General features: G+C 60.1%; 16 protein-coding genes across 38 annotated transcripts; 9 read left to right on the top strand and 7 right to left on the bottom strand.

The window, feature by feature from the left end:
• Positions 1 to 253: 253 nt before the first annotated feature.
• Positions 254 to 8,407, top strand: LOC128329061 (serine protease 55-like). Its single transcript, XM_053259523.1, has 5 exons — positions 254 to 369; positions 739 to 937; positions 2,462 to 2,718; positions 4,005 to 4,144; positions 7,901 to 8,407. Exons 1-5 carry the CDS (start codon positions 303 to 305, stop codon positions 8,261 to 8,263), a joined length of 1,026 nt encoding a protein of 341 aa, XP_053115498.1. The 5' UTR covers positions 254 to 302; the 3' UTR covers positions 8,264 to 8,407.
• A 2,681-nt stretch (positions 8,408 to 11,088) lies between these two features.
• ZMYND15 (zinc finger MYND-type containing 15) lies at positions 11,089 to 21,853 on the top strand. The gene is made up of 14 exons (XM_053259485.1): positions 11,089 to 11,135; positions 11,743 to 12,105; positions 12,352 to 12,574; positions 12,672 to 12,827; positions 13,880 to 14,040; positions 14,133 to 14,288; positions 16,022 to 16,108; positions 16,203 to 16,319; positions 18,295 to 18,383; positions 19,236 to 19,337; positions 19,678 to 19,807; positions 19,935 to 19,993; positions 21,031 to 21,191; positions 21,627 to 21,853. The coding sequence occupies exons 2-14, from the start codon at positions 11,745 to 11,747 to the stop codon at positions 21,808 to 21,810; spliced, it is 1,986 nt and encodes a 661-aa protein (XP_053115460.1). The 5' UTR covers positions 11,089 to 11,135; positions 11,743 to 11,744; the 3' UTR covers positions 21,811 to 21,853.
• Positions 21,854 to 28,350: 6,497 nt separating this feature from the next.
• Positions 28,351 to 38,409, top strand: TM4SF5 (transmembrane 4 L six family member 5). The gene is made up of 5 exons (XM_053259546.1): positions 28,351 to 28,618; positions 36,249 to 36,329; positions 37,083 to 37,222; positions 37,563 to 37,755; positions 38,227 to 38,409. Exons 1-5 carry the CDS (start codon positions 28,445 to 28,447, stop codon positions 38,239 to 38,241), a joined length of 603 nt encoding a protein of 200 aa, XP_053115521.1. The 5' UTR covers positions 28,351 to 28,444; the 3' UTR covers positions 38,242 to 38,409.
• Positions 38,410 to 39,101: 692 nt separating this feature from the next.
• On the bottom strand, positions 39,102 to 42,459 carry LOC128329069 (vitelline membrane outer layer protein 1 homolog). 2 transcript variants are annotated; one of them, XM_053259545.1, is made up of 3 exons: positions 40,627 to 41,899; positions 40,009 to 40,127; positions 39,102 to 39,749 (listed from the first exon to the last, which is right to left on the bottom strand). In XM_053259545.1, the coding sequence occupies exons 1-3, from the start codon at positions 40,819 to 40,821 to the stop codon at positions 39,446 to 39,448; spliced, it is 618 nt and encodes a 205-aa protein (XP_053115520.1). In that variant the 5' UTR covers positions 40,822 to 41,899; the 3' UTR covers positions 39,102 to 39,445. The 2 variants fall into 2 exon arrangements, 1 of the variants encoding a protein (XP_053115520.1); XR_008309508.1 differs by lacking the exon at positions 40,627 to 41,899 and adding an exon at positions 41,953 to 42,459 and having other exon boundaries at positions 39,734 to 39,749.
• Positions 42,460 to 46,205: 3,746 nt separating this feature from the next.
• On the bottom strand, positions 46,206 to 50,542 carry LOC128329072 (vitelline membrane outer layer protein 1 homolog). The gene is made up of 3 exons (XM_053259549.1): positions 50,325 to 50,542; positions 49,795 to 49,889; positions 46,206 to 46,692 (listed from the first exon to the last, which is right to left on the bottom strand). The coding sequence occupies exons 1-3, from the start codon at positions 50,508 to 50,510 to the stop codon at positions 46,398 to 46,400; spliced, it is 576 nt and encodes a 191-aa protein (XP_053115524.1). The 5' UTR covers positions 50,511 to 50,542; the 3' UTR covers positions 46,206 to 46,397.
• A 9,185-nt stretch (positions 50,543 to 59,727) lies between these two features.
• On the top strand, positions 59,728 to 67,433 carry GLTPD2 (glycolipid transfer protein domain containing 2). 3 transcript variants are annotated; one of them, XM_053259536.1, is made up of 4 exons: positions 59,728 to 59,867; positions 60,531 to 60,619; positions 64,545 to 64,732; positions 66,617 to 67,433. In XM_053259536.1, the coding sequence occupies exons 1-4, from the start codon at positions 59,765 to 59,767 to the stop codon at positions 67,140 to 67,142; spliced, it is 906 nt and encodes a 301-aa protein (XP_053115511.1). In that variant the 5' UTR covers positions 59,728 to 59,764; the 3' UTR covers positions 67,143 to 67,433. The 3 variants fall into 3 exon arrangements, with proteins under 3 accessions (XP_053115511.1, XP_053115512.1, XP_053115513.1); XM_053259537.1 differs by having other exon boundaries at positions 60,534 to 60,619; XM_053259538.1 differs by lacking the exon at positions 59,728 to 59,867 and adding an exon at positions 59,949 to 60,039.
• Positions 67,434 to 68,455: 1,022 nt separating this feature from the next.
• On the top strand, positions 68,456 to 75,383 carry PSMB6 (proteasome 20S subunit beta 6). Its single transcript, XM_053259542.1, has 6 exons — positions 68,456 to 68,645; positions 69,565 to 69,632; positions 72,243 to 72,374; positions 74,639 to 74,768; positions 74,932 to 75,076; positions 75,178 to 75,383. Exons 1-6 carry the CDS (start codon positions 68,562 to 68,564, stop codon positions 75,303 to 75,305), a joined length of 687 nt encoding a protein of 228 aa, XP_053115517.1. The 5' UTR covers positions 68,456 to 68,561; the 3' UTR covers positions 75,306 to 75,383.
• Positions 75,384 to 76,298: 915 nt separating this feature from the next.
• On the bottom strand, positions 76,299 to 78,830 carry LOC128329060 (translation initiation factor IF-2-like). Of its 4 annotated transcripts, none has more exons than XM_053259522.1 (3): positions 77,716 to 78,556; positions 77,219 to 77,314; positions 76,299 to 76,795 (listed from the first exon to the last, which is right to left on the bottom strand). In XM_053259522.1, exons 1-3 carry the CDS (start codon positions 78,056 to 78,058, stop codon positions 76,638 to 76,640), a joined length of 597 nt encoding a protein of 198 aa, XP_053115497.1. In that variant the 5' UTR covers positions 78,059 to 78,556; the 3' UTR covers positions 76,299 to 76,637. The 4 variants fall into 4 exon arrangements, with proteins under 4 accessions (XP_053115497.1, XP_053115496.1, XP_053115494.1 ...); XM_053259521.1 differs by having other exon boundaries at positions 76,299 to 76,798; positions 77,716 to 78,552; XM_053259519.1 differs by lacking the exon at positions 77,219 to 77,314 and having other exon boundaries at positions 77,716 to 78,830.
• Positions 78,831 to 78,879: 49 nt separating this feature from the next.
• Positions 78,880 to 101,538, top strand: PLD2 (phospholipase D2). 3 transcript variants are annotated; one of them, XM_053259474.1, is made up of 25 exons: positions 78,880 to 79,022; positions 80,189 to 80,313; positions 80,397 to 80,527; positions 84,788 to 84,930; positions 85,260 to 85,359; positions 85,741 to 85,806; positions 85,983 to 86,041; positions 87,349 to 87,441; positions 87,541 to 87,693; positions 88,947 to 89,096; positions 89,182 to 89,265; positions 90,553 to 90,631; positions 90,765 to 90,875; positions 91,302 to 91,481; positions 91,948 to 92,077; positions 92,863 to 92,981; positions 94,047 to 94,163; positions 94,510 to 94,614; positions 95,277 to 95,371; positions 96,171 to 96,284; positions 97,354 to 97,403; positions 97,716 to 97,850; positions 97,941 to 98,094; positions 99,342 to 99,459; positions 100,015 to 101,538. In XM_053259474.1, the coding sequence occupies exons 2-25, from the start codon at positions 80,199 to 80,201 to the stop codon at positions 100,237 to 100,239; spliced, it is 2,826 nt and encodes a 941-aa protein (XP_053115449.1). In that variant the 5' UTR covers positions 78,880 to 79,022; positions 80,189 to 80,198; the 3' UTR covers positions 100,240 to 101,538. The 3 variants fall into 3 exon arrangements, with proteins under 3 accessions (XP_053115449.1, XP_053115450.1, XP_053115451.1); XM_053259475.1 differs by lacking the exon at positions 78,880 to 79,022 and adding an exon at positions 79,295 to 79,417; XM_053259476.1 differs by lacking the exons at positions 78,880 to 79,022; positions 80,189 to 80,313; positions 80,397 to 80,527; positions 85,983 to 86,041 and having other exon boundaries at positions 84,795 to 84,930.
• A 2,634-nt stretch (positions 101,539 to 104,172) lies between these two features.
• Positions 104,173 to 139,676, top strand: MINK1 (misshapen like kinase 1). Of its 12 annotated transcripts, none has more exons than XM_053259441.1 (34): positions 104,174 to 104,455; positions 118,864 to 118,929; positions 122,303 to 122,359; positions 122,581 to 122,706; positions 123,296 to 123,406; positions 123,513 to 123,603; positions 123,885 to 124,015; positions 124,417 to 124,471; positions 124,735 to 124,813; positions 125,213 to 125,388; positions 125,476 to 125,545; positions 125,907 to 126,120; positions 126,375 to 126,491; positions 126,809 to 126,895; positions 127,064 to 127,276; positions 127,394 to 127,582; positions 128,097 to 128,384; positions 129,490 to 129,590; positions 129,876 to 130,028; positions 130,234 to 130,346; positions 130,845 to 130,933; positions 131,340 to 131,363; positions 131,897 to 132,078; positions 132,171 to 132,288; positions 132,759 to 132,902; positions 133,355 to 133,466; positions 134,036 to 134,194; positions 134,663 to 134,806; positions 134,925 to 135,059; positions 137,280 to 137,380; positions 137,738 to 137,887; positions 138,019 to 138,178; positions 138,266 to 138,405; positions 139,108 to 139,674. In XM_053259441.1, the coding sequence occupies exons 1-34, from the start codon at positions 104,399 to 104,401 to the stop codon at positions 139,189 to 139,191; spliced, it is 4,236 nt and encodes a 1,411-aa protein (XP_053115416.1). In that variant the 5' UTR covers positions 104,174 to 104,398; the 3' UTR covers positions 139,192 to 139,674. The 12 variants fall into 12 exon arrangements, with proteins under 12 accessions (XP_053115419.1, XP_053115420.1, XP_053115428.1 ...); XM_053259443.1 differs by having other exon boundaries at positions 128,157 to 128,384; XM_053259444.1 differs by lacking the exon at positions 126,809 to 126,895 and having other exon boundaries at positions 104,173 to 104,455; positions 139,108 to 139,675.
• An 8,725-nt stretch (positions 139,677 to 148,401) lies between these two features.
• On the bottom strand, positions 148,402 to 149,468 carry LOC128329063 (translation initiation factor IF-2-like). The gene has a single exon (XM_053259535.1). The coding sequence runs from the start codon at positions 149,330 to 149,332 to the stop codon at positions 148,403 to 148,405; it is 930 nt and encodes a 309-aa protein (XP_053115510.1). The 5' UTR covers positions 149,333 to 149,468; the 3' UTR covers position 148,402.
• Positions 149,469 to 149,599: 131 nt separating this feature from the next.
• Positions 149,600 to 159,283, bottom strand: GP1BA (glycoprotein Ib platelet subunit alpha; the record flags this gene model as incomplete). The annotated part of the gene is made up of 2 exons (XM_053260849.1): positions 159,201 to 159,283; positions 149,600 to 150,469 (listed from the first exon to the last, which is right to left on the bottom strand). A coding segment is annotated over exon 2 (870 nt), but the record flags the coding sequence as incomplete, so codon positions are not given.
• A 2,706-nt stretch (positions 159,284 to 161,989) lies between these two features.
• CHRNE (cholinergic receptor nicotinic epsilon subunit) lies at positions 161,990 to 171,144 on the top strand. Of its 3 annotated transcripts, none has more exons than XM_053259496.1 (12): positions 161,990 to 162,105; positions 162,303 to 162,442; positions 162,774 to 162,818; positions 163,288 to 163,397; positions 163,504 to 163,659; positions 166,592 to 166,692; positions 167,450 to 167,650; positions 167,993 to 168,107; positions 168,396 to 168,510; positions 168,981 to 169,194; positions 170,555 to 170,685; positions 170,783 to 171,144. In XM_053259496.1, exons 1-12 carry the CDS (start codon positions 162,057 to 162,059, stop codon positions 170,936 to 170,938), a joined length of 1,533 nt encoding a protein of 510 aa, XP_053115471.1. In that variant the 5' UTR covers positions 161,990 to 162,056; the 3' UTR covers positions 170,939 to 171,144. The 3 variants fall into 3 exon arrangements, with proteins under 3 accessions (XP_053115471.1, XP_053115473.1, XP_053115474.1); XM_053259498.1 differs by having other exon boundaries at positions 162,303 to 162,376; XM_053259499.1 differs by lacking the exon at positions 163,504 to 163,659.
• A 991-nt stretch (positions 171,145 to 172,135) lies between these two features.
• On the bottom strand, positions 172,136 to 179,645 carry SLC25A11 (solute carrier family 25 member 11). Its single transcript, XM_053259561.1, has 8 exons — positions 179,412 to 179,645; positions 175,448 to 175,600; positions 174,923 to 175,129; positions 174,630 to 174,720; positions 173,933 to 174,023; positions 173,712 to 173,811; positions 173,468 to 173,519; positions 172,136 to 172,510 (listed from the first exon to the last, which is right to left on the bottom strand). Exons 1-8 carry the CDS (start codon positions 179,495 to 179,497, stop codon positions 172,355 to 172,357), a joined length of 936 nt encoding a protein of 311 aa, XP_053115536.1. The 5' UTR covers positions 179,498 to 179,645; the 3' UTR covers positions 172,136 to 172,354.
• A 5,422-nt stretch (positions 179,646 to 185,067) lies between these two features.
• On the top strand, positions 185,068 to 205,710 carry RNF167 (ring finger protein 167). The gene is made up of 10 exons (XM_053259517.1): positions 185,068 to 185,244; positions 195,083 to 195,231; positions 195,819 to 195,899; positions 196,007 to 196,129; positions 196,494 to 196,581; positions 196,735 to 196,825; positions 197,451 to 197,556; positions 198,862 to 198,955; positions 203,154 to 203,234; positions 203,930 to 205,710. The coding sequence occupies exons 2-10, from the start codon at positions 195,133 to 195,135 to the stop codon at positions 204,307 to 204,309; spliced, it is 1,143 nt and encodes a 380-aa protein (XP_053115492.1). The 5' UTR covers positions 185,068 to 185,244; positions 195,083 to 195,132; the 3' UTR covers positions 204,310 to 205,710.
• A 2,303-nt stretch (positions 205,711 to 208,013) lies between these two features.
• On the bottom strand, positions 208,014 to 218,361 carry PFN1 (profilin 1). Of its 2 annotated transcripts, none has more exons than XM_053259566.1 (3): positions 218,293 to 218,361; positions 209,279 to 209,471; positions 208,014 to 208,482 (listed from the first exon to the last, which is right to left on the bottom strand). In XM_053259566.1, the coding sequence occupies exons 1-3, from the start codon at positions 218,344 to 218,346 to the stop codon at positions 208,385 to 208,387; spliced, it is 345 nt and encodes a 114-aa protein (XP_053115541.1). In that variant the 5' UTR covers positions 218,347 to 218,361; the 3' UTR covers positions 208,014 to 208,384. The 2 variants fall into 2 exon arrangements, with proteins under 2 accessions (XP_053115541.1, XP_053115543.1); XM_053259568.1 differs by lacking the exon at positions 218,293 to 218,361 and adding an exon at positions 212,904 to 213,268.
• Between the last annotated feature and the right edge of the window lie 3,613 nt (positions 218,362 to 221,974).

The following is a 221,974-nucleotide window of genomic DNA, read 5'->3' on the forward strand; positions in this document are numbered from 1 at the left end:
GCAGAAACCTTGGAAGGCCAGGCCAAGCCAGTAGGTTTTTAGGGCTCTCTTAAAGGCCAGCAGTGTCCTTCCAAGGTTCTTGGGGAGGGGGGGTTGCCTGGCCCAGGACATGCTGGAGCCCCAAGGAAGCTGCATTCTGGCATGGAAAAGGAGGGGGGGAGGGCGGGGCTTGGAGGAGGCGGAGCTCAGAGCAGGGGGCATCTGTGAGGTCACCACCTGGAGCTCTGTGACCTCAGAAGGTGCAGCCCAAGACTCCTCCCACTCGAGGCTGGCTGCTCTGTGGGGGCTTCTGGGAGCAACTCATGGTTCCCCTGCTGCTGCTTCTGGGACTGCTCCTCCCTCTGCAGGGGATGGGCGCTTGGGCACAAGGTCTTGCAAGGAGGGGGGTGCACAGCAAGCAGACTGGGGTGGGTGGGAAATGCCCTTTCCCCTGGCCTGGGACTGGCTTCAGCACCTCAGCCACCCCCTGGCAATCCTCAAGGGCCCCTTCCCCACCTATCTGGCAGTTCCATTTCCTGTGACATCACAGGGGAGCTGTGACCTCATCCTTCATGCAATGTGACATCATCAGCAGGAGTGGGGTGGAGACAAGAGAGACTGCTGGGTGCTCTGTGGAGGGGGGATAAGGCGGGGGGGCAAGGGTGTGGCGGGGGGATCTTGGCAGGAAGGCGGACCCACCTGGGCTGCTTCCTGGGAGAGAGGGTGTGACTTCCTTCTCCTCCTCCCCCTCCTGTGCAGCCTGCGGCTATCGCCCAGAGTTTGATGGGCCCCACACCTCCCCTGGGGCTGGCGCCCGCATCGTGGGGGGCGCAGCAGCGCAGCCTGGAAAGTGGCCATGGGTGGTCAGTGTCCAGACCAGCACCTACCACTTCTGTGGGGGGTCCATTGTGCATCCTTGGTGGGTGCTCTCTGCTGCCCACTGCTTCACAGACAAGAGGTAATCCCCAGCCCACTGGGCCTCATTGGCCAGCTCTCTCCCCCCCCCCCCCGGTCTTCCCAGAGCTCCGGCCCTTCCTTCTCCCCCATGACTAGCAGGGGCAACTTCGTCTGCCCCTTTTCTGGGGGCAGAATTGGGCGGCTTCTGCTGGGCAGAGTCGCTGGAGGGAGGGGGGAGCCAAGGTGGCACACCCTGGAAAGGGGTCATGGCGGGTCATGGACTTTGCTCAGCCCCAGTGTGGACAGCCCGCCCCCCCGTTGTGTGTCCCCAGAGCTGCTCCTCAGAAGGGATTGTTCTGATGAGGACTCCTCCCTGCCCCTGGAGATGGGGGCACTGCTCTCAACTGTGACTAACCCGCCTGAAGACCCTCAGAAGAGCTGTCCTCCGGGCGGGGTCAAGGGGGGTGTCCCCGTCTGGCCTGCCCTCCTGCTTCTTCCCCCAGTGACCAGCCAGACAGCCCAGCAGGGAGCCCACCAGCAGCAGGGCGGGAAGCAGCCCCCCCCCCATCTGAGCACCTGCCCTGCAGCTGATACTCCCAGCTGGACTGTGCCTACCCCTGGAAGTTCCATAGAGCCCTCCTGGATCCGAGCCACGGGTAGTCCGACAGGTGTGGCCGCATATTTCTGTTCTGTGTTTTGTATTCTGCTTTTCACGTTGAACCGACAAAGCAGCTTGCGATGAAAAAGCAGATCATGCAGCAAGGAGGATGAGCAGAGGCTGCCCATTTCCCAAAGGTCCAGAAGGAACCGGCCAGCCACAGAGGACCCAGGGAGGCAGAGGCAGCCCGAGGCCGTCTCTGGAAAGCAGCAGCCAGCAGCGGGGCAGAGTCCACATCCTGGGAGAGGGCATTCCACACGGCTGGGGGGGGTGGCCAAGAAGCCCCCCCCTGCCCCCCGTGTGGCACTCATCAGAACACCAGATCCAGCCCTGCTGGGCCAGGCCCAAGGAAGCCCATCTAGTCCAGCCTCCTGTTTCGCACAGTGGCCCCCACCAGAGGCCTCCGGGAAGCAGCCCACAGGCAAGCGGCTTCCTTGGGCCTGCTGTGGCTCCCCTGTGCGAAGAGGGGCAGGCTTCGGCGCAGGGCTCTCAGGCAGCTCCTGGAGCATGGGCCCGGGCTGTGGCCGGCCATAACGAACCTTCTGCAGCCAAGTTCTGTGACGACGGAGAACGGAGGACTCCTTGCTCACACAACACCGAATTGGCCAGTGGGATGCCTGGCCACAAGGGCCATGCTGAGGGCCACTGGCATAGGCAGCTTGAGAAGAAGAATAGTAGACTGGCCCATGGAGAGAGAGGGCTAGGGACAGCTGCTGGGCCCCCACGAAGGCTCTTTGGAACCTCCATGTCCACAGGCAGTCTACCTGTGAATAGCAGCTTCTGGCTGGCCGCCACTCTGGGAAGCAGGAGGATGCGGGACTGGAGGGCCCCTCTTGGATCGGACCCCATGCAGGGCGGGGCCCCCTTCTCTCCTGGGCCTGGTGGCCTCTTTGCCCCCCTGACTCTCTTGGCCTCCCCCTTCTTCAGGGGCCCCAGCATCAAGGTGGCAGCCGGGAGCAACTTCCTGGGCAGGAACAACGTGACCCGCTGGGTGCAGAGGGTCCTGATGCACCCCCAGTACAGCCCCAAGACCTACGACAACGACCTGGCCCTGCTGCTCCTGCAAGAGCCCATCCCCTACAGCTGGTACCACAGCCCGCTCTGCCTGCCGGACAACAGCCTCGTCCCCGATGACGTCATGTGGCAGGACTGCTTTGTGGCCGGCTGGGGCATCATGAAGGCCGGTGAGGCCACCCCCAGTGCCTCCTCCCTCCCCCACCCGCAGCAGGGTTTCCGGAAGGTCAAAAGAGTGGGCCCGGGGGGGGGGCACAGAAGCACAAGACCCTCCGAAGAGCCGGCTGCTGCGGGATCAGACCAGGGAGGCCCGTCTGGCCCAGGGTCCGGCTGCGGCTGCCCACGGGAGCCAGCCAGGAGCCTGGCGGGAGGGTCCCGATCCTCTGGCAGGAGCCCCCTCTCTACTGGGTGGGGCAGACTGCTGCTGGGGGGGGGAGGTCCAGCTGCTGAGAGACCCCTCCTCCTCCTCCTCCTCCTCCTCCTCCAGTACCAGTGAGTCCTGCGACTAGACGGAGCAGCTCATCCTCAGAATGAGCAGGGGGTGGGCACCCAAAGTGGCCTCTCTCCCACCCCACTGCCTGCAGGCTGCTCACTAAGCAGGCAGCTCTACCTGACAAATGCCCAGCCTGCAGGCAGCAAGGCGGCTCTTGGGCGGGGCAGGAGAGGAGGGAGCCACCGGAGCCGCCTCCTTTGCCCCCTCCCACCGTTCCTTAGGACCAGCCTCTGCTGAGCTGGCATTAGGGCCAGTGTGGTCCACCAGCAAGCAGACCCGGACGGGGAGGAGATGGAGGTGTGAGTCCCAGCAAAGTCCTCTCCTGTGATCTCTGGAACAGCTCCCTCCCTCCCTCCTTCCCTGCCCCTCGATTCCTCCTCTTGAAGTGCAGCATTATGAGGGGGTTGCCACCAGGGCGAGACTTGGAAGTGCACTTCACACCATGCAAAGTCAATGTATGGAACTCACTGCCACAAGGCGTGGTGATGGCCACAAAAGGGAATTGGCGGAGGAGGAGGAGGAGAGAGGCCAGGGACATGATGGCATCCCGGCCGCTGGGAGTCCAGCCGCCGCCGCCGCCTTCTGGAAGTGGGAAACCAGGAGCCTGGCTGGAGAGTCAGAGGCACCCCGCCGCCAGCTCAGGCCCTGGCTTCGGCTCGTCCCCACCACCGGTCCCGGGCTGACCCCAGAGGCGCGGCGCGCGGCCAGGAGGGCCCTGCAGTGGCCCCCGCCCATTCTTTGGGCAGCCGGGCTGGCGCCTGCCCTGCCCAGTCAGAGTCCGACCAGAGGAAGGGGGCAGCCGCCAGCAGCTCGGGGGCCCACGCAGGCCTGACCCGGCCGGGCTCCTGCTGGTCCCCGAGGGGGAGGCGGGGCGGGGCGGGGCGGGGGGCAGCAGCAGCGGGACCTCCGTCCGGGCATCAGCCAGGCGGGCCCTGCCTCGCTCTCTCGCTCTCTCTCGGCCAGGCACCAACCGGGGCTCCTTCGCCTTGCTGGAGGTGCAGGTGGGCATCGTGGAGTGGATGCTGTGCTGGAAGTGGCTGCGCGCCGTGACCAGGAACATGGTCTGCGCCGGCTACGAGGAGGGCGGCCGCGACGCCTGCCAGGTAGGAGGAGCCCCCCCCCCGCCGCCGCCGCCCCACTCCTGAGGACCTGGGCTGGGCGAGGGGCGCGGCGCGGGGGCCCTTTGCGCGCTGGAGGAGACGGAGGAGGAGGAGGAGGAGGAGCGGGAGGAGGCAGCAGCTCGGGGCAGGCCGGCCGGGAAGAGGCGGGGCAGGGCGGGGAGGGCCCGAGCAGGGGCGCGGGGCGGGGCAACGCTTCCTGGGGGTCTCGACTCTCGTCTCGAGCGCCAGCCGGACTCAGCCCTTCACTCTAGGCGGCGCCGGGGAGGAAGCTCACGTGTAGGGCGGGGCGGGGGGCTGGTGGTGGCCACGGGAAGGCATTTGCGGGCGGGGGGCGCCGGCCTTTGCCTTGCGGACCCCTTGGGCTTTCGCAAAGGCACCGGCGGCGGCGGCGGCTGGTCCTAGTGCTGCTGCCGGGGCCGTCACCTGACTCCCAGGGGACCCCCATCCCACCGCAGGATCCCCCTCCTCCTCCTACCCCCCCCCAGTCCCAAGCCAGGCTGCTGCTGCTGCTGCTCCTCCTCCCCCCCCCGGGATTGCCCCGGCGCCAGCTACGTTCTTCTTCCGCGCTTGCCTTCTTTCGCCGCTGCCAGCAACTCCCCTCCCTCCCGCCTCCCCGCCCCGCGCATTTAACCCCAGCTGCCTGGTTGCCAAGAAACCTCCTGCCGCCGCCGCCCGGACAGCCCCCAGGGCCTTTTGCCCGCCCCGTAGAGCCTTTTCCCCAGAGGGCTTCTCAGACGGGGGTCCCAGATGCTGCTGCTGGACTAGACTGCCACTGCCCGCATCCCCACTGATTGATTGATGGATTGCATTTCCAGACACCCCCCCCCCCCGCCATCCAAAGGCTCGGGGTGATGCACAAGTTTAAAAAACATAAAAAACAAACACCATTTAAAAAAAACCTTTTTAAAGAATAATAGAAAAACAATCTTAAAACAATTCAGAGCCATTTAAAGTCAATTAAAATACTTTAAAAAGAGTTTGCAAACCTTGGAAGGCCAGGCCAAACAAGTAAGTTTTTAGGGCTCGCTTAAAGGCCAACAATGAGCTTAAACTGCAGGTATCTGCCAGGAGTGCATTCTAGAGACCAGGAGCAGCGACAGAGAAGGCCCAGCTCCGAGTTGCCACCAGACGGACCAGTGGTAACTGGAGACAGACCTCCTCAGATGACCTTAACGTGTGATGGGGATCATGCAGAAGAAGGCACTTGGGATGATGGGAGTTGTAGTCAGCACCATCTGGGGACCACCCCATTTTGAGAACCCCGCTGCTTTCTCCATTGGGGCGCGTCCTGATGTTTCCCTCCTGGTGTCTCTCCATGATCAGCTGATACAGGTTAGAGAGCAGGCTCTTCCAGGCTGCATTTCTCAATAATGTTTCAAACTTTGTCTAAGAAGTTTGGAATTTTTCATGGGAAATTCCGAGATTGGCTGTAAGGTGGTTCCTTGTCCCGTCATAGCAGAAAACCCCTCAAAGGGGATTTCTCAAGGGTAGAAAAGACCTTGCAGTAGCAGCGCCAGAAAAAACAACAGAGTGGGGCACAGTAGGGTCAAAGTGCATTTTTGGGGGGGTGGGGGGAGCTGCTGGGTCCCAGAAAAGCATTTCTAGCAATGGGAGGGGATGCTGCAGTCAGAAGTGGCCGTGTCGAAGGAGGATGGTTTGTCCTTTCTTATTTGGTTGAGGTGCCCAAGTTCAGGTGATTTTGGCAAGAGATCCCCAGCTCTTGCTCCTCAGCCACAGGTTTTGTGTGATACCTGTAAAGGTAAAATGTGCCATAAAGTCAATTTTGACTCCTGGCGCCCACAGAGCCCTGGGGTTGTCTTTGGTAGAATACAGGAGGGGTTGACCATGGCCTCTCCCAGCGCAGTCTGAGATGATGCCTTTCAGCACCTTCCTATTTCGCTGCTGCCTGATAGAGGTGTTTCCCATTCAGCGGGGATTTGAACCGGCAGCCTTCTGCTTGTTAGTCAAGCATTTCCCCGCTGCGCCACTTAAGGTGACATGGTTCCTATAGACCCAGTTATGTTAACTGCCGTTCAAAGGGGTTGGAAATCCGTGGCAGACAAGATGCTATGGAGGGCCCTCTGCCACACTGTTATCAGCAAAGCACGGGCTACACAAGGATGTGCCGGCTCATGAAGTTTGGCCCATGTGCTCAGCATATCCCTGGCAGGCACCATCTCCAGGCAGGGCTGAGGAAGAGCCCTGGTGAGCCACTGCCCTCCGGCCAGGCGTCCCCACGCTTGGGTCCCCAGATGATGCTGGACCACAACTCCCAGTGACCTCAGGCACAATGGCCTTGTGGCAGGGGATTATGGGAGCTGCAGTCCAACAGCACCTGGGGTGGAACCCAGTGTTCCTAACCCCAGTGTTGCGAGAGAGGGTGGAAAATTTCCCCTCTTTCCACACACTCTCTACTCCATGCATAATATTACACACCTCTATCATGTCTCCCCTCAGTCACCTCTTTTCCAAGCTAAAAAGCCCCAGATGCTGCAGCCTCATCTCTTAAGGAAGGTGCTCCAGGCCGCTGATCATCTTGGTGGCCCTCTTCTGCACCTTTCCCAGTTCTACAGTGTCCTTCTTAAGATATAGTGACCAGAACTGGACACAGTACTCCAAATGTGGCTGCACCATAATTTATATCAGGGCATTATAATATTAGCATTTTTATTTTCAGTCCTCTTCCTAATTCTCCCTAGCATGGAATTTGCCTTTTTTACAGCTGCCATGCACTCAGTCAACGCTTTCAATGAGCTGTCCACCACGACCCCAAGAGCCCCCTCCTGGTCAATTACTGACAGTAATTGACAGCTCCTGGTCAATTACTGACAAAAGTGTATAAGTTAAGTTGGGGGAGGGGTCCCCAAAATGCATCACTTTACACTTGCTTACATTGAACTGCATTTGCCATTTTGTCGCCCACTCCCCCAGTTTGGAGAGATCCTTTTGGAGCTTCTCACAATCTCTTTTGGATTTCACTGCCATAAATAGTTTGGTGTCATCTGCAAATTTGGCCACTTTGCTGCTCACCCCAACTTCTAGATCATTTATGAACAAGTGAAAGAGCACTGGTCCCAGTACCGATCCCTGGGGGACCCCACTTCCTACTTCCCTGCATTGGAAAAACTGTCCGTTTATTCCCACCCTCTGTTTCTATTCCTTCAACCAGTTCCCAATCCACACATGAACCTCTCCCCTTATTTTGTGAAATGTTCACTACAGTGTTGGGAAAACAGATTGGATGCCTGAATATACTGTAATTTACCCGAATCTTAGATGAGGTGTGTCCCCACCCTTGCCAGTTATTTCCTATTAAATATGGGGGAGTTTTCTTCTTCATCATCATCACCATCATTATTATTAATTCGATTTCTATACCGCCCTTCCAAAAATGGCTCAGGGCGGTTCAGATTCCTCTTTCTTTGGGGTAAATACAGGTGATGAGCCTCTGTCCTTAAGGCATCCTCTTACACTCAGAGCCGCCTTCGCTTTGGGTAAATACAGTAAGGTTCCCTTGCTTATGGAGGAGACATCTTCTTGGAGCCAACCCTCTGTCTGCTGTATTTTTGTGATGTGATGTGGAATCCAGGCCTGCTGAATGGGGATGCTTCCGTTCCGGGGAAAGAGCCCTGGATGCCAGAGTGGAGGCTGAGGGATCCTTCCCCTCCAGGTCCCCTTGGGAGGGGTGGCCTCTCCATCCTCCTCCTCCTCTTCTTCTTCTTTCTCTCCTGGGCACAGGGAGACAGCGGGGGACCCCTCATGTGCCGCCCGCCCGGCAGTGGCAGCCACCTCCGCTGGTTCCAGGTGGGGGTGGTGAGTTGGGGGCGTGGCTGCGCAGCCCCCCGGAGCCCCGGCATCTACACGCGGGTTGCCAACTACCACTCCTGGCTGGAGGCGACCTCGGCCCAAGCCGGCCAGCCCTTCCGGGTGCCCCAGATCCCGGCCAAACACTCCTCCCTGCACGGGGGCCACCAGCTGCTGGACTTGGACACGTGGATGGAGAGCAGTGGCGAGAGCAGCCGGCCAGGCCCTGGCGGGGCCCCCATCCTGTCCTGGGCGCTGGGCAGCATCAGTCTGGGGCTGGGCCGGCTCCTGCGCTGATGGAGAGGAGGCCACCTGTGATTCTGCAAGGCCAGCGTGATGGCCAGGAGCTGCTCAAAAGACTCTGGAGGGGGAAGCGTGCGGGCCTGGCTGGCCTTGGCGGGGTTCCGCGCCGAGCAACGAATAATAAATATTCTTGGCTAAGCACGGCTCTCTGGGTGGTGGGCTCCTTCCGCTACGCGGCATCTGCCCTGCTTTGCATTGGCATGGGCGACTCCATGTGAGTACAGCCGGTGCTGCTGTGAGCTCTTCCCCCTTCGGAGATGGGGCCACAGCTCAGTGGAAGAACATCTGGTCCCAGGGTCCCTCCCGGGCAGCATCTCCAGTTAGCGCTGGGAGAGCCGCTGCCAGTCTGTGCAGGCAATCCTGAGCTAGAGGAATCGAGGGTCTGACTCAGTACAAGGCAGCTTCCTATGTCTCCACGGGGCTCACAGTCTAACTACAACTACTATGTGGGGGGCGGGGGGGGTGTCACTGAAGAGATCCAGTTGCTGTCCTTCCCCCGTCCCACCACTTGGGCCAGGTCAGGGCGTGGCTTCCCCATGGAAGCGCTCCAGAGCTCTTTCCTCCCATCATGGAGACCAGCTCCCCCCCCCCCGACACTGCAAATTCCATTGTGATCATCTCTTGGATCTCCGTTTGCCAAGGCTGGGGAGGAGCCCAGGTTGGGGGCAGAAGCAGCACATCCACACTTGCTCCTGCCCCACAGCCTCTCTCCCCACAAAAAGCTTGCCCAAGGATGTCACAGCCTCTCCCAGAGGCCTCGGAGGCCTTTTGCTGGGCTTCACTAGTAGCTTCTAGCCCTAAGGTTTCAGCTGGGCCTTGACGGGGTGGGGGTGGGGGCTTCCTGGCATGCAGAGTGCCGGGAGGGGGGGGGAGATGTCCATTTCATTCCACTTGACCCTGAGCAGCCTCCTTTCCTACTGGATATTCCCCTCCCCTCCCATGCGCCCCCCCCCACAAGGCATAAAAGGTAAAGTCTGCTGTCAAGTCGATTTCGACTCCTGGCGCCCCCAGAGCCCTGTGGTTGTCTTTGGTAGAATACAGGAGGGGTTGACCATGGCCTCCTCCCACACAGGATGAGATGATGATGCCTTTCATCACCTTCCTCTATCGCTGCTGCCTGATGTAGTACCAGCGGGGATTCGAACTGGCAACCTTCTGCTTGTTACTCAAGCATTTCCCCGCTGCGCCACTGAAGATGACCCCACAAGGCACAGGGGTCCCTCAAGTCCAAGGAGTCACTCAGCGGCACTGGCCTCAGATTCACAGGCCTTCCTGTTCACGGAACTGCTGCGGGGTGACTGGTGAGAACACCCCTAAACGTGTTTGGGCTTGTGGCAGGCGGGGGGGGCGGTTAGCGAGCTGGAGTGGAGCAGCCCCACCTCAGAATAAATGGGTCCAAAGTTCTGGTCCCAGGGAAGTGAGTCCCAGGACAGAGAGCAAGTTGAGGTTCACAAACACAATCGGTTTATTGAAGGGTTAGGGGTACAGGAATAAAAGAAGATTTGATTAAGGCAATATTCTTACTACAATACGTCACAGAGATTAACCAGGTAACTTTCAAAGAGGCCATTTAGCTTGCGGTTCGGGTTAGATTAACTCCAGACTGGCTAGAGAAAGGCGGTTGTAGAGAAACAGGTTTCTGGATTTAAGGAAAAACAAGGCCAGGGAGAGGCCCAGGGGAGGGGTGCAGGGATCCTTAGCACACCCCATTCCTTATGGCTCAGGTGCAACTGAAGGAGCTCTTTCCTCTGGGAGTCGGGAGGCAGCAGCAGAGAACGGAACGCCATGTGGGTGTTCGGCAGCAGGGTGAATCCCAAAGCGGTCTGGTCTCCTGTGGCCAGCTTCTTCGTGCTGGGCAGATCAGGCCAGCGAAGAAAGCCGATCTGGAGGCTGAGAGCAGGAATGGCGCAAAAAAGCAAGACACGGCCAGATGTTATGGAGGGCGTCAGCTCAAATGCCCAGACAGCAGCGGGTGGCTCCAAGGTGCAGAGACCCAAGGACCAAAGCACACTGGTTCAGGGCCAGTTATAGCCCAAAACGTGCCCGGGGCGGGATGCTGATTCCTCCTCCTTCCTGAGGCTCTCCAGAAAACCCATGGTCTCGGTTGGTTGTGCTGGAGTCAGCACAATGGCGTGAAAAGGTTGAGAACAACCTGTATGCAAATGGACTGCCTGGACCTGCAAGGGCTCGTCTGTCAGGTAACCCAGTATGTTTCATGAGCACACCTCCTGAGTTCCTGTGGCCCATCAACCTCTTTTGTTGGGGAGGGGAGTTGCATCCACAGGGCCAGATCTGCTTTCCTGCTGAAATGAGGAGTTTAGCTTGTGGGAGGGAAGGGAAAGGGGTCAGTCTCTGGGCAGAGAGACCTTGATGTTAACCCAGGTCTGCTTAGACATTCCCAGCAGAGGAAAAGGCAGGAGGCGAATCCTCTTTCCATTCCCCTGCTAGCTGCTGAACCTGGGGGCGACTGTCCCGCTGCCTGCTGAGTGACCGGTTCCCACGGACCGACAAAAGGGGTGCCCACGATCCCACGAGGCTCTGAGCATGTTAAGAGTGGGAACTACAAGCCTGTAGCCCCAGACATAAGCAGAGAGGCTGCTGGGAGTCTGCAGAACGGCAATGCTGGCAACATCCCAGAGGATGGAATGGCCCGTGGGGAGATTTCCGAGGGGAAATAAAAGCACCTTTCCATTTATTCTAGAAAGCCATCTCCCCAGGCGGTCCAGATGGTGAGAAGGGGATCCAAGCAGGGGAGGGAGGGAGGGGGGAGGCCGCTGCTGCCTGCTCGGGTTCCGGAACCCCCTGATGTCACAGCGGAACCAGGGAAACCCCCAGCTATTTCCCTTCAAAACGGTGGTTGATGGAGGTACTTGGGGAGGCTGGGCTGGGCTGGGCTGGGGGCAGCGGGGATCGGGGCGGGGAGGCCTTGGCCCCGCTCCAGGGGGCAGGAGGGGGGTGCTGTCCCCACTGGAGCCCTTTCCGCAGGCCCCCCGGCCATCTGGGGAAGTGGGCTGTTAGCCTGGCCTGGGTTGCCATGGTGCCGGTCTCCAGGAAGTGGCTGGAGGACATTTTCCCACCTTTTCCGTGGTGGTGCTGGGGGGGGGGGAGTCCAGCGCGAGGCCAGGAAAGGCCCTCCGCCAGGCTCCCTTCTGCTTTCTGTGTAATCCTGGCAACCTTTGGGAGCCCCAGCCTGGCTGGGCTCTGACTCCGGGTGCCCATGCCGGAGGCCGCCAGCCCTGCCCGCCAGCCTGTCTCCGACCGGCCGATTCTGACCAGGCGGTTGTGCTGCAGGAGGCCTGCAGGGGCGGGGGGGGGCATGTCTCCTCTGCACATGCTCAGAGGGCCTCTTGTCTTCTTGCTCCCTGGCACGGAAGCCTGGTCCTGGGGCTCAGGCCCCCTGGCGCGGGAGTCCACGGGTGGGGAGGGGGGTGCCTTTCCCGGCTCCTCAAGGCCCGGCCCGGATTCCTCCTCAGACATGGAGTTCGTCACCGGCTACCGTGCGGAGATCCTGGACTTTGCCGAACTCCTCTTTGGCTGGTATCAGCGCTTCCTGCTGGACTCGGCCTGCCGGCCCGGCCACGAGCATCGCAAGCGGCAGGAGGGCTCGATCCGCCGCCTGCCTCCGGACCCGGCCCTCTGGGTCCTGCACGTGCTGCCCAACCGGGCCCTGGCCTTCACCATCACTGACCCCGGGCAGCAGGGGGCCAGCCGCTTCTACAGCGAGGAGGCCCTGGCGCTGCGGGACCTGGACCGCTTCATCACCTTCGTGGGCACTGGGGAGGGGGAGGGGGAGGAGGAGGAGGAGCGGCAGCAGCAGGAGGACCCCCCCGAGACAGGTGAGCCGCCCAGGGAGGGAGTTCAGCCGGGGGGGGGCTTGGTCTCCTGCTGCCGCAGGGCTTGGAGCTGCTCCTCTTCTCGAGGGCGGAGCGGAGAGACCTCAGCCGGGCCCCCTCGCGGCCCAGAGGGGCGGCTTCACTGAATGCTGCCATCAGGCAAGGTGCTGAGGACTAGCGGCTTGAGCCTGGCACGCCCCGTTGTCCCTGACGCAGGCCCGCCACACTCCTGTGCTTCCGCCTCTGCAGGGCAGCCGCTGTGGCGCGTGGACCACCTTCTGCTGGTGACAGACAAGCACGGCACCATCCTGGGCTTTGACTTCTTGCTGGGCGGGGCCTCGGGGCCCCCCGGGCAGGCGCCCCTGGAGCCCCGTGCCATCGCCCTCCTCTGCCACAGCATGCTCTGCCCTCTGGGGGCCGGGGAGCCCCGCAGGCCCAAGCTGCTCACGGTCGGAGACCCTGCCTTGCACAAGTGAGGGGCCGGGGGCTCGCGGGGGGAGGGGGACCCCACCCCATCCCCCCGCGGGCCCCCCCCTGACTCCCCTCCTCTGCCACACCTTCCCTTGCAGGTCCCTGGAGCCGCTGCTCTCGCGGCTGGGCGTGAAAATGAGCAGGGGCCCGATGCGGGGCTGGGGGCCGAAGCCGGCGTTCACCTTCCCGACCACGCGGGTGCGAGCCTGCCACGTGTGCAAGAGGCACAGCTTCGAGGGCCAAGTCACCGCCTGGTGAGCAGAGCCCCGCCCGGACCGCCCAGGCAAAGGGCCCTCCCCCTCCCCCCTCAGGGCTGGGCACAGCCCTGTGTCTGCACTGCCAGCCCACGAGGGTGAGGTCTGGAGGGAATCCCCAGATGTTGAGGACTGCAACGCCCAGAGTCCCCAGGCAGAAGCCATTATAGCGGAGGATTCTGGGAGTTGTAGTCCACAACATCTGGGGGTCCCCGTCAGAGCGGATGCTGGTCTGGAGGGTGTTGGGGATTTTCTCTGGTAGGAGAATCCCTTTTTCATTATAGCAGAGTGCACAGAGGGACAACACAGCGGACATTTAGTTAAGCATGCGTGTGTGCTGAGAGTAAAGTAACTTGGAGCCAGTTCATCGTTTCAGATCAATATAAATGGTATTTATTAGATAACTCCGTTCTAGATAGGAAAGTGAAGAGATGGGATCTCTAATCTATCTATCTAGCTGGATGCAGAAGGATTCTGCATCTCTGCACACATGGTGGAGGGGAGAGGAACTTGCATGTTGCAAGGTAGAAGGAACAGGAGGAGAAGGGAGAGAGGAAGGAAGTGTCCCTGAGAGTATCAATCTACATATCAAAGGGATAGTGTCAGAGCAGTAGAGAAGGGATGACCAGTGTCTTGACCCTCTGGCCCTCTGACTCACTAGTCTGTCCTCCACTGTCTTTGAGACAAGAGACAGCACAAAGCCCTTCACTTCCAACAGAGGGCTCCCTCTGGCACTGCTCCCCCCTGGCTGGAGAGAGGAGGAGCTCCAGAGGGGCGGTCCTTGAGAGCGCTCTTGGCCAGTCGTTCCCGGGCTCCCTCGAGGGCCCCGCCCACGGAGGCCCCCGGCCAGCTGTGCTTGCTATCTGGCTCTGGGCCTCTCCGAGCAGTGGGGCACCCCCCCAGGCTCCGCCATGCGCTCAGGAGGGAGGGGGCCGGGGGGGCCTGCATAGCTGGCTCTGGCAGCCTCTGCCCCCCTTGCCTTGGCAAGAAGGGGCCCCTCGGCCCATCCACCCACTGGCCCCTGTGACCGTGCTCTCTCTCTGCCCCCACAGCCAGCACTGCCGGGCGGTCCTCTATTGCTCCGAGCGCTGCCGCAAGCTGGACTGGGACCGCCGCCCCGAGGACATTGGGCACCAGTTCTGGTGCCAGCGCATGGCAGGCTACATGAGCCACACACGGGAGCTGGCCACCCTGCCCTTCACCTTTGCAGCAGGTGGGCACAGGCCGGGGGGGCAGGTGGGGGGGGGGCTGGGAAGCAGGGCATGCTGGGAGACTCGGGGCCTCTCTCTCCCACTCCCTTTGCAGAGGTGACCAGTGAGAACTTCAACAAAGAGGGCTTCCTCTCGGCCCGGGGCCTGACCCGCGGCTACTGGGCTGCCGAGAGCATGCTGGTGAGGGCACCCGGCTACGGCGTGGGGCTGCAGGGGACCTCCGAGAAGCCGCTGGCCTTCCTGCGGAGTGGTGAGCGAGGCTGGGGCGGGGGAGGCGGGCCGGCTGCTCTGTGGCCTGCCTTGTGCTGCGCCTCCATTCCTTCCCCCAGCGGGCAGGACCACCTCCCAAGTGTGCCGGTCCGGCAGGGAGAAACGGGGACCCGGCAGTGCCAGTCCCAAGGGGGAACCGAGGCAAGCCCCGCAGTCTGGCCTGCTCCAAGCACTCCCGGCTGCTTCTCCTCTCAGGACTCTCCCTTCAGCAACCGGCACAAGCACAGGGGTGTTGCTACAATGGAGCGCAAGGGGTTCAATGAACCCTCCAGGGCCCCCAGCTCCTGCGGGGCCCCCAGGGCCACCCCTCCCTATTCCCTCCATTATCTCCTTCACTCCGAGGGGCCGCTGGGCAGAGGGGCAAACACGGGCCCCCTCTTCCCTGCGACACTCCTGGCAGGCAGGGCAGAGCCCCAGGCCCCACTTCTCCCTGTCCACCCCCCATCCCACCTTCAGGGCCTCTGACTCTCCATCAGGCTGATGAGATGCCAAGAAGCAGGTGGAAAACATCAGCTCAGCGAGGGGGGTGCTCCTCCCCACCCCACAGAGCTCAGCACCGCATTTAGGAACAGAGGAAGCTGCCATATACTGAGTCAGACCCTTGGTCCGTCTCGCTCAGTATTGTCTGCACAGACTGGCAGCGGCTTCTCCCAGGTTGCAGGCAGGAGTCTCTCTCTCAGCCCTATCTTGGGAGATGCTGCTGCCAGGGAGGGGACTTGGAACCTTCTGCTCTTCCCAGAGCGGCTCCTTTATCCCCTGCTGAGGGGAATCTCTTCCAGTGCTGCTCACACTCCTAGTCTCCCATTCAAATGCAAACCAGGGCAGACCCTGCTTAGCCAAGGGGGCAATTCATGCTTGCTACCCCAAGACCGGCCCTCCTCCCATTTTCCCAGTGTGGGCAGCCAGCTGCCCCAATGGGGAGCTCGGAAGGGGGGCAGGAAGGCAGCCCCCCACCCCACCCCGCTCCGGCTCTGGCCCAGCTGTGACTGTCATGCCAATGGCCAAGAGCAGCGTGGCTGGCTCCCAGTCTGGTTGTCGGCTGGCCAAAGGCGACCCTGGTGGCCAGGAGAGGTGGGAGGAGATGCAGCCCTGAGAGGAAGGAGTGGGGGGGCACACCCAGGCAGGCTTCCCCCTGGCAGAGCCAGCACTTTGGCCTCCTCTCTCTCCCTTGTGGGGAGCAGAATGAGACTGACCTCCTGCTGCTGCCCTCCCTGCGCCAGCCAGAGGGAGGAGGGGGCAACACTCACCCCCCGCCCCTTCGCCACATCAGCCGGCCTCACTGGACAGGCCTCCGCCATGCCCGCCCCCACCTGCTTGCTAAACGGAGAAGCCCGCCTGCCTGCCTGCCTCGGTGGCTTGTCCTTCTTGGGAGGGGGCTGCAGGCCCCGATCCTCCTGGCTGCCTCTTTAGACCCTTCCCGGGCAGGTGCCTTGGAAAGGGGGGGGGAGTATCTATGCAGACAGCAGCTCCAGCAGATTGAGTGGCGCTCTCTCTGCCCCCAGTTTCCTCCCCCTCCCCACTTTTATAATCTATCCCCGGCCTCCCACTTTGCAGTTTCAAGGCAGCATACGAAGCTCTCCGTCTCTGGGTCATTGCTGGGGAGACCTGCCTGGATAGTTACAAGGAGGGGCAGGTGACCGGCGGGGGGGGCAGTGAAGCACTCCACTCCTGGCCATGACGCCCCCCCCCACTCCCCTTTGTATCCTCTTGCAGGTAACCCCTTTGAGGCGCTGCGGCCAGAAGGAGGGACGGCTCTCCCCCCGGCCCCCCCCAAGCCCCCCGCCCCCCGGACGTTCTTTGGTGAGAGCCAGGCTTGTGGGCGACTGGAGACCGCGGGAGATCCTGGGAAGGGGGGGCACCTCTGACCCCTGCTGAGCTTCTCTTCCCCCTGTAGGCTCCTGGAAAGAATACTACCAGTGGCGGGGGCTGCCCCTCGGAGCCCCCCTGGCTGTCATCCTGAGCTACCCCCTCACGGCCTACTACATCATCACCCAGCTGGCCCCTCAGCACTGTGAGTATGAGCCACCCCCCACCCCCGGCTGGCGGTCTGCAGATGCCACTTGGGGGTCGGGAATCAGGGTTGCTTCTGCCCCGTCTGACCCATGCAAAAGCAGCAACCCCGTTCCCCCCCCCCTTTGCTGAGGCCCAGGAGACATGGAGGCAGCCTCTGGTGTGCGAGGGCCCCCCTGCTGCCATCTCCTGCTCTGTGGGGAGGAGCCAGCCAGGTGCTGGAAGGGGCAGACCCACCAGCCTTGGCTCTCCGGATGCCCCTTGTTGGCGCTTCCCCGGCAGGCACAGCCCTGGTTGGATGCTGCGGCCCCGCCCCGCCCCCCTGCTCGCAGCATTGGAGGCGTTGTGAGTGGCAGGGGGGACCCTGGGCAGGTGTGGGGCAACCAGTGGGGGCGCTGGGGTGCCCTTCTCCAAGGCAACGCGGGGGGGGTGGAGGGCCGTGGGCCCCTTGGAGAGACCACCAGACACCATATTATGAATACATTTATGAAAACCAGCATTTAAAAAAAGACAGAAAAGAAAGAAGAGGCCCAAGCCTAGGACCACAAAACATTAGACACAGAACGCTCTGCAGCATCACTCTTGGCCATTCTCGGAGAAATACATCTTAACGAATACATTGGGTTGTCCCCTCCGCACCATAATTTGTATAGTTCAGAAATAATAATAATAGATCCTGCCAAATCATAATCAAAGATTGGGATGGAATCACACCTTTTCAAAACTTTCCAGAATAAGTCAGGTTTTTAGCTGTAGCAATAGAGTTTGCTATACAAATCCTCAAGGGATCCAATACTGGGGCATGATCAGGGAGGCCTAGAGCTCCTTCCTTTAGGAAGCAAGGCTACAACCCCTGGGGCTCTTTGGTTTAGAAAAAAGACGGCTGTGGGGAGACATGATCGAGGTCTATAAAACCAGGCATGGGGTGGAGAAAGTGGAGAGAGAGAGATTCTTCTCCCTCTCCCATCACACTAGAACCAGGGGCCATCCCATGAAACTGAAGTCCAGGATATTTAGGATTGACAAAAGGAAGTACTTTTTCACACAACACATTATCAACTTCATTCATTCATTCAATTTTGATTTCATTCATTCAATTTCTATACCGCCCTTCCAAAAATGGCTCAGGGCGGTTTATACAGAGAAATAATAAATAAATAAGAGGGCTCCCTGTCCCCAAAGGGCTCACAATCTAAAAAGAAACATAAGACAGTCACCAGCAACAGTCACTGGAGGTACTGTGCTGGGGGTGGACAGGGCCAGTTGCTCTCCCTCTGCTCAATAAAGAGAATCACCACCTTAAAAGGTGCCTCTTTGCCAAGTTATGGAATTCTCTGCCACAAGATGTGGTGACAGCCAACCACCAGGATGGCTTGAAGAAAGGTTTGGATCACTTCATGGAGGAGAGAGAGGTCTATCCACGGCTACTAGTCGGAGGGCTACAGGCCACCTCCAGCCTCCAAGGCAGGATGCCTCTGAGTCCCCGTTGCAGGGGAGTCCCAGCAGCAGAAGGGAGGGCCTGCCCCTTCCAGCTCCTGCCTGTGGCTCCCAGAGGTGGCATCTGGTGGGCCCCTGTGTGTGAAACAGGAGGCTGGACGAGATGGGCCTCTTTGGCGGGGCCTGATCCAGCAGGGCTGTGCTGCTGTCCTCCTGATTCTCTGCCACGGGATGTGGGGGTGGCTGCCAGCTTGGGGAGCTTCCAAAGGGCCTTGGGCACACTGGTGGAGGGCAGGGCTACCCGCGGCGACTCCTCTGGAGGGCTCTAGGCTGCTTCCAGGCTCAGAGGCAGGGGAGCAGCCGCCGCCGCCCCAGGAGAGGGGGTGCATGCCTTCGTCCGGCTCCGCAGGGGCGGCCTCTGGTGGGCCACTGTGGGCAACAGGGTGGCTACTGTCAGTGCTGCTGCCTCAGCCTACAAGCTGGCCGTTTCCCGTGCCTCCCACGCCGCACACATCCAGGCTGCCTCTCTCCCTTTCCAGTTCCGGAGCTGAACATCCTGAACAAGCAGTCCCTCAAGATCCACGTGGTGGAGGCTGGCAAAGAATTTGGAGTCCTGATGGTCTTCTGGGTAGGTGGAGGAGGGGCTGGGAGAGAGCTGGGCAAGGGCCCCCCTCTGGGCTCCAGTCACCGCAGGCCCCTTCTCCGGGGGGGGACACGGGGGTGTCTGGCCCTCCCCACCCCCAGCACAGCTTCCCTCCAGTGGCTCTTGCTGGGGTCTCCTTTTCCTTTTTCGACGGTGAGCCCTTTGGAGACAGGGAGCCTTACTGAGTGTGAGCATGTGTTGGTGCCAACCCCTTTGGGAACTTTTGTTGAGAAGTGATGTATAAATATCCATCATATTTGTACTCGTCTGCATCGGTCACTGGGCCCAGCTTCAAACCTGCTTGAACTTTTCTAACCCCCCAAATGGGGAAGTGTGAAAGGACCTCCCAACGGGCACCTGCCCTTTCTCAGATGATTATTAGGGTGCCCCCCCGGGTGTGGGAGGCAGCCGCCTCACCCCCACCGCCGGGGTCCCAGGCCTGGGTCTTTCCACTCCTCTTCCTGACCAGCTCCTGAAGGAGGAGGCGGCTGACCCAGCTGGGCTTGTGTGACTGTGTGGACACACCAGGATCAGGGCTCTGAAGGGTGTGTGGAAGGCAGAGGGGCCCCCCTCGGAAGGGAAGCGGGGGGGGGACAGGACACAGGTCATGGTCCTGTCTGAACTGGGAGGGGAGAGGCGGCATCCTGACAGGCTGTTGACAGGGAGGGCTGCGGGCAGGATTCGGACCTTGCTCTGCTGGGAGGCGACCTGGAAGGAGCTCCTCTGAGGGGATCCAATGATGCCCTCGTTGTGGGGCTGCAGAGCAGGGGGTGACATGTGGACAGAAGGAGGTCTAGGGCTGAGCATTTCCAGATGCATTCTCCTCCCTCCCTCCAGGAGCTCTCGGTGCTGCTCCCCCACGTCTCCCTGGAGCTGCTCTTTGTGGGGGACACGCTGCCCCCTGAACTGGACGGCCAGCAGTTTCTCTTGCAGAGAGATGTGAGTCCTGCCTGCTTGGGGAGGGGTGTGTCCCACCCCATTTCTCCTGGAAGCGGAAGGCTGGCCCCTTGTCTGCAGCCAGGGACCTGCTCTCTCTCCTGACCCTGATCCCAGGCTCTCGATTGGCTGAAGAGCTGCACTTGACCTCTTGGCCCCCACCCTCCACACCGGGGATGCAGCCCCCCCGCCCCAGCTCCCCTTTCCCCCTTGAGCTTTTCTCCCCAGGCCTTGGGGAGGGGGGGGCTGGATTCCCACCCCACTGCTGCATTGGGGCTCCTTGGTGTAGGTGGGTAGCTCCCCCCAGCTCCTCTTTTACTTCCCTCCCCCCAACACCCAACAGGAGGAGCAAGGCGTTTCCGTCCGGCCTGGATTAGCCCCCCGCTCCAAAGGGGGCCGCCGTGAGCTGCAGCTGGGGTTCAGTGCCCGGCCCTACCACCTGCTGCAAGCACCCAAGCCAGACCTGGTCATTGGTGAGAGGGGAGGAAAGCGGGGAGTGAGGTGGGGGGGGCCTGGTGAGGCTGGGGCAAGCGACGGGGGTGGGGTCTGAATCCGTTGCACCCACCCACTCACCCGCTCGCTGCCTCTCCTCCCTTCCAGGGTTCAACTCTGGCTTTGCCCTCAAGGAAACCTGGCTGAGTTCCCTGCCGCGTCTCCAGGTGGGTGTCCCCCCCACTGACACACCCATTCCTTCCCAAGAAGCCCCCCCCCCCCGGAACCTTGGGAGGAGGCAGGCGGCCACAGGCTCAAAGCAGTGACATCGCGGTGAGGTCATCTCACACAGCGCCGGCTTCCCCCAGGGGGTGATGTGATGATGCCCCCAGTGGCCCTCGCTCCAGCCCCAGAGCCAGGACATCCCCTTAGCCCACCCCAGCCTGAATGCCTGGGTTGTGATGTCCGGAAACTTTTGCTGGTGCTGACAGTGTGATGTCGCAGCTGCTCAGTCGCAGGCCAGCCTGGACTCCACCGGGGACCGTTGCAGCAAAGCTTGCCCAGTTCAACCCCTTATATAGACTCTTCCAGATCAACATTTCTAGAACTGTCTCAGTGATGAAAGTTTTTGAATCCGATTTAGAAAAGAGTGTAATACATTTGGTTGGGGCCCCTCGGGTTCCGGCAACATCAGCCGGAGATATTTCTGTCAGCGAGGCCGAGGCAGGCCAAGATGTCAAAGACGCCTCTGTCATAGGAACAGAGGAAACTGCCCTATACCAAGTCAGACCCTTGCTCCATCGAGCTCAGTGTCGTCTACACAGACTGGCAGTGGCTTCTCCAAGGTTGCAAGCAGGAGTCTCTCTCCCAGACCCATCTCGTTGGAGATGCCGCCAGGGAGGGAACTGGGACCCTCCTGCTCTTCCCAGAGCGGCCCCATCATCCCCTGAGGGGGGGAATCTCTTCCAGTGCTGACACATCAAGTCTCCCATCCAGAGGCAACCGGGGCGGACCCCGCTTAGCTAGGGGGACCAGTCACGCTTGACCAGCTCTCCTCGCTCCAAACAGAATCGCGCAGGAGGAGGCCATTCCCTGGGGGGTTGGGCGTGGGTGGCATTTTGGTGCTGAGCCTAACTGTGATGAGAGGCCTGCCCCCAGTACTGCCTGGGGCTGGCATTGGGGGGTGGGGGTGGTGGGAGACGCATTCGGCCAGTGACCTTTCTCTGCCTGCTCTCCTCTCGGCCTCCGGGGGCCCTCCTCGCAGTCCCTCCGGGTCCCGGCCTACTTCACCGAATGCAGCGAGTACAGCTGTGCCGTGGACGAGGCGGCCGTCTCCATGGCGACAGGGGGCAGCACCAGCCCGGCCCAGATCAACCCCTTCCGCTCGCCTTTCCGGCAAGCGGGCATCGACAACGCCATGCCTTGGTGGGTACTGCCGCCAGGGCTGACCTGGTGACCGCTGACCCTTCCCCTGCCTCAGGCAGGTACTCCTGAACCCCACCCCCTGCCAGCCCCACATGCACACCTCCCACCTGGGGGGGCGGGGGCGGCATGGTTGACCCCCCCCCTCCCCCAGTTCAGTGTCCCCATCAAGGACCCTGGTTTCTTGGCCTGTGTGCACAGGGCATTCGGGACGGGTACATCACTGTTTGCAAAGAACGTAAGGCCAGGTCCCTGCCCCAAGGAGCCCACAGTCTAAGATGGGCCCCCTGAGGTGCAACTGCGGGAGGTAACGGAGGAAGGGGAGGGAGACGGAGACCAGGGGAGATGGGCCGGCCTGGGCTGCGGGGGGCGGGGGGGTGTCCTGCCGTGCAGGAGGGCTGGGTCATGCGGGTCCCTCCGGCCTCTCCCCCCCCCCAGGTATTCCAACGCATTCATCTTCCATCTGATCTACAAGGCGTCAGCCAACAGCCACCGGCAGACCCCCGCCCCTCCCCTGCAGCACCTCCCGGCCAACAGGACCGCCCTGGATTCGGCCGAGTCAGGGCACAGCCGGCGCAGGGAGAAGAGGCAGGCCCGTGGCGGAGGACGTCGGCGCAAGTGATGGAGCCGGGGGGGGGGGCGGGCAGGGAGAGGGGCAGAGCAAATAAAAGGTCATCTTGGAGCCGGGTCTCTCTCAGCGCTCTTTTACACCGGGCGGGGGGGGCGCTGAGAGTCCCCCATAGGTTGGGGCCTTTTGCCCCAGAGAAGCTGAGACACCCGCCCAGCAACCACCCACAGTGGGCAGGGTGGGAACCTGCTTTGGCGTGTAAATGCAGCCATTGATTGGGGGAGGGGGAGGGGTCCGATGCCCAGCCATTTGCAGCTTCTGCCTTTCATGCTGGGCTTCAGTCAGGCAGAGTCCACAAGCTGATTTTGATGCAGGAATGTGAAGTTGTAAAGAAACAAAGAACCCCTCTGAACATGTGCAGAGGGCCCCCTTTCCCCTGATCAACGGTAGCCATAGCTAGCCCCTGCACATCTGAGTGCTTCCAAGTCAGAGGGGCAGGCTGCAGCCGCCATACCTTTCACTTTGGATAAAAGGAATTCTGCACATGCTCAGAGTGTCAGAGGCACACAACCTGGACAGAGTCCTGCTTAGGCAGTAGTGAAGTGTACTGCTTCACAAGGGACTCTGTCCCCAGGCATGTGAACGTGTGGCAAGTACCTTTCTGTTGCCACTGCGACCACAGAAATCCAGATCCAAATGCCCGAGCTCCCAAGTCCCCTCGACTGCCTTGGCTAACAGGCGCTCTGCAAAACACTCCCACTTTCTACTACTACTACTACTACTACTACAAGTATCTATATACCACTCCTCAACCAAAGTTCACAAAGCGGTTTACATAGAAAAATACATAAATAAGAGGGTCACATAATAAGTAACACTTTCTGGCTACATCAGCATCGTCAAGTGTCTCTGTGCACATTCCCCACCAATGCTAAAACGCCACGGGCAAGAACGGGGGAGGAAATGCCTCAGGAGGAGGAGGATGGGGCGTATCTGAGGAGTCCTCAGCTTGGTGGCAGCGGGGTGGACGAGGGGCCGGCTGCTTAATCAGATTACATTTCAGCAGGGCGCTTGCCAGACTAAACCCTGCAATGGGGTCAGGACGTATCTCGGAAGTGTCCTTCCACACTTCCTGCATCGTGACACTGTGCTCCCTATGGGGACAGCAGGGTGCCCTTCACATTTCCAATGCCTTGTTGCAAATTTAATCGCTGTGAGGACGTCGTACATCCGGCGTGAAAAAGTGGCTGTTTTTCCGGGTTGTTAGTTGCTGCGGGACTGCTGCCCCAGCTGTTTACGTCCCGAATGGGACTTGCCTGAATGGAGGCATTTTGCTGCTGTTCCAGCAGTTAGTCTGGAAAGTGCCCAGGTTTGTCTGCAAACAAGCACAGTCGTCCTTTTGTGAGGAACCAATCAGTATCTATCTATCTATCTATTTATCTTAAGGGTACCTGTCGCTAATCCCATGTGTGGCAGCTCTCGTGAGAGTTTGCAAACAAGCTGCCAGCAGGGGGAGGGGAAAACAGCAGCGCTGGACAGGCTTGTGGGTGGGCAGGCAGGGAAGGGAGAAAACAGTGGCAGGCAGGCAAAGAAAGTGACGGCCGCAGTGGCAGGCGGAGGAGAAAACAGCGGCGGCGGCGGCGGGAGGAGAACTAGAGGCACAGATGCTCTGAGCCCGGCCCAGCTAGTCAAGACTAAAGCAGGGAGCTGAATAAGTGCTTTGCATCGGTCTTCGGAGAATTCTGACCACACACTCTCTCCGGAATTGAGCTTCCCAGGTTGAGAGGCTGAAGAAGTGGACCCATTTGAGGTGAGAGAGGATGTTCTAAACTGTCTTGGAAAATGCACAAATCGCCAAGGCCAAATGGCATCCACCCAAGAGTTCTGAAGGAACTCAAAGGTGAAATTGCTGATCTCCTAGCAAAAATATGTAACTTGTCCCTACAATCAGGCTCCGTACCGGAGGACTGGAAAGCAGCTAACGTAACCCCAATTTTCAGAAAGGGATTCCGGGAGGTCCAGGAAAGTATAAGCTGGTTAGCTTAACTTCTGTGCCAGGGAAATTGATGGAAAGCATACTTAAGGACAAAATGGTTGAAACATATAGAAGAACTGTTGGTGGGTGAGGGTTGTACTTTTATTCCCCGGTTAATTAGCAGAGCACTCAAGAAGCTGCCCACTCCAGTTACAGAGTAGTAGCAGAGTTTAGTTGTTGCAGCTATTTAGAGAAGACACATGGAGATTCTTGTAGAATAAAATGCTGCATAGATTTATTGGTGAAGTACACTCTGGATAGGAAAGACTTGATCCTGATCTATAGAACTACATAATGAATAGGCAGGGAGAGAGAGATGTTTCCTAAGAGGAAAAGGAAGGGATTCAGCACAAGGAAATACCTGGAGGATAAGGTCAGGGGTCATAGAGTAGAGACAGGTAGAACAGTTAGGGAGACCCTTGCTCACTATCTCTACTCCCAGTGCCTCTAGTGGTCATTAGGATAGTTGGTACAAAAGGTCGATGCACTGGAAGTCCACCTCCAACAAGAACAGGCCCTGCAGAAGGAGAACCAGCCTGGCTCCTGCAAGGGCCAGTCTTGCCTCACTAACCTTGTGGAGTTCTCTGAGAGTGTCAACAGGCATGTGGATAAAGGTGATCTGGTTGACATAGTATACTTGGGCTTCCAAAAAGCTTTTGACCAAGTTCCCCACCAAAGGCTCTTGAGTAAACTTAGCAGTCATGGGATAAGTGGACAGGTTCATGTGTGGATTGGCAACTGGTTGAAGGACAGGAAACAAGAGGGTGGGAATAAATGGACAGTTTTCCCAATGGAGGGAAGAAGTGAGGTCCCCCAGGGATCGGTACTGGGACCAGTGCTCTTTAGCTTGTTCATAAATGATCTAGAAGTTGAGGTGAGCAGCGAAGTGGTCAAATTTGCAGATGACACCAAACTCTTTCGGGTAGTGAAATGCACAACAGATTGTGAGGAGCTCCAAAAGGATCTCTCCAAACTGGGTGAGTGGGCAACAAAATGGCAAATGTAGTTCAATGCAAGCAAGTGTAAAGCAATGCATATCGGGGCAAAAAAGCCCAACTTAACATAGACACTGATGGGATCCGAGCTGCCAGTGACTGACCAGGAGAGGGATCTTGGGGTCGTGGTGGACTGGACAGTTTGTTGAAAGTGTTGACTCAATGTGCAGCACCTGTGGAAAAGGCAAATTCAATGCTAGGGATCATTAGAAAGGGGACTGAAAATAAAGCGGCTCATATTATAATGCCCTTATACAAAACTATGGTGCGACCACACTTGGAGTACTGCATACAATTCTGGTCACCACATCTAAAAAAGGACATTGTAGAACTGGAAAAGGCGCAGAAGAGGGCAACCAAGATGATCAGGGCCCCGCCTGGAGCACCTTCCTTACGAGGCAAGGCTACAGCATCTGGGGCTTTTTAGTTTGAAAAGAGGTGACTACTGGGGGACATGATAGAGTTGCATAAAATTATGCATGGAGTAGAATGGACGGAGAAATGTTTCTCCCTCTCTCACAACACTAGGCCAATTAATGTAGTAGCAAATGTAGCATTTGCTACGGGCCCCTCATTTTTGAGGGCCTCAGGGCTGATACAACGTGGTTTTGTTTGTTTTGTTTGCTTGCAATGTCAAGGCATAAATAATGCTAACAATTGTATTCAATGGTGGGGAAGTGTCTAAAAATGATATACTTTCAACCATACACCATACAACCTCTCTATCAGTCTGTGCGTGAACAGGGCATGTTTAAATTGTATTTTTCTTACTTTTGACATTTGAAATTGATACCTACATTCATTCATTCATTCATTCAATTTCTATACCGCTCTTCCAAAAAATGGCTCAGGGCAGTTTACATAGAGAAATAACAAACAAATAAGTGGGCTCCCTGTCCCCAAAGGGCTCACAATCTAAAAAGAAGCATAAGAGAGACACCAGCACCAGTCACTGGGGGGATGCTGTGCTGGGGACGGAGAGGGCCAGTTCCTCTCCCCCTGCTCAATCAAGAGACTCGCCACCTTAAAAGGTGCCTCTTTGCTCAGTGAGTAGGGGTACATGTATATTACTGAAGTGTCAGACATTTGTCAGATTATTTGGCTGTATAGCAAATGAAAAAATTGAATTACTTTACTATGCAAGTGAATAATTTATGTTTCAATATTTATGTGCATTGTTTAAAATTTGAAGCCCCTTCATAGCATATGCTACAGGCCCCGCACTAGCTTAATCCGGCCCTGACTAGAACCAGGGGTCACCCCATTAAACTGAAGGCCGAGAAATTTATGACCCACAAGAAGAAGTACTTTTTCATACAGCGCATAATTAATCTATGTAATTCTTTGCCATGGGATGTGGTGATGGCCACCAGCTTGATTGATTAAGTGCCGTCAAGTCGGTGTTGACTCCTAGCGACCCCATAGAGAGATTATCTCCAGGATGAGCTGTCTTCCACTTGGCCTTGAAGGTCTCTCAAAAGTGCATTCATTGCTGTCATAATTGAGTCCATCCACCTTGCTGCTGGTCGTTCTCTTCTTCTCTTTCCTCCAACTTTTCCCAGCGTTATGGACTTCTCAAGGGAGCTGGGTCTTCTTCGCATAATGTGTCCAGTGTGTGATAGTTTGAGCCTGGTCATTTGTGCCTCGAATGAAAATTCTGGATGGATTTGTTCTAGGATCCATTTGTTTGTTTTCCTGGCTGTCCATGGTATCCGCAAAACTCTTCTCCAGCACCAAAGTTGGATGTCTTTAAAAGGGGCTTAGACAAATCCACGGAGGTCTATCAATGACTACTTGTCTGATGGCTGTGGGCCACCTCCAGCCTCAGAGGCACAATGCCTCTCAATGCCAGTTGCAGGGGAGCAACAGCAGGAGGCAGGGCAGGCACATACCTCTTGTCGGTGGGCTTCTCGGAGGCATCTGGTGAGCCACTGTGTGAAACAGGATGCTGGACTGGATGGGCTTCCTTGGGCCTGATCCAGCAAGGCTGTTCTTATGTACTTAATGTTGAGGACTAGCTCCATAAGCAGAGCACGCACGCAGAGAGTTCTGTATATCTGTGCTTGCAAACCTGGAAGAGGTGGTAGCTCCTTAGCCCAGCCTCCCACATTGGCTGAAGACAAAAGGACATCTCCTCTGGTGCTCCCCTCTTTCTACAGCCTGCGCAGGGGGCAGCCCTCTCTGACAGCCCCAAGGCAGCTCAGCAGCCAAGGAAGTGAGCCAGCCAGTCCCAAGGCCAGGTGTGCTCCTCGCTGGCCCCCAGCCACCTTGCGTGGCTTGCCAGCCGTCACCCACCACCTCTGTCTGGCCAGAACCAAGTGGGTGCAGTTTAGTCAGTGAGAAGAGGGATTTTTCTGAGCTCTGCACATGTTCAGAGCTTCTCACATTGGTTAAGAGGCGGGGGAGGGATGATCTTAGTGAGATGGTTCAACCAGAGTCTGTTGTGATGTCTGAACTGACCTCATCTGGCAAGCCACGGCTTGTGAGCAGCCAGCAAAACAGGGCGCTTTCCAGATTAGACCCTGCAACGGGGCCGCGGTGTAGCTCAGAAATGTGCTTCCCCACTTCCTGCGTTGTGACACCGCACTCCCTACGCAGACAGCCGGGTGCCGTCCAGATTGCCAGTGCCTTGCCTCGAATTTCATCACTGCAATATAGAGCAAGGGCATCAGGTATCCGGCGGCTTTAAGAAGTTGCTGTTGCTCCGGGTTGTTCGTTTCCACGAGACTGCTGCTCCCCCTGCTGACTACGTTTCGAATGCAACTTGCCGGAACGGAAGCATTTTGAGCAGCTAGCCTGGAAAGTGCCCAGGAGCTGAAGCTACCGTCTGAAGCCAGTTTGTAAGCCAGTTTGAGCAAACCGGTTTGGCACTGTGTCTGAACTGACCAGCTGCAGTTTGGGACGCTGCTCTGCCTCCAGAGGCCCCTGTTTGAGGTCTAGGCTGTGGCTTTTCTGGAAGGCCGAGGGAAAGAGTCCCTGCCGCGGTTCGTGTGTCTGGAACCCCAACCCGGGTTTGGAATCAAAACGAGGGCCGGTATGATGAGCCCCACTTTGAGATTGCGTCTGAAGCACCCTGGGGACCTCTTGCCCTTTGGGGGCCGTCATCAGAACTGCTCTGCAGAGGCGATGACGGCAGGGCCGGACTGGGGGCACCGAGAGGGCACCGGAATGTGTGTGGGGAGGGCGCCAGGTTTTGAGCAGAAGAGGTCATTAAGGGTGGGAGTTGGGGCGCAGGGGCACCGTGTGGGTAGGGCGCACCGGGAATATGCCCTCTTGACCTATGGGCCAGTCCGAGCCTGGATGACGGCAGAGTCAGGCAGTCTGGTCCAGAGAGGGGATTTGGGCAGATGGGCAGGCAAGGAACTGGCAGGATGGCTGGCTGGCTGGCGACCCCCGGGCCCCACCCCCGGAGCAGCCTGAGCAGCCCCCGCCTGAGAAGGGCCCCGGGGATCCCGAGGGCTTCCCTCCCGGCCTCCTCCTGCCTGGAAGAGGGAGGCCCCGGGAAGCGAGGGGCGTGCCCCCTCTCTGCTAGCCCTTTGCCCAGCTTATCTGCGCGCAAACAGCCAGCCGCGGAGGCCTCTTCCTGTCCCCGTCTCTGTGCCGCCCGGCCACTGCCAGACTCGCTCTCGGGCTCCCACTGCTGCCTCCTCGCCCAGCCATGTGCACAGGGAAGTGTGCCCGGCTGGTGGGCCTCTCCCTAGTGCCCATGGGCCTGGCCTGCATCCTGGCCAACATCCTCCTGATGTTCCCCAATGCTGAGCGGCGCTGGACGCCCGACAACCTCACACTGCAGGTGTGGCTGATGGGGGGCCTCCTTGGTGGGGGGCTGATGGTGAGTACCAGCCACAACGCCATGGCACCAGGAGGGGGTCCCCCCGCCCCAGGCAGCTCTGGGAGTCGCTGGAAGGATGCTAGAAGGGGGCCGGGGGTGGCAGGCGGAGCCGGGAAGGGGCTTCTCTCCCGGGGGGGTCCTCTCCGGGAGGAGGGGCCGGGTAGGAGCCAGGCAGCGCCCCTTCAGCAGGAGGAGGCCTCTGAGCCCAGCACAGCTGCTGCCCTCCTGCATGGCTGGCGCCTGCCGAGGGCTGCCTTCTTCATCAGCACCCATTTGGCTAGCCAGCCTGGGAGGAAGAGGCTCCCCCGTCCCCTGGAGCCGGTGGCCGGCTCACCCGTGTGCTCTGCAGGCGGCCCTCCTTGCTGGAGGAGAGGGCAGCTGATGGAGGGGGCCAAGGGGGAGGGGTGGACGGAACCACACACCCCCACCCCGTGATGCTGCACTAGCTGCTGCAGCCCCTCTCCAGGCCCAAGCAGTGGCCCCCTTTGGAGGCAGCTGCAGAGAGCCTGCCAGGAGTCCAGCCTCCCTCCCCGTCTCCTGGCACCTCTTCCTCCCAGGGCCCCCCCCCACCATTTCCCACCCCTCAGGCTCCTGGCCTGGCGCCCCCAGCGCCCCTCCTCTTTCCCAGGCAAACGCCCTCAGTTTCCCTTCCTCTTGAACTTTGAGCACACTTTGCTTGCTCCCCACCTGTGGGAGATAAGGGAGGTTTTATCTGGCACAGGTGACAGGTGGCTGGTCGCCTATCCGGGTGGGGGAGGAGATGACATTCTGCCTCCCTGGAATCATCAAGGGGGGGAGGGGGGAGGGAAGTGCATCATGGGAGGGGGGAACAAAGGCTCGGGAACTGACTTCAGAGGTGTCCCTCGGTCCTTAAAGGATCTGGGCCCCAGACCCACACCCCACTGTTGATAATCAAACTCAATCATGCCCCCCAAGAATAATTGTGTGTGTGTGTTTTGAAGTCTCCAGTGTTGTACTGCAGCATCTGAGAGCCAGGGAGGCCAGGAGCTCCTCCCCCCCCCCCGCACCCCCACCCCGGGTGCTCTGTGCAGGTGCCGAGGTGTCCAAAAAGAATCCAGATATGGACATATGTTTTAATATAATTATAATCAAACTACACTCTTTGAGAACACCGTCCAGTTACATAGGAGTTATAAAACTATATCTCTATACACATAGTCATTAAGATGGTCTCTATGTCTAATTAAAAAGTCCAATAGTCCAAAAGTTCATCCACAAGATGGGAGAAGTCCAAGTCAATCTTCCCAATGTCTTGTTTTAGCCGAGGGGTAACATATAGATTTGCCAGCATCTATTCACAGATATACTGTTGCCAGGCACGTTTCAACTCTAATGGAGTCTTCTTCAGTGGCGAATGTAGTATATTTAACAAAATATCACTATAAGACAAAACATGCAGGTTAGGCTATCTCAACGGAGGCTGGTAACCAATATAGTGAAATACAAATTGCCACATGAAAATCCAGAGTGGACTAAATTACAGTAACTCAATAGACCATATAATCAAAACAATCAAGCAAAATCACAAACCTTAATAAAGAGTGGTATCCATCATAGTGTCAAAATAATAATCTGTTACTTTCCCAAAATATAAGTTTCCAAAATGTTATATGGAGTACTTACTCTGTACTGTTTACTTCTACCCAATCTAAGGATAGGGCTGTTCACTGCTTTCTTTGCTAATTCTAGCTAAATGGCTAAAATAGAGTCTGACTTTTCTCACAATAAAATTGGAGACACCTGATAATACCACGGAATTAAGTGTCCTGCCTCTTGATCTTGCTACCACTTGCTCCCATGACAAAAAATGTACAACACATATTTAGAACATACATTACACTGCATAAATCCAATCATGTAAAATAGTGACACAGCAACCACAGAGTATACAAATATAAATTCTATAAAATGTGGGTAAAATCAATATATCGAGATATTACATATATATAACAAGTGTTCATTTGTAAAATTTAAAACAATGGCCAGCCATGCACTGTATTTAACCTACAAGCCAATTAACTTCTTCATTCAAGCCCAAAGGGGGACCATGTTTTCAGTGTATGGATCCACTACAGCTCTCTTCGTGTCAGCCAAGTGGGCCTGTTCTGTACACCAAAACTTTGAACCAGGTGTTCAGATTCTAGAAGGTGTTTGACCAGGAGGCTTTACAGACAGGGCTGTTACCCCGAATCTCTTCCGGAAGTGTGTGCATTCACACACCAGCCAAACTTACCCCAAAGTCCCTTCGAGATCCTTGCAAGCACTCCACACACAAATAGGGCTTTGTCTTTCAAATTCTAGCTTATCTCGATGTATTTCCAGGTTTTTAAATGCTGATTTTAAGCGAATGCCAGAGAAAATAGGGAGAGGCAATGATGTAGAATGATTAACATGATAAGAGAGACACACCCTTTTAGGAATGCAGATATAGGCTTTAGAAATCTCTCCCCACCACCACCATTGGCTAGAAGGAAAACACAGACGCCTGCCATGTGAACTTCTTCTTCTTATTTTTGCATTTCTATCCCACTCCTCCTCCAAGGAGCCCAGAGTGGTGTACTGCATACTTGAGTTTCTCTTTCACAACAGCCCTGTGAAGTAGGTTAGGCTGAGAGAGAAGTGACTGGCTCAGAGTCACCCAGCTAGTTTCATGGCTGAAGGGGGATTTGAACTCGGGTCTCCCCGGTCCTAGTCCAGCACTCTAACCACTACACCATGCTGGCTCCAAAAGGAAACCCGAGAGCAGAGGGGAGGGGCTGCTTCCCTCAATGCCATGAGTGTCATTCGAAGTGGCTTCCCTCAACATTTAGCCCGCAGCATGAAGCCCTGTGCAAATAACTCCCTGGGAAACGAGCATTTTATTGTTTCTAATACAGCTCTTATGTCCCACTATGCTCATTCTTATCTGTCTTGTAGTCATACCCAATCCACAAGGACCCTGTATACCATAGATAACTCCCTTGCTGCTGCAATTTAAAATATCTCTGATGTAATATATACTCTGACGCTGGGGTTTTTGAATTGTTGCTGTCTTTTCACAATTGTTACAAACTGAACAATGTCCACATCTGAATTGTCCCTTAGGTACATTTCCATTTATCGATGTGTGTGGCATCTTTAGTAGATCTGTTTAATGAGTCACGATGTACCAGGCTATCTTTCAAGTTCGTACATCTTTTGTGAGCAAATATAGGTTGTTATTCACGTCCCGGAACATCTTGTAATAGATGCCAATGTCTTCTGATTATCCACTGATTATCATACCCGAGAGTGCGTATCATAGGTGATTGGCATAATCATCCTGTTGCACATCTCCTTCTTTTTTTGAGAAGTGAGTAATCCTCCCCGATCCAAAGCTTTAGCCCTGTACAAGACTTTCTTGATAATTTGTATAGGGTAACTTTCCAATAGTTGTGCTTTCAAGTTGTCAGCTTGTCTGTAGAAGGTATCCAGATCACTACAATTCCTACGTAATCTCAACATGAGGGAGTATGGGAGATTTCTTTTAAGGCCAGGTGGGTGATAACCGTCAAATTTCAGCAGAGAATTCAAATGTATAGGTTTTTTTATACAAGTCCCTAGTAAGCTTGTTTCCTTTCCTGGTGACTTCAACATTAAAAAAATTCATTTTATCAGTATCATCAGAAACTTGAAACTTAATAGTAGGATGGATAGTATCCACAGAGTTCTGGAAATTAATTAACTCATCCTCTGATCCTGTCTATATGACAAAAATTTTATCCAAAAATCTTTTGTATGCCCCTATGTGTGACACAAACCCATTTATTCAAGATAAATTGTTGCTCTAAATCATCCATGAAGAGGTTGGCCAGTTCAGGGGCAAACCTGCATCTCATGGCTAACCCTGGAATTTGCCAGTAAAACTCCGGCATGAATGACAAATATTCTTAGTCAAGATAATATTTGCTAGGTCACATAAAAATATCGTAGGAGGATCTAGAAGTGCTTCTTATCCAATTCTTATGGATTGAATAATTTGTAATGCCTCCTGTTGAGGAATGTTGGTATAGAGGGCAACAACATCTCTAGCAGGCCTGCTCAACTTCGGCCCTCCTGAAGATGTTGGCCTACAACTCCCATCATCCCTGGCTATTGGCCACTGTGGCTGGGGATTATGGGAGCTGTAGTCCAAAAACAGCTGGGGGGGCCTAAATTGAGTAGGCCTGATCTATAGTTACCAAAAATATTGAGGTGGAGGGCAGTGATAGCTTGTCAATATAATTTTTAAAAAGCCTGTTGTCTTTTAGGTATGTAGGAATGTGACAAACGTTGTTTTTTAAAGACTCCAAAGAAGCAGCAATAGGTTCTAAAACAGAGCCACATCCTGAAACAATGGGCCTACCAGGGAGTTATCCACACATGGCTTCATGCCGCGGGGTATCTGAAGAGCACATCTGCTTCACAGCACATTCGCAGATGTATAATTCGGGGGATTCAATGGACCATTCACATCAGGTCAGCTCCTCTCTGCAATCCCTGCAGATCTTTTTCCTGTGTGCATTCCCACCGCTTGCTCCGGGGTTTTTCTCCAACCAATCACATCCCAGAGGAGGAGGCGAGGGACCTTTTTGTTGTTGTTGTTAGTTTGACAGCTGGTTATGGAAGACCAGAAGGACAAATTATTATTATTATTATTGATTGATTGATTTGATTTGATTTGATTTGTATACCGCCCTTCCAAAATGGCTCAAAATTGCCAAGCAGGCGGATCAAACAGCAGAACGCTTAACCCGAACCTGCTGAATCTGACGCAGATCTTTGCTGGTTTTTATAATGAACTTGCCTTTGTGAGTGACCGCCTTCATGACCTCATGTCCCCCCCCCCCACATACACACACACATACACCCCAGACCCTTTAAGAGGCAGGGAAGTTCAAAGTAGAAATCCTTGCTTTCTCTCTTTCATGAAGAAAAATGCAGCCTCATGGAATCAGCTCAGACAAAAAGGGCTCCACTTACATCAAAGCTGTAGTCTCCATTCTGCGTACTCAAAGCCCATGTTCCTATGGTGACCAGGCTTCAACAGCAGCAGCAGCAGCAGCAACAACAACAAATATTTATATATTGCTTTTCAACAAAAGTTTCCAAAATGGTTTACACAGAGAAATAATACATAAATAAATAAGATGCCTGCCTGTCCCCGAAGGGCTCACAATCTAAAAAGAAACATAAGACAGGCACCAGCAACAGTCACTGGAGGGGTCCTGTGCTGGGGGTGAATAGGGCCAGTCACTCTCCCCCTGCTAAATAAAGAGAATCGCCATGTTAAAAGGTGCCTCTTTGCCCAGGTAGCAGGGGTAACTGGGCTTCAATAAGGCAAAGCATAGGAAGACACACATTTTGCAGTTTATTATTATTATTATTATTATTATTATTAATAATAATAATAATAATAAATACTAATAAGCCATTTGTGCTTGTGTTTAACTCAGGAATTTCTCCCTCCCCTTCTGGACTCCCTCCACAGAATTTCACCCATTTGTCATAACCCCTCCCCAACCCCAGCGCTTGCCATTGCAAATCACTCTGAACAGACCCTTCCCAACACTGCTGTCAAACTCCCCTTCATTGAGTTTCGAAAAACAGCGAATTACAGGCAATGGCCACTCCACACATCTCGGGACTCGGGAGAAGCCCCGCAGCATACCAGAAAGCTCGTTTTTTTTAAAAAAAGCTGCCACAAATAGATTTTTTTTTAACCCTGAACCTAATTCAAGCCAAGTTATAATGTGCAGCAGTAATTAGGGGGAAAGCTGGATCAGTTGTGAACTGGTCCCTGAGAGCTCGCAGGGACTTCAGGGTAAATCCAGCTGATATGTGGACTCGCACCCTCCATCCCGGAGGGGAGGCAAGCTAAAAGTCAGGTGTGTAAAGCTCCCTGGGACCGGAATCATCCCCTTATTTATTCTGGGTAAAACATAAAATACAGGTTCTCTTGGTTCTCATTCTAGGAAAAAATCATAAGTGGATTTGGATTTATATCCCATATACAGGCCTTCAAAAATCAAGTCTGTAATTAAATTTTGTACCTGGCCCGGAGGATCTTGTGGAGTCTTACAATAATGTGATGAGTTAAGCCATTGTCACCGTATTCCCTCTACATAATCTTTTTTATCCCAAATCACCAATGCACCTGCCTTATCTGCTGGCTTTATCTGCTCCCTTATCACCTCACAACACCGGAAGATTATTCTCTTCAATATCTTCCTGTGTTTTGAGGTGATTTAACACTCCCCTTTCCTCCCTGGTATGATTATGCCAAACTCTGCAATTGTGATCCTCAAATTGTGAAACCTCCCTGGTGACCACTTCCTGAAAGATCTTAATATACGCATTATTTGTTGAAGGATTAAAGGTGGATTTAGGTTTAATGCCAACCTTTCTGAAGGGTGATAATGAGGCTGTTTCTTGGGGGGGGGGACCCTTAATCGGATTTTCTGAAATAATTGTTGAAGTTCTAAATGTCATATTGTTGTGCCTAGGCATAGGAATAAATGTCAGGCCTTTATTCAATACTCCAATTTCCACATCCACGTTAGCTGATACTTTGGTGGAGTTCTCTGTTTGTGGGGTGCTCTGTACTCTTTCGCTCTGTGTCCTTTGTCCTGCTTTGGGGCTGGCCTAAAAGGGGTCTGGATGATCTGATATCCTGATTACGTTGCCTGCCACTGAGGACCATAGGTGGGCATGTGGAAGCGTGTGCATCATGATCACCCACTGAGTCTTCCAGATCTGCACTAACATCAGAAGTAAGAGCAAATGATACAGATTTCCTTCCAGTAGTCCAACTACTTTTCTTTTCCTTCTGCCAGGAATAAGCTGTTATTTTCATAATCTCTTAAATCCCTGATTAATTTGCGGTATTTGACATCCTTAAGTTCCTTATATTGAACTCTAAATCTTTGTCTAATGTTCCTGGTGTCTCCTGAAATTCCCTCTCCAGTAGTTTTTGTTTCAGTTCCTCAGTATGGGAAGTAGTATCCTTTTTAATATGTTTGGTCTCTAATTGCGCTGTTTCTATTATTAATAATACCATAAGACCTCGGGAACATTTATTCAAGATAGCAAACCATTTTCCCACCAACTCCTTATTTGAAGGAAACATGCCTGGATCTTTGTGAATCCTCTCTAATCCCCCGAATTAAACTGCCTTGGATCTGCTGCGAAGTCAGTTGCCTCCTGGGCTGCCCCACGCCTGGATAACTCCCAGGGGATTCTCGGTCCTCTGCACGGTTCCCTCCGGGCTCCTGGGTGTGTTTCCAATTCCATGGCTTGAATGCAGGAGTTTCCCAAGTGGCGGCAGAGCCCCCCCCCCTCCCTCCCTCCCTCCCCAGCGGGGTCCAATACTGGCTTTTGTTTCTGTGTGGCTCTGAGCAGGTGCCCCATGGCGGCATCTCCTTCCTGGAAGAGGCCAGGGAGGGGGCTGGTGAGATTCAGGGCTCTGAGCCCTTCCCTGGGGACCCGTGCCCCAAGGTGCTGCCCTGCTGCTGGCCACACCCCCACACCCCCGGCCCTCCCTGGCTCTCCTCGGGGCGGCCATTCCAGGGACCATCTTGTCCGGCTTCTTTCTCCCCTCTCTGCCCCCCAGGTCCTCTGCACCGGCTGCTCAGCTGTGCGGGCCGGCGGGAAAGGCTGCTGCGGATACGGCTGCTGCGGAAACCGGTGTCGGGTACGGATGCCGTAAGGCCCCCACTGGATGGCTGGAGGGCGGGGGCAGCCCTTGTGGGGTCTGTTGCCAGGGTGGGGGGTGCATCTCCCGGCCCTTCCTCCCTGCCGGGATTCAGATCATTCGCTGGGGCTGCCGGTGGCTGGGGCAGGTCCAGGCTTGGCCACCAAAGTAGCCCCCCCCGCCGGCTTTAAAAGCTCCACATTCTGGTTTTGGGAGAAATGCTGCCTGTTACTGACTAGCGCCGTTCGGCCTGGTTTGTTCTGCTTCGGTGGTTTGTATTTTCAGAACAGTGTGGGGTGTGCAAGAGGTCTGCCCAGTCTTCCCTCTGAGATGGGTTGATTCCCCCTTCTTCTGCCAAGAGAGGGCTGCTGCTGCTGCTGCTGGGGCCCAGTCCTGCCTGGAAGTCACCCGGGAAGAAGCCCATCTCCCTCCCAGACGCAGCGGGGGGGGGGGAGTCTCTGTCCCAGGAGCTGCCTTCTGCTGAGTCAAGACCCCTCTGGGCACACCCAGCTCAGGAGTGTCTCTGCACTGACTGGCAGCAGCTCCAGCCTCTGCAGGGATGCAGACAGAGGAGGGTCTCAAGCTGGGCCCCTCCTCCCGCCTGCCCCCTCTCAGCTGGGACCCCCCCTAGTGTGAGGGGGAGGGGCCCTCTGTGCAAGAGGGGCATCGGGACAAGCCACTGCTGTGCTGGGGGGCGGCTCGGCCCCTCCTCCCTCCAACCTGCCCCCCTTCTTCTATGCCTCCTCCTCACAGATGCTGCGCTCCGTCTTCTGCTCCGTCTGGGGGGGCCTGGGGGGCTTCTACTGCCTCGTGGTGTCCGCCACAGGCCTGGCCAACGGGCCCTGGTGTGAGACGCAAAGTGGGAAATGGGAGACTCCCTTCAAAAATCTCAAGTGAGCAAGGGACCCATCTGCCGGCGGGGGGGGGGCACAGGGAGGGGTCTTCCCACCAACTCCCCCATCACCCCTCGAGGGCTCAGGGCTCTCTCTCTCTCACACACACACCCCTTATCTCCCCAGTTCCTCTCCCCCGAGCCTCCCTCCTCCCCATATCAGATTCAACACCCCCCCCACTCAGGTTGCTGTGGCTCCGCCCAGCCTGGAGAGGCCCTCCCCGCCGCCCCCCACGCCCAGCTGTGTGCCGGCCCTCTCAGTCCTGGTGGGTTTGGTGGAGGGGAGCTGCCCTGGCTGGGCCCCACGGACGGACGGACTTCTCTCTCCTCCCCCCACGCAGCCAGAGCTACCTGCACGACCAGACTCTGTGGAGCCAGTGTGTGAACCCTCCCCAAGTGGTGCTCTGGAACATCGTCCTCTTCTCCATCCTGCTGGCGCTGGGCGCCCTGGAGGTGGTGCTGTGTGGGGTGCAGGTGGTGAATGGCCTCCTGGGGACGATGTGTGGGGACTGTCGCAAGGCAGCTGACCGTGAGGTGAGGGTGGCGGTGGAAAGGGGCATGAGGCGGGGGGGGGGAATTGGCTGGGGAAGTGGGGAAGGCAGCAGCGCTGGGGGTGGATGGTGCGGGGAACTGGATAAACAGGGGCCCCCCACCAACGAAAACAACAACCGAGCCGGGGGTGGGTGGGCATATATCTTGCAAGGGAAAGCAGCGGCAGGCAAATGTCCCAGAAAACAGCCTGTCCTGTGTGGACAATTCCCAACTCCTCACCTGGCCTTTCACTTCCCCTCACAACACTGCCAGGTTCGCCAACATTCTGTTTCTGACAGTTTCCCCCTGAGAAGTTTGGGTGCTTATGAACAGTCCGTGGCACCACAGCTGCTGGGCTGACTGCTGCGTAAGGCCTGCAGGCAAGCAGGGAGAGACGCTGTCTGTCTACCCTCTTGCTCAGATGATACGTGCCAGGCGGGTCAGGGTCATGACATGCTCCCTTTTTCTGTGCAGGGCGATGGCCTGTGAGGCTGGCTGCGTCCTGGGATCCGGCTGGGCGGCCGCCCGTGAGACTGTCCCCTTTCCAGGCTCCTCCCACCCCCCAAAACATTCTGCCATCCCTTTACCCCTCCTGGTTCCAAAGGTGCTGAGAAACCAAACCCCCCCCCGGTGAAAAATAAACACTCTTGTTGTGAAGTCCAGCCCCTGCAGACAGGTGGGCGGAGGTGGGGGGGGCATTGTGGGGGAAGCGGTGCGACATGGTGGAAACAGGGGATTGGAATCTGCTCACAGGTAGGCTGCCTCTGAACCTGGAGGCTCCATTTATAGGAACATAGGAAGCTGCCATATACTGAGTCAGGCCCTTGATCCGTCTAGCTCACTGGCTGCGGCTTCTCCCAGGTTGCAGGCAGGAGTCTCTCTCAGCCCGATCTTGGAGATGCTGCTGCCAGGAGGGAACTTGGAGCCTGGATGCTCTTCCCAGAGCAGCTCCATCCCCTAAGGGTGTGAGCATCTTCCAGTGCTGCTCACACATCAAGTCTCCCTTCCATATGCAGCCAGGGCAGACCCTGCTTAGCTCGGGGGACCAAGAGCGGCTCTCTTCTCCCCTCCTGGCTGATCTCCTTTGGTGGGCCTCACCGGAAAGAGAGGAGATGATGGGCAGATTGCAGCGGGGGGGGGGGGGGAGAGGGGCAGACTTGGCCCTCAGGGTTAGCCGGCAACAGCAGGAGCATCCTAGAAGTGACACAGGTTGCTCAGGGAGGGGAAGGGGGAGCATACAAAGGCGGCCTGCATGTGCTCAGAGGTGCTTTGTTCTGTTCTGTTACAATTCAGTTCTAAGCTGCACCCTGATTCGCTGTACTGGTGAGAGAAAAGCACTCTGCATGTGCTCAGCGGCACTCTGGCCTTTATTTCTAATGTATTCAGCCCAGGCCTTTACATCAGCCCAGGCCCAGATACAGCAGGATTGTGATTGGAGACAGATGGGGGCTCATTGGGAGACCTGGGGGAGCAGCAGAAGGGGGATTGGGGAAGCACTTGGGAGGGGGCTCCCTGGGGTCGCTCCGTGGTTGCCCTTAGCCAAACAGGCTGCTTCGGGGGTCCTGCCCAGAGCGGTGCTGTGGCTATGATGGGGCAGGGGACGACGACGACGACAGGGCTCCGGTGCTGAATATCCAAGCGGTTGGGGGGCTGGGCTGGGCTGGGCTGGGGGGCTTCGTCCCTCCAGGGGGCCTCAGTGGGTGCAGCAGAAGAAGCGGACGTCGTTGAGGGCGGTGTCATCGCTCAGGGGCCCCAGCGCCATCTCTTGCTTGGTCTGGATCCCGCACAGCCCCTTGGTGCAGGGGGGGCTCCACGCCCCATACTCCCCCCAGGCCAAGCCGCGGCCCTCCAGGTTCTGCCCGCCCGAGCACGCAAAGCGGACGTTGGTGGCCCCCATGGCATCTTGCAGGCCGGGACGGGGCTCCTCCACCCGCAGGGAGAACCTCTGCAGGTAAGTGCCTTCAGGGCACCAGGCGGGCTCCAACCAGCGGCCCCACCTGCAGCCGGAGAGAGGGAGAGAGAGATGGGGGGGCCATGGGGCTGGGGAAGGGAAGAGAGGCTGCTCTGTGTCCCACCCCCCACCCCCGTGTCCCCTTCCTCTGGCCAGCAGCGGCTCTCTCGGCTTGCTGGAAGCCTCTCTTTCGGGGGACTGAATGACAAGCCTCCTGCTCAGACCGGGGCCTGGCGGGGGGGGCCAAGGGGGCTGGCCAGGGGCAGCTGCTGCCCCCGAGGGAGGGGCCCGGGCCAAGCACTGACCTGCCGCTCTGGGACTCCGCGGTCCGGGCTTCGTGGCGGTCTCCGCGGCTGCCAGGCGTGCAGTGCAGCCGGATCCCGTTCAGGGCCGTGTCGTCAGGGATCCCCCGATAGGCCTCCAGCTTGGGCAGCGAGAGAGAGAGAGAGAGAGAAGGGGGCAAGGGGCAAGTGAGGGGGCTGGATCCTTCTCCCCCCAGCAAAGGGGGCTTCCAGGGCAGCCACTCGAGGCGGGGCGGATCCAGGGCTCTTCCCCACCTAGATATGGGTGAGGCTGCCTGGGGGCCGCCTCATGGGCGCCAGAGGTGTGGGGCCCGGCTCGGTGGGTCCAGCCACCCACCCGCAGCAGCAGCAGCAGCAGCAGCCTCCCTGCATGATCTGAGAGGAGCACGGGGGGGGGGCTCATTCCCTGCCCCCTGGTAACCCCTCCAAGTGACCCTTGGCCTTTTCTTGCTTAGCATGTCCTGGCTTGGCTCAGCCTGGTAGAGAACCTGGGGTTGGGGAGGTGGTCTTCACATGCTCAGAGGCACTCTTTCCCCCAGGTGAGCTCCCCTCTCCTGGAGATGATCCCTTGGTTTGCATTCCGTGCCAGGGAGAGGGAGGGGCGGGGTGAGGGAGGGTTACCTTGATGCTGAAGCCGGTGGCATAGGTCCTTTCGGGGCACCTGTCCTGCCAGGCCCACGCTCCCCTGAGGCCCCCGTTGGGCACCCCAATGACATCCGGGTCGTCCTGGGCGCCTCTGGGCACTGCCGCCACCGCGGCTGCTGCCAGCCAGAGTGCAGCCAGGGCCACCCCGCAGAGGCCTCTGCACCCCGCCATGCCTGAGCCAGCCACTGCCTGGGCCCACCGGGGCCTCGGGCTCTTTATCGCCTGCTCTGCTGCGCCCTCCGGGAAACCTGACCCAGCTCCTGGCCCGCCCGCTGGGGATTGGCCCAGGACCCGAGGAGGTGCCTTCTCTGGGTGGGGCGCCCTCCGCTGCTGCTGCTGCTGCTGCTGCCACCACTCATGGCCCGGTTCAGCCGGTTGGGATTAGCCGGGGCAGCCAGAAAGCAGAGCCGCTCCGGGCCCTCATCTGCCCTCCAGGAAGAAGAAGGGGGGCAGGCGGGCAGGAGGCCTCGGGGTGGCAAAGGCCCCCCTCCGGCTCTTTGGGCAACCCCCACCCCACTCTCAAAGGCTGGCAGTCCTCACTTCAGGCCCCACCTCGGAAACCTCCGGATTTCTGACGGGGCCCCCCTGCCCTGACCCCCTCCAGGGTTTTCTGCTCTCCGGGCAGCCACAAAACAAGCAGGCCCACCCATAGCCACAACACGTAAGCAATCACCCCAGCCACAGCAATGGTCAGCATTGTTCACTGCCCCATAAGAAATGGTCCTCTGGGCAGCTCACCACAGTGAAAACATCCAGCTAAAGCAAACACCAACAAACAAACAAATCACAACAGGACATAGGAAACAAAAACATTTCCAAGCGCTTGTAAAAATCCATTTGAAACAGTCTCTCTGCGCGAGCAGAAAGGTCTTCCCCGGCTGGCGTCTGGGAGGACCAAGCGAGGGTGCCAGGCGGGTCTCCCTGGGGTGCCGTCCCGGAGCAAAGGCCTCTCCCGAGCAGCCCCCATCCCAACTCCTTCGGCCTCCGAGGAAGACCTCAGAGTCTGAGTCGGGGCATATGGGGCAAGGCTCTCTCTCGGGTAAGCTGGTCCCAAACTCTTAGGGACGGGGAGGGTCCCAAACTTGTCTAGGGAGCAAGAGGCTGCCGGCTCGAATCCCCACTGGTCTGTTTCCCAGACTGTGGGAAAGACTTCTATCGGGCAGCAGTGATAGGCGCTGAAAGGCATCCGCTCATAACTGCGCAGGAGGAGGCCACGGCCCACCCCTCCTGTATCCTGCCAAAGACAACCACAGGACTCTGTGGGCGCCAGGGGTTGACACTAACTCGAGGGCGCAAATTTACCTTCACCTTTTGCTGGGAGGGGGCAGAGAAGGACCCTCCCTGTTCGGACGGGCTGCAAGAAATCCTCTGCCTGCACTTGACAAGGCAGGAAGAAGCAAGGGAAATGAACTTCTCAACGGAAGAGGGAAAAGGCAGGCCATCCTGCCAAACGCTGCAACGCCGGAAGTCCGCATCAAGCCTCCCTACTACGGAAAAATACAGCTAGTCTCATGTGACGCATTAACGGCGTTGCAAGGCGGAATCGCATCATTATGATTCAAATCCAGGCGTGGGGAATGTGGACGGCACCCACGTTGCAATGTGGCGACCCCGAGGGCAATCTGGACGGGCACGCAACAGAAACGCTTCGGCCACGTTGCAGCGGCCAGTGTGGCAAATGCCCGGATTGGTTGCTCCTCATCAGTGCTGCAGCCCAGTAGGCTGGTGGCTGCTTGCTGGTCCCTCCACTGGAATGGGAAGGTGGATTTTCACAGCTGCGGCTCCTTCTCCTCTTTCGCCTTCTGCTTCTGTTGCCATGCCTACAAAGAGCTGCTGCCTTTAGCAACCTGCGGCAGGCAGTGTATCAACGGGTGACGCTTTCCCAGCTGCCTGCGCCTTTGTGCTGGAGAAGAGCTGCACCTATTGGCATTCTGCCTGTCATCACACAGGTTGCAGCTGCATGGTAGAGCTCCTCTTGCAGGTCCCAGGTTCAATCTTGCCATCATCTCCATTCAAAGGGGATCTTCTGAGGTGGGGAGGGGTCTCCTCTCTGTCCGAGAGCCAGCCAGGCTGGAGGTGGCTGGACGGACCAGCTCAGTTTAAGATGCACCCCGCCCCCCCCCCGAAGGACAAGCAGGGGGATCCCAGAAGCACCTCCAGGGTCGCAGCAGCAGCAGCCGCCGCCCCGCCCCCACCCTGCCAAAAGCAACCCCCACGGAGAGGAGGCCTCGGTTGTGCTTGTCTTTGCCCCAATAACAGGGCAGACGTTGGCCTCTGCCAGCTGATGAGGGCCAGGCAAGCCCCTGCTCGGAGCCAGAGCTTTGCCCCCTGGGGAGGACGCGGGGGGGGGGGCTTGGGGGGCTTCTGCCCGTGCGGGCAGCTGCCATGGGTGGTTGCTCTGCATCATGTCCGCCCGCCCGCCCCCCCCCCCCCGCCCAGCACAAAAACATAACTGTATAACCCCCTGTTTTTGTCTTACAGGGATCTTTGCTGCTTAAACACACACAGAAAAAGAGAGTCCTGTGGTGTTGCTTTTTAAAGGGCCAGCCCAGAAGGCCTCAGGGTGAGAAAGGTCATGTGAAGACTAGAGAGTGACGACTGGAGGAACGGCTTCCATTCCGCAGCAGAAGCCTGTGTGGGTGGCTGGCCCCATTTGGTCTCCTCAGTGACCTGAAGGGTTGGTACTCTGGAAACGTGAGATGCTCCATGCATACTGTATTTCCCTGAATCCCCAAGTTCTTTCATGTTAGAAATCAGGGGGCCATCTTAAATGCGGGGTCCTCTTCCTTTGGGGTACATAAGGGCATAAGCTGTTTGTAGCCTCGTGTTTTTAAGGGACTCCTCTTAAATTCAGAGTCGTATTTGGGCAAGTACGGTAAGAACTTGGCCTTTCTTCGCACCAGCTGCCTTGCCTGTTGCTGCCGCCCGGGCGGGCGTGGTGTGTCCTGGAGTCCCCCAGGCGCCCCCGGCCCCCCCAGCCCAGCAGGGCTCCCTCCCCGCTGGCAGGCTTCTGCCTCCTCCCACGTCACTGCTGGTGCCCCTAGGAGGGGGGGGGGCTTTTCTCCACCGCCGTGCAGGAGAAGGAGGCACCCTGGCCGGCTGCAGAGGACAACCAGCCAGGAGCAGGGTTTGCAACATGTCCTTGCCAGAAGGAGGGACACAAGTGGGGGGGGGCGGGCAGGAGCTGCATGCAGGGGCAATCCAGAGCCGGAGTCTCCTTGATAAAAACGCGAGTATTATAATGCCCTTATATGATGTGGCCACATCTGGAGCACTGCATGCAATTCTGGTCACCGTATCTTAAGAAGGACATTGTAGAACTGGAGAAGGTGCAGAAGAGGGCAGCCAAGATGACCAGGGAGGCCTGGAGCACCTTCCTTACGAGGCAAGGCTATTGCTTCTGGGGCTCTTTACCTTGGAAAAGTGGTGACTAAGGGGAGACATGATCGAGGTGTATACAGTGATGCAAGGGGTAGAAAGAACGGACAGAGGGGATTTTCTCTCTCTCCCCCTCTCACACCACTAGAACCAGGGGTCATCCCATGAAACTGAAGGCCGGGAAATTTAGGACTGACAGGAGGAAGTACTTTTTCACACAGCACATTATTAATCTATGGAACTCTCTGCCACGGGATGTGGTGGTGACCACTTGCTTGGATGGCTTTAAAGGGGGCTTAGACAAATTCACGAGGACGGGTCGATCAATGGCCGCTACTCTGAGGGCTAAAAGCCATCTCCAGCCTCAGAGGTAAGATGCATCTGAATCCCAGTTGCAGGGGAGCATCAGCAAAGGCAAAGGCTCAGAGAGTGGGCATGCCCTCCCCTCTTGCCTGGGGGCTTCTCAGAGGCATCTGGTGGGCCACAGTGTGAAACAGGATGCTGGACTAGAGAGGCTTCCTTGGGCCAGATCCAACTGGGCTGTTCTTATGACCCTGCAGTCATCCAGTGAAACTGGCTGGCAGGTGATAATTGCAGACAGGGAAAATTGAGTCCTCATTCACTTCGTACTGTACATAGTAAATCCGTGGAACTCTCTGCCACAGGATGTGCTGATGGCTACTAGCTTGGATGGCTTTAAAAGGGGCATAGATACCAGTTGCAGGGGAGGAACAGCCAGAGAGAGGACATTCCCCCTTCACCCCCGTGGGCTTCGCCGAGGCCTCTGATGGGCCACTGTGGGGAAAGGGGCGCAGGACCAGATGGGCTTCTTTGGGTCTTATCCAGCCGCGGGGCTGTTCTTGCGTTATGTTCTTATGTTCTGCTCACCCGCCCCTCCCAAAGGCTGGGAAACTGGGCTGTGGCATTTCTCTGGAAGATGCTTCTTCAGGGCTCCTCTGGGCCAACTAGGTGCAGCCCCGGGACACACCCAGCCCCTCTCTCGGGGGAGGAGAGCAGGAAGTTTTTCACCCCCTTTAGCTCAGGTCTTCTCCGGAATGGAGGGTGGGTGTTCACATACTGGCCAGATTTACCCCAAAGTCCCTGAGAGCCACCAAGAGCACTTCACACACAATTCAGCTTTTTCATCGGGCTTTAGAGTGCAGCCCCATCTATATCCTGGGTTCAAAAAATCCACTTTTTGCATTGGTTTTTTGGGGCAACTTCAAACTTGCAATAAAGCCTCGCAGAAAACCTGTGGTTAAGCCTGCTGACAGGCAAAGCTTGGAGTTGCAAATGGGTCCCTTTGCTAAGCAGGGTCTGCTTGGGTTTGCATTTGGATGGGAGATTGCATGTGAACCCTGTAAGAGATTCCCTTTTGGGGAAGGGGCTATACGTAGCTCAGTGGAGGAGCATTGGCCCCCACCTATGGTGCGGTGGATGGAGAAAGGTCGTCCCTCGCTCTCCCTTGGCAACCCACCTGTGGCTTCTTCCCTGCTGCCCCTCCTGCTGGGTGGGCCCTTTTCCTCCAGCGGTGCCAGGCTTCCTTCCTTCCTGAGGAGGGGGGTTCTTGCTTCTCCCCAGACCCTTCAGTGAGCTGCTCTTCCTTTTCCTTTGCGTTTGACGCCCGCATTGCCTTTGAGCGGGTTGGACTTGCTGAAGCCACCTTGGGGGTGTCTGCGTCCTTCACTGCTCTCCAGAATCTGCTTAATTCATGCCGCTGGGATGTGGGGGTTTATTCCCTGCTCTCCGCTGAAAAAAGCCCAGAGCCTGAAGTCTAAAGCTCCCTGTGGGTGTTCTTGAGCCTGGGCCCTACAAGCTGAGTATGGGGCACAGCGGCAGAGGGGTTTCCTGTCTTGGCGTCTCCCTCCTCCCCCCCCCCCGCTATTGGTAAATAGCAGCCATCATAGTATCTTGGGGGTGCCTCTGCCTTGTGGGGACATGGGGGGGGCAGCCTCCCACCCAGTAGATGGTGTTCGTGATGGGGGGGAACTGGAGGGGCATTTGGAGCACGTCCCCTGTTTCCACCTGTGAAATGGGAGGGGCCCAGTGGCTGGGGACAGTGTGCACCTGCCCAGTTGTCTTTCTGTGCCCCCAGCCGGCCGGCCCCCGCTATCCCATGACTCTGGGAATGGGCTGACCCCACCCGCTACACACACACACACAGAGACGGCCACAGATGTGTGTCCTGTCAATCCTTCGGCTTTATTAGGGACATGGGGACAGAGGGAGCTGCCTTCCGCTGAGTCAGAGCCTGGGCCATCAAGCTCAGCCTCGTCTACCCAGACTGGCAGCGGCTTCTCCCTCCAAGGCTCTTCTTGCTGGGCAAGAGGCTCCCAGGCCTGCCCGGAGGTGGGCGGGAGGGATGGTGCTCAGCAGACGAACATGACGTCGTTGAGGGCTGTCTGGTCCTTCGCCCCGGTGGGGTCCTGCACCCGGGTGGTGAGGCAGCGGATGCCTCTGCCCGGCGGCTCACAGGCGTCGCTCCAGGAGCCAAACTCGCCCTCCGGCAAGCCCTCGCCCTCCAGGACTTGGCCGGTGCTGGAGCACTTGAAGCGGATGTTGGTGGCCGCCAGCTTGTCGGTGGCACTCCCGCTCTGCACTCGCAGGGCGAAAGCGTCCAGGTGCTCCCGGGCGCAGAAACGAGTGCGGGTCCAGGCCCCAAACCTGGAGGAGGGAGGCAGAAGAATGGCTGGTGAGGCTGGGCCTGCAAGGGGGTGGGGTGGGGGCCACTGGGAGGGCAGCTTGGCCTCAGCAGGGACCAGCACACCCCGTGGCGGCAGCAGCGGCTCCTCCTAAGGGGCCGGGGGGGCCCAAATGGGGAGGCATCCACTCTCTCTCCCACCCCATCGGAGAACTGCACTGCCTTCAGGCTGGCCATTTGCCAGGTAGAGCTGCATGGTTAACCACACAGCTCGACCTGATGAATGGGCAGCCTGCAAGCTGCCCCCCCCGGCCCCTTAGGATGAGCCCCTGCTGCCCCACGGCGGCTGCTGTTCCTTGCAGGAGGGGCTAGCTCTGGCCCTCAGCAGCCGGAAGGGGGGTCCCGCTGCACCAGCCCAGGAGGCTTCTTCCAAATCAGTGTGCACAGTGTACAAATCAGTGTGCACAGGGTATCAAACCATGCCGCAAACACCAGCAAGCCAGCCAGGGACTGGGAGTGTCTGCACAGCACAGGAAAGAGGGCTGTTGCAGAGGGGTGGGGTGGGAAGGGGGGGGCAGGAGGAGCCCCACCCCCCCAGGCTCCCATCCCCCCACCCCGCAGGCAGGCAGAGAACATCAGGCCCAAGGAGGCCCCTCTAGTCCCACCTCCTACTTCACACCGTGGCCCACCAGATGCCCCTGAGAAGCCCACAGGCAAGAGGGGAAGGCCAGCCCTCTCCCCTGGGGTTGCTTCCCTGCAACTGGGACTCAGAGGCAGCCAGCCTCTGAGGCTGGAGGTGGCCTGTAGCCCTCTGACTAGGAGCCATGGATAGACCTGTCTTCCATGAATTTATCTCAGCCCCTTTTAAAGCCATCCAAGCTGGTGGCCAGAGAATTCCATAGGCTGACGATGTGCTGTGTAGAAAAGGACTTCCTCTTGTCAGTCCTAAATTTCCCCACCTTCACTTTCATGGGGTGCCCCCTGGTTCTAGTGTGGAGAGAGGGAGAAAAGTTCCCCTCTGTCCACTTTCTCCACACAACGCATGATTTGATAGACCTCGATCCTGTCTCCCCGCAGTCGTCTTTTTTCTAAACTAAAGAGACCCCGATGCTGTAGCCTTGCTTCATAAGGAAGGCGCTCTAGTCTAGAAGGGTTCAGTCTTGTCCCCCATGCTGCTCAACATCTACATGAAACCGCTGGGAGAGGTCATCCGGGGACTTGTTGTCAGCAATATGCAGAGGACACTCCGCTCTCTCTCTCTCCTTGTCACCTGATCCTAGGGAGGCAGTAGATATCTTGAATCGGGGCTTGGAGGCTATGACGGGCTGGATGTAGGCTAGTAAACTGGGACTGAATCCAGACAAGACGGAGGTGCTCTTGGCCAGTAGGAGAGCCCATTGGGATGAGGGGGTTCGAGCAGTTCTGGATGGGATTGCACTCCCCTTGAAAGAGCAAGTACACAGCTTGGGAGTCCTTCTGGACCCCACTCTGCTTCTGGAAGCTCAGGTGGAGGCGGTGGCCGGGGTGCCTTTTCATGGCTTTGGCTAATGCGCCAGCTGCATCCCTTTCTCGAGAAGGCAGATCTGGCCACGGTTTCCCATGCCTTAGTCACATCACGGCTGGATTACTGTAACACACTCTACGTGGGGCTGCCCTTGAAGACTATTCAGAAACTGCAGCTAGTGCAAAACGCAGCAGCTAGGGTTTTATCCAGAGCTGCCTGGTGGGAGCACTTCACACCCATTCTGAAAGAGTTGCACTGGTTGCCAGTTTGTTTCCGGGTCCAATTCAAGGGGCTGGTTTTGACCTTTAAAGCCCTTCACGGATTGGGCCTGGGATACCTGAGGGACCGCCTGCTCCCAAGGGTTGCTGCCCCCTTGATGAGGTCGCCTGATGGGGCCCTGCTCCAGGTGCCGACAATGAGGGAGGCTCGGCTAGGGCCTTCTCTTGCTACCCCCAGACACGAACGCTCTCCCGGTGGCTATTCCCTCCTCGGTCTCCATCACAGCTTTTAGAACGAGTGTAAAATCTCGGCTTTTGGAAGGTGCTCCAGGCCCCTGGTCATCCGGGTTGCCCTCTTCTGCACCGACCTTCTCCAGGTCTACGATGCCCTTCTATATAAGTGTGGTGGCCAGAATTGTAGGCAGTACTCCAGGTGTGGCCGCACCATCGTTTTGTAGCAGGGCATGATCCGAGGAGCCGCTTTATTTTTCGAAAAAAGAGCAGCCGGAGCCAGAGCTGCCTCTCAGCCTTGGTGGTGCACAAGGCTGCTCTCCTGTGGTCTCACCTGCCGGTGAAGGGCCACTCAGGGGCGGGGCGGGGCAGCCCGGAGGGGCAGTTCGCCGTCGGAACAGAACCCCCGCCCCCCGCCGCAACTTCGACCCCAACGAAGCTGCGCTCCATCCCCGCTGGGCAGCTTCCCAGGAGAGGCCGGGGGCCCGAGTGGGCGAGCCAGGAAGCAAGGCGCCCTTTGCCGCGGCGCGGGGGGCCGGAAGATGCCCGGGGCGGGGAGCAGCACCAGGCGGCGGCGGCGGCTGCTGCTGCTGCGAAGAGCCGGTCTGGGGCTGCTGCCTGGCCCCCCTGCCCGGGGCAGCTGCTCTTCTGTTCTGCCCCCGGCCCGGCCCCGCCCCGCCCCGGCGGCTGCTGCGCTTGGTAGCCTGCTTCCCTTCCCGACAGGAAAGTTCGCCGAGCAGTTTGCGGGGGGGGGAGGGTTCCCGGTCCGCGGCGGACTCTCGGAGGGGGGGAGGGCCAGTAGTTGCCCTCCCCCACCCCACTCAGCCCCTCCCTTGGAAAGGAAGGGGTTGGGGAAGCCTCCTTCCGCTCGGCCTGCGCTGCCCAGGGGCTTGGGGGACCCAGAGGGCACCTGCCTGCCGCCGCCTCTGCGTGCGCGAAGTGGGGCTTTTTCGGAGCCCCCCCCCCCCCGCCAGACCTTCTTGCTCCAGCTCCCGCCCGCCCGGGCCCCTGGAGGTTGCTGCTGCTGCTGCTGCCCTCTCCTGCCGCCCCTCGGGGCCACGCTTGGGGATCCTCACGGCGGGGATGTGGGGCTTCAGCTCCACCCCGCCGACCTGGAGGGCGGCCGAGGGAGGAGCGAGGGTCTCGGGGGGCAGGCGGGGGGCACTACTCACGGCGCCTGGGTGGAGGTGATGCTGGTGGCGCCGTCGGAGCAGTGCAGCTTGATGGCGTTCAGCCCCGAGCGGTCTCCATCCTCTGCGAAATCCACCTGGGCGGGCGGGGGGAGAGGAGCAGGGACACCATTCAGACGTGCACTGGACGCAGCCATGGGGGTGGGGCTGCTGATCTCTCCACCCCTAGACCTCCTTCTTCTCCTCCCCACAGCTTTGCAGCTGCCCCCCCCCCCAAGCACCCAAGGCGCCGGACTGGAGGCACTGATGGCTCCGGCTCTGCTCCCGCCAGGCCAGGCAGGGGAGAGCGGGGCTTGTGCCCAGCCCCCGGGCAGATCGCCGCTCCTCTGGGGGCCACAGCCCGCCCTTGGGGGTCCCGCTCCTGGCTGGGTTCCTCCTCCAGCCGCTGCCGACTGCCCAGCTCTGCCGTCCGCCCTGGAGGGCCCGGCCGGGCGCCTGGCTCCCGCCCCCTCCTCGGCCCTGCTGGCGGGTCAGCAGCGCCCGCCCCCCCCCCCTTCCGCCCCCCCCCTTACCTTCAAGGACAAGCCGTGGGCCAAGGTGCCGTTGGGGCAGCACTGCTCCCAGCCCCAGTCGCCCTCCTTGCCGCCGTTCTTCACGCGCAGGACCTGCCTGTCCCTCGGGGGCGGGGGCGCTCCCAGCAGCGGGCCGAGGCTGAGCAGGAGGCAGGCGAGGAGGGGGCTGCTCCGGGGGCCCAGCATCGTCCTGGTGCTGCCTGGCGGGCTCCTCCGGCGGCGGCGGCGGCGGTGCGGCCCTGGGCGGGGCGGGGGCTCTTTTATGCCTCCGGCCTTGGCGGGGCAGCTGCCGGCTCCTGCCAGGTCAAACATGGGCCTTATCTCCCCATCCCGGGCTGAGGGCACGCTGACCCTCCCGCTCCCCACCCCCACCCCCCACCAGCAGCCGTGGGGCAGGAGCCAAGGGGGGCGCCCAACACATTTGGCTGGAAGAAGAACTTCCTCACATGACGGGGGGAGGAGGTAGGAAGCACAGGTGAGGGGGGTCCTTCTTCTTGCCCCACGCAGGTGAGAAAGGAAGCCCCCACCCAAGAACAAAGCACTTGCTGGCTGGGAAGAGGATGGTTGGGGGTGGACTTGGTCATGCCTCCCCCCCCCCCGCATTGGTGTGCTTTTGACATCTGCCCAGTTGGCATGGGCATAATCAGAACAGGGACAAAGGAAGCAGCCTTATTTATACAGAGTCAGACCCTGGGTCAGGATTGCCTGCACTGGCTGGCAGCAGCTTCTCCAAGGTTCCAGGTAGGAGTCTCTCTCAGCCCTACCTGGAGAGGCGGCTGCCAGCCAGGGCTTGAACCTGGGGCCTTCGGCAGATGCTCTTCCACTGAGCTACGGCCCCTCCCCCCCAGATTACAGAGCTCACAAGTCATCTCCCATCCAAATGCAAGCCGAGGGGGACCCTGTCTAGCGAAGAGGCCAATTCAGCCTTGCTAGCACAAGACTATCTCTCTTCTCACGGCCGGCAAGTGCTTTGTTAGCTGGCTGGGTGCCTTGGGGAGGAGAGGGGGCTTCCAGGCAGCCCCCAGACCCCGGCAGCCAGGGGACATGCGTCCACCCAGCTCAGCGGTAGCTGTGCCTCCGCTTGGAATGTAAAGCAGCAGAGAACAAGCCTTGGCCCTCCCTTCGGGGGTGGGAAGACCACTCCCTTCGCGTTTGCTCACAGGGCTTGCTTTCCGGGCCCCGGGCCCTCTTCACTGCCTTCCTCTGGACCCCTCCCCAGAACCAGAGACAAGAGGAGAGGAGAGCTGGTCTGGTGGTAGCAAGCATGACTTGTCCCCTTAGCTAAGCAGGGTCTGCCCTGGTTGCATCTGAATGGGAGACTTGATGTGTGAGCACTGGAAGAGATTCCCCTCAGGGGGATGGAGCTGCTCTGGGAAGAGCAGAAGGTTCCAAGTTCCCTCCCTGGCAGCATCTCCAAGAGAGGGCTGAGAGAGTTTCCTGCCTGCAACCTTGGAGAAGCCGCTGCCAGTCTGTGAAGACAATACTGAGCTAGATAGACCAATGGTCTGACTCAGTCTATGGCAGCTTCCTATGTTCCTGTGACTCCAGGTGATGTCTGGCGAGTGCGGAGTCAAGTGGTCCTTTTACTTCTCATCCTTTGGAAACGGTGGTTCTGTGAATGCCGCCTCAACGCACATCTGCCCTGTTTGCAGCTGCATCACGTGGCCGACTCACACAGCTGCCTTCTGTGCTGGGGGGGGCCACCCATGACCCATCCCTCCCAGATCGGAGTCCTCTGCACATCTGAGGAGGATTCCCTCCACGCCTTCATCTAAATCTAAAGCATGGATTAAATGCTGAAAGGTCCTGGGCCCGGGGCCAAGCTGTGCAGCACACTGCCCGGAAGCTCCTTCCAGTTTGAGGTGCCACAAAACCTGTTGCTGTCTCTGCTGTTCAGTCCATGAAGCACCCAGAGGCGCTCTTCCCCCTGGACTTCCGGGGGCCAAAGTCCAGGGCCTCCACACACACCCCGGGGGGCCCCCAAATCCTCTTTCATTTGTCCCGGGTGGTGTGGCCAAGTGTGACCTGACCTCTGCTTTAGAGACCGGGGTGGGGGGAGGGGGGCAAGAAATATGCGGGTGGGAAGATGTGAAGTTGCCTGTTGAAATGTTGCTGCTCCTGCAGATTTGCATCAATAGACCTGTTTTATAGCCTTGCATCCTTGTGAGTTCAGTTGCTGTTTGTGCCCGCATGTTGAAAATACTGCTTGTGTCATGGTGTGTGTGTGGGGGGGAGGGTGATGCTTAACTTGCAGGGGTGGGGGGCCTCCAAAGGCCTCTAGCTGCAGGCTCCAAAATTACTTGGGTGCTCCCAGTCCCAGAGGGAGGAACCAGAAGGGGCTTGGGGGTGAGGGGCCTGCCGAAAGAGTTGGGGTCTGCCAGGACAAGGCAGGGGAGCAGAAACAGTACGGTCAAGAAATAGGCCTTCTGTACGGAGGAGCAAGTGCCAGCTGCTTCTCCTCAGGGTTCTTGCTGCTGGCTGCTTGTTAGCCCTGCCTCTACTCCAGGACTGGACGAAAAGTGACGAAGGTTGTGCCCTCGAGTTGTGGTTGTCTTTGGTTTGCCAACAGGAGGGGTTTGCCATGGCCTCCTCCCAGGCAGTGTGAGATGAGGCCTCGCAGCATCTTCCTGTATCGCTGCTGCCCGCTACAGAAGTCTCCCACATTCTGGGAAACAGACCAGCAGGGATTCGAACCAGCAACCTCTTGCTCCCTGGGCAAGATCCTTCCCTGCTGTGCCATCCCAAGCTGGCTTTGATCCAGGAATGGATTTGCCATGGCCTTTCTGAGGCCAGATCAGCCACCCAGCCTACCACGCAATATTGAAGGGTGCCCAAGCAGCCGTGTCTGAACTCAGAGAGGTGCCCTGTGCTGTCCGGGGGGGGGTGCGCTCCGCCCCACTGAGAGAGCCCTCTGCCTGCTCCTCTCCGGTTGGGCAATGGGCCTGTTTGAGGAAGAAAATGTTCTGGGCCGTCCTGGTCTTGTGCGCTCCCTGTCCTGCTTTGTTTGCTTCGACTCACCATCAGCAGCTGCAGCCGACTTCTGCTCCTCTTCGGGAGAGAAGAGGGAGCACACTGGGCAGGCAGCGGCCCCAGTTCAAAGCGGTGAGATCGGAGGGTTTTCTAAACCACCCAAAGGGCTAAACTCGACTTCGCTGGATCCGTTGAGATCTCCTTGGACTGGGCTAAATTTTGCCTGGGGAAATGGTAAAGTCAAGGTCAAGTGTGCCTGGCGCCCCCAGAGCCCTGTGGTTGTCTTGGGTAGGATACAGGAGGGGTTGACCATGGCCGCCTCCCACGCAGTCTGAGATGATGATGCCTTTCAGCACCTTCCTATTTCGCTGCTGCCCGATAGAGTACCAGCGGGGATTCGAACTGGCAACCTCTGGCTTGCTGGTCAAGTACACCAACAGAAATTGACTACAGGAATTGGACTAGGAGAGCGCCTCCCTCCCTTAAACCCATATTCTCCGGCCCAAATAAGAGTTTGGGGGTAACTGTGCAGCTCTACCTGATGGATGGCTAGCCTGCAGGTGGGGCAGGCAAGGGAGGAGCAACTCCAGCAGCCTCCTCTGCCCCCCCCGGCCCCCGGCTCCTGGCTAGTTAGGAAGAGCCGCTGCTGATCACACCCCGGTTCCCGTTTTGAGACTTTGAGGCTGTTCTCGCAAGCAGCCATGGGGTCCCGGCCGTGCTGTGGGGCCAAACCCAGCACCGAAGCCTGGCTCTTCGCCGAGGCCAAGGGTGCAAATGCGCCCTTCACTCGGCTCCCGGGATCATGTGTCGGGGTGGGCTGCTGGCTGCTTGCGCTGACACAGAGACGGGCGCCTAGAACAGTCGTCCCCGGGGCTCAGCACATGGCTCATTGTGGGATACCCCCACCCCCCGGAGGCCAGCATAATGAGGCCCCACCTCGGAGCGATCCGCCCTGCATGGAGCAGCAGTGGGGTTCCTGTGGGAGTGCAGAGTGCACTCCCGCTGGTCTCAGAATGCTCCTCTGGGGGAAGACAAGTTCTGTCAAGCCTCCCTCACCTCCCTGCCTACCCCCCCCCCCCGACACACACACATCTGGAAGGATAAAGGCCCCTTTTGGTGGTTAATTGGTCCAAGGAATCTGGCCAGGTTGCTGCGCTGCCCAAAGGTCCCTGTTCTGGGAAGCGACTAGCCCCACATAAACTGGTCCCACCACAGGTGAGATTGCAGCCATCTCCCCCCACCGCTGAGAGATCTCCACATTGGGTAAGCACACAGACTCTTAGGGAAAGAGCCGTTTCCTCCTGCAAATGGTGTTTATCTTGCTGACCTTCACTGTGTTGTTTTAGGGTTATTACTTACACAGAAGTATCGACAAGGTTTCCACTGCTCTCAAATTGTAAAACAAATGAATGCATTGGGGAAGGATCTAAGCGTGTGGGTTTTAAACCACGCGAGACAGAACACTGAAGCTGACATGTAGACGTGGCAAATGTCTGTTCTTTCTTGCAGTTCCCTTTTTATATTTCAATTTACGCAGTTTTTAAAAATGGTCGGGAGAGAAGCAAATGTAGGATAATGCAAAGAGGGGGACACTCTAGCGCTGAGACAGATTGCAGTAGTCAGCAAGGGCATTGCTGTGCCTACACGGTGCACTGAACGAACCAGTAACACCACCAGCTTTCTCCTCATCCAGAGTTGATGAGTTCCACAGACTACACATTGCAAAGCCCTCTGAGTGTTAGTTCTGCCCCTGAAAGAACAGACCTCCTCCTCTGCAAACAGGGAAAGGAGGCTGGTGCCCACTCTGCTCCTACTGCCATCGGAGGAAATCTCTCCCCCATCTGGGGTCTGCCCTGCCTGTAGCCCCACTTGGCATGGGGCTGCACTGCCCCACAGAAATGCTTCTTGCCTGGGCTGAATAGGCTGTGTGGTCTTGAGACAGGAGGGGGTGAGGCTGCGTAGCGGCCCTCGGAGAAGCTGCCAGGGCTGAGCAAACTGCAGACACGCCCTGCGGCCAGTGTGGCCTTTGACAAGGACCTCGTGGACGGACGGACAGGCCTCCTGGGCCAGAGAGAAGGGCCTGCTCTGCTGGTGCTCGAAAGAGTGCGGATCGTGGCCCCCCCCGAGGGGCAAAGAGCCAGACATGCCGGAGGGGATGCAAGCAAAACAACAGGCGCACATGACCCACGGCACAAAGTGGGCCCCGAGCAAAGAGGGGGGCTGAGATCACGGAGGCCCCTGCGGGAGGGAAGCACCCAGGAGGCCTCAATGCCCAAAGGCCGGGAAAGCCCCGGAGCCCCCAAGCTGGGGGGCAGGGGAGAAGGCGCCTCTTGGGAAGCGGCTAGTCCTGGGGGTGCCTCTCTTGGCGGCAGCAGCAGAGGGGGTGCGATGACCCCCCAGGCCCTTGCCAGGCACCCCCCCCCCGCAACTGCCTTTGCCGGGCGCGGCATTTGGCCTCACATCAGCCGCACCCACAGAATGCAAAAGGGTTTGCAATCATTCATTCAGTTCAGGGGCGGGGCGGGGCGGGGCGGGGGGGGGTCAGGATAGGGGCTTAAAGAGACAATGTTTACAAATCAGACTGCAGGTGACTCTGCCAAGCCGGCCTGCGCTTGCTAAGGCTTGCTGTGGTGAAGAATATGGGGGGGGGGTTACTGGGGGTGGGGGGAGGTCTGGCAAGAGGAAGCCACGCTGGGGGGGAGGGAAGGCCCAGCAAAAGCCCCCTGTGGGGGCCGAAATGCAAGACGCTGGGATGATGCTGGGCGGGGGGGCTTAGAAAGCAGAGACCGGCCAGTGGGGGCCCAGGGGGTCCATCCTGCCAGGCCAGCGGAGGAGGAGGTGGGACTGCTGCTCAGAGGCCCTCTGACCCCTGGACCTCCGGGCTCCACGCCCCCTGGGGGCCCCCAAACCCTTTTCTGTCCTGGGGTGGAGGGCTCCTGTTAAAATGTGTTTGAAATGCTGTGGGGGGGGGCCTTCAAAAGCCTTCTGCTGTCCAGGCTCAAAATGACTGAGGATGTGCAGCACCTCTGGGCGGTGGGTGCCCGAGGCCTGGCCTGCACCTGGGGGCCCCTCCCTGCCCGGCAGTGGGAATATGCCTCGAAGCTGCCGCCAGTGGTGCTGCGCTGCTGTGCGTGGGCCTCCAGCTGAGCCCAGCAGCCAAGAGGGGAGGACCAGCCAGGACAGGCAGCATCCATCTGCGTGAGGCTCCGGGCCACCCCACCCCACCCCCTCTGGCCTAGGAAACCCTGCTGTGGGCCTGGGGGAGGAGCCAGCCCAGAGGTGGGGGGCTGGCGAATAAGCCCTGTCAGTCACAGAGGATTCCTGGGTGAAGAAAATGTACAATAAGTAAGAGGAGTCAGCCCGGGGGGGGGAGGGGGCACCACTGTCTGGGAAGCCCTCCGGACCTTCCCTTCCGGGCTGCCTGGTGTTGTCTTGCAGATGGCCGTGGAGAAGGAGGAAGGCCCCCTGCGTTGCTGCACCGTGCGGGGGGGCAACTTTTTTGGGGGGAGAAGGTTTGTATTGTTAGTTCAAGCTACAAAAACATGCGGGGGGGGCGGATCTGGTAAGTGGCGCTGCCGGAGAGACCTGCTCCTGGCCGCTGAGCGCCTCTGAGGGCCAGCCTTGACTCCAGGCCCCTGTGCCCCTGGGCCAAACGCCCCCTGCCTGCCCCCTGCCCATGTAAGACTAAGGTCTTACATGGGGGGGCAGTGTCTATGGACCACGTGTGTGTGTGTGTGTGTGTGTGTGTGTGTCTGGCTCTCACAGGCTGCTGCGCAACTGGTCACCAAGCGTATGAATGTTTCCCAGCGTTGCAAAGACCCTCTTCCCGGCCCCTCCGTGGAGCCACGGACAGAAGCCTGCTCCTGTGCTGCGACAGCGCAGGACCCCCACCCCACCCCACCCCAAGCAGGACTGGGAAGGGTGGCTGAGAGTCCCTCGCACCCTTTGCTCTCTTCATTGCAACCGCCGCCCGCCCCCCCCCCCCAGGATGTGGACGGAGGGGGCCCCGCTCTTCACCCCTCACCCCCCAGTTTTGGTCTCAGGTGCCGTCCATTTTGTTGTAATGTCTTTGTTAGAGCATGGAGAACTTTGAATCAAATCGTTAATTGCAAAAGGAAGGAAGAGGAAGCAGCCAGGGAGGACTTCCCCTCTGCCTCAGGTGCACCCGGGGATTCAAGGGGCAGGATTGTCTATGCAAAATGTGGTCTCTGCAAGCCAGTGGGAAGCATCTGATGCAGAATCTCTTCCAGAAATAGAAACCAAGAGAGTTTCCAGCTTTCCCTGAGCACGTTCTGGTGGGGTGTGTGTGTTTTTGCGGGGTCCCAGAGCTGCACCTCCGGGTCCTGTGCTGGGAGCCGGCCGGGGCGGCGCTGGACGGGGCGCTGCTGCCCCCTGCTGGGAGCGCGGAGGATTCACACGCACACACACACAGCCCGCGCCTGCCTCCTCAGCCCGGAGCCCCCTTGATGCGGCGGAGCCCCCTTGGCTGCAGTTGCCAGAGCGGCCAGCAGGCGGGGAGCGTCGCCATCTCCTCCTCCTCCTCCCCCCCTCCTCCGCCCCTTGGGCCGGCGTCGGTGTCTGCGGGGGGGCGGGGGGGGGCTCTGAGCCTCAGCCGCGCAAGGAGCAGCATTGCGGGCGGTCTAGGGAGGCGGCGGGCCGGCGTGATTCCTAAAAGGAGCGGTGCCGGGCGCCGGGGCTGCTGTGCTGCTGACCCTGACATAGGAAGCGGCCATCGACTGAGTCAGACCCTGGGTCCCTCTAGCTCAGTATTGTCTGCACAGACTGGCAGCGGCTTCTCCAAGGCGGCAGGCAGGAGTCTCTCTTGGAGATGCCGCCAGGGAGGGAACTTGGAACCTTCTGCTCTTCCCAGAGCGGCTCCATCCCCTGAGGGGAAATAACTCGCAGTGCTGCTCACACTTCTAGTCTCCCATTCAGATGCAACCAGGGTGGACCCTGCTTAGCTAAGGGGACCAGTCAGGCTGGCTGCCACCAGACCAGCTCTCCTCTTGGTCTTCCCTCCTCCTTCTCTGCAGGCCTGCCAGTCTGCCCCATGGATCCCTCCTCAGGCCCAGAGCCCCTCCTAGCCCTATGTCCTGCCCTCTGTGGCTGGAAAGGTGCAAGCAAGTCCCACAGAAGATCCTTGCTGGTGCCAGATCAGTCCCCCTCACCCAGCTGCATTCCTGCTTCCGGGCCAGGTGGTGCCCCCAACGGGACGCCCACAAGCAGGGCAGGAAGAGACACAGTCCTGCTCCACTGCTGCTCCTCGGAAATGCCTCCAGACATGGAGGTTCTACATCACCCTCATGGGCAGTCACTGGAGGTGGACCTTTCTTCTTCCTCCTCCTCCTCCTCCTCCTCCTCGAATTTGCCTGATCCTCTTTTGAAGCCACCTAAGTCCACTGCCAGTACTATGTCTTGTGGCAGAGAGTTCCGCAAGTTAATTAGGCATTGGGTGAGGAAGGGCTGTTGTTTTGCCTGCCAGTTTCACTAGGTGGCCCTGGTGTGCCGAGAGAGAGCTCCTAAGAGGCCCTCGCTTTCCACACCATGCAGAAAGTGGTGAGCCCCTCACCGAGGGCCCCCCCACCGGGCTCCCTCCCTGGCCTCCTCCTCCCCCCCTTGTGCTGGGCCCTCTTCACCTCTGGGGCAAAGGTCTCTCCCGCCTGCCAATCATTAACCTGCCCAGGCCTCTGTGTGTGTGTGTGTGTGTGTGTGTGTGTGTGTGTGTGTGTGTGTGTGTTGCTTTCAGCCGAGGAGGGAGCTGCAGCTGGGGGGCAGCCCTCAGGGAAGGGGGTCCAGGCGGGTCATAACGGCCCTCCTCTCTAACACCTCCTGATTCTGAATGGTTTTCAGTGTGTTTTTACATTGTCCTCAGCAGTTTGTTTCCAACGGTGTCTTTGCCTTTGTTTTTTACCTCTTCTACACCTTGGGGTGGGGCGGCATAGAGAAGGAATCAACAGAACTGAATACAGTCAAGAAGGCTTCTTGCCCGGCCTGCGAGGAGCTCCGAGAGCCTTCCTGGCTCGAAATGTAGACCGAGCAGGACCTTGGGCAGCATGTGTCAGGGGCCTTCCCTCAGGGAGCCTGTTGGGCTCAGGGGAGAGTACTCTGCACATGCTCAGAGGCACCCTTCCCTATTCGGACTGTGATGAGTCCCGGCGTTGAAAAGGGGACCAAGAGTCATGGTTCCACTTGGGCTCCAGAGGTGAATGCATTCTGCACAGGCTCAGAGGCACTGTCTCGCGCTGGCTGCCCCAAGGCGTGGCCCTGGCCCTGACCAAGGTCCTGGGCTGAGCCCTGATCATGCTGAGGCCGCCTCCCCGCCTCCTCCCGCAGACAGAGACACCACAGGGGCATCCCCCCTCCCTCCCTCCCTCCCTCCCTCCGCCCTGATGATAAGCAGGCCTTATCTCCTGCCTGAGCAAGCGGCAGGGTCCAAGAGCAACGGGAGAAGCAGCGCCAGGGTGCCGGGCATGGGTGCTCTCGCGTGGGGCCCCCCACGCCTCTGCCGCCTGCTCCTCCCCGCGGGGGTCTTCCTCCTCCTCCTCCTCCTCTACCTCACCAGCCTGCGCCTCCGTGAGTCCTGGGGAGGGAGGGAGGCTGCCCCCTGTGTGGGAGGCGGGGGGGCAGCACACAGGGCCCCACTGCAGCCCCCTCCCCTCCTGCCACACCATGTCACTGCCCCCCTTGGCAGCCTGGCCGCGTGAGGGGCTGGCTGGAGCCTCTCTCCTGGGACGCCCAGCCAGCGGTAGGGCTGGGCACGGGGTCCTCTCCGGGGCTTTCTCCGCAGGGCCGCTCAGCTGTGTGGACGGACAGACGGACGCCTGCGTGCCCTGGAGTGGCAGCTCTGGGGGGGGCGGGGGGCTGCTTTCCTGTGGAGATGGTGGGAAGCGGCTCCTGAGGACCCGGCTGGCAACCCTCGGGAGGGGGCTCCTCGGGGCTATTCGGAGGAGTGGGGCGGGGCGGGCCGGAGGCTCTCCTCCAGATGGAGCGTCAGCATGTGAGCGGGGGGGGGATATCCCCGAGGAGCCCAACACCAACACCAGGGGGCTTGTGCAGCTGTGCAAGGGGGGGGGGCTGTCGCTCGGGCACCAAGTTCTGGGGCCATGCAGTCTCTGCCCCCTCTCAGTGGGGCGGCAGCAGCCCACAGCAGGACAGAGGGCTTGGGAAGGGGTCTGCCACTGTCCATCGGCCCGCCCTTGGGGCGACTCTCACACCCTCCCCTCCCTGTCCCCATAGCAGAACTTCCAGTCTCAGCCTGCATGTGGGGAGGCCGACCCTGCTGCTGGTCCGGGGAGAGTCCGCCAGAGAAAGGAGAGGAAGACAAGGTGAGAGTGTGCGGGCCAGAGAAGAAGAGCCCCACCCCAGGCACCTGCAGGCCCCTCCTCTGCCACTGTTGCCCCCCAGACAACTGGCATGCAGAGATAGACTGCCCCTGAACCGGAAGCTCCATGTAGCCATCATAGAGAACAGGTGTGGATGGCCCTCTCCGCCGCTCCGCCTCCTCCACAAATGTGCCTGGCCCGCTTTTAAAACCATCCAAGCCATGACATCTTTAGGCAGCAAACTCCTTCCATTCATGCTCATGCATGGCTTGAAGGACTTGCTTTTGTCTGTGCTGATGAATTTCACTCCACACGGTGAGGAAGGGAGAGAAGCTGTTCTCTCTCCCCACCGGCCAGTTTTGCAAACCTCGATCAGGGTCCCTCTTCGTTGTCTTCTTCTTTCTTCACCAAAAGGCCCCAATACTTGGGTCTTTCCTCATAAGCCAGGTGCTCCAGCCACCTTCCTGGTGGCTCCCCTTTCCGGCACTTTCTCCCAGGCCTACAACATCCTTTTTGAGATGAGGCGACCAGACCTGCAGGACCCGCGATTCCTGGAATAGCCACGCCATGGAGTTGTGGAAGCTCAGGACCATCCCTGAGAAGATGCACCTGAATGAGCCCAGCTCAGTTGCTTCTAGTTTCATGCTGGGATGGAAATTCCCCCCCAGTTTTAAATCCAAACGTGTATTCATTCACTCATTCATTTATATTGGATTTTTGTGGGTCACGTGTGCAAAATTGTTGAGTTTTGAGGACTGGTGTAGCTTACTGGCTGAGAGGTTTGTTTTATTTTGTTTTATTTATTTAATTGTTAAGTTTCTATATCGCCTTTCATTAAAACAATCTCAAGGTGGTTCACACAAAAGTTAAAACAAGGCTATAAAATTACAGAATTCACATATTAAGCTAGAATATAAAAACAATAGATCTGATTAAAAGATTTAAAAACAAGCACAATAGAAACATTAGAAAAAATACAAAGCAGCAGCAAAAGATATAAATTTATAATTTATTGCATATAAAAGCCTGGGCAAAAAGCCAAGATTTTACACTCTCTAAAAGCTGTGATGGAGACCGAGGAGGGAATAGCCACCGGGAGAGCGTTCGTGTCTGGGGGTAGCAAGAGAAGGCCCTAGCCGAGCCTCCCTCATTGTCGGCACCTGGAGCAGGGTCCCATCAGGCGACCTCATCAAGGGGGCAGCAACCCTTGGGAGCAGGCGGTCCCTCAGGTATCCCAGGCCCAATCCGTGAAGGGCTTTAAAGGTCAAAACCAGCCCCTTGAATTGGACCTGGAAACAAACTGGCAACCAGTGCAACTCTTTCAGAATGGGTGTGATGTGCTCCCACCAGGCAGCTCTGGATAAAACCCTAGCTGCTGCATTTTGCACTAGCTGCAGTTTCTGAATAGTCTTCAAGGGCAGCCCCACGTAGAGTGTGTTACAGTAATCCAGCCGTGATGTGACTAAGGCATGGGAAACCGTGGCCAGATCTGCCTTCTCGAGAAAGGGATGCAGCTGGCGCATTAGCCGAAGCTGTGCAAAGGCACCTCTAGCCACTGCCTCCACCTGAGCTTCCAAAAGCAGAGACGGGTCCAACAGGACTCCCAAGCTGCAGGCTTGCTCTTCGAGGGGAGTGCACCCCCATCCAGAACTAGTGAGATCCCTTCATCCCAACTGGCTCTCCTACTGGCCAACAGCACCTCCGTCTTGTCTGGATTCAGTCCCAGTTTACTAGCCTACATCCAGCCCGTCATAGCCTCCAAGCCCCGATTCAGGACATCCACTGCCTCCCTAGGATCAGGTGACAAGGAGAGAGAGCGGAGTGTCCTCTGCATATTGCTGACAACAAGCCCTCGGATGACCTCTCCCAGCGGTTTCATGTAGATGTTGAGCAGCATGGGGGACAAGACTGAACCCTTCTAGAGCACCTTCCTTATGAGGCAAGGCTACAGCATCGGGGTCTCTTTAGTTTAGAAAAAAGACGACTGCAGGGAGACATGATCGAGGTCTATCAAATCATGCATGGTGTGGAGAAAGTGGAGAGAGAGAAATTCTTCTCCCTCTCACATCACACTAGAACCAGGGGTCATCTCATGAAACTGATTGCCAGGAAATATAGGACAAGCAAACGGAAGTACTTTTTCACCCAGCGCATAATCAACTTGTGGAACTCTCTGCCACAAGATGTGGTGACAGCCAACAACCTGGATGGCTTTAAGAACGGTTTGGATCACTTCATGGAGGAGAGGTCTATCAACGGCTACTAGCTGGAGGGCTAGAAGCGACCGTCAGCCTCAAAGGCAAGATGCCTCTGAGTACCAGTTGCAGGGGAGTAACAGCAGGAGAGAGGGCATGCCCCTTTCAGCTGCTGCCTGTGGCTTCCAGCGGCATCTGTGGGAAACAGGGTGCTAGGCTAGATGGGCCTCCTTGGGGGGCCTGATCCAGCAGGGCTGTTCTGATGTTCTAATATGTTCTTAGGACCCCACAGGCCGATCGCCAAGGAGGCAAGCTGTGGTCTCCCACCACCACCACCACCTTCAGGACCCTCTGTAAGAGATTTGAGATGCCCCAAACCTCCCTTGCAAGTCCCAAAGGTCCTACGTTAAAGGGGACTGCAGGTTCTTGTCAACGGCTTGGCTGCTATGACTCCCAAGATTCGCGAAGACACAGAACGAGAAACAAATAGAAAATAATCAGAGCTTTATTTCTCACCAAAATCTCCAGGAATCGATGTATAAGTGCTGTTTATAAATACAGCACTTGCAGACTTTAGGTCGCAGAGGAGAGCTTTCTCTGGGCTCCAGCTAAATGGACACAGACCTGGGCTCAGCGGTTGCTGTGAGGGAGGTGGGGTGTCCTGAGCCTTCCCCCCTCCCCGCCCCAGTTTCCTGCGGCCTCCCAACTGCCCCCCCCCGGATCTGCTGAGTCTCTTCACTCAGGGCTGTTACTCACGATACACACAGGGAGTCCTGAGTCCGGGTCTTGCCTCTTCCGGAGACTCCCCAGCCCTCTCACCCATCCCCAGCACTGCCCCACAGGCAGGATAATACGGGGCTACTTTTCAGGGTGCTTGCTATTTATTTATTTATCTATCTATTGATCATTTTTCTATACCGCCTGATATGTATATCTCTAGGTTGTGTACAAAATTTAAAATATTTAAAAGTCACAAATTAAAATACAGGACAATAAAAACAATAGAATAAAATTATTAAAACAAGTTTTTTAAAAAATTATTAAAATTATTAAAATTAATTCTCATTACATGCTTAGTGTTTTTGACTGCAATGAGAAAGGCTGCTGTGGACTGCTCTGGACCCTTGAAACAGCCGGGGTCGGAGTACAACGCATGGCATCCCCAGCGCAATGTGGCGGGGGGTGATGGGAATTGTAGTCCAGCAAAACTGAAGAGCCCCACGTGCCCACCTCTGCTCTACAGCGCTGTGCAAAGTCCTACGTAAGCCACTTTGGGGGCTTATTTTGGTCAAAAAGTGGTATCTACTGTAAATGTGAATCAATAAGGACAATCCTGTGAAAGTGGAGTGTTGCCGGAAAGGGCTGCCCAGCGCAGTCTCTGCTCCCTGCTCTCCGCTCGCCACCCTTAAAGCTCAGCAGCTTTTATCACGGGGTTTTAAAAAACAAACACAGCATTTAGAGTCAGAACTGGGCAAGGCCACCGCGAGGGAGTTTGACCGCTGCTCCTCTTCACTCCAGGGAGTCCCAGTCAGTGTTCCCTCTAAGAGGGAGTCTTCCCAGATGTTGTGGACTACAACTCCCAGAATCCCCAAGCAAAAGCCCCTGCAACTGGGGATTCTGGGAGCTGTAGTCAGCCACATCGGGGAATCCCTCTTAGAGGGGACACTGGTCCCAGAAGGTCCAGGCACCGGCCCGAAGAGTGACTCCTCCCTCTGCTTCTCTCTGGCTCACAGCCTCTCCCAGTGACCCCCACCGATGCCGCCCTCCCCCCGCCGAGCAGCAGCCCCAACCCGTGGGAGAAGGAGGGCAGCCAGCAGAAGTTCCAGCTGGAGCGGCTGCGGAAGGCCTTTGGGGCCAGCATCACGCCCCACGGGGAAGTCCTCATCGGGGAGTACCTCCGCGGCTGGAAAGAGCTGATCAAGTGAGTTGCTGAGCCCCCCACCCACCCCGGGCCAAGGGGGCAGGACAGAAACGAAGCCTCGTGTGGCCTAGCAAAAAGGTGGCTGATCGTGCCCCATTGGAGCAGGTCCACAAGCAGACCAGAAGAGAGGCGTGTGTTGCACTAAGGAGGCATCCTGCCTCTGGCCGCCGCCTTTCTAGACTCCGGAGCACCTCCTGCCTCGGACTGCGGGGCTAGCTCCTGTTCAGACTGCTGCCAGTGAGCTTCCAGGTTACACAGAGCGGCCAGGCCAAAGAGCTCTGTGTAGACTAGTCACCCTCCCCTCCTCTGGGCAGGCCCCAAAGCAGCCCACTCCAATAACAAAGATGGAAAACGGGGGGACAAGCACAAGGAATGCAACGCAAAACCCGGGAACAACTATGAACAGTAGGCAAAGCAAAAAATGCAGCGTCACAATAGAGGGTATGACAAGACTCCACGTGGCATCAGAAACCGCAACAGGCATCCATCATACAAAAGCAAGTGAATACAGCAATGTGGGCGGGTGAGAACTCCACAGACTCAAAGGTGTCATTCAAAGATGTCATGTCAGCCAAAGCCACCCTCCTTTCAAGGTCCCTGTGCAGGAGGGTTACCTCTTACTCTTGAGGATTCACTCCTAGCAAACTGGCACCACCTGCATCACATCAGCTATTTGACACGATCAGCACCTCAGTAACTGTCGTTAAGAATGACATCTTTGAGTCTGTGGAGTTCTCATCAGCCCACATTGTTGTATTCACTTGCTTTTGTATGATGGATGCCTGTTGCAGTTTGTGATGCCACGTGGAGTCTTGTCATACCCTGTATTGTGACTGCATTCTTTGCTTTGCCTATTGTTCATAGTTGTTCCCGGGTTTTGCGTTGCATTCCCAAAGAAGCCCAGCCTGTCTGCTCCATGCCTGCCAAGAGCCCACACAGGAACATAGGAAGCTGCCATAGTCAGACCAACATTGGTCTGTCTAGCTCAGTATTGTCTACACAGACTGGCAGCGGCTTCTCCAAGGTTGCAGGCAGGAATCTCTCTCAGCCCTCTCTTGGAGATGCTGCCAGACAGGGAACTTGGGACCCAGATGCTCTTCCCAGAGTGGCGGCTCCCTCCCCTAAGAAGGGGAATCTCTTGCAGTGCTGCTCACACATCAAGTCTCCCTTTCATATGCAACCAGGGCAAACCCTGCTTAGCTAAGGGGACAAGTCATGCTTGCTGCCACCAGACCAGCTCTCCACAACGCCACCTGTCCCAGAAGTACTTCCCTGGTTTCCCCTTCACCATCCACACGCAGATGACCTTTCATTTCATGCCCGGGAGCTGCTGCAGGGTCTGCCAGCCCTCTGTTGCCCCCACCCGCCGGAGCGGCCAGGGGGAGAGCCATTAATGGCCAGGCAGGGTGGAGGGCGGCAGGGAGGGCGACTGCCCGTTTTGCAGCCTCCACAGCTGTCTGGATCTAGATGCCAAGAGGCCCCACATCTCCTGCCAGCTCCCACAAGGGTCCTCCCCACCACTAAAGGGGAAGAAAGAGGACCCTCGCAGCTAGCGCCTCGGAGGGCCCCTGCTCGGCACACAGACCCTCCCAGGTTCCGTCCCGGGCAGCCTCTCCAGGAAAGGCTCACAGGTGGCCAAGGGAGTTCTCTGCAGCTGGGGCCCCGGGAGAGATGCTGCCGCCAGTGCGAGGAGCCCACCTCGGGGTAGACGGAGGGGCTGACTCACTCTGGAGGAGGCAGCTTCAGAAGAGGTTTGTCGCCCTGACGGAGAACTCCCACTGGCCGCCTTTCGGCCAGGGCAAGAGCATCAGGGTGGTGGTAGCTGGCAGGGATCACGGGTGGGGTCTGTTCCTGGGCTAAGGAAGGGGCCTGTCTTCTCTGCAGGCTCATGGATTCCCTGGGCACCGCCTTTAGGCTGATCTCACGGGAGACCAGCTCCAAGATCACCCTCATGCAGGATCACCACTCAGGGCTGCATGGCCCCCACTACCACACCGTGCAGTCCATGGTGACCTTTGAACTCGCCAACGGCCTGGTGGGCTTCCAGTTCCTGCCCGCTGGCCGCCCCCCGTCTGGCTGCCGGACACTGCTGCGCCTCCACCGTGCCTTGAAGTGGCTGGAGCTGTTCCTGCACAAGCTGGGGACCAGCGGGAAGGACGAGGAGCCCTCCCAGATGTGTGCCAGCGCCTACCAGGAAGCGCTGGCCCCGTACCACAGCTGGTGGGTGCGGCAGGCAGCGGCCTTGGCCTTCATGGCCCTGCCCTCCCGCCGGGAGCTGCTCCACACTGTCTGCGCAGAGGAGGAGCAGAAAGCACGCAGCCTCCTCCACGCCACCGTGCGCACTCTCTTCGACGTCTACAACATCACACAGGAGGTGTATGCAGCCCACCTGATGCTGGAGCTGCCCTGAGGCCCCGAGGCCCGCGGGCCGCAGCAGAGGAGGCCTCCCAGGTTCCGCTCCCACTCCAAGGAGGCACCAGAGGAGACGGGCCAGCCACGTTCCCTGCCCAAGAGGCCCTTTGTGGCCTCCTCCCAGCAGCAGGCCGCGCACCAGAGGAGAAGGCAGGAAGCGCAGCTGGTGCCCTGCGGCTGCCCAGTTCTCCACTGACGGTTAACTCGGAGGCAGTATTACCTCAAATGCAATGAATGCAGGCGGCGGCCGCCCCCCCCCCCACCCAACGCATTAAATGCATGCGCATCAGGCCTGCCTCTGTCGGTTCTTTGCCAGGCAGCGTGTCCTGGGCGGCTTCATCTTCCCGGGGTTCCTCCTCCCGACAGCCCTCTGAGAAGGGCCCCGTTTCCGGGGGGGCTCACTCCCCAGCCCAGCTCTTTGTTAGGCATTCAAAGGGAAGTGTGCCGGGGGGGGGGGGGCCAAGCCCTTTCCGAGCCAGGGTGAGGCCCGCCTTGCGCCCCAGGCACTTCCAGCCTCCAAGGGCAAGTGGGCTGCTGCTGCTGCTGCGGGCGCTGGGGGCTCGCCCTCTGCAGCCCAAACAGAGCCCACCCCGGGGGGGGGGGCTGGCTGCAGCCGACCGTGCCCCCTGCAGGCAGAGGGAGGGGCTGCCTGCCTGGGCCCCCTGCCAGGAGCTCTTGCAAAGCCTCCCTTGGCGGAGAGAAGATGGTTGGAGAGAGGGAGCTGGGGGCGGGGGAGAACAGCCAGAGGGCAGGCACAGTGTTCTGCTCTCCCACAGGGATCCCCAGAGGTTGGTGACTACAACTCCCAGAATCCCCAGCTGCAGTGGCTGTTGCTTGGGGGTGATGGGAGTTGCAGTCCACAGCAGCTGGGAATCCTGTGACGCGGCTTGCCAGGCAGGCGGAGATGCCCAGGCGGGAGAGCTCAGCGGCCCCACCCGCTGCGCCTGAGCAGTCCCAGCGCAGCCGCCAGAGGGCGCTGTGCACGCCATAGAGACGGAGAGCCTAGAGCGGCCCTAGCCCGCTTCCGCTCTTCCCCCGACGACTGCTGCGGGACCGCTGAATGAGATTAGCCTTGCGGGCGACCTGGGGAGCCCAAAACAGCCGCCCATAGAAAGCAACCAGGAACTTCTCCATCGCAGCAGCGTTCTCCGTGCTCGGCCCTGCTGGGGGAGGGGGTGTCGGTCAAGGCCGCCCTCGTTTCCATGTTTTCGGAAATCACCAGGAAGTCCCGCCTTCCGGCAGAGGAAGTGCCCGTCTGGGACTTTAAGCAACTCCACTGTGCTTCTGTGGCGGGGGGCGGGGCCGGTGACACCTCGTGTCGTAAAGTTTCCGGCTTGGAGGAGCCGGTGTTGCCGCCAAGCGCGGTCGCGGCTGTGTCTCGGCGGTTTTGCGACAGTGCCGTGCTCAGAGAGGCAGGATGGCGGCGACGGCAGTGCTAGGAGCGAGTGCGGGGCTGGAGGCTCGGAGCCCGGACTGGACCTGCCAGGCGGAGACCACCGGGGTGAGGGGAAGGGAGAGGGAGAGGGAGAGGGAGGGGGGGTGGCCGGGCCACGCGACGCGCCAGTACGCCAGCTGCGCAGCTCTACCTGGTGAACGGGCAGCCTGCAGCCGGAGGGAGGGAGGCGCCAGCGCTGGGGAAGACCCTTCTCTGCCGCCGCCGCCGCCGCCAGTCGGTGCAGGCCACCCTGAGCCGGCTGGACCAAGGGCCTGACGCGGCAGGGAGTGCGGGGGGAGGAGTGTGGGCCCCTGGGAGGGATGCCCTCCTGCCCCGGGTCTCCCTGCGGGGGGGGGGGGAGAGGTTGCCTGCCTGCCTCCCTCCTTGCCTCTGGTAAGGGTCCAAGTGGGGGGCCCTGCAGTGTCCCCTCTAACAGGGCTTCCCAGATGAGGTTGACTACAACTCCCATGATGCCCAACCAAAGGCCATTGCAGCTGGAGATGCTGGGAGTTGTAGTCAGCAACCTCTGGGAATCCCTTTTGGAGGGGACAGTGGTGCCCTGGGGTGGGCTTGCTCTCTTGGCTCTTGGTTCAGGGGCCTCGCAGCAGCACCTCTGCCGGGGGAGAGAAAAGCAGGCCCCTGCCCCACAGAGCCTGCAGATCTGGAGGTGTCAGTGGAGAAAGTAATGGGGTGGGGGTTGAGCCAAAATCCTTGCAGAAAATATGAGCAGAATATTCTGCCACCTTACACTCGAGGAGGGTGGCAGGAAGGCCTGAGTTAGCGAGAGCTCTGGGCCGGAGACGCTGGGGATCGTGGGCTCCGGGGAGTGAAGGAGTTGGACAAGCTTGGCTCTTCCTAGCTCAGGCTGCAGTGGCAGGAGAAGCTGCAGCTGGTGAAGGGAATCTGGGATCCCAGCCTAGGCAGCCCTCCTGGTGGGCAAGATCCACATCCCTCCCATGCCTGATCTTAATCCTTTCTTCACCAGACAACTATCATGGCTGTGGAGTTTGACGGGGGTGTTGTCATTGGTGCTGACTCCAGGACCACCACGGGGTAAGTGGAGGACGGTTTGTCTATGTAGTGCCGTCCGCATGGCATAGGAGGACAAGTCCTTGCCCCAAGGAGCTTACAGTCTAGGCAATCACACCAAGGAGGCGAAGGGTGGAAATGGAGGCTGGGTAAGCAGGGGATGAATGTAGGATTGTTCCAGTTTGTGTCAGTTGTGTTATCTTGGTTGCGGCAGGGGCTAGGGTTTAAGAGGTTGTGCAAAAAGTACTGCAGAAAATATGGGTCTTGATGGACTGGGAGGGAGGGAGAGGGGAGTCCATTCCAGCGATCAGGAACAGCAAGGGAGGAACAGAGGAGGCTGCCTTATATTGAGTCAGACCCTTGGTCCATCTAGCTCAGTATTGTCTACACTGATTGGCAGCAGCTTCTCCAAGGTTGCAAACTGGAGCCTCTCTCAGCCCTATCTGGAGATGCTGCTGAGGAGGGAACCTGGAAGCTTCTGCATGCAAACATGCAGGTGTTCTTCCCACAGTGGCCCCATCCCCCCAGGGGAACAATCTTACAGTGTTTACACATGTAGATTCCCATTCAAATGCAAACAAGGGTGGACCCTGCTTGACAAAGGGGACAATTCATGCTTGCTGCCACAAGACCAGCTCTTCTTCTGGAGGAAGGACAGGGGAGTCATTGGGACAACCAGTTCAGTTTTGGGAGAGGGTGGCAGGATGGACATGGAAAGGAATGCATTTGGGCAGGAGAGGCGTGAGGCAGGCAGGGGCTAGGCCATGTGGGGCACTGAAGGCAGAGGGGAGAAGCTGGCACGGAGTCTGGAAAGGGAAGCTGGGGGCCTGGAGCAGGGAGACCCCCCTGAGAACTTGTGCTGAAAAGCCGCCTATAAATCTCTGTCATTGTCCGAGTGGAGGGCTGAGGCAGGGCGTGTGTGTCCTAGAGGAGCTGAGTGCTGGATGGAGGCGAGACGGTAGGAGACCAGACAGGAGGAGGGTGCCGCAGTCAAAGTGAGGCGGTGAGGGAGGTCTCCCCTCGTGTGTTGCAGGAAGGGCCATCTTGTGAAAAGTTTCGTCAGAAGAGCCCAAGCGAAGAGAACAGAAAGAACACCCACTGGCCAAAGAAATGCCAGGAGACAGCAAGCGGGGTGGAAAGAGCATCTGAGGGGCCTTTAGCTGGAAGCATCAAGGGAGGCTTGAAAATAACCGGAAGCAGGAAGCCTCCCAGGGAGGCGCTTGGGCCCTCGGATTGGTTTGATTTGTTTGACATATTTGTATACCGCCCAAAACACAAGTCTCTGAGCGGTTTACAACAAAACAATAAAAACAACAAGTAAAAAGGTTAAAACATTGCAACAGTTTAAAACTTAAAACCATGTTAAAACTATTAAAAATGAGCAAACTATTAAAACAGTATCTAAAAGCCTGGGTGAACAAATGTGTCTCGACTGCCTTTTTAAAAAGTTGCCAGAGATGGGGAGGCGCTTATTTCAGCAGGAAGTGTGTCCCAAAGCCTCGGGGTGGCAATGAAGAAGGCCCGTCCCCGAGTAGCCACCAGACTAGCCGGTGGCAACTGCAGACGAACCTCTCCTGATGATCATGGTTCATAGCAAAGACGACATTCTCTTAAATACCCTGGGCCTAAGCCCTTTAGGGCTTTAAAGGTTATAACCAGCACCTTGTATTTTGTCCGGAAACTTATCGACAGCCAGTGTGGCCCATTCAACACAGGACTGATATGGTCTTTCCGAGCTGATCCAGAGACCAGCCTGGCTGCCGCATTCTGGACCAACTGCAGTTTCTGGACTATGTACAAAGGCAGCCCCACAAAGAGTGCATTGCAGTAGTCCAGTCTGGAGGTGACCAGCAGATGTACCACTGTTCTGAGGTCATTTATCTCAAGAATGACAAGGCAGTGAAAGGGATTATTAAAGAGGATATGGAGATTACAGAGAAGCTGAATGAATTATTTGTATGAATGTGAAGACACCTGAACTGAGCTTCTTGGGAACAGAGGCTGAAGACCTGAGTCAAGTAGGGGTGGCAAGGGATGGTGATTGAAACTGTTTTGAAAAATTAGAAATTCAGGCTCTGTATCAGAGGACTAGAAAGTAGCCCAAGTAATGCTGGTTTTCAAAAAGAGAGCCAGGAAATTGCAGGGTTTCTTGCTTAATGTCTGTGTGGGGTAAATTGATGGAAAGCATCCTTAAGGGCAACATTTTTGTTAAAGATATAGAAGAACAGGCATCAGGTGGGCCACTGCAGGAACCACAAGGGCTGTTCTGGCATTAACCTCTTGTTCCTTCCGGGGGCTGGAGGGTGCCTGGGCGAGCACTTCTTCTGTGGCTGGGCTGCCCGCGTGGGGTTTCCTCAACTCTTTTCTCTAGCAAGAAGGATAGGAGGGAAAGGCCCACTTCTGAAAGAAGCTGCCAGTTTGACAGAAGTGGTACTTTGTGGCTGCTTCTTGTGAGCTGGGAATGCAGAGATCCTGAGCGGTCCTGAGCACGGCGTTGTGCACCACAGCTGCTGGGCCCTGGGACTCATCCTGGCCCTCCACTGCTCTAATCCAGCGCAGCCACCCTAAGAGGATACGGGGGCCCCACTTGGGTGGGTGAGGCATGAAGCTAATGGGTCTCTCTACCTTTCACAGTTCATACATCGCCAACCGAGTCACGGACAAGCTGACCCAGATCCACGACCACATTTTCTGCTGCCGGTCAGGCTCCGCGGCTGACACCCAAGCCATTGCTGATGCTGTCACGTACCAGCTTGGCTTCCACAGGTATGGACTGGTGCCCCCTGGGAGCAGGAGGGTGCCGAGGCCGTGTGTCTTGGGACACCCAGGCTTGAAGGCCAGCGCCAGCTCCAGAAAGCCACACGTCATCCTTGCATGTTGATGAGAGTCCCCAAAGGAGAAATCCATCAACAGCTGTTCAGCAAGATTGTGAAAGGAAACCTCCGTCTTCTGAAAGGTGGCCTGGAAGACTGACTCCGGTCCCTGAATGGACCTCGCGGTCTTCCGGGTGCTCCAAAGCTGAGTTCTGCTGCAGCAGATGAACGCAGCTGTCCCTCTGGAAGTCTCCTTCTCCCGAGTCCTGAGCAGTGATCCCTCAAAGGCGCGCTGGCACGGTTTTTGGTGTCCACTCAGAGAATTTTAGGTCCTGTTCAGGTTGAATCAGGATGGTCCCACTCCGAATGCCCGGGCCTTGATGCTGCCGCCCCCAGAACAAAATGCATTCTGCACACAGATGACAGTAGTTAGAGAGGACGCGGGCCCGGAGGCAGTCTGTCTCGGATTGTCCTGCCTTCCGGGGTTAGGGAGCCAAGAACTGAGCAGGGCTGTCCTTTGGGCGGGGCGACCAGGCTCTGCAGGCCTCGCACCTGTCTCCCTGCCCTGCAGCCAGCCAAGACTTGGAGATGGCTCCTCTGCGCATCGGGCTGGCCAGGATCGGGAGCCTTGGCTGCCATGGAGAGGCTCCCCCTGCCCTGGGGCAGGCTGCTGGCTGCAGCTCCCCCCCCCCTCGGCAGCTCTCCCGGGAGGGCTGGCAGGCTGCTTGCAGGCAGCAGAGAAGGAAGGAGGCACTCGCTGCCCCCCAGAGCCTGTCCTTCCTCTGCCCTGCAGCCATGGGCTGAGCCTGTCCCTGCCGCCGCCGCTGCCTCCTCAGAGTCAGCAACGGAAGGGGGGGGGTTTCCCTGGGGGGGATATTCCCCCTGCCCCAGTGTGTGTTTGAGGAATGGCTTGCCAGAGGTCTTGGATATCCGGCACAGACGTCGGGCAGGGAGGGAGGGCTCTGGATACTCAAGTTGAAGTGGATTGGGCAATTGTTTGGTGTGTGTGTTCTAAAAAAAAATCAAAAGTCCTAGAAGTCGCTTTTTTCATGGCAGGAAAGGACAAAAATGTATGGAACTGAAGCCTCCCCTTGGAGGCTTCATTCCACCCCCATGTGGAGGAATCTGCCCTCAAAAGGGGGGGGGGTAAAGCACCCCCTTCTGCCCCACCCTTTAGATCACCCAGAATGGCTTGGCATATGGTTCTCATATTGAGCACAGAGGTAGGGCGGGGGGTGGGGGCGGCAAGCTCTGTGTATCTGCTATGAAATGGGTTGGTCAGTCACTTGACTTCTAATATTTTTTCCGACTGCAGTGAAGCTGCCAGACGGAGTTTTTTCTCTCTCCATAGAGCACTTCACACCTAGTGAAAGTGGAGCTAGCTGTGAACAGCCAAATAAGCACACAGTATTGGGGGGGGCCAGTGCGCTGTGCTCACGTTGGCTGTGATGCCGAGGGTCTGAGTGAGACCGGTGAAGCCGGGGGCACGTGTTGCGCTCCGCACGGTTCTCCTTGCCAATGCGCCGCCTGCCCAAGCCGGCTGGACCCGTCCAAACAGACTCACTCCCGCCCCTCGCCGAGGGAGGCTGTTCTCACAAGCGGCCGGGCCTGGGCTGGGCTTCCCGGGAGAACCGCCGGATCCCCTTGGGGCCCTGTGGTGCTGCCGCAGGCCGGCTCTGAGCTGAGGTGGCCCCCCGGGCCCTGGCTCCGGGAAGGCCTCGAGGGCCCGACCCCCAGCGCCCTCTGCTCGGCCCGCAGTGGGGCTCTCGGATGCCGGGGCGCGTCTCCCAGGGAGCCTCATTTGCGCTGCTGCTCCCCCCGGGGGCGCTGGCCGTGTGGGCTGCCCAGGGGCGTCTGGGGGGAGGGCGGCCGAGCCCTGCCTGCCCACCTGAGGCCGTGGCCCTGTGAACAGCCCCAGTGGGTCACCAGTCCGTGTGGTTCTGGAATCATAGGAGATGGTAAGGAGGCCCCCAGACCCTTCAGGTCGCCTGCACCGACTGGCAGCCACTCCTCAGGGTTTCCGGCTGGGGGGCCTGTCTTCCGCAGCCCTCCCTGGAGGGGCTGCCAGGGGTTGGGCCTGGGGCCTTCTGTGGGCCAAGCCGACGCCCTGGCCCCGTGCCGCGGAGCGCCATCCCGGAGGGCCCTGGGGGGTGGAGAGGGGAGATGCCTGGCCCTCCTTGCCTGCCATCTCACCCCCACCCCGCCGGTGTTCTGCAGCATTGAGCTGGACGAGGGCCCTCTGGTGCACACAGCGGCCAACCTCTTCAAGGAGATGTGCTACCGCTACCGAGAGGACCTCACTGCGGGCATCCTCGTGGCTGGCTGGGACAGACGCCAAGGGGGCCAGGTGAGAGGCTGGGCTGCTCCCCCAGCGGGTGGGCAAGCCTCCCTCCCTCCCTCCCCGTCCAGAATGTGGTGGGGGGCCCCACATCTGGGCTCTTGGTTCCCTCGGCCGGCCCCGGGTGGGGGGCACTCCCTGGCTCACCTCTTGCCTGTCCTCCCCCTCCCAGGTCTACTCCGTCCCCATGGGGGGGATGATGGTCCGCCAGCCCTTCTCCATCGGGGGCTCCGGCAGCTCCTACATCTACGGCTTTGTGGACGCCTCCTACAAGCCGGGCATGAGCAAGGAGGAGTGTCTGACCTTCGCGGCCAACGGTAAGGGGGCCTCTCTGAGGGCGGGGCGGGGTGCTGCTCGGAGGGGCCCCTCCCTCCTCGGGGGGGGGGCCTCCGCCTCACGCCCCTCTCTTCCCTCGCAGCCCTTTCCCTGGCCATGGACCGCGACGGTTCCAGCGGGGGCGTCATCCGCTTGGCGGCCATCACGAAGGATGGCGTGGAGCGCAAGGTCATTTTGGGGAACGAGCTGCCCCGGTTCTCCCCCCTCTGATAAGAGAGGGGCTGGCGGGGGGTGGACTGGGGGACACGCCCTCCTCTCAAATCTTGAATTAAAATCTGGGAGTCGGAACAGAGTGTGTGGCTGCTTCCTCTCAGACCGCTGGGCTCTTGGCTTGGGGGGGGGGCAAGGCTGGCTCCAGGCACTGGGGAGTGTCCCCCCCCCCCCACACCCCTCTCACTCTGCTTGGGCACAGAGATGGTCTTGGGTGGGCAGCAGTGGGCCCCCGGCCATGAGAACCCTTGAGGTGGGCCCTGCTGGACGCAGGGGGGCTCCTGGCTGCTCCGGAGGTGGGAGACGGGCAAGGCGAGCTGGGGTGTCCCCGGAAGGGGCAGGTTCCTGGCCCTCTGCAGGGATGGCTCTGCCCCCCCCCCCATTCCGAGCTGCAGTTCTGCAAAGGTGCTGGGAGTCCTTGGAGAAGGGAAGCTCCCTCCTGCCTTATGCGGACGCAGCCCCCTTCCCCTTCCCCTTCCCCTTCCCCTTGAGGCTTCTGGCACCCAGCAGGGGGAGCTGGAGGCTGCCTGCGCTGGGCTCCCCCCCCCTTGTGGTTTCTTGAGGCCTGTGATTGTTTCAGAGCCGCCGCCGTGATTACAGGGAGTGTGTGGGTGGGTGAGATAAGGGGGTTCCGCCCAGCCCTTAGCCAGCCCCGCCCAGCCGGTTCTCCCTGCAGTGGGGGGCGCAGTGGGGGGGGGAGAGCTGTGATGACTGTTCTTGGCAAGGCCCGGGGTCTTCCAGGGGGCTGCAGCTTCGCCTGCCCCAGCCTGCCGCCTCCCTGGACGGGCAGAGTGCCAGTTCCAGAGTTGTTTGCCGACTGGCACCTCCCCAAGAGGGCATCGGCTGCTCACCCCCGCCAGCCCCTGGGGCACAAGGGTGGCTGTGCCTCTCCCAGTTCTGAGCCCACAGTCTCCGCTGGACCCAGAGTGAGGAGGGGCCAGGTGCAGGCCGGCTCGGTCCCTCTGGGGTGGAAGAGAAGCGCTCTGCACAGGCTCAGAGGGACAGGCTGCTTTATTGTTGCGCAGAATGCTAAGCACTCCCACGGGGATTGGGGTCTCCGGCGGCCACAGCTGCCTCTTGGCCCCCCAGCAGCTGCCTGGCTTCTCCTCCATCTCCACTCAGACACAACACCCCCCCCCAGCTTGACCTCCTGCATATTGCCTGGTCCCAGCAGGCTAACAGGCTAGCGACAGCTTCCCTTGGTCTTCAGCCCCCTTGTCCCTGGGGTCTGCAGTGGGGGGGAGGAGGGCCCCGCCTCCCCCTGGGGGTCCTGGCCTGCTTGTGCCAGCAGCAGAAGCGACTGGGGTGGGGTGTCAGCCATCCAGCCTGGGCTCAGTTGGTGGTCTCTCTCTCCGAGTCCAGCTGGTGACGGAAGGACACCCGTGCCTTCCCACTGAAGTAGGCCCGTCCGCTCTGGGGGTCCGTCTCGCTGCTGGTGGATGGGGTGGATCTTGTCCGGGAAGACGTCGCTTCAGGCCTGTCGGAGGAAGCTGCTGGGGGGGGGGGGAGAAAGAAAGAGTGACCGAGGGGGCAGATTGGGAGGGGGCTGCTGAGCGGCTCATGGGCGCCGGCTCCTCCCCAAGGCCCTCGCTCGCTTAGGCTTGGCTCGCTAGCCAGCCATTCCTTGTGCTTGCCACCAGCTCCTGTCATTTGCGGGGGAGATGGAGAGCTTAAGAACGGGGGGGGGGGCGGGAGAGGTTAGAGTCGGGCGGCTCCCAAGGGATCCTTGCAAATGGCAGGGAGGAGAAGATGGGGGTTGGGAGTGCTGCTTGCCAGGGGGCAGGGGGGGGGGGGCTCATCACAGGTGAGCTGGCAAGTGGATTGGTAGGTGCCTGCCGGCAAGGGTGGGGAGAAGAAGAGGTTCGGGTCTGAGGCAGGAGCGCCGCCTCTCTGGGTCTCCGGCCCGGCCTTACCATCGGGGGCTTCTTTCTGCCCTTGCTTGCTACGCTGGCGCCAGCGTCTCCCCCGGGGGAAGCAGCCCACGAACCTGGACCCCATCCTGGAGGGCCCTGTGGCAGGAGGAAGCACGAGAGGCAGCTGGGGGGTGGGGGGTGGGAGGCACCTTCTCCCCCCTGCTCCCTTGTGGGCACCGGGCCCAAGAGGTGAGTGCTGGCGGGGGGGGGCTCTCTCTCTCTGCAGCTGGGTGCGTTCAGGTGGCTGCACGTACACTTCCCAGCCGCTCTCTGCTCTGCTGCCACCCCCCCTCAAAAGACCCACAGCCCTTCCTCCAGGCCCACTCCAAGGCTTGCTGCTGGCCCGACACCTCCCTGGCCAGTCTTTGGGCCCGAGGGGGTCTCCTCCTGCCCCCCAGCTACTGTGGGGCTTGTGGCTTAGCTGAAGGGTCCTCCTGCCTGGGCCCCTCCCCACTCATTTCAGCACTGGGCCCAGGCCTCCGGCTGCCCCCACTCACCTCCTGCTCTGCCTGCCTTCCTCCGAGTGGCAAGTGGGCCCCCCAAGCAGCCGTGGTAGTGGCGGCAGCAGCGGCGGCGGCTGCTCTCTCCCTCCGGGCCAGCCCAGCCAAGGCAAAGCAGGACACACCCCACACGCCTCCCGCCTCCTCTGGCAAACAGGCCCTGGCGCCGCCCCCCCTCCCTGCCAGAGGCTGCAGGGAGGCCTGCCTCTTGTCTGGGGGGGCGGGGGGGGCAGAGTCCCTTCCCCTGTTGACAGCCTGGCATGCTGGTGCAAGGGAGGGAGGGAGGGAGGGAGAGGCGGGGGCAGAGCAGAAGCCCCCCTGGACTGCCGGGCGCCAGCATCCGACCCCCACGCCCTGGAAAGTCCCCCTTGGGGGCTTGAAATCCGGCCGGGACCCGGAGGGGCTTGTTCCATCTCCCATCTGTGAAGCTCACAGTGGCACCGGTGGGTGCTCCCTTTCTTGGGCCCCTTTATCCTCACAACAGCCCCCTGAGGTAGGCCAGAGAGAGCACGGCCGAGTGGGGAGTGGAACCCAGGCTGAGCTCCTGCCGGGCAGTTGCCTGGAAAAGCAGGGGCTGCAGCAGGATCTGAAGCTGCCTGGCGGGGCGCCTCTTCACCAGCGAGGCCTTGGCGCACACTGTGGCGGGAGCCCCCTTGTCGGCGCTGGGGGGCAGCCCAGGGCTGGGAGGCCGAGGAGGGAAGGGGGTCTTCCGTACACGCCGCGGGTGGAGGCGGCGGGGGTGCATCTGCAGGCGGGCGCAGCGTCCTCCGGCCAGGAGGGGCAGGGGCAAGGGCAAGGGCTCGCCCGCCCGCCCCAGAGTCGCCTCTCTCTGTTTGGAAGGCCGTGTTTTGCGCGGGGGGGGGGGGGGCAGAGACTTCTTTACTGGCTCCCGCTTTGCCTGCTGCGGCTCTTCGGCCCCTGCGAGGAGAAAAAGAAGAGATCGGTGCCGCCCGGCGGCTCGCAGCCTCCCAGACGCGCCCCCTGTGCTCGGAAGGCAGGGAGAGGACGCGAGGGACTTCGGCCGGGGGGGCGGGGAGCACCGCCCGCTCCGGGAAGGAGTCCCCCCCCCTCCTGTTGCCGCAGCCGCGGGGCCCAACTCTCCCGCCGCCCATCAGGGTACGGAGGAGCCGCCCCCAGCTTGTTCCCCTGGTGCCGCCTCCAGGCTAGCGCGGTCGTCTTCTGCCGGGTGAGGCTTCCCCGGTTGGGTTTCTGCCTGCCAGGACTCGCCGGGCGGAACCTGCGCGCTCCGAGCACGGCCGGGGAGCAGGAGGCGTTCCCCGTTGGCCGGGCGACGCCGCGCTCTGGTGAGTCTGGCAGCCCGCACCAGTCCGGGCTGCCTCTGCCTGTCCCGGCAGCGCGAGCGCCCCTCCCGAGCCGGCCCCAGGTACGCGGCCGCTGCTGCTGCTGGCCGGGGAGGGAGGGAGGGATCCGCCCCGGGAAGGGGCCGCTGCGCTGGGGGGGTCTCCAGCAAAAGCGGCAGCACCAGCAGCAGCCTCGGGACGCACGCGGCGCCCCTCCCCGGCCGCGCATGTGACGCGGGCAGGCAGGCCGGGACATGACTCAAAGTCTCCGCGAGTCCCAGCCGGGCCGGGCGGGGAAGCAGCAGCAGCGGGAGGAGGAGGAGGAGGAGAGAGCTGCCGCCGCGGCCGGGAAGAAGGAGCGCTCCTCCGCGACCAGGGCTGGCGAGTCCGCGTGGCAGGTGAGGACGGCCGGCTGCGCTTGCCCGTCCCAGGAGCAGAACCGCCGGCCGCGCTCCCCGCGCCGAAGCCCTGGCCGGCTCGCCTGTCCGCCGCCGCCCTCGCGCTGGTCTCCCCCCAGAGGGGGCTGGCTGGCTGGCAGGCAGGCACTACCTACTCCCGGCGCCAGGAAGGGGCGGCGGCGGCTGCTGCTGCTGTGCTAAGTCCGCCGGGGCCGGATTCCTCGCCGCAGACCTGGCCCCCGGGGGCTGGCTGGGCTCTGGGCCTGGCCCCCGCCCGAGACTGGCCCCTGGGGGGCTGGAGGAGGGGCACAAGCAAAGGGCCGAGGGAGGGAGCTTGGCCCATGCCAGGCCCAAGGGCCCAGGAGGGGTGCCCCTGCTTCCCCCCCCCTAGAATCCCGGCTGGCTGGCTGGCTGGCTGGCTGGCTTCTTCCAACCCAGGACTCCTGGCCCTCCAGGCCTCCTGGGGGAAGTGGGGCTGACTGACCTGCCCACCCCTTCTCCTTGCCAAAGGGGTCTGCCTGGCCCGGCCTGCTCAGAGCCACCCTTCCTGTGGGCCCATGGGGGGGGGCACACTTCCCCTTCTCTGCCTGGCGGGTGAGTCATCCAGGGTGCCATCCAGGGTGGGGCTGCAGCCTCTGGGGCCCTGAAGAGAGAACTGCCAGGAGCACAGCCAGCTGCTAGGACTCCTGGGTTCCTTGGCAGGGCCGAGTCTGGGGGCTTGAAGGGCGGTGGCAGCGCAGGGACTCCTCCTGGCTCCTCTTGCTCCCGCAGACCCCCCCCCATGCTGTCCCTGGAGAGCCCCCTCCCTGGCGAGGAGACCCTGGACCTGTCAGAGCTGCACCTGCACGGGCCAGATGAGAGGGACGGCCTCTGCGAGGCGGGTGGCGAGGGACCCGGTAAGGCAGGGCAGGAGGGAGAGACGGGCCGGGGCGGCTGGCCTGGGGGGTGACTGACGACCGCTGCCTCCCCCCCCTGACAGGTCCGCTGTGGTGCCCCTTCCTCGCCGTCTACGACCTCCAGCCTCTCCGCTCCCAGGGCCCCCTCTTTGCCAAAGGGGTGCCGGTCACTGCTCGCGTGGAGGGCACGGAGAGATACGCCGGCGGCTCCAAGGTGAGACTGGGTGTGTGAGGCCCCCGCGTGGAACCTCAGCTCTGGGAACGCACGTCTGTGCCCGGGGATCAGGCTCCGCAGCCGAGCACTTCTGTGACCTCTCCGTGCACAGGGTCACTCTAAATTAAAGAACCCGTTTCTCAAGGCCACTCAGCGCTTGTAGCTCCCTGGGTAAGCTTTGGTGTTTCACCTGGATCTTTCTAAGGATGGATCAGGACCAGCTCCTGCGTGGGAGGGGCGCCCAAGGAGGCCCCGCGGCCTCTCCTTCCCGGAGGAGGAGGAGGAGGAGCTCCGTTTGCTCCTCTCTCTCCCACCTCTCACTGCCCGCAGGCTGACCATTCATCAGGGAGAGCTGCTGCATCTCCTGGGCCTGGAAGCCAGGATCACAGTTCTGCAGGGCTGTCCCCTTTCTTCAGCAGATGGGACGTGCGGGCAGACGCTCTCTGGCTTGGGTCAGTGCCCCCTGCCTTGCTCCTCCTCGTGGCCACACTCGCTTGTGGGGGGTGCTCATGGGGGCCACGTCATGCTCAGGTACCTCCACACTCCACAGTGTCTCTGCAGGTGGATGGAACCTCATGTGTGTGGCCATGAGGCACGTGCTATCGCTACCGCACAGGTGTTTGGTTTGGTTGGACCAGGACGGGTCAGTGGATAGAATCTTGTTTCTAACTGCACAAACAGGCACCTTGTTTTAATGGGGCGATTCTCTTGATTGAGCAGGGGGAGAGCAACTGGCCCTCTCCACCCCCAGCACAGCATCCCTCCAGTGGCTTAGGTTTCTTTTTTAGACTGTGAGCCCTTTGGGGACAGGGAGCCACTTTTTATATATTTTTTTTTAAATCTGTGCAAACCGCTCTGGGGACCTTGGTTGAAAAGTGGTATATAAATGTGTGTCGTCTTCATGTTCGTATTCGCTCCTTTTCCGTTGAATGTTGGGATGCAGGGAGTCCTCTTTGGGAGTCCGGCTCTTCTCTTCCTCTGGCTGCAGCAACAGAGGAGGCCGGGAGAGAGCCCTCTGTCTTTAGCCTGCTCTAAAAATATCTCTGCCATTCACGTTGATCAATTTGTGACATAAGAAGACAGGAGTTTCCCAAGGGGCGGATGGCAGCCATAGGCCGGTCTGCGTTGCATCTTTGTGGAAGCGCTTTCTGCGGGGTTTCTCCTGAACTTGGGCATTCTGGCTGCCTCGGCTACAGCACCCACAGGAGTGGCCGCTTGCAGCCAAGACCCCAAGTGCTTCTGTTTTTGTGGAATGCCGGTCTGGAAGGAGCGGGTTCCAGTCCCTCTTTGCTGTTCCTTCGCCACAGGCCTTCCTCCTTCTGGAGGGTGCATCTATTCCGAAGTCAGTTTGTCGAGGAGAAATGTCTTCAGTGTCTTGACAGAGGTACAGTTGGAAAGGGAGAGCAAAATGGTCCTCCGTGAATGTCTTGGGTGCCGCTGGTCTCAAAAGGTGCGCAGGTGGCCTCCCGTCCATGTGCTGTGGTGGCCTCATAGGCATCTGAGAAGTTCTTCAGATTCAGCTCACGTGTTACCCTGTTGAGCACACGCCTGTCGCTGTGGCTGGTTCTTAAGGGCTGTTTGCACAACCCACTCCCCGCACTGGGCCATGAGGCGGCAGTGTGCCCGGCGGGTGGGAAGATGGGCACATCCATGCTCTGCCCCTCACATTTGGGACGGGCCAGTGGAGATGTCCTCCCAACTGGCTCCGCCTCACACTCTGCACCTTTGCGAGAGCTGAGCCCCTGGCTTTCGAGCGGGGCTTTCACAGCTGCTGCCCACAGAGGCGGGCAGCCGCCCAGATGCAAATGGGCTGTCTTTCTGCAGCTCAACTCTTGCGGACAAATCGTTCCTCAGCCAAAGAGTTGGACATCTTTAAAAACCAAAAGACCAGCCTCTTCCCCAGAAATGACGGTCTTGCCGCCGCCTTCTCCTTCTCCTTCTCCTTCTCCGCCGCCGCCTGCAATTGCTCCGCTGGCAAGGCCTTGGCCAGATTCCATTAATGGACTGCCAAAGTCCATCCTCGGTGGTCACGCTCGGAACCTGCTCGGGCAACGGCAGGACTCTTTCTCTCTCGGTGTCAGACCCCTCCGCTCTGGACTGGCAGCCAGCAGGCCCTCGGCCATGCTGGAGGCGTCTTCCCCAGCCAAAGGCCTTCTTTGCTCTGAACGGCTGGCTGAGAAGAGGCAGGCCGGGCGCGTCACAGATGACAACAAACTGGCCGGGCAGGAGCACGTGCCCAGGTGTCCTTGCACACGGACGGAGCGTCGGCAGTTGGAACTAATGCTCCCCCAGGAGGTGAAACTGCACCTTCCCCGGAAGAACGGCGTCTTTTCTTGTGAGGATTTGACTTGCTTTCTTGATGCTTAGTTTGTCCAGCTTGGTTTCCACCTTTTAATTTTCTTCAGCTTTGGAGAGTTATCTCTACTCAGTTAACATTCCTGAAAAGGATACATGAAAGTTAGATGCGGAAAACCAAATATTTATTCCAAATGCATTTGCTCTGGTCATGTACATAGGAAGCTGCTCTCTACTGAGTCAGACCATAGGTCCATCAAGATCAGTATTGTTTTCCCAGACTGGCAGCGGCTTCTCCCAGGCTGCAGGCAGGAATCTCTCTCAGCCCTATATCTTGGAGATGCCGCCAGGGAGGGAACTTGGACCCTTCTGATGCTCTTCCCAGAGCAGCTCCATCATCCCCTGAGGGGGGGAATCTCTTCCAGTGCTGACACTTCTAGTCTCCCTTTCATATGTGACCAGGGCAGACCCTGCTTAGCTAAGGGGACAAGTCACGCTTGCTGCCACAAGACCAGCTCTCCTCTCTGTATAACTATAAGAACTTTGGGGACTGAAGTGCTAAGACGTATTTCTTTTCTTCTACCTGAAACCAACTCCTTTGATCTCTCAACCATATTGCTTGGTCTTTAAACCTTCCTTATCACAGCTTCCTTCTCTACTGAGAAGTGGGAATTTTAAGGAAGGGCTTGTCTCACTGTGAAGGCTATACTTCTGTTAAACTGGAAAAGTACCACCTCTCCAGACAAAGAAGGAGCAGGGTGGCGCCTCCAGCGGGTGGAAAAAATCTTGTTTGCAAAATGAAAGTAACGTTGCAAATTTAGCAAGATCTGGAGTGATTGCTGTTTTCCATGTGTAAGTATCTTCCATGCTGTACTTAGGTTCTGCCTTTTACATTGTAACTATTTTAAATATATTGTTATTTCTTGTTTTATTGATCATATTTATTTTTAAACGTATGTATTTTTTCTATTCTTCTTTCTTGTGAGGTGAATGAAGGAGGGAAGGTGGGAAAGACATAATCTAGTTAAACCAACTCGATTAACCCCCTGCTAACTTGGCAAAGAGGCACCTTTAAAGTGGTGATTCTCTTGATTGAGCAGCGGGAGAGCAGCTGGCCCTCCCCACCCCCAGCACAGCATCCCTCCAGTGGCTGGTGCTGGTGACTATCTTGTGTTTCTTTTTAGAATGTGAGCCCTTTGGGGACAGGGAGCCATCTTATTTATTTATTATTTCTCTGTGTAAACCGCCCTGAGCCATTTCTGGAAGGGTGGTATAGAAATCGAATAATTAATAATAATAATAATAATAATGTCCCAAAACATCGTTTCATTTATAGTCTGTATATATACCTGTTGTGCTGAATATGAGACATTATTGAATAAAGTGCTATACATAGTTTACAAAATATTGATATTTTTAATGCATTTAGAATGTTCCTTTCCCTCAAAAGTCACCCAAACAACCTTCCATATATGTATCCCTTAATGACGATATGGAAACCTCCAAAATGCATCTGTTTGGGGGTCTGTAAGGCAAGCCCCCTCTTCTGCCCTCCTTTGGCCCTTTCCAAAATGGCGCCACCTCTGCTCGTTCTGCTCTACCGGAACAACCTCGGTCCTTCCAGTGAGGCTGGCGGTGGCGGGAGGTGCCCTGAAAGGGCTCTGGAGTTCACGGCAGTCGCCTCCCGATGCGCCTGGGGGTCTCGGAAGGAGGCAGCTCAGATGGCTCCTCTTTTCTCCCGCCTGAGCGCCGTGCTGTCTGCAGGGCAGGCTGGCGGTTTGTCAGGTTAGCCGCGCAGCTCTGCCTGATGCACCACCAGCCTGCAGGAGAGAGAGGAGCAAGCGAGGCCGCTCTGGGGAGGAGAGGCGGCTGGCCTCCCTCGGCTGGTCAGGATGAGCTGCGGCGGCTGAGCTCGGTGTCCCGGACCGAGGCGGCGGCGGCTGAGTCCCGCGATCTCCTTGCCAGGTGCGGCCAAACACCCTCTACTCCCTGCGGCTGACGCACGGCCACTTCGCCTGGACCATGAAGAAGAAATTCAAGCACTTCCAGGAGCTGCATCGGGACCTGGTGCGGCACCGGATCCTCGTGAGCTTCCTGCCCCTCTCCCGGTGAGAAGCCAGGCCGGCTCTGGGCGGGGCAGGGGGCCCGTCGGCTCCCTCGCCCTTCGGGGCCAAATGCAAGCCTTGCTGGTGCCCCAGGCTGTGGGGGGCTGCTCCCCCCCTCCCCCCTCCCCCCCTGCTGCCCCCATTGCTCTGACTTGGGATGGCAGGTGGCGGCGTCTGGGACTCGGAAGCATTGAATTGGGAGGGGGTCGCGGCTGGCCGAGCTCCCCTCTCCTCCGTCCGCGGCTCCGGCTGAGGGCGGGGGGTGTTGCTGGGCCTCCGCTGCCTGCCTGCCCGCCCCCCCGCCTGACTCCCTCCCTCCCTCCCCTGTCCAGGTTTGCTCTGCAGGGGGCCCCGGCGACAGGAGCGACGTCCCTGGAGTTGCCCCCTCTGCCCCATGGAGGGGAGGTGTCCCGGCGCCCCTCCAGCAAACAGGTGCAGTGGTGAAGCCCCCTCTGGTGGGCGGGGGGGGGAGGAATGAATGCTACGAGGCCTCCCGGGTGGCAGTGGGTGCCTCCTAGTGGGGAGACGCTGTTGGGGGGAGGACTGCCTGCCCCATGGGTGGCCCTTCGAGCCCCTCTGTTGGTGCCGCTTTGTTTGACCACGGCCAGGAGGCCTGGGGCGGGGGGGGGCAAGGCGGGCTGCTTTTGGGAGTAGTTGGCTGTTAATGGGCCACGAACGGGGGTGGCTGCTTGGCCTTTGAAGAGCGGGAGGGGGGCGTCCAGCGATCAAGCTTCTGAGGGCGCGCTCGGGCAGTGCAGGGGGGGCTTCCGCGACCCCCCCCCGCCGACAACTGTTTGTGCTTGTCCCCCCCAGAAGCTGCTCGAGAGCTACCTCAACGCCTTGCTGGAGATCAGCTTCTACCGAGACTACCACGCCATGGTAGGCACCCTTCCCCTTCCTGGCCCCCGCCCTGGCAAGGCAGCCTGCCCTCCTTTCTCGGGGGGGGGGTTATAGCTGGCGGCAGCAGCAGGAGCAAGGATGCCTGGCTCGCCTGCGCTGGCTGCGGATCGGGGCCCTCCCCCCAGCCCCCCTGCTTCTCTCTCCTGCTCTGGCAGACGGACTTCCTGGACGTGAGTCGCTTCTCCTTCCTGGCAGACCTGGGACCCAAGGGACTGTGAGTGGAGAGGGACCCCCTTCCTGCTGCCGGGGGGGGGGCATGAGGCACCCCACGGGGGGGGGACCGGGGGCCTCATTGCCAGGGCCGGTCTGGCCCCGCGCTTTCTTTGGCCCCGCGCTTTCTTTGGCCCCGCGCAAGGCGGGCTCTGGCCCCTCTTTATGGCCGGGGCGCGGGGGGGGGGGGGGGTTCCTGCCTCGGCAGGGCAGCCAGCGCTGAGCAAAGGCCAAAGGGCCCAGACTGATTCTTGCCAGGCCGGGGGGCGGGTGGCGGGGGCAGCCGGGGAAGAGGCTCCCCATCCTGGTCGCTTGGTCCCGGGCTTGCCCTGGAGACCTGAAGAGGCAGGCCGGGTGGTGGGGGGGGCAGGCTTGAGCACCCCAGCCATGAGCTTGGACTCCATCCTGGGGAGGAGATGGGGGGCGGAAGGGGCCGGCCTGGCTGCGGCTGGTGTTCCCAAGCCCTCCTCAAGGGCAGCCCCATAGCTGGGACCCCTGAGAGTTGCCCAGTCAAGGTGGGGCTGAAGCCCAGGTACAGAGGGGCCGCCTGCGCTCTGGCTGCCTCAAAAGAAACCCCCTGCAGTGGGGAGCCCCCGAATGCGCCCTCGCCGGGGCCAGCCCTGCCCCCGGGCAGCGTTTCAAGGGGGCTGCTTGCTTGCCCACCCCCGTCCTTGCTTCAGACTCCCTTTCAAAGGCTTACGAGGGTCGGGTTGCTCCCAGTCCAGGGTGGCAGTCCAGGACAGCTGGCCTTTGGGCAAAGCCCCCACCCCGACCAGGCAGGTGCCTGAGCTGAGCCTTGCAAACCTTTGGAGTACAAAGCCACCCCCCCCCCCGCCCGAGGCTGGAGCCTTCACGGGAAGGAGGAGCAGGTGCCCTCTCCCCCCCCCCGCTCCAGTTTTGTGGAAGGGGGCAGGAGCAGCAGCAGGAAGAGCCTCTCGCTGCTCCCGCCCTCCCTCCCCCCCCCCGGCCCAGGCAGGGAGCAGGAGGGGGCGGAGAGGGAGGTGCGAGCCTGTCGAGGTGAAGCAGAGGCCCTGTGCCCCCCCCCCGAGGCAACTGCCTCACCCTGCCTCCTGAGCAGACCGCCCTGGGCACTCCCCTCTGACCCTTTATGATGCCAGATATTCCTATACAGCTTTTCCACCAAACTTCCCAAAGCGGTTTGCAGAGATATCAGTAAAATGGCGTGTTCCGTTAGCAGGGGGCCCCCTTGGAATTCTTGCCGGGGGGCTCCAGGTGGTTTCAAAGAATTGGAAGCAGTGTGCAGGTGCCAGATGCAACCTTCTAAGCTGCCCCCTGCTGTTCCCGCACCAGGGAAGGCCTGATCCTGAAGCGGTCCGGGGGCCACCACCTCCAGGGCCTGAACTGTGCTGGGCGCCACCAGGTCTGCTACCGCTGGTCCAAGAGGTGAGTCCCCAGCTGCATTGGGGTGGGGGCAGGTTGTCTGGCTGGGAGGGGGGCTCCAGTGAGCCTTGCCCACCCCTCGCTGTCCCTCCTCCCCGTCAGGTGGCTGGTGGTGAAGGACTCCTTCCTCCTCTACCTGAAGCCGGAGTCGGGGGCCATCTCCTTCGTGCTGCTCTTTGACACGGGGTTCAGCATCCAGGTGGGCAAGAAGCCCACCGAGACCAAGTACGGAGTCCGCGTGGAGAACACCTGCAGGTCAGGACACCTGGGTCCCCTTGGGGGAGGGCTGGCAACCCTAAGCGCAACTTGAAATGGTGGAAATTGAGGAGGAGTGTATTGAATGGGTGGATGGGGTGGGGGGGCGGGGTTGCCATATTCGGGCTCTCCAAATCCGGACGCCTAATTTGCATGTTATGCAAATTGGCTAGCAAATTTGCATATGCAAATTAGCAGCTGCACTTTCCAGGTGACTTGTATTTGCTCTGGATATCTAACAATAGTTGAGGAAGATATCTTTGCCTGACCATTTTCCTTGACATATTAACAGCATCAATAGAACACACACAAATGCACAGCTTTTTAATTAAGGCTGCAATTCTGTACACACTTATTTGAGACAAGATCTGATTGAAAGCAATCAGGTGCTTACTTCTAAGTAGGCATGCATTGAATGTAAAGGAAAAAAGAAGACCTTAAAAATACAATACACAGCCTGGTAGGCAGGTAGAGTGATTCGCATCAAAAGCAAACTATCCTCTCAACTGCCCCAAAGAGGTCCCTTGCTGATAACAAACAAAGGCAACATTCCTCAGGGGAGGACTGCACTTGTGAGAGTGAAAAACCCTCCCAGGGAGCCTCCTGTGCTCTTCCTCTCTTAATCCAAGTCCAGCGGTTGAGCAGAAGAGGGACTGCATGTTTTGCTCCATAACTCCACATCTACAAGGGCTAGAACTTTGCTTTCTTTTTAAAAAATGGAAGCAGAAATCCAGGCAAATCCAGGTGGGCTAAGCAATCTGGGTGAGACGCTTGACATCCAGGTGATACCTGGAATTCCGGGGAGACATGGCAACGCCGCTAAGTGGGGGTCAGGAGGATTTCGTAGGGTGTTGGGGCAAAACGGCCCCTCCTCGCTGCCGGATAAGAAGTCCAAAGTAGAGTCAAAGGCCTCTCAGTGAAGAAAATGCACCATGAACCGCAGGAGCGCTGAAGCCCTTTCTCCAGAGAAGAGGAGGGCACAAGGGAGTTGCTCAGGGGGTCTCGGGGGGGGGCAGTGTTTCTGAGGAAAGGGCCCCTTGGAGGAGCGTGTTGGTCCAGGAGACCTGGTGGGGAGAGAGGCTGGAGCTGACGGCATCAAATAAGCTGGGAGGATTTCCCCAGTGGGCCCCCCCGGTCTGTCCCCCGCTGCAGCCAGTGTCCTGGGAACCTGAGAGCGAGGCGGGGGGAGCCGCCTTGGCTTCGCTGGTGGCCCAGGCCTCCTCCATTTGTGCCGCCACCCCTTCCCCCTGCAGGTCGCTCATCCTGAAGTGCAGCAGCTACCGGCAGGCCCGCTGGTGGTGCCAGGAGATCACGGAGCTGGCCGAGGGCAAGGGCCAAGACTTCCTCCGGCTGCATCGCCACGAGAGCTTCGTGCCTCCTCGCAAGGAGACCCCCGCTCGCTGGTGAGATCGGGACGGGGTCAGGGGCCTCCCCAGTCCCGCCACTGGGCGCCCTCTCAGATCTTTCTCCCATTCTCTGCTCTTGCAGGTTTGTGAACGGCGCTGGCTATTTTGCGGCTGTGGCCGATGCTTTGCTGCAGGCCAAGGAAGAGATCTACATCACGGACTGGTGGTGAGCAGCGGTGCCTGGGGCGGAAATGTGCTGCCTCCGGGCAGGAGGGCTGGGCTCGGTGACCCTGTGGGGCGTGCCGCTGCACCTCCCCCGAGGCTGTGTGGCCCTCGTGCTGGAGGGACCCTGCTTGGAGAGCCGCGTCCTGGGGAGGTCGGCCGGGGGAGCCGTTCCCTCCAAGCTGCGCAGAGGCCCCTGCACGCACACACGCTCCAAGGCCCCCGCGCAGCGACCCCGAAGGGCCCCTCCCTCGCTGCTGCTGCTGCTCCTCCCCCCCCTTCTCCCAGGAAGTGCCCCTTCCTCTGCGGCAGCTGCTCCCCCACGGCCTGGCAGCGCTGCCAGACAGTCGTCCTCCTTCCCTCCCCGCCGCTTGGGGAACGGCTCAGCTCCCTCCGAGTCGCGTTCGCTGCTGCCGCCAGTTTTCTTTGGGAAGGTTCCAGAAGTAAAAGCTGATGCCAACCTCCAGGGTCAGGTTGCGGGGGGGGGGGGGGGGGGGCGGGCAGGGAGGCATCGAGCACCAGGCCGACTGCAAGAGGTACCGGGCACCTTGAGTTTGGCCCAGGGGCTGCCCCTCCGGGACCGTGCATGATGGTTCTGTAACGGAGGGATGGAGTTCTGGTCCTTGCGTTTGTTTTCTTTTGAAGGGAATTCTAGCTAGAATGCTAGAATCATTTGTAAAATGACACACAGGTGTTTGGATAGGAAATGGTCAATAAAAACCAGATGTTTTATTGCTCTCCCACTGTTTGGAATCCCCCAAGCTAATAGAAATTGTTCAGCCTATTTTTCCAAGATTTGCATACTTAATCCAGCTGAGCGATTGAACTTGTAGACTTTGGTTTTTCACATAAATTACTACTAAACTTACGGCACCAGAACGGGAAAGAGGCGGGAGGGGTAAGTAAACCCTCCACCCGCTCTTAAAGCCACCCACCCACCCCAGTGCCGGACCGCAGTTTGGCGGTTCCGTGCACACTCCTACCTCGAAGGAATTGAGAGCGGTGTATATGTGTATCTGCACAACAGCCTTGTGAGGTAGGCTAGGCTGAGAGAGAAGGGACTGGCCCAGAGTCGCCCAGGGGGTGTTCCATGGCTGAGGGGGGATTTGAACTTGGGGCTCCCTGGTCCCAGTCCAAGAGTCTCACCCCGGGGTGGGCAAACCTGGCCCTCCAGCGGCAAATGTGGCTGATGGGGGCTGTGGTTCAGCAGCCGCTGGCGGGCCCAGTTTGCCCACCTGGACGCCTGCCCTGCAGTTCCTCTCGCCACTGGCGTCTTCTCCCCGCCCCCCAGGCTCAGCCCCGAGATCTACCTGAAGCGCCCTGCCCACACAGACCACTGGCGGCTGGACCTCATCTTGAAGCACAAAGCGGTGAGCCCCTGCCGGGCAGCGGGGGGGCGGCAGTGGGGGGGGGCGCCCCACAGGGGAGGAGGGCCAGGCTCTGCCTCTCCCCCGCCCCCAACGGCTGCTGACCTCTGCCCCCCCCCCATTTTTCTCTCTGCAGGAGGAGGGTGTGCGTGTCTCTGTCCTGCTCTTCAAGGAGGTGGAGCTGGCCCTGGGCATCAACAGCGGCTACAGCAAGAGGGCTCTCATGCTGCTGCACCCCAACATCAAGGTGAGGGCTGCCCCTCCGTGGCCAGGCAGCCGCCTCCCGGCCAAGACGCTGCCGCCGCCTCCTCCTCCTCCCCTTCTTAAAGCACCGTCTAGGCTTCCCTGCCCAGCCCAGCCCAGCCTTGCAGGCAGCCCCTCCTGTCCCTAGGCCTTTGGATGGGCTTTCCTTTCTGGCCGCCTGCCTGCCCGCCTGCCCGTCCCCGTCCCCCCCGCGCTCCAGCCCTCTGCCCCGCTGGCCTCTCTTCCCTGCTGCTCAGCGTCGCCCCGGACTGCCCGCCAGCCTGGGGCCAGCTCTCCTCTCCCAGAGCCGCCGCCGCACCCCTTCCTCCTTCCCACAGCGGCTGGGCTGGGGTTCCGCCTTCCGTGGCCGACCAGTGGCCCCTGCTCGGCTGGGGGGGGGCTTCCTGCTGACCTTTCTCTCCCCCCGCAGGTGATGCGCCACCCTGACCACGTCTCCTCCATCATCTTCCTGTGGGCCCACCATGAGAAGCTGGTGGTGGTGGACCAGTCCGTGGCCTTCTTGGGCGGGCTGGACCTGGCCTATGGGCGCTGGGACACCCACGAGTACCGCCTGACAGACCTGGATGGTGACGACTACATTGGCCCCAAGGTATCGCCCTCCCCGCTTCTGCTCCCCCCACCAGGGGCCTGCCCCCCATTTCCTCCCGCTCCTGCTCTGCAGCTTCTCCATTGCACCCACCCCGCCGCCCTTGTGGGGTTTTCCTATTTTTGCTGCCACGCTGACGACTCTTCTCACTTGCTCCGCTTCCTGTGTAGCAGCTGCTCTGATTTGTCAACGTGCTGTGAAGTCACAGCAGCACTCAGCCAATAGCAGGCAGGCAGGCAGGCAGGATTCCTCTCGCCCTAGCCTCACGCAGGGACGCCTCTGCCTCCCCGGCCTTCCTGCCTCTGGTTCTTCATCTCTCGCCTTCCTCCTTCTGACTTCCTCCTCCTCCTCCTCCTCTTCCTCCCTTGGCCTTCTCTCCCTTCTCCTGCTCCCCTCTCCTTACAGGGCTGCCTGTCGCCATCTCCTCCTCCTCCTCCTCCTCCTCCTGCTGACCGTGTGTCTCTCTCAGGGTGGGGCTGCCCCACCAGGAGGCGACGAGGCCCCTGACGACTTGGCCACCAACCAGCGCCTCTGGCTGGGCAAGGACTACAGCAACCTCATTGCCAAGGACTGGGTGCAGCTGGACAAGCCCTTTGAAGGTGGGTGGGCCGGCGGGAGAGCCCCCTCGCCCGCTCTGGGGGAGAGCCCCTACTCTGCCCCCTACTCTCTCCTCCCCAGCGTAGCGCCTCAAGCAGCCGAGCTGGGAGAGGGGCCCGACTCTGCCTGAGCCAGGGCTAGCTGGACCAAGCGCCCGACTCCTGGAGATGGGCCTTCTCCTGTGTTCAGGGGAGAGCGGCAAGGGGCTCCCTCTATGGGGCCCTGGTTGCGTTTGGGGTCCCCTCCCCTTAGCTCCACCCTGGAAAGAAAAGGACCTTCCCCACTGTTGCCCACCGTAGTAACCGAGGATGCTGCCATAGACTGAGTCAGACCCTGGGTCCATCTAGCTCAGGATTGTCTTCACAGACCGGCAGCAGCTTCTCCCAGGTTGCAGGCAGGAGTCTCTCTCGGCCCTCTCTTGGAGATGCTGCTGCCAGGGAGGGGACTGGGAACCTTCCGCTCTTCCCAGAGTAGCGGCTCCATCCCCTGCTGAGGGGAATCTCTTATAGGGCTCACACATCAAGTCTCCCATTCCTATGCAACCAGGGTGGACCCTGCTTAGCAAAGGGGGCCATTCATGCTTGCTGCCACACGACCAGCTCGCCACCCTTCCTGGTGGGCGTTGGGAGATGGAGGGGGGGCCCCTCCTCGAGACCCAGCAAGTCCCGCACCCTCCCACTAGAATCTCGAATTGCAGGAGGATGGGAAGGAAAGGAAGACGGGGCTGGGCCCCACAGCCGGATTGTGTCCTCAGTTACTGAGTTGTTGCCGGGGGTGGCGGGATCAGATTTTATTGACAGACTCCAGACCCCTCGGATGCCGTGGCGGGACGTGGGGGTGGCCGTTCATGGGGCGGCCGCGCGGGACGTGGCCCGACACTTCATCCAGCGCTGGAACTTCACTAAGGTGAGTGGGGAGCAGGCGGGGCTGGGGGCAAGGGGCAAAAAACGTTTGCGTATTGCGTCTCCCCCATCGCAGGTTAGGGGGCTGCCCCTCCTCCTCCTCTTCCAACCAGCTGGCTGACCATTCTGAAATAGGACGCTGGGGGGGGTGGGGGGGGGAAGGCGCGTCCTCTTACTGGTCGCCCCTTGGAAGGGGTCGCAGCTGACCCAGACGGCAACTCGTGGCTGTAAGATGGACATTTGGGAGGGGCTCTGGCTTCTTCTGGGGGGGGGAGAGAGGCTGCGGACTTGGCCATTGTGGCCCCGCAACCAGCCTGGGGAGAGGAAGGGCTTTCCCAGGCCGGCAGCGTGAGGAGGCAGCCAGTGGGCCCTTACAAGGAGAGCTGGTCATGTATGGCGTGTTTTGCATTGTGCATTCAGAAGGGTCTTCATATGCCCCGAGCTGGGTGTGAGGGACTGAATTGAACACCCCGCTGAAAAGCGCGCATGCGCGCACCCCCCCCCCAGGCATGGCCTGCATTCTCTGTCCCGGGGCCTGCCTGCTGTGGGCTGCCCACGACTGCCCCAAGCCCCAGCTGCAACCGGCCAGGCCGTGACCCTCCCTGAACTCCAAAGAGCAGACGGGGGGGGGGGTCTGAGGGAGAGGCTGGCCTGCAGCAGGGGGGCCCAACACCCCCCACCCACCCCGGCCAATTCAGGCTGCTGCAGTCTGGAAAAGCCTGTGCCCCGGTGGTGGTGGGGGGGGGAGTGGAGAGGGTCTGGGGCCCTCCGAAGGAAAGGAGAGATCGTGCCCTTGAGTCGGTGCCGACTCCTGGCGCCCCCAGAGCCCTGCGGTTGTCCTGGGTAGAGTACAGGAGGGGTTGGCCACGGCCTCCTCCCAGGCGCAGTGTGAGATGACGAGGCCTTCCTGCCCCTTCCTCGCTCGCTGCTGCCCGATAGAGGCATTCCCCAGACTCTGGGGAGCAGGCCACAGGGATTCGAACCGGCCCCCGCTGGCTCTCTAGGCAGCAACTCCCTTCCCCGCTGAGCCCGGCGGTGGCCTCAGTCCTGCCTCTTCTCTCCTCCTCAGACGATGAAGCCCAAGTACAAAGGGACGGACTACCCGTACCTGCTCCCCAAGTCCCCCCACGTGGCCTCCTTGTGCCCCCGCTTTGTGGTGCCTGGTGCTCAGACCGCCAGTGTCCAGGTGAGGGGTGGGGCGGGGCGGGGGGGGCATTTCGCACGGTGCACATCTCTTCCTCCTCCTTCCCCGCCCTCTTTTCTGCCTCTGGTGCGGGGGGAGGGCCACTCGAAGGGACCAGGCAAGCCCCCCGGGATGGACCCCTGCCAGTCGTCCCCCTCAGCCCCATTCCAGTGTCCGGGTTTTCACAAGCTCCCCCCCCCCGGCCTCTCCTCCTCCTCCTCCTCCGCCTCCTCCTCTTCGGTGGCCAAAAGGGCTACCTAGAGGCTCCGGCTTTCTCTGGGGAGTTCAATGCCCGCCACCCATTGGTGAGCAGCCGCCCGCCCCCGCCCCCGCCCGCCCTTCTCCCCAGGTGCTGCGTTCCGTGGACCGCTGGTCAGCCGGTCTGCACGAGGGCTCCATCTACAATGCCTACCGGAGCGTCATCGAGGAGAGTCAGCATTACCTGTACATCGAGGTAGGCAGCCCAGCCCAGCCCAGCCCAGCCCAGCCCAGCCCAGCCCTGGGGAGGCTGCCTCTGCCACCAGCATATGGGGAAGGGGGCCGAGTGGCCAGTTGGCTTGTGGGCGGGATGAAAAGAAGGGCAGGGGGAGGGGGGGAGGATGAGCATGTGTGCCAAGAAGGGGGGGGTCAGACCCGGCCTGGCAGCCTCGCTCAGCCTCTGCCCTGGCAGCCCAGCCCCCACCCCACCCCACCCCACCCCACCCCACCCCAGACGTCTGGCGAGTCAGTTGTCCTTTGAGAGAGCAGCCGCCCTGCGCAGAAGCACTCTGGCCTAGTCGGCTTCCGAAAGGGAGCGTGTTGGTTTTGCAAGCGGCAACGTATTTGCATGTGCAAAATGGTGGTCTTAAAACAGACAAGGGTACCCAGCACCCCAAAGGAAGGATGAAGCGTCAGCGTGTCTCCGAAACACACACACGCGACTCCTCCTGCTTAGCCTTGTGGCTGCCCTTCTGGCGATGAGGAGCTTCTTAAAGTGCTGGGATCGGGCTGATTACTGAGCTGGAGCCTGAAAAGAACCCCTTGGGGTGGAGACTGAGGCGCCGTGGGGGGGGGCAGGGTCCGGGGTCTGGCGCTTGTTGCGGTAGGGACCCAGCCCCGCTCTTTCTCCTTCCCCAGAACCAGTTCTTCATCACCTGCGCCTCGGCCGATGGGCGCTCGGTGCTCAACACTGTGGGAGACGCCCTCGTGGACCGCGTGCTGCTCGCCCACAGGTCAGTCCACGCGGTGGCGGCGGCGGCAGCGGCAGCAGTGGCCTGCTCTGACTTCCCAGGCCCTGCGCGTAGTCCCCGCTGGGCTGCGGTCCTCCTTGGCTGCCCTCAGAGGCACCCTCGTCTTTCAGCACGGAGTCATGGGGGCCGAGTGTTACGTGAGGCCTGCGGGAGGTGTGGGGTCACCTGGTGCCCCTGATCAGCAGGGAGTTCGAGAGGAAAGGAGGGCTTCATGCACAGTGCATGGTGAGCATGTGGGACTCATTGCCACGAGACGTGGTAGTGGCTGCTGGCTCAGTTGGGTGGGCTTGGGCAAGTACGGCGCTAACTGTGATGGTGGCTAAATGGAGCCTCCATGTTCAGAGGCAGTCTGTTGCTAAGTAGTGGACACAGGGAACACCCTGCTTGCTTGGCTCCATGGGGTCATCTGGCTGGCCGGAGGTTAGTCTTGAGCAAAGAAGGCGGCTCTTGGGTCTGAACTCAGGCATGAAAAGTGAACACGTGGAGGGCATTCTGCATGTGGCCAGAGACACTCTCATCCAGTGTTCCCTCTAACAGGGATTCCCAGATGTTGTTGACTACAACCCCCAGATTCCCCAGCGGCAGTTGGCTTTTGCTTGAGGATTCTGGGAGCTGTAGTCAAGAACATCTGGGATTCCCTGTTAGAGGGAACACTGTTCTCACCCCAAACAATGCAGGGGGGCCGGTTAGGGTTAGGGTGAACCGCAGAGAGAGGGGGGGTGGGGGGGCGCTTGCTTGCTTGCTTGCTGACCATGGCCAGTTCCCCCCCCCCCCCCGGCAGGGAGAAGAAGCTGTTCCGGGTGTACGTGCTGCTGCCGCTGCTGCCCGGCTTCGAGGGGGACATTGCCCAGGGGGGCGGCAACTCCATCCAAGCCATCCTGCACTTCACCTACCAGTGAGTTTGGGGGAGGCCTGCGCCCACCTTGGGAGGCCGGAGGGAAGAGGCAGCATCTCTTACCTATTGCGGGGGGGGGCCAAGGGATGCTCCCCTCACTGTCCTGGGCAGTGCTTTTCCCAAGCCGCTCCCAAAGGAAGCACACGAGGGAGCGTGCAGTGCGGCAAAGGGGCCTGCAGTCCTTGACCCGGGAGGGGGGGGGGAGGCCGGCTTCAGAGCGGCACGAATGTGCCTGCCACTTGCCCAGCTTATGGGCCACTGTGCGGAACCGGAGGCTGGACTCGATGGGCCTCCTTGGGCCTGATCCAGCAGGGCTCTTCTGATGTCCTTACGCTTTCCCTACTCGAGAGGTTTGTATCGTCAGATTAACAACAAGCACGCAATCCAGCTCTCTGCATTTTGAGCATCTCCTTGCCCAGTAGCCGGGCGGGGGTGAGGGGGGGGCGGTGCAGAGGCTGCCCAAGGAGGCACAGCGGCCTCTCCTGCCCCACCCGAGAGCCTCGCTGCCTGCCCCTCATGACATCTCTCGGGCGGGGGAGAGTGAGGGCCCCCCCAAGCCGCCTCCTGGGGCACACACCTGGCTCGTCGGGACAGGCCAACCCGGTGGTCTCCTCTTCCTCCCACCCACCCACCCACCCACCCACCCATTTCCTGAAGGCCAAACAGAGATGGGGAGTCCCATAACTGGGGAGCAGCTCCTGAGAAGGCCTCTCCCCTTCTCTTTGGGAGGTCTTCACGGTATTCTCAACCAGGTGCAGAATTCTGGGTTGAGCTTCAAACGGTGGACAGGGCATGCTAAGAAAGGCCATATTTACCGGGATCCAAGACTAGATTTTCCCTATGATGTTAGATGTGGGGGCGTGTTTTGCCTCAGATTATGAGCCCCTCTTCCTTTTGAGTAAATACAGATGTAAGAACCACCTTTAAAAAAAAAAAAAGAGCCCGGTCTTGAATTCAGAGTTCTTTTGTGATGTAGGTAAATCTGATCATTGTCGGGTGTGTGTGTGGGGTGGGGGGGGCATGTGTTTGGCTAGCCAGACCCATGGCAGCGGCTTCTGCCCCTTTGCAGGACTCTCTGTCGTGGGGAGCGCTCGATCGTCAGCCGTCTCAAAGCAGCCAGTAAGTGGCAGAGAGGGAGGGGGTGGGACGCCCGCTGGGTGCCTTGCGGAGTGGGGCCCAGGCCCCTCCCAGCAGACCCCTGGGATGCCTTGGCTGATGGTGGGGGGCATTCTGGGCGCAGAAGTGCCTTGGGGGTCTGATGAGGGGAATGGCTGCCTCCCGCCCCATCGGTGGTCCGTTGGCTGACGTCCCTCCATGCCGAGGGAGAGGCCCATTCCCGGCTCCTGGAAGGAGGCTCGGACCCTGCTCCACTCACAGGCTGTCCCTTCCCCCTCCTCCTCCTCCGCCCCCCGATCTCTCCCCCCCCCCAAGTGGGGGAGGACTGGAAGAACTACATCTCTTTCTGCGGGCTCCGGACGCACGGGGAGCTGCGTGGGAAACTCCTCACGGAGCTGGTCTACATCCACAGCAAGATGCTCATTGCCGACGACCGGCGCGTCATCATTGGTGAGGAGTGGGGGGCGGGCGGAGGGTGGGCGCTGGTCCCCGTCCCGGCAGGCGCCCTCCTCTGAAGTCGCCCTGCTCCTCTGCTCGAAGGCTCGGCCAACATCAACGACCGGAGCCTGCTGGGGAAGCGGGACAGCGAGCTGGCCGTCCTGGTGGAGGACACGGAGTTCGTGACGTCCCTCATGGGTGGCGAGGCCTACCGGGCAGGGAGGTTCGCGCTGAGCCTGCGTCTGGATTGCTTCAGGTGCCTGCCAGCTGGGGGGGGGAGGGAGGGAGGGGGGGCTTGAATTGGGGGTGCAGTCCAGGATCCTCCCCCCCCCCGCCCCAGTTAAGGCTACCGTGAGCACGACTCCACTGGCCTCTGGCTATCCAGATCCACTGGGAGGGACTCCTTGAGGGGGTGGGCCACCTCCTGGGATGTGTCCCTCCCAGCCGCGAGTGAGAGAGACTGCCTCTGAAGATGGAGGTTTTGTTTTGCAGCCGCAGGCAGCCCCTCTCTCCTCCATGGACTTCAAGGCCCCTGAGCTCCCTGTGGCCCAAATGAACTTCACAGGTTCACGGTGCATCATCCGGATTTCGTTTTGCCCGTCCTGAGCTTCCTGCCACCTGTAGTGGTTCATCCTAACAAGCGTGCGGGGGGTGGGGGGAGGCAGCCCGGGTTGATCCACCCCCACCCGTGCTGCCTGCGCTGCTCTACCTGACAAATGGCCACCCTGCAGGCAGCGCGGCTCTCAGGCAGGGCGAGGGAGGGAGGGAGGGACAACCCGAGTTGCCTTCTTTGGCGCTCCCCCCCCCCCGGCTTGTTAGGATCGGCCGCTCCTTCCTGCCTCTCAGCATCCCTGGAGGGCCCTGATCCACAGCTCTGCCCTCCCTCCCTCCCTCCCTCCCTCTAAGATGCCCATTGATGGCAGGATATGAACAAGAACTGCGGCAGGACCCGCGCCCTTTGCCTTTCGCATCCCGCACCTTCCCCAGCCCCCTTTCTTGCTGTGCAAGCAAAGCCTCCCTTCGCGGAGAGCTCCAAGGACTCGGGAAACGGGGGGCTGAGCTCATGTCCACCCCTTAGTTGCCGTCTTGCGTTCCTCTCCCTCCTTTCCTGCAAGGAGCTCAGGACAGTAGACACAGAGGTGCACCTTGGTAGTTCTGGAGCCGGGTCCGCAAGGCCTTCAGAGGCCCTCCCACTGCAAGCGAAGCATCCTCTTGAGGGCACAGATCACTCCACCCAGGACAGACTAAAGGGGGCCCCAGCGGGTGTGGAGGCCCTGCACTTCGGCCCCAAAGTCCAGGGGTCAGAGCGCCTCTGAGTGTACAAGTTCTTTCCAGTTTTGTCCTCACAACAGCCCTGTGAGGTAGGCCTGGCTGAGAGAGAGGGGTTCCAGAGGTCAGCAGTGAGCTTCAGGACTGATTGAGTGGGGATGAGCACCTGGCCCTCTCGCTGTGGCACCTTGCTGGCTCTCAAGCCCAAGGCAAAACCCTCCGGCTCGCTTTCAGGTGCGTTTTGGGAGCAACCGCCAGCCTCGGGGCTGACCTTCAGGATCCCATCAGTGACCACTTCTTCCACGAAACCTGGAAAGCAAGAGCTTTATCCAACGCCTGCATCTATGAACAGGTGTGTAAGGGAGCCGTGGGGTGGGGGTGGGGGGAGGAAGAGCAAGGCTGAGGCAGTTACGGGGAAGGGGTCTCACTGGTCAGTTGTGTGGGGTATGGAGGGGTTTCCATCAAATATGGCCTCAACCTCTAGATCATGTGCTCCGGTCCAGTTTGAAAACGCGAGGAGGCCTTTTGGGGTCACTTCAATCGGCTGTGAGCTGACCGGCAGGCCACTGGGTGGAAACTCAAGGTGTACCGTGCATAAGAGGAGTCCAGTGGCTCCTGTTTCCTGTAGTGGTCAGGCAAACTGGGAAGCGCACCAGGAGCCCTTCCTCACAGCGAGTACACAGGGATATACTGCCTCTGGACATGGAGGTTCCACATGGCCAGCAGCAGAGGGGTTATTCCAGAAATCTGCACTGAAGATCAAATCCAAGAGACCAGAGCTCGGCCTTTGGGATTCCAGGCCACATGACATGAATGTGCAAGCCCTTACCTCTGGGCCTGCCATGTAATGTGTGGCTTTGCTCTCCCCACCCCCCGCCGCCTTCCTCCTCCTCCTCCTCGTGTGCAGGTCTTCCGCTGCCTCCCCAGTGATGCTGTGAAGTCCCACCGGGCCCTGCGGGAGTACGTCAGCGTGGAGAACTTGGCCTCGGTCAGCCCCATCGTGGCCCGCAACCACCTGCAGAAGGTGGAGGGGCACCTGGTCCAGTTCCCCCTCGAGTTCTTGGCCGAGGAGTCTCTCCTGCCCCCGCTCAGCAGCAAGGAGGGCATGATCCCCGTGGAGGTGTGGACCTGAGCCCAGGTCTCCGGAGCAGAGGGGGCCGGCGGGAGGGGGGGCCCGGCCCCGGCTGCACCCCACGCCCAGGAGGGTGTCCCGAGTGCTTGGCCGGGCCTCCGGAGCAGAGAGGACTGGGCCCACCCCACGGTGTGGAGGCAGCCAGCGCCTCTGGCCTTCCCGGAGGAGAGCCTGGGAATGGGCCCGCCTGCTGCTCCGCCCCACGCCTGCCAACCCGCCGGCTTCCGGAGCTCTTCTTAGGGCATGTCTGTACTGGCGCCTTCAAACTGGGTTGAAACCCGTTCCTAGTCGTGGCTTCCAGCCAAGAAAGAATGCGGACTCTCGTCCTTGGAAGAGGCTCCGGAAGGACTGCTTGGCCCTTTCCCTGCATGACCTTTGTCTAGGGCGGCCCACTTGGGCACACGGGCACCCCCGCCTGATGCAGACGGACGCCCCCTTGCCCGCTCCCTCCGCAGTGCTGCGCTCCAGTATTCGGGCGGGGCGGGCCCTCTCCTCTCCCCGCTGCAGTCGGCCTGTTTCCTGGGGCCAGATCTTGCTGGGGGGCAACTGGCAGCCATCCTCCTCTGGTGCCAGGGCAGAGCTCTTTGGAGAGCCTCCGCGGCTCCGCGTCTTAAACTCTCTGGCTCCTCGTCCAGGTATTTGGCTCCCCTACAGGGGTTACTTTGCAAAAAGAATCCCCTCTGCTTGGGAGCTGGTTATTTAACCGATTTATTTTAGCTTTATTTCATACCCATGTTAGAGCTTAGAAGGCTTCCAAAGCAGCTTATATAATCAAAACACACTTATAATAAAATCCAGCAAGATTTTAAAAAAAGACAAAAACCCTAACAGAAGCTCAAGGACGTAGTGGGTGAGGGAAGCCCCCACCCCCCGATCGAAAAGGCCTGGCTGCAAGGGCATCACGCACAGCAGCCCCCCCCCCCCCGGACCAAGCAATTCACAAAAGAGGGGCCACTGCAGCAGGCCCTGCTTCCGATCGCCAGCTGCGCGCCCCCCCCCCCCCGCTCCGATCAGGGAGATTTGCAGAAGGGGCTGTGCAGGCCAACTACAGTCTTCCAAATTGCGTCTGCTGGGCTGCGAGGGAAGGGGGGGGATGGGCGTTCAGATCAGTCCCTTTCTCAAGTCAGTGGCGAGAGGATGGGCTGGAGGAGCTCGAAGGAAGGAACTTGGCCCCCCAGCACCCCACCCACCCACCCCGATTGCCTTCCCCTGCCTGCCGTGATGGAGGCACTCCAGAGGCACTGGGTGAAATCTGTGCGGCTGTTTTGCAGAAGTGGAATAAATCTGTGCCTGGCAGGACTTGACCGAAGTGCCCCTCTTTGTTTCCTGACTGGCAGGTGCAGCAGGAAGGGTTGAAATGGCTGCTTCCGGGGGGGGGGCAGAGCTGCCAGCTGGCACGAGGCCTGGGCAAAGCGGGGTGGGGGCTAGCTGCTCTGGTCTCTGGGAAGCAAGGAGGGCAAGGCCTGCGTGGTGAGGAGGTGGGGTGAGTCGGAGCCAGCTCGGGGGGGCGGGTTACTCTGGCTCTTTAAGCTGGGCCTGCTGTGTGGAACAGGCGCCTGAGGCAGTGGCCCAGCCCAGACGGAGAGGACTCACTTTGCAACAGGAACCAGCAAGAGTCAAGCTGCTGCGGAGGCAAAGAGCTGGGGGGCGGGGGGGGCCATCATTGCCGCCTGATCCTCTCTGCCTTTGGCCCCTTCTGTGCTAGCAAGAGAGGGATCGTGGGGGGTGGGCAGCTGGTTGCAAGTGCCGACTCAATGTGTGGCAGCTGTGAGGGAAAAAAGGCCAATTCCATGCTAGGGGTCATCAGGAAGGGGGTTGAAAATAAAACAGCTCATATTATAATGCCCTTATACAAATCTATGGTTCGCCCACATTTGGATTACTGCGTATAGTTCTAGTCACCATATCTTAAGAAGGACATTGTCGAACTGGAGAAGGTGCAGAAGAGGGCAACCCAGATGATCAGGGGCCTGGAGCACCTTCCTTATCAGGCAAGACTACAACCCCTGGGCCTCTTTAGTTTAGGAAAAAAGACGACTGCGGGGAGACATGACAGAGGTCTATCAAATCATGCATGGGGTGGAGAAAGTGGAGAGAGAGAAAATCATCTCTCTCTCCCATCACACTAGAAGCAGGGGAAATCAATGGCTACTAGTCGGAGGGCTGTGCGCCACCTCCAGCCTCAAGAGCAGGATGCCAGTTAAGGTTAGGATGCCCCTGAGTACCAGTTGCAGGGGAGTAACAGCAGGAGGGAGGGCAGGCCCTCACCCCTTGCCTGTGAACTCCCTAGGGGCATCTGGTGGGCCACTGTGTGAAACAGGATGCCGGACCAGATGGGCCTCCTTGGGCCTGATCCCGCAGGGCTGGTCTTCGGTTCTTATGCGGTTGCTGCTGACCTGGTAACATCTGCACATGCAGCTGTGCCTGAGGACTGTGTGTGTTTATTGTTAAATTTGTGTACTGCCTTTCATTAAAACAATCTCAAGGTGGTTCTTGTGTTGCAGCTTGCTCACACACCCAGAGCTCAGCAAGCACACTGTTTTTAGCATCCTATGATCAGGCACCAAAAAATGGTGCATGCAAACCCCTTGACGAAAAACAACAATGGCAGTGGGTCCCTGGGTCTCCCCCACCCAGTGCACAGTAGGTACCAGATGCCCACCTTTGCCAGGCCGTGACTTCCATGGAGGGAGGAGGCATGACGAGATTTACTGGCTCTCCTCTTCCCTGCTGTGGTGAACACCCCTTTCCAGGGCTTTAGTTCTGTGTCGTCCTTGAGATTTCAGGTCTGTGACTTGGGGGTGGGTGGGGTGTTGATGTGCTCCAAGCCTTGGGGGAAGGAGGGTCTTTGGGCTCCATGTTGCACAGTCCATGTGCTGCAGGTTGCTGCATAACACGTCCTGCTAAAGCTTGGTCTTCATGTTTGACTAGCTTCGTTCCAAGGCAGCCATCTGGGAGGCCTGGCCCACGCCACAGTCCCCGGCACCGGGGCGAGGGGCAGTGGCTTTAGAAGGGCCTGGCCATTGGTGTGCACCCTGATGTAATCGGAGCCATGGGAGGGGGGCACGGCCACGTGGCGGGGGCAGGGGGGAGGCAGCCGACACAGGCAGAGGCTGGGCCCGGGCAGGATGAAGAAAGCTGGACTTCACGCTTGCAGCCACTTGGGCTCCTCTGGGGCCGCCCCACGACTCTGGAGCCCACTCCCTAGAAGACCAGAGCCTCCCCATCCAAGGCAGGCTTCCAAGACACGGCCAAAGGTGTGCCTTTTTAGCCAGGCCTTTTACTTGACAGGTTTTGAAGACTGAATCGGAGGTTTTGAATTGGTTTTAATCATTTGGAAGCGTTGTTGTTCTTGGTGGCTTTAAGTTGGCTTTAGCCTTGTGCAGACCGCCCAGCGATGCACATATTGCAGCATGGTGTAGAAATGTGCCATAATGCACACACACTTGCTTCACTCCTAGGCCAGGCCCCCAACCCCCTTGATTAACATAATTAAGATCTCGTGCAATTAAGATGTGAAGGGGGGGCACGAGATAGGCTGAGTGTGATGGGGGGTCACTTGCAGTACAACCGTGTTTTTGTCTGGCAGAATAGGAGACCCCCCCCTGCAAGTTCCCTCAAGACACGCCCCACCCTCCTAAGGAGGGAAAGACGGCGCCACCCTCTCCTTTCACAGAGCATGCGCGTACTTGCTCAGCCCCCGCATTTCCGCCACACTTTGCGTTCTGGCATTTTCTCCCCCGCCCCTTTCGCCATTCTGTGTCCTCTGCGCGTGCGCCGTTCTCTTCCGCCTCGACGTTCGCTCTTTTCTGCCTTCGTCATCACCTTGCGGCCCATGGCGTCGCCGCTGGGCCGGGACTTCCGCCTCCTTGGTCGCTGAGCGCCTGCGCTGCAAACGAAGCTTCCGCCAGGATACATGCGCGTTGTTTCCCGGCGGCGGGCCCCGCTCTTGCACCTGCGCGCGGCTCTCCCGGCCCCTTCCGGCCTGGCGCCTGCGCAGTGCGGCGGCGTTGCCTCCCGGGCGCCTGTCAGTCAGTCAGTCAGTCGGTCGGAGCGAGCAGAGTCGCGGCCGGGCCCGAAGCCGAGCAGGAGCCGCCGGCTCGATGGGGCCGTAGCCAGAGCAGGGGAGGAGGAGCCGCCGCCGAGCCAGGGCCCCGCCATGGCCGACCCGGCCCCCGCCCGCAGCCTCGACGACATCGACCTCTCCGCCCTCAGGGTAAGCGGGGTCGAAGGTCGGGGAGGGGAGGCGAGGGGGGGTCGCTCCTTCTTGTCTCCGGGGGGGCTCGCTCCGACCCTGCGCCTGGCAAGGCGGGGGGGGAGCTCTGAGGGGCGCCGCGGGGCCCCCCACTGCCCGCCCGCCCTGGGCAGCCAACCTGCAGCACGCAGTGGGGGGGGGCGCTGCTGCTGCTGCTGCTGCTGCTCCCCCCCCCCCGCGGCTCCCCCGCCTGTCGCTCCTCCTCGCGGCAGCTGCTCGCTCTGCCCCCCCGCCTGGAGCAGCCGCCGCCGCCTGCCCGGCCTGCGCCTCGTCTCCTTGTCTCCCAGCATGGCCGAGCCAGGCGAGCGGGGCGGACTCCTCCTGTGTGTGGGTCGCCCGCTGGCTGGCAGCGAGGAGCGGGGTGGGGCGGGGGCCGCAGGGAAGGAGCGTGGGCTGTGGCGGCAGGCGGCTCCCCTCCTCCTCCTCCTCTCCTCTCCTCTCCTCCCGTTGCTTCCCGAGTCCTGCCCTCCTTCCTTCCTTCCGACCCAAAGGGGTTCTCCTCCCGGAGCCACCTAGCTGGGGCGCCCCACTCTTGGCCGCCTTCGGGCTAAGAGGAGCAGCAGCAGCAGCAGCCACCCCTTGCCCAGGCCGGGGTGGCTCTTCTGTCCTCGTTCTCCGGGCTAAAGGAGGCTGCCCCACAAGCATCTCCGCCCCCCCCCCCGCCAAGGCATCCCCACCCGAATCGTATCTTGCGCTAGCAAGCATGAGTTGTCCCCTTTGCTAAGCAGGGTCTGCCTTGGTTTGTCCGTGGGTGGGTGACTTTATGCGATATTCCCGTTCGCTTAGGGGATGGGGCTGTAGCTCTGTGGAAGAGGATCTGCATGTGTGCTTGAAGGCAGAAGGTCCCAGGTGCGACCCGGGACAGGCTGGGAGAGATCCCTGCCTGTCAGTGTCCATGCTACTGAGCTCGATGGACCAAGGGTCTGACTCAGTATGCGGCAGCTTCCTCTGTGCTTTCTTCCAGGGCCTTCTGAATCTAGCCCCTTCTTAAGACATCCTTCTGGCTCACCAGGGTCATTCATAGCTGGGAAGCCATAGCTGAGGGGGAATTGGGGTTCTGGTCCCCTTGGGGAGGAGGGGTGTGGCCTAGTTTGGTCGGCACACTTTTCCTCTGCAACCTTCCTGCCCAGAACCGAGAGGAGGGGAGGACATCGGTTTCCCCCCACCCGCTTAACAGTGTCTTGACTTTGCCTGGAGCTGAGTTGGTTTCCCCCTCAGAATTCCCTTCAAGCTTTCCGCTGTGGCTGGATCCACTTCACGGGCCAGCTTTGTGAATGGTACAGTGAGGCCTGGGAGGGGGTGCTTGCCCAAGGCCCCCTTGAGGAAGGCCAGCCCTATGGCTCATCTGCCTGGCAGTGAAAAGGAAGCCTTCCCAGGGCTGCCTGTCAGGAGACTGGCTGCAAGGGATGCTGACGAGGTGGAGTTCTCACCTGTTGTTGCTGCTGCTGCTGCTTGCTTCATCTTGTTTTTCTTTACCGGCCTCGCCTGCGGTAGCAGCAGGCTCCTTTCTGGCTGCTCAAGAAAAGTGCGGGTTGCTGCAGCCAGGGCTGCTTCCTCTCGGCCCTTTCAAGGAAGCCCTCTGGACAGCGGCTGCCTTCGGGGAGGGAGTCTTTGCATCTTGCCAGGCCCCAAGGCGGCCAGCTGGGCATCGGGAGCAGGAGCGCTTCCCTCCCCCCCCCACCTTCGGCTGATCTCTGGTTTCCCTGCTATGGAGACGTGCTTTCTTTAGGGATCCATCTCAAAGGGACACAAGTGAGGAGAGGGGAGAGTAGAAGGAGAAGGACATTGGGAAGGGGGTGAAAATAAAACTGCTGATACTATAATGCCCTTATGTAAAACGATGGTGCGGCCACACCTGGAGTACTGCGTACAATTCTGGTCACCACATCTACAAAAGGACATTTGGAAAAGGTGCAGAAGAGGGCAACCAAGATGATCAGGGCCCCGCCTGGAGCACCTTCCTTATGAGGCAAGACTACAACACCTGGGGCTTTTTAGTTTAGAAAAAAAGACAACTGCGGGGAGACATGATAGAGGTCTATAAAATCATGCATGGGGTGGAGAAAGTGGAGAGAGAGAAATTCTTCTCCCTCTCCCATAAACACTAGAACCAGGGGTCATCCCATGAAATTGATTGCCGGGAAATCTAGGACCACCAAACAGAAGTACTTTTTCACACAACGCATAATCAACATGTGGAACTCTCTGCCACAAGATGTGGTGACAGCCTACAATCTGGGTGGTTTTAAGAGCGGTTTGGATAACTTCATGGAGGAGAGGTCTATCAACAGCTACTAGTCTGGTGGCTATAGGCCACCTCCAGCCTCAGAGGCAGGATGCCTCTGAATACCAGTTGCAGGGGAGCAACAGCAGCAAGAGAGAGGGCATGTCCTCAACTCCTGCCTGTGAGCTTCCAGCGGCATCTGGTGGGCTACTGTATGAAACAGGATGCTGGACTAGTTGGGCTTCCTTGGGCCTGATCCAGCAGGGCTGTTCTTATGTTCTGATCATGTAAAGCTTGCTTAAAACCAAGATGGAGAACTTGTTTGTTATACCAGTTTAGCACCATGAGGAGTCATGTTTATCTCTGCTAACTTGGCAAAGAGGCACCTTTAAAGTGGTGATTCTCTTTATTTAGCAGGGGGAGAGTAACTGGTCCTATCCACCCCCAGCGCAGTATCTCCAGTGACTGTTGTTAGTGTCTGTCTCATGTTTCTTTTTAGATTAGATTAGACAGGGGTCCATCTTATCTTATTTATGTATTTCTCTGTGTAACCCCCCCCGAGCCATTTTTGGAACTGCGGTATAGAAATTGAATAAATAATAATAATTAATAATGTTTACCCGCTCATTGATGAGATCTGTGAAACTCAAAAGTTGGCATGTTCTTACACCACCATAAGCTGCTTTAAGCACAGGGTCTTCTCTGTGTTGGGCACTTGCTGTCATTGTGGGCCACTGTGACCTTTGTCTAGTGAAAACAAGAGGGAGAAAATAAGTCCTGAGGCCTTTGAGGCTCCTTCTTAAAGATGCACAGGAGGCATTTATTCAGCATAACTCGTTCTGGTTGCAATACCAGAGGCTGTTTTCTGTAGATGGATCCGATGATTCTTTCCCAGAGAAAAGGTGGGTGGGAAAGGTGAGGGGATCTGTCAGCGCGTGGCTTTCAGTTTTCTGAGCAAGAAGATGCCTCCTGTTCTCCGCTGTGGGGTAAGGAGCTGCCGGACTGGGGCATCCCTGGGTGGAGACAGCGGCTGGATGCAGCTGCTGTAGTTCCTGTTGCCAGGGGCTTGTGGCAGCTGCTGCCAAGCGGGGCTGGAGGAAGGACCAAGCCGGGGCTTGGGCCATCTCCTCGCCCCACGACCCTCAGTCCAAGCAGGGAGATGCACCCCATGGGCCCTGAGAGGGCCCTCCTCAAACAGGATCGGCTCTGGTGAGAGGCAGTCCTCAGAAGGAGGTCTGCAGCAGGAGGGGGCAGCTGGTGACGGCTGCTGTTCTGGGCGCGGATCCTGCCGACTGAGCGTGGCAGCCCCCATCTCCACCGACCACAGTACAAAGGCAGGTGTCAGTTTCTGTTCCCAACTGGCGCCCTTGGCTTGCTTGGAAACCCAGCAGAAACTGCCTCTAAGGCTCCAGGGTGTTTTGTGTCGCCATGTTCTACTTCCGGGGGGTTCGGATCCTCCAGATTAATGCTCAGAGCCCTGAATTGTGCCCTCTCCGCCTCGTGTGCGTCCCAGAAAGGTGCTGCTGCCCACGAAGTGGGGTGTGGCCGGGAGCTGGGCGAGGGAGGGAAGCCCTCCAGTTTGGAGGCCGGAGGGGCTGAGAGCCCTGCCTGCCGGTGGAGGGGGAGGCGCCAGGACTCTGTGCCCGGAGACGGGCCAGGCTGGGGGATGCAGCAGGGAGGCCTGTCTGGCCCTCCCCGGAAGGAGAGGTGCTGGGACGCGGGAAGCCCTTCCCCAGAGCCCCCGCTTGGCAGGGCTGCCCAGGCCTCCTTCAGGCCCAGAGGCCTCTCTGCTGAGCCCCGGGGCCAAGAGGGCAGCCTGGCCCCCATACGCTTTGGCCAGCCAGAGCAAGGTGATCTGCCCCCCCCCCCGAGGAGGCTGCTCTCGCTCCGGGGGGGGGGCCTCTGCAGGCTTCCTCTCTTGGCCGCGGAGAGGGCTTTGTGGGCCCCACGTGTGTCTCGGGGCTGAGCCCCTCATCCGGGAAGTCATGAGGGCGAGAGCTGCTGGTGGCCGGCCTTGCTGCCCTGGAAGGAGGAGGCGCTTCTCTGGCTCAGGCCCTGGAGAGCCAGCCAGCCGGCCGGGGTGCCGGGGCAGCTTCCCCCAGGGGGGGTCCGGGAGGCCCCTCCTCCGCAGGCATGCAGAGCCTTCCTGCAGAATTTGTCCTGGGGCCCACTGACTAGGGAGAGACTTGGGGGGCAGGTTGCCCCGCCCGGCTGCCGGCTGGCCGGCCAGGCTCCTCTCCTGGAGCTGCCGCCGAGCGAGCGGCGCCCGTGGACTGGGCGCCTTTGGGTCTCCTCCTGGGGGCCTCGCGCCCTGCCCTGCCCTGCCCGGTGCTGCTCCCTTGCTTGGCCTGACGAGAGGCAGCTGCCTCTGCCTGCCGGGCTGGCTGGTTGCTAGGCAGAGCGGGGGGGGCGCTTCCCTCCCTGCTGCCACGGGCAGGCGCCTTTCCCCCGTGGAGCCGGGCCGCTCGCTCCCTGGCTGGGCGCTCCGGAGCCGCGATGGCCCTCCCAGGCCGGCTGCGCCTCGGCACGTGGCGGAGGCCTGTGGGCAGCCGCGCTTGGCTCTCACGGGGCCCCGCTCAAGAGTCTGGGGAGCCGCCGAGCCCCCCCCCCCGAGAGCTTCTCTGGGCTGCCGAGCAGAGCGCCAAGCCCCCCTCAGGCCGACCGTGGTGCAGGCGGCCCCCATGGCGAGGAGGAGGGGGGGGCTGTGCTCTGGCGCTGTCCTGGGGCCCCGCGTGGAGCGCATGAGCTAGCCTGCATGTTGTGCAGCGGCTGGGTGCAGGCAGGTGGAGGCGCTCTGGACCCCCCCCCCCCCGAAATGGCTCCGTCTGCTCTCAGGGCGTGGAGAAGGCCCAGCCCGCTGTGAGCCGCTTGCAGGTGGGGCCGGAATACACAATAAAGGAGGCCAGCCCCCTTCACCCTCTGGGCTTTCCTGGAGGATCCAGCTGGGGGGTTTCGGGCACACCCCGGGGTCTCCAGTCAGGAAGGTGGGGCAGGGTGGGCTGACTCTCCCTGCGGCTTGGCTCGCTTCCTCGAGCGCCTTGCTTTGCGCGGTGCAGACGTGGGCCTTGCAGGCTGCCCTGAGGCCGAGGGAGGCCTGGGTGTCTCCCCGTGAGGTGGGATTAGTTCCCCTTGGCCAGGGGTGTGGCTCAAGGAGCGCCCGGAGCTCCCGGCCAGCCTGCTGTGGGAGGAAGCCTGCCTGCCCGCCCTCCTCTCCTCCTGGGGCTGCCCAGGGCGGAGCCGCTGCTCTCTTTGCTCAGGGCGGGCCTGCCCCGACCGGCTTGTCTGTCTCAGTGGCTCTGGGTGAGCCAGCACTTTGCAGGGGAGCTGGTTGGCGCGGGCCCCGCCTTCCGGGCTGCAGGAGAGGCCTGCCTGGACGCCCTTTGAGGGGACAATGAAAAGCCTCAGGGCAGAGGAACGTTAGCCTTCCGCCTGACCTGCTTGCGCCGTGCTGGTGGAACTTGCTGCCACAAGATGCGGTGATGGCCCCATCGGAGGGGGCTTTCAAAGGGGAGCAGACCCGTTCAGGGAGAGGAAGAGGTCCCCCGTCCCCGTTATGAGCTGCGAGGGCTGTGTGGCTTCTCCGTGTGCAGAGGCAGCTGTCTCTGGCTGTCAGACTCGGGGGCCAAGAGCGGTGGAGGACTGCTGCCCTGCTGGAAACAGGGGGCTGGGCTAGCTGGCCTCACCCCGCAGGGCTCTCCGGAGTGGGGGTGGCCTGAGGAGCACAGCACAGGAGGCCCCCTTGGCCCGGGGTTTCTCTCTGGCAGGGCACTCGGCCCTGGAACCGTTGCGCTTCCCCGCATGCCTCCCCCCCCCCGGGAAACGGGTTCCCTGCCCCTTGGCTGTTCTGGCCGGTCTGCCACCTGTGAGCGGGAGGAGGGCTCCCTCTCAGGGCAGCCGGTGGTCCTGGTCCTGGTCCTGTCCGTCCGTGGCTGCTGGAGCCGAAACCCCCTCCAGGCGGAAACCTCCTCCAACTGCTCTCAAGAGCAGGGCACTGCCCCCCCCCCCGCACAACCTGCTGGCCTTTCTGGCCAGCTTCTGGGTCGGAGGAGGGAGGCCCTCCCTGCTTGCTGAGGGGAGAGCCTTTCTCTGGGGGGTCTGCCACCTCGAGGGGGGGCCCAGGGGGGGCTCCGAAGGGTTGCTCTCCCAGCTGCTGCCGAGAGTGTTTACGTGCCACTTTCCAGCAAAAGTTCCCCAAGCAGTTGATGAGAGCCAGCGTGGTGTAGTGGTTAGAGTGCTGGACTGGGACCGGGGAGACCCGAGTTCAAATCCCCCTTCAGCCATGAGACTTGCTGGATGTGACTCTGGGCCAGTCACTTCTCTCTCAGCCTAGCCTACTTCACAGGGTTGTTGTGGAAGAGAAACTCAAGTCTGTAGTACTCCGCTCTGGGCTCCTTGGAGGAAGAGCGGGATAGAAATGTGATGATGATGTTGAAACACAAGCTGAAGGGCTCCCCACCACCTCAAGAGGGACATACAGTTGCCCCCAGCAGTCCGGGTGGGTGGGTGTGGGGAGGCAGTCCTGCTTGCCCACTTCCTGAGGTGCTCCTGGACTCGGTGCTTCCTGGGGAGAGGCATTCTTCTGCAGCTCTTCACAAGCTGGCTGCAGTGCAAAAGTTGCCAAGCAGGAGCTTGCTGCGGGGGTCTTCCCTTTGGCGAAAGGCCTTCCCGGGGAGAGCCCCTTCCCACCGCGCAGGCCTCTGGACCGAGCAGGCCCGAGAAATGGAGCCTGGCCGAGCCAGCCCCAGCCTGGGAAGCCCCCCCCTTTGCCACAGGGCTCCACGTGGGAGGAAGGAGCCTCTGCACGGAGCCAGGGGTGGGGCGCCATGGGGGGTGCTGGCCTTGGCCCAAGCTCCACACTCGGGGCTCCCAGGCCTTGCAAGGGAAGACACGGACTTGGGGCGCCTGTGCACACTTAGCAGCGCTGGGGCTTGCTCTTGGCCCCTCCCCAGAGGAACCCAGGCCGAATCGGGCTCTTCTTTTGCACAGAGTCTCCGCAGCCCACATCGTGGCCATGGCAGCAAGGCTGCGAAGGGCTCCGCTGCGGGGCCTGAGGCTTTGCTGGAGGGGGGAGTTGCAAGGTGCCCCACACATTCTGCAAAGGCCGGGAGGGGTTCCTGTGTGCCTCCCGGTGTCCTGGCGGAAGAGCGAGCTGCCGTCTGTGGCCCCTACAGCCCCTTGCAGGAGCCAGAGCCCCCCCCCACTGTGGAATGGGTCCCCCCCCCCGCCTGGGGGCCGGGCCTGTCATGCTCATGCCCAGCCTCTGCGAAGCAGCTCTGCAGGTCTGGCAGGCAGCAGGAGCCGGAGCCGGGGGTTGCTTCCAGGGAGCCCCTTGCCCTCCCTGTGGGGTCAGGCCCCGTTGCGGTGGGATTGCCCTGTGCCTGTCTGGGGAGGGGCCTGGCGCTTGGCCACCTCCTGCAGCAGAGGGGGGAGGGAGGCTGAACACTGCTCTGCTGCAGGTGGCCGGCCGGCGGGAGACGCTCCCGCTGCCAATGCAAAGCCGGGGCCGGCGAGCTGGAGGGGAGCCGTAGGCAAAGTCCCCCGTGCGGAAGCAGCGGAAGCGGAAGAGGGTGGCTTCCAGGAAGCCTTCCCAGGGTGCTCCTCCCAGCCGCAGGCCCTGGGAAGCTGGCCGGAGCCACACGCTGGCTGCCCGCTTTCCATCATCCCGGCATCTTGAGGTGGGGCTGACCAGCCCCTGTTGTGGCACTGCAGGCTGCGGGGGGGGGGGGGGCCTACAGAGGCTTGGCAAGAACGGCCCCGAAGGTGAGGGAGCCAGCGTGGGGGCAGCAGCCGCCCTGGGGCCAAACTCCTTGCGACACAGACTCGGGGGCCCGGAGAGCTGCTGCGCTGGGGTGGTTCCCCCCTAGCCAGGAGCCGTGGAGGGGCCCAGGCTGGACGGTGGGCAAGAGAGGCTTTCGCCACCGTCCCGGCCCAGGCCTGCCCCTGCCTGCCCCGTGGGTGCCGCTTGCCCGGGAGGGGCGGCGTTCTTGTGTGCACCCCGGGGAGCGCTTCGTCAGGGGCCTCCAGCGCTGGGGGGGCCAGGGCTGAAGCTCCTCTCCCCGTCATGCGCGCCCCCCACCCCATTTGTCAGCTGCTGCCGCCGGGAGGGTGCAGTGGCCGCTTTCTGGCCTGCTGGGAGGGGCTTCCCCAAAGGGGCTGTGGATGCAGAGTTTGCTGCAGGAGGCCGGGGGGGGGGGAGCTTTTGCTTGTGGCCTCTTCGCCCTCTTCCCATGCCTGTGCAGCCACCTGGCTGGCCTCCCGCGCTGGTGGGGGTGGGCTCCCCCCCTCCAGTCTTTGCAAAATATTTGCCGGCTTCTGTGAGAACTCAAGACAGTGATTTCTGTGGAGTCAGCAGAGCCAGTGCCTTGTTTGGCCCCAGTGCGAGAGGGAAGCCCCACCCAGCAGAACTTGGGGGTTGGGTTGTCCAGGGCAGCAGGGGGGCTCTTGCCCCGCCAGGCTTGCAAGGCCTCTCTCCCACCCTGCTCCTCCTTGCCAGAGGGGGATTTGCCTCCCTTGAGCGCCACGGTGGGCAAGGGGAAGAGACCCTCTTTCGGAGGGCGGGGGGGCAGAAGGCAAGCAGAGGGAAGGGCTCTTCCGTCGGCCAACGGGGAGAGGCCTCCCCTTGACCAGCCAGGCCCCCAGTGGGTCTCCCTCCAGCGCGACCTGCCTCATGTGCAGCCGGCAGGGATCCGGATGGGATCCGGGGGGTCTGGCCGCCTCCCTCCCTGCTTGTGGGAGATCCGTCTCAGGTCAGGATGCTGGGCCCACCCCAGGGACCTGTCAGGTGGTCTCACACACACACACACACACTCACACCCCTGGTGTCTCCGGCGTCTGAAGCCCCTCCACCTTCACAGGTGTGGCAGGACCCCCCGGCTGGCTCTTGCTGAGCCGGCCTGGGAACCCTGGAGGCATCGGAGCACAGGAAGCTGCAGAGTCTGACCCTTGGTCCGTCTGGCTCAGGATTGTCTGCACAGACTGGCAGCGGCTTCTCTGAGGCTGCCAGGGAGGGGACTGGGAGCCTTCTTCTGCTCTTCCCAGAGCGGCGGCTCCACCCCTGCGGAGGGGAATCTCTGCCAGTGCTGCTCACCCTCCCAGTCTCCCCTCCAGGTGCAAGCAGGGCAGACCCTGCTCAGCTCAGGGGGCCAGTCCGGCTGGGGGCGGCCCCAAGACCAGCTCTGCTCTTCTCCGCAGTGGGGGGGGGACCCCTGGAGGCTCACTCCTTGCAAGCAAAGGCGGCAGCTTGGGAGGAGGGCGGCTGGGGACTGCCTGGGCGGGCACCTGCTCTGGGCTTCCTCTGGACTGGAGGAATGTCCAGAACCGAGGCGGCGGGGGGGGGGACGGCAGCTGAAGCGGTGGGACCCCCCACCCCACCCCCCCTCTGGGACAGACCACCCAAACCCAAGGCCCCTGCCAGGTGGGCATTGCCAGGGCTTGCCTCAGGGAGTGGTGGTGTGCCCCTTGCCCGGGGTGGGGGGGGAGGAGTACGAGGGGCCCAGAGGCCCCCCTGCCGGCTCCATCCCAGGACCGCCCCGGCTGGCCCCACCAAGCTGCTTAGAGGGTTTTGTATAACCCGATGAGAAGCTGCCAGCCGACTAGCAGGTGACCTGTAATTACAAGGCAGCTGGGGGGGCCTCCAAGCGCAGGCGGGGTGGGGGGGGGCTGGGGGGTGTTGCTGGGGAGGAGGAGTCCGGAAGCACCAGGAGGGAGCCGCCCCCCTGTTTCTGGGCCCCTCTTCTTCCCGGCTGGGGGGGAGCAGCAGCTGCTGCTGCTTCTCCTCCTCCTCCTTTGCCCGGCTTGGGTGGCAGGTGGGGGAGAGCCGCTGCCCCCAGCCGGGCCCCCCTCCTGGCTCCGGTTTCCAGGGGAGCCCAGGCTCTGCCAAGGAGGGAGCCAGTGGCGGCAGCGGCAGCAGCAGCAGCGCTCCCGGCTGGCTTGGCAGCGTGGGCAGGGCCAGGCTGCGGAGAGAGCTGTGCAAGTGGGCGGCTGTTGCTATAGGGCCCTTTTCTTGGCTGCTGCTGCTCCCCCCCCCCCCCCGCCGCCCGCCTTCCTCGGCAGCCTGACTCACCGCCGCCCCCCAACCGCTGCGCCTTGTGCAGAGGGCGCCTTGACCTCCCTGACACACACACACACACACACACACGCGCCGCCCGGCTGGGCCCCCGGCCTGGCTGCCCCGCTGGGCCCCTTCTGCTCTCCTCCCACACAGGCCTCCTCAGGGGCTGCTCAGAGCGTGGCTCGGCCCCCTGGCCAGCAGGAGGGTGGTGGGCTGGGCCCTGCCGGGGGGGGGCAGCGAGCCCAGAGTGAGCTGGGAGAGGGGGGCGGGGGCGGCTGGGCTTCCTCCTCCTGCCCTCTGCCTGGCTCCCTGCCCAGGCCATGTGGCCAGCACGGCCGGGACGCCTGGAAGCCAAGCAAGGCCGCCTGCAGCGGGCACGGAGAAAGGGCCCCTTTGTCCTCGGTGGGCTCACATCCCCGAGCCACGCGCTGGATTTGGCAGCGGAGTTGGGGCCGGATTAGGGGCGTGGGTGGCTGCAGAGTGGCCCGGGCCTGAGCCTCCCCTCCCCACTGCGCCCCCCCCCCCCGCATCCGTGCCTGTGTCCTGGTGGAGAGCGGAGGGTACGGGGCCGACTCCGGGGCTCTGGGCCCTTTGGGAGCCTGGTCCAGCCAAGCCCGCAGGTGGCTCCTCCGCCAGCGCTTGGTGGGGCTGGCTGCCCGGAGGCTTGGGAGGGCCCTTCTTCCCTTGGGATGCCAGGCGGGGGCGGTCTGGGGCTCCTGAGCTGCCCCCCTCCCTCCCTTCCTCCCTCCCCAGTGATGGAGGCTTTGCTGGGGGGCTGGAGACCTCCAGGTGCTTGGCTCTGCCCAGGAAGGCCACTGCCAAGCCCACTGGCTGGGAAGGAAGCCCCACCGGGCCTGGTGGCTTCTGCTGTGGGAGCAGAGGGGCAACATAGGTGCCGGGGGGGGGAGGAGCGATCCCTGAGAATCGAGGGCGGCCCTGACCGCTTGGTGGCTTTGCCCTGGGCCCCAAAGAGGGGCCTGCCGGCTCAGCCCACTCTGGGCTCCTCTCATCCAGCTTCCTGTCTGCAACAGAGTGGCTTGGCAGAGACCCCCAATGCGGGGGGGGGGGCAGTCCAGTGGCAGGGCAGGCAGTGCCCCCCCCCACGACAGGCCCTCTGCGCTGGAGCTCGTCTCTTCCGGGGGCCTTGGCATGCTGTCAGCGTAGCGAGGAGCTGTCCTGGGGGAGAAGGAGGGAAGCTCCCCCCCCCTTGCTTGTTGAGTGTCCCAGAGAAGCCTGTCATAGGAACAGAGGAAGCTGCCACATACGGAGTCAGACCCTTGGCCCATCTAGCTCAGGATTGTCTTCACAGACTGGCAGCGGCTTCTCCAAGGCTGCAGGCAGGAATCTCTCTCAGCCCTATCTGGAGATGCTGCTGCCAGGGAGGGGACTTGGGACCTAGATGCTCTTCCCAGAGCGGCAGCTTCATCCCCTAAGAAGGGGAATCTCTTATAGGGCTCACACATCAAGTCTCCCATTTGGATGCAACCAGGGCAGACCCTGCTTAGCTTAAGGGGACCAGGCATGCCTGCTGCCACCAGACCAGCTCTCCCTCCCTCCTGCCCCCCTCCCCAGTTGCTCCTCTTCTCCATGGGGAAGCCCCACACATGGTCGCCTTGCCTGCTGAGGGAGGGGCTCCACCTCCGGGTCCTTCTGGTTGTCCTCGCCTGCACCATTTCCAGCTTTGTGGGCTCCCTTCTGAGATGTGGCCCGATCTCTGGGTCGACTTCATTTTACAGTCGAGGAGGCCCAAGCAGTGAGGGGGGGTCTTTCTGTCCTCGCCACACAACCCCGTGGCGGAGGGCAGGCCGAGGGAGGAGGCACCGGCCCAGCGTCCCCCAGCGGGGGGGGAGTGCCTTTGCCCAGAGGCCCTTCCCCCCTCCCTTCTCCAGCCGGTCCAGTTGGCAGGGGGCTCCAGCCCCTCCCCACGCTTGGCCACCACCCTTCCTGCTTCAGCACAGGGGGCAGCGGTCCTGGCGTGGCTGCAGGTCTTCCCGGAAGCAGGGCCCCCCCGCTGCCTTGCTTTGCCTGCTGGCTGGGGCTGGCCCTGGAAGGCCGCCGCAGGTGCCAGAGGCCTCTCCTGAAACCGGGGCAGGCAGGCAGCTGCTGGGCTCTCCCCCGGCAAGGGGCGGCAGCTGCTGGCAGGCCTGGCCACCTCCTGCTGGGGCCTCCTCTCCCCAGACTGGCTCTGGGCTGCTCCGGGTCTTGGGCAGGATTGCCCTCCCTCCCACCTGGCTTGGGCCTGGGCCTGGGCGCAGCAGTGGGGAAGGGACCCCGGGGCCGGGGGCCAAGGCTGGGCAAGGAGCCGCAGGCCTTGGCGCTGGGTGAGCCCGTGGCCAGGAGGGGGCGCTCTGCCCGCCTGGGCTGCCGCTTGCTTTCCCAAGGACTGGGAAATGGGGGCTTGCGGGCCCGCCCCCCTCCAGAGCCAAGGCCCTGCCCAGCCCGCCTCCTGGCCCCCTGCCCTCTGGGTGGCCCTCCTGGAGCGGGGGGAGCGCGGCCTTCCTGTGGCCCTCTCCGCAAGGGCCCTGGCTGTCTGGCTCGGTGAGGTCCCTTGCAGGCTGCCAGCAGGTGCCAAAGCGCATCGGGACCACCGAGGGAGGAGAATGTGCAAGTGGGGAGGGGTCCCCGAGCTCTTCCAGGCCGGCCCCTTGCAGGTGGCCCTCCAGCCCACGCCTGGACCTCTCCAGCGAAGGAGCGCCCCCCCCCCAGGCCAGGCCAGTGAGTGCGGCTCTCACAGCAAGGACGTCCCCCCGCCTGGCTGGCCGGAGCCCGCTGCTGCTTCCGTGGGGGCAACCGAGAAGAAGCCCACTCCCCCCTCCTGGAGTCTCCCCGCTCCCGCCACGTGGGCCTGCACCTCTTGGCTCAGGGCCCTTGGGCCGTGGTGGGCTCCGGCAACGCCGACAGGGCAGAGCTGGCCCACCACGGCTCCTCGGGGGGCCTGCTGCAGGTCCCTCGTCCCGGCCTCCCTCGGCTTCACCCACCCGCCCGCCCGCCCTTCAAGGTGCTCCAAGGAGACTCCTGTGGCGGAGCGGGTGGGGGTGGGGGGTGTCAGTGCCAGCCCCCTCTCCGGGGGGCCCGTGAGCAAAGAGGCTTCTCGTTCCCAGGGCGGGCCTTCCGTGCCGGTGTCCTCCAGCGCACTCTTGCCCTAATGAGGAGCTATTAATACTGGCCTTCGGGGAGGTGGCCCGCTGGTGGCGTGTGCGTGGCCTAGATCGGAGGCGGGGGGGAGGCGGGGTGCAGGGCTGCTCTGTGCGGGCTCTGCTGTGTTCTGAGGGGGGCGGGGGGGGGCAGCCTGACAGGGAGGGCAGGGGGCTTGGTTTTGAGCTGCCCCCCCCCCCCGCCCTTGGGCCTCCCTCTCCCTTCCTTGCTTGAGGCTTTGCAGTGATATCCGCAGGCAGGACACCGACGCAAAAACGGAAGGCGGCCGGGAGAGGAGCGCCTGGGTGCAGCCCTGCTGGGTCAGGCCCGAGGCCGCCCGTCCAGCCCAGCCCCCCGTCTCCCACAGTGGCCTCACCCGGGTTAGGGTTGGGGGGGGGGCCCAGCGGGGAATGTGCCTGTGAGGTCGCTTCTTCTCTGCCTGGGGCGGGGGGTGGGGGGCTCTTTCCCGCCTCTGCTGCAGGCCCCCCGGGCCCTCGGCCGATCCCCCACCGGATGCGCCCCTGGCCCAAGCCCTGGAGCTTCAGGCCTCGCCTCTGAGCCGGGGCCGGCCCTCTTTCTGTCACCACAGAGGAGCCCCCGGCCGCACTTCGCCCCGGCTGGGGATGGCAGCAGACGGTACCCCTGAGGCACAGCCTGCCGCTTGTCCAACACGTGCCATCCTTCCACTCCTGGGGGAGACAGTTTTGGCTGCAGAATCAGAGACCCAGCTCCCTTGTCCTTGTGAGGCAGAATCTGTGGGGCCCAGGCCTGACTCTGCTCGGTTGCCTGCCAGGCAGTAGGACCAGCCCCTGTGCGTTGCCCCAGGCCCAGAATCCGCCGGGCCCTGGGCTTGCTGACTAGCCTCATCCCCGGGGGCTGGTGGGGACTGGCCCCTATGGCAGCCTTTCTCTGGTCCGGAGGAGGAACCTTGACCACTTGATCTTCTCTCTCCCCCCGCAGGATCCGGCCGGCATCTTTGAGCTGGTGGAAGTGGTCGGCAATGGGACATACGGGCAGGTCTACAAGGTGAGCCCCTGGGGGGCGGGGTGTGTGTGTGTGTGTGCGTCCTCCAGGGCCTCCTGCCTGGTTGTGGCATCTACCTGAGAGGGTGGCCTCACAGCAGCAAGGATCCCCACTCCAGGGGAGGCGGGAGGCCCACTGGGCTCACACGTGGGGCTGCTGTCTGTTTTAGGCCTCTGAATTCGGGGCTGTTGGTGGGGATGGCCTACTCTGCAGAAGGCAGCTCTCCTCACCCCTGTCCTTGAGCTTCTCGTCAGAAGCCCTGCAGGTTCCTCCAGGAAGCCCACAAGGGGGGCAGGGAGGTCACGGACCACCTGCTCTTGGGAGGTAGACTACTTCTGCATGTGGAGGTTCTGTATCACCATCACCATGAAGAGCGTCCTCTTCTGCAACTTGATCCCAAATCTGTGGCCACCCCACTCCCTGTGGGCCTGAGTTGTGCACCCAGACCATTCCTGTGTTAAGAACATAAGAACAGCCCTGCTGGATCAGGCCCAAGGCAGCCCATCTGCGGCTCCCCTACAACGGGGATTCAGAGGCATCCTGCCTCTGAAGCTGGAGATGGCCCACAGCAGCCACCAGACTAGTAGCCCCGGATAGACCTCTGCTCCGTGAATCTATCCAAACCCCTTTTCAAGCCATCCAAGCCGGTGGCCGGCACCACATCCCGTGGCAAAGAATGCCATAGATTAATTATGACGGTGTGGAAAAGTCCTTCCTCTTGTCAGTCCTACATTTCCCCACCTTCACTTTCATGGGGTGCCCCCTGGTTCTAGTGTGGAGAGAGGGAGAAAAGTCCCCCCCTGTCCTCTTCCTCTAGTCCTCGCATCATCGTATAGACCCCCGTCCCGTCTCCCTGTCGTCACCTCTCTGCCAAACTCAAGGGGCAGGTGGCCACGTCGGGGCTGCCCTTCCTGTCTGCGGGGCCCTTCCTCCTCGGCCCCGGCCCCGGCCCCGACTGCTCCTTCCCCAAAGCAAAGAGCGCTGAGACTGCGGCCGCCCAGCCCCCTGCAGGCCCCCCTGGCCAGACGGCCTCCCGTGTGCCCCCCTCCCCACAATTCAGACCCAGAGAAGGGCGGTTGCCAAGCAGCGAGGTGGGACTTCAGGTAGCGGGTGGTCTGTGGGGAAGTGGCAAGAGTGTTTCTGAGCACACGCAGAATGTCCCCCCCCCTCCGTCTTGAGCAGCTGCCCCCAGGTGGGCGGGGGGGGCCTGTCCTTGGGCTGCCGCTGCTGCTGCCGCTGCCGCCGCCCTTGAAGCCCTGCGCCTGTTCCTATGGAAACCAGCACGGGCCTCCTCGCCCCCTCGCCTTTCCTTCCTCCTCCTCCTCCTCCTCCTCCTCCCTGCCCGGCCTTCCCCTTCCCCTCTCGGGGCCTTCCAGGCCGAAATAACTCTGCTCCGCTCCCAGCTGGGCCAGGCGGGGTGGGGGGGGGGCACCAGCCGCTCTTGCTCCTGCTCCCGCCCAGCTCGGCCTCCCCCGCCCGCAGCAGGCAGAGGGGGCTTGCTGGGGGAAGGAGCGGCGCTCCTGGGCCTTGCTGGCCAGGGGGCTGTGGGGCTTCCCTGCCCCCCCCGCCCGCTTCCATGCCCAGGAGATGCAGCGCTGATGAGAGGTGCTAGATCATCCTTCTGTTCACACAGCAGTGGGGGGGCGGGGGGGGGGCTGAAGCCTGATTCCCGCTTGGAAGGGAGGGGGAGGCGGTTGCCAGGCAACGGCTGCCCATGCCAGGCGGCCTGGCATCTCAGACAAGGCCAGCCAGCAGCACCTGGCTGGGGCGGGGGTGGGGGTGGGGGTGACTCTCCCTTCTCTCCAGCCCCTCCTGGGCGTGATGGGGACCCTGGGTGGTCCCGCCTGACCTGGGGGGCCCTGCTGGACAGCCTCCCCCGGGACTGCCTGGCCTGCGGAGGAGGAGGAGGAGGAGGAGGAGCCGTTGGGGGGCACAGGGGGGCAGGGGCAGGCCCTCCGCGCCCCAGCTCCAAGCCCCACGGCCCTCCCTGGAGCTCTGCTCTGAAGGGGACTGAGCACCCCGCTGGGATTGGCATTCCCCTCCTTGATGGCCCCCTCCGCGGCTGCTGCTGCCGCTGCTCCTCCGCCCGCCCGCCCTGGTCTGGCCCAGGTGCCCCATTGGGGAGACGGGCAGGGATCCCTCGCTGGGCGCAGCACCTGGGCTCTGCGGTTGGGGGTCTTGCTGGGAGCCCACCTTGGCTGGTCCCTTGGGGGGAGGGCTGCGCTCTGCAGCTCCCAGGCACAGGCGCAGTGGGGCGGCGTGTGGGAAGGGAGCCCCTCTGCCTGGGCAAGGAATGGGGAGGGAGAAGCAGCCCCGCTCTGGAGCCGGGGTGGGGGGGCCTGCCAGCCAGGTCAGCTCCTGGCTGTGCTTGGGCCCCTAGGAGCCTGGGGGCCACAGTGGCGGTGGGGGGTGGGGGGCCCACTCAGCTGCAGGGCCGCTGCCGAGCTGGTCTCTGGCTCCCCCTGCTGGGGCTGCAGCGCAAGACGGACACTGGGATGAGGCAGTGGGGGGGGGGAGAAAAGGGGGCAGGCAAAGGCAGGGGCCGGTCCTTGAGGAACTGAGGAGGCCGGCCAGCCGGAGGGCTCCATGCGAGCCCTCCGTGGCCTGCCCCCTCCCTCTCCTCCCCCAGTCCCCCCCCTTCCCCCCCTCCCCTCCTGCTGCTCCTTCCTCCAGCACTTTCCCCCTCCCAGAAGAGCGAGCTGCACAAGGCCTCCTCTGCCTTCCTCCCCTCCCGCGGCCATCAGCTTCCTTCCAATTCTTCTCTTTGGTTGGGTCCCTAGTATCGGTTCCTAGATTGTGTGCCCCTCGGGGCAGGGACCCGCCCTCTCATTTTTTCTAAAGCTGGTTCTCCAATATATGTGGGATTTGAGGGGGGGAGCGAGGCACCCTACACAATTGCGGGGGGGGGGGGCAGGGACCTCAGGGACGATTGTGCTGGCGAGGCAGCTGCAGTCCTGGCCCACTCTTGGGCAGTCTGCACAAGCCCCCCCCCCCCGGCAGGGATCCTTTCTCTGGTGCTGCTGCTGGGCTGCCAGGAAAGCCCCAGGTCCGGGGTGGGGGGTGCTGTTGGGTGGGCCTGGCAGAAGCTCAGAGTGCCGGTTAGGGTTAGGGTTAGAGGTGGGCGGCAGGGCTGGGGAGTGGCCTGGCCTGCTCCGCCCGCTGGGCCCGCAGCAGGGAGGGCCGGGCGCTGCACGCCTTGGGCCCAGCCCCTCGCAGGAGCATCCGGCCTTCCGGGACGGGCCTCCTCGGAGCGCTGCTGGCGGGGTGGGCCTGTGGGCCATCTGCCAGGCTCAGCCCCAGCTCCCAGCCATGGAGGGCAGGCCGAGGGTGGCAGCAGGCTGTGGCCACAGGGCTTCTCTCCCTCCCCCCCCCCCAGGGCCGTCATGTCAAGACCGGGCAGTTGGCCGCTATCAAAGTCATGGACGTCACCGAGGTAGGGCACCGCGACTGCGCCCGGGCGATGGCCAGGAAGGCCAGAGGGCTGGAGGCCCAGGAAGGACTCCCTGGAGCTCTGGGGAGGAGGGCCCCGGGCAGAGCCCCACCCCTGCGCCCAGAGCGGCAGGCCCCGTGTCACGCCCGAGAAGAGGGCCCAGGTGGGCGGGCGGGCAGCCGCCTCTCCCAGCTTCAGCTCCTCCCCCCCGCCCCCCCCCCCAGGACGAGGAGGAGGAGATCAAGCAAGAAATCAACATGCTGAAGAAGTACTCGCACCACCGCAACATCGCCACCTACTATGGGGCGTTCATCAAGAAGAGCCCCCCTGGGAACGACGACCAGCTCTGGGTGAGGGGGCGCCCCCGCGTGGAGGGGCCTTTCCGCTCATGGGCCACCTCGCTTTCCAGGAGCCGCGCGCAGGGGTCCCAACGCCAGGTCTTTAAGATATCCCCTTCGGCGTGACAGCCGATAAGAGCAAGAAAGATGGCAGGATAAGCGGCGGGGGGGGGGGGCGGAGAGAGATTGGCAAAAGCACTTCATCTGGCGGCGAGACGCTGTCGGGGAGGAGGGGGCCCGGGCTCTCCTGGAGCAGGGAGTTGGAGGGGGCCTCTGCAGTAGAAAGGACCTCCCGCGGGTCTCCCCACCTGCCCTGTGGGGCGAGGCAAGCCTGGAGAGACCCTCGCCCCCCAACCCTCTTGCAGCAACCGCCAGCACTTCTAATCCTGCCCTGGAAATGGACCCCCAGTGAGGGTGGGTGCATATCAGCCCCCCACAGAGCTGCAGCTGTGGCCCCCCAAGAGCGCTCTCTTGTGCTGGGTGGAGTTGAGATCTGCAGTGGGGCAATGGGGGGGGTGCATGCGCGCCGGCACTCGGGGGCCCAGGCGTCCTCCCACCTGAGCCCCCTGGGTTGCTGGCCTGCCTCTCCCTCTCCCTCCAGCTTGTCATGGAGTTCTGTGGGGCTGGCTCCGTGACGGATCTGGTGAAGAACACGAAAGGCAATGCGCTGAAGGAGGACTGCATCGCCTACATCTGCCGGGAGATCCTCCGGGTACGGGCAGCAGCACGGCTCCTGCTGTTGGGGGGGGTGAGGCTGGGGCTCCCTGAGAATGGGGCGCTGCCCACCTCTGTGACCACACCTGCCTCTCTTCCTCCAGGGCCTGGCTCACCTCCACGCCCACAAGGTGATCCACCGGGACATCAAGGGCCAGAACGTGCTCCTCACGGAGAACGCCGAGGTGAAGCTAGGTAGGCCGGGGCTCCCGGGGGCACCCTGCCCACCCCCACTGGCATCCCTTCCCCTGGCCTGACCTGCGGGCTTCCCTTCCGCCTCCTCGGGGCCCTCAGTCTCTGGAGGGGGGAAGACCCCCTGCCTCCCTCCCCCCCCCCCCGCCACCGCTCGGCCTTCCTCCGGCTGTCTGCCCTTTCCCGGCCCATCCGCAGGCATTGGTGCCGACTTGGATGGCGCTCCGTCCTTGGGCCCCCCAGGCCAGCCCCCCAGGCCTTGAGCTTCCTCGCCTCTCCTACAGTTGACTTTGGGGTGAGTGCCCAGCTGGACCGCACCGTCGGCCGCCGGAACACCTTCATCGGCACCCCTTACTGGATGGCCCCGGAGGTGATCGCCTGTGACGAGAACCCGGACGCCACCTATGACTACAGGGTAGGCCTCCTCCCCCCCCCCCCAAGCCAGGCTGCCTCCCTCTTGGCCTGTAGGCCAGGCGGCGGTCGCGGGGGGCGGCCACTCCGTGTGGCACGTAGGCTGGGGGGACGCAAGGCACGGGCGCCGTCTGTGCCCCCTAACCCACCGTTCACTTCAGACGAGGGCGAGGAATGGCCCCGGAAAGCGTGGGCTATGGCGAGGCGAGGCGAGGCCAGGAGGCTTCTGGGACTCCTTGGCGGAAAGGCAAAGGGCAGCTGTGTGGAGGAGGGAGCTGGCGGGAGGGGCGGAAAAGCAACGGTAGGCGGGGGGGGCCCGGGGGCGGAGGGCGGAGAGAAGGGCCAGCGGCCGCTCTGGCTGGCGGGGGCCGCCTGCGCACCAACCGCCCTCTGGTCTCTCGGCAGAGCGACATCTGGTCCCTGGGGATCACGGCCATTGAGATGGCGGAGGGCGCCCCACGTGAGTGTCTGTGCAGAAGGGGGCGGCCGGGAACCAGCCTGGGGCGCTTGGGAGAGGCGGGACTGGGGCTGGGGCTGGGCCGCAGGGTCCTCCGTGGGACCCCCGGGTTCTCTGGGGGGCGGGCGGGGGAGGCGGCTTGGGAACGCGGCCTCCCCCAGCGAGGGCAGCAGGGAGGGGGGGCTTCAAGGCTGGGGGTGCCGCGAGAGTGGCTGGGGCCCCTCCTGCCCCGCTCAGCCCTCTCTCCTCCTCCCCCCCCCTTGCAGCCCTGTGTGATATGCACCCTATGCGGGCTCTCTTCCTCATCCCTCGCAACCCCCCGCCCAAGCTGAAATCCAAGAAATGGTAGGTGGTGCTGCGGAGGGGGCGGCCGGGCAGCGGGGTCCCTGTGGGGACTGTGGGGACCCCCGGCAGGTGGACCCTGTGGGGACCCCCGGCAGGTGGGGCCCGCCTGGCGTCTCCTCCCCAGAGAAGGAGGCTGCCAAGGCCTCGGGGCAGTGAGCTCAGGACAGAGGGGAGGGGGCTGGGGCCGGTGGGGCTGAGCACCGGCATGGCCGGTTCCGGGGTGGGCCCTGAGCTGCTGGGGAGGGGGGCGATGCGGTGGCCACCCCCAGAAGCCCCCCCCACCATGTGGGAGCTTGGCAGGCAGGGGCCGGGGGGGCCCTTGGGGGGTGCAGTGGGGCACGGGCTGCCTGTCAGCAGCGCCCCTCTCTGTGGGCCGCCTCCCCCGCTCCCCCCCCCCAGGTCCAAGAAGTTCATCGACTTCATTGACAACTGCCTGGTCAAGGCCTACACCAGCCGGCCCCCGACGGAGCAGCTCCTGAAGTTCCCCTTCATCCGGGACCAGCCCACCGAGCGGCAGGTCCGCATCCAGCTCAAGGACCACATTGACCGCACCCGCAAAAAGCGGGGGGAGAAAGGTGCGTGCCCGGGACGCGGGGGGGGGGGCGGGCGGGGGGCTGGGGGGCTCCGGCTCCGTGTCAAGCTTCCTGTGTTGTCTCTGGCAGATGAGACCGAGTACGAGTACAGCGGCAGCGAGGAGGAGGAGGACGGGCGTGGCGAGGAAGGGGAGCCCAGGTATGGGCCGGGGGGGGGGGCTGCAGCGGCACGGGGCCCCGGTGGTGGGGGGCCTGAAGACCCTTGGACGCCCTTGGCCCGCCGGGCTGGACCTTGCGGGAAGGAGTCCTGCCCTGCCCTGCCCAGCAGGGCTCTGCCCCGAGCTGCTTGCAGGCCCCTCTCCCCCCCTCTTGGGTGGGGTGGGGGGAGGAGGCGGTCAGGGACATAACCCCCGACAGCGGAAGAGCCCAAGGAGGGCCCGGTCCCCTCCCTCCCTCCCTCCCTCCCTCCCTCCCGCAGTAAGCCCCCAAGCAGGCACCTCCCTGCTGCTGCGGTAGACTTCCCCTGATGGTGGAGGCCCTCCCTCCCTGCCTGCCTGCAGCTCCATCATGAACGTGCCGGGCGAGTCCACCCTGCGGCGGGAGTTCCTGCGCCTGCAGCAGGAGAACAAGAGCAACTCGGAGGCCCTGAAGCAGCAGCAGCAGCAGCAGCTGGCCGCCCAGCACCGCGACTCGGAGGCCCACATCAAGCACCTCCTGCACCAGCGCCAGCGGCGCATCGAGGAGCAGAAGGAGGAGCGCCGGCGCGTCGAGGAGGTGAGCCGGGGGGTTGGGGGGGGCGCTTGGGCCTTCCTGCCAGGTGGCAGGCCTCCTCCCTCCCCGGGCCGGCGGGCGGGCGGTCCTGAGTCAGGCCCTCAGCAGGCCGTCTGCTCTGGCTGGCAGCGGCTCTGCAGGGCTTTGGGCAGAGGCGGGTCCCGGCCTCACCTGGAGGTGCTGCCAGGCCCCGGGCGGCCCCCCCACCCCCACCGTGCTGAGGCCGCAGCTCCCCCCCCCCGCCTCCCCCTCCCCAGCAACAGCGCCGCGAGCGGGACCAGCGGAAGCTGCAGGAGAAGGAGCAGCAGCGGCGGCTGGAGGACATGCAGGTCCTGCGCCGCGAGGAGGAGCGCCGGCAGGCCGAGCGGGAGCAGGTAGGGAGCACCGCTGCCCCCGGAGCCGGCCCCCTCACCAGACGGGCAGCAGCCTGCCTGTGTGTGTCTGGGCCCGGGGGGCTGCTGCTCCTGCCCGAGGGCTGCCCCTGGGCCTTGGAGAAAGCTGCCCTCACTGCCGGGCGGGCGCTGGGGCCCCCCCCCCCTCTCTTTCTCTCCTGGGTGAGGCGGAGGGTCCCCTTCTCTGCTCCTCTCTGGGTGTGGGTCTGCCTGGGCGCCTCCGCCCCCCCTTGCTTCACCTGCGCCCCCTTCTCTCTCTCTCTCTCTCTCTGCGCCCCCCCGCCCGCCCCCCCCCGCAGGAGTATATCAGGCACAAGTTGGAGGAGGAGCAGCGGCAGCTGGAGATCCTGCAGCAGCAGCTCCTCCAAGAGCAAGCCCTGCTGCTGGTAAACGGGGGGTGGGGGGCTGCCCCATCCCGTCCCGTCCCGTCCCGGGCTCCAGCTTGGCCTCCCCGGGCTGCCCTCTCCCCGGGGTCGGGGGGGGGGCAGGTGGTGGGCCTTTGGGCGGCCGGCAGCAGCGCATCCCATGGCTCCCCCCTGCCGCCCGCCCCCCAGGAATACAAGCGGAAGCAGCTGGAGGAGCAGCGGCAGTCGGAGCGGCTCCAGCGCCAGCTGCAGCAGGAGCATGCCTACCTGAAGTCCCTCCAGCAGCAGCAGCAGCTCCACAAGCAGCAGCAGCAGCAGCAGCAGCAGGAGAAGAAGCCCCCCCTCTACCACTACAACCGCAGCAGCAGCGCCGCCGCCGACAAGCCCACCTGGGCCCGGGAGGTGGGTCGGTGGGCGGGCCTCCCTCGCCGCAGCAGGATGGGCAGAGCTCGCGCAGGCTCCGCCGGGGGCGGGGGGCCTGAGGGAAGGGCCCCCACCCAGCAGCTTTCTCGCGGGCAGGTGGAGGAGCGGACGCGCCTGAACAAGCAGAACTCCCCCTCGCCGGTGGCCAAGACGAAGCTGGGGGGCTCCGGGCCAGAGGCGGCCCCCCAGCCCCGCCCCGAGTCCGTGTCGCTCAACTCCTCCCCCGCCTCCCAGACCCCACCCATGATGCAGCGCCCCGTTGAGCCCCAGGAGGGGCAGCACAAGGTGAGCCCCCCCCCGCCCAGCAACCCTGGAGGGCAGCGCCCCCTCCTGGCCATCCCCACCACTCATTGCCATCCGCCTGCTGCTTCTCCCATTGGCTGCTGCTGCCGCCGCCGCTGCTGCCGCCCTTTGACCTCGCTATCCCAGGGCCAGGAGGGAGGAGGGGCGAGCACAGGACAGGGTGACCCCCCACCCCCCACCCCCCACCCCCATCCTAAGGGGCTGAGGATGGGTGACGAAAGGGGTTGCAGAAGAAGAGGCCGCCGTGTCTTCCCCATGGGGCGGGGAGGAGAGCATCTGGGGAGGCAGGCCAGGACCCCCCAGGACAGCTGCCCAGAGGGAAGGGGGTCCAACGAGGAGCAAGGGGTGTGCTGCGTCCCCCGGCAGGGAAGGGGGCTCTTGGGGCCCGGTCTCCGGGGGAGCAGGCAGGGCCAGGCTGGAGGCCCGAGGAGGGGGGCAGGAGCGGGGCCCCTCCTGCCCCCCGCGTCACTCCCCCCCGCCCCGCTCTTGTCCGCAGAGCCACCTGGCCCACCGCGTCCCGCTCAAACCCTACGCTGCCCCCGTCCCTCGCTCCCAGTCGCTGCAGGACCAGCCCAGCAAGAACATGGCCGCTTTCCCTGTCCATGACTCCACCACCTCCTCCTCCTCCTCCTCCTCCGCTGCCGCCGCCCCATCCCCACCTCGAGCGGGCATGATCCGGCAGAACTCCGACCCCACCTCGGAGGGGCCTGCCCCCCAGCCGTCCCGGCCCACCGCTGAGCAGCGAGGACCGTGGGTCAAAATGGATGCCGACGCCCCCCCCAAGGTAACAGCACAGGGCAGCGGGGAGGGGGGTGGCCTCGCAGCAGAGTTGGGGCCGCCCCGGGGTCTCTGGGGGCATCCCCCCCCATGCCTCTTCCTGCTCCAGGGATGCCCGTTGGGCTGCTCCCGCCCACCAGACCTGTGCATGGCCTGCTCCCAAACTGACCCCGGGTCTGACTGCAGCTCCGATCCCAGACGCGTGATGGGCAGGAGAGCTGGTCTGGCGGCAGCGAGCAGGACTTGTCCCCTCTGCTAAGCAGGGTCTGCCCTGCTTTGCATTTGAAGGGGAGGCCACATCTCTGAGCCCCAGAAGATTTCCCCCTCAGGGGATGATGATGACGGGGCCGCTCAGGCAAGAGCACCTGCATGCCGAAGGCCCCCAGTTCCCTCCCTGGCGGCGTCTCCAAGGTCGGGCAGGGAGAGCCTCCTCCCTGCCGCCTTGGAGAAGCCGCTGCCAGTCTGGGTAGTCAAGGCTCAGCTAGAGAGCAGCCTCCTCTGCTCCTCTCCTCTCTGGAAACAAGCCCTTATGTCCAGAGGGGCCCGTGGGCCATCCTGGGCTCAGGCCTTGCCCCTGGAGGCACCCGGCAGCGCCCAAACGAGCCCCCCCACACACACACACACTCCTCAGAGCAGCCAAGAGTGGGGCTGCCCCTCCTTCCTGCTCCCATGGGCAAGGGTCACACCATGCTGCCCATTTGCTTCAGCAGCTCTGCCAGCCCCACAGCTGGCCAATGGGAGCAAGGCATGCTCTTCCCGCCTGTGAGGGTCGCTCCGACTCTGACCTCCAAGGTGGTGCTTACCCCATGGGAGCTTAGAGGGAGCAGCTTTCCCAGAACCATCCAGCACGAAGCCTTAGCAAAGCGGGCAGCTGGCCAGCAGGTGAAGCTGCCGCTGCCGCCACCTCCTGAGTCAGAGCTTGGTCCATCTGGCGAAGCGCCTGCACTGGCTGGCAGCAACAGCTCTCCAGGGCCTTTTCCAGCCCTCTCCCTGCGAAGCAGAGGCTCCCCCACTGAGCCCCAGCCCTGTCCCCCCACTTGGGGAGCGGCTCCTCTTGGCCCCCCCGGCTCTCCCTCAGGCCCTCCCTCCCTCCCTTCCTCCCTCCCTCCCAGGTTCCCCAGCGGACATCCTCCATCGCAACGGCCCTCAACACCAGCGGGGCAGTCAGTGGCGGGGGCGGAGGCGGCAGGGCGGTCCACGCCGTCCGAGCCAGGTAAGGGTTGCGCCTGGCGGGGCGGTGGGCTTTGGCTGCCCAGTCGGTCTCTCTTCCGAGGGGGAGAGGCCTCCAGGAGTTGGGGGGCGGCTGGGCTTGGGGAAAGGCCCCGGGGCCCAAAGTAAGGCCGGAGGAACTGCCGGTGGCGAACCTCCCTCCCCTGGAGGGAGAGGCAGAGTTCCTTGCCCAGGGCCCGAGCGGGGCTCTCTCCTCCCCCTGGGGCTGGAGGGCTCCCCCTCCCAGGCCTCTGGGCGGCCCCTTGATGTGCTTCTGCTCCCTCCACAGGCCCCGTAGCAAGTCTGCGTGGCATATCCACATGCAGAGCCGGCTGGAGCGGGGCCCCAAGTGGGGGGATCCTCCCCGGGCCCCCACGCCCCTCCAGCCCGCAGGCCGGCCCCCGGCCCGGGACCCGGTTCCCCCTGTGCCAAGCGCCAGTAGGTAATGGAGCAATGGGCAGCCGCTGGCGGCGGTGGCGGTGGCTGGCTGGCCCTCAGGCTCTCTTGGCTCCGGCTCTCCCTCTGCACTGGTGGCGGGCTCTGCACGGTGGTTGGGGCAGCAGCTTTTGCTGGGGGGGCGGGGGCGGGCGAGGGGGGCTTGGCCGGGGGCCCTGGCTAAAAGCGGCCCTGCCCTCTTTGCCTTGCAGCAACCCTGACCTGCGGAGGAGCGACCCGGGCTGGGAGCGTGCGGACAGTCTCTTGCAGTCGGGCAGTGCCCACCTGCCCCAGGCCGGCTCTCTGGAGCGCAACCGTGTCGGCGGTAAGGACCTGCTGGGTCAGGCAGCGGAGGCCCCCAGCGAGTCCAGCATCCGAGAGCGGCCTCCCAGCTGCCTCTACGCCTGGCCTGTAGCCCTCGATAGATCCCTCCTCCATGGAGCTCTCCAAACCCCTCGTAAAGCCTGCCAGGTGGCTGGCTGTCACCACCTCTTGTGGCAGAGAGTTCCACATGTTGATTACGTGTTGTGTGAAAAAGTACCTCCATTTGCTGATCCTAGATTTCCTGGCAATCAGTTTCATGGGATGCCTCTGGTGTTGGGTGAGAGGGAGAAGAATTTCTCTCCCTCCCCTTTCTCCACCCCATGCCTGGTTTTATCGACCCCTGTCATGCTGCCCCTCAGTTGGCTTTGATCTCAAGGAAAAAGCCCCAGGTGTTGCAGTGGGCGGGGTGTCTGGGATCATCGCCCTGTGTGTGGACGTGGGGCCTGAGGAAGGCCGTGGGCACCCTGCTGACGGCTCCTCTCCCCCCCCCCCACCGCAGCTCCCCTGAAACTGGACAGCTCTCCGATCCTCCCGCCAGGAAACAAGCCCAAGGGAGAGGACCACCGCTCCCGCCCCGGCCGGCCGGCAGTGAGTCACCCCACACACCCCGCCCAGCATGCTGACCCCTCCTGGGTGTGCTGGACGAGGCGCTGGGCTGGGCTGGAGAAGCCTGGGGCGTGGGCAGAGGGGCCCGTCTGGGCTCCGGGCTTCCCTGGGAGGAAGCTGGGGGCGCCATCTTGCACGTGGGAGGCCCTGCTCCCTGGCTGCAAAGCAGCTGCCCTTCCCTCTGCCTTGTCACTGTTTCCCGCTTTGCCTCAATGAGGACTAGAATTCTGCTGGGGAAGCAGCAACCCTCGGGACTCCCCTGGTGGCGGCAGCGGGGAAGCAAGGGGGACTGACCTCCTGCTTGCGGGGAGGCTGGATCTGGGGGTGTCGGGTCTGCTTAACCTCTTTGCTCTCTCCCCCTCTCTCTCCCCCCCCCTGCACGCCTCAGAGCTATAAGCGGGCAATTGGCGAGGTTAGTGCCCCTCCCTCCCTCCCTCCCTGCCCGCCTGCCCACCCTGGTCCCTTCCACTGCTGAAGTGGCCCAAGTCTCTCCTCGCTTGGCCTCCAGCCCTCAATGAAATGACGGAGACGAGGCTCTCGCTCTCGCTCCCGCCACCCCTGAGCTCCCTCACCCCCAGCTGGGCTCCCCCCCCCGGGGGCTGGCTCTGGCCTCTGGGCAGATGCTCGGGGGGCGGCAGTGCGGAGGCTGAGCTGGGGGTGCTGCCGGGGGGTGCCTGGGCCAGACCCAGACGGGCCCGCAGCCCCGGGGAGCCCCGGCCTCCCAGCCCCTCCTCCCACTGCACTCTGCCTGCTGCCTTCCCTCCATGCCCCTCGACAGTGCCCAGGCCGGGGGGGGGGGCTCTTGGAGCCACTGGGCTGGGGACTGAGGAAGCCAGGACTGGGGGGGTGGGGGGCGGCCGGGGGGCTGGGCCTGGCCTCCGGCCTTCCTGCCCTGGCGGCGGCAGCAGCAGGCCCCCCTCTCCCCTCTCCCCTCTCCCCCCCCAGAACTTTGTGCTGCTGAAGGAGCGCCCGGAGGAGGCGGCCCCCAAGCCGCTCAAGAAGGCCATGGACTACTCCTCCTCCAGCGAGGAGATGGACTCCAGCGAGGAGGAGGACGAGGAGGAGGAGGAGGAGGAGGCCGAGGAAGGGGAGCGCTCCGAGCCCGGGACGGACACCCCCGGGGCCAGGTGGGCGCCTGGGGCCGGGGGGGGGAGGGGGAGCCAGGTCGGGGTCTCCCTGGGGCTGCCTCACCCGCCCCACTCCCCTCCGCCTGCTGCAGGGACGGCGACACAGACTCCGTGAGCACGATGGTGGTGCACGACGTGGAGGAGCTGGCGGGGGGCGGAAGCGGCGGCTCGGAGAGCTCCTATGGCGAGGGCACCATGCTGGCGCAGCGGGTGAGCACCCCACCCCCCCACCCCAGCAGTGCCCCTTCTCCCCCCGCCGCCGCCGCCGCCACCGCCACCGCACTTGGGGACTGGAGCGGCCGAAGCGGCGGCACACCCCACCTCTCTCGGGCCGGGACGCAGCCAGCCAGGGGGCTCTGCAGGCCCAAAGGGAGGAGGCCTGCTGTGGAGGGAGCACGGAGCGGGGCCTCCTTGGCCGCAGCCTGCCCTGGCAAGGCCACCAGGCTCCTCCCTGTGAGTGTGGACGGGAGCAGACGGTCTCCTCCTCGCGTGACGCCCCAGCCTAGGGCTTGGCTCGAGAGCTGTCTTGGAGTCTTTTGGGGTGCCCCCGTTTGAGCGCGCTCTGAGCGGACAGGCAGGCACTGCTTCTTCACACCTTGCCTGTGCCTCGGTGAGAGCTAGCGGCTTGCCATGGCCCTTCCCCACCTCCCACCTCCCACCTCCCACCTCCTCCTCTCCAGACCCCGGAAGAGGAGCGCGGCCTGCTGCACAGCGACAGCAACGGCTACACCAACCTGCCCGATGTGGTCCAGCCCAGCCACTCGCCCACCGAGGCCAAGAGCAGCAACGGCTCCTCCTCGCCGGCCAAGGACACGGCCACCGACGTGAGTGGGGGGCATGTTGCTGCTGCTGCTGCAGGCTCCTTGGCTGGCCCTTCAGGGTGGGGGGAAAGGGGCGCAGGACCCCCCGGGGGTCGCCCTCGGCAGCTTTCATGCGCAAGCGCCAGTTGTGGCTAGGTTGCTTTTGGGTGGGTTGAAAGGGGAGCAGGGGAGCCTCACGTGGGTCATGGGGACTGCTGGGAGTTGTAGTCCAACAACCTCTGGGGACCTCTGGCTTCGCGGGGGGCGGCAGCAGTGTGGCTTGCACTCTGTGCATGCTCCCTAGAGCTGTGGGAAGGCTCGAGTTCACCCCGGTTAGGGTTAGGGTCAGGGCTGAAGCTGCTTCCAGTTCTTTGCTGCGGGGGGGCGGGTCAGTGCATCGGTCCAGTGGCAGCTCCCATGGGGAATGGCCCGCCACCTGCTCCCTCTCTCTCTCTCCCTCCCTCTTCCGGCTACAGTACCAGTCCCGAGGGCTCGTCAAGGCCCCTGGCAAGAGCTCCTTCACCATGTTTGTGGATTTAGGCATCTACCAGAGCTCCCCCGGAGGCGGAGACACCATCCCCATCACTGGTAAGCCCCACACGCAGGCTGCGGTGGCGGTGCTGTTCTTGGGTGGGAAGGGGAAAGAGCCGTGTCTCTGCTGCCCAGACTCTGCGTTTTTAAAAAGCCATCCGGAATAGCCACCGACGGCTGCCGCCTTCACAGCGTGGGCAAATACGTTCCCGTTGGTTTACTTCTGCCAAATGAGTGTGTGTGTAGTCAGAGCCCAATATGCAACTCTGTTTAAGCCCCCTGCCCTGCCCTGCCCTGCCCTGCCCTGCCCTGCCCTGCCCAGCGTCCCTCCAGCTTCTCTGAGCACTGCCCACTCCAGCCATGAGGACTAGCACCTTGGTTTCCCTTCTAAGGACGAAAGCCCTGCGGGGATCCTCTCCTTCCCAGTGCAGCTCCCCTGTCATAGGGCCCTTCGGTGTCAGCTCTCCTGCCGCTTCTGATCCTTGCCCCGCCCCATCCCAAAGATGCAAGGGGGGGCGTGGAGGGTGAATGGGGACTCCCAGCCCGCCTAAGAGGCAGTTGAGGGTCACCCCAGAAGGCAGGCGGGCCTGACAGTCACTTGCACGGCTTCCTCCCTCCCTGCCCAGCGTTCGATCCCGGGCGGCTGGAGCAACTCCAGCTGGAAGGCCGGAAGGGCTCCATGGTCAACGTCAACCCCACCAACACGCGGCCCCACAGCGACACCCCCGAGATCCGCAAGTACAAGAAGCGCTTCAACTCGGAGATTCTCTGCGCTGCCCTGTGGGGTAAGCAGCGTGGGGGGGGGCGGGCGTGTTGGGGCCTCCGAGCACGTGCCCCAGAGCTGGCCTGTTGGGAGGGGGCCTGGACCAACCCCTGGAAGACCTGGGGGGGCGTGCCCAGCCAGCCTTCCTGGGCAGAGCGCCCCCCTCCACTCTCAGCCTTGGAAGGAGGCCTGGCCGGCCTCCTCCTTGCGCTCAGTGGAGAAATGTGCTCCGGCCCCTGTTTGCAGCCCCCCCCCCCCCCAGCAAGCAAGCAAGCAAGCAAGGGCCCTCTGCCATGCAGGGCAGGCTGCTCCTCCAGCGGGGGGTGGGGGGGGGCGGCAGCCCCTCCCATAGTGAAGGCACCACCACAGAGGGGGCCGGGTGGGCTGTGGGGAGCTCCCTCGCTGTGCCTTGGGGAGACACAGTTCCTGGGGGGAGCCGGCCCCTCTCTCCTCCTCCTCCTCCTCCTCCTCTCTGCCTTGGTGCCCATAGGGGTCAACTTGCTGGTGGGCACCGAGAACGGCCTGATGCTGCTGGACCGGAGCGGGCAGGGCAAGGTCTACAGCCTCATCAACCGCCGCCGCTTCCAGCAGATGGACGTCCTGGAGGGCCTCAACCTGCTCACCACCATCTCGGGTGAGACGCCCCAGCCTGCCCCTGGCATCCCCCTGGGGCAGCAAGCCTGAGGTGACGGCCACGGGGCTCCCGCCCCTCCTGACCGGCAGCCCCCCGCTGTGCTCCCTCCCCCTGCCAGGCAAGAGGAACAAGCTCCGGGTCTATTACCTCTCCTGGCTACGGAACAAGATTTTGCACAACGACCCCGAAGTGGAGAAGAAGCAGGGCTGGACCACTGTGGGGGACATGGAGGGCTGCGTTCACTACCGCGTGGGTAAGCAGAGCCCCTGTGCCCCCCACCCCGACAGTGCAGGCAGAGCCGTGTGTGAACTCCAGAGTTTCAGGCTGCTCTTTCAGAAGGTCAGCCCTGAGGAGGAGGAGGAGGAGGAGGAGGAGGAGGAGCACTCCTGAAGGACTCCGTGCCCAGTCCCCTTGACCAGCATGCATGGGGGACGGTCAGATCCTGTCCTTGGCACCCTGGGCAGCCATAGCCGGAACCCAAAGGCCATCAAGGGGTCCCTGCAGAGAGGACGTAGAGTTGGTTTTCCCTGGAGGGAAGAGGGGGACCGGCTGGAGACTTCTCACCCGTGATGCAGCCCCCTTGCCCAGGACCAAGAGGCTGGACTGTCCAGCCCCACACAGCCACGGCGCCAGAATCCCTTCCTGCTCCTTAGCGCAGCAGCCAGCATCCTTCCCCGCCGTGCCCCACCACTGTCCTTGGGCCCCCAAGCTGGCATTCCAGGGGGCTGCAGTTCCTGGTTTCCCCAGAGGAATTGGGGTGGAGGTGTTGCAGCTGGAGCCCCCACCCCCAAAATAATAATAATAATTGTTGTTTACACAGCCAGACAGGTGTTATTGACTGGTTTGCTTTATCCAGACATCAAGTCCTTCCCAAGGACCTGGGATGGCTGAATTTTATTATCAATGTTGTTGCTGTTGTTGTTATAGATATCGTCGCGGAATATAGGCTGTTCCCAGTAAAGCTGCTTTTTGTAATTGGCTGATGGTGATTTCTGTGGCCCCGATGGTGTTGAGGTGCTCTTCAAGGTCTTTTGGAACTGCACCCAGGGCGCCAATGACCACTGGGATTATTTGGGTCTTCTTCTGCCACAGCCTTTCCATTTCAATTTGTAGATCTTTGTATTTTGTGGTTTTTTTTTCTATTTCATTTTCTTCTATTCTGCTATCCCCTGGTATTGCTATGTCGATTATTTTGACTTGTTTTTCTTTCTTCTCAACTACGGTTATATCTGGTGTATTGTGTGGCAGATGTTTGTCTGTTTGTAGTTGAAAGTCCCATAATATTTTTGCATCTTCATTTATTATTATTATTATTATTATTATTATTATTCATAATAATGCACAAGAACAAGCACTAAGAACTAATGCAATAAGAGCAAAAGTATAAAAATCAACAAACAGCAAGTGCCACCTTTGTAGAGAAGCAGATGAAACCTTGGACCACCTAATCAGCTGTTGTAAAAAGATCGCACAGACTGACTACAAAGAAAGGCATGACAAGGTAGCAGGGATGATACACTGGAACATCTGCAAAAAATACAAGCTACCTGTAGCCAAAGATTGGTGGGACCATAAAATTGAAAAAGTTGAAGAAAACGAAGATGCAAAAATATTATGGGACTTCCGACTACAAACAGACAAACATCTGCCACACAATACACCAGATATAACTGTAGTCGAGAAGAAAGAAAAACAAATCAAAACAATCGACATAGCAATACCAGGGGATAGCAGAATAGAAGAAAAAAATCACCAAATACAAAGATCTACAAATGGAAATTGAAAGGCTGTGGCAGAAGAAGACCCAAATAATCCCAGTGGTCATTGGCGCCCTGGGTGCAGTTCCAAAAGACCTTGAAGAGCACCTCAGCACCAGAGGGGCCACAGAAATCACCACCAGCCAATTACAAAAAGCAGCTTTACTGGGAACAGCCTATATTCCGCGACAATATCTATAACCATTGACAATGAAATTCAGCCATCCCAGGTCCTTGGGAAGGACTCGATGTCTGGATCAAACAAACCAGTCAATAACACCTGTCTGGCTGTGTAAACAAGAAGAAGAAGAAGATTAAGATTAAGATTATTTCCCTTCCAAAAATGGCTCAAGGCAGTTTACACAGAGAAATAATAAATTATTCTTCTATTACTACTACAAATGTTTACATTTTCCAACAAAAGTTTCCAAAGCAGTTTACATAGAGAGATGTAAACAAATAAGTGGGCTCCCTGTCCCCAAAGGGCTCACAATCTAAACAGATTGTCACTGGAAGTACTGTGCTAGGGGTGGAGAGGGCCAGTTGCTCTCCCCCTGCTCAATCAAGAGAATCACCACATTAAGAGGTGCCTCTTTGCCCAGTGAGCAGGGGTTGCATGTCCCTCTCCCCCCCTCAGACCCCGCAGGACCAGCCTCTCCCCACCTCCTGATGCTCTTCTCCCCCCCCCCCCCCGCTGCCCCCAATCTTGCCCACAGTGAAGTACGAGCGCATCAAGTTCCTGGTCATTGCGCTCAAGAACTCGGTGGAGGTCTACGCCTGGGCCCCAAAGCCCTACCACAAATTCATGGCCTTCAAGGTATGCGGTGGGTGGGGGCTGCAGCCCGGGGTGGACACGCAGCTTCTCTGGGGAGGCGCAGGGAACAGGAGCCCCACCCTGGGAGGGAGGCAGGCAGGCAGCGAGTGCTCCGTCGGGGTGAAGCTGGAGGCCTGGCCGATGTGCTTGGAGCTGGGGGGCGGGGGCAGCAGGGAGGGCTGCACTTGACTCCTGAGCCCCCGTCTGCTCTGGCTGTGTCTCCACGGGCTGAGGGATCCCAGTGGGAGGTGGGCCCAAGCCATTGGGGCAGCCCAGTTGTGCCCTGAAGGGGGGGGGGCGTTTTGGCCCAGAAAGCCTCTGTCCCTCTGCCTCCAACTCCCCCCCCATCCCCCTCCTCAGTCTTTTGCTGACCTGCCTCACCGGCCACTGCTGGTGGAGCTGACGGTGGAGGAGGGCCAGCGCCTCAAGGTGATCTACGGGTCGTGTGCCGGTTTCCACGCCATCGATGTGGACTCAGGAAACAACTATGATATCTACATCCCAGTCCATGTAAGCAGGGACGGGGTGGGAGAGCGGGGGGGGGGTGCTGCAGTCCGCGGCCTGAGGGGGCAGGGTAGCCCCCCCACCAACTCAGCCCTGCTCTCCTCCTCTTCCTCCCCCCCCCGCCCCACCGGCTGCAGATCCAGTCCCAGATCAGCCCCCACGCCATCATCTTCCTGCCCAACACGGAGGGGATGGAGATGCTGCTCTGCTACGAAGACGAGGGGGTCTACGTCAACACCTACGGCCGCATCATCAAGGACGTGGTGCTGCAGTGGGGGGAGATGCCCACCTCCGTGGGTGAGTCGGGGGGGGGCAGGGGAGGGGGGGCCAAGGAAGGTCCCGGGAGCCCGCTCATCTCCCCGCCTCCTCTCTTCCTCCCCGCAGCTTACATCTGCTCCAACCAGATCATGGGGTGGGGTGAGAAAGCCATTGAGATCCGCTCAGTGGAGACGGGGCACCTGGACGGCGTCTTCATGCACAAACGGGCCCAGCGCCTGAAGTTCCTCTGTGAACGAAACGACAAGGTGGGCTGGGGAGGGGGCTTCTGGGCTCCAGCCCTGACCGCCCCACCTGAGCGGAGCTGTTGGAGGAGGAGGAGGAGGAGGAGGAGCCCACCGCTTGGCGGCCACTCAGGCAGTGGAGGGAGGGTCCTTCTGCAAACCTCAGCGTGGCTCCCCTCCCCTCCCCCTCGGCCTGGGCCCTTCTTGGGCGGGGGTGGGGGTCTTGCCCAGCAGAGGTCTTCCTCCCCTCTTCCAGCAGATCCCCAGGGTGGGAGCAGGCTTGACTTGTCCCCTTTGCTAAGCAGGGTCCACCCTGGTTTGCATTTGAAGGGGAGACTCCATGTCTGAGCCCTGGAAGCTTATTCCCCTCCGCAGGGGAGGGAGCCGCTCTGGGAGGAGCATCTAGGTTCCAGGTTCCCTCCCTGGCAGCAGCATCTCCAACGAGATCGGGCTGGGAGAGACTCCTGCCTGCCGCCTGGGAGAAGCCGCTGCCAGGCTGGGCAGGCGATCCTGAGCTAGAGCCGGTTAGGGCCAGCTTCCCACCTTCCTCTGCTGCTTGAAAGAAAGCCTGGCCAGCAGCAAAGGAGATCTCCCTGGGGCGGGGCGGGGGGGAAGAGATGGGGATGCCCTGGGCGGGGGGGGGGGGAGCTGCAGGCACACGAAGGAAGGCGGTGGGGGAGTCCGCTGGGTGAGCGTGGCCAACCCCAGCCTCCTCTGCCTCTGCAGGTCTTCTTTGCCTCTGTCCGCTCCGGAGGAAGCAGCCAGGTCTACTTCATGACGCTGAACAGGAACTGCATCATGAACTGGTGAGGGGGGGCGCTGGCTCCTCTGGCCCCTCCCCCTCCTCGGTGGTGGTGGGAGGAGCCTGCCGGATGCCCCGCCCTGCTCCGTGTGCAGCCAATGCCTGGGCGGCCCCTCCCCACCCCCACCTCCCCCCGGCTGGCTGGCTGGCTGCTGCTCTTGGGTGCAGGAGCCCTTCCTTCCCGCTTTGGGCAGCGGGGGAGAGGCTGGGGGGTGGGGGGGCAGGCAGGACCCCTCTCTGCAGCCGGCCATCACACCAGGCCCCTTGCAGAAAGACGGCTCTGTGCTGGTCCCCCCCCCTCCTCCAGGGCAGGGAGACATGCACGAGTCCCCCCACAGCCCCAGCCCATTACCCCAGAACTCAGCAGAATTTCAGTGGGGAGGAGGCAGGCGAGGGGGCCGGAGGAGCATGGGCAAAGCCAAATCATGTACATAAAAAACACTGGGAGTGCGTCCTCCCCCCCCCCGCCCACAGTAGTTCTCATGGATGGTACTTGTCCCCCCCCCCACACACACACACACCCCTTTCCCCACCCCCACCCCCACTTAAACAGGCTGTGACCTGCACACCTGGTGGAGCAGCCCTGGACACCCCCCCCCCCGCTCCTTCTTTAACCTACACCACTGACCTTAGCTGTGTGTGTGTGCGCGCGCACTCCACTTGTCACGCAGCATGCACCCCCCCACACACACCACCACCCCCCCACACACACACACACCACCACCACCACCCCACACACACACACCACCACCACCCCCCCCACACACACACACACCACCACCACCCCCCCACACACACACACACACCACCACCCCCCCACACACACACACACCACCACCCCCCCCACACACACACACACACCACCACCACCCCCACACACACACACACCACCACCACCCCCACACACACACACACCACCACCACCACCCCCCACACACACACACACCACCACCACCCCCCACACACACACACACCACCACCACCCCCCCCACACACACACACACACCACCACCACCACCCCCCCACACACACACACACCACCACCACCACCCCCCCCACACACACACACACCACCACCACCACCCCCCACACACACACACACACCACCACCACCACCCCACACACACACACACCACCACCACCACCCCCACACACACATCACCCCCCTCCCTCCCTCCCTCCCTCCCTCCCGCATCCTAGACTCATCCATGTTTCAGTTCTAAGGGCAGAGAACTGGTGGAGGGGCCGCCTCCCCCCCCCGCCATCACTGCAGGGCTCGACTGCCCCCCACCTCCCACCCCCTGCATGGGATGTACAGAATGGAAGCAGAGTTCTCTCCCACCCCCACCATGGGGGAGCTGTGTATATTTTGCTTTAATTCTCATTATTTTGTAATGGCAATTGAGTAATTAACTAACAAAGCACTTTAATAGCCCAGCTGATCAGGGGAGTTGGTAAGGTGGGGGGGGAGCAGGGAGCAGAGGGCTGAGCAAGGGCCTCCCCCCTGTAGGGCCTCAGGGTTGATGTCAGGAAGTGGGTGGTCACTGGGGCCTTTTTTACGGGGTGGGGGGGGAGGATGTTTGGCTCCCATCCTAGGCTGGGGTAAATGAGCTGCTCTTGCTGTACCTTTTGGAGTCGTCCCCCCCCCCCCGTGTCTCTTGATTCCTTGCTGGGTTTGGGGTTACACTCTTGTGGCTGGGGTGGGGGGGGGGCGCTATGGCATGGTCAGCTGGCGAAGATGCCGGCCCAGAGGCCCCTCCACAAGCCCTCGCTGGGTGACTTGGTTTCTTGTGTATTTTGCTTCTTGCGTTTGTATATAACCCTCTTCCTGGCCCCTCCATGGAAGAGAGAGGAAACCCCTCCACGCCCCCCCCACCCTCCAGAAATCAGTGGTGGCCTTTGGGATTTCATCTGTTAATAAAAAGAACCAAAATCTGTGACTCCTCCCCTGTGTGGGTCCAGTTCCTTTGTATGGGTGGAGGAGAGGGAGGTGCTGAAATGGGAGCCCCCCCCCCAGCGAGGAAGGAGGGGTGGGGTGGGGTGGGGGAGCACCCAGGGAGAAGCTGCTTGTTTGGAGAAAAGACTGCACCTCCGCCTCCCTGCACCTCCGCCTCAAGAGCAAAAGGCCCGGCCCGGGGGCTTGCGTCTCTTTGCTCCTGGGTGAAGAAGGCAGCGCTGCTTGGTTCTTGCATTCCCTCGGGGTCACTTGCTCTTATGTCGGTGTACAGACCGGAGTCAGAGCTTTGCATCGGATTTTCCAGGAAACTCCACTGGAAACCAGCATTTAAGGAACTTGGGAATAAACCGGGATGAGCTGAAATCCAGCAGGGGAAGCCCGATTTGAGGGGGGGGTGCTTCCAAAGAGAGCAGACTGACCTCTGTGGGGGCCTGGCTGTAGAAAAGCAGGCCCCCCACCCCACCCCACCCGCCCAGATGAATCCCTCAGTCGAGAGCCAAGAGCACGGCCCTGAGCGGGGTGGCAGGCGGGGGCCTCACTCTGCAGGCAGGCGGCCTCCTCCCAGACAGGCAGACTCAAGCCCAGCAGCAGCAGCAGCAGCTCCCCTGCCCTTGGCCGGCAGAGGGGCCTGCTGGTGATCCATCTTGGTCCTTGGCCTGCCCCACACCAGGACTAAGTCCGGGGGGGGCACGGTGGCGGAGGGCTTCCGTGCCCACCTCCAGCACCCCTCTGGGAGGGGGCCTCCAGGGACAGGGCCCTTCTGGGGCTGGGTGGAGGCTCTCCCCTTTGCCGGCGGGGCCACCAGCTGAGCGTCTTCTCCTCCGCCTCCCGGAGCTCAGGCTCTCTTGCTTGCTCCTCCAGGGCCGAGGAGCTGGCAGTGGCTTCCCCCCCCCCCGGGGATTCTGGCAAGGGGAGTCTCATGGGGCAGCTAGGGAGGGGCTGGCGCTGGGGGGCCTGGGCTCTCTGGACCCCTCTGCTCTCTTGGGAAGGTTGCTCTGCCCAGCCCTCCCTGGAGATGCTGCCAGGGACACCCCCCCTTCCACGGGCTCTGCCCCCCACAGCAGCTGCGCCCAGACCACTCCCTGGCCTGGGGGCCCCTCCTCGTCTTTTTTAAAGAGGCTGAGAAATCCCCCCCCCCACCGGCCAGCCACCTTGCACGCACACACACACACACACCCCGGAGGCCAGGCTGGCTCCCCGGTCCTTTCCAGCGGGTCCTCCTTGAACTGCAGTGCTCAGGGCACCACCCCCATAGTTTGCTTGTTACGAGTTGATCTGATTGATCTATTGCCCTTCCAAAAGTGGCTCCGGGTGCTTAGCTGGGGCTGAGGTCTTTGGACTTCCAGTTCTAGCTTCTGTGACCAGAGAATCCTCCTGGCTTATCGACCTGCGTCTCGGGCCTCTCCAGGGGCCACAGATCATGGCTCTCCCGTGCACCACCACTCCCCACTCATCGCCAAGAGCGTTTCGTTTCACCGCGTTGGGAAGGCGGATCCAGCCCCTCCGTTTATCCGCAGACAGAAGAAGCCCCCTCTGGCTTCCTGGAGGGTGTGGGAAGAAGACTCCCCAGCCCAGGATTTGCACTTGTTGGCACAACTTCCTCTGCTGCTTTCCATCAACCACCCCTCCCCTTCCCCCTTTTCTGTCTCCCAATCCTACCTTTTTGCTTTTTAATAACATGAAAAAACGGAGTAACTTAATTAGAGGGCAAACTCTAGGGCTGAATTCTGTGCCCAGGAAAGAGGGGTAGCCCTCCGCCCCGCCCCTGAGGCGGGCTGACAGGTGCTGGGGACTTCTGTGTGTGCTGGGAACCTGGCAGCCGGGCGGGGGGAGACTAGACAGCCAAGGCTGAGGGCTAACAGGCAGTCTGGCCCACAGACCAATTAAGCAGAAGTGTGTGTGGACTTCAGCAGAGTCAGATCACAGAGGGTGCTTCAATGACTAAGCCCTTGGGGGAAAGGGGGGCGTGGCGTCCTGCCTCCTCTGGGGAGCCACTGGCCACAAGGAAAACACAGAAGCGAGCGGTGTGTGACCCTGCACAAAAGAAAACTCAGTAGAGAGGTGAGAGGCTGTGTGTGCGTGCCAGTGTCTGTGTGCGCCTGGGAGATCCCTTGCGCCGGAAGGAGAGGCTTCTCACCGCCTCCTGGTACTACTGCTGTAGCAAAGTTGCGGGGAAGGCGGGAGCTCATCCTCACTTGGGTCCCAGGGTTCCCCCCACCCCAGCCTCTGATGCCACCGCTGCCTTCTAGTCAGAGGGCCCTGGGCTACCTGTGCCCAAGATGGCCTCATCCGAGGGGCAGCTGTGGGGCGCTCGGGAGTTCTTTCTGTGCCGGAGATCCTGGAGTGGAGAGGCCGAGCTGTGAAACTTGCAAGGACCTAAACAAGTTCCACCAGATTCACAAAAATACCCAAAGAAACTCCACCGCAATATAATCCTCTAGTAGAAAACCATCATCTAAAAGTATGCATGAGCCTCCAAAGAGCTCTATAACCTGTAGATGACAGTGGGAAAAACTGGCAACCCTCTGAACTCTATAAACTCAGTAAATAATAGGAAAGACGTTTCATGAAGAGGCTTAGCTGAAGCATCAGTACAGACGGCCTCTATAGGAAACCATAAGGGCTCTTAATGAATGTATGAACCGATCCAAAGAGTCCCCATATCGTGTATGTTCAAAACAGACTTCAGCCCTGGTGACCTCAAAGTGAATGTAGAAAAAGAGGCACAACTTGCAATCCAGTCACTCATGAGGTTTCCTTCCAAGTTTCTAGATGTCCAGTTTAATAGATAACAAGTCCAATCAATTATAAATGAAGTGGAAATGCAGGCTCTGTATCTTGTCAAGAGCTGAAATCGGCCACAGAGCATACAAGGAAGAAAACTTTTCTGATGTTGCCAAGTGTGTTCTTCAGTGGCTTTACTCCAATAGAAGAATCCTTGTTCTCAAAATAGAAGCTATACAATCATACTAAAACCGGTGTTTATTCCTGGTTTGTAGAGTTTCCAAAGTATACAGGAAATAATGATAAATAGTCTATTTAAACAAGTATACATGGAACGTTCAACTAATTCATACAGGTAAAGGTCAAGTGTGCCGATGAGTCGGTTTCGACTCCTGGCGCCCCCAGAGCCCTGTGGTTGTCTTGGGTAGGATACAGGAGGGGGTGACCATTGCCTCCTCCTGCGCAGTGTGAGATGATGATGCCTTTCAGCATCTTCCTAGATCACTGCTGCCCGATCTAGGTGTTTTCCCATAGTCTGGGAAACATACCAGCAAGGATTCGAGCCAGCAACCTCTGGCTTGGTAGTCAAGCCATTCCCCTGCTGTGCCAAGATTTCCCTAATAACATATATATATACCACCAATATAAGTATTTATTTATTACATTTCTACACCACCCAATCCAACTGCTCTGGGCAGTTTACAAAAATCAGCTTTATAAAATCCCTTAACTTAAAATGATACAAAATATAGATCCGCACAGGCTCTAAAATGGGGTCATTCAAATGTACCCACAAAACCTTTTATCTCCAGGCTCACATAGTATGCTGTATATGGTACTGGTGGAAACATATCCACCCATCTCTCTATGCATACTGCAATTAAACCCATAAAAAGCAAAATATATACCAGAGTAATAGCTATTCCATACTTCTGTAAGTATAGCACTCATCTCAATTACAAGTCTCTCAAAATACAGTTACATATACTTACTCTTGCCTCTGATATCTTACTCAAATGGTGATCAGGGCATATTGTCTGTTCTCAGTAGAAGAATCATGCCCTAGCCTAGTAGATAAGAGTTTAAATACTTGGGAATCAGCTGTAGCCCCTCCTATCATTCAAAAGTCTTTACCTTTTTTTTTTTTAACTTACTGGGGGGTCTGCTTCTGATTCAACTTAATCACCTCCTGGATTCCCAAAGATGGGATTAAACTTTCTTTTATTTATTTATTTCATTTATATACCACCCTTCCAAAAAATGGCTCAGGGCAGTTTACATCAAAACAAAAACAATTAAAATCAATTAATTTCATTTTGATTTTAATGGTTAAACACTTAAAATCATGTAAACAAACATTAAAATCATTTAAAAGCAATGTTAAAAATGTATAACCATAAATCTAATTAAAAGCCTGGGTGAATAAATGTGTCTCTGGTGCCTTTTTCAAAGTTGCCAGAGATGGGGAGGCTCTTATTTCAACGGAGAGCGCATTCCAAAGTCCAGGGGCTGCAACGGAGAAGGCCCGTTCCCCAGTTGGCGGCAGCCACAGATGAACCCCTCCAGATGACCTTAGCAGGCGGTGGGGCTCATGGTGAAGAAGACATCCTCTTAAATACCCACGGCCTAAGCTGTTTGGGGCTTTATAGGTAGTAGCCAGCACCTTGCCCAGAAACGTATTGGCAGCCAGTGTACCTCTTTCAATACAGGAGTAATATGGTCTCTCCGAGATGACCCAGAGACCAACCTGGCTGCCACATTCTGTACCAACTGCAGTTTCCAGACTATGTACAAAGGCAGCCCCACATAGAGCACATTGCAGTAATCCAGCTTAGAGGTTACCAGCATCTGTACAGTACCAGCATTTTGAGGGCGTCTATCTTAAGAAACTGACACAGCTGGCATACCAGCTGAAGCTGATAAAAAGCACCTCTAGCCACCGCCTCAAGCTGGAACACAAAGGAGAGGTTTGGCTCCAGAAGCACCCACAGACTGTGTACCTGTTTCTTCTGGGGGAGCATGACCCCATCCAGAACCTGCAGATCAAAATCATCTCCCGAGTTCTGACCCCACACAATAAGTACCTTCGTCTTATCTGGATTCAGCCTCAGTTTGTGATCCCTCATCCAGCCCATTACTGCCTCCAGGCAGGCATTTAGGGAGGTTATGCCTTCTCCTGATGATGTTGCCATGGAGAAATAGATTTGGGTGTCATCAGCATATTGACAACACCCTGCACTAATCTCCGGATGATCTCTCCCAGCGGCTTCATGTAGATGTTAAACAACATCGGAGACATCTTGAAGCATTTCCACAATATATAACGCAAGTTGTTCTAGTAAGAACTAATCTACCTTCTTTCCTTTCACTATTCCTACAACTGGACTAAATTTGGTACAGATCAGTTAGACAGTTCACAATTTAGCCCACTTGCTCCTCAAACATTCATGCATTCGCCATCTTGAATTGGGGTGGATGACATCACAAACCAAATGTTTGAGGTGTCCCTATGTGTCCTTACAACTGTACCAATTTTGGTCCAAATCGGTTCTCACGTGCACCTCAAACATTCATGTGTCTGCCACCTTGAATGGGGGTGAATGACATCATCGCAAACTACGCCCTTGAGCCTTCCCTATGTGTCCCTACACCTGTAGCAAATTTGGTTCAAATCGGTTAGGTAGTTCACATCTTAGCCCACTTGTGCCTCAAATGTTGACGTGTCCTCCATCTGGGATCAGGGTGGATGACACCATCACAAACGATGCCACCGAGGTGTCCCTACAAGTGTACCCAATTTGGTTCCTATTAGTCCAGGCATTGTTCAGTCAGTCGATAGTGGGCGGGTGGGGGCGCACACAGAATGCAGGGTGATCTCCTGGAAAGTAGGCTAATAAAACTCTCTCGGGATGGCAGTGAGTGCTATCCCATCCAAAAACAATGGTCAGAGAAAAAAATTAACAAGCCTCTCCCCCCCCCCCCCCGATGTCTTCCTTCAATCCAAAAAGGGCCCGATTCTTAACGTGTATACCCAAAGAAGTTCTCTTCTTAACAACCAGTTATTTTCAAAAATATTTGTGAATTTGGCTTCTTCAGTACACCCAAACTGTGCATCCTCTGGTCTGTGAGCAGCTTCCCCCAAAACATCGAACCAGGGGGGCCTGCGTATTCTGCCTCCTGATATGGCTGTTATGCTTCATGATCCTGATCTTAATGGGCCAATTGGTTTTGCCCCTATCCAGTAATGAATGTGGGTGTCGTCTAATGACGTAGACGACCCCTTTTGTTTGACAAGTGAGAAAGTCTCAAAGTTGAGCCTCCTGTACACTGGATGGTCGGTCAAAGGGCCAAAGTCGAACACAGTTCTGGCAGACGCTGCACATGGCCACAAGAAGACTGGCCTTCTGGCATACACGCCCGCCCCCCAGCCAGCCCTCCTCTTGGATCGATTGTCCCAGCGGCCCCTCCCTGCCTGGCTGCCAGGAGGTGGCTGGCTGGGCTAGCCTGGCTCTTGGGGCCCAACAGGGCTCTTCTGGCTCTGGAGGGGGTGATGCTTTGCGGGCTGGGTGCTGGTTGCAAGCACAGATCCACCCATCCGCCGAGGAGGAGGAGGAGGACGACGACGACGACAACCACCACCACCACCACCACCCTCTTGGCATTGGGCTGTCTGTGCAGTCGCCTGCCTGTCTCAGAAGCGGGGGAGAGGGACTGCTAACCCCAGACAGGTGGATGAGGCCATGGAGAGCCCTGTGGACACTGACTCCTGGGCAGCAAAGAGCAGGAGGTGGGCGGCCCTCTTCTTCCCAGGCACTGGAGGACTCGGGAGCAGGGACTCCTTTTACAGGTGCCTGGAGAGAGAAGGTTGAGGTTTCCATCCAGACTGGCGCTGGGCCCAGGGGTGTAGTGATAATTGAGCGAATGCGGGGCCCCAGCCCCCCCCCATTTGCTTCATTATCTCCCTCACTCCGAGGGGCCGCCAGGGAGAGGGGTGAACACGGGGCCCCTCTCCCCTAGCTATGCCCCTGAGCGGGGCACTTCCATCTGCGAAGCGAAGCAAAATGTGCATCTGAGAGGCAACCAGAAGGAGACAAGCTGGGGAGCACATTTACACTTCTGGGCTCCATTGGAGGAAGGGCCGGAAGTCGAGAACGAACCAAGCCAAAAATACACGCCATTTTGCATCAGCCGGTGGAACTCTCTGCCTCAGGCCTTTATTGAACAGAGAAGCAACAAAGATACGAACTGTGGGAACTTCTGGTTGTCCGCAGAGCCCCTTTCCTCCAGGGGCTAGGCCAGACCCATCTCTGCGGGCCACTTCATTTCCCAGGGGCTTAGCCTCTCACCCACCCCTGCCAAGTTAATTCAAGATAGGATCCCAAGCCTCGTCCTCAGGCGGCTGGTCTCTGAAGCAGAGTGAGAAGACCCAGGAGCCCAGGCCACCTGCTCTCCTCCCAGACGTCGTAGCCCCCCTACCTACCTGGCCCCCACCCCACCTCTTGGTCCACCCCCACCCAGGGCCCCGGGCCCCCAGCTCTCTACAAGGTGGCGGCTGCGTATTTCACCCGCACGGCCCCTATGGCGTCCCTCCCACGGTCCAGGCTGTATGCGGAGCTGGCGCCCCGGCAGCCTTCCCAGGGCCCGTGTCTGGCAGGCCCCGGCAGGCTGATCAGGAGCCAGCTGGTGTGGCGGGAGGGGGCCACCTGGAAGTCCCGGCAGACGCGGTAGGTCCGGGGCACAGCCCGAGGCCCCCCCCCTCTGGAGCTCCTCAGCTGGCCCCCTCTGGACGTGGCCGCCTGCAGTGGCAGGGCCCGGGCCCACTGGCCCCCCAGAGGGCCCTGCCAGGCTGGGTGGGAGCCGCTCAGGTGCAGCCAGCCCAGCCAGCCCAGCCCAGCCAAGGTGGGCAGGGCCACCAGCAGCAGGCAGGCCGCGTACAGCACCAGGCGCAAGAGGCAGCAGCGGGCGGCTAGCCAGCCTGCCCAACTCACTGGCGACCCACTGGAGACCCCCAGGGCCCGGGCTGGCAGCCACGGGCACGGGCAGTGGGAGGGCGTCCCAGGCAGGAGAGCCACAGCCCTGGAGGAGGTCGTAGCCGGGGGGTGCCTGGCTGCAGCTGTTCTCTCCCTGGGGGCTGCTGGGGTCTTTGGAGGAGTTGACGGGGTGGCTGTTGGCAGGGCGGTGGGGGTCCGGGCAGGTGCTGGCGTGCTGGGGAGAAAGGTGTGGGCAGCTGCAGAAGGTGTGGTGGGGGCAGCTGGGGAGGTGGGGTGGGGCCTCCCAGTGGCCAGCCTTGCAGTGGCCATGGTGGGAATGGCTGGCACGATGGTGGGGGTCCGGGCAGGTGCTGGCGTGCTGGGGAGAAAGGTGTGGGCAGCTGCAGTTGGCGTGGGGGTGGGGGACCTCCCAGTGGAAGGCCTTGCAGTGGCCATGGTGGACGTGGGGGTCTGGGTAGGTGCCTGCGTGCTGGGCATGGCGGTGGGGGGCCCCTTGGTGGCTGCAGCAACAGAAGCTGATGTCTTTGGGGCAGCCGTGGTGGGGCCAGTCGGGGCTGGTGTTGTGTCTGTGGAGGTGGTGGAAGTGCCTGTGGTGGAGCCGGCAGGAGCTGTGGGTGGCCTTGTTGTGCTCAGGGGGGCGGTGGAGGGGCGGGCAGTGGGGCCGTCCGGGAGGGCCGTGTGGCTCTCGGGGGCTTCAGACTCTCCTCCCCCCTTCCCACCATCCCCCACCGCCCTGCACTTAGCCTGGAAGAGCATGACGGGGCCCCCCTTTTCCTTGGGGGGCGCCTGGCACCGCACACTCTCGGGGTCGTTCTCCGTGATCTCCTTCGTTTCGCCCGGCTGGCGCGTGTAGATGCTGAGCTCGTTCTCCACGATCCAGTCCCGCAAGTACTCCAGCTGGCAGTCGCAGAGCCAGGGGTTCCCTTCCAGGTAGGCGTAGATCAGGATCAGATCCCTCGGGAAGAAGCCCCTCGGCAGGGCTCGGAGCTGGTTCCGTTCCAGCCGCAGGATCTCCAGCCCCGCCAGCCCCGCCAGCAGCTTCCCCGGCAGCTCCTCCAGCAGGTTGTCCGACAGGTCCAGGTCCTTGAGCTTGGCCAGGCCCTGGAAGGCTCCTGGGGGCAGCCTCCGGAGCCGGTTCCCCTGGAGCTCCAGCTCCTGCAGCGTGGCCAGGCCCCGGAAGGCCCCCTCGGGCAGCTGGGAGAGGGCGTTGTGGCCCAGGGCCAGGCGGACGAGCCCAGGCAGGCCCTCCAGGGCGGGCAGGCGCTCCAGGGCGTTGTGGGAGAGAGCCAGCTGCTGGAGGCAGGGCAGGGGGGCGCCGGTCTGCAGGGCCACCAGGCTGTTGTTAGACAGGTCCAGCTCCGTCAGGTTCTTCAGGTGCTGGAAGGAGGCCATGGAGACGCGGGCCAGGCAGTTGGAGGCCAGCAGCAAGAGGCCAGTGTCCGGGGGCAGCCCTTGTGGGACACTGGAGAGCCCCTTCCCCTCGCAGCTCACCTGCAGCAGGTCCTTGACCGCGTTCATCTCTGATTCGCAGAGCCCCGTGAGGTTCACAGCCCCTGCCAGGGCCAGGAGAGGCAGGAGAGGCAGGAGGCGAGGGCCCGTGGGGCACGGCAGCATCTACAGGGAGCAGGGAAGAGAGGCTTGGACTCAAGACTGGGTAGTCAGCCTGAGGCAAGGCCCGACAGGGTGCTCAGCCTTGCTGATGCCATGTTTGAGGCCTGCTTGGTCACATCTGGAATGTGTGACAGAACCAAGAGAATGCCTCTGAGCATATGCAGAATGCTTTTTCTCCCACTGGCCAGCTGCAACCACCCCCATCACCCACCCAGCCCCTTTGCATCGGAGACAAGGGCCATCGTGACTTCCAGTGACAATGGTTTTTGAGTTCTCAGACGGAACAAAGGCAGTCTCTACCCGTATCCAAACCCATAGCCAGAGGGAATACTTGTCTGCTGGGCTGGAAAGGGACGGTTGCTCTCCTCCTGCTAAATGGAAAGAGTCACCGCTTGTCCCAGTGGGCAAGGGTCCAGAGGTCAGAGTGTCTGCTTGTTGAGCTCCTTCTTCACCCTCAAACTCTCTCCAGCTTTTTTCCCCCTTCCCCAACTCACAGGCTTGATAATAAGGAAGTAGCTTCTTCTTCTGAGTCAGATCCTTGGTCTATCTAAGTCAGTATGGTCTGCTCTGAACTGGCAGCAGATCTCCAAAATTGTTACCAGACAACCTCCTTTTCTCCTGCTTTTTGGGAAGCTCTGGCTTCCTGTGCAAGCAAGCAAGCAAGCAAGCAAGCAGAGCATCGACAGGTATTTGGTGTCTGGAGGAAAAACTGGTCTCTCTTTGGATCAAGCTGCTGTGCTATGCAAACACTGAACTGGTACAAAAGGACACACACACACACACACACACACACACACTGCATTCTCAGTCATGCCAGAGTTCCTGATCCAGCACAGAAGTCCTTAAAAAGCTCCCTGAGAACCAGAGAGAAACACCCCAGAATGCAACCTGGGCCAAGTCCTCACTCAGTTAAGTAGATTCAGTGCAAGAAAGCCCTGTTGTTATGTGTTTCCTCTGAATAGCAATAGAGTTCCCCCATTGTATGTTAACGTTTTCCTTGGAGTTCCCCCATTGTATGTTGGAGTTCCCCCATTGTATGTTAACCTGGGCCAAGTCCTCACTCAGTTAAGTAGATTCAGTGCAAGAAAGCCCTGTTGCTATGTGTTTCCTCTGAATAGCAACTACCACACCCACACCTTCTCCCAGGCAGGTACCTGGAGTTCCCCCATTGTATGTTAACGTTTTCCTGTCTTTGGAACTTTGCAGAGGGCAGACTCCCGAGGCCCCTGCAAGATGTCTACTGAAGTCTTTTTTAATGGGAGCTTGGGGACAAGAGCTACCCAGCTGAGCCCCCACCTGTGTGCTCAACATTCCCCCCTAAGCTTAATCACTGGACTGCAGAGTCCCTAAGGTGGAAGCCTGGACCACAAGGTTCAGAATCGCTGAGCTGAGCTGAGCACATCTAAACAATTAGCAATTCATAGATCTATTACTCATCTCGAAACCTCAACGTTTTCCAGATAATTCAGCCAGAACGAATAGTGAGCTGAGTACTGGCATCATTGTCATTTTTGGTGGCTGGCCCTGGCATAGTCTCTATGGAGGAACTTGGGGTTGTAGGTGCTCGTTCCTCATCTGAAAGTTGTACATTCTCAGGTATGACAAGGAGATGCCTGCAATTTCTGTTGAATGTTCCACTCTCTGTCTCAACTGAATATGAACTGGGTGTTTCTCTCCTCCCTACAATGGTAGCAGGAGTCTGCCATGACTTTTCTCCATCATGTTTTATATAGATTCTGTTTCCAGGCTGTAAGGTTGGTAGTGGTTGTACTGCATGCCACCTATTGTAAAAACATCCATAGCTGTCCTTGGCTTTGTGATCTGAAGATGCAACTTTGTGCAAATCAGGCCACCCTGGAGCCAGATTTTTCTCTAGGGTTGGAGCCGATGTTCTGATTTGTCTGCCCATTCTGCTGGGCTATATCCAGTAGCTATCAGTGCTGTGGACCTGTAGCTCAGCAGAGCAAGATGTGGATCATCCTGGCGCAAGATTTTCTTAGCAGTCTGTACTGCCCTCTCTGCTTCCCTATTTGCCTGAGGGTAGTGAGGACTCCATGTTACTGTAGTAACATGGTTAAAGTTAAATGATGTGCAAAAGAGCTTGAATTCCGCTGCTGTAAACTGAGGCACATTATCTGTCACAAGATTTTCTAGGATGCCAAAACAGGCAAAAGTGTTCTTCAGTTGTGTAATGATGCTGCAACATGTGATAGTGGACAAGGAAAGTATCTCAATATATCTGGAAAAATAGTCTATGATGATCAAGTAGTGTTGGCCTTGAAATTCACACAGGTCTGCAGTAAGTCTCTTCCAAGGTCTAGTAGGCAAGGGTGTGGTAATTAAAGGCTCTTTTCATTGAGTTGGTCTATTCCTTCTGCAAAAATCACAAGATGAGACCTTGGTCTTTAAGTAATTTCTGATATCAGGCCACCATACCATCTGCTTGGCATGCTCACAGCATTTGGTTAAGCCCTGATGGCCTTGGTGAATCAGTTCTAGGAGTTCTTTCCTCATTCTTTGCAGCACAGCAATACGATTTTCTTTTGTTATTAATCCATCTGATTCACTGAGTTGGCCACGTTCACCAAAGTATCGCTTAGATAGCTCTGTTGTGTCACTGATATATTCAGGCCACCCATTTCGAATATACTGCAAGACTTCTTTAAGTTCTAGACCATGTTGAGTAGCTGTTTTCACCGGAAGAAGCTGCTTGTCAGATGTTTCCGTGAAGAGGAGTACTGCATCAACATAAGCTTGAACTTCCTTCTCTAGGTCCTAGGAGTTTTCCTGCTGTATGGGACTATGTGATAAGTTCCAGCTTCCCCCCCAGAACATATTCCGCTATTGGGTTTAACCTCATCATTCTTATCAAAAGATGTTGGCATCATAGTGGTGCTTGATCCAAATCTTTCCCCTTGATTAGGGTTACCAAGGATTTGTGAGCAGTCTGAAGGATGGTAAACCACACAAATATCTGCAGAAGGTTTTGCATGCCCAAACACTGGCTAGACCATAACATTGCATTACGTTGTTCTGTTTCTGTAAGAGTCTGAGAGCAGATGTGACCAGCATCCACTCTGACCCATGTCATTGGAGTAGAACCCCACTCAGTCCATAACGGCTTGCATCGGCACTCACCATTGTAGGCTTGTTAGGATCCTAGAGGTGCAAAACTGGGGCATTTGAGATCATGTCCTCTGTATTCATAAAGGAGGCCTCTTGATCTGCCCCCCCAGCTCCAGGATGTATCGGAACACAGTAGCAAGTTTAGTGGCTGTGTCTCAGTGGAGAAGTCCTGCAGGTATCAACTGCGCTAAGTCACCATTCCTAGAAAGTGTCTCAATTCAGGTTTGCATCCAAAATGATACCACATGACTATTGTGCCCACACCTGGCTTTTTGACACTGTGAATGGGGAGTTTGTACCTGCAAAGGATGGTTATGGACCCCCCTCAGGAGGAGTGTCAGCATGACGAAGAACATACAGATACCTTGGTCACATTGTTTAATTTCGCAGAGGGAGACTGGTAAAATGAGTCCCTGGGAATATGGTACAATACCATATATGTGCATGACCGGGTGGGGATTCTGGTACATAAGACAGCTACTGAAAATGAAACATGCAGGGATGACACGTACACCTGGGGTACTCCCTTTTTGGTATCTATGGCTCAGTATCACCTGTGCCTACCACAGGGATCACTCTTTGGCCAGTGTTTGGTACAGGGGGATGGCAGGTAACTCAGGGTGCTTCAGCCTGAATGGTCGGTGTAAGACATCTCTCAATCGTGGGGAGAAGAAGCTGTGAGGACAGAAATATGGATCAGGCAACTTCCTGACCCTTATCCTGGATGAACCAGGAATGTATTGGCTTTGTGGCCGAACAGCATACAAAGCATTACCTCCTGGGTGGGAGGACCGTTATGCCCCATCCTATTTGGCCCCTTGGGTAGAGGTACACAAGCGTTTGAACGCCTCCAGAGTATTGAATTTGGGGAGCTTTCTGCATTGGGCATCGGACATCAATCCGATAGCAGTGCGAAACACAGGGTTTCACAAGGCCTGGAGGGCAATCTCACCTGGTCAGGGGGTCATTGAATTAGAAAGAGTGATGATCAACATTTCCCAGGCAGTTGAGAAATCGTTTAATGATACTTTGTGCATGTTGTTGGACCTGCAAGCAGAGGTCCAGTCTTTATTTAAGATGGTGTTACAAGACCGAAATGTTTTCAATATGCTCGCTGCCCAACAAGGGGGAGCCTGTGCCCGTTGATGCTATGTGGATAAGTGTTGTTATTATGTGGATAGGAATCAACAATTGAACCAGAAGGCCCAGGAACTTAGGAATGCCCTGCAGGTGTTTCATAACATAGGGATCCAAACAAATTGGGATTCCTGGGGATGGCTTACCAGTTGGTTGCCAGATCTGGGATGGGCTATTTTCTTTGTTTAATTTAAGCCCGGACTCCTGGATCAGCTTTAGGACAAGGGTTAGAGTTCTATCATGCTCTTCTAGTGATGTGCCATGTACTAAAATGTCATCCATGAAAACAATGGCCCCTCTTCTGTCCCTAAGGAGTTCTGTCATCTTCCTCTGGAAGATCTCAGGAGTGTTGGTGATCCCAAAGGGCAAGCGCTGGAAACAGAATCTCCCAAAGGCTGTTACAAATGTTGTTCGTTTGGCACACTAATCTGTCAGAGCTATTTGCCAGAAGCCACTTGAAGCATCTTATTTGGAAAAAACTTTGGCTCTAGTCACTTTTGGAGGTAGATCTTCCAGTGTTGGGTGTACATATTTTTCTCTAACAACTGCTTCATTGAGCCTCTTCAGATTGACACATAGATGGATTTTCCACTTTCCTTTGTGACTGGGACCATTGGGGCACACCAGGGTGCAGGCTCTGTGATTTCTTTCATGATGCCATGTGCCTTCATCCTTTCCAGCTCAATTTCCACTTTGTGGATTATGGGAATGGGAATCCTGCGGGGAGCATGGATACTATATGGCTTAGCCTCTTGGCATAAGACAAGGTCCACAGGGTCTCCCTTGAGTAGGCCAATGTCCCCAAACACTCCTCCCATTTCGCCCACTGCTCCCGTCAGTCCCATTCTGGTGGCTTCTCCATGACTGAGGAGATTGTCCAGGCCGTGGGCTCTAATCACAGAGACAGGAAACTCCTATATTGGCTGCCTTTATGACTGGTTTGTGTGATCAAGTATCCAATACAGCCTAAGGGACCTGCTGGGCTGCGTAGAACAGTCGCTGCTTTGTGCCGTGGGGGAGGATTCTGGAGGCTAGCAGAGGGCGCCTCGGAGATAACTGGGACATCCACGCCTGGATCTATTTTGAAATGTACAGTCTTGCATTAATCATTAAATCCATCCTCCATGCAGTTTCCGTATCTTTGCAAAAATGGAGTCTAAAAGAACAATGAACCTCCGCTTCTGAGGTCACTTCTTGTACCATCTGTGTATGACATGCAATTGCAAAGTGTCCTGTTTTGGAACATTCCTTTCACTGAGCTCCTCTAGCAGGACAAATTCCTCTGATGTTATGCATCCTCCAACATCTTGTACATGCAGACTGGGAGTGTCTGCTTTTGAAATGGCTGGGCTGCTTTGCCTGAGGATTCCTTTGCGGCTCGGACTGGCCCACAAGGCAACAGGGCATATTCCCGGTGCGCCCCACCCGCAGGACGCCCCTGCACCCCAACTCCCACCCTTCATTCCCCATTCGGCTCAAAACCTGGCGCCCTCCCCACAGACATTCCGCAGCCCTCTCAGTGCCCCCAGCCCAGCCCAGCCCTGTTCCTTTGTTTGGCCCTTGCAGCTGAAGACTGCTCGGTGCTTTGATTAGCTCCAGTTGCCTTGCCATTTGCATGGCTTTGTGAAGAGTTAAGTTTTCTGTGAGTTGCATTCGCTCTGACAGCCTTTTATCTAGAATTCCAAGGAAAAGCTTGTCTCTGGGGTGTTCATCCTTCCTCATACGCTCAGTGTTTTCCCCAGATCACTGTGTCCTTTGATAAAAGCAAGTCCTCTTATAGAACACATTACGTTTTGCAATGAAATGGGCATCAAATGTAGCCCAGACAGTCTCATGGTCATCCTTTTGACCCTCTGCAGCAAAGGTAAAGGACTGATAGATGCTGTTTGCTTCCTTTTCCTTGGCATACAGAAGAGAACCTAGTTGCCCAGTGCCGCCTTCTTGGTGGAGCTTTGTGGCTAGTCTGAAGCCAGCAAATCTTTCTCTCCATTCTAGCCCAAGCAGCAGGGTTGGCAAAGTTGGAAGATTCTAGGGCAGGAAAGTCAGCCATTTTGAAAGTCTGTGGATTCAAACTCAGACTTCTGAGATGATGTCATGAGAGCTCCGAAGACATGATAGGTCAAGACCACTTGATTGTGTGATTGTACCACGGTTGCCAACGACTAAGTTTTATGTTGTAGGCCACGGCAGTTTACAAATGAGCGTTATCTCTTGCCTTAAAAGCCTGGCCGCTGTGTTCGTTGCTCCTCTGGAGGACCCCTCCTGTTATCTTCCCAATGTCCAGTCGGCCATCTGCTTGTTGTTGATGCTTGCAAGTTTGGTTTTGAGCAGTTTCCCCCAAATTAGTCCAAATGCTTGCACGTGGAGCACACAAGGGTGTGAGCAAGCGTGGTGGGGGGGGGTCTCAGGCAGGAGGCTTCCTCCTCTCCCACTGCCCAGTCCTTAGCTCTGTGTGGATCGTTCTGTGTGCAATGGCTGCAGCCCCTTCCCCCATTTGATGGCAAAGGAGTGAGGCACAAATGGACTCCATGCCTCCCCCCCCCCGCCAGTGTCTTCATGCTGCCCCCTCATGTTGTTTCCCCAAAGCAAAGGCTGCTGCAAGAGATGCCCTGGGGGTCCCCTTGGGGTGGGCAGACATTCCGGCCTGCCTGGTGGGCTCCTTCTTGGACTCTGTGAGTGTCTGAGTCCCCCGGAATTCTTCTTCAGGCCAGACATTAAGCAAAAAGAGAGAGAACTGTTGCTGGGGAGTGTGGCAGGCAGGGCTGCCTGTCTCTAGCCTTTGCAGGGGCCCAGGCAAGAAACGCCTTGCAGGGAGAGGCCGGCCACGATGCGTCCCAATTAGGCCCATATTGTCTCAGCCCCGCTGGAAGAAGAGCCTCTGTTGATGTGCTGCAGTGGGGCTGCTGGGGGTGGGGGGCACACACATATCTGTAAGCGCAGGATCCTGGACACACCCCCACCGGACAGTCCCACATGGTAGAAAATCTCCCTGGTCTGAGCGAAGGAGGGGAGTCTATGCAGACATTCAGCCAGGTTCTTTGCCTCCTGTTTACTCCCAAGTAAGTCTCTCTGTGCTCAGTAGGACTTACTCCCAAGTGAGTGTGCATAGATTGCTGCCTCCAGTTGCCCCGTCTTGACCACCTACTGATGGGGCTTGGCTGATGGAGATGACACACCCTCCAACCTCGAAGAACCCCATCCAATTTGTTTCCTGTTGACCGGGGCATTGCGGTTGGGGAGGGGCGGCAAACTCCACAAATTCACCCCCCAGCTGTGCTGATCCAAGGACAATCTCCTTTCTCTTGCTCTCTGCCATACAAGGGACCCATCTGTGTGTGTCTGGAGCTAGAGATAACGGAGGGACTTTCCATGTTCAGAGCAAGGGTTGCCTTGGCCCTTCTGTCTGTCTTGGGGACAACCTGAACCCTTTCAGCCAAACGCAGCCTGCAGACTGCCGCCTCCACTCTATCTTCCAGGCTGCAGAAAGCAAAGTGTGCCGTTGAGTCGGTGCCGACTCCTGGCGACCCCAGAGCCCTGTGGTTGTCTTTGGTAGGATACAGGAGGGGTTGACCATTGCCTCCTCCCACGCAGTCTGAGATGATGCCTTTCAGCATCTTCCTGTATCGCCACTGCCCGATAGAGGTGTTTCCCATAGTCTGGGGAACACACCAGCAGGGATTTGAACTGGCAACCCCTGGCCTGCTAGTCAAGTCATTTACCCAAGGCACCATTAGGGGCTTTACACCATGCTCAGAAACACAGTGCTTTGTCCCTCACCCACCCCACTTTCAAAAAAATATTACGTTTTGCTTAAAATCCAGTCTGAAGAAGAGTTCTGGTGAACCCAGAAGCTTGCTCGTGACTTCTTAGCTGGTCTGAACAAAGTGCTTCTCTTGGCCCTTTCCTAGTGGGCCAATGCAGCAGCAGCACCTCCAGTCTTTTAAAAAAAATTATTATTATTTATTTTTAAGTTTTTATTAGCCATGACACAAAACAAACAATCATTGATGAGAAAACAACAGGCATCACTTACAATGGTATCCCTTTTCACACACACACAGAAACTCCAGTTTCTACTTAATTATACAACAGCTTGGTTTAACAATCTTTCCAGATAATAATATAGTTGGAAGGTGGAGAAGGGGCAAAACATTCCTGATTTGTAAATAAGATAAAATCAGACCATGTGGTTTAAAAAAACAGCCTTGGGATTCGCTGGACCCAACCGGAGAGGAATAATGTGGGTCCCTTTTTCCGAGAGAGCCACATGCCCCAGTTGCTGGTGCCAAGTGACAACAAGGGCCACGGTCTGGTTCTCCCAGTGCTGTGCGACTATCAATCCCTTAGATGGCTGCTCTGAATTGGGGCCTGGTGGGCAGAGGGACTGTTGTGGCTGGTGGGGCTGCTCAGGTCAGGGGTCTGCCTTGGAGTGCTGCCACCCCCACCCACCCGCCACTTGCCCCAGGCTTACCTTGTTCCCCAGCAACTCCTGACTCCACTCACAGCTTGTGCCTTTGGCCCCTCGGATCCAACCCACAGCCCAGGCTGCAACTGGCAGAGAAGTGGAAGAGTGTGGCTTCCTGCCTCCCTGCCTCCCTCCCTCCCTGGAAACAGAGGAAGCTGCCAGATACTGAGTCAGACCATTGGTCTATCTAGCTCAGTATTGTCTTCACAGGCTGGTAGTGGCTTCTCCAAGGCTGCAGGCAGGAATCTCTCTCAGCCCTATCTTGGAGATGCTGCCAGGGAGGGGACTTGGAACCGCAGATGCTCTTCCCAGAGTGGCCCCATCATCCCCTGAGGGGGGGAATATCTTGCAGTGCTCACCCTCCTAGTCTCCCATTCAAATGCCACCAGGGAAGACCCTGCTTAGCTTAAGGGGACAAGTCATGCTTGCTATGACAAGACCAGCTCTCCTATCATAACCCAGAGTAAAAACAGCCATTTAAAGCAGGGGGAGCCAGCTTAGCTAAGGGGACCAGTCACTCTTTAAGAACATACAAACATATGGGAGGAGAAGGATCAGGTCAAGGGCCCACCACTCAGACACAGGAACATAGGAAGCTGCCCTATGTTGAGTCAGACTTTTGGTCCACCCCGCTCAGCCTTGTCTGCCCAGACTGGCAGCAGCTTCTCCCAGGTGGCAGGCAGGAGTCTCTCTCAGTTCTGTCTTGGGGAGGCTGCCAGGGAGGGAACTGGGAACCTCCTAGATGCTCTTCCCAGAGTGGCAGCTCCAGCCCCTGCGGAGGGGAATCTCTTCCAGTGCTGCTCACTCTTCTAGTCTCCCACTCAAATGCAACCAGGGCGGACCCTGCTGAGCTCAGGGGACCAGTCAGGCTGGCTGCCACCAGACCAGTGGAGCTGGGTAGCCCTCAGGAGCTGCCCCCCCCCACCCGCACCTGTGAACTCAATGATAGCGACCCCCCCCCAGAGGTCCAGCCCTTCAAGGTGGAAGGCGGCAGCAGCAGCAGCAACATGACCCTGGGGTGCCCTTCAGGGCGAAATGTATCCAGGGACAGCAGGCAGTTTATTATTAGAACCGGAAGACAGCATCCAGTTTTATCTGTGAGGGCCAGACGGAGGAGGAGGAGGAGGAGGAGGAGGAGGAGGCCAGGGGCAGGAGGGAGGGGCTGCTGGCATCGGGGCCGTGGGTTCCCCCTTGCTCTCCCCCTCCCTTCAGGACTCCGGGGTCCTCTGATGGGGGGAGGGTGTCCTGGTGGCCGGGGCGGAGCAGCAGGGGAGGGGCCTGGGCATGCAGGATTCCTCCGGGGGGGGCATAGAAGGGTGGGGGGGCTGGATGCCTGGGTCCTCTGGGAAGCGGGATTAGTGTGGGGCAGCAGAAGCCCCAGAGGGGTGGGGTGGGGCTGGGCCCTGGGAGACAGGCGGGGGCTGCGGCGTGTTGCGGGGGGGAGCTCCGTTGGTGCCTATGGCAGCGTTCCCAGGGATCCCGTGGGGCTGGCCCCTCAGGGTCCTGGCTGGCCCAAGGGTGGCTACCTGGCTGGTGGGGAGGAGCCTGGCCCCTCGGAGGATACAAATGGGAGGTCGTCTCGGGGGCCCTGGCTCAGCCAGGTGGGCCCCCCAACCGCTCAGCCAGCTGCCCCGGCCTAGTCCTGCTCTGGGAGCCATTTTGTTTTATTGACATGTCCATCCCGCTCTTCGTCCAAGGAGCCCAAACCGGCACACAGGGTTACGTTTATCCTCGCAACAACAACCTTGTGAGGTAGGCTGAGAGCAAAGTGACTAGCCTAGAGGCACCCAGCAAGCTTTGCGGCTGAACGGGGATTTGAACTCTGGTCTCTGAACGGGGATTTGAGCCCTGCCGGATCAGGCCCATCTAGCCCAGCCTCCTGTTCCCCACAGTGGCCCACCAGATGCCTCCGGGGAGCCCACAGGCAGGAGGTATGTGCATGGCCTCTCTCTTGCTGCTGTGGCTCCCCTGCAACTGGGATTGAGAGGCATCTTGCCTCGGAGGCTGGAGGTGGCCCACAGCAGCCACCAGACGAGTAGCCACGGATAGAGCTGTCCACCATTTATCGGTCTAAGCCCCTTTTAAAGCCACCAAGCTGGCAGCCGCCACCACATCCCAAGGCAGGGAATTGCATCAGTCAATGGTGCACGGTATGGGAAAAGTCCTTCCACTTGTCGGTCCTCAGTCTCCCAACCTTCAGTCTCATGGGGTGACCCCTGGCTCTCGTGCTGGGAGAGAGGGAGGGCAATGTCTCTCTGCACTTGGGTCTCCCCAGTCCAAGGCCAGCACTCCAGCCCCGACCACACGCTGGCTGTCTCTGGCTCCTTTTGGCACACAGGAGGGAAGGCACCTGGCCCCCACCACGCAGGCCTTGGGGCCCCCTCAAGCCCAGGGCAACCTGCTCAGGCGGCGGCGGGGGGGGGGGCTTCCCCATAGAGACCCCAGAGCCTGGTCTCTGCAGAGCTCTGTCGCTCAGCCATGCCCTGCGGCTGTGGGCACCTCCCAAGGAGCTGAAGTTATGTGGGGCTGCTGGGCAGGGCTGCTTCCAGTCTCGCCCCAACCCCGGCCTGCCTGCCTGCCGGCCGCCCTCTTTGGCCTGGAGATGGAGCCTTCCTTCCCTGCCAGGGGACAGAGAATCCACCAACAGGTGCAGGATGTGGGGTGTGAGTGTGTGTGCATGTGTGGAATCTGAAAGTGAATGCCTCTGAGTCAGGGCGGGGGCTGGGGGGAGAGCTTGTTGGCTGCCCATCCTTGGAAGCCAGAAGCAGCCTCAAAATAACCTCCTTCTGCCCCCTTCCTGCCTGCCTTCCCACCCACCCAAAGTCTGCAAACAAACTCTGGCTGTGCAGGCCAGAAGCCACCATGGGGCGAAGAGTTTGGCTGGGGGCTTTTCTCTGCTGGGGGACCCTCGGTAAGGAAGGGATTTGACGGGCAGTGATCCGGGAGGGTCTTCAGGGGGAGGCCCCCAATGGGGTGTTTGTGGGGGGGTGGTTTGCACACTGGGGGTTTGAGGCTTTGGGCAGGGTGAACTCCGGCCACTGGGGAAGCTGGTTGCCGCTCAGTCCCGGCTGCTCTCAGGGGTGCCCTCCTTTTGTCTCAACCCACCAGGGCTCCTGCAGGCCAACGAAGACATCCGTCTGTTCGAGACCCTTTTTGCCAACTACGACAAGAATACGCGGCCGGTACGTGACGTGGAGGATGTGGTGGAGGTCTCCATCAAACTGACCCTCACCAATCTCATCTCACTGGTAAGGTGGTGGAACTTCACCCTCTCCTTCTGCCTGCCAAGTCAATCCTTGCTTTTGTTCCACACACCGCCCTAGTTTCTCCTGGGCGTTGGCAACCAACAGAAAAGTTTAATGGGGCACCGGAGGGCAGTCCCTTGGCCCGCCCTATTCCTTGCAGGCAGACGGTCCCTGGTTCACTCCCTGGTAGCATCTCCAGGTAGGGCTGGGAAAGACCCCCCCCCGAGCCTGAAACCTTGGAGAGCTGCTGCCTGTCAGAGTAGACAGTACTGCTCTAGACGGAGCAAGAGTCTGACTCAGTATATGGCAGCAGCTTCCTCTGTTCCCTTTGCAGAATGAGAAAGAAGAGACCCTGACCACCAACGTCTGGATTTTACACGTAAGGACCACTCCAGCTACTTCGTGCGACCCAGGATGGGGGCCCTGCTCCTTCCTCTTGGGCATCCTGTGGCTGCACCTCCCCAGCTGAATCAGCCTGCTTGAGTGGGCGACTTCACTGCCCACTGCAATAATCTGCCTCTAAAGAAGAAGTCCCACCCGCCTTCCCCTAAAGCTGGGTGGAGCTCCCAGCCTGGGGCGTTCCAGCTGTTCCTGAACGATAACCCCATTGTGTCCGGGACTGATGGGAGATGTCGTTCAGCAACACCTGGCATGCCACAGGTGGGGAACCCCCAGCCGCCGCCCCCCAACTGTTGGGCTTTGAGGGCGGCTTCCCCCAGGCCAGGGGTCCTGGGGAGGGCAGAAGAGGCCATGTCTGCCCCTGGGTCGGAGGCTCTTTGGCCTCCCCACCCTTCCAGGTCGGACCCACACCCCCTCCTCACCCCCACCCCCACCTCAAATCCTCCCAGGAATGGGTGGACCACCGGCTGGACTTCAGCACTGAAGACTTTGGCGGGGTGCCCGTCCTGCAGGTGCCGGCCGACATGGTGTGGCTGCCAGACATTGTCCTGGAGAACAAGTGAGTGCAGGCGCGGGGGGGGGGGCATTTGCAGGTGGGGAGGGGGCTGCCCCGTCAAGAGCACCCTGGGCCCAAATGCCCCCTGCCGCTTCTTCTCCCCCCGCAGCATTGACGGCCAGTTTGATGTGGCCTATTTCGCCAACGTCCTGATCTACCCCGGCGGGAACATGTACTGGCTGCCGCCCGCCATCTTCCGCAGCACCTGCGCCATCGAGGTCACCTTCTTCCCCTTTGACTGGCAGAACTGCTCCCTCGTCTTCCGGTGAGGCCCCTCCTGCGGCTGCTGGGCTGGCCGGGGAAGCTCTTGCGGACTGCGCTCAGGAGTAGCTGCGGGGGGGGGGGCGGCTGCTGCTGCCGCCACCCACAGAGGCCAGGGACTCCCTCTGCTGCCCCCCTGGGCAGAGGCTGGGGGCGAATGTCTTAGGCCCTGGCTGAACCGCCATTTGCGGCGGGGGCTGGCTGGGGGGGCCCCAGGGGGCTGGACCGTGGCGCTTCTCCTGGAAAGAGGGGTGAGCTTGTGATGAGCCACAGGTCACTCTTTCTCTTCGGACTGCAGCATTGGATCCAGCCACTGGTTAGGGGAGTTGTTTTCCCCACTAAAACACAGGAACAACGTAGGAACCGAGGAAGCTGCCATCGACTGAGTCAGACCCTTGGTCTATCTAGCTCAATATCGTCTTCACAGACTGGCAGCGGCTCCTCCAAGGTTGCAGGCAGGAAGAGTCTCTCTCCCAGCCCTATCTCGTTGGAGATGCTGCCAGGGAGGGGACTGGGAACCTTCTGCTCTTTCCTGAGCGGCTCCATCCCCTAAGGGAGGGAATCTCTTCCAGTGCTCACCCTCCTAGTCTCCCATTCAGATGCAGCCAGGGCGGACCCTGCTTAGCTATGGGGACCAGTCATGCTGGCTCCCACCAGACCAGCTCTCCTCCCCCTCCTCCTGCTTTTGTGATCCTGCATGTGGCTTTTCAGCCGGTTCTAGCTCGCTGTTGCTGTTGCCAGAATGCTCCCTCCTGCACTGCTTCTGTTTCTTTTTCTTCTACTACTACTACTACAAATATTTATATACCACTTTTCAACAAAAGTTTCCAAAGCAGTTTACATAGAGAAATAATAAATAAATAAGATGGATCCCACAATCTAAACAGAAATGTAAGATAGACACCAGCAGCAGTCACTGGAGGTCCTGTCCTGGGGCTGGAGAGGGCCAGTTGCTCTCCCCCCGCTAAATACAGAGAATCGCCATGTTTTAGAAGTGCCTCTTTGCCCAGTGAGCAGGGGTTAAAGCCGGGGTTCCCAAGCTGGGGGGCTCCAGATGTTGCGGGGGGAGGGGAGTTGTAGTTCAGCAACATCTGGAGGGCCACAGGTTGGGAACCTCTGCTTTAAAGGACTGTTAAATTTCTGGAGGATGACCTCTTAGTCAATTCAGCCCGGCCATCAGTTGCTCCTGGCCGCATTGCTTTAAACTAACGGCTGTTTCCAAAGCGCCCAGCAGTCGACTAAGCGGGAGGTGAACAGGGCATTTTCCAGACTACGAGATTTGCAACAGTTAATGTGTTGCAAACTGTGACGGACGAGAGCAACAATTTCAAAACGAGAGCAAAGGGCTGTTGAATGCTTCATTGTAAGCTGGTGGCCCTTCCTATTTCCTGACTGCTGCAATTTATTTTCCATCCATATTCTCCCTGAAACACATTTACCTGCCCCTCCTCCTGCTCCATTTGGGGCCAATGGAGTCGTGGGGTGCGTGTGGCCTGAGGATGGATAGAGAGAGAAAGAGAGATAATTTCTCAGCTGCCTTGTGCTGATCCGCCAGCAGGGGGAGGTGCTGTTCCAAACCCAAACCCTTTTGTTGTTGCTTCCTTGCGCAAGTGATTCCAGGAATTTATTATTTATTTCAAGATGCGGGGAGCAAAAGGGAAGCAGCAGCAGCCGCCTCCTCAGCCGGTGCCCCGGGCAGAGCCTGGCCGTGGCGGTGGGACCCTTTCTCCTCTCCGCCACCGTTGCCCTCCCCTGGTCGCTGCCCTCCTCCTGCCGGGCCTTCTCCTGGGGAGGGGGGGGGGCTGCGACGCGCCTCCAGAGAAATAAAGAGGAGGAAAGAGGGGGGGAGGGGAGGGGAGGGCTGTGGGATTGCACAGAAGTCAGTGGATCCTGATTCAGTTCAATGGGCTTCCTTTTAAGCAAGTGACTGTTCTCTCTCCCTGCCCTTTGCCTTGTAGTAAGCAAGTGGGATTGCACAGAAGGAAATGATTTAGTTCAATGGGCTTCCTCTGCAGTAAAAAGTGCACGAGAAAGGCTTGGATTCAGAAATTTGCTCAGCTGCTCTCTCCTCCCTTCTGTGTTGACAAGCTCAAGTTATATTGGAAGCAAGTGGGGGAGGGGGGAGGTGTGGGGTTTGGGATCTGTGGGGAGGAAAGGAGGGGGAAGCCCAGAGTCCTCCCTGCCTGCTTCTCTCCCCGTGCTGAGGGGGCGGAGGAGGCAAGCACGGGTGGGGCGGGGGGGGCAAAGAACTGTCCATACTGCAACATGCTACCACACATAAAGTGCGGGGCAAGGCTCCCTGCAACGGAAAATACAGCTACTTTCCTGCAGCACATTTACAAAGTTGTAGGGCAGAAACGCACCATTAACGTTCGAATCGAGGCATGGGGAATGTGAACGGCACCCTGCTGACAAGGCAGCACCACCGATGTGGGGAAACGGGCAATAGGGAGGAGGGGCACGTAGTGGATGCGTGGTGAGGACGCTGCAGCGCGTCATCTGGAAAACACCCGGAGTTGTCTGTCCAGAGCTCCGTGAGGCAGCAGGGCTTGGAGACAAGGGCCGAGATCCTCCTTGGGGACCCTCCCTAGAACGGGGTGGGCAGTCTTGGCCCTCCAGCTCTTTGGGGACTAAAACTCTCAATTTATTGTGGCGGGGGGGGGGTGCTGGGAGTTGTAGGTCAACAACAGCTGGAGGGCCGCGTTTGCCCAGCCCTGCCCTAGAGAGTACCCCCGACTTTCTCTCTAGAAGGATGGCAAAGCATGCTGGCAAGCGGGGCTCTCGCCATGTGAATGTGGGGCGGCCCACCCGCCAAAAGAGGATTTGCCCGGATATTCCGCTGGGTCTCTCTTGGGCAGCCAAGAGGCCCCCCCCCCCGGTGTCGAGCCTGTCCCCTCCGTCTCCCTCCGTCTGACTCTGCCCTGCTCTCCCCTCAGGTCCAAAACATACAACGCCAAGGAGGTGCAGCTCGGCTTCAGCACTGGCGACTCGGGGGAGTTGGTGGAGCAGGTCGATATTGACCCAGAAGCTTTCACGGGTAGGCAGCAGCCGTGGAGGCCGAGCTCTGCCGTGGCTCAGGGCCAGCCTGCACCCGCTTCCCCCTGCCTTGGTGCTGGCAAGTCTGGCAGGAGCAGTTGGACCCAGGCCAGGCCCCGACTGCTGTTTCCAGGCCCCTGGGAACAGAGCCCAGCTGCCTGGGTCAGGCCAGAGTCCTGCTTCTTCCCACAATGGCCAACCAGACGCCCAAGTGGCAGGAAAGCAGGAGACAGGCGGCCTCTGCACGTGGAGGTCCCTGCTTTGCTGTTTGCTCTGCAGTCGCTGGGATTGGGAGGTAGACCTCCTCTCCACATGGAGGTTCCATATGGCCATCATGACTCATAGTCACTGGGAAACCACCCCTCCCTCAATCAGCCTGTCCATCTTGAGTCCATGGGTTCCATAGACTAATGATCTGCTGTGGGAAGAAGCCTGTCCTTTGTCCTGCCAATCCATTTCACTGAAGCACCTGGGAGAGACACCCCCCCGCCCCAGAATGGTAGAAGCCTCAGCCCCCCCCCCCCGGCACAGGCCACATCTTTCTCCGCTGAGCAGTGTGGGCCTGGCCTGTGGGGGGGGGGCTGCTCCTGGGCGTCCTGTCCGTCTGGCCCACCCACAGAGCAGCAAAGGGCCACCCCAAGCACCACAGGACTTGGTGGCCATCCTCCCTGCATCCTGCTGGAGGAGCACCTGCTTGCCTGCGCCCACTGTGCCCCCATGCCCGGGGGTGTGTGTGTGTGTCTCTGCCTCCTGTCCAGAGAATGGCGAGTGGGCGATCCAGCACCGACCGGCCCGCAAGGTGCTGGCCCCCATGTCTGGCCCGGAGGCTCCCGGCTACTCGGAGATCCACTACTTCCTGATCATCCAGCGCAAGCCCCTCTTCTACATCATCAACATCATCATCCCCTGCGTGCTCATCTCCTCCCTGGTGGTGCTCGTCTACTTCCTGCCCGCTGAGGGTGAGCCTCCCGGGGGGGGCTGGGGGGGCCTGTGGCCATGGGCAAGTGGGAGGGGGCGGGGCTCTGGGAGGAGGTGTGTGGCGCACATGTGCTCAAGGAGGAGGAGCACAAGGAACAGGGCCCAGCGTCACAAGGGCCACGCTCTACAGGTATGCACGAGGGGGAGGGCACAACCGCGACTGGGGGGGGATCACATTATGGACTGCTGTATCGGGGGAGGGGGGCTTTTAGAGGGAAAACCTGGGGGCTGATGGCATCCCATAATGGTGCGTGGGAAATGCCACGGGGGGGAGAGATGGCCTGAGGCTTGCAGAGCTCTTCAGCAGGGTCTCTGCCCCACAGCTGGGGGCCAGAAGTGTACCGTGAGCATCTCGGTGCTGCTGGCCCAGACGGTCTTCCTGTTCCTGATTGCACAGAAGGTGCCGGAGACCTCGCTCAGCGTGCCCCTCATTGGCAAGTGAGTGTCCCCATCCTGGCCACAGGGCCCCCTGGCTCCCGGAAGGGTGGCGGGGCCCTGGGAGGGGGGTCAGCACCAGGGGGCCAGGCTGCCGGAGTTCTCTAGAAGTTGTGGGGCAGGTGGGCGTGGGGAGTGGGTCGGGGCACTCTGCAGTGGGGTAGGGCATTTGGAGGAGAAGTGTGGCATTTCCTGGGAGCCGGCTGCTGCTGGTGGTGTGGGGCACAGCTGGGAGGATGCCCACCCCTGTCCCTGGCCTTCTCCCCCCACCTCCCTCCCTCCCTCCGGCAGGTACCTGCTCTTTGTGATGGGGGTGGCCACCCTGATCGTCATGAACTGCGTCATTGTGCTGAACGTGTCGCTGCGCAGCCCCAGCACCCACACCATGTCGGAGGGTCTCAAGCACGTGAGGAGGGGGCTGCGCTTGTGGGAGGGGGGGGGAGAGCCAGGCCGCTGGGAGGGGAAGCCGGGGGGGCGGGGTATGAGGCCCTCTGCCTCATTGTTCTCCCCTGTCAGGCCCCAGGGCCAGTGGCAGCCCTGAGTGTGGCTCCCTGACCAGGCTGCACAGCTCCACCTGATGAATGGGCAGCCTGCAGGCAGCAGCCTGGCTCTCATTAATGCACGGGCCGGGTGGGATGGGGGGAACAGGCGCTGTGGGCCTGCCGGGAACCAGCGGCAGCGGCACCTCCTCTGGGGATTTGCTCCCTTTGAAGGGCAGCCACTTTGGGGCCTCCTTCTCCAAAGGCGGCTGACCTTGGAGAGGACTCGAAAGGCCGAGCTACCAAGAAGGGGGCTTCCCGGGGGGCGCGTCTCCGGCTCCCGTCCTCTGAACACGTGGCTTCTGCCTCCCCCGCCCCCCCCCCCACCCCCGGCCAGGTCTTCCTGGAGGTCCTTCCTCGGTACTTGGGCTCCAACTTGGAGCCAGCCGGAGACGACCCCTGGGACGCCCCCCGCCCGCGCCGACGCAGCTCCTTCGGGATCATGCTGAAGGCGGAGGAATACATCCTGAAGAAGCCCCGCAGCGAACTCCTCTTCGAACACCAAAGCCGGCGCCACGGACTGCGCAGGGAGCCTGGACTCCGGATGCTCCGTGAGGAGGGGGCTGCGGGGCAGGAGGGGTCCGGAGCGGGAATCCCCGGGAGGCGGGGCGCCCAGGCTGTGGGGTTCAATGTGCGCATGCTTGTAAAGACCCAGGCTTCTGGGTCTTGCATCTGTATACCTGGATATTATTTGGCAATATGGTGAGAACACTGGCCCAGCTCACAGGGCTGTTTGCAAGAGTTTTGCTTGCTTGGAAAGTATAAAAGTATATAAAAAGGGCTTCAGTGCCGCCTAGTGGGTGGCGGTGCTTCTCGGGCTTCCTTCGCTGCTTTGCGCATCCGTCCCTCATCCCCTGCGCAGCATCCTCGAAGGGTCTTTGCCATCTCGCGGGGGGGGGGCGGCCTGAGGCTGCACTCTTGCAGAGGACGGATAGCAGACCTCTGGGTACCTTGTGCCCTTTTAGGGCCTGCATCTGTCTCGTGGCTAATCTCTGCAGCGCCACAGAATGGACATACTGAGCACAGCCAAGCCCCGGAGAAGAGACCCTCCTATGAACCACCTCCCCCACCCCAAAGCACCCTCCATCCTAGCTCACGATTGCTGGTTTCAGTTTGCTTTTAGTTGAAAACGTGTCCTTCCTTTTTGAGGTACCCCTCTAGTTTAGGGCTGTCACCTGATTAAGGAAATTCTAGGGTCAATGAATCATTCTAGAAGACCAAGAATCCCTTAATCCGTTAAGTTTGCACATGGGTAAAAGCAATAATTCTGAAGCAAGAATTCCTCCTCTCTGTTTAGGTGCTTCTTCAGTAGGTCTCAGACATACTCTCAGAAGAGGCATTCCTTGCTGGGTGAGAGAGAATGGGAATGCCTCTTCAGATGGTGCTTTTCAACTGCAGTGTTTACGCTTTGTATTTAAAATGAGTTTCCAACAAAAAAATCTGCTGCCCAATAAATCAGGGTCACCTAGTTTTTAGTCAGTTAAACAATTTCAACTGAATAGTCATACCCACTGATTACATGCTGACTTCTTAAGCAGTGCCCAAGTACTTAGGTGCTCCAGGGGCATCCCCTTCGAGGGAATCCTGATCAGTTTCTTTTCCTCCGCTAATATGGTCCCCACATGCGATCAGAGGGAGGGGGCGGCAGGGGGAGGAGTGTTGACCAACAGCGCCGGTTTCTCTGAGCTGCAAAAAGGCCAGTTTGCTGGGAGAAAAGCTGACCTTGCCCCGAAGGGCGGGGAAGGGCCAGAGGTTCCTGGCAGGGGTGGGGGTCTCTCGCTTGCATGCTCTTGGCCTTCCAAAGAGCAAGCAGTTGGCAAAGATGCTTCAGCTCTCTGGGGGAAGAGTGTTTGCGGGCAGGACCTGGGCGTTCTTCTTCTTGAGTCGGCCTCTCTTCTCCCTGCCCCCTAGATGGCATTGATGTGGGGCTGACCCACACCTTGTATAAGAACCTGGCCAGCATGGCGCCAGAGATCAAGGAGTGTGTGGACGCCTGCAACTTTATCGCGGAGAGCACCAAGGACCAAAGTGCAGACAGTGCTGTAAGTCAGCCTGCTCCTTAGAGCGGGGGGGCGGCCTTGGTTTCCACCAGAGCCTGGCCGGCACCCTGACCCCCTTCCTTGGCTGGTCTCCCTGCAGGAGGTGGAGAACTGGGTGCTGATCGGACAGATGATGGACAAGCTCTGCTTCTGGGCCGCCATCTTGCTCTTCACCATCGGGACTCTTGCCATCTTCCTCACGGGATACCTCAACACGGTGCCCGACGACCCCTTCCCTACGCGGGAAGCCCAGTAAAGCAGGCCCCACCCCGGAGGGCAGGGAGGGCTTTCCCCAGGCGGATGCAAGCGCTGGGTCTTCTCGCTGGACAGGGGTGCTCTGCCCCCTTGAGCACCGCCCCCCCACACACACACACACTCCGCTTCTGAGGCCAAGCTCTGGAACTCGGTGGTGTGCCTGTCCTAGCCCACCTGGTCTCAATAAAAGAGTGGCATTGCTTTGGAGCCCCGTCTCCAGTTCCAGGCACAGCATTTCAAGGGGGCGGCTGGTGACGGAGGGGGGCAGCCGCGCTGGGTGTGGCTCTCGGGGGCAGTGGAAGCAGCTGGGGGCGAGAGTTGGCTTCACGTGGCCAAAGGGCTGACCCGTCCGGGTGCTCCCAAGGGGTTGGAAGGACAAGCAGGCCGGGCCAGGCATGAGGCCACCAGTCCTGACTGCAAGAGCTGTCTGGCCGTGGAACAGTCTGCCTCATGAAGCAGGGGGCTTCCTTCTTTTTGGATTCCGCCTTAACTTCCTCCCCTGGGCAAGGAGTGGACGAGAAAGAAGACCTCCGCGGTCTCTGCCAACCCGCCACTTCCATGAACGGCTGCGTGTAGCAAGCAGCTGACAACTCTTCTGCATGCACCCGGACTGAAATCCCCGACAATAAACGCTGCTACCAAGACTGAGCAGAAGTCCCAGGGAGGATTTTGAAAGGGCTCCAGCTGCCCATTGCCTCCTTCTGGAAAAGGTCCAGGGGAGGCAGGTCAACCCAGGAAGCTGCTGGATCCTGAGTCAGACCACTGGCCCATCCAACTCAGGACTGCCTACACTGGCTGGCAGCAGCTCTCCCGAGATACCTGCTCGGCCACAACCCTTGCCCAGCTCTGCCGACAAGGGAAGGGAAGGGAAGGGATGGGGGGGGCAAGTGCAGAGGAGACCCCCCCCCCCACACACGCACACTCTCCCACACTTCACCCAACAGAAGCGGAAGGTGGGCCCAACAACCAGGAGGCGACCCCTCCCCAGAGCAGAGAGCTGCCCCCCTCCTGCCCCACACGCTCCAGCCACAGAAGGACCCCACGGCAGGCAGGCAAGAGTCAGACCATGATTGGCTTTTACTCACTTCAAAGCAAAGTGGGGGGAGGAGAAGTGGGGGGGGCAGTTTGGTTTGGACAAGGAGGGCAGCCCTGGAGCAGCACCCCCCCGCCCTCCCCCCAATAAATAATTAGCATTCCCTCCCCCACCCCACCCCGCCACCCCAGCTACCACCGCCTAGAGAGGAGCCACCTCTGGCCTCATGATTGGCTCCACAGGGAAGGGAGGCCTCTCCGGACACCCCCCCCCCGGGGGGGCAGGCAGGCAGGCGGAGGAGGAGGTGCCCCCCCCTCCAGGCCCAGCAGGGCCTCAGGGGTCAGGGGCACTGGAGGAGGGGGCCCAGCAGCCCCTGCCCCCCCCTCAGGCACTGAGGAAGAACTTCCGGTAGAACTTGTTCATCTGCTCCAGGAAGATGAAGGTGAGGACCGTGTGGGGGCCCAGGCGGGCATAGTAGGGGGTGAAGCCCTTCCAGAGGCTGAAGAAGCCCTCGTACCGCACCACCTTCAGCAGCACGTCCTGGGGGGGGGGGGGAAGAGAAGGGCCCGTCAGGGGCAGCTCTGGGGCGGAGGGAGGGGGCGGGGGCAGCTCCTCAGCCAGCCAGAGGCTCCCCTCCCGGCCCCCGGCCCTCCCGCAGGGCCAACCAAGGGGGCTGCCCCCACCCCCCACGGATGCCATGAATTGCACGCGGGGGGGGGGGCTCCTTCTCACACAAAACCCCCGTTCGAAAGACAAGATCTCCAGCAGGGCCAAGGCAGCGACTGCAGACACCAGGCTGGCCGCATCCTGCACCAGCCCCAACACCCCCCCCCCCCGCACTGCACCCAAGGCAGGGGGGCAACGTCTGCCTGGAGCGTTCCCAACGGCCTCCCCCGCAGAGCAGCGGGGCTGGGAAAGCTGCCCCACCTGGGCCCCGAGCAGAGGGCTGGGCAGCAGCAAGCAAGGAGAGACACTCGGGGGGGGGGTTGCTGTGCTTGGGGGCTGGCGGAGGCGGAGGAGGCGGCGGCGGCCAGGACCACACCAGCGGCAGCCTGGCCAGGGGCCCGCTCCGGCCTCCGAGGGGCCCCAGGCCTCCAGCTCCACGGGCACCTTCGGGGGGCAGCGTGCGCAAACGCTGAGCTGCACACTCCCTCCAGCGCCCGCTCTGGGCCAAGCAGGGGGCTGCAGCCACGTGGCCCCCCCCCACTGTCCTTCGTGGCTCCAGAGGCCCCCAATACCGGCTGGTGCCTTTGGGCCACCCCCAGCCTCAGAGGCCTCTCACCCCCACTGGCCCCAGCAGCAGCAGCAGCAGCAGGAGAGGGCCTGCCCCCCTCTGGCCTGGGGGCTCCCCAGAGGCAGCGCTCTGGCGGCCCAGCGTGGCCCATGGGGTGCTGGACTAGACCAGCCGTGGGCCTGATCCAGCGGGGCTGCCCTCCTGGCTTTCCTCCCCACGGATGACCCCAGAGCCTCCGCTCCAGCCCCCTGATGGACACTCACCAGCCCGTTCCGGTACTCCGGCTTCCCGTCGATCATGCGCATGTTCTGAATCCTGGGGAGACCCAAAGAGCAGCCGGTCCTGAGCCCGCCTGGCGCCCCAACCCCAGCTCAGAGGGGATCTCCCAGCACAGCCGGGGGGCGGGAGGAGGAGGGGCAGCGGCAGCCCCAGGGCGCCCGGCCAGCCTCGGCTGCTCCTCCCGGCCTGCCCCCCTGCCCTTCGGGAGCAAAAGGGGGCCGCCCTTGCCTGGTCTTGGCGATGTCCACCGGCATGGAGGCTGCGGTGGTCACCAGGCCGCTGATCATGCTGGCGCAGAAATGGCACAAGATGTTGTCCCGGAAGTAGCCTGTGGCGGGCGGGGCAAGCAGGAGGTGAGCCCACCGAGGAGGCCCGGCTCCAGCCCCAGCTCAGAGGACGCCCCCCCACCCCCGCCCCACAGCCAAGGGCCTGCCGGGAGCACCACTTGCCGGAATCCAACAGGAACTGCTTCGACTGAGAGTAGGAGGCCAGCTGGGCCGCGTTGACAACCACCGCTCGGGCCATGGTGGGGACGCAGCCCTGAGAGGGAGGGAGGGAGGGAGGGAGGCAGAAGAGAGTCACCGGGGCAGGGCGGGCAGCCGCCCCTCCTTCCTGCCCAGCCCGGCTGCCTGGCTCAGAGGGAAGCAACACCCGCCTGGCAGGAGGCCCCAGACGAAGAGCCCCGACTGGCAGGACCCTCGGCAAGCCAGCGGGAGAGCAGGGGGACCCCGCCCCAGGCCCTCCTTGCAGGCAGGAGTCAGGGCGACTCGGGGCGGCCGTTTGCTGGGGCTTCTGCCCCCAAAGCCAGGCAGCTTCTACCAGGAGGAGGAGATGCCCAAGGAGAGGGAGAGCGTGATCGGACCCGGCAGGGAACACACCCACACACCCACCTGGCAAGGACTGCCCCCCCCCCCCGGCTGCCAGCAGAGCTTCGAGAGCAGCAGCCCCTCCAGGGCGCCTGCTCCGTCCGTGGCCCTCCAGGCCCTCTGGCGGAGAGGGGCCCATTCCCAGCCTCGCCAGCCAGGCTCTCCTCCAAGCCGGGAGTCCGTCCGGGCCCTTTGGCCCACAAGGCAGGCGCTCAGCTGGGGGCCCGCTCCGTGGGTCTCCCCCAACTCCAGCAGCCCCTGTTTGCCCCAGTGCGCTTACCCTCCAGAGAGTCGGCACTCCCTCCTCACGCGTGATCCGCAGAAGCGCGTTGAAGACGTTGCTGTAGCCTCTCCTCTGCTCAGGGGGCAACCTGGGACAGAGCGAGCAACGCGTGCAGCTGCGGAGGCCGGCCCAGGCGTGGCGCGGGAGAGAGGCGGAGGCTGGGCCCTGCCCGCTAGGTCTGGGCGCAACTCAACAGCCAGCTGCTGGGCCCACTCCCTTCCTGAGCCCAGCAGCAGCCTCCGGCTCCCCTCCCGGGCCGGCAGCTCCCCAACAGACGCCGCGCCACCCACCTGCCGTCGGCCGTCATCCGGATCAGGGCCACCTCGGCCGGCGTGCCGACAAAAGCCCCGATGGCGCCAGCCGTCATCCCGATGACCGCCTTCATGAAGAAGTTGGGGGGGGTGCCGTCCGCCCCGGTGAGCTTCTCAAAGAGGATGGTGTAGATGCCCAGGCGGGTGGTGGTGTAGGTGGCCTGGCGCAGGAGGCCAGCAGACAGCCTGAAGAGAGCCCCACGCAGGTCAGGGGCCCGCGGGGCCCGGCCGGGACCCACGCCACCCACTCCTCCCCACCGGGACCCAGGCCCTGGCGGGGGTCGGTGGAGCAGCACAGCCCCTGCTCGGCACACCCAGCCTCCGGGCCCTCATCCCCGGCCAAGACTCACCTCTGCCACCAGCCCCTCCTCCTCCTCCTCCTCCTCCTCGGGCGCCAGGCCCCCAGCCAGGTGGTGCCCAGGGCAGGAGCGGGCCCAGCCGCCCCCAGGAAAGGCCGCAGGCCCCACTCACTGCCCAAGGCCCCCGCTGAGCCCCCAGGCCTACCCCGTGTAGATGCCCCGGACGCCCTCTTTCTTGAGGATGCTGCCCACCGCGTGGAAGCTGGTCTTGTACTCCTTCTTCTTGGCGCCTTCCCCGCTCAGCTGCATGCGGTTCTTCACCAGGTCCAGGGGCTGCACAAACACCGTGGCTGCCATGCTGGTGGGGGGGGGGGGCGTTGAGTTAGTCCCTCGCCAGTCGCGGAAGGGGCGGGCCTGATTACGGTGCCGGAGGCAAGACCCTCTCCCTGCAAGAGCCCGCAGCCCTCCGGCGGCCCCCCCGGCGGGTTGCGAGAGGGCGAGGGGCGCGCCGCTGCGGGTCCAGAGCGAGGGGGAAGGCGCCCCCTTGGCACTCACAGGCTGGCTCAGCCTCTCCTCTCTCCAAGCAAGAGCAGCCAGCCCCGGGATCGCGGGTGCCAGGGCCCCGCCTCTCCTTCGAGAGGCCCCCTTGCCTGGCCCAGGCGCTGGACACCCCCCCCCAGCCCCAGAGGCCAGCCAAGCCGGCCACCCCACAGACAGGCCCCCCAGCACTCCAGGCTGACAGGAGCTGTGCCCGCCACTGGCCGGAGCGGAGCGCCTCTCCCTCCCCGGGTTATTTCTAGAAGAGGCTTTGGGGGACCCGGGCAGGAGAGGGACGTGCTGGGAAGCCAAGGCACCCTTTCCTCGCTCAGGGGGCTGGCCCCACGGGGCCCCTCCCCACCCCCTTGTTCCCTCTGAGGGGGCCTTGGGATGATGCCCACTGTATCGCAGCAGGGGGGTGTGTGTCACTCAATCCGGCTTCCCTGGTCCTCTCTGATCCTGCGCTTGAGCAGTGCCAGGCAGCAGGCGGACAACCACTTGGGGGGCAGCAGCGGGAACGCTTGCTGCCCCTTGGCGCAGCCCCACACACACCCCGCCCCCCAGCCATTCCTCTGCCCTGCGCACAGAAGGCTCCGGGCACAATCCTGGGCGGCAGCATCTCCAGCTGACGGGACCAGACTCTCTCCGCCAGCGTCTGGGGAGCGACTGCCAGCCAGAGCGGAGAAGGCAGGGCAGAAAGGACCCAGAGTCCAGCCCTGCAGAGGACAGACCCGCCAGAGGCTCTCAAGCGGCCGCCGACTACAACTCCCATCAACTCCCGCTGGAGTTCATTGCAGCTAGGGGCGATGGGCCTTGCATTCCAAAGGCAGGGAAAGAGCCTCAGGCTGGACGCCTGGGGCAGAGGGGACTCCAGCCAAGCGGGGGGGGGGGGTGGTGTCACAGGGTAGTAGGCCCCAAGGGCAGCTCCAGGCATGGGGAGTCTCAATTCCCCCCCCCCATGGACAAGCGGCTTGCACCCCCACCTGCCCCTTCTGTCCCCCGCCCACTGGCAGGTGCTGCTGGAAAGACCACACGTACACACTTCGCCAGGCCCCAGAGGATGGTGTGCAGAACCGGTTCAAATTGAACTCAAACCAGACTGGTCTAAAAAAAAGGCAGCCAGTCCAAGAAAGAAGCGGACGGGGCCCAGTCCAAAACATCAGAGCAGCCCTGCTGGACCAGGCCCAAGGAGGCCCATCCAGTCCAGCCTCCGGTTTCCCACAGGGACCCACCAGAGGCCGCCTCCAAAAAGCCCCCAGGCAGGGGGGGGAGGGCAGGCCGTCTCTCCTGCTGCTGCTGCTGCTCCCCTGCAACTGGGATTGAGAGGCTTTGTGCCTCTGAGGCTGGAGGTGGCCCACAGCCACCAGACTAGTAGCCATCGATAGACCTGTCCTCCATGAATTTGTCTAAGCCCCTTTTAAAGCCATCCAAGCTGGTGGCCAGCACCACATCCTGTGGCAGAGAATTCCATGGATTAATTATGCACTGTGTGAAAAAGTACTTCCTTCTGTCTTTTTAAAATTTTCTATCCCGCTCTTCCTCCAAGGAGCCCAGAGCGGTGTACTACATACTTAGGTTTCTCCTCACAACAACCCTGTGAAGTAGGTTAGGCTGAGAGAGAAGTGACTGGCCCAGAGACACCCAGCAAATATCATGGCTGGATGGGGATTTGAACTCGGGTCTCCCCGGTCCTAGTTCAGCACTCTAACCACTACACCACACTGGCACCACACTGTTGGTCCTAAATTTTCCAGGCTTCCGGTTCATGGGATGGCCCCTGGTTCTAGTGTGCTGAGTGAGGAAGAAAAACTACTCTGTCCACTCTCTCTAAGGTCAAGTGTGCCGTTGAGTCGGTGCCAACTCCTGGCGCCCCCAGAGCCCTGTGGTTGTCTTTGGTAGAATGCAAGAGGGGTTGACCATTGCCTCCTCCCATGCAGTGTGAGATGATAATGCCTTTCAACACCTTCCTATATCGCTGCTGCCTGATAGAGGCGTTTCCCATAGTCTGGGAAACAGACCAGCAGGGATTTGAACCAGCAATCTTCTGCTTGTTAGTCAATTATTTCCCCGATGAGCCACTTAAGGTAGCTCCACTCTCTCTACTCCATGCTTAATTTTGTACACCTTTATCCTGTCTCCCTGGAGTCACCTCTTTTCCAAAGCAAAGAGCCCCAGATGCTGTAGCCTTGCCTCATAAGGAAGGTGCTCCAGGCCTCCCTGATCGTCTTGGTTGCCTCTTCTGCACCTTTTCCAGTTCTACAGTGTCCTTCTTAAGATACGGTGACCAGAACTGGACACAGTACTCCAAATGTGGCCGCACCACAGATTTGTATAAGGGCATTATAATATTAGCAGTTTTATCTTCAACCCCTTTCCTAATGATCCCTAGCGTGGAATTGGCCTTTTCCACAGCTGCCCTTGACATTGAGTCGACACTTTCAAGGAGCTGCCCACCACGACCCCAAGATCCCTCTCCGGGTCAGTCACTGACAGCTCAGACCCCATCAGAGTCTATGTGAAGTTGGGCTCCAATATGCATCACTTTACACTTGCTTGCATTGAACTGCACTTGCCATTTCATCACCCACTCCTCCAGTTCGGAGAGATCCTTTCGGAGCTCCTCACAATCTGTTCTGGTTTTCACTACACACATGAACCTCTCCCCTTCTCCCAGGACTGCTCAGTTTACTCAAGAGCCTTTGGTGGGGAACTTGGTCAAAAGCCGTTTGGAAGTCCAAGTATACTACGTCAACCGGATCACCTTCGTCCACATGCCTGTTGACCCTCTCAGAGAACTCCAAAAGTTCAATGAGGCAAGACCGGCCCTTGCAGGAGCCAGGCTGGTTCACCTCCAGCAAGACCGGCTCTTCTATGTGTTTAAGAGTTTTGTCCTTAAACATGCTTCCCATCAGCTCACCCGGCACCGAAGTTAAGCTAAGTGGCCTGTAATTTACGTTCCGTGAATGCTGGAACTGGTCCGCACTTCGGGGGGCGGGGGGGGGGAGCGCCAGCAGGGTTTAGAGGATCCAGTAAGGTGCCCTCTTGTCACTGTGCCCCCTGGGGCTGCCCTTGGCAATCCTCACCGGACCCCCCTTGAGAAGCGTGGCCCCTCCCAACAGACCGGATCCCTGCACACCCCTACCCAGGGGGGCCGCCTGCAGAGAGAGCCGAGCAACATGAATGGGGCGTGTGGGGAGAAGAGAGAGAGCCCTGTGAGCATGGATCTTCTAAGGGCTGGGGGGCCACCCAAGGAGGCACAGCTGCTGCCTCTCCCTCCCAGAGCTCCGCTTGCTCCTCTCTCTCCCGCCCTGCCCTTCACGAGACCGTGCTGCCTGCAGGCTGGCCATCCGCCAGGTAGAACTGTGCAGGTAACCGCACCACTCTACCTGACGAATGGCCAGCCTGCAGGCAGCGGGTGGAGCGGGGAGAGAGAGAGAGAGAAGGGAAGCTGCGGAGGGAGAGGCAGCCGGGCCTCCCTTGGCGCCCCTCTCTTGGGGACCAGCGGAGCCCCCACCCGCCCCGCCACCGAGGAGCGCTTGCCCGCGGCATTGCCCGCGGCACCAGCGGCTTTCGCGCGGGCGGGGGAGGAAGATGCGCGCGCAGCGGGAGTCGCGGCCCCCCGCGCCGCTTACCCGGCGAGGCCCCCGAAGAGGAACTTGACGGACTTGGGGGAGGTCTTGGGCTTCGCCGTCGCCGCCCCCGGCCCGGCCGCCGCCATGACGGCTCCCGCAGGGTCCAAGGGCTGCTTCGGCTGCGGCGATCCCGGCGCCAAGGTGACTCCGGGCCGGCCCAGCGAGCGCGGAGCCAATGGCTGCGCGCGCAGCTCGCAGGGGAGGGGCGGGACTTCCGGCAAGGAGGCGGGCGGAAGGAGACTCTTTCCCCTTAACAAAGTTATGTAAACTATACTATTTTTATTATCATCATCAATTTTATTTTACTATTTTAGTTTTTCTGTTGTTCTCATTTTCTAACTCGGTTTACTTAATGTTGGAAGAGAAGGGAACATTGGTTGCTCTTTGTTTCCCAGTCCCTCTACCTTCTCGGTGGGGCTCATCCAGCCCCCCTTGCAGAGGGGGAGGCCGCCTTGGCCCCACTGCCCATGCAAGCCCAGGAGGGTCCACAAACCCTTCTTGATGTGGCAGTGAAAGTCTTGGAAAGGCTTAGATGCCCTGACGCGTCTCTACCTACAAAGATTAGAATCGCTCAGACCATGGTTTTCCCCGCGACACTCTATGGATGCGAAAGCTGGACTTTGAAGAAGCAAGACAGAAAATGTATCGACCCTTTTTGAACTTTGGTGCTGGAGAAGACTTTTGAGGAGACCATGGGCAGCCAGGAAAACCAACCAATGGCTCCTAGAAGAAATCCATCCAGAACTTTCACTTGAGGTGCAAATGACCAGGCTCAAACTAGCATACTTGGGACACATTATGTGAAGACCCAGCTCCCTTGAGGTCCAGAATGATGGGGAAAGTGGAAGGCAAGAGAAGAAGAGGACGGCCAGCAGCAAGGTGGATGGACTCGATGGCGACAGCTACGAATGCACCACTGAGAGACCTGAAAGGCCATGTGGAAGACAGATCAGCCTGGAGAGAATCTTTCTGTGTGGTCGCTAAGAGTCAACACCGGCTTGACGGCACTTAATCAATCAACCAACCAACCAACTCATGAGTAATGTGGCGTTGCTGTCAGCCATTATTTTTTAGTTGGGGGGGCAATTCAAGAAATGATTTACAATCTGGGGATGTCTTCCACACACTAATTATCAGGTTATATAACAGGTTATCTGTTGAATATATAACAGGTTATCTGTTGAAAAAAATAATGCTAGCACTTAAATGAGGCTGGTCACAAATGGACTCTGGTCAGCAACAAACAGTCCAAGACTGAGAGGCAGCAGCAGCCGCCAAAGAAAGAAAAAGAGCCCTGAGGGCATTTTTAAATTATGCCAAGAAAACATTATAAGCATATATTTTGATGTCTTTCATTGTTATTGACATTGGAATAAAGGAGTATTTATTAGGCCTTTTTGCTTTATGCAGTGCTGTCCGCTGTATCTTTGCTTGGAAGCAAAGCCCTCCTTGCTCAGGTCAGTCTAACGAGTCCTCTTAAACAATCTGCATCCAGCTAACCATGCTTTTAAGTGGAATCCCCTCCCCATCCCCTCAACAGCAAGGTTCTGCCCTACTGCATCACGGCAAAAAACACAAGCAATTTCCCCAGCAGCAGTGCCCACGCAAAGACACTGCACCTGCTGAACACCTGCCTGTCGTGCAGCCATTTAAAGGGAACTCCCTGAGAGAGACAGGCCACGGGGCAGCCATTTTTTAGCTGAGCCTCAAAATGGGCCCTATAAATAGCACTGGACTGCAAGGGGTTGGGGTGAGCATCTACCACTAGGTGGCAGCATGGCCCTGGGAGTGTGTGTGTGTGTGTGTGTGTGTGTGTAGGTGGGGTGGGGGTGCTCCTAGATTAAGGGTTCTCATCTTGGGGGGCCCAGACATTGTTGGACTACAGGGGGGTCTCCACGTGGCTGGGGATAATGTCTGGGGCCCCCAGGCTGAGAACCCCCGTTCTGTCCTAGATGTTCCTTGGGTTGGGGGCTGCAGTGCTTGCTCTTTCCTCAGAGTGCCAAAGAGCCACCCAGTGGGTGCTTCCCCCCCCCCCAGAACCCCGCTGCCAGCTTAGCCCTGGCCTGCCCCTTCAGCCTCACCCTTCTGTTCTCTCTCCCTTTCGAACCCAGCCTGCCCCTCTCGTGCACAGGACACCACACAGAGGGTGTGCAAAGAGCTTCTTCACATGCATCACCTTCTGGACGTGACCCTCAGGACCGCTCTGCAAGGTGGGTGGCATTGCTATCCCCCTCCTGCAGCTGAGGCTGGGAAGGAGCGACTTGCCTACGGCTATCTCATGAGTTCATGGCCAACCACCTGGATGGCTTGAAGAGGGGTCTGCATAACTCCATGGAGGAGAGGCCTATCAACGGCTACTAGTTGGAGGGCTAAAGGCCAGCTCCAGCCTCAGAGTTGCAGGGGAGCAACAGCAGGAGAGGGGGCCTGCCCCTCTCAACTCCTGCCTGTGGCTTCCAGCGGCACCTGGTGGGCCACTGTGGGAAACAGGACGCTGGACTAGATGGGCTTCCTTGGGGGGCCTGATCCAGCAGGGCTCTTCTTAGGTTCTTATGGCCCCGGTGAGGAATGTCAACTCTGGGAAGTCTCTTCCCCATGCACCGCAGGCAACATCCTCACCCACACATCCCTAAAGGCCTCTGCCCACCTCCAGCCCTGAGTGGCCCCCCCTCGTCCTCCTGTGACTAAGCAGATGTGACTGAAATCAAGGCCTGCTGTCCCCACATTCCTCTTCTGTCCTGCAGGGAATTGTAGGCTCATTGCAAGCACCTCGGGGCAGGGATCTTGTACTTCGGAAAGCACCTGCATGTGAATGGTGCCATCATAACTAGGGTGATTAGTTTGGATTATCGTTAGTAAAGCATCCTGGCTGGCTGTCCGTCCACATGCACGTGCAGCAAAAGGACATCCTATGCACCAGGCCTGCTCAACTTAGAACCCCCCCCAGCTGTTTTTGGACTACAACTCCCATAATCCCCAGCCACAGTGGCCAGTAGCCAGGGATTATGGGAGTTGCAGGCCAAGATCTACAGGAGGGCATGACTCGTCCCCTTAGCTAAGCAGGGTCCGCCCTGCTTGCATCTGAATGGGAGACTTGATGTGCAAGCACTGTAGGATATTCCCCTCAAGGGATGGAGCCACTCTGGGAAGAGCACCTGCCAGTCTGTGTACTGAGCTGGATGGACCAAGGGTCTGACTCAGTATATGGCAGCTTCCTGTGTCCCAATGCTGTATACACTATGTGGGGGGAAACAAGGAGAAAGGGAGCTTGTCAGGCCAAGGACCCATCCAGTCCAGCATCCTGACTCATGCAGCAGCCAACCAAGTGCATCTGGGAGGCCCACAAGTGGGGGGAAGAGGAAACCCGCCCCTCCCCTGGGTGCTCCCTACCAGCACCCGATGCTCAGGGGCACCACCATGCCCCCTCTGATCCATAGACAGAAGTATGCTGCTCTCCAGTCTCGTAACCACTGGCAGCCCTGTCCTCCGCACGGATTTGTCTCATTCCCTTTCAAAACCACCTGGACTGGTGGTCATCACCATATCTTGTGGCAGTGAATTCCACAGTGTAACGACATCTGATGTAAAGGAGTTCTTCCTTTTGTCTGTCCTGAATCTTGCAGTATTTCACTTCCATCAATGGATGCCCCCCCCCCGCCGGGTTCTTCTAATATTACGAGAGGGAGGGGAAACCTCTTTTCAGCCACTTGGTCCACACCGTGCAGAATGTTACACACACCCCTCATGTCTCCCTCCCCAGTGTTCTAGCCTTTCCTTGCAAGGGAGTCGCTCCAGCCCCCTGATCACTTGGTTTGGCCTTTTCTGCACCCTTTCTAGCCCCACAATATACTTCTTGAGGTACTAGAATGGTACGCGGTACTGCAGGTGTGATCACTCCACAAATGTATATGGGGATATCATTAGATCGGCGGTTTTATCTACAGCCCCGTTCCTAGATTTTAAATTTAAATGTGTGTTTTTATTGATTATGATCTGTATCTTTGTATGGATTTTAAATGTTTTGTCTTATGTTTTAATTCTGTACACTGCCTAGAGATTTCTATACTAGGCAGTATATAAAAGAAAGAAAGAAAGAAAGAAAGAAAGAAAGAAAGAAAGAAAGAAAGAAATGCCCCCTAGCATGGAATTTGCCCTCGTGACAGCGGCTGCGTCTCTCTCACCTCGGATGGGTGGAGAAACCACCTGCTTCCTGCCTGCCTGCCCGCCCGCCCGCCTGCAGCCCCACTGCTGCAGTGCACAAGGCGGGTTGCCCCCACCTGCCCGGCACTCCTCCTGGCTGCCTCTCCCAGGACACGCAGCAGCCTAAACATGCAGGCTGGAGGACCAGGCCTCGGCCTCCTCCTCCTCCCCCCCCCCCACTCTGGCCCTCCAGGTATTCCAGCAATGTCCCTGAGTCGAGGCTTCCGCCCTCCGCATGCCTGGGGGAGGGATCAGCTGCGCCACAGATGCAGCAGGTGCTGGGAAGCCCCACTGAGGCCCTTTCTGTGCCACAGGAGGACAAAAAGCAGCCCCCACACACCAAGGAGCTGTCCTCCCCACAGAGGCGACCAGGAATGGGGAAGGAAGGAGGGCATCCGCTGGGCCACCAAGGAGGGGCCCAGAATCCCAGGCGGGCTGCCGCCCTCTGCTAACCAATTACCAAGACTTTTCTTTGACTAAGAAGGCGCTGCTGATTAATTGGGCAGGAGACCACTTCAGGGTGCAGCAGGGAAGGAACTTGCCTAGGGAGCAAGAGGTTGCCAGTTCGAATCCCTGCTGGTCTGTTTCCCAGACTATTGGTGGGGGGGGGGGCTTGGTTCCCAGATGATGGGCAACACCTCCATCGGGCAGCAGCAATACGGGAAGGGGCTGAAAGGCACAACGGCAACCCCCTCCTGTATTCTGCCAAAGGCAACCACGGGGCTCTGCCGCGGCCAGGAGCCCCCACCAGCTCCAAGGCACCACTTTCCCTTCAGATCTCCCCCCCCTTTTTAAAAAGGCAAGAAGTGCTTATTAAAAACCCGGCAGCCCCGCCGCCCTCGCACCGGGCCCGGACTCCTGTGGCCAGCGACAGCCCTCTCCTCGCCCGACTTCTCCGGATCCGACGCGCTTCTCCGCGGGGCAGGGAACCCCGGCCAGCTGCAGCTCGGGCACTGGGGGGCCGCCCAGCAGGGGGGAGGGGGGCAGCCGGGGCGGGGGGGCGGAACTGTGAAGCGGCCCCTTGACGGGGCTCAGCTGCCCCCCCGCCCCCCCCGCAGTCCTCTCCCACCGTCTTCTTGGGAGGGGGCCCGTAGGCCAGGTGGGGGCAGCCAGCGGGGGAGAGAGCCGCTTGGGGCAGAGGCCTTCCTTTGCGCCTTCTCGGGGGTGGGTGGGGTGGCTCCTGCCCCTCTGGGGGGAGACCCCCCTTGCTCCACCAAGGGGCCCGCCAGCCCGCCTCTCTGGGGCGCCACCACCACCGGGCTTCCTTCCTCCTCCAGCGGCTCCCGGGAGGGGTCTCCTCCTTCCTCCCCGACACCAGACAGAGCGGGGCGGGGGGCAGTGGGGGGCAGGCGCCTCCCTCCCTCCCTCCCTGGGGAAGACCCAGGCGTCCGGGGGGGAGGGGAGGGAGGGGGAGGGAGGAGCCGCGGCCTCCCTCCCTCCTCCCTCCCTCTCGCGAGATTTCCCGGCCATGTTGCAGGGAAGGGGGCTGTAAACAGAAGCCAGCCCGAAGGAGGGAGGGAGGAGGGAGGGAGGCGGCCAGCTGTGCACTGCGACCCCCCCGCCCCCCGCCGAGAGGAGACGCAGCCGGGATCGGGGCCCCCCCGCGCCGGGCCCGAGCCGCCCCCCGCGAAGGAAGGTGAGTGGGGACACACCTCCGCCCCACCCAGGACGCCTGGGTCCCCTGGAAGGGGAGGGGGATACGGTGCGGGGGGTCTCCCTGGGGCAGGAGGTGCTCGCCTCGCCCCCTCCCCCAGGGGGCTTCCTCAGAGGGCCGGCTGCGCGGGGGGGGGGGCAGAGGGGAAGCCCAGGGGAGGGGCGGGGGGGGCGCAGAGAGACCCCCGGCCCCACCCAAGGAGGGGGCAGCCAGGGGGCCTCCCTCGTGTCCTTTGGGTCTGGGGTCAGGCTGCGGGGTGTGCTGCTGCCCTTAGCAGAGGAGGGGGCTGCTGGACAGGGCCCGGCCTGACCCCTGAGGCTGGGGTGTCCTGCCTGAAGGGGGCAGGGGGTGTGGGTCGCGACCCAGTGCCATGCCCCCCAGAATCCCCGGCCCAGCCCAAACCAGTGCTCCCTGTAAGAGGGATTCCCAGGGGGTGTGTGGACTACAACTCCCACAATCCCCAGCTGCAGTGGCCTTTGGCAGGGGAAGATGGGAGCTGTAGGCAACAACGTCTGGGAATTCCTCTGACAAGCCACACTGGCCCACACTCAGAGGGGCTTCTGCGCCCCACACCTTCTCTGGTGCCACTGGGGCAGGCGGGGGGCGGGCATTGGCCATCAGTCTTGGAGAGTCAATCCGGTCAACCGGTTTGTTTTGTATGCCACTTTTTGACAATCCCACTTGCGTGTGGGAGCGAGTAGACAGCCTGTGGGAATGTGGGGCAGGGATTTCCTTCTGATGCTGTGGGCTGAGCCAGCCTGCTCCCCTGCTGTTAATAAGAGAGGAGAGCTGGTCTTGGGGCGGCCAGCAGCACTTGCCCCCTTAGCTAAGCAGGGCCCGCCCTGGTTGCATATGAATGGGGCACTTGATGTGTGAGCAGCACTGGAAGATCTTCCCTTCATGGGATGGAGCCGCTCTGGGAGGAGCATCTAGGTTCCAGGTTCCCTCCCTGGCAGCATCTCCAAGACAGGGCTGGGAGAGACTCCTGCCTGCCACCTTGGAGAAGCTGGTGCCCGTCTGGGTAGACAACAGTGAGCTAGATGGACCGATCGTCTGACTCAGTATATGGCAGTTTCCTCTGTTTCTAAACAGTACAGGAGATCCTCTGTTTATAAATATGGTGCCATCAAGCTGAGTGGCCCTTCTACAACACACAAGAGGATAGGTCCCTGCCTGGAGGGGCTTACAGTCTGGAAAACAGACCCAAAGGAGACAACAGGGACAGGGGAAGAACATGCGCTGATTTCAGTCGGGTGCACTGCTGAGGCATGCTGACGGAAGTGCATGGGAATTCCTCGAGGGTTAGAACATAAGAACAGCCCTGCCAGATCAAGCCCAAGGCCTATCTAGTCCAGCACCCTCTTTCCCACAGTGGCCCACCAGATGCCGCTGGGAAGCCCACACGGAGGAGCTGAGGTCAGGCCCTCTCTCCTGCTGTTGCTCCCCTGCAACTAGTATTAAGAGGCATCCTGCCTCTGAGGCTGGATGGGGCCCACAGCCACCAGACTACTGGCCGTTGGTAGACCTGTAATCCATGAATGTGTCTGAGGCTTCCAACCAGGTCTGGTGGTTCGGTTCAATTTTGAACCGAACCACCAGTCCAGGCAGCGGTCTGTTCTGTCTGACTGACCCGGTTCGAGGGGAGGATTGCCCTTTACAAGCAAAAGGGGAACCCTGCCTTTAAAAGGATTCTAAGGGCAGCCGGGGGGGGGGTGGGGGTGGGCGGCAGTGATGAGAGGGCACCTTATCGGCTTCGGTAGCGACTCCTCTAAACCCCGCCAGTGCTCCCCGCCAGAAGTGCGGGCTGGTGGCGGACCAGTTCCAGCATTCACAGAATGTAAATTACAAGCTAGTTAGCTTAACTTCTGTGCCGGGTAAATTGATGGGAAGCATGCTTAAGGACAAAACTCTTAAACACATAGAAGAGCCGTTCTTGCTGGAGGAGAACCAGCCTGGCTCCTGCAAGGGCCGGTCTTGCCTCACTAACCTTGTGGAGTTCTCTGAGAGGGTCAACAACAGGCATGTGGATGAAGGTGATCCAGTTGACATAGTATACTTGGGCTTCCAAACGGCTTTTGACCAAGTTCCCCACCAAAGGCTCTTGCGTAAACTTAGCAGTCATGGGATAAGGGGACAGGTTCATGGATCAGTAACTGGATCAGTAACTGGTTGAAGGACAGGAAACAGAGAGTAGGAAACTAAGTGGACAGTTTTCCCAATGGAGGTAGGTAGGAAGTGGGGTCCCCCAGGGATCGGTACTGGGACCAGTGCTCTTTAGCTTGTTCATAAATGATCTAGAAGTTGAGGTGAGCAGCGAAGTGGTCAAATTTGCAGATGACACCAAACTCTTTCAGGTAGTGAAATCCACAACAGATTCTGAGGAGCTCCAAAAGGATCTCTCCAAACTGTAAACAGTGTAAAGTGATGCACACTGGGGCAAACCCCCCCCCCCACATATACACTGGTGGGGTCTGAGCTGTGAGTGACTGACCAGGAGAGAGATCTTGGGATCATGATGGACAGCTCAGTGTGTGGCAGCTGTGAAAAAAGGTAAATTCCATGCCTGGGATTATTAGGAAGGGGGTTGAAAATAAAAATGCTAATACTATAATGCCCTTATACAAATGTATGATGTGGCCACATTTGGAGTATTGCATGTCTTAAGAAGGACATTGTAGAACTGGAGAAGGTGCAGAAGAGGGCAGCCAAGATGATCAGGGGCCCGGATCACCTTCATTTTGAGGCTAGGCTACAGCATCTGGGGCTTTTTAGTTTGGAAAAGAGGCAACTGAGGGGAGACATGATCGAGGTCTATAAAAGAATGCATGGACTGGAGAGGGTGGGCAGAGAGACAATTTTCTCCCTCTCCCATAACACTAGAACCAGGGGCCATCCTGTGAAACTGAAGGTCAGGAGATTTAGGACCAACAGGAGGAAGCACGTTTCCACACAGCGCATACTTAATCTATGGAATTATCTGCCAGGATGTGATGGTGGCTTTAAAAGGGGCTTAGACAGATTCATGGAGGACAGGTTTGTCCCAATTTCCTGGACACCAGTTTAGTGGGATGGCCCCCGGTTCTAGTGTTGTGAGAGAGGGAGAAGAATTTCTCTCTGCCCACCTTCTCCACTCCATGCCTGATTTTATACACCCCGCTCATGTCTCCCCTCAGTCGCCTCTTTTCCAAACGAAGGAGCCCCCGATGCTGTAGCCTTGCCTCCTAAGGAAGGTGCTCCAAGGCCCTGATCATCTCGGCTGCCCTCTTCTGCACCTCTTCCTCCATTCTCTGCCCCGCTCTTTCCACCTCTCCTGAAGTCCCACAACACCCCATGCCACAAGACTCTCTGCTGCTGGCTACGTTGCTGCCCACATCGGCAGGGTTCAGGAATTCTCCCCCCCAGAGTTGGCACCGCCACCTTCCTGGGCATTTCCAGCCAGGCCTTCTGGCTGATCCTCCTGGAGCATTTGGGGTGTGAATGCCGACAGCTGGGCTGCTGTGATCTTCTCTTGCCCGCACGCCGCCACCCCACTGCCCCCACGGATGATCCTGTCTGAGACGCGCCTGCTTCAGGGTTCAGTTCACTGGAGCTCAGGCATGGCGGGATGTGTCCAGGCTTTGGCCCGGTGTGCTTGCCCTCTCCTTTGAAAAGAGGCAGCGGCTGGCCAAGCCCCATCCTCTGGGCCAGCCGGCCAGACCAGACCGTCATATCTTCAGTTCAGTTGATAACAATCAAAGATCAGCACAGGGACGGTCATATGACTTGCCTTATGCTGCGTGTTGCCTTGGGCGTCCAGAGACGAAGCTCGCCTCGGGAGACGGTCTGGGGCGCTTCTTGTGCTCTAAACTGTGGAGGGGAATCCAGTCGGGTCTCACTCCTGTTCTAACCAGCCCCCACCCCAGCAGGGCCCTCCAGAGGTCCCATTGGGATCTGGGCTCAGTCTGCCACAATCTTGCCAGTCACTGTTTGGGCACCTCTCTAACCCCCTCGGGAGAGTCCGTTGCCCTGCCGTACAGGCGTCTCTGCAGCTGTACGTGGTTTTGCGTGCTGTGCTGTGTTTTAATTTTGAAAGTCCACGTGGGTACAGTATACTGCTCGAGGTGCATTGCACATCATGTGTTGACTCGGCTTCTCCTTCCAGAGAGTCTGGGCCCGCGTACCCCCGATCTCACCCTTGTGCTGTGTGTGGACTGACTCTGGAGTGATTGCTCCCGATCCCTCCCATCCCAATTCCAGAGGCGCCATTTTGCCCTGAGGCGTCAATAACGGGCTGGTTCAGGCAAGACTTTACTGGCCTGCGTGGCTGGAAAGGGGAGGTGCCAAAAGCACACCTGATGGGATATCTGCAAACGACATCGTGGTGGACTCAAGCACGTGGACCAGGAAGCTGTCTCCGGCCTGCGCTTCGTGGGCAGGGAGCAGCCAGCGCTCTGTGTTCAGAAGGTGCCCCCGCTTCAACTGCTGCTGGGATTTCTAGTGAAAAGGTCGTGGAGACAGTAGGTTGAGTTCAGAAACCAATATTTATTAAGAAACGAAACATCACATACTGAGAGACATAGAGCAACGTACCCAAACGGGCACTAGCCTTCAACAAGCACTGCACAATTCTGACTGACTCTAACTGACCAAGAGAGACCTATTAACATGCCTCCTCATGCCTCTAGTGGCCAGAAGAGGTTCCAGCGGGGCTAAGAGCCATGCTTTAGACATGCTCACTTCTAACACTCCTCCTTGTCGGCCGAGCACCGATCTGCAACTCCCACCATCTCTCGCAATGCAAGGAAGTGATCTCTTGGCAAGGAAATGATCTCTTCGACTCCATGAGGCCCTCTTGTGTACATAGTGGTGTTTTGTCTCCATATGACTTGTTCTGGATTTTGTCTTCTCCACTTGTGAAAGTGAAATACAACTTTGATTGTCCACAAACAATTCAGTTGGTTTGGGATCATCGGCTCCAAAGTCTTGCAACAATTTGTGTAAGCATGCCAGCTCCTGGACAGCCTCAGTGGCCAGCACGCACTCTGCTTCTGCAGAAGAAAGGGCGGCAGTGTTTTGCTTTCAGCTGCAAAAGCTAACTGTCCCACCTCCATAAAAGAACAGGGTTAGGGTTATAACTTGCTGGCAATTTAAGTTTTAGATGAGCTGTACCTTTGAGGTACCAACCCAGTCTTTCAACTGCAGTCCAGACATTTTTGGTGGGTGTACTCGTGTTCCGGCTTAAAGTTCCCACAGCTTCAGCAGTGTCTGGTTTTGTTACTGTACCAGTATACAGAAGTTTTCCAATTGCTTTCCTGTATGGCCCGTTGAAGAAGCTTGCTGAGTGCATCTTGCTTCAAGCAGTTGGCTTCCATTAGAGTGCTGACTTTGTTGTCATCTGTAAAGCACAGATCTTTTTTGCTTTTGCATCTGAATGTCCAGTTTAATAGCCGGTGCTTCATCAGCAGTTGGCTTTTTCTTTTTCATCAAAATATACCCCATTACACATTTTTACAGATTCTGTGTCAATATCAAGTATTCTGTACCCTTTACATCCTGGTGCATAGCCAGTTAATATCCCTTCCTCACACCTGCAGTTGAATTTGCTTCTTTTAGACTTTGGCACGTAGGCATATACTTTAGAGCCAAAAACTCTAATATGCTCCATATTAGGCTTCTTTCCATCCCACAATTCAAATGGTGTTTTTATAACTTTAGTTGATAGTCTGTTTTGTAAATAAGTAGCTGTCATAATCTGTAATGTTAGCAGTCACCCCTGCTAACTTGGCAAAGAGGCACCTTTTAATGTGGTGATTCTCTTTATTTAGCAGGGGGAGAGTAACTGGTCCTATCCACCCCCAGCATAGGACCTCCAGTGACTGTTGCTGGTATCTATCTTACGTTTCTTTTTAGATTGTGAGCCCTTTGGGGACAGGGATCCATCTTATTTGTTTGTTATTTTTCTGTTTAAACTGCCCTGAACCATTTTTGGAAGGGCGGTATAGAAATCGAATTAATAATAATTAATTGCCTCTCCCCAAAACGTACTGTGTAGTCCTGCATCCAGCAGCATACACCTGGCCATTTCTGTTAAATGCCAGTTCTTTCTTTCTGCAATACCGTTTTTTTTTCTGGAGTATATGGCATTGTCATTTGATGTTCAGTGTCCTCCTTTTCCAGATATTCAGTTTTATCATTTCCTGTATATTCCCCTCCATTGTCTAATCTCAAAATTTTGAGGCTTCCTTCAAAACATATTGCATACTCTTGCAACATACTCCTTCAATCTTTGAAATATTTGGTTCTTTTCACAAATCAAATAAGTAAATGTATATCTTGAATAATCATCTATGGAAGTTAACAAGTACTTGTTTCCCCCGATGAACTGATCTGCATAGTCCCTCAAATATCACTGTGTATCCACTCAAGAGCTTGCTGTGTCTCTCTTTCTCGGCATTGAGGAAAGGTGGGTTTAGTTCCCTCCACCCTTACACAGCATGTACACTTGGACTCTACATTACAGTGACTTATATTTAGGCCTCTGGCTAGAGCCTCCTTCTCCAGCTGAAGTATTGCATTGGAGTTTCTTTCCCATTCTTCTATGCCAAATAAAGTTTGAAGCCGACCCGCTTCAAAATTGGCCGCTTGGTATATGGAAGATCTACAGGGGCTGAAGCGGCAAGGTAGGTGACTGGAGTGCAAGTGGAGAAAGACTCGACTCGAATCCGACACACTGCGACATGGAGCACATCTAAAGATCTATGCTCAGGCGATACGTGCGGCAAAGAGGTGGTTCTTTTCTGCCCATATTGCCTCTGCGGGTTCACATCCAGCGGAGTTGTTCAGGGTTGTGAGGGGACTAGTATCTGCTCCCCCTCCCTTGAACCAGAATTTGGAGTCATCAGTTACCCGCTGCAATGTGTTTAAAGAATTTTTCGCAGATAAAATCTCTCGGATTCAGGTCAACCTAGATGGAGACTCCACAGTTAATTTGATGTCTGAACTGGAGGTGCCCAACAACTCCTCTTATGTGATTCGACTGGATCGGTTTCAGTTTGTGACTCCTGAGGATGTAGACAAGCTGCTTGGAGCGGTGAGGCCTACCACTTGTTCTCTTGACCCTTGTCCAACATGGCTAGTTCGATCTAGCAGGGAGGCTGTTGTAGACAGACAGCCTGGTGGAAATCATAAATGCTTCTCTGAGGGAGGGCAGGATTCTTCCTTGTCTTAAGGAGGGGATCATTAGACCTCTTCTAGAGAAGCCTACGTTAGATCCCTCAGAGTTGAGCAATTATAGGCCTGTTTCCAACCTCCCATGGCTGGGCAAGGTAATTGAGAGGGTGGTGGCCTCTCAACTCCAGGAGATCTTGGAGGAAACTGATTATCTAGACCCATTTCAAACTGGTTTTCGGGCAGGCTATGGGGTGGAGACTGCCTAGGTCGGTCTGATGGATGATCTCCAATTGGGAATTGACAGAGGAAGTGTGACTCTGTTGGTCCTTTTGCAATCCTTTGTTCTGAGGACCTTGAGCCATCATATGTCAGGGACTCCCACAGACAAAACACTTTTTGTTCTTTTGATGATTTAAAAAAAAGCATTTTCTTCACTTGACTTTAGTTGCTGCCCACTGCCTCTGTGCAAATTAAATCTTCCGAACTGTTTATTACAAACTCCAAACTCAAATCATCTTTGGCTTCCAATACATTTACAGTCGGCTCAAAATACTCAGGAAGACGGTTCAGTCAGTTAGAATCTGACTGTTCAATCAGAATCCAGTCTGAACTGTATTAGGCAAAATTACTCCCTGTGCTTGCAACTGTTGTGAAGTCTCCAGAATGTCATTTACATGCTTAGTTAGATCCTCTCGCTCCTTTAGTTTTTTAATTACACATCTTTATAACCTGATGCACTTTGGAGACAGCTGACTTCCTTTCATACAAGTTCTACAGAGTCTCCCATACTGTACGTCCTTTGCATGTTGTTTATTTCTTCAATACACCAATATAGAGTCTCTCAGACAAATTATCCCAGTGGCTTTATCATCTGCACTGCCCCAAGCTTGTCTTCCTTCTCTGACAGGGTGCTCTGTGGGTAAGACCTTGCTGGTTCTGTGGCTTTTTAGGAGCATCACCATTTTGAAAGACCACAGTTCAAAATCTGGAACTTGTAACTTCTCAGTCCTCTGTCCTGTCTCTATCTTTGAGGAAACATTAAAATCCTCATACAGCAGAGTGTGCTCTGGTGGTAAAGACATTCAGCCTATCGCGGTGATTCTGTTTATTTAGCAGGGGGAGAGTAACTGGCCCTGACCACCCCCAGCACAGCATCCCTCCAGTGGCTGTTGCTGGTGTCTATCTTATGTTTCTTTTTAGATTGTGAGCCCTTCAGGGACAAGGTTCCATCTTATTTGTTTCTTATTTCTTTGTGTAAACCACCCTGAGCCATTTTTGGAAGGGCGGTATCGAAATCGAATGAATGAATGAATGAAAAGATTATCTGGAGACAGTAGGTTGAGTTAAAAAAAACACAAATGACTCTAACTGACCAAGAGAGACCTATTAACATGACTCCTTATGCCTCTCATGGCCAGAAAAGGTTCCAGTGGCGCTAAGAATTCTAACACTAATGACTTATTAAGTTGCTGTCTCTCTCTTTTTTTTTACACACTGTTTTACTGGTTTGTTTGTGTTCGCAAATTTCTGTAAGCTGTCTAGGGTAATTATTAACAACAGAAAGGTGGGGTATACCTATTTATAATGATTTATTATTAACAATTGAATATACTTGTGGATCTTGCTGCCACAAGAAGGCGGCGTTGGCCACTGGCTTAGACAGCTTTTAAAAGGGATTTGAGAAGTTAATGGAGATGGAGGAGGTGTCTGTGGCAGTATGGAACCTCCATGGCCCACAGCAATATAGGAACATAGGAAGCTGCCAAATACTGAGTCAGAGCATTGGTCTATCTAGCTCAGAATTGTCTTTACAGACTGGCAGCGGCTTCTCCCAGGTGGCAGGCAGGAATCTCTCTCAGCTCTCTCTTGGAGATGCTGCAGCCAGGGAGGGAACTTGGAACCTACTGCTTTTCCCAGAGCGGCTCCATCCCCTGAGGGGAATCTCTTGCAGTGCTGCTCACACTTCTAGTCTCCCATTCATATGCAACCAGGGCGGACCCTGCTTAGCTATGGGGACAAGTCATGCTTGCTGCCACAAGACCAGCTCTCCTCCCTAATATACCTCTAAGGATCAAATGCTGTAGACCTACAAGGGGGGAGTGTGCTGTCTGTGGGCTTCCTGGAAGCCGCGGTGGGAAGCAGATGCTGGATTCAAGGTGACCTGGCCCAGAAGCCAGACTGCTCTTACACCCTTTCTCCAGGGTTGGATACACTCCTGGTGGACAAGATTCTCAGCAGCTCTGAACCCTGACAGCCAAGAATGGAGCTTCCATCTATAGGGGCACTCTATCTTTGAATAGCTGACAGTGGGGAATGATGTCAGAGGCGGGTCCTGTTGCCTTCCAGCCTTGCTTGTGGGCTTTCCTGTGTGGGCCCCTGGATGGGCCACGGTGGGGAGAAGCGGGATGAGCCGGACCCATGAGCGTCTGAGGCTCCTTTCAGGATAACACTTCTTGGGGGGTGGGGGTGGGTGGGGGCAGTCCTGCCGGTTTAGCCAGGGAGACACACCCCATGATCCCGGGAATGTGGAGACTGCCTGTGGTGAGAGGGGCAGGGGAGGAGGGGCACTCTGCGTGTGCTCAGAGGCTGCCAGGGCTGGGCCATGTGTGCTTGGGGGTGCTTTGTATCTCCCACCCCGGCTGTAATTTGTTCTCTTCTGTCTTGGATGCAGGAGCCGCCTGCCTGCCTGCCTGCCTGCCAGCGCCCGTGCCAGCCGCCGTGATGCCACCTCGGCACCCTCTGCCCGCCACGGGGGCCCGGGCCCTGTTGGTGTATTTCTTCCTGGAGCTCCTGGCTGCAACCGAGGGCTACATCCATGCTGTGAGTGGAAGCTTCACAAGTGGGCCCTCGTGCAAGGCAGAGATCCACAGGGGTATCGCGCTTGTCCGGCATGCCGTGGACAGGCCCAACCACGGGGGGCTTTTTAGTTCGGTGGGGGGAAGACAACTAAGGGGGAGGCATGAGAGATGCCCAGCCCCACCCCAGACACACAGACCCCTTCCTCTCTACGCACGTAAAAAACCCTAGAGAGCTGCTTGCGACTCCTTGCAGGAACTGGGGCAGGGGGGTCGGGGGGGGAGCCACAGAGCACCAGCCCCAAAGGTGTCTCTGGGGCAAGGAGGATGTGTGGGCTCTTGAGGCCAGGGATTCTCAGCGTTGGGGCTCCAGCTGTTATTGGACTTCAACTCCCACAATCCCCAGCCCCAGTGGCCTTTGGTTGGGGATTCTGGGAGTGAAGTCCAGGAACATCTGGGGACCCAACGTGGAGCATCCCTGCTTTAGGCGGCTGAAGAGAGCCACGCGAGGCGGAGGAAGCTCCAGCCCTGGGCGGAGGCCAGCGAGGGCCAGGCATGCACCGTCCCCGCAGGCCTCACTCTCCTCTCCTCTCCCGCCCCCCCCCCCCCTAGATGTCGGACCACAACTCCAGCATGGAGTTTGCTGACTTGCCGGCCCTCTTTGGCAACCCGCTGCCCCGCGATGGACTCCTGGTGGGTATCTGGAAAGCTGGGGGCGGGGCGGGTGGGGGGGGGAGACTCTTGTGCCTGTGGGGGCCAGGGGACTCCGGCTGAGGCTGCTGCCTCCCCCAACCCTGCAGGGCTTCCTGGTCGAAGCCAGGCCAGCCAACGCCTGCCAGGCCATTGAGCCTCCCCCGGCGCCGGCCAACAGCAGCCTCTTCATCGCCCTCGTCCAGAGATACAACTGCAGCTTCGACGTCAAGGTGGGCCCCCGGGCTGGGTGGTGGCCAAGCCCCGCTACTGGGGGACCCCCTCCTGCCCTCCGAGGGCCCTGTCTTGGGGCCCTGCCACAGCTATCGCTGGGAGTCTTCCCTCCTCCCCACAAAGGCACGGGGGGGGGCAGGCTGGGGGCCAGGCCAGGACCGCCCCCCCCCCCGACAGACGGGCAGTGACTCGTGCAGAGCGAGGGTCCTTTCCCAGCCCACTGGAAGGTTCCTGCATGCGAATGGGGTTGGCCCCTCCCCAGGGCATGTGGGCTCACGAGCATGTGTGGGGCGCCCCGAGTTTGGGGGCACAGTATGTGGGTGTGTCGGGTGCCCTGCTACCCCGCCCTCATCCCTCCCTCAGGTGTACCATGCCCAGCAGGCTGGGTACCTGGCAGTCCTGGTGCACAACGTGGGCTCAGACAAGCTGCTCAACATGGTTTGGGATGACGGTGAGTGGATTTACTGCCGGGGGGGGCGGGGGGGGAGGTGGTGGCAGAGCTTTTCTCCTGCCCTCCTCTGGGGACCTCCGAAGCAACCCGCCCCCCTTCCCGATGCCGGTCTGGGCAATGCCTTCCAGCTGACCCCCGCCCCCTCTGCTCCAGAGACGCTCCACAAAAGCATCACCATCCCGTCCGTCTTCACTGGGGAAACAGCAGCTGCCTACCTGCGCATGCTCTACACCTACGAGAAGGGGTAGGGACCGCGAGGGGCGGCGGCAGCGGGGAGGGGAGGGGAGGGGGCGGCTCTGTGTTTGAGCTCCACCCCAGGGTGACAACGCAGCCTGCCAAGCGCCCGCCCCTCCCTTGGAAGACAAGCCCCCCCCCCCCCCGTCTGAACTGGGGTTTCAGGAGAGCCCTTGAGCCGTTTGGCCTGTCCCGGGGCGGGGCGGGGCGGGGCAGGCTGAGCGTGTAGGCGGCTGGGACGCCTGGCTGGCTTGGTGTGTGGGCAGCAGGGTGCGGAGGTTGCCGGCAGGCCCGACTCCCCAGGTCTGCCCAAGAAGAGCCCGGGGACTGGGGGGGGGGCGCCACCAAGAGGGCCCGGCGAGTCCCGCTCCCCCCCCCCCCCGAGGGCCTGCTTGGTCTTCTCATGCCCGGAAGGGTGGCTGAGGCTGGCACGGGGCCCTGGTCCCCAGCTCCTCTCCCCCTTGGGCACGGAGCCCTGCTCTGGAAGCTGGAGGCAGAGCGGCCTCCCGCTCTCTCGGGGGGAAGTGTGGGGAACGGCTCCCTCGGAGGGAAATGGGGACGTCGCGAGGGGAGCCCTGGGCACGGAGGTCTCCTCCGGGCGCCCGGCCTGAGCCTGCTCTCCTCCCCCTCCTCAGAGGCCGTGTGCTCCTGATTCCTGACTACATCTTCCCCCTGGGCTATTACCTCATCCCTTTCACGGGGGTGGTGGGCATCGTCATGGCCGTGATGTGCACCATTCTGGTAAGTGGCCCCAGCCTGAGCCGCTGGCGGCGGGAGGGAGGGCGGTCCTGGGTCTCTGGCGGAGCGGGGTCCGGGTGGAAGCCGGAGGCGGGCTTTCTGGGGGCCCCCGACAGCCCCTGCTCAGAAACGGACTCCAGAGGGCTGGGAAAAGAGCAGCCCGGGAGATCGGGGCTCGGAGGAGAAGCCGAGGGGCTTTTCGGTGTCGGGAAAAGGCCTTGTGTGGTGCGTGGAGTTGCAAGCCTGAGTCTGTCACTGGCACACTTTGTGCTCAGGCGGCCTGGAAGGGGACCCTTGCCTGGCAGATACTGATGCAATTATCTGTGCTGTGGAGGAAGAGAGAGCCTTTTCTGCCCCTCTCATGGGAACAGAGGGAGCTGCCATATACCGAGTCGGACCCTTGGTCCATCTAGCTCCGTGTTGTCTTCCCAGACTGGCAGCAGCGGCTTCTCCCAGGCTGCAGGCAGGAGTCTCTCCCAGCCCTCTCTTGGAGATGCTGCTGCCAGGGAGGGAACCGGGAACCTTCTGCTCTTCCCAGAGCGGCTCCTTTATCCCCTGAGGGTTCTCCCATTCCAATGCAACCAGGGCGGACCCTGCTTAGCTCAGGGGACAAGCCATGCTTGGTACCCCAAGAGAAGGTTCTCCAGTGCAACAGACAGGCACAAGATTCGGGGCCAGGAGTGGTCCCTCAGGCAGTGCACCATGAGGAGTGGGCTTGGCTTTGAAAGGGGTTAGAAGCATGTGAGGAGGAGGAGGAGGCCCCACAGCTGCATGAAGCCTCCGGGGGGGGGGCAGCGTGCCTCCGACTAGCAGCTAGGGGACAAGCAAAAGCAGGGTGGGCTTCCGGTGGGGGCGTCTGGTTGGCCCCGGCAGGAAGCAGAAAGCTTGATCGGCACGGGTGGGGGGGGTGGTATCCACCTTGGGTTGGCCCAGCAGCAGGGCCCTTGTGAGCATGTAGGGGGGGTCCCCCTCCCTCCGCCTTTGGCCAAGCAGCAGGAAGGGAGCTCTTGGAGTCTCTTGCCATCCGAGTCTAAGGGGGGGGGCGTGTGTCCTGGGGTCTGTTTCACACCTGATGTCAGCACACCCCGTGCAGTCATGGGGGGGGGCACAGAGGCAATCTTGGCCTCCTCTGGGCAGCATGGCTTGTGACGCTGGCGCTGCTTGACTTGGCGGCATTGCAAAACAGGCCGACCCCGGACAGGGAGGAGGGGGGCGCCTGGCCTGGGTGAGTCTTGGGTGAGCTGGTCCCGGAGGAGACGCTGCCCCAGCCGGCTGCTGAGCGCCCCTCTGCCTCCCCCGGCCCCACAGATTGTGCGCTGCGTTCAGCACCGGAAGCGGATGAGGCGGGACCGGCTCTCCAAGGAGCAGCTGAGGAAGATCCCCCTGCACAAGTACAAGAAAGGTAGGCGGCCCCTGCTCCTGTCCAGCCAGGCCTCCCCACCCCTGGGTCCCCAGACATGGTGGTGGTGGTGGTGGTGGTGGGCTGCAGCCCCCACCCTCCCGGCCACTCCTGGTTGCATTTCTGTGTTCCACACCTTTGTATGCCGCCCCACACGCACGTCCCGTGGCCTGTGGCTGGTGGGAGCTGTCGGGCAACCAAACTCACAGGCCCAAGAGTGGGCAGCCCTGGGTGGGGAGAGGAGCCACACGGCCCCCCTGCGACGAAAGCAACTTCAGGCCACTTCGGAGGAGGACATGGCGCAAAGGCCGGGGGAACTGGAGGCCTCCCGTGGCCCCCTCCTTCCCCGTGCGGGTGGCTGGGAGGCCCTGCGCTCCGAATTGGGGCAGGGAGCCCCATCGCGTTTCCTCCTCGCCTGCACGCAGAGGCGGAGGGGCCTTAGCCTAGTCCTCGGGGGGCGGGGGGCATTTCAGCAAGAGGGCTCATTCTGCGCAGAAAGGGAAGGCTGCAGCCATCCCTTCGGTGCCCCGGGGGGAGCCTGGGCCGCAGCAGAGAGGGGGCTTGGAAGGGCCTAGAGGGTGGCAGGTGAAGACTTGCTTTCTGAGCGGGGGGGGGGGGGACACACACACCACACACGTTTGCGGCAGAGGGATGGGTTTCTCCAGGCATCCTGCTCTCGGGAGCTGCGGCCCTTGCCTCGGAGGCCCTGCAGTGCCCGCTTTCCCCAGCAGAGGGTGCCTTTGCACCCCACTTGGACCCAATGCCTGCCCCCCGCCCCCCCGCCTGGCTTCCTCCTTCCCTTTCCGGAGTGGGGGGGGAGCCTCCTGGCCAGGCCTTGATGCCAGCCACGAAGGAGGTCCCCCCCCCCCGCTGGGAGGAAGAGGAAGGGCTGCTCTCCTCCTCCTCCTCCTCCTCCTCCTCCACTAGCTGCTGTTGCAGCATTTCAAAGTAGCCGGGCTGGGAGCCTCCCAAGAGAGGCAGCCTGCTGAGCACCAGAGCAGACCGGGGGGGGGGGGGGGGCGTCCAGGCATTGGCTGGAAATGCAGGGTCTGGGGCAGAGAGGAGGAGGCCCCCCCTCACCCCCTGGATCCCTTTTGGGGCGGGGTCTTCCCCTGCCTCCTCTCTGGGCCACAGCTGTGGGCACTGGCAATAGGCTTATTACCCCCACCACCACCACCACCGCCATTATTTGGGGCTGGGAGCGGGATGGTGGAGGTTTGCGCCTGGCCCCTGGGAAGTGAGCCCGCCCTCTTGAGGGTCGCATTGCAGAGGCGGGGCAGAGCCAGCCTCTCCCGTTCCCAGGAGGCACCGAGTGCGAGAGCCACGGGCCGGCTGGGGCAGCGGCCGCCTTTCCCAGGCGCGTTGCTCCTCCGGCGATCCGGGGGCGAGATCCCGGCCCTTGTTTGTGTGGGGGTCGTGATTGCGGGCCTCCCCAACCAGCTCAGGAGGAGGGGCCGCAGCACCGCTGCTGGATGAGACCCCGAGGCCATCCAGCCCAGCCTCGGGCTCCCCCCACGGCCACGGCCACGGCCCTGCCCGGGGCTTGGCCTCCGCAGCTCTCAAGGCTCGGGGCTCGGGGTTCCCAGCTGCTGAGCTGCCCGTCCTCCCCAGGGGCGTCGAGCCCTCGCGGAAGGGCAGAAGAGCAGCCCAGCTGGGTCTGGCGGAAGCTCTCGCCCAGGCCGTCCTCCTGCTCGCCACAGGGGCCAGCGGAGGCCCGGCAGGCTGGCAGGCCCCCTCTCCTGCCGCTGCCCCCCTGCCCCTGGGATTTAGAGGCCGCCTGCCTCCGAGCAGCACAAGAGGGCAGGAGCACCCCACGGCTCCCTCGGGGAGGTAGGCTACCCCTGGACCTGGAGGCTCCATTCCTCTCTCCCGACTAGTGGCCGCTGCTAGGTCCCTCCTCATTCATGGCAGAGGACCCGGCTTCCTGGTCTCCCTCCCCTCCTCTCTTCCCTCCCCAGCATCCACCCAGGGGCCTCCCCCAACAAGGAGTGCAGGATCCTTGGCGCCTGCCTCTCTGGTGCATGCTTTGCCCCGCCTCCCGCGGTGGGGAGGGTTGCCACCCCCTCCAGTTGCAAGGCACCGCTGCTCTTGGAAAGGTTAGGACCCCCTTCAGCCCACCGCCCCATGAAGGAGAGAGCAGGGGTGCAAGCAAGTTCTGTGCACACACACACACCCCCGGGGGCAGACAGCGCTGTCGCTCCTCACAAGCCACGCCTGGGTGCTGCAAGGGGTCGGGGGGTGGGGCAGGGGCCAGCTCCCTCTCTCAGGCCTGCTACGCCGTGGAAGTTGCTGGGCCCAGAGCCGGGAAGTTCTGCATGCAAAGCGAGTTGTGCGCACGGTGAGAAACTCTCGCCGCATCCGCCACAGAGCCGGCTCCTTCCTCCCCGCTCCCCTCCCCAGCGCTGTGCATCTTCAGGGCTGCCACAGAGCAGCTGCGGGGGGGGGGGCGGGGGGGCTGGATCCTCCTGCCTGTCTGACGGGGGCTTCCCACTGAAAACCCCTTGGCCAGTGTGTGTGTGTGTGTGTGTGTGTGTGTGTGGCCCTTGGGTGCCTCATGAGGGCCAGAAACATGCCCGGTTTCAGACCCCGTGGCCAGATTCTGCGCCCGCTGGCTGTGTGCTGTGCTGGTGCTCTGCTGGAGAAGCCTCTCCTCCTTCATGCTCGGGGAGGGGGCCCCTGTGGGGCAGGGGGAGGCGTGCCTCAGTGGCTCCCCCTCCCTTTCTGGGCCAGCCTCCTCCTCCTCCTCCTCCTCCTCCTCGCGGCCGCGCTGACTAAGACTGGGCAGGAAGCGGCCAGCCTGGGCCAGGCTGAGCAGCACCCTTTGCCTTATAAGGCTGTGCGGAGGAGCGCCTGTCGGCAGTGGCGCAGCAGCCCCTCGGCCGCCGCCGCTTCCCTTCCCGGCCGGCCCCGGCGGCAGCAGCAGCGGCGGCGGCAGCGAGAGAGCCTTCCTGTTTTCGCTGCTGCTGCTGCTGCCGGGAGGAGGCCTGCAGCTGAGCGGCCGGAAGCTGGCTGAGCCCAGGCCCTGGACCCGTGTGCCAGAGGCCAGGGAGGCAGCTGCGGGGGGGGGGGGGTCTGCCCCGGCCCCCCTTCCGCCCCAGCCCCTCCTCGCCCCTCTTGCTTCCCACTCTGCTGCTGCATCCAGCAGTCCTTGGCCAAGTCCCAGCCCTGGCTGCCCCCGGTGTCTATTGTAAGCCCTTCCGGGCAGGGACTCTGCTGGTTCTCTGCTTGGGGCAGCAGCGCCTGCCTGATCCAACGCTCCTGGTCTCCAAAGGTGGCCGGCCGGCCGGCTAGCCCCAAGAAGCCCGTGAGTGGGGCAGCTCCCGCCTGCTGCCGCTGGGTGCTGCAGGGGAGGATGCAGAGAGGCTGGTGCTGAGCACCTTCCAGTGCTTTCCGCTGTGAGAACGCTTGGCAACAACAACCCTGCAAGGTTGCAAATTCATGCAATTTCTATACTGCCCTCCAAAAATGGCTCAGGGTGGTTTACACAGAGAAATAAGAAATAAATAAGATGGCTCCTTATCCCCAAAGGGCGCACAACCTAAAAAGAAACACAAGATAGTCACCAGCACCAGCCACTGGAGGGATGCTGTGCTGGGGGTGGAGAGGGCAGCTGCTCTCCCGCTGCTCAATCAAGAGAATCGCCCCTTGGAAAAGGTGCCTCTTGGCCCAGTGAGCAGGGGCGGTATGTGCCGTCATTCCTGTCCTGCAAGGGGGGGCGGGGGGGTCAGAGTCTTGCTCCTCCCTCCCTCCCTCCCAGCCTTGTGACATGGAACCATCCTGTTAATCAGCACGAATTAATCCCAAGCCCCCCCTGATGTCAGTGCCGGCAGAGTGGGCCACCCCGCCTCTCCCAGGTGGCAGGCAGGCGTCTCTCTCGGCCCGATCGGGAGTTGCCGCCACGGAGGGCACTCGGGATCTTCCGCAGGCCAGCCGGCAGGCGCTCTTCCCAGGGCGGCCCCGCGGTGCTCACATGTGTTGTCTCCCATTCAAAGGCAAACCAGGGCAGACCCTGCTTAGCAGAGGGGTTGTGCTGGCTGCCGCAAGACTGGCGCGCTCCCCCTCTCTGAGCAAGGCCCCTGGCCAGTGCCGTGAAGGGCGGTTTGGGTCGGGGGCCCTGGGGGGCCCTGGGGGAGCAGGGAGGGCCCCCACAGGGGACGGCGCCGGCGTGGGGGCTCTGAGGCCTGTCCGTCTTCTGCCCCAGGGGATGAGTACGACGTCTGCGCCATCTGCCTGGAGGAGTACGAGGACGGCGACCGGCTGCGGATCCTGCCTTGCGCGCATGGTGAGGAGCCGGGGGCGGGGGGCAGGCCCCCCTCATTCTTAATTGGCCAGCAATGCGGGCAGACTGGTTGCCCGGCCAAGGGCTGTGGCCAGCAGCAGGCCCAGCCGTGTCCGCCTGGCCAAAGACCGGCCTGTCAGGCTTGGGCCGAGTGCCCGGGCTGTGTGGGGCCCTGGGCCGTCTCCCGGTGGGGCCGAAAGGGCTGCTGGTCCTGCCTTCTCCTTGCAGGCCTGGCGGAGTCCAGCTGCAGGGTGGGGCAGGCGGCTGGCCACTGCGTTGGGGGCCCTGCAGCCAGGGCTCGGGGGGGGGCGGTGAGGTGAAAGGTGAGCCCCTGCAGCAGGCAGGTAGGCGGGCGGGAATTCTCCTCTTGCTCCCGGCTGGCCTCTGTCTCCCCTCCTTGCAATGGGGATGCTGCCGGCCGGGCCCAGCTGCCTCTGCTTCCCTGGGCTCGGTTTGCTCTTCTCCCTCCCTCGCTGCCTCCCGCCCGAGCGCTAAGGAGAGCTGCGCTGCTTGCAGGCTGGCCATCAGTCAGGTAGAGCTGTACGGCTAACTGGGGAGCCTGCCGGTCGCGTGTGGGGCCGGAGAGAGAGAGGGGCATTGCTCAGTCTTGTGGCGTTAATGGGGGGGCTGGGGGGGCGGCGGATGTGCTGGTGGGGTTCCAGCCTCTCAGCACGCCTCCTCTTCCTCGCCCCGGCCAGCCTATCACTGCAGGTGTGTGGACCCCTGGCTGACCCAGACGAAGAAGACCTGCCCAGTCTGCAAGCAGCGCGTCATCCACTCGCCCGAGGACTCCGACTCGGAGGGCGAGGAGGGGGCCGACCGCCACGCCGCGCCCCCCAGGGACGAGGAGGGAGGGGAGGGGCGCCAGGAGGAGGAGGAGGAGGAGCCGCGCGATTCGGAGCGCACCCCGCTGCTGCGCCCCTCGCCCACGGCCCAGCTGGGCCCCTCCTTTGGCAGCATGGCCCACTCACCCCCCTCCGGCCCTCACGGCCTGGGGGCCGAAGGCGACCAGCGGGGCACGGACCACGAGGAGGGAGCGCCCCCCGCCGACTGTCCTCGGAGGCCGCTGCTGGTCTAGCACTGCCCTGCCCCCCCGCCCCTGCCGTGCCCCCCTGCAGGAGGGGGGGCCATCTCTCTTCTTCCCACGGAGCTTCCAGTCTGCCTTCACCAGGGCGGGGGGTCTGCGAGGGGGTCCAGCTGGGGCAGAGGCAGGACGCCAGGGGCCGGGCTTCAAGGACCCTGGGCATGGGGGGCCAAGGGCAGGGGGGCAGAGCTCAGCATCCCCCCCCCCCGCCGCCAGCATCTCTTGATGCAAGACAGATTCTCCTTCCTTGGGCAGCTGCTATAAACAGTGATGAGCGAAGCACAAGCTGCCTGCATTCCTGTGGCTGGGGGAGCGGGGGGGCTTAGCAGGGCCCCCCCACTCTTTGGGTAGGGCTCCTTGCTCTTGTGAGCTCCTGCTGCCCCCCCCACCTGCCTGCCTGCCCTTAGTAAGGGGGCTGGACTCCACCTTGGAGGTGCCAGAGAGCCCCCCCCCGCACTTGCTCCCTTTCCAAGCTGGGTGGTTGGGGGGGGGGCAGGCACAGAGAGGGGAGGGGGCTGGGGCTGCAGAGGAGGCCTTTTTGGCGGGGGTCGGGGGGGAGCGTCTGCCCCGGAGGAAGGCCTGTTCAGCCAGTAAAGGAGAGGGGCTCTGGCCCGGGGGGGGGGCTTGGCCAGGAGGAGGGCAGCGGCTCTCTGCACCCACCCCCACCCCGCGTCCCAGTGTTTTGGGCAGCCTGCTCTTCGGCCCCATGCCCTGCCTGCCTCCCTCTTGCCACGGTGCCCTTTTCTGCCAGCCCCCCTGTGCCAAGGAGGACCCCTCTCCTCCCACTGCCCCCCTGCTCTTGCCAGCCCCCACCCCCACCCCACACACACACCCCGCTTGGAGGTGGCGGTTCTGCTCCCAGCGCGGCCCTCTTAACACTAACTCCTGCTCGCACTGGCTCTCTCTTGGGGAGGGGCCACACTCTTCCCACCCGCCCCATGCTAGGAGGGGGGGGGTTGGCTCGGGGGGGGGCAGGCTCCGCTCCAGCTGAGGACGAGGATCTGCCTCCCTCCCAGCCCGCAGCCCAAGGGCCCCTTCCTCACCCTGGGCATTGGCTGACTGGCTGTGGGGAAGGGGCTGCTTTGTGGGGGGGGGAGCGGCATGTGAGTGCCTCAGCAAAAGGGGCGCCTTGTCCTCTTGCCTGCCCCCCCTCCGTGGGACCAAGACTGGCTTGGCTCCTGTGCTCCCCCCCCCCCGCGCTGCTGTCTCTCGCTGCCGCCGCCTGACCTGGGAGCATTTTTACTGACCTTTTACTTTTGTTTTTTAACTGTACAGATCTTTGCAAAGCAGCAGTTTGACCGCGTGGGGGGGGCGAAGGGCTGGGACGAGGGGCGCTGCTGCTGCTGCTGCTGTAGCCCTGTGGGGCACCTGATGATTAAAAGGGAGCTGGTTGGACATCCTCCGTGTCACTCTTTCCTTCATGAAAAGGCGGGGCCAGTTTGGGGTGAATGGTGGGGGGGGGGGCCTAAGCCTGTCTGGACCCATCTCTCCCTTCTCTGCACAGGGGCCAGCCGGATGCCCTGGGCTGCCCGGTAGGGTTACCTCCCTCCCGGTTGGTCCCCAGCAGAGCAGCCCCCTCCTCCTGTCACTCTGTGTGTGAACTTGGGCTGCTTTGCCCCCATGCAGCTCCCCCCCCTCCGCTCCCAGCTCTGCAAGCAGTTGTCCATCCATGAAAGGAGGACCCTTCCTCCCTCCCCTCCCGTGACTGCTGCGCTTGCTCAGGAGCCTTGGGTGGGGCACTGAAGCCTGCTGCCACTTGCTCCGGCTCAGACCTCCATCTACCTGGCTCGTCCTGTCCGGGGTCCCTTTTCAAGAATGCGGCCGACCCTTCTGCCCTCTGGGATGCAGCCGGCTTCCTCTGTACTTTTGATAGACAACCAGTAATCTCACATTGGCATGCTACAAGACCGCGTAGGGGGTGGGGGTGGGGGGGTGCTCTGGAGTCCCAGCTGCTCTGTCGGTTTTGGGTGCGCACTGGAAGAGAGGCCTGCAGCCTGGGCCCCCCAGATGGGGCTGAATGGGGGGGGTCTCCACTCCCTAGCCACAGTGGCCTTGGGCTGGAGAAGGCTGGAGGTCCGGTCCACCACGCGCTGGGGCCCCCCCTTTTGACTTGTTTCCAAGCTCCCTCCCTGGAACCAGCCAGCCCAGGCGTGGAGCTCTGCTTCTGTCCTCCATCCATGCAGCCAGCTAGCAGAAGGGCCTTGGGCTTCTCTGCCTCCCTTGTCAGCGAATGGGCAGGGTCCCTGGTCTGCAGGGCAGGGGCCTGCTTGTGGGACCTGGAAAGGTGTTCAGCAGCCACCTTTGTACTCGGAGTCACCTCTGTGCTCACTTCCGGCCTGCGTTTGCACACTCTCAACTGACAGACCGGCCACTTCCTGGAGGAAGCGCTCTTGCCTTTTATGGCTTCCTTGACCCTGTTCATTCGCCATGCTGGCATCCTCTCGGGCTTGGAGGCTCCGTTCCTGTTTTGTGGTATACGAGCTAGATGCTTTAACATCTTCTGAGCCGGGGCTGCCTGCCTTTGGCGTTCAGCTGCCTTGCCAGCAACCCCCTCCCCTCCCCACCTGGTTCAGGGAGGGAAACAAACGCGCGCGCGCGCGCACACACACACACACACCCCGCTGCCACCTCCTCTGGCAAGGAAGAGGGGCCCCACTCAGGCCTGGCCCTCTGCAGCAGCCAGGCCCATCTAATCTCGCCGGCAGGGCAGTCCCTCTCCCGGAGGCTTCTGCCTGCAGCCCACCACTGACCGACAGCACCATGGCGGCGGCGGCGGGGGGGGGGGGCGCGCTTCAGGCCCACCCACCCCCAGCAGCTGCTCAGGCCAGAGCAAACTCCACCCGATTCACACAGCCATGTTTGCAGGGAGGGCTGGGCAGCAGCCAGTGCAGCTGGACTTTGAGCCCCACCTTCGGGGAGGCCGCAAGGCTGGCACCCTCCGCCTGCCTGGCTTCACTCTGCCACCGCCCTGGCCAAGCCATGGGGGGCCCCAGCGCTGCAGCTCAGGGGAGCTGGGCCCCTCCACCTCCAGGGTTGCTTCACCGCAGCCAGCCACAAGCCCCCAGAGGTCAGGGGCGGCTGGGAGTGTGGAGGGTTCTGGAGCCGCTCATCCGACAAAGCGGGGGGGGGGGCTGCCCAGCTGCCTCCTGTTGCTACTCCCCCGCCCCACTGAGCAGCCAGCCCCCCTCATTCGCGCTGGAACAGGGCCGCCTCCTTTGCACCCCACCCTTGTTGGCACCTGGAGATTAGCTCTGTTATTTGGTGGAACTTTCCTTCACTGATCCTTCCTGGGGCCCCACCCAAAGATGAAGTGTGACCTGTGCTTGTGCACACAAGGGCTCAAGGCCAAGGGCTCCTCTGCCGAGACGGCCAGGCCCCCATTGTTCCCCGGAAACAAGAACCAATTGTTTTCTGAGGGCGGGCTGGGATTATTTGCATCCACTGGGGAATGTGGCTTCCTTGGCCCCAGGTATGCCTGCCCAAGACAGCCTGGGAGAACCCAGGGATGCTGGCCCCAGCCCTCTGCACCCTTCCTCTTGGGCCCTGGACCCTGCAGGCCTGGGGGTGGGGGGGGGAAGAGGAGCAGGTCTCATCCTGGCCCTTGGGGTGGCCCCACAGGCAGCCTAGGGCTCTGTGCCCTGATCTGGGAGCCAAAGGATAAGCAGCCCCGCTGGAGTCCCCCAATGACACACGCTGCGTAGAATTCAATTTCTTTATTTTTTCTTGTTCCAATATAGTTTTCTTAACCAAAAAAAACTACACCTTGTAACAACCAGAAAGTTTGGCAGCAATAAGGATTTGTGATAGAAAAAATGGCAAAAAGAGAAAAAGGGGAGGGGGGAGAGGGAGAAGTGTGGGGGTGTCAGGGGAGGGATTAGAAAAAATTATAGAAACTGGGAAGCAGGAGAGGGAGGGGCAGCGAGTGGGGCAGAGGGCTGGAATATGCGGCGATCCGGCGCCGGGCTCGATCCCATGATGGCAAGGCCGGCGGCCCCGGGCGGTCACAGCCACCGTGGACATCCTGACACCGTTCCATCAGTAGTACCGCAGGCGGGACGAGGCAGGCGGGTCAATACTGCGACCGCCGCAAGTGGTTGGCCATCTCAAAGCACTTCTTGTTGACGCAGCCGCCGTGGACGCCCTCCTTGCCCATCACCACGACTATCGCTGCAGGGGAGGCAAGGCCAGAGAGGGGAGGTCAGCAGAGGGGCCCAGCCACCCCCCCCCCCCGGCTGCAGCAGCCAGGGGGAGTTTCCCCACTCCAGCCAGCTGGAGAGTTTGCGGGCTCGAGTCATGGAACGTCCCCCATTCAATTCCCTGTCTTGGATTTCATGTTTCGCTGCTGCTGCTGCTGCTGCTGCTGCTGCTGCTGCTGCTTTATTTTATTCAGGTCTTTCCAGGCCCCTTTTCCCTGTACTCTACAGTTTATTCCAGACGCACCACTTCAGGCATTTCCAGGAAAAGGGGAGAGACCAACTTAATAAAGAACTCTTGCCGGGACAGAGCGAGAGTGGATACTCGGGAGGGAGCTCTGAACATCTGCACATGCCCATGCACCAGCAGGAGGAAGGAGGCTGGGCAAGCTGGAGGGAGGTGGGACAGGCCCCGGCTCCTGCCGAGGCATCTGGGGCACCCCTGCCCAACCCTTGGCCACCACTCCTCCCAGGCGGGACTCCCCCCGCTGCAGGCCTGGCTCCCGCTGAGCAAGACGGCTGGTGCTCTCCAGCTGCCCCAACGGGCCTCCAACAGTGGCTGCCTTCTCCCCACAGGGGCTGGATTAGACCACAGCTGTCGGTTCCCCCACCCCCCACCGCAAGTGGCCCGACACAGCTGCTGGGCTGGGGGAAGGAATGCTCCCTCCCCCCCCCCAAGCGGAAGAGCTCCGGACAGCTGCAAGAGACTGGGAGAGCCTCTGTGGGGGGGGGGCACATCCCCAAGTCCCTGGTTCTTCCCCGCAACTCACTCTTGTTGGTCATGGCAGCTGTGACGTTGAAGGTGGGGGCCCCGCCCGTGCTCTTCGTCCGCAGGTCCATGGTGCATTCGCCATCCGTGTGGAGGCTGTCCCGAATGACAGAGCACTTCTGCCCGCCCAGCGTCAGCCCGTTCACAAACAGGCTGCTCCGGTCCTTCCCCACCAGGATGTTCACTTCCGCAGGCTGCAAGGATGGAGGGCCCCAGGTGAGAATCGGCAGGCTTCCCAGAGAGCGCCTCCCTCCCTCCTCCGCACCGGATCAAGGGGGGCAGGCGGGGACTCCAACCCAGGCTCCGCTCTCTGGTCAGGGACCCCCAGCTCTTTGGCTTGTGCTTCCGGTGGGCAGTCTCTCCTCAGCAGGGTCACCCCACCACCACCACCCCCGTCTGCCCAGACGGCCCCACCCGGGTGGACAACCATTTCCTGTAGGGTTAAGGCCTTTTTGACACCTGGGCGGGGGGGAGCGGAAGCCCTACTGAGCAGCCCACCTTCACACCCAAACCACCGAAATGGAACCCCTGCAGCCTGGCCCAGCCCCCGCCTGAGTCCTAGTCAGGCAATGATGTGGCAAGAAAGGCACCCTTGGGGACACGGGCAGGATCCCAGACTCCTGGGCATTCCAGGGGGAGAAAAGACTTCGGATGTAATGGGGGAAAGGGGGCAGGTTTCCCACCTGTTCCACCCAGCAGCTGCAGGGAACAGGCTGCCTAAGCCACCAGTGGGGGGGGGGGGCGCGTGTGTGCGTGCGTGTGTGTACACACCCACCTCCAGCAACCCCCTCCAAGGCGGACAGAGACAGAAAGCGCTTCTCCCCCGCCAAGGACTGCCCACCAACCCCGTCCAGTGGCACCCCATGCAGATCCGGAGGCCAGATTGACGCTTCACTACACAGGCCAGGACACAGGGGGCCAGCCCCAAGCTCCTTAGGCAAGCCTCGGAAGCATTTGGGCCAGAGACACCCCACCCCAAAAGGGCAGGGATGGGGGGAGCCCAACTCCTGCTGTGCCGCTGCAGGAGTTTCCCGGGGTGCACACAGTTCAGTAATCCTGCACTATTGGCCCAAGGGATCAGTGCTCACATAAAGACTTCTGATCACCCTGGCTTAGGTGAACACGTGAGAGCCGGCAAGGATGGACTCTTGGTACACCACCCAGCTGAAAGGGCTCTCTTCCGCTTTGAGGGCCAGGAGGCGGGGAGGCGGCACCCGGGCTGCTTGGACAGCCAGCTCGGCCATGGACAGAGCGCGCTAGACCCAGAAACAGCAAGAATGTTGCCCTAAAGCAGCCTAGGAGCCCCAGCTGTTGCTAAACTACAACTCCCACCAACCCCAGGGGCAACTGCCCCTAGGCATGATGGGAGTTGTAGTTCAGCAGCAGCTGGGGAGCCAAGGGTCCTTCTCCACCCACTCTAAAGGGGTCCTGCCCACAGACAGAGGGGACTGTGTGCCACCCGCAACATGACACCACCCTAATTTAGCCCCTGCTTCAAGTAGCATGCATGGACTCTAAACGCCAGCCCTGCATGCAGGAGCAGGCATCCCTCCCACTGAAACCCAAGAGTTGGCATCCCGCACACACACACACACCGGGGGGGGGGATCGTGCAAGGTCCCAAGGCAGCCATGACTAATCCCAAGGGCCTTAGTTAGTCAGGATCAACTTGTCCCAACTCCAGTGGGGCCTGGTCATGACTAATCGCCTGGATGCTGCCCACTGCCTGCCCTGTCGGCCGGTATTGCCTGAGCCAGTTTAGGGATGGGCGGAGGGCACCCAGCTGGCAGCACCAAGGGCTGTTGCCAGGTTGCACATTAACTCAGACGCACAACAGAAGCAGGAGGAGGAACTCCACCAAGAGCTGGCCCTTCCCGCCGGCACCACCCACCCACCCAGGGTTATTTGGGGAGGGGGGCGGCCTTAGCCTCCCCCAAGACAGGCAACAGAAGGGGCCGCTGCTGGGCTCTGGCCCGGAGGTGCAAACAGGGAGGCCCAACCCTCGTGGCCTGGGAGGAAACCCCCCCTCCCGCAATTCCTGCCTGTTCTCCGCCAGGGAGGCAAGCGGCAGACTGCCCCCCCCCCCCGCTGAAGAAGGCTTCAGCTCCCCTCGAAGTTGCACAATTCGAAGAAATCCGAGAAGCTGCTCAAGCGGCTCTCCCTCCTTCTCCCCCCCCCCGAGAGAGCGGCGCGCGCACACAGCACTTCCGCTAAAGATGGGAGAGGAACAAGCGGGGGGGGGCGGCCGGCTGTTCCCCTTTCCCTGCTGCCCCGCCGCCCAATCGCTCGCTGGAGCGGGGTCCGGAGGGCGCCAGCAGCAGGAAGACCCCCGCAGCTGCCGAGCCTGCGCGCCCCCAGGCCATGGCTCTGGGCGCAGACTGCGCGCACCCCCGAGCGGGGAGGAGGAAAAGGAGAAGGCCGCTCCCCCCTCCGAGGCGCTTAATCCTCTGGCGGCGGACGGGACTCCCCCAGCACAGCCCCTCCCGGCGGGACCCAGGAGCCCCCGCTCGCCAGGGAAGCCCCCCGCCCCGCGCGCCTCCTCGCTCGGCCAAATCGGGGAAGGAATGTCTCCTCCTGGCGGGCCACTGGACGCGAGGGGGCCGGGCGGAGGAGGCGGCGACCCAGCGGCTCCCTCTACGCCCCAGCGGCGCCCCCTCCCGCCTCGCGCGCTGCCTACAGGCCGGCCATGCGCCAGGTAAAGCTCTCCCGACGGAGGCCCAGCTTGCAGGCAGCGCGGCGGTCCCCCTGACGGGCAGGCCCAGTGCGCCGGGGCCGCCAGCCCGCTGGCCGCCCCCGCCCCGCCCTTCCCCCGAGGCCCCCTCCCCAGCGCCGCAGCCGGGGGGCCAGCGGAGGCCCAGAGCCGCCCCGGCACGGCTGCCAGAGGAGCTGCCGGCGGGGACGAGCATCCCGCCTTGGGGACGTGGCAGCGGCGGGGCGGGGGCGGGCGAAGGAGGGAGGAAGGAAGGAAGGAAGGAAGGACCGGGCCGCTCCAGGCGCGCGGAGGCCGGGCAGAGCCCACTTGGCGCGCCGCCGCCTCCGCCTGCAAGCGGCGAGCAACTTGCGGGAACTTGGCGAGCTCTTTCCGGCCTCGGCCGCCGCCGCGCCTCCAGCCGGGCAAGGGGTGGGGGAGGAAGGGGGCTGCCCTTCCTGCAGCCGCGGCATCTCTCCGCCCCCCGCCGCATCCTGTTTTGCTCAAGAGGCGGCGGCGGCGGCGGCCCGCTTGCCCCACATCCTGCACGGCCCGGGCGGGGGAGATCGGCGACGGCTGGGGCGGGGCAGGGCGAGGGCAGCCCACGTGCCGGAGGGCGAGCGGGGTGCCGGGCCCTTCGCCCGCTCGCGGCCGGCCACACCCCAGGGCCCGCTTCCCGCCCTGCGGAGCCCAGGGCAGCACCCCCACCCCCAGCTCCCGGAAACCAGGGCGGCGGCCTCCCTCTCCCCGGGACGCGCCGCCCGCAGAGCAGCCCCGGGGCCGGCGAGGGAGGAAGGGAGGAGGGGGCGCCCGTGGGGCGGGGCGCCTCTGCACAAAGGAGGCGGCGGCGGCGGCGGGAGGGGGGCTCCTCGCGGGGCGGCCCCGCGCACGGGGGGAAGGGGAGCGGCGAGGGGTCCTTGCAGGCGCGCGCGACTGACCGTGATGTTGGCGAAGGTCTTGCCCGGGGCGGCGGCCCAGACGGAGGGCGCGTCCTTGTAGCCCACGATGGCCGCGTCCTGGCAGGTGTCGTCGGCCATCAGGCTGTCGATGTAGCAGCTCCAGCCGCTCATCCTGGCGGTCGAGGAGGAGGAGGAGGAGGAGGAGGCAGGAGCCCGAGCGGAGGAGCGGCGGCGGCGGCGGCGGCGGGGCCCGCTGGCTGGCGGCGCGCGGGGGAGAGGAGGACCGAGGCGGCGGCGGCGGCGGCGGGCCGGGCTCTGCTTCTTGCTCCTCTGGCGGGCGAAGGAGCCGCAGCGAGCCGCGCGGGCGAAGAAGAAGGCGAGGGCCGGACGCGAGGGCGGGGCCCGGGCCGCGCAGGCGCCCCACGGCGGAGGCGGCCACGCCGCCAGGGGGCGCGCCGGGGCAGACAGGGGAGAGAGAGGGCCGCTGACGCGCTCGCTGCGCGGGGCGGCGCTTCGCACAGGCAAATAGGCGTGGGCGGCAGCAGCAGCGGGATCTCAGCAGCGCCGCGGCCGCCCCTTCTCTGTTAGAGCGCACGGGCCACCCTTCCCCTCTCGGGGGACGGAGGCCAGCCATGAGGCGGCATGTCCGCGCGCTGAAAGCGCCGGGGCAGGGGGCTGCTCGGTGCCTTGCGCGGCTTGGGCTGCTCCGGCAGGACCAGGACAACTCTGCCCATGCTCAGGGGCCTCGGTTGTCTCGGCTCTCCTCCCGAGATCATCAGCTCCTGGGGCCCTGACACACCGCCTCCGCCGCGCCCTCTTCAGGGCACTCGCTGCTGCTGCTGCTGCTGCTGCATTCCCCCCTCCCGGCCCCCCTTTCCCCCGCCCTGCCCTCCGGCGCTTCGCTCCCCGCGCCCTTTGGGGCCTCCAGTCCCCGCCCTGGTCCAGAGGGAGGGAGGGAGGGACACGCGGACCCCCGCGCCCGGCTCTCTGCGTTCTCCCCCCGGCGCCCCCCACCCCAGGTCTCCATTGCACCCTCCGCGGGAAAGGCGGCGGCGACGGCGGCGGGGGGACTCTTTTCGAGCTGGGCTGTCAAGTGCCTTTCCTCAGAAGCCACCACTGGATTGCGAGGGCGGCTGTTGCAAAAGCAAAGCGGGCGCGGAGGGGGGCAGAGGCCGCTCGGCAGAGAGAGAGAGAGAGGCTGCTGCTGCTGCTCGCGGGACCGGCTGGCTGGGGAGGGGGTGGGGATGCCCTCGCGGAGACCAGAGTGCTTGCAAGCATACGCAGAGTGCAGGCCCACCTCCACGCCCACCCTGGCCTGGCCCCCAGCCCCACTCGCCTTTCAAGCCGGGAGGACCCTTCTCCTGCCGCCTGGCAACAACCAGCTGAGGAGGGGCCTGCCCCCCTTCTCCCACTGCAGGGGCCTGGCCTTGCTATTGCTGCGACTCTTCTCCCCCCCACCCCCCCAAAAAAAAAACCTGGTTGGACCCGCCTCCCTTGAAAGGAGAGGCTGCGTCTCCTCAGCCGGCCCAGGGACCCCGTCTTCTTCCTCCAGCCCAGGGGATGTGCCTGTGGAGGTTACAATAGGCTTCTGCAGGGTATGAGTATTAGATGGGCCAAGTCCAGCCCAGTCTTTTTCTTGGGCAGAGGGGCGGGTTGTCTCTTGCTCCTGCCCTTTGTGTGGGAAATTATGAAGTGGGGACAGCTAAGGAGATGCCATGTGCTGGCTTGTGACCTGTGCCTCTGCTTTATCCAGCACTGGCAATGCTCAGCCCACACGGGCAGCAGAGTAAAGGGGACACTCTACTTCCATACTGCTCTTCAACAAAAGTCCTCAAAGCAGTTTACATAGAAGCACAAATAAGCTGGTTCTATGCCTCCAAAGGGTTCACCGTCTTAAAAGGGAGGTGCGGGAGAGGTAGTAGGTACCAGCGACAGCCACTGGAGGGATGCTCTGCTGAGGTTGGATAAGGCCAGTTGCTCTCCCCCTGCTAAATAATGGACTGTATAAGGGAGTCACCACTTTCAGAGGTGCCCCTTTGCTCATCACATTTCCCAAACAGGCTTAGGCAAAATGACGCACAATTTGATATCTGTGACACCCTCACCCTGCCTGCCTGTCCCAGTCTACAGAGAGAGAGAGAGAGGTTCACACAAACATTCAGATCTAGGTTTAAAGTTGGTAGCCAGCATTAGTATGCTTGTGTGACCGCCACACCAAGATTACCAATGTTGTTTTGTTTCCCAAGATGGCTCGGGGCGGTTTACACAGAGAAATAACAAAGAAATCAGCGGGCTCCCTGTCCCCAAAGGGCTCACAATCTAAAAAGATTGTCACTGGAAGTACTGTGCTAGGGGTGGAGAGGGCCAGTTGCTCTCCCCCTGCTCAATCAAGAGAATCACCACATTAAGAGGTGCCTCTTTGCCCAGTGAGCAGGGGTCATCTGAGACTCCCACCTTGGTGTGGGTTCACTCGAACATGCTAATGTTGGTGATGGAATTTAAACCTAGATTCAAGCCATTGTGTGAACCAAGCCACTGCCTGCTGCAGCTGGACAATAATCCCAGCTCCCCGGAGGTGTTAATAACATGACAGGATGCCTCTTCTTCATCACGCAGTTGTTTGAATCCAGGTTTAATGTGGGTCACCAACATTAGCATGATTGTGTGACCCTAGGCCAAGGCAGGGATCTTGGCCCATCAAGGGCCTTGGCCTGGCTTCACACGACTGTAGGCTCCTGAAAGCCAGAGCCCTCCTCCTGCTGGTGCCTGGCGGGCTGGCCAGGTGGTGGCTTCAGCACCGCTCTGGGTCCAGGCCAGCAGCTCCCCACCCCCTGGCCCCACAAGTCTCCCAGGAGAGCAGCGCTCCTGCTGTGTCATGGCTGCAGCATGGCCCCTGCACTTCCTTGGTCTCAGCCCCACCCCGTCTGATTTCACCAGCTGGAGGCTGTGTGGCTTCAGGGGAGGGGACTGGGGCAGGAGGAGGTGAAGGTGCCCCACGCAGCCACAGAACCAGATGCAGCCGCTGTTATGCGCACCCCACTTCCGGGCCTGGACGAGGAAGTTGTCTCTCTCTGCTGATAGGAGCTGGAATGCGGGGGTGGGGGTGGGGGTGTCCCTTGCAGCCCTGCGGGGGGGAGCCGGGAGCCCTGCGTGCCGTCTGAGCCTGGGGAGGCCGCCCTCCTGGGTGCAGGACTCGGCAGTGGCTAGTAGTCCTGATGGGCGGGGGGGGTGAGGGCAAAGGAGGCACGGCTGCCTCTCCTCTCCAGGCTGCGTGTGCCCCTCCTTCTCCCACCCGTGTGCTGCTGCCCGCAGGCTGTTTGTCAGGTGAACCACACCGCTCTACCCGGCAGATGGCCAGCCTGCAGGCCGTGGGGCTCTTATTCAGGGCAGGGGGGAGAGGGGCAAATGGAGCCGGGGGCGGAGGAGAGGCAGCTGAGCCTCCTTGGGCTCCCCTCTGGACAGGGGGCTGCCTCCACCGGGCTGGCCTTCAGGGCCAGGAGGAACTCCAGGAGATTAGTGCTTTGCCCCGTAAGCCCCGTGTCTCTCACCTAAGCCATTTAGCTCGTGGGGAAGGGCTGATTAGATTAGCCGCCTTTCCTAGGCCCATCTCGGCTAATCAACTCACGCCTGCCATAGATCCCGGTCTTGTCCTTCCATGACCCGGGAATCTTCTGGGCAGGCCAGGTGGCACACACTCCCCCCGCCCCCAGGCCAGTCCGCCCACCAGCTCCAGACACTGGCCGCCTGCTTCATGGGCCAGATCTGGACCCAGACCAATCCCCCCCCACTCCCACCCATACCCCCACAGCAACAAGCCACCCACCCCGCCTTGATCTCCCTTCAACAGCAGCAACCTTTGTGGCGAGTCGCTTGTGCGTTGCCTTTCGGTCCCTCTCAGGCCCATAAGCCCCGCCTGGGGGCTGGCAAGCTTCCCCTACAACGACTACCGCTTTAGTCTCTGCGGTTTCCCTGATGAAGAAGAGAACAGCGGAAGACCCAGCACCTGCCTCCTTGCAAAAGAGTCTGCAAAGGGACTGGAACTTTCCAGCAGGCTGATTTGTCAAACTGGGGGTGGGGGGGTTGTCCATACTGAGTAATGCCGATGCATTGCCATGGCCTCTTACAAGCTGGGTAGGTTTCTCTGCAGCCCCAGGAAGCTAGACATACCAAGTGAATTCCAGGACATGGGGCTGGGCCCACTTAGCAAGCTTCTGCATTCCACAGAACACTTTGTCAGCCAGAATGGAAAAGGAGCAAAACGCCTGGAAATTTAACCGCGGATGCCAGAAAAATAAAGCAAGAGTTTGGTCTGCTCCATGGCTGTGAAATACAAGCTGATGCTTGTAGTCTGTGGCCCCACTGATGATCAAGACAAGAGGAGTCCCTCTGGAAGGGACCCCCCAGCAGCGACTCTCCCTTGCTGTTGCTCCAGCAGACTCCCGGAGCTCCCCTTCTAGAAGGGACTGCACAGGAATTCTTGCAGCGGGAGGGAGAAGCAAGCGGCGCATCACGCCCAGGATTGGTGGGCACACTGGGAGCGGGAGGCCTTGTTGTGGATTTGGGGAGTAGGGGGTGAGCCAGGAGAGCTGGGACTCCTCGGGGGGGGCTGAGTATTCCTGCCCATCCTGCGTTGAGGCCTGCTGGATCAGACCCCAAAGGTCAGGAGCGACCATGAGGAACAACCCATGGGGCAGCAAGCACTGGGCCCTCGCCACCACAGGGGCCAGCCCATGGGCCTCCCTGCAGCCCACTGCCACTGGCCATCCTCACCCCACAGGGGCATGCTGTACCTGTTCCCCTCCTTGCCCCACTCTTTCCCTGCCCCCCAGCGCAACCACCCCCCCACTCTTTGGTGGCCTAGTTTGAGAGTCCTGCTCACGTGTTACTGCAAATCTGGGCCTTGGCAGCCGGGCCTGAGAAAGCCAAGCACCTGCCCACAGTTGAGGTGGAGGGCCCCCCCCACAAGGTCCTTCGCCTCAGGCAGCAGAAGCTCTCGGACATCCCACTCTGCACGGGGCTTCCCGCAGTGGTCAACCAAATGCTGCAAGAAACCCCATATGTGGGGCACAAAGGCAACAGCCCTCCCCTAGCACCTCAGCTTCAGCAGCATTCAGTCTCTGAAGAGGGAGGCTTGACAGAGCCGTTGTGACTCCTAGGTGGCGATAAGTCTCTCCTCCTACATTAATTTATCTCATCCCCTTTCAAAGATATCTGAGCCACCAGCCATCACCACCGTTAATTCACGTGGCAGTGAGTTCCATATGTTCATTGTGCACTGTGTCTCCTGTGTTTCTGAGTCTCCTGCCCATCAGTTTCACTGGGTGACCCCTGCCCCAAGCCCTAATATTATGGGAGAGAAAGGAACACTTCTGCCCACTTTCTCCACTACTTGTATCAATCGCTGCCATGTTCTGTGGAACTGGGTTACCTGAGACGCAGGTCTGGCCCCGGCTTGGAGGATGGGCTGTGCTGCTTCCCCCATTTTCTTTCCTTTTCTTCCTTCCTCCTCCTGTATGAAGAGTCAGAGAGAACATCTCAGGGATCTTTTCATGATTGATTCTAGAATCTTACTGAAACTTTAATAAAATTTAATACCATATTTACCCAAAAGGAAAAGGACTCTGAATTTAAGATGACCCCTTGATTTCTAACTGCAAGGAAGTGGGGGGGGTAGTCTTGGATTCAGGTAAATTCAGTACATTAAAAACAGGGTCCCTCTTAGTTTTCTTTTCCCCCAACCAGAAGACCCAAACATTTCCTCCTTTCCTTGTTGGGAAGGTGTCCCTGGATCCTTCTGGTTCCCCTTTTCTGCACTGGTCTTTCCCCCAACTCCATGGCATCTCTTTCAAGACAAGATGACCAGAACCTCAGGTTAGATTCCAAAGGCTTCCTTCGAGGTCCTGGTAGTCATTGCTTTATGTGGGACTCACCCTGTGATTGGCAGCAACGTGTTTCAATGGCTCTCAACAGCAGCCTCGAACCCAAGACCCACTGCCTGTAGCCTGCCTTTCCCTGATACCAGGAGGGGCTGTTGATCTAGCCTGGGGTTGGGTTGCGAGCCCCACGGGCCTGGCCTGGGGCCTCCAGCAACTGGCACCCATTTCCAGGGGCCTCTTGGAAACAGCCCTGGAGATGTTACCTACTAACAGCTTAGGAAGCAGCCGTATACTGAGTCAGACCATCGGTCCATCTAGCTCACTGTTGTCTGCCCAGACTGGCAGCGGCTTCTCCAAGGTGGCAGGCGGATATCTCTCTCAGCTCTGTTTTGGAGATGTTGCCAGGGAGGGAACTTGGAACCTTCTGCTCTCCCCAGAGTGGCGGCTCCATCCCCGGAGGGGAAGATCTGACAGTGCTGCTCACACTTCTAGTCTCCCATTCAAATGTGACCAGGGTGGACCCTGCTTAGCTTGGGGGACAAGTCAGGCTTGCTACCACCTGACCAGCTCTCCTCTCTTGATCTTGGGCCTTTGGGGGGCGGGGGGGGGCATCCCTGGGAACAGCTAGAAGCAGAGCTGGCAACCCTGATCTGGGGGGAATCGGAGGGGAGCCCATTAGAGATGTCACAGTAATGTATGAGCGGGGTGGGTGTGCCTGACAGTCAGGGCCCAGCTGACCCGTAGTGGCTGGGGAGGGACCTTGCTGAGGAGGCAGGGCTGTGCCTCCCAGAATCCCCAAGCCAAAGCCATTGCCGCTGGGGATTCTGGGAGTTGTAGTCAACAACATCTGGGAATCCCTATTAGAGGGAACACTGGTCAGGGAGCCCGGGAACAGAGCCCCAGACCAGAAGGTGAGCGCTACCCAGGACGTGAGGACTGCAGAGCAGGAATTCCCACCCTGGGTTCCCCAGATATTGTCAGACTACAGCTCCCATCATCTTTGGCTGGAAGTTGTAGTCCCTCTACAACTTACTTAATCTGGTTTTAAATTTAAATTTTCTGCTTTAACTGTCACTTTTAGTTTTTAGATATTTTCAATCAGTTGTGAACTGTGCCGTCTTGGTTAGAGGCAGCATATACATGTATTAAATAAGTAAATAAACAGCACCAGGGGACCCAAGGGTGGGGATGCTGGACGTCAAGCAGGAGAAAATAGGCCATGACGTGGCTGTGTGGAATGGTGGCAGGAACAGTCCTGAGAGGATGAAAGACGCAGAAGAGGAAAAGGCATACCTGGGAGGACAGAAGGTCTCTGTCACGGGACCAGCTTCTTCCATGCCTTTCAGAGTGTGTTAACTTTTGAGCTACACAGAGACCTTAAACATGAGTGGATTTTTAAAAGGCATTTCTCTAGTATAACAAAAGCTGGCATAACAAAATGATTAGGAGGCTGTTACAAACAAATCAAGAAGTCCTTGGTTCAAAACCACAAAAAGGCCTTATGCAGCTCCCTCTTAGCCCTCTGTCCCCGTTTGCAATAGCAGGATGCTGGCCTATCTTACAAGGTTGTTGCAAAGACTACAGGATAATGGATAGGATATAGGAACAACCCTGCTGGATCAGGCCTAAGGCCTATCTAGTCCAGCATCCTGTTTCACACAGTGGCCAACCAGATGCCTCCGAGAAGCCCACAGGCAAGAGGTGAGGGCAGGCCCTCTCTCCTGCTGTTGCTCCCCTGCAACTGGGATTTAGACGCATCTTGCCTATGTGGCTAGAGGTGGCCTATAGCCCTCAGACTAGTAGCCATTGATAGACTTGTCCTCCATACATTTATCTAAGCCCTTCTTAAAGCTATTCAGCTTGGTAGCTGTCACATCTTGTAGCACAGAATTCCATAGATTAATTAAGCATTGTGTGAAAAAGTACTTCCTTTTGTCGGTCCTAAATTTCTGCCAGTCTGTGAAGACAATACTGAGCTAGATAGACCAATGGTCTGACTCAGTATATGGCAGTTTCCTGTGTTCCTATGTTCTTGGCAATCAATTTCAAAGGATGGCCCCTAGTTCTAGTGTTGAGAGAGAGGGAGAAAAAAATTATCTCTGCCCATTCTCTCTACTCCATGCATAATATTATACACTTCTATCCTATCTCCCTGTAGTCACCTCTTTTCCAAACTAAAAAGCCCCAGATGCTGTAGCCTTGCCTCATAAGGAAGGTGCTCCAGGCCCCTGGTCATCTTGGCTGCCTTCTTCTGCACCTTTTCCCAGTTCTAAAATGTCCTTCTCAAGATACAGTGACCAGAACTCTATGCAGTACTCCAGGTGTGGCCGCACCATATAAGGACATGGTAATACTAGCATTTTTATTTTCAGTCCCTAATGATCCCCAGCATGGAATTTGCCTTTTTCACAGCTGCCGTGCACTGAGTCAACACTTTCAAGGAGCTGTCCACCAGGACCCCAAGATCCCTCTCCTGATCATCAGTCACTGACAGCTCAGACCCCATCAGAATCTATGTGAAGTTGGGCCTTTTTGCCCCAATGTGCATCACTTTACACTTGCTTACACTGAACTGCATTTGCCATTTTGTCGCCCACTCCCCCAGTCTGGAGAGATCCTTTTGGAGCTTCTCACAATCTCTTTTGGATTTCACTGCCCTAAATAGTTTGGTGTCATCTGCAAATTTGGCCACTTTGCTGCTCACCCCAACTTCTAGATCATTTATGAACAAGTGAAAGAGCACTGGTCCCAGTACCGATCCCTGGGGGACCCCACTTCCTACTTCCCTCCATTGGGAAAACTGTCCATTTATTCCCACCCTCTGTTTCCTGTCCTTCAACCAGTTCCCAATCCACACATGAACCTGTCCCCTTATCCCATGACTGCTCAGTTTACACAAGAGCCTTTGGTGGGGAACTTGGTCAAAAGCCGTTTGGAAGTCCACGTATACGATGTCAACCGGATCACCTTTGTCCACATGCCTGTTGACCCTCTCAGAGAACTCCAAAACATTAGTTAGTGAGGCAAGACCGGCCCTTGCAGGAGCCAGGCTGGTTCTCTTTCAGCAAGCCCCCAGCCCCCTTTTTAACATTTATAAACCGCCCCATCCAAAGGCGGTACTGGGTGGTGTACAACAAATTTTAAAAGACATAAAAACATACACCATTTAAAACACAGTGCTAAAAACAATATAAAAACCATTTGAAACTAATTAGAATACTTTAAAAAACCAGG

The sequence above is a fragment of the Hemicordylus capensis genome, chromosome 6 (assembly GCF_027244095.1).
Source record: "Hemicordylus capensis ecotype Gifberg chromosome 6, rHemCap1.1.pri, whole genome shotgun sequence".
Taxonomy (NCBI): domain Eukaryota; kingdom Metazoa; phylum Chordata; class Lepidosauria; order Squamata; family Cordylidae; genus Hemicordylus; species Hemicordylus capensis.

Excerpts from the sequence above, each read along its gene's own strand:
- LOC128329061 (XM_053259523.1), top strand. The coding sequence starts at position 303 with ATGGTTCCCCTGCTGCTGCTTCTGGGACTGCTCCTCCCTCTGCAGGGG. Across the intron at positions 370-738 it reads GATGGGCGCTTGGGCACAAG|CCTGCGGCTATCGCCCAGAG; the intron begins GTCTTGCAAGGA and ends CCTCCTGTGCAG. Across the intron at positions 2,719-4,004 it reads CTGGGGCATCATGAAGGCCG|GCACCAACCGGGGCTCCTTC; the intron begins GTGAGGCCACCC and ends TCTCTCGGCCAG.
- ZMYND15 (XM_053259485.1), top strand. The coding sequence starts at position 11,745 with ATGGAGTTCGTCACCGGCTACCGTGCGGAGATCCTGGACTTTGCCGAA. Across the intron at positions 12,106-12,351 it reads GGAGGACCCCCCCGAGACAG|GGCAGCCGCTGTGGCGCGTG; the intron begins GTGAGCCGCCCA and ends CCGCCTCTGCAG. Across the intron at positions 18,384-19,235 it reads GAGTCCTGATGGTCTTCTGG|GAGCTCTCGGTGCTGCTCCC; the intron begins GTAGGTGGAGGA and ends CCCTCCCTCCAG.
- TM4SF5 (XM_053259546.1), top strand. The coding sequence starts at position 28,445 with ATGTGCACAGGGAAGTGTGCCCGGCTGGTGGGCCTCTCCCTAGTGCCC. Across the intron at positions 28,619-36,248 it reads TCCTTGGTGGGGGGCTGATG|GTCCTCTGCACCGGCTGCTC; the intron begins GTGAGTACCAGC and ends TCTGCCCCCCAG. Across the intron at positions 36,330-37,082 it reads GCTGCGGAAACCGGTGTCGG|ATGCTGCGCTCCGTCTTCTG; the intron begins GTACGGATGCCG and ends TCCTCCTCACAG.
- LOC128329069 (XM_053259545.1), bottom strand. The coding sequence starts at position 40,821 with ATGGCGGGGTGCAGAGGCCTCTGCGGGGTGGCCCTGGCTGCACTCTGG. Across the intron at positions 40,128-40,626 it reads CCACCGGCTTCAGCATCAAG|CTGGAGGCCTATCGGGGGAT; the intron begins GTAACCCTCCCT and ends TCGCTGCCCAAG. Across the intron at positions 39,750-40,008 it reads GCGGAGTCCCAGAGCGGCAG|GTGGGGCCGCTGGTTGGAGC; the intron begins GTCAGTGCTTGG and ends CTCCGGCTGCAG.
- LOC128329072 (XM_053259549.1), bottom strand. The coding sequence starts at position 50,510 with ATGCTGGGCCCCCGGAGCAGCCCCCTCCTCGCCTGCCTCCTGCTCAGC. Across the intron at positions 49,890-50,324 it reads CCCACGGCTTGTCCTTGAAG|GTGGATTTCGCAGAGGATGG; the intron begins GTAAGGGGGGGG and ends CCGCCCGCCCAG. Across the intron at positions 46,693-49,794 it reads ATCACCTCCACCCAGGCGCC|GTTTGGGGCCTGGACCCGCA; the intron begins GTGAGTAGTGCC and ends TCCCTCCTCCAG.
- GLTPD2 (XM_053259536.1), top strand. The coding sequence starts at position 59,765 with ATGGGTGCTCTCGCGTGGGGCCCCCCACGCCTCTGCCGCCTGCTCCTC. Across the intron at positions 60,620-64,544 it reads AGAAAGGAGAGGAAGACAAG|CCTCTCCCAGTGACCCCCAC; the intron begins GTGAGAGTGTGC and ends TCTGGCTCACAG. Across the intron at positions 64,733-66,616 it reads GGCTGGAAAGAGCTGATCAA|GCTCATGGATTCCCTGGGCA; the intron begins GTGAGTTGCTGA and ends TCTTCTCTGCAG.
- PSMB6 (XM_053259542.1), top strand. The coding sequence starts at position 68,562 with ATGGCGGCGACGGCAGTGCTAGGAGCGAGTGCGGGGCTGGAGGCTCGG. Across the intron at positions 72,375-74,638 it reads TACCAGCTTGGCTTCCACAG|CATTGAGCTGGACGAGGGCC; the intron begins GTATGGACTGGT and ends GGTGTTCTGCAG. Across the intron at positions 74,769-74,931 it reads ACAGACGCCAAGGGGGCCAG|GTCTACTCCGTCCCCATGGG; the intron begins GTGAGAGGCTGG and ends TCCCCCTCCCAG.
- LOC128329060 (XM_053259518.1), bottom strand. The coding sequence starts at position 78,830 with ATGGGCGGCGGGAGAGTTGGGCCCCGCGGCTGCGGCAACAGGAGGGGG. Across the intron at positions 76,799-77,715 it reads GAAGGCAGGCAGAGCAGGAG|CAGCTTCCTCCGACAGGCCT; the intron begins GTGAGTGGGGGC and ends CCCCCCCCCCAG.
- PLD2 (XM_053259474.1), top strand. The coding sequence starts at position 80,199 with ATGCTGTCCCTGGAGAGCCCCCTCCCTGGCGAGGAGACCCTGGACCTG. Across the intron at positions 96,285-97,353 it reads ATCCTGCACTTCACCTACCA|GACTCTCTGTCGTGGGGAGC; the intron begins GTGAGTTTGGGG and ends GCCCCTTTGCAG. Across the intron at positions 97,851-97,940 it reads CGACCGGCGCGTCATCATTG|GCTCGGCCAACATCAACGAC; the intron begins GTGAGGAGTGGG and ends CTCTGCTCGAAG.
- MINK1 (XM_053259441.1), top strand. The coding sequence starts at position 104,399 with ATGGCCGACCCGGCCCCCGCCCGCAGCCTCGACGACATCGACCTCTCC. Across the intron at positions 131,364-131,896 it reads ATAAGCGGGCAATTGGCGAG|AACTTTGTGCTGCTGAAGGA; the intron begins GTTAGTGCCCCT and ends CTCCCCCCCCAG. Across the intron at positions 134,807-134,924 it reads CCTGCTCACCACCATCTCGG|GCAAGAGGAACAAGCTCCGG; the intron begins GTGAGACGCCCC and ends TCCCCCTGCCAG.
- LOC128329063 (XM_053259535.1), bottom strand. The coding sequence starts at position 149,332 with ATGCCCAGCACGCAGGCACCTACCCAGACCCCCACGTCCACCATGGCC.
- CHRNE (XM_053259496.1), top strand. The coding sequence starts at position 162,057 with ATGGGGCGAAGAGTTTGGCTGGGGGCTTTTCTCTGCTGGGGGACCCTC. Across the intron at positions 162,106-162,302 it reads TCTCTGCTGGGGGACCCTCG|GGCTCCTGCAGGCCAACGAA; the intron begins GTAAGGAAGGGA and ends TCAACCCACCAG. Across the intron at positions 163,398-163,503 it reads GACATTGTCCTGGAGAACAA|CATTGACGGCCAGTTTGATG; the intron begins GTGAGTGCAGGC and ends CTCCCCCCGCAG.
- SLC25A11 (XM_053259561.1), bottom strand. The coding sequence starts at position 179,497 with ATGGCGGCGGCCGGGCCGGGGGCGGCGACGGCGAAGCCCAAGACCTCC. Across the intron at positions 175,130-175,447 it reads GTCCGGGGCATCTACACGGG|GCTGTCTGCTGGCCTCCTGC; the intron begins GTAGGCCTGGGG and ends GGCTCTCTTCAG. Across the intron at positions 173,520-173,711 it reads GTGGACATCGCCAAGACCAG|GATTCAGAACATGCGCATGA; the intron begins GCAAGGGCGGCC and ends GGGTCTCCCCAG.
- RNF167 (XM_053259517.1), top strand. The coding sequence starts at position 195,133 with ATGCCACCTCGGCACCCTCTGCCCGCCACGGGGGCCCGGGCCCTGTTG. Across the intron at positions 196,130-196,493 it reads ACTGCAGCTTCGACGTCAAG|GTGTACCATGCCCAGCAGGC; the intron begins GTGGGCCCCCGG and ends TCCCTCCCTCAG. Across the intron at positions 196,582-196,734 it reads CAACATGGTTTGGGATGACG|AGACGCTCCACAAAAGCATC; the intron begins GTGAGTGGATTT and ends CCTCTGCTCCAG.
- PFN1 (XM_053259568.1), bottom strand. The coding sequence starts at position 213,035 with ATGAGCGGCTGGAGCTGCTACATCGACAGCCTGATGGCCGACGACACC. Across the intron at positions 209,472-212,903 it reads AGACCTTCGCCAACATCACG|CCTGCGGAAGTGAACATCCT; the intron begins GTCAGTCGCGCG and ends CCATCCTTGCAG. Across the intron at positions 208,483-209,278 it reads AGCTGCCATGACCAACAAGA|CGATAGTCGTGGTGATGGGC; the intron begins GTGAGTTGCGGG and ends CCTCCCCTGCAG.